This window comes from Hemicordylus capensis, chromosome 5 (genome assembly GCF_027244095.1).
Source record: "Hemicordylus capensis ecotype Gifberg chromosome 5, rHemCap1.1.pri, whole genome shotgun sequence".
In the NCBI taxonomy this organism is placed as follows: domain Eukaryota; kingdom Metazoa; phylum Chordata; class Lepidosauria; order Squamata; family Cordylidae; genus Hemicordylus; species Hemicordylus capensis.
In genome coordinates this window covers 22595656-22863497 of record NC_069661.1, presented here as the reverse complement: position 1 = coordinate 22863497, position 267842 = coordinate 22595656, and the positions used below count along the sequence as shown (strand labels likewise).

Below are 267842 nucleotides of genomic sequence, written 5' to 3'. Positions count from 1 at the left end.
GGTCCACACAGTCCTTTATTAATAGCAGTGTTGTAGCATAGTTCAGCCATCAGGAGCTGAGCAAGCAGTCAGTCAAGCCCAAGGCAAGACTGCTTTCTCAGTGCTCTCTGCTCTCTTTTATACATTAGACACTGATCCCTTTCAGCCTGTTCTCATAATCAACCCCTTAAAGGAACAGTAATTTAAAATCTCATCACCACATGGCGCTTCGGCTTGATCCCTGGAGGCTCCTCTTGTTACCTTTGTAGTGGTTTGTTCTGGTGCCTAATCATTCTAGACCGTCCTCCTTTGGAAACTATATAAATGGCAGTCAATTATGCTATATAAGTTGGTGCCAATGGAGGCTATATGCCTCGGTCCTGCTAATTTTAAGCCCATCTATATCCCATTAATCTCAATGAGATAGTAAGGATGGGTGTAACTCTTTCCAATTAAAATAGAAAGGACCCAAGAGTGCTTAATTTCGGCTGAATCATTTCTTTTTTTTCTTTCTAAAAGAAAGTGAAATCAACTCCCATCAGCCCTGGTCACAAAGGCCATTGTGGCTGGGGATGATGGGAGTTGTAGTCTAACAACATCTGGGGACCCACATTGGAGAAACCCTGGTTTTTACTGCATTTATTGCCAATTGTACACATTTGTTCCATCAGCACGAGGCCATTTTTTCCTTCTACTCTAAAAAAAAAAAAAAAAGCTTCAAAGTTCTGCTTGGAGATCATAGCGGTGACTTGGCCTCCAGCAGCCATGCTGTCGGAATGTGCTCAGACGGATGTCTTGTCAGGTCTTGCTTTATTGTTTGCCTTGCAGCAAAACAGGCTGTTCTGAGGGCAATGCAGCAGATAATTCTTAGTTTTTAAAAAAGCCTATTCTGCAACCTCTCCTTGGAAAAATAGCTTTTAAAAATTCTCTTTAAAACCATTCATTTCAGTTGCATTAAAATGTCACCATTGTATTTTGAAGAGATTGTATCTGCATACCTTATGGAAAGATTTACATTGTCTAGGTGCCCACAAACAGAACTAGGAGAAAACATTCAGCTGCTGAAGGAACCGAGTATGTGTTTAGTCTTGAGACAGGAAGATTTAGGGCACTATCAATCCCCATACTGGCCCACACGTGAAGGAATTGTCATAGGCTGCTTCTCCCTTTGTGTGTGCCAGGCCATTAAAGGAAGCACATCGATCTCCTTTCCCTGTTTATCTCCATCCATTCCTTTTTTGCACCTATGCAGGTGATCTGTACTCCTAGTGCTAGTCAGGTATGCTGTCCAGGGATGTGCACAGAACCGGCTCGGAAGCCCTTTATGGGCCTCCGGACCGGTTCGGCGGCAACAGGGGTCTAACTTTAAGAGTGGGGGAGGGTGCGCTTCCTCCCGCCGGCGTCCATTTCTGTAACAGCTGGTCGGGGCAGCAGTGTATCTCCCTGCCGTCCCGTTGGCCGGATATGGCCGGAAGTTCCAGACGTGCTGGCGTGTGCTGGCAACGCACGTGCACCCGGAACGGGGGCAGCAGTAAGGTATGCTGCTGCCCCGATTAGCTGTTACAGAAACGAATGCTGGCAGGGAGGGGGGAGCAGCGGGAGGGGTAAGTGTGCACACACCCCGCTCTTAAAGCGGCACCCCGCCACCTTCGAGCCTCCCCGGCACGGTTCCATGCATATCCCTAATGCTTTCCCCAAGGTAGGAAGGGGAAGGAACAGGGCCGAAGTGAGTTCTACGTTGATTCCTCCCCATGCCAGCAGCTGTACTTAAGTGAAGATGGATTGCATTCCAGAAAGGCAACCTTTAGACCTGTCTCTTTGACTGCTTGACATGTGCATAAGCAATTAAAGTAGTTTTTAAAACAAGCAAAACAGACCTGCTTCCTGATAACTTCATTTTAAAAACATCTTTAGCCTATTTTTAACTCAAATTGGGTCATCGAGACGGAAGTCCTTTCAGAAGGACTGGCTATTAAAACTTGAATCCTGAACATTTTTCGCATAAGGAACTGGTGTAGTGACATAGCGAACAGCCTGAACTGTGGATTGGGACTTTGTTGGTTCCGGTCTCACCTCTGCCACGACCTCCCAAGATGGTCTTAGGCCACTCCCTCTCAGCCTTGACCCCACCACCTGCAATATACAGATAGCAATACTTGCCTACAGGGTCGTCGTATGGATTAAAACCATATAATTAATGTGAAGTACTTTGAATACTCAAAAGTGCTATACAAATGCTAAATATCTGAAAGAAAGATCCACAAATCAGTGAGCAAATTTTCATATGTTGACCTCCTGACTAATGCTGCACATATGCAGTCAAAACAATCATAAGAAGCCACACATATGCAGTGGCTACATTCCTACTACAGCAGTGCAGGCATTTAAATGCCAGGAAGCATTTTTCCCTATTTCCCATTCCCCCAGAAGCACTTAGGACAGACAAGAGGAAGTACCTTTTCACACAGTACATAATTTATGGGATTCTCTGCCACAGGATGTGGTGATGGCCACTACCTTGGATGGCTTCAAAAGGGGCTTAGACAAATTCATGGAAGACAGGTCTATCTATGGCTACTAGTCTGGTGGCTATGGACCATCTTCAGCCTCAGAGGCAAGATGCCTCTGAATAGCAGTTTCAGGGGAGCCACAGAGAAGAGAGGGCATGTCTTCAGCTCTTGCCTGTGTTTAAAGTTGTGTGGTAAAGATGGAATTTGAAGAGATCCTTGAAACCATGGTATTTACTTTCAAGTGAATATGTTTAGGACTGGGGTGTTAGCTTTTTTTTTGTTTTTACTTCGTCCTGTTCTCTTGACTTTGTCAGTAGTTTAGGTTCAGAAATCCCAACAGGTTAAGCTTTTCCTGTTATGGGGGAAAGTGGTGTAGAAGGTTTCCCTAGATTAGCTTCTATGGGTCCGGTTGCTAGTATAGGTGCAGGGACAGGTTTTTTAAAAGTCAGTCTTCACTGTATATTAATTTTGTTTGCACGTCAGGCAGCAGGACAAACTTTCACATTGGTTGCTGAGAGCAATGGGAGCCCTTCACTTTCTACTGGAGTGGATGGGGAGAACTCCCATTGATTATAATGGGACTGGATTGAATCCAGTGGTTTTAAACTGCAGGGATTGGAGGCTACCTGTAACTTCCTGGCCTTAGTTCAAAGAATCCATGCTTAATGCTTAACAACACTAGTCACAATAAATGCAACTCCCACAGATTTCAACAGGATTTAATTAACCTTCTGCATTTGGGCTCCTAGCTAGAAGGACCAAAGCATGGAATCTCCTTCCTTTGAGATGTTTGAAATGAGACTCAACAAACAGCTGTCATGTAGACCAAATTATCTCCAGATTCTAGTTCTATGACTCCATGAAATTCCCAGGGGGCAGCAATAATATTTTAAGCACATGAGTAATAGATATGGACTTGGGCCTTATCTAAGTAGTATTGATCATACTGTATTTACCAGAATTCAAGAAACCATTTTCTCCAAGTTCTTTGATATTAGAAATAGGAGGGGCATCTTGAATTCAGAGTCCTGTTCCTTTTGGAACTGGTCTTTAATCTCTGTTTTTAAAGAGGTCATCTTAAATTCAGAGTCATCTTATATTAAGGTAAATATGATATATGCACTCTTTAACATTTGTCCATTCCTTAATAGCTGTATAATTTCCAATGACATGCAGTGAAAGATGGTTTTGAAAAGAAAATGAAAAAAAAAATAATTTTGAAAATATTGCCCCAGAGAATCTGGCTATGTAGTCTTATTTCTGCTTTTCACAAAATCCATCCTGCACTTTGCTCATCTTCTGCATAATTTCCATAGCATCTGTTACATGATGAAAAAGGCATAATTTGAATGGCTTCATTATGTATGGAGATAGGATTACGAGATAGGACCTGAATACAAGTAGATAAGATATTAGGCAAGTGGTGAGTCCAGTATTTTGCTATCTGGCTATAATATAGTAACTATTACATGATCTCTCCAATGTATGTATCCTCTACATTGTGCAAAATAGAACAATGTCCTCCAAGATATTTCCAATCAGTTGTTCTGAATATTTCTCTTCATAGTCAGGGAAGAAGCTCTTTCCAATTACTCTTCAGTACAGAATAGTGTAAGGGCTAGGACTAAACTGCAGATTTCCCCCCTGCCCTTGTCCCTGAGTTAAAACTTAAATGTATTTAGAGATTTAAATTCATTAAATCTTATAATTCTTATGCTTTTATTTCTCTCTCATGTTGCAGCTTTGACAAAAGTTTTTATTTTTATTTTTACCATAGCTAGCCCTAATTTAATTTGTAATTCTAAAAAATATTAGTGGAAGCAAAATCTGTTGGGCCAAAATTACTCCAAAATACCAAATTGGTTGGTTGTTCCTTTTGTGAATGTGACACCTTGATTGTAAAGAGCTGCATGTCTGGATGGCAACACCACAACAAAGTTGCTATAGCACTGATGTAATCTCATAATGTTTGAAATTGCACTTGTGCTGATCAAAATGGTGTCAGGGAGGCGAACATGTAAACGGGTTTATCAGACTGAAAAAACCAGAATGCATATCCCAGCAGTTGCATTGCCCTTTCCCTGTGTTTGCTGCACAGAGCGTTAAAAGAGCAGTAGTTATGATCTACCCTCTCCTAAACATTTATTTCTTGAAGAAGTATGTTCAGGAACACATTCATAAGGAGATATTGGGACTCTAAAACAGGGACATTGTTGAATAGATCCTGGACCCACAGCCCCACTGTTGATCATTAAACTCAATCATATCCCCCCAAGAATAATTGAGTGTGTGTTTTAAGTTTTCTAATATACAGCACCTATGAAGGTGGAAGCTGCAGAGAGATGGATGAGGCTATGAGCTCTCTCCCGTGCTCTGTGCAGGTGCCTCCACAGCTGCACTTGCTTTCTGGAAGAGGTCATGAAGCAAGGAGGTGGCTGATGAGATTCGGGGCTTTGAGCCATTGGGGGTGGGGTGCCCCATGGGCCATCCTGATGACTACCCTGCCCTGAAGCATTTATAGATATGTACAATACAGTAAAATACAGTGGTAGGCAATTTGCAGCCCGCATTATCAAGTCAGGCCTTTGAACTGTGGCCAGAAAGCTCACTTTTTATCTGCCCCCAAATGCATTTGTATGTCAAGCCCATTGGCTCCAGGCACTCTTTTCACTGCCAACTTCAGAAAGTTGAAGAGACTGGCAAAATATATGACTTGCACCAACTTTGTACTGTCCTGTAGTACAAGGTTCCCAACCCTTCACTTTCCAGGGTGAAGGAGGGGTCTGCAGACTCCACCAAATGTAAGCATACTGGCATCAACAAGTAAATTAAGAGCCCTGACCATTGGAATAAACTCTTAATATGACATCTTGTTAGGATTTGATTCCACTTTTCTCTCCTACATTTCATCTGGCTTTTGATTTACTTCTAATCTTCCTGTTGATATTTGAACTGCCATGTTAGGAGATTTGTCCTTTAGATGCCTAATAGTGAAAGAGCTCTGTAATCTTTACTCCCTGTTATTGTCCAAAATGTGAACGTTATGTGGATTATTTGAATGGTAGTAAATGTTGATGATATTGTTGGGTAAGAGTTGTTGTTTGGCTTCTCTTACCACCGTTGTGTTGGCACTGAAGTTTGTTTCCCCTCTCGGTGTGTGCTGCCATGTTTTCGACTGTCTCATGTACAAATAACCTAAAGTTCCTTGATGTTTATTCTTGTGCCTTCAGCTTTATTGTTTTTCCACCCAAATTGTCCTCCACTGCTGTCACAGATTGTGAAGTGATGTCCACTAATGAATCTTCTGCTCTTCCACTCTTCTCATCATTATAACTCTTCTCATCTATAACTCTGAATCTTGAGTTACTCTGAAAGATTTTCTTGTGGGAATATAGTTAAAACCTGAGACTATGGATTGTTCAGAACGCCTCAGAAGAATAGAATAAAACAGCAAGGGAACACATTCATATTTCAGTTGACCTGAAACTCATATGAAAACTTTGGATATACCTTCTTTTGTTTCCTTATTTACAATTTATTGCTGGCCTTTCAATAATGGACGGACTAATTGTGGAGATGAACATGGACAAAAACAACGGAGCTTTCTCCTCCGTGAGGAAACTTTCAGATCTGTCTTAAAATTCTGCAGCTTCTTTCAGCTGTGGAATTCAACCCACCTCACATCACAGCTAACGCCTCTTAACAATAGTGTTTCCAATACATATATATATAGAGAGAGAGATATTTTTTAAAAACTGATAATTATTGAATAAGAGAAGGCTTCCAGGTAGTTGAGGGCACATGAGTGGAGAGAGCAGTTGATAGAATTCAGCTACGATACAATCCTTGTAAGAAACAAAAATTGGAACTCTATAGTGTATTGTCTATACAATACACTATAGTGATGTATAGTGGCCCTGTCCACCCCCAGCACAGTACTTCCAGTGACTGTTGCTGGTGTCTATCTGATGTTTCTTTTTAGAATGTGAGCCCTTTGGGGACAGGGATCCATCTTATTTGTTATTTCTCTGTGTAAACCGCCCTGAGCCGTTTTTGGAAGGGCAGTATAGAAATCGAATTAATAATAATAATAATACATGGGCACATGTGCTGGAATGCCAAGCAATACTGTGTCCTCTGCTTCCCCTCACCCCAAAAGTCCACAACACCAGCACACCCCATGTTTTAAAATATTGCCCTTTATTTTTTCAAAATGTTGCTCTCTTAGGGCAGAGTGTAAGCAGCTTTAACTGCCTGGGTATGATCACTGTCTTGGACAAAAGACCATTTTAGAGTGATCCAAAGCAGCCTACAAAAGGTACCTCAGTGCTATTGGCCAACGGACAGATTTTTCCAAAAACTAGCATTCCAGTATAAATCAAATAGCTATCCATATGCAATGATGAAATATCCCATGCTGTTGCCCTATTAAAAATATTCCATTAGATTTTACCTGCTTTGACAATAAGGTAATGAAAAATGCATGCTACCGGAAAAGGGAATTAAATTGGAAAGGAAGTGCAATTTTAATTTATTCAGAAGACTTTTTAAATCATGTTTATGATCAGTGTGTATACTGGACTAGGTTCGGGGAGGCCCAAGTTCAGTCGTGCAAGTCACTGGGTGACTCTGGGCCAGTCACTTCTCTCTCAGCCTAACCTATCTCCTAGGCTTGGTGTGAGGGCAAACGTGTCCATGTTTAGACCTCTCTGGACTCTGTGGAGGAAGAGTGGCATATAAATGTAATAAATAAACTTGTACGGCCTTGTTCAGAATGAGGTGTTCTGGAGGGGTTATTCGTATAATGAAGTGGGCTTGGCTGGGAAATAATAGCTAGTCCAGAGTCACCTGCCTCATGCCCAGGTGGGGATTTGAATTCGGGTCCTTCTGGTCCAAGTCTCTCTTTGTAACTATATACATAGAGTAGCAAATGATGGGGGAAACTTTACCCGCAAACCTGGAGAGCCACTGCCTATTGGAATAGACATAGGAAGCTGCCTTATACTGAATCAGACCATTGGTCCGTCTAGCTCAGTACTGTCTACACCAGTGGTTCCATACCAGGATTCCTCCTGATGTTGCTGAACTACAACTCCCAGCATCCCCAGCCTGGTTGGGAACCACTGGTCTACACTGGCCTAGAAGGGACCAGTGGTTTGTTTCATGATCGGCTGTGGCTGTCTGTTGAATGTACTTCCAGTGTCAAAACCAAGTTGCCGGCATTTATTTATTTATTTATTTATTATTTGGGGAGGGGGGGGACTTATCTAGGGAAAGATGAGTTTGTTACTAAGGTTGCCTCCATGGATTCAGTGATTATGTGGAAATGCACATCTGTACACACAGAACAACTGAACTTAAAATTGCCAAAATATTAGAATATGAGCATAATGCTCTTGCACAGGGACAAATAGCTGGAGAAAAAACCCGGAAACATACAGTGGTAGTGACCCTGTTGGAAGACCTAACAATGTTGCAAAGCATAGCTGGATCTATATTAGAACAGCAGGGAAGCATGATGGCAATAATATAAGCATATTATATATTTGTCTCCAAAGCAAAGTCTTAATGTTATGCTGAAGAATGAATGGCATGCACTCCCAATATTGTAATTGCGCAGGGACTTGACCTTAAATTCCTGACTGATGCAAAAGATCACTCTAAAATGGCCACAAGTTTGTCTACAGAAGATTGATAGGCTTCTAAAGCTGCCTTGCATTCTTCTATTCATTTTATAGGTTAAGGGAGGAAACTCCTGAATGTGGTGTACTGTACAAAACAGAGCTAGTTCTAGCCTTCTAGCCGTACCGTAGCTTTATTTTGGATATTACCTTTAGAAACTTGCATGTGAACAACCGTCCTATGATGATGATATACAGAAGTTACATTATCGATCGGGTCAAATCCCTTTAGGAAATTCCATGTTTTGCTGTTTTACATCTGATTTCCACTGTAATATAATATAATAAACTATCTTTATTAACACAGATTTTTTGTTTGTGGGCTTGTGAACAGAGAGGCACTCTTATCCCTGGACTTCCAGGCTGAAGTCCAGGGCCTCCACACCCCTTGGGGGCCCCCAAATCTTTTTTAGTCTGTCTGGGGTGGGGTGGTTGCATTGAAAATGTGTTAGAAATACTGGGGGGGGGGGTGCAGGGGCCTCCAAAAGCCTTTTAAGTCCAGGCTCCAAAATTACCTAGGTGCACCTCTGCTTGTGCGAGGGGACCTAGGTTTAAAAGAAGACACTGAAACATGCAAACAACATAAGAACAGCCCTGCGGAATCAGGCCCAAGGCATACCTAATCCAGCCTCCTGTTTCATACAGTGGCACACCAGATGCCTCTGAGAAGCCCACAGGCAAGAGGTGAGGGCATGTCCTTTCTCCCAATGCTCCCCTGCAACTAGTATTTAGAGGCATCTTATAGGCTGGAGGTGGCCTATAGCCACCAGATTATTAGCCTGTCCTCCATGAATCTGTCTAAGCCCCTTTTAAAGCCATCCGAGCTAGTGGCCATCACCAGATACCCATGGCAGAGGAGTCCATAGGATAATTATGCACTGTGTGAAAAGTACTTCCTTTTGGTCCTAAATTTCCTGGCTTTCAGTTTCATGGGAAGACCCCTGGTTCTACTGTTGTGAGGGATAAAAATTTCTCTCTGTCCACTCTCTCTACTCCATGCATAATTTTATACACCTCTCCCTGTAATCATCTCTTTTCAAAACTAAAAAGCCCCAGATGCTGTAGCCTTGCCTCATAAAGAAGGCGTTCCAGGCCTCTGATAATCTTGGTTGCCCTCTTCTGCAGCTTGTCCAGTTTTACAATGTCCTCCTTAAGATACGGTGACCAGAACTGGATGCAGTACTTCAAATGTGACCGCACCATAGGTTTGTATAAATACATTGTAATATTAGCATTTTTATTTTCAGTCCCCTTCCTAACGATCCCTAGCAGGGAACTTTCCTTTTTCACAGCTGCTGTACCGAGTCAACACTTTCATTGAGCTGTCTACGATGACCTCAAGTTCTCTCTCCTGGTCAGTCAGTGACAGCTCAGACCCCAGCAGGGTATATGTGATGGGGTATTTTTGCCCCAATATTCATCACTTTACACTTGCTTACATTGAACCTGTCACCAGAACTGCCCCAGATTGGCAGTTCTTCCTTGCTTGCTTATATTGAATCACGGGGCGTCTCCCAGCTGCCCCTGTGCGATGCCACCATGCACATGGCCTCTGCACATGCACAGTGGCCATGTGCATGCTAGCATCGTTGGGAGCAGCTGAGAGATGCCCCACCGGCATTCAATCATAGCTGGGGTGGAGTGCAGTGATTACGGATGTGGCAGTGAGCACAGGAGGAGCAGGTATGGACCTGTTCTCTGTTTTAAGGGGGCATCATTTCATACTGTGTGGGAGAAGGCAATGGTAAACCCCTCCTGTATTCTACCAAATATAACCCCAGGGCTCTGTGGTTGCCAGGAGTCGACATCAACTCAACAGCACACTTTACCTTTATAAGCCCTTGGTTTTAAAGTGATTGTGCTGCAATTCAGATGCTGAATTATGTTTTGAGACTGTCCCTTTCCACTTCCTTTTTGCCAGTCCCCTCATTTTTGAGAAGTTTCCTCTTCTGAAGTCCGACACATCTGTTGGACTTGGCAATGCTCCACTTGTATATAAGCGAAATTGGATCACACTATGGTCACTGATCCCCACTGGTTCTACAACTCTGACATCTCTCACCAGGTCCTGAGCACCATTCAGGATCAGGTTCTTCTCTCTGGTTGGTTCCACTACCAACTTTTCTAAGGCACAATCATTTCACATGTATAGAAATTTTGCCTCTCTGTCGATACCCACATGTGAATTTGCCCAGTCTACTTGAGGGTAATTGGAGTCATCCATTATTCCAGCTCTGTCTCTCTGACTCCTCTCTGATTTGCTTCCCCAACTCCAAGTCACTCTCAGCATTTTGATCTGGAGGGCGATAGCATGTCCATAGTAACACGTTTCCTTTCAGTCCTCGTACAGAAAAGAGTCCAATAGGTCAAGAAACAAAGGGTAAACTACATCAGAGAACTGGGGTCTGGTATTTGGGGGTGGTGTCCAGGCCTTAGACTCTGTGGAATAATGTCAGTAGAAGCTCCTCCCTCCAGGGAGGGAACTTGAAACCTCCTGCTCTTCCCAGAGCAGCTCCATCCCTGAGGGGAATATCTTACAGTGCTCACACATCAAGTCTCCCATTCATATGCAACCAGGGTGGACCCTGCTTAGCTAAGGGGACAAGTCATGCTTGCTACCACAAGACCAGCTCAGTATAAGCCCGGCATGTGCAGCCAGGTCTTTGCTAGTGGAAGCTGCTCTTAGAGTTGGCTCCCACAATCTCTCTTCCAACCTGCGTTCTACCCCAACCTTTCTTGCAGCTGTTGGCCCAAACCTTTGTCTTGCTCTCATTCCTCCTTCTCCTCCCTGGTTTCTCTCTCCTGCCTCTCCCAACCTTGCGCTCTGTCTCTAACCCTGGCCTCCAACTTGGTTTAGTTGCCTAGCACCACAGCCACCTCACCCTGCTTAGCCTGGGCATGGGCAGCAAGATAGCAGCCTCACCAAGCCTTTCTGCACGCTTCTCACACTTGCAGAACTCTACAGTTCCCCCAAAGGAGCTCCAGTGTGGATGTGCCCTAGAAGAAGGCTGCTGTTCCGGCCTGTGCCAGATCCCAACAGCCTTTTGCTGGTGCCACTGACTCTCTTCCCTTTCCACTTTTGATAACTGCCAGCCTTGTTTTATTAATGAACTCGTGTGGATTCTGCTCTGCAGAGCTTGGTTCCCTCTTGGAGCATGCCCAGATGACGATTTTACTTTGATGAATCACAGAAGGGTGGCCGTGTGTTCACACATCATCCGGCTTTGAGCCGAAGTCCCTGTGAGCCATCGGGCAACACTCCATGCACGATTTCGGTTTTTCATTGTTCATTGGAGCTTAGCCTAATTTATGTCCAGGGTAAAAAAAAAAATCCACTTTTTGCTTTGTTTTTGTAAGGCAAATTTGAAAAATCCCTAACTCGCAGTACTTCACCCCTCTTAATCCCACAGTAAAGCCTGCTGGCTGGGAAAGCTACTGGTACCATTGTCTTGCATGACTTTGCAGGGACCCAAGGTGCCTGGGAGTTATTTTAACAAAGGCCACGGGCAGGGGCGGAGCCACCATTGGGCAAATGGGTTCAAAGAACCCAGGACTCGCCAAATCAGGGGCCACGCTTCATGCCCCCGACACACCCCCTGCATCTGATGTCAGATGCAGGGGTGCTGGTTTAGCTCCCGAGCAGGTGGTGTGCAGCCCCCATTTGGGAGTTAAATGGCCGCTGCGTTCACGGTGTGGCCAGGAGCAGCTCTTCTCTGCATGGCTAGCCCCCTCATTTGACATCAGATGTGGGGGGTGGGCTGAGTGGGGCTGCCGCCGCGGCCACACACAGGCCGCTGGTGGTCAAGCTCTGTGCCTGGCCACGGGCTCTTTCTGAACTTTACAGCCACCTGCAGTGGTGACAACGGCCTCCTGTTTTCAGCCACAAAACACTTTCCAAATTCCTCCTCTGCTTTAGCTAGAACCTTGATCTGCATGCAACCTAGGGAAAATGAAAGGGTGATGCTCAGAAGCAGAGCAGCTGCTTTCATGCAGAATATCTCCAGGTGCATCTCCAGTTCAAGGATCAAGTGAAAGATCCTTCCCTGAATCCCTAGAGAGCCACTGCAGGTCCGAGTAGACAATACTGGGCAAGATGGATCAATAATCTGACTCAGTCTAATACAGCTTCATGTGATTTTTCCTGCAAGGTGTCTGGACATTGCAGTTTTTACTTCTAAAAATATCACTAAAGCCTCTCGAGGCCACTTACACTGGAATAAAATAATACATTAAAATAATCAGATTGATAAACTGAACAAAATGCAACATGGACTGCAAAACAAGACAAGGAAGAGCCATACAGAGCCAAGAAATTTTTATATATATACACACACACATTCTCTCTCTCCCCTCCCCCCTCCAGCCAAACCATTCTATAAAATGAACAGCATAAAACAGGGGTTCTCAAATTGGGGCTCTCAAACAATTCAAGAGAGAGCTATAAAGAGGGCAGGGGCCTTACAAGGTGTGGATAGAGTCAAGGACAATGGGACGCAGATGGAGACAGAAGCCAAGAACAACCAAGTAGGTATGTGCTCAAAGCGTTTCGGCACCTCTATTCCGAGGCACTGAAATGCTTCGAATTGCCCTCGCCAAATCGTTTTGGCAGGGGTGAGCTGGTCATTTTAACGGTAAGGTGCCTGGTCTTACCTGCCCCTCCGTTACTCCGCCACCACCCACCAACCAAACCCCCACTACCCCAGAGTGGTGCTGTTTGTATTAAGTAGCCAGGCTGTCTGTTTGAAAAAGCCACATGGATCCAGCTACATCACTTCCCTTTTCCCAGCAGCCTTTGGGCAGTGTCTGGAAGGAACTGGCACCTGAGCATGTGTGGAAGCCATCCTGAGCAGTCTGCAACCCCATGCAGACCACTCAAGATGGCGTCCACACATGCTCATGCCATTTCCTTCCAGACAAAAGCCTGCTTAAACAGCGCCACGCTGGGGCAGCAGGGGGAAGAGGAGGAGCAATGGAGGGGCAGGTAAGACCTGCCTTACTCCAGTTAAAGTGGCCACTCTCTGCCCCCCCCCCGCCCATGTGCACATATACATTTATGCCAACAACACTTTGTGCACATCCCTACAAGCAAGTTCGTCCTCACTTTAAAAGGTCAATGAGCATTTGCGGGCTTCCCAAGTGCAACTGGTTGTCTGCTGCATGAGGCAGGACGCTACACTGGATGGGCCTTGGCCTGATCCAGCTGGACTTGTTCTTATTGTTTTATGTTCATTGTGAAGCCATTGGGTCATATCCTAAAGCTCCCTTCCTCTCAAAGATGAAACTTCCTCTACAGGAAGAGGTCTTTCCTCCTGAAAAAGAAAATCTTAGGAATAAACATAAGAACAGCCCTGCTGGATCTGGCCCAAAGTCCAGCATCCTGTTTCACACAGTGGCCCACCAGATGCCGCTGGAAGCCTGCAGGCAGAAGCTGAGGGCATGCCTTGCTCCCTTGCAACTGGTACTCAGAGGCATCCTGCCTCTGAGGCTGGAGGTGGCCTATAGCCCTCAGACTAGTAGCAGTTGATGGACCTCTCTTCCATGAATTTAACCAAACCCCTCTTAAAGCCGCACAGGTGGTTTGTTGTCACCACGTCTTGTGGCAGAGAATTCCAAGTTGATTATGCGTTGTGTGAAAAAGTACTTCCTTTTGTTGGTCCTAAATTTCTTGGCAATCAATTTCATGGGATGACTTTTGGTTCTACTGTCATGTGAGAGGCAGAAACATTTCTTTCTATCCACTTTCTCCACACCATACATGATTTTGTAGACCTCTATCATGGCTCCCAGCTGTAGTCTTTTTTCTGAATTAAAAAGCCCCAGGTGTTGTAGCCTTGCTTCATAAGAAAGGTGCTCTAGGCCCCTGATCATCTTGGTTGCCCTCTTCTGCACCTTTTCCAGTTCTACCATGTCCTTTTTTAGATGTGGTGACCAGAATTGTACGCAGTACTCCAAGTATGGTTGCACCATAGTTTTATATAAAGGCATTATAATATTAGCAGTTTTATTTTCTTCAGTCCCCTTCCTAATGATCTCTAGCATGGAATTGGCCTCTTTCACAGCTGCCGCACATTGAGTAGACACTTTCAACGAGCTGCCCACCACGGCCCCTAGATCCCTCTCTTGGTCAGTCACCGACAGCTCAGATCCCATCAGCGTATATGTGCAGTTGGGGTTTTTCATCCGAATGTGCATCACTTTACGCTCGCCAACACTGAACCGCATTTGCCAGTTTGTTGCTCACTCACCCAGTTTGAAAACCCAGTTAGTATGGAGACTAGGGAATGCACACTGACTACAGCACAGAGTGTTACCACTGTAAATACCTTTGCTTTTTTATTTTAAAAAGTGTGTGTGTGTGTGTGTAGGCCTGGAAGCAGCCCAGCCACCTTGCCCCCCCCCCGCAATGAATCACATTTGGTGAATTTCATTTAATTTCTGCCTTTGTTGGTTCTGCCTACAGTAGAACATACATTTATCCAAGGGGGTGGGGGACTCCAGACACCAACATTAAAAGGAGATAATGCATTGACTTGAAGGTGATAATGCATTGACTTGATGATGCATTTACATTCGGAGGATGACTCTGAATTTTAACACAGCTAGGATTGCCTCATTCTGGCTTTCCAAATCCAGGTACCTAATTTACATATTATGTAAATTGGCTGGAAAATAATTTTTGAGCAGAATAGTGACTGCACGTTCTGCTCCATAACGCCGCTTCTACAAGAGCTAGTGCTTAGCTTTAAAAAAAGAAAGAAAGCTAAAATCCAGATGAATCTGAGTGAGATGCTTAAAGTTCAGGTTAAACTTGGAATTTGGGGGAGCATGGCACCTCTGAAAACAACTTAAAATATACAGGTTACAAACAGGTTATACCTGTACTTAAGAAGAGGACTCTGAAGTTAAGATTACCCCATGATTTCTGACATCAAAGAACTTGAGGGGAAAGCTAGTCTTGGATTTAGGTAAATAGGGAACAGCAGCTTGGCTATCTGCCGGCAGCAAGCATGTCCTTTCGCTCCACTCCCATTGTCACGTGGCAGAGGAGAGGCTGCCGGATCCTAAGCACCATAGACCACTAGCCCAATGCACTCCAGCTGTGCGTGAAGAGTGCTTTGTGCCATGTCCTGTAATAATGTTTCTCTTTACGGTCTTCTAGGAATGGATGAGCCAGATGGGGAGACACTTGCCAAAGAGCCCTCAGAGGTCAAGCTGCTTTTCACCATGAATTATAGCATCTCTGCCGGCTCCAGCACTTCTAGGCTAGGCTAGCTTCTACTGCAGACAATCCTCTCATGCAAGGCACTTAAAGCTTGAGTCATTTTTAACACCCCCTTGCTGGAGTCTCTAGATTAGGTCAAAATAGGAGGTCTGTGGTTTATGCCAAGAAAAGAGAAGGAGGAACATTTATTTTTATCTAAAGACAGACGCTACATCTCATCCTGCCTCTGAGCACAGGTACAGGTCAGGCTCTTTTCAGCTGCGGTCCCTCGACATAGGAAACATAGGAAACTGCCATATACTGAGTCAGACCATATACTGAGTCTATCTAGCTCAGTATTGTCTTTGCAGACTGGCAGCGGCTTCTCCAAGATTGCAGGCAGGAATCTCTCTCAGCCCTATCTTGGAGAAGCCAGGGAGGGAACTTGAAATCTTCTGCTCTTCCCAGAGCGGCTTCATCCCCTGAGGGGAATATCTTACAGTGCTCACACACAGGGGCGTAGCTATAATTGAACGAAAGGGTTCTAAGAACACGGGCCCCCAGCTCCTGAGGGCCCTCCAGGTCCATCCCTCCGTATTTTCTTCATTGTCTCCCTCATTCTGGGGGGCCGCCCGAGAGAGGGATGAACACGGGGCCCCCTCTCCCCTAGCTACACCCCTGCTCACACATCAAGTCTCCCATTCATATGCAACCAGGGCAGACCCTGCTTAGCTATGGGGACAAGTCATGCTTGCCAACACAAGACCAGCTATCCTCTCCTCTCGACGTTAGAACACTCACCCTGCCATGTCTCTCCCTCAGCATCTTTGGGAAACAGATAAAGACTTAAGAGTGAAAGGTAGTGAAGAAATTGACCTATCAAATGCTACATAGGAAATCTGTTCCTTAATTTATTGCAGCATCCTCCATTTTTGTGGTCTCTTTTTTAGCCTTGGCATGATAATGAATCTTCAGTGATATCCCCTTAGTTTTCTTCCATATGGGGTTCCAACTTACTGACCACAAAACCTAGCCAAGGCTGTTGAATCTCCTCTAAAAATGTAACTATATCCTAGTAGCGTGACTCATTTTATTGCTTTATGAGCTGTGAATCAATCAAAAGGCCAAATCTGAGGTTTAAAATGTAATTGTAAACATGTTTTTTTAAAAAATCAATCCAACCAGGGCCTCTTACCCAGCTGGGGCAAGGGATTCCTAATCCTACAGAATTTAAAGAAATACCTGTGAGAATAAGATGTCAAGGAAGGATATTTCTGGCCCGAGCATTTGGACCACAGGGAATGTTCCTACAGTCTTGAGAGCTATTTAAGTGGAGCTTTTTGGGGGGTTGGTATGAAGTTTTTAAACATTTTCATCATCACTCAAATCAGTAAAATATCCACATGGTGGTCAGGACCCGACAATACCTGTATCCTGCTAATATCTCCCCTAAAGATGAACAGGAGCAGGAGAGGAGCCCTGAGGAATCAATACCTCCTGAGGGATGGCCAGATTTTGCCTCGATAACACCCCACCCACTGAGCTGAATTAGGGACATCTAACACTCCCCATCTGGACTTCACCGAGTTCTAGATTCTTCCATTTCCCTGGGATTCTGGGAACAGTGTGATGAGTGGCCAGGAGCATTCCCAGACTGGGCTTTTAGCTCACTTCTTTACTAGAATGGAGGGTGTGCATTCACATATCGGCCAGATTTACCCTGAAGTCTGTGCGACATATCTGAGGGGACTCCATGCACGATTCGGATTTCCCCCTGCATATTGGAGTCTAACTTGGTTTATATCTGGGGTAAGAAAAAAAATCCACTTTTTGCATCAGAGTATCCAATATGCCCTGAACTTGCCACAAAGCCTCGCAATAAACCCACAGTGAAGCCTGCTGTCTGGGAAAGCTCAAGTCAGAAACCCAGAACCAGCAACAAGGTACCTGTTTGACTGTCCCAGGTCTCCATTCCTGCAGTCCTACATGGGAGGAAGGGGCAAATATAAGTACTTGCTCTGGCAGAACAGCCAGCTATGACAAAAACCCTCCCGCCTCTCTGTCTGCCATCTACTGGTGCAATGGCTCTGTGTATGGATGGCTCCTCCCAGACCAAAGCCACTCTGGTCTCATGCAGCACTGATGCCTTTTCAGGGGCCAGGGGAATGGATGATGGTCAAGTTCACTTGTTATTCAGTGAAGACGAGGGAGGGAGGGAGGGAGAGAAACGCTCCCTGTGTGTTATTGTTATGGCTGGCATTTGTTTCTCAGGATAACCACAATAAATAAATACATCAAAATGGCCTGCATGTTCTTTGGACTGATCTGACCTACATCCTGCTTTTCAGCTGAAAGGATGACATTCCTGGCCTTTACCCGTGGGAGCTGCTGAGACATCAAAAACACAAACAAGCCCACGGACTGCTTAGTCTCAATAAGGAAAGGGCGTCTCCTCCAGTTCTATGGAAGCAAGTAAGGATTCCAAAATGGTGACTTGGGGAAAGCCCTGTTTGTATAGAAGTGTCAAGGCTCTTGGCCTTTGCAGGGCCTTGGCAAGGCCCCAGCTGGGTGCTGCTGATATACAGACTAGGGCCAGTACAGGAGGCGATGCCACCTCTGCATGTGCAGTTAGGGAGATGGTCAGACTGAGAGTGCGTTTGTCGTCATGGGGCAGCATGGGATCTGCCGATGTGCTCTCAGGGCATCCCTTTATTGTGTGTGTGTGTGGGGGGGAGAGACTGTTCATCTGAATCGCCCCTTTCCATGCTCTCTGAATACCTGCCCTCCACTGGGCTCTCCAGCAACAACACTGGGATCGAGGGCACCCCCAAACTGTGCACCTGCTCCTTCCGTGGGAATGCAGCTCTGTCCCAAAGGGGCTGAACACTACTTCACCCAGATCAGTTCTCCTATTGGCCACCAGCAGTTTGTCAGGACTGAGTTTCTAAAGAGGAAAGGATTAAGTCTGAACTTGTCCACTTGCAGCCCCATCGCCCCCTCCAAACACAGATTCAGGACATCCAGCAACTCCCTGGGATCAGATGACACAGTGAGGCAGAGCAGAGTGTTATCTGTGCATTGGTGACACTGCAGCCCAAATCTCCAGATGCTCCCTCCATCCCAGCTGTTTAATACCAACGTTAAATAGCAGGCTGTGTTTCCTGTAACATAGGGGCTCCCAACCAATGTTCCCTCTAACAAGGATGCAGTGGCATTTGCTTGGGGATTATGGGAGTTGTAGTCAACAACATCTGGGAATCCCTGTTAGAAGGAACACTGTTCCCAACCCATGGTACTCCAGATGTTGCTGAACAACTCCTCCCATCATCCCCAGCTACAATTTATTGTGTCCGGGAAGGATGGGAGTTGTAGTTCAGCAACATCTGGAGTACCACAGTTTGGGAAACCCTGCTGTAACAGATATTCCCAGATGATGTTGGATACAACTCCCACTATCCCAGCCAAAAGTCATTGCAACTGGGGATTATGGGAGTTTTAGTCAACAACATCTGGGAATACCTGTTTCAGGGAACACTGTCGGTGGGGACAGAATCCTGTAGGAGAAGAATTACAGGGGAGTAACAGCAGGAGGGAGGGCATGCCCTCAACTCCTGCCTGTGGCTTCCAGCGGCATCTGGTGGCCCACTGTGTGAAACAGGATGCTGGACTAGATGGGCTTTGGGCCTGATCCAGCAGGGCTGTTCTTATGTTCTTAAGAATGACAGTTCAACTCCCATTAGCAGAGCAGAGCCAGTTTGGGGAGAATTCAGCCAAGCAAGAGCTCTGGAGACTGTTCTTTAAATCTGAAGAACAACAAGGATTTATTTAGAAGTTACAAAAGGAAAGGAAAGCTGAGCTTAAGGCTGAAAGGGGAGAGAGACTAAACAAACAGCCATCTCTAGAGAGACAAAAATGGGGACTAACATTGGAAAAACAAAGAGGGGAGGAGTCCAGCACTTTTATCCATGACCCTAACCGCCAACCGCCCCAGTGGTCACTATGAGACATTGCAGCTGAGAGCTGATGCTGCCAGGGTCCTAGCTCCAACAAATCCAACCCTATGAGACCCCAATGGTCAAAGGGCGGTAGTCCTCTAGAGTAGATCTTGACCATTTTTCTTTGGAGTTGGGAGCTAGACAATGGACACCTGACAAAATTACTGGACACAGTGATGGACATTGTGGAAGAGGAGGGTAGATGGGCTTCTCTTTATCTCCCTTGCAAGTAACATACTTAGAACAGAAACAGGGCTGCCTGGGACAATATTTTTTTTTTAATGACTCTCAGAATATCCCAGCCCAGGCCATGGTTACATTTTTAGGCATCCTGGCTCCCTGGCACCTGAGGTTTGTCAAGCCCTGCCCAAGAGATAACTTCGGGACCCTCCCCTCTAGATAGAACCAGCAAATCTCGGAGCAAATACACATCAGATGGGTAGGACCCATATTTACTTAAGTGCAGAGAAAAAGCCACTGCAAACCTTTTGTGAAGACATTAATAGCCAAAACCTGCTCATGGTTGGTTCAAAATCTGGGCATGATAGGTGAGATCTGGAAGTCACAACAACATCCCTCCTTTCAAAATTGTTTTGTTTCGGAGTGGGGAAGAAGGAAAAAAATCACTCCCCATTTGGTACAGCTTGCACAATGAATAGCGTCAGGGTCTTTTTGAGAAGAGGGGGAATAGCTTCGCGCTCCACACATGAAAGGGTCCCCATCCAAAGTATGGTTCAGTATTTGAAATATTTGGATTGATCCTTTTCATTCAAGGCAGTAAAACTGATCAGTTAAAATATAACCCCAGGTTCAAGAGTTATTTCAGTATTTGGGATTCATAGGAACATAGGAAGCTGCCTTATACCAGGTAAGATCACTGGTCCATCTAGCTCAGTATTGTCTTCACAGACTGGCAGCGGCTACTCCAAGGTTGCAGGCAGGAATCTCTCGCAGCCCTATCTGGGAGATGCCAGGGAGGGAACTTGTAACTTTCTGCATGCAAGCATGCAGATGCTCTTCCCAAAGTGACCCCACCCCCATGGGGAATATTTTACAGTACTTGCATGTAATCTCCCATTCAAATGCAAACCAGGGTGGACCCTGCTTAGCAAAGGGGGCAATTCATGCTTGCTGACACAAGACCAGCTTTCTCTTACTTTGACAGAGGATGGCTGACATACTGTGCAACAATACACACGTGGTGGAACATAAGGTTTGTGGTATTTGGCAAGTGCAAAATTTGCACAAATTGAATTGTGCAACAGGGTAGACATTATATATGATGACCACGGTGTCACATAACGCTATATGTGCAATTTTTGCACTTGTGCAACAATGCTCTTGCACAACTGCACAAATGTTATGTTTCACTGCATGCATAACATTGCACAGAATGTCATCCCGAGAAAAGTGGGGCAAGAGAGCTCAAATGGACATTCGGCCCCCAGGCTTCTCAGAGTCTTAAAACAGCCCCAATTTGTATATTTAAGAAAGGTTTTGGATTAAGTAGCATGCTGGAGATGAATGAGAAAGAGACAAACGATCAGGAAGGGAAATTGATTATTCCCAGTTTGACTTTGCTTATAAAAGCAGAAGCCGGGTTGCGTCAATGCATACTTCACTTTGAAAGAGTGTTTTCATTTCATTAGATGTTCGTCTCCCTGCCCCCGCCCTTGCTATTTTTTTTTTTTTTTGCACATTTCATCTAAGTAGCTTTATACTTAGACCTGCCCTGCTAATTGTGTTCCTTCCTGAGGCACTTGGGAGTGTGGCCTCACCATTGCTGAAGACTCCTGAGACATCTCACCTTACTGAATTTAATGAACTACTCAAATGCACAAAGCAGGAAGGGCTGTAATAAGCTCTGCTAGGAATCCGAAAGCACTCTCAGCAGCACCTCGAATCCGGCAAGAGCCCTTGGCTGAAAGCAGAACTGGAGGCTGGTTTGACTTTCTCAGCAGTTAGTAATAAACTCCAGTCCCTGTGAGATTTGAGAGAGAGAGAGAGGAGTGCATCTGAAGAAGCGGAATGCCTTCTGAAGCGTAAAAGCAACACTTTCTTCTGCATGTATAAAGTCCCCAAGAAATGCAGTAGAAAACGATAAACCCCAGTCTTAGTTTAAGAGTGTGGCAGAGGCCCCATTCATGCATGATGGAATATGTATGTACAGGTATCTGTTGGTTGTGCTGTCGAGTTGGTGCCAACTCCTGGCGACCACAGAGCCATGTGGTTTTCTTGGTAGAATACAGGAGGGGTTGATCATTGCCATCTCCCGTGCAGTATGAGATGATGCTTTTCAGCATCTTCCTATATCGCTGCTGCCTGATTTAGGAGTTTCCCATAGTCTGGAAAGCACACCAGCGGGGATTCGATCCAACAGCTTCCTGTTCTCTAGGCAGGTTGCTTCCCCGCTGTGCCATTAGGTGGCACAGATATCTGTACTGTACACATATGCATATTTTGTGGGTATGACTGTGCATGCACTCCATTTTAAAAGTGAACCTGGCCACAGGCGCCCTCAAAGGCAGAGTACAGATAGGAAATGTACTAATGTCCATGCTTGGAACGAAGGGGGCAAATAACTGCAAGTGTGTACAGATCCGTATGTGCATACAGTACATGGTACAAGATTGCATGTGCATTAAATGCAATATGCTAATAGGGCTTGGATGTAGAATAATACCACTCAAGTGGTCAAAATATTCTGCAATGCCCACATCATCAGCCAGCATGGCATAGTGGTTGGATTGTTGGTCTAGGACCAGCGCGACCCAGGTTCAAATCCCTGCTCAGGACGTCCTGGGAGTGGCTTCCTTCTTCCCAGCTCTCTCTCTTTGAATCCCATGTAGCTAGTGGCTAGGGATAGGTCTTTCCTATCATCGTGTACTTAAATCAATCTCCATGCTTTTACAAGCGGAAAAGCATGAGACCCTGAGACTCTGTTAGCTTCTGCTGTTATGGGAGTGAGCTAGCTCCTGAAATACTCTGAGATACACACACACACACACACACACACACACACACACGTACATACAGGGGTGAAGAAATGTTGGCTCAGTTTATCAGCCAGGCAAAATATTTTACTTGTCAAGCTATGCTGCTACATTGCTCATCAGGACTTTTTTCACTTGCCAGGCATCACTTTTCACTTGTCACGGACTAGTAGACTATTTCTGCAGCCCTGTATGTGTGTGTGTGTGTGTATGCATGCTTGTTGACCAGAGCTAGACTTGCTTAGCTGCAGGTGGCTGTATCATGTGCCCTCAGACCATGCCCTAGAAACCAATATAGTTCTTGGATGGTTTTCTTGTGTGATTGTTTTTCCAAATAGAAAATGGCAGCCTAGGATTAGCTGAGCACCACAGTTTGGCCTCCATGTTTCCTTTTATAGTTCTGGATTCCAAGTTGCTGACAGCTGTATTAAAAATGACCTTTTATTTTCTAAGGAAGCTGATCACTAAGTCAGCTGGCAACTTCAAGGAGGATGAAAGTCCCCTGGAAACAGGGGCTGTGCAGAGGGACCATAAATAATGTCTGTGCTGTAGATGAGAAGTCAACATTCTTTCCGTTCAACAAGATCCCAAAATGTGAAGGGATGTTTGTGGTAGAACAACACCAGGCTTCCAATATTTACAGCAACTACCCAGCACAAAATGCAGATGCCCTTCGGAAGAAAACGGCACACAGTGTTGTCCTTTTATCAGGGATACTGTCATAACAGTGGGATCTTGGTGCACAAGGGTGCCTGCTACTAATACACACATTCCACAGCATCTGGAGAAATAATTTTTAGACTTCTGAGGTAAGGTTCCTGTTTATAATGCCTATCACAGTTTGAATTTGCAAAAGGCATTAGGATGGGTGCCTCTTATGCCCCCATGGCAGCCCTGTGAAGAAAAATCATGGGGTTTGGGGCTGTTGCTCAGTGGTAGAGCATTTGTGTTGCATGCAGAAGTTCCAGGTTCAGTCCCTGGCGGCATCTCCAGGTAAGGCTGGGAAAGACCCCCGTTTGAAACCTTGGAGAGCAACTGCCAGATAGAGCATGCAGTACTGAAATGCACCCATGGCCTGACTCAGTATAAGGGAGTTTCATGTGCATATCAGAAGTATCTATAGCTCAGTGGCAGAGCACTTGCTTTGCATGCCAAAGGTCCTAGGTTCAACCCCTGGCATTCTCAGGTAGGGCTGGGGGAAAGTCCCTGTCTGAAACCCAGGAGAGATGCTGCCAGTCCGTGTAGACAATATTGGGCTAGGTGGACCAAGAGCCAAGCTCAGTATACAGCAGACTCCTTTGTACAAGACTCATTGGTATTTATGGTGAGATAACAGTGACCTTTATTTATTGGTTTGCATTTTTATCCCAGTGTTCCTTCAAGGAGTGTAGAGTGGCATACATAGGGCCTAAGCATGCCGGGGAGAATCGTTATGCTTTATGGAGTTTATCAAGAGTCAGGGCAAAGCTAGTAGGGAGAGAGCACTCAGGATAGGTGCGGGGTGGGTGCAGAGAGGCAGGTTCAGGCAACTGAGATGCTGGCTGAAGTGACAGGCCAGATGCTATGTGGGGACATCTGAATACCCTTGGCTTAGTGGAGTGCTGCACAGAATGTGAGCCAATCGCCCTCTTCACATTATAAACTCACCTCACTATAGAGGAAGTCCCGCCCCTCCTGTGTCACCCACCTGCACGCCCCGCCACTCATGCTTACAGCCAGGCTCTTCTGAAGAGGGCAGAGCCCTACCCATGATTGTGGGACCTTCACTCTCACAGTCATTGGAACACCCATCGACATGGGTAGGGCTATGCCCTCAGGCTGTAAGCGTGAGAAGTGGGGTGTGCAGGTGAGTGACACAGCAGGGCTGCGACTTCCTCCCCCTTCGCCCAGCTGCACATGGCTATAGTGGGGTGAATTTATAACACCTGGAACATAGGAAGCTGCCATATACTGAGTCAGACCATTGGTCTATCTAGCTCAGTATTGTCTTCACAGACTGGCAGCAGCTTCTCCAAGGTTGCAGGCAGGAATCTCTCTCAGCCCTATCTTGGAGATGCTGCCAGGAAGGGAACATGAAACCTTCTGCTCTTCCCAGAGCGGCTCCATCCCCTGAGGGGAAGATCTTCCAGTGCTCACACTTCTCGTCTCCCATTCATATGCAACCAGGGCAGACCCTGCTTAGCTAAGGGGACAAGTCATGCTTGCTACCACAAGACCAGCTCTCCTCTAAGCCAGCTGAAGCTGCCTTTTGTCATTCTAGCTGTGTGCCCACAACCTTTCTGCTCCACAATGCCTCCCTGACATAGAATGGGGATGTACCACATCTGTCAGGGGCATTGGGTGGGGGCGGGGGAGGCGAGAACAACATTACTTCTACTTCTGCTGCTGCAGTGGCAGAAATACAAGCCCAGTGAGAGAAAGGGAAGGTCCCTCCCTGCTGAGGTAGGAGAATGCCCACAGGTAGCCCCCCCCCAGCCCCCCCCCCCAACCTGGTGCTCACCCTGCTCTTAAAAATGGCAAAGTGGGTGCCAGGCAGAGCTGACTTATGGGGCAGAATCTCCTGGGAGGTTCTCAGGTGCGAGCCCCATTGAAAAGAACGAGAGCTATATGCAAAAGAACAATGGTTCTGTCGCCCCGCTCCTGTCCATTTCAATGAGGCTTCTAACGTTCCATGGATTGTTGGGCATTAACTGAGTATGTGATGGATTTAGATTTTCTTCCTCGAGCACCAAAATGTCTTGGGCAATCCTGGACTGAACCTATTAATAACTTCAGGCACTGAGGTGGAGGTTTGAGGGAACTGTTCTCTGGAAGCACTTGGTGAGACTCCGGCATGAGAATAAACACTGCCATCTTGTGTTGAGAGGTGAGAGCTAGGTTTTTAAAATGTTGACTTAAATAGCTGTACAGCTGTACTCAGTACAGTTTAAAAACCTCTAATATATAACCTTTCTGTACCTTTTCAGTAGACATGCCTTTTCTCTCTTTAAGGCCATATTTCTACTGTGCAATCCCGTGTGCAAATCAATCTTGGAGATGGGGCTGAAGTTCAGTGGTAGAGCATCTGCATGAAACCATTCAGAAAACCTTGAGAAAGTTTCAGTCCCTGGCATCTCCAGGTAGGGCGAAGAAAAATGCCTGCCTGAAGCCCTGGAGAGCCTCTGCCAGTCAGAGTTGACAATGGGCCAATGGTCTGACACAGTAGGCAGCAGCCAGCGTGGTGTAGTGGCTAGAGTGCTGGACTAGGACCGGGGAGACCCGAGTTCAAATCCCCATTCAGCCATAAAACTAGCTGGGTGACTCTGGGCCAGTCACTTCACTCTCAGCCTAACCTACTTCACGGGGTTGTTGTGAGGAGAAACCTAAGTATGTAGTACAGCGCTCTGGGCTCCTTGGAGGTAGAGTAGGATATAAATGTAAAAAATAAATAATAATAAATAAAACAAAAATATCCGAGTTCTGTAAGAAGTATGCCTCCCTGTGTTCAATGGAGTTTACTCCAATTAAATCAATCTGATTGATTTATTATTTCTCTGTGTAAACCGCCCTGAGCCATTTTTGGAAGGGCAGTATAGAAATCAAATAAATAATAAATAAATAAAATAAATAAGTATGTGTGCACAGCATTACACACAATCCATCCTCTAGGTCCATTTAACTCAGCATTCAGCCACGAAATTTCTGCAGAGCCCACCAGTAGAGCATGGAATATAGGAAACTGCCTCATACTGACATAGGCGAAACTAGGGAGGGGGCAGCCAGGGCATGTGCCCTAGGCGCCCCTGTGGGGGGGCACCAGTGCCATGCTGCCCCCCACCCCCTCCTCAATTTGCAGATTTTATTTTTTAAAATTAACATTTTTAAAAAATCTGTAGCCCCTTCGGGGGGACTTCCTAAGGGCCGCAGGGAGTGGGGTCTGCAAAGGTTCCCCCTCCACCCACTGGCCTCTTAAATCACTGCCGCAGACCATCCGGGGTGATTTTCAGGCCTGTTTGGGCCTAAAAAGATCAGTGCGGTGGCCATTTTGGAGGTCACCGCACATGCTCAAAAGGCCTCTGCAAGGCCTGGCAAGGCATAGGACCTCGCAGGGAGCATTTGAGCATGTGTGGTGGTCATTTTGTTTTTTAAAAGGCTACTGAAAACAAAAATGGCCACTGCACATGCTCAAATGGCATCTGCAAGACCCAAGTCTAGATTTTTCCTTGATCTAGGGAGTCAGAAGAATGCAAAGTTGTTGGCAAGGGACCTGAGCATTTAAAAAACAGATATAAATGGCACAAAAGTAAGTGGAAAAACATCTCTTTAAAAGACAATGTTAGTTTAATATCTTGTAAGCTGGCAAAACTGAAGGGTAGTGGGGAGAGGCAAGGAATAAAATGGAAATATTCACTCGCATGCTGTTTCTCTATACAGAGCTCTATCTTTATCTGAATATTTATCAAGCAATCTGATTATAATGTTTGTGGGATTTCAAACTTGGAAAGTGCCTGCCTTTAACTTGTGTGGTGCTTAAAAAAAACAACACCTGGATATCACACTGTTTTGCTCTTCTGTGGCTAGCTGCAACTTCCACCTTCTTCCTGATCAGGCTGCTGGATCCAAGCCTATTGCAAGCTGCTGGATAATTTCAGATTGTTTCCTGGGACTTCCCATGCAACCATCTCCCTTTAAGGCAAAAGCTGTTTGGACAGGGAAAAAACCATCCCTGAATTTCTTGGAGGCAGCAACCTGTAGTGAGGTGTGCTGAGGTGGCAGAGCATTTGCTAAAGAGAGCTTTCACTGCTTAGCTCTACGGAGGCATGCCCAGCACATGGATGTGCTGCGTTTCCTTGGGAAGGCGACTGGCACGTATGTGCCACATGTGTGGTTGTGTGTGTGTGTATGCATGTGTGTGTTGCAAAAGTGTCTGGAGTTGTATTTTTGAGCTGATATTATGGTAAAGTTATCTGAAAGATGGGTGTCAGATGTTTGGACAGGAGGCGCAATTTCAGTGCTTGCCCTAGGTGCTATTTTCCCTAGATACGCCTCTGCATACTTAATCAGACCATTGGTCCATTTAGCTCAGTATTTGTTGGTGTTTGTAAATTATTTAGCAAAGCGCCAAAAGAAGCTACCCACTCCAGGTACAGAGTAGAGCGCTGAGTTTAGTAATTGCAGTTATCTAAAGAACACACATGGAGCTTCTTGTACAATCTAAACTAAATAGGTTTAGTGGTGAAGCACATTTGAGATAGGAAAGACCTAGTCCTATCTATAAGCTACATAATGATAGAGCTTATGTAGCTCTACATAAGCTACATAAGGTAGGGAGAGAAAGATGTTTCCATCTGCTCTCTAAGAGGAAAGGATGGAAGAGGACTGACTCTCTACAGGAAGTACCTGGGGAGTCAAAGCAGGGGTCACAGAGTAGAGGCAAGCAGGGACAGGTAAGGAGACCCTCACTAGCTACCTCTACCCCCAATGCCCCTAGTGGTCATTAGGATAGTTAGTGCAAAAGGTCATCAATGCACTGGAACTCCATCTCCAACTGTATTTTCTACACTGACTGGCAGAGCTCTCCAATATTTTAGTCAGGAGTCTTTAGGAACATAGGAAGCTGCCGTATACTGAGTCAGGCCATTGGTCCATCTAGCTCAGTATTGGCTTCACAGACTGGCAGCAGCTTCTCCAAGGTTGCAGGCAAGAATCTCTCTCAGCCCTATCTTGGAGATGCCAGGCAGGGAATCTGGAACCTAGATGCTCTTCCAAGAGTGGCCCCATCCCCTAAGGGGAATATCTTACAGTCTTCACACACATAGTCTCCCATTAAAATGCAAACCAGGTTGGATCCTGCTTAGCAAAGGGGCAATTTATGCTTGCTACCACAAGACCAGTTCTCCTCCCATACCCTCCCTTCCAAGCACTTCCTGGAGGGACTGAACCTGGAACCTTCTGCATGCAAAGCAGTAGTTCCACCACTGAGCTGTGGCCCCATCCCCCCGTAATTTCATGACCATTTCAGCTATTGTTATAGTCCAACATCTGGCTTAGCTTATGAATGGCAATCGCCAATACCCCAGTTGTGGAGATACGGGTTTAATCACCACTACTGTTATAGCTGATGAACTATAGATCTCTTTGTAGATCCTTTTTTCCTATGTATTTAAAACAATACAAGGATATTTTTTTAAAAAACTCTCTGGAAAATCTCCAGGCCTCCTAGATTCTGCTTGTGCTTGCATACTTATATGTAGACATTTGGTCCCAATTCTTCCCATAAGATGTACCTTTTGCCAATATTTAAAGGCAAAATGTCTCTAGACAGATTTTTCTGATTGGGTAGCAATGCTGAGAGTCATCAGCATTTATCTCTGCTCATAATATAGTTCCTCTTCAGTAGTTTAATAATAATGAGAGCAGGCTCAGCTGAGATGAATGGCTCCATCTGACTGTTCGTAAAGCTCATAATTATTCCCGCAGGGCTTTTGGCAAATCTGAACTGTCTCACAGGAAATTTGTTAAAACCTTTTATAGTCTCCGCTTCACCCTGTCACCATTTCTACACTGCTGCCAACCAAATGCCAGAAGCCCACACAGGTTCTCAGCCTGGATGACTGCACGAGTATCACTATGCCAATTAATTCTGAGTTGGTCCAAACATACAAAAACAAGACAGTCCAAGGAGGGCTGTACCACTTCTAGGTCTGGAAATTCGAAGAGTATTTTAGGGTCCTTCCCAAGGAAATTTTTTGAAGAATTTCCTTAGATGGTTTCTCTCCTTCAGAAAGCAGGTGAGTGTATTGTTTTGAGTATTCCTCCCACATTAAACAACACCCGAACCTTGCAGTACAGTGTGTGGAAAGCTGGAACACATCAGGGAAATGCTTTCCCCATGATTTGCTGGCTGTCCATGTATAGGAAATTCCCCCCCCCTCTGCATTTTTTACTTTTCACTCCCAACTTTCCTCCAGGACGTTGTCCAGATTACTCCCTGCCACCGGCTCGCTATGCGTCTGCTAAGTGCCCCTCCAAATTGCCCGTGTTTCGACATTGTGGTTGCTGCACTATCAGCAGGGTGTCATCCATATTTCAGATGCATTGTTTTGAACTTTATTGATGCGTTTCAACCCTATAATGTGGTAAATGTGTTGCAGGAAAGTAGCTGTATTTTTCCATTTCTAGGAAGCTTCTTCCATTGTGCATTGCAATGCAGTGTAGTGTGGACAGTGCAGTGGGGCGGGCGGGCAGGCAGGGATGGAAGGAAGGAGGGAGGGGAACAAGCTTGGGGCGGAGGGGAGCCTTGGAATGGGTTGTGTGTGTTCAGCCTCTGGAAAAAACTCCACCTCCTGCCTGCCTGACTCCCTTTTCCCCAATCCACACATTCAGAGAGGGGGCCAGAAAAGCAGCCTCTCTTCTTAGAGGTTCTTAGGTGGACTTGGCAGCAGGTGTGTGTGTGTGTGTGTACTTGGGCTTGTGGCAAAGAAGAACAAGATGGCGGGGGCATGCACATCCTCCAAAGGTAAGGTGAGCTCCTGGCAGGCTGCTCCCCACTCTCTCTCTCCCTCGCCGTTCAGTCCCGGCTTTTGCACGGTGCAGCAGCGGCATCGATTTGGGGAGGCCTCTCTCTTTCAAGGCTTTGCTTCTTCTTCTTCTTCTTCTTCTTCTTCTTCTTCTTCTTCTTCTTCTTCTTCCTTCACACATCTAACTGCTCTCTCCTTCTCCAGCAGCTCCAGCAACAACAGGGGTGGGGAAAACAGTTCAACTGCTTCTCTGGGTGACCTAGGCAACACCCACCCCACCCCGTCCCCTCCTGCCTTCTCCCAGGCATTGCCTGCTAGGCGACATTGTGATGGACCTGGAAGAAAGGCCAGACTCAGGCAGATCTAGCAGTAAATTACAGGGGGTGCAACGGAATCTCCCCCCCCCCATATTTAAAAACTGGGGGACTTGGATTTTCTCTCTCTTGCAGATGCACTAGGCCAGGGGTGTTAAACTCAAATCTGGTGATGGGCCAGATAATTGGATTCCAATGAACCTCTGGGGAGCCACATATAGTTTTGTGCCGCCTCCTGTCACCTCGCACCCACCTTGCACCACCTTCGGTCTCCCCTCCCCCCACTTTTCAGGCCCTTTTATTGGTTTTGTATGAAGCTTCAGCCACAACTGAATACTCTGCTCCGTCCCGCTGGCACCATGCAGAGGTGACTGTTCACATTATGCAACACTGTGCTTCACCCAGTGCAGAGCTCCTTTAAGGGAAACAGACAGAGGCACTCTTCCCCCTGGACTTCTGGGCCGAAGTCCAGGGCCTCCACACACCCCGGGGGGGGGGCTTTAATCTGTCCCAGGTGTGCACCGCTGACCCACACTGTGCCAGGTGGCCGAGTGTGACCTCTGCTTTAGAGATGGAGGGGGGAGTGGAGAAAGAAATATGCGGGATGGGAATACGTTAAGTTGCATGTTGAAATGTTTCTGCTAATGCATATTTGCATAAATACACCAGTTTTATATTTCTACATTCTTGTGAGTTCAGGTGCTGTTTGTGCCCTCAAGAACCCATGTGTTAAAAATTATGTGTGTGTCATAGTGTGTGTGTGTGTGTGTGTGTGTGTGTGTAGGGGGGGGCGATGCTTAATTTGCAGTGGTGGGGCTCCAAAGGCATTTAGGTCCAGGCTCCAAAATTACCTAGATGTGCCTCTGGAAACAGAGCCATCTTGGGCCCATGCATCACCTTGGAAGGTGTGCATGGAGTATTTTAAATGTAGCTGCCATGCCTTGGCCTAGCCTTTAGAACGTAGTGTGTGAGAGACTGGCAGTTGGAGTCGGTTGAGGGAGGAGAGAGGGGCAGAAAGCAAGGTGGGCTTTTGTTGTTGTTGCGTGGGAACCTGTTTACAGCCCTGGTGGCTGTCTGTGCCCCACTGAGCCTCTTAGAATCTGCTCCCAGCTGTGACCTTTTTTGTGGATTTTTAAATGTGCCCTCTTAAGATGATCAGCACCACAGAGAGGCATGGCCACCACAAACCCGCTGGAGAACCTCCAGGTAGAAGCCAGCGATTCTGTTTGCCTGGAGTGCCTTAAAGACCCATTGATCATTGACTTTCTGCCAGGTCTGCATCACCGGCTGGTGGGAGGAGCTGAACGGTGACTTCCTGGGCCCCATCTGCCACAAGACATTCCACCACGTGGAGGCTCAACTGGCAGCTGGGCAACATGGTAGAGATAGCCAAGCAGCTGCAGGTCTCCAACAAGTGCAAGGCGCCTTTTAACATGGTGAGACCCCTGCTAACTTGGCAAAGGGGCACCTTTTAATGTGGTGATTCTCTTTATTTAGCATGGGGCGAGTAACTGGCCCTCTCCACCCTCAGCACCGTACCTCCAATGACTGTTGCTGGTGTCTATCTTGTGTTTCTTTTTAGACTGTGAGCCCTTTGGGGACAGGGAGCCATCTTATTTATTTATTATTTTTCTGTGTAAACCGCCCTGAGCCATTTTTGGAAGGGTGGTAGAGAAATTAAATAAATAAGATGAAATAAAAAATAAGGTGCAGGACGAGAAGTGGCGTGAGAAGCTTAATGAGGGGCTCCGCCTGCAAGGAGGAGCAGGAGGCACTTTACCTGGTGTGCAAAATCTTTCACCAGCACCGCTCTCACACGGTCATGCTGATGTGTTCAGAAAACCAAAGAAACTCCATGTTTGCCCAGAATACCTCATTCTAACTTAAAGTAACCCCAGCCCAGCCCAGGGACATCATTGCCTCTCATGATCAACGTCATTATCTCTCTCCACTAAATTGTATCTATGAAACTTGGTTCTCACAAGGTTCTCACTGTTTTTCGCTGACAGTTAAGAAAACAGGATTTAACCAAATAAGGAGTAATCACCAGATGAACAATGAATCATTCGCATGCATACTAGATACTTAGACCACCATTTTATTGTCACATATACTGTGTCTAGGGTGTCAGCATCATTCAAATTGTTTGTATAAATGTAAGATGCACCTATAACCAAACTGTAATCGGTTGGAGAGCGTAAGCCCAGTGATTACCTATTGCTAAACCAGTGGCGTATCAGGGGGAAACGGCGCCCAGGGCAAGCTCTGGCCCTGAAATGGCGCCCCCCGCCCCCCCCCCTGGCCCCCACATACCTGTGCCGGCGGCGCCCCGGGTGCGGCGGCGATTCGGCGGTGGTGGGCGGCAGCGGGTCACTCACCGAGTGCGGCGGTGGCTGGTGGCTGGTGGCTGGCGGCGATGTAGCGGCCCGAGTGGTGGCGGATCGCCCGCCGAGGAGTGCAGGCAGAGCGACGCTGAGGCATGCCGTCTGGCCCGGCGTCGCTTCCTCGGCGTCACTCTGCCTGCACCCCTCAGCGGGCGATCTGCCGCCACTCGGGCCGCTACATCGCCGCCAGCCGCCGCCGCACTCGGCGGGCGCCCCGCCGCCACCCCCCGCCACTGCCGGATCGCTGCCGCATGCCTGCCGCCACACTCGGCGGGCGATCCGGGGGGGGCGCGGGGGGATGCCACTTTTTGGCGCCCCCCCACGTGACCCGCCGGGGTGGCGCCCAGGGCACGTGCCCTGCCTGCCCCCCCCATCGTTACGCCCCTGTGCTAAACTGCAGTAGCAATAAAAGCCTCTAAATGATTCCCACTGAGTCTGTTTGACTGACTAAGAGGCGGACCCAGGGACGAACCATGTTCACATCAATACCCCGGATGACATTCCCCTGCAGTAGAAGGGGAAATGGCAGATGTGCCTGGAACAAAAGCTGCAGGGCATGGCCCACCACAAATTCCAGGAAGAGAAAACACCTGGGGAGCTCAAGAGAAAGGTCAACATCAGCTGATCAGCAGCAGGTTTGAGGAGCTGCATCAGTTCCTGGAGGGCGCTTTCCAGATTAGACCCTGCAACGGGGTCATATTGTATATTGGAAGTGTGCTTCCACACTTCCTGTGTTGTGACACTGCAGTCCCTACGCAGACAGCAGGGTGCCATTCACATTTCCAATGCTTTGTTTCGAATTTAATCGCTGCGATATAGAGCTAGGACATCGTATATCCGGCATAAGAAAGTTGCTGTTTCTTCAGGTTGTTAGTTTCCGCGAGACTGCTCCCCCTGCTGTTTACCTTTTGAATGTGACTTGCCTGAACGGAGGCATTTTGCTGCTGTTGAGCAGCTAGCATGGAAAGTGCCCAGGAGGAACAATAAATGTTGTTGTGGCAGTTAGAGAATAAGGAGAATGAAGTACTCCTCGAGGAAGCTGGAGAATGTTTTTTCCTAGCTCAGTGGAGATCAGTCTCAACTCTTTGGCCTGCACCTCTTCACATCTTTCAAGCGTATTCTCCACATCCTTGAACATCTCTATGCCTGACTGCAGTTACTCCTACATTTCCGTGATGAGGCTCTTGAAGGAGACCCACTGCTCCAACAGCTCAATCACCTTATCCTTCCGCTCCTGCAGAATCTCTTTCTGCACAAAGTCATCAAGAGGCTGATGAAAGATTTGACCCTTGACCCCAAAACAGCCCACCCCAACTTAGTGCCCTCTGGGGATTGCAAGAATGTTGCATTTGTGGAGCAGCACCTACAAGAGCTGCCCAAGAGTCCGAGGCTTTTCACCGCCTATCCCTGCATCTTAGCAGCAAAAGGCTTCACCTTAGGCTGCCGCTACTGGGAGGTGGAAGTGGATGAAAAGACCCACTGGGTCCTGGGGGTCTGCAATGACTCAGTAAGCTGTAAAGTGGAGACAACCTCCTTTATTGACATGTATTGGCATGTATTCAATGGGGACAAGTACACAGCCACTATCACCCCGCTCAGCCCCATCAATGTCACCATCAAATCCAAGTGAGTGAACATCTTTCTGGACTATGAGGCTGGCAAGTTGTCCTTCTACAGTATCACAGACCGCTCCCATATCTACACTTTTACTGACACCTTCACTGAGAAGCTTTGGCCTTTCTTCTATCCAGGGATCCTTGCTGGGGGTAAGAATGCTTCCCCCCATCATCCTTCGACCTCCCACGGACCAGGAGTGACAATTGTGAACCACTGTCCGGACTCTCTGTCTCAGCTGGTGAAGAATTGCTCTTCTCTTCCACCTGGGTGTTGGTGCCCAGGAAACATGCCATGAATTCCGTTTTCAGGAGTGCCCCAAGGCTTGACCTGCCCTGCAGGAGGAAAGAGGCTGGATGGCACAAGCTGGCAGAAGTCAGGGAAGTCAATGAGGCGAGGAAATGGGAATCCCACGGACTCCCTAGTGAGAGAAATGAGATTGCTGAGGGGAATTATGTCTTCTGCTTGCCCTCTTTGCCAAAGCATGTGGGCCGTCTAAACCAGAGGGGTCTTGGTGCTGTCCAAATGGAGAGCGGGGATTGGTGCCCCATCCCCTGTCTTTTCCTGAGCCAGAGTGAGGCAGAAGCCCTCCTCGCGTGCGCCTTTCTGTCTTGCTTGTGAATCCAGGAGACACAGGAGAGCCCAACCCTGCCATCATCTCAGTCTACCAACTCCAGAGCTGCCACCATCCCTGCGGGTGCCACTGCTCCACCACTCTCACTGTCAGTGATGCCATCTTCTTCGCAGCCTTTCCAACCACCAGCGCCAACTCTGCCGCCACCCGCATCTCTGCTGGTGCTTCATACTGCCATCACCAGCACTGCAGCCTCCCCCAGTGGTCTGCAGTACCCATGCTGTGGTAAGCGCTTCCCCTCCACTGCAACACTGTCTAGCCAAGACTTGTAGTAGCTTCTTGAGCTTCAAACCAACTGTCTGCAGAAGGTCCCGGGTTCAATTCTTGGGGTCTTCAGTTAAAGGATTTCAGGAAGCAGGGCCAAGGAGGACTTCTCTTTGCCCGAGAGCCACTGCTAGTCAGGGCTAGATGGACCGTTGGCTAGTAAAAAGGAATGTTCACGAGTTTGAAAAGGAACTTACAGAACTGAACTCAGGCAGTTGTTGATGCACGGCTGACCCTGCCACTAACAGAGATCCGGTTGGCAGGGACTAGAAACAGGGCCTTTTCGGTTGTGGCCCCTCGGCTTTGGAACGCCCTCCCTGAACAGCTTTGCCATGCTCCCTCCCTCAATGTTTTTAAAAAACATCTTAGAACACACCTTTTAAAGGAGGCTTTTTAATGCTCCATTATTGGGTTGTGTTTTTTTTGTCATATCTGGTAGGTTCTTTAGCTTTTTATAATTTTCAGTTTTAATTTGGACCTAATAATGATAGTGGTTTTTAATCTGACAACTTTTTTGTTGTTTAATTGAGTTAATTTTATTGCTTTTATTGTATCATGTCTATCTTATTGTTGTGAGCTGCCCCGAGCAGTAGTGCACTGGAGGGGCGGGGTATAAATATTTTAAATAAATAATAAATTAATTAATAGCCCTAAAGAAAGGCACTTCTTATGGGGCTAATCCAGACAGCACTAAAGGGTAGGATTTAGAGAGGAACATAGGGAACTGCCTTATACTGAGTCAGGCTATTGGTCCATGTATTTCAGTATTGTCTACACAGACTGGCAGCAGCGTCTCCAAGGTTGCAGGCAGGAATCTCTCTCAGCCCTATCTTGGAGAAGCCAGGGAGGGAACTTGAAACCTTCTGCTCTTCCCAGAACGGCTCCATCCCCTGAGGGGAATATCTTGCAGTGCTCACACATCAAGTCTCCCATTTATATGCAACCAGGGTGGACCCTGCTTAGCTAAGGGGACAAGTCATGCTTGCTACCACAAGACCAGCTCTCCTCTCTGAGACCAGCTGTATGGGGGAATGTTTCTTGTATGGGGGAGCATTAAGGCATGTGAGCAGTGCCTACCTGCAACTTGAAGGGGTACAGGTTGCCTCCACTGAGATGTGAGAACTAGGCCTAAGGTCTTGACTGAAAGCCATGAGGCTCGAATTAGTTATTTCCTGGCTCTGAAGGGGACTTAGTCATTAGTAACCATTGGTGGGTTGAAGCCTACAGAGCCAACCCTGGGCTGCCACAAAGACTAATTCCTCTCCTCTTCTCTCTTTTGCAGGATCAAATTAAGAAGAACTTGGCAGCAGTAATGCCTTTCATCATTCATATTTTATATTATATTACTATGATTAATATTATTGTTATATTTACTGCATATTATGATTATATATTAAAGGAAGATGAAAGTCTGAGGCTATTTTTTTGAATAACAGTTCTTGTTGCAGTGTTTGTCTTAATGTTAAAAATATTGTCAATGTTTAAAATATTCTATTTAATTATTGTAGAGATAAGAGACTTTATAAATTGATGTTTATTTCTCTGTAAATCCAAAGACAGTGAGATGTATTCTCGTAAAGATATTTAAAGCCTAATATGCTTTATGTATGTTTCAGTAAAAGTCTTTTAAAAACAAAGCAAAATCTCCTATAGTATCTATCTCCTCTGAGATTTTATAGTATGTAAGTACAACCTTAAAAACAACAACAACAAAACCCCACCATTCTCCTGACACAATTTAACCAATCTAATTTTGAGTTGGGACGGGAGCTCGCTTTCTTCCATGCTAAAGTGATACATACACTGGTGGCTGCTGTTAAAAGATGCATAAGTGATTTCAAATCGGATTTCAACACATCATCTCTTGTATATCCAATCAGGAACACTCTAGCATCATATGTCAGATGATGCCCTGTCAGTATTTTCTTCTATAAAATTTCCTCTGTATGCAGTGTTGCATATGGCTGCTTTCACTTTGAGAGGGCTGGATTATTTGGGCAACTAATGAGAGGAGGAGGGCTTTTCTTCCTATATTCTCTTTTGATTGGCAAAACATAAAAAAAATAAAAATGCCAGATCTCTGAAAGAATAATGCTAAGGTACCTTCCTTCAGAAAAAGTTGCAACAGTTATACTGAGGAGCATTTTATAAGTAGTGCAAAGTGTGTGAGCAGGGCCGTTCCTAAGGGTGTGTGGGTGCGGTTGAGGCTTTGGGCAAATCAGAGTGTGCGGGACTTCCTTATCTAGCTTTTGCGGGTGATAAAAGTTTGCAAGAGCCCTTATGATGAATCAATATTGTATTATTTATTTATTTATTTGTGTTAATTATGCCAGCCTGTCTTAATGAGAAATCTTCATTTTTGAACTAAAGTAGTGGGGTGGCTAAATGTTAAGACTGGCTGGCATGGTCTCTTTTTTCTCTCCAATCCAATACCCCACACAACTGAGACCCCGTGTGGTGTAGTAGTTAGAGTGCTGGATGAGAACTGGTGAAGCGGGTACAAATCCTTCCCTACTCAACCATAAAGCTCACCAAGTGACCTTGGGCCCAAGGGCAGATCCGGCGCATAGGAGACAAGCGGCAGTGTGGGTGCAACCCACCAGCGGTGACCCCTAGGTGCCCTAACCACGCCCGCTGCATCTGCTGTCAGTCTCTCTGCCTTTCGAGGCAAGGAAAGGAGCTCTCAGCCAGGTTGGAAACCCAGCACTGGCTGAAGTGCCTTGCAAACAGGGCCGCGCAGCCCCAAATCCGCATATGGCCATGCCCCCTGCATCTGACAGCAAGTGCAGGGGGCGTGACTAGGTTGGATGAGGTGGCTCCACAGGGAATGGCAGCCAGGTTCTTTGGACCCGTCCACACAATGGTGGCTCCGCCCCTGGGTGGAGCTCATCATCATCAGTTTTATTACAGCCATTGGCCAGCAAAAATGGTAGTAACAAATATACACAATACGTCAATAAAACAATGCTAAAACACAATATGACAGATTACAATCAATAATAATAAATTATTTAAAAACAACAGACAGCTCTCGCAGTGGAGCTATAGTTGAGGACAGGGGCGTAACTATAATAGGGCAAGGGGAGTCAGTTGTCTGGGGCCCACTGCCTTCGGGGGCCCCCCAGAGGCAAGTCACATGACTGACTCCCCCAGCCGCGCACCTGCCCAGGCTTCCTTCAGTTGTATTCATCCTCCGAAATGGATGTGAGTGCTAAGACCTGGAGCTACCAGAACAGCATGTCTTTCTCTAGTACCATTAAATGACTAGCCTCATCCACAATTTACAAAACCTTAAAAAAAAAAAATTTAGGATGATGTTCTGTTGTGGTATATATATATATATATATATATATATATATATATATATATATACACACACACATGCATACATATACATATACATATACATATACATATACATACATACATACATACATATATATATATATATATATATATATATATATATTTCAGCCCGTTAAAATAACGAGCACTAGTTGCCTTCTCCGCCCTCCCCCGCCGCCTCCTCCTGCCCGGGCCTCCCGCCTCCTGCGGTGATTTGGGGGGGGGGCTCCGCGGTGGTTTTGGGTGGGGCGGGGCCTCCACAGTGGTTTTGGTTTGGGGGGGCCCTCCGTGGTGGTTTTGGATGGGGGGCCCTCCGCCTCCCCTGGTGGTTTTTTTTGGGGGCCTCCGCCGCCTCCGGCCTCCCCGTCTGGGCCGGGCCCTTCGCCTCCGGCCACCTCCGGCCTCCGCGTCTGGGTCAGGCCCTTCGTCACCGGCCTCCGCCAGCCTCCGCGGCCGGGCCAGGCCCTTCGCCTCCACTTCAGTTTGCGCCGCCGGCCTCCGCAGCCGGGTTGGGCCCTCCGTCTCCGCCCGGGCCCCCGCCTGTCAACTGTGGCCGGGCCGCCTTGGATGGCCAGCTCCGGCCCCTGCCGCCTCACGGCCTGGCACGCTGCCGCCTCGTGGCCATGGCCTGCCGGCTCTTTCGCTTAGCGGCCTGGCCCTCCGCCTCCTCTGGCCGAGGCCGCGGCTCCGCCGCCACCTCAGCTGTTCCGTGTCCTCACTCCTCGTCCGCGGCTCCGCCGCTGCCTCGTCCACGCCTCCTTGGCCGGCTTCCCCCACCACCCCTTTCCCCCCGCCCGGCTGCGGTGGCAGCCGCTTCTCCTCAGACGCCACTTCTCCTCCTCCCGGCCAACATGGCGGCCGGCGTCTGCATCCTTGTCTCTTTTGGCGTGTTCTGGGCACGCGCTCCGCGCATGCCCAGAACACCCATCAGAGACACAGACGCAGACACCTAGCATTTTATTATATAGGATATATATCTGGTTGTGAACCGCCTAGAGACGTAAGTTTTGGACGGTATAAAAAAACTGTTTAAATAAATAAATAAATAAATAAATAAGAGTGTGTGTGTGTGTGTGTGTGTGTGTGTGTAAATTTTACCAATCTTTTTGTTACCACTATTCAGCCTCATTTAAGATTTCTTTGTGGCATATATGTGTGTGTGTGTATACATTTATATTACTATGCTTTTCGTTACCACTATTCAGCTTCATTGAAGATTTCTTTACTTCATGAGCTGAGCTTCAGTGAGGAGGGGGGCATTTTAAAATCTTGTCTCTGGGCCCACTCCAACCTTACTACGCCCCTGGTTGAGCAGATGCGTTCAAAGGACAGGAGCCACTCACCGCCAGGAGCCGCCTCTGGGGCTCCCTCCCCACCATCCCCAGCCCTCCAGATTGCCTCTCTCCTGCCCTCGGCCCTCCAGTCCTTCCACCTGCTCACTTGCCATCTCCATGGTGGCTCCTAAACCTCCATGAGCCGCAGTGGGGGTTCCTAAGCTTTCCCTGGCCACTGGCCCTTTACAGACATCATGGCCCAGTGCCTGTGTCACCCTCCCATTACATTTTTATAGTGCGCAACAGCTGGGGGGAATTTAGGAGCCGCTGCTGCAGCTCCAGGAGCCACCACTACTACTATCACATTATTGGCTCCTAATGCTCCAGGGGCCACAAGCCTTTTCTAGTTGCTGATGCTATAAAAGCATCAGGGTCCTGGTGCGCCACACCTGGAAGTTTTTATCGTCATTGTGCATGGCCTGGAAAGCCTAAGAGCTGCCGCTACTGAGCTTTAGGAGCTGCTGTTGCTCTTGTGGCGGTTTAGGGAAAACAGTAAATGATCTGACCCAGAAGAATACAGTATAACTCTTGAAGATGCATCTGCGCTTGTTCTAGACTGGAGGAAAAGGTATTCTGGGATTTCCTCCTCCTCCCTGCTTTCTGCTGTGAACACTTCACGGAGGGGGAGGGCACATCTGCTTCAAGCCAGTGATTCTCAGGTGGGGAGCAAATAGTGCAGCTGCAGCACAGGAAGCAGTGATGGAGTCCAGGCATTCAGAAGCGCAGAAGGCACTTTCCATGACTGCTCCCAGGGCCATGCCCACCCCAACAGCCAGAGAGTACTTGTTGGGAATCCCTACTGCTATAGTTTCAGGGCCGGATTAAGCCAGTGAGGGGCCTGTAGCATATGTTATAAAGGGGCCCTAATTTTTTTTTAAAATGCACATAAATATTAAAACATAAATTATTTACTTGCATGGTAAAGTAATTCAATTTTTTTCATTTGCTATATTTTGGAGTATGGGAGACCAAGCCACAAACTCACACTTACTACAACAACAGTGAACATTTATATACTGTTTTTCAATCAAAATTCTCAAAGTGATTTTCAATCAAAATTCTCAAAGTGAAAAATAAAGAGTGGATAGATGCTTCTCTGTCTCCGAAGGGCTCACACTCTAAAAAGAAAAATGTGGTAGGCACCAGCAACAGCCACTGGACAGATGCTGTGCTGGGCCTTCTCTTAAAAGGCACATTTAGCAGAAAAGGGATATTTGATCTAATATGGACCAAATAAAACAGGTAAAGTTTTAACTTTAATTCCCAGTTGGAAGCCGGGCATGTGGGGCCCTCAAAAACGCGGGGCCCGTAGCAAATGCTACATTTGCTACTACATTAATCTGCCTCTGTTTAGTTTAGATGATCCAAGGGATGAATCCCTAGGGATGAATCCCCAGCAACGAAAATAAATTCTGGGGTTGAGTGCTCATTTGTACACCATGCAATTTTAACAGTAACGTCCAGACCACTCCTGTCCTATAATAACAAATGAACCCGGTCCAGACTGAGTTGCTTGTAGACTATATTCTTTGCCTGCTGCTAGAGCTTTGCTTGATCTGACCGATGGAGCATCCTTTCTTTTGATCGCACAAACACACATCCTAGCGTGGGTACTCCCCAGCTAGAACGTCGTCGTGTTGGCAGGCGATATGGAGGAGCACGCTGAGCCTCAAGGTGGCGCTGCTTGCTCTTAGGTCGCCAACTGAAAAGCTCCAGTTGCAGCTCTTCCGGACGGCTACAAGCTGTCCTAGACCGAATTGCGCGCTCTGGTGGACTCGTGCGCGCCTAACTTTGCATAGGATCGGGTTGCAGTAGAGACTCCACCCGCGTGGAGTATCCGCAAGGATGCCAATGGTTCGCGGATGGTGCAGCGCCTAAAGGAACGGTGAATTGCCAGGAAAAGAGTGTAGGATTTTTATTTTTTTTTTGAGCGGGGCGGAGTGGAGGCGGTATTGTTTTGGTTTTTGCAAGCAGGGCTGGGGAAGAAGAGCTGCTCCTCTTTTGTAGCCAACATGTTCCGCCAAAATCAGTTTCAGGAGCAGTGCTTTCTGGGCGGGGCGGGCGCAAAGGGGGAGACGGGCTGCTCTACTTAACCCCTGCTAACTTGGCAAAGAGACGCCTTTTAACGTGCTGAGTCTCTTTATTGAGCAGGGGGAGATTAACTGGCCTTCTTCACCCCCAGCACAGTCCCTCCAGTGACTGTTGCTGGTGTCTGTCTTACATTTCTTTCTAGATTGTGAGCCCTTCACGGCCAAGGATACATCTTATTTGTTTGTTATTTCTCTGTGTAAACCGCCCTGAGCCATTTTTGGAAGGGCGGTATAGAAATTGAAATAATAATAATAATAATAACAACCATAGGGGCTACAGAAATCACCACCAGCCAATTACAAAAAGCAGCTTTACTGGGAACAGCCTATATTCTGTGACTATATCTATAACAACAGCAACAACATTGATAATAAAATTCAGCCATCCCAGGTCCTTGGGAAGGACTCAATGTCTGGATAAAACAAACCAGTCATTAACACCTGTCTGACTGTGTAAACAAGAAATCATAATAATAATACTCTCATCGCTATCAGCAGTTTCTGCCCACAGTCTCACCGATGCACCACAGGTATTAGGCCAGGTGGGGAACAGCTAATTCCTCCCACTCAAGTTTGCCACAAGCCCCCCAACAACCTGGAAGAACTATCCTGTTTCATCCCAGATGCAGAGGAAGAGAGGAGATGGGCTGTAATTTCTCATTGGCCAGGCAAATGCGCATTGTATGTACTCAGTGGTGCTTTGGCAATCCCTTGGTTCGGAGGGTGATTCTGAGACTCATTCCTCTCTGGGTTCAAATGCACTCCCCGTCAAAACAAGAGCTGCTTCATCTCTGATTGCTTTTAAAAAGTCCCTTAAGGTACACCTGTTTCCCCAGGATTTTAATTAAAATTAATTTTAAACTGTTTAATTATTCTGTATTACAGGGCAGGTACAAAAAAGCCCCTTATTCCGCATGTCTTTGTGTGGTGAAAAAGCATTTGGGTCAATTACTCTTATTTTATTTTATTGTAAACTTTATAATGACTTCCGGGTTGCTCTTATTGATCCATATCTAAGAAATTGTTATGGCTGTTCAGATCAATCTTGTATTCGCTATTTACTTTCGGATCGAGACACTGAGGTTACATATAATGTGGCCAAATTTCTTTTGATTGCTAATAGGATTAGACAAGTGATGATATCTTCCATCTTCTATCTTCTATATACTTAATTCTCCAAGCATACCCATGGCTAATTCTGTGCATGGCAGCTCTTGCAAGAGTTTGCAAGCAGAAGCACCTGATTGGGCAGTGGGGATTCCATATGCAGTTAGGGAGAAGGAGCCTGTGAGAGCAGAAGCAACATGGTAATTGGGCAGTGGGGATTCCATATGCAGATAAGGAGGAGGAGCCTGTGATTATTAAGGACAGTTGGAACGCAACTGTTACTGGTCAGAAGATGTTCTTGATTGTAGAGGACAGGAATATAGATAGAGAGATAGATAGCAGGCTGGGGTCTGAAGAGAGGAGTCGTGAGGGAGGAAAGAGCCCCTTCAGGATAGTGATGTGCACGGTCCGAAGCAGTCCGGACCGGCACGGAAGGGGGGCCTTCCTTTTAGGGCGGGGAGGGCTTGCTTACCCCTCCCGCCTCTTTGCCCCCTCCAGCGCCCGTATTTAACAGAATAACGGGGCGCTGGAAGCCAACCGCCCCTGCCGCGAGCAGATTTTGCACAAAAGCTACCAATACCCCTGCTGCCGCTGCTGCCGCCGTCGCCCGCCACCCCTCCCTCCCTCCCTCCTTCCCAGCTGCCCGCCCGCCCGAGTCCTCACCCGATGTTTTCGTAAAAAACGAGAGGAGCTCCCGGACAGAGCTCCTCTCGCTAGCACGGCCTCCATCATACTAAAGCTTTGCGCGGCCGCTTGTTTGTCGTTGCAGGCGGCTGCCGGACAGCCACCGCTCCCCCCATTCCCACCTTCAGCCCCTGGTATTGGGGCCCACTGCGGGCTGCCCTTCCGCTGCCGGGCCGGCCCCGCAACCACCAACCGTCGCCGCGGCCGCCACCGCCATGGGCCCCACTCGCCGGTTCCCGCTTGTTCTCCTTCGTCACTGCCGCCTCTGCCCTCCCCGGTTCCCGCTTGTTCTCCTTCTCCCGGTGCCCATGACCGGTTTTGCGGCATGGCTGGTCCCGCCGCTGCCGCCTCTGCCCTCCCTGGTCCTCGGTTCTCCTCCTCCCGGTGCCCATGGCCGGTTTTGCGGCTGGGCTGGTCCTGCTGCTGCCGCATCTGCCCTCCCCAATCCTCGGTTCTCCTCCTCCCAGTCCTGATGTCCTTTTTAAAGGCAGGGCTCCTTCCACCACTGCCATCTCTTCCCTCCCGCTTCTCCTCCGTCTGGCCTGGAAACAACATGGCCACCGTGTCCCTGCGGCTGTATCTTTCTCGGACGTTCTGGGCATGCACTCCGCGCATGCCCAGAATGGCCGAGAAAGACACGGGCAGGGACACGGGCGCACACTCAACCTCTTTATTATAGAGGATAGCTGTTGGATACTGTGGTTATCCTCTGATGTTTTTCTTGATATATACCCCACCCAATCCCTTTTTTCCTGTTCAGTGACCAAATAAAGAATTATCTATCTATCTGTTTTAATTGTTTGTTTTTATTTTATATTGTAATTTATTTACAATAATAAATAAATTTTATATTGTAATTTATTGCATCTGGCGGGCCACTGTGTGAAACAGGATGCTGGACTAGATGGGCTTCTTGGGCCTGATCCAGCAGGGCTGTTCTTATCTTCTTATGTATATATCAGGTGGTATATAAATATTATTTATTATGATTATCTATTTATTTATTCAATTTCTATACCGCCCTTCCAAAAGGCTCAGGGCGGTTTACATAGAGAAACAATAAATAAATATGATGAATGAATGTGAGGAAAGAGGCTAGGGCCAGGAGAGACTGGTGTTGACAGTCAGAACCCTTCAACTTTAAAAATGCCCGGCACTAGATACCTTGCATATTTTGTATTCTTCCCTGATCAACACAGTATGTCAGAAGTAGTGTGCATGGAATCGGCGCCTACCAGTTCGAAGTGGTGGGAATCTCTTTAAGGACAGGGGAGGTGCTTTTACCCCTCCCACCACATTTCCCCCCCCCCCCGGCGCTGCCTTTTAAAATGGTCCGGTGGGACAGCAGCGTACTTCCTTGCCGCCCCAGTGCCGCCTTGGAGGTGCACACATGCAGCGGCAGCTTCTGGTCACTTCCAGTCCAAGGAGGCATCGGGGCGGCAAGGAAGTATGCTGCCGCCCCACTGGATCGTAATAAAAGGCAGTGCCTGCAGGGGAAATGTGGTGGGAGGGTTTCCCCCGCCCTGAAAGCGATCCCCCCCACCTTCGAACCAGTCAAACAGCCGGCCTTTCGAACCAGTTTGGAGGCCCATAAAGGGCCTCCGAACCGGTTCCATGCACATCCCTAGTCAGAAGTTCTCAAACTTGGGGTCCCTGGATATAGTTGGACTGGAGCTCCCATCATCCCCTTTGACAATTGTGCCTGGGGATGATGGGAGTTGTAATCCAACCATATCTGGGGGACTTAAGTTTGAGAAGCACTGCAGTAAGTAATAAGAGTTAGCACTTTCAGTACTGTAAGCAAAGGGCTGCACAATGTCCCTTAGACTAAGCCCTGGGCATTGCACAGACCAAATAGCCAGCCTTTTACTGCCCCTCTTCCCAGTGAAAGCCACCTAATGGCGTAGCAGGGAAATTACTTGATTAGCAAGACAGAGGTTGCCAGTCCAAAATCCCCGCTGGTATGTTTTCCAGACAATGGGAAACACCTATATCAGGCATCAGCGGTATAGCTGGGTAAAGGTACCCCAGTCACCACCTCCACCTGAGCATCCAAAAGCAAAGCTGGCTCCAGGAATACACCCAAGAAATTGCCATGTGGGCACACAGCCTGCCATTTTACACCTTGCAGCCTGCATACAGAAATACCAGTTTGTACAATCAGGGCCCCACAGAAGCCCATTAGCCTCTCTGAAACAGTAATTGCGTGGGGGCTGCAGATTGTCTGTCTAATCCACTAATGTACTTTCCCCAGAAGTTGCAGAGAGCTGTTGTCTTCTTAACCTTAATTTCCTTTTACTTAAATTAAACCAGACTCCATGATGTACACTTTGGTCTGCACAGCAGTTAACAAGTAGATAAACTTATCCATCAGCACTATAACTGTTACTAGTGTTGCCAGCTTTTAAAAAATGTCTGCTCTCATGCATTTAGCAGCAGCCTGTCAGGCAGAAATTTAACAGGTGAAGCTTTTCTCGCCTTTTGATAAAGGGGGAATCATTACCTCCTGCATGGAGGTGCTCTGGAATGTGCTTCCTAATGAAACCAGAGTTCGCCCTTTTCTGAATGTTTTTAAGAAGGACCTGAAAACACCTGTTTAGCCAGGCTTTTAGTGTGTAGTTTTAAAGCTTTGGGTTTTAAGAGTTTTTATTTTTAAAATGTTTTAATTGTGTTAATGTTTTAATGTTTTTTAGACTGTGACCTGCCCAGGGACATTTTTGAACGGGGCAGTATAAAAACGAAACAAACAAATACATACGTTTTTGTGAGTCAGGCTGGTCTTAGAAAGTCCCTGGGAAGTAAAGCTTTGGCTGGTGCTCCAGCGGTGTCCCTTGAAAAGGCAGAACTGGCCAGGGTTGCCCATGCTTTAGTTACATCACAGCTGGATTACTGTAATGTGCTCTATGAGGGGCTGCCCTTGAAGCCTATTTGGAAACTGAAGCTAGTGCAAAATGTGGCAGCTAGGGTTTTCCTGGGGCTGCCTGCTGGGACCATAGCCCACCCATTCTGAAAGAGCCTACATTGGCTGCCAATGTATTTCCGGGTGCAGTTCAAGGTGGTGGTTTTGACCGCTTTGGTCTGCACAGCAGTTTACGAGTAGATAAACTTATCCATCAGCACTATAACTGTTACTAGTTATAGTTACTAGTGTTGCCAGCTTTTTTAAAATGTCTGCCCCCCATGCACTGAAACCCTTAACAGTTTGCGCCAGGGATATTTGAGGAACTGCCTGCTCATAAAGGTTTCTGCTCACCTAACAAGATGGGGCTCTGCTTTATATGCAGACAGTGTGGGAAAATTGATTATTGTACACGTAGCACAGGCCCTTCTTGGTCCTTGCCCTCAAACTGGGTTACTCCGGGCAGTCACGTATCTCTGAGCCTAACCTACCTCACAGGGTTGTTATGAGGATAAACAGAACCATGTACACCGCTCTGGGTTCCTTGGAAGAGAGAGCAGGATAGGAATCTAAACATAAATTAAAAATAAAAATAAAATGCCCAGTAGGCATCCACTCCACAGTTTCCATCACAGCTTTTAGAAGGCAGGTTAAAATATGGCTTTTTACTCAGGCTTTTATATATGAGGGTGCTGTTCTCTTTTGTTGCTGCTGATTCTGTGTGCTGTATTATATTGTGTTTATGTTTTTCTAATTTTAAAAATAGATTAATACTGTTTTAAATAATCAGATTTAATGTTTATTGTTTTGTTTCATAGATTTGTTCTATTTTTAAATATGTCGTGAACCGTCGGGATTATTTGTAATGAAAGGTGGCATATAAATCAAACAAAAAACAAACAAACAAAATGTATTTTCAAAAGGCAAAAAATAGAGACAGCTACACAGAAATTTGGAACAGTTGGAGTGTGCGTGGTCTAAGAGTCTTGCATGCAGGCAGGCATTAGATCAGTCTAACGCTAGAATTTGAAAATGGGAAATCAGTTTCTGTTGACGCAAATCTATACATTGGGATCTTTGTTTTCCAAATTATCCCAGATCCTTGGGCAGAGGCATGTTGTGCAAGGTTGTGCTGCTGATGCATTCTGGAGACGGGAGAGAAGCTTGCTTGCCAGAAATCCCTGGAACTTCACAGAAAAAAGGTTGATGGCTTGAAGTCCTGGGTCACGTGACTCCGCCTGCCAGCCAATGCGAGACTCGCTGACTCAGATTGCAGTTTCAGGCTACTGATTTCAGGCATGTGTATCCACAGAAGCAAGAAGAACGCAAAACTTTCTGAGAAAAATACTGCAAAACTGCTGGGCGGCTTTTGACCTGAAAGCAAAAACAAAAGGCAAAATGCTCAAGTTTCCGTGGCTTGGAGGGTTGTGAGTCTCCTGTTGTAAAAAGCTTAATGCTTTCATCCGGTCTTCACCACTTCTTCCAGACACTTCTGAAAGAATGGGGGCAGGCGCATTAGCCATCTGTGTGAGTACAGCCTGTCGCTTGTATATGGCGATTCCTCTTAAGTGTGTGGGTGTGGAGATGGAGGGGAGGCTAGTCTGGTCTGAACGGTGTAAAACCAACCCGATGTGTGTGCATCCGGGAGATATTTTGAAAAAGGACTTTTTAAAAATTGTGGCGTGTTTTGCAGTGAAGGCAACTAGCCAATAAGTGTGGCTCTTAGCCAAGATTTTGTTTTTGCCTCCTGCAATGTATCGCTGCTAGAGTTGAGGTCCTCTGGGATAAAGAATGCCATGGAGGGTCTTTTATCACTCAGTCCGAAACTGGGGACCTCAAGCAGTTCATGATTAGAGCCTGAAAAAGATGTAACTTCCTTTGTTTGTTCAGACATGGATATTTCAAAACTTTTTTTTGGAAATTTTGATTTCGCAGTTTTTCACGAAATTGTATTTTGTTTCTGCACCTCTTCTGCTTGCTTGCTTATTTTGATTGTCCTTTTCCAAATCGGCTTCAGTAATATTTAGATATGACCAGGCGTTTGGCAATTTGTAGATTTGTACAGTGAGGAAGTTGCAGAAGTGTCGATGTGGTGTGTGCTAGGAAAAAGAAGTGCATAAGATAAGCCCAGTTTTCTTTCCAAAGCAGGACTTTTCCTTCTGCTTCTGTTGTTGTTGTTGTTGCACTTTGCTAGTTAAAATGTCTGTAAGTCTGTATGTAGCTGATCTCAACAGGGTTTACCTTAAGCAAGTATGTGCATGTTTGCCACCAATATGTGTATCTTTGAAGCTGTGCTTAAACAGTGCAGCCATTCATAGGGATCTCGAGGTGTGTGCGCCCAGGGTCTCTCTCTCTCTCTGTGTAGTGTGTGTGTATGTGTGAAAGGAGTCTTTGGCTTTTTTTGTAATTTTCAAAACCCGGCAAAATTTAACTTACTCTTAAAGACACTCTCAGAGCTGAGTTGAATCTGGTCTTTGTTTTTAAACTAACAACTTTCAAGGTGACTTTCTGAGAGAAAGATTGTATTTATCCGTTTGTCAAAACTGAGTGGATCCCCGCCTTCTGAAAGCATGTCCCTGAAATAAGAGGGAAGGCATTGGAATGAACGCCTTGTCCTTTCTCTCACCAACTGTTGCATCCTCCCTCCTGTTTCATTCCAATCAAAATGTCACTTTTAATTCTCAAAGTTGAGTTTGTATAGGAGTGGACATTCTGCCCTGTTTTCCTTGGTTCACTCACAGAATGTATAAGAACGGAAAACAGATGCTTCGGACCAGGTCTCTCCCCCCCGCCCCCCCCCATCTTCAGGATGGAAAAGTTTGCCTCAGCTGAGGAATACTATGAGTAACGTTTTATGTAATGACTTCTAGCAGACCTGGAGAGTTTGTCACCCACTAAGCAGCTGTGTGTGGTCCTGGCTATCAGGGGCATGATAAAGCTCCTATTTTTGCTGCTAAGAATATAAGAAGAATCCTGCTGGATTAGACCAAAAATCTGTCTGGTCCAGCATCCTATTTCCCACAGTGGCCAACCAGATGGGAAGCTCTTGAGCGGGTTAGGAAGGCAAAGAGCCTTCTCCCATAGTTGCTTCCCAGCAATTGATATTCAGAGGCACATACACTGACTGCGCCTGAACCTGAAGTTAGCATATAGTCAGGCATCTACATATCCACTTGACAGCTCAGTGCTCCCGGTCCTGATAATCAGGACATTCAGGCACCACAGAGATCTCTTCACCGGAGATCTCATTTCCATCACAATTTTTTAGAAGGTAAGAAACAGCAAGAATCTTTTTGGGGCTGTAGGAGAGGGCTCCTCTGTGTCTTACCATCTCCATATCCCAGTGCAAATGGCAGAAGTCCCTCTTCTCTCCTATACCTGTGGGCCAGAAAAGAATCTGAGCCGAGGGGAGAGAGAGGGATTGGTGGCAACCACAAATAATGGCTGGCTAGTGAGCCACCTAATGGTGCAGCGGGGGAATGACTTGACTAGGAAGTCAGAGGTTGCTGGTTCGAATCCCTGCTTGTATTTCCATCGTCTGGGAAACACCTATGTTGGGCAGCAGCAATACAGGAAGATGCTGAAAGGCATCATCTCATACCACGCGGGAGGAGGCAATGGTAAACCCCTCCTGTATTCTACCAAAGACAACCACAGGGCTCTGTGGTCACCAGGAGTTAACACCGACTCTACGGCATGCTTTACTTTTAGTGAACTAAATCTAAACTGTTGGATACGTGCATTTAGCTATCCGGACTAATAGCCCTTGATAAACTTGTTGGCCGTGAATTTATGTAATCCCCTTTTAAAGTCACTCAGGCTAATGGTCATCACCACATCTTATGGTAGTAGATTTCAAAGATTATGTGCCATTTGTTAACTTCTTTTTGTCTGCCCTGAATCTCCTATCAATCAGATTTACTGAGTGGTTTGCCTAAGACTGCAAAAACTAGAGAGGGGGTTTCAGGCAACTGGTAGGTCGCAAATATATAGCTGGTGGGCTGTATTTGTTCTGGTGGGTCACAGGTTGTATGCAGGCCTGGTTTAGAGTGTGTGAAACACTTGTGTGTTTGCCAGCTACAGACATAATGCTTCTGAGGACTTGACCATAGATAGGAGATGAGGAAAATGTAGGAAGCTCTCATGCTTGCTTCTGATTTCTCCCCTCCCTTTCTTCTTTGTCATCAGTCATGGTTGACTATGTCTACATCAGTCTTCATGCTAACCATGGCTAGGAGCAGTTGTGTACTGAAGGAGTGAGGTATAAATATTTTAAATAAATAAATAAAGCTGCATACCAGAATTTGTAACCATGGGTAGAACTGAGCTTCAAACTGTGGCTTGAGCTAACCATGGTTAGTGTCAACATTGTGGCACATGTAACACGAATCATTGTTTGAAAAGTAAAGCGAGGAGAATGTATATAGAAAAAGGAGATCGTGTGAGCCTATGACATGTTCCCATTGGGAACTTCCCAGTAGTTAGATCAGGACTGTTATCCTCAACTATCTGCACCAGACCATGCTCTCAATTATCTTTACAAAACTCTGTCAAGTAGGTTGACATTCATGTCCTTTATTTATAATTTAACTTTTAAAAAACTTCTGTGCCAAATATATGTTGATTTAGAAATGTTTGAAATCTTATGTAAATTTGTAAAAAACAAATCAACTGTTTGTATGTATGTGTGTATAGAATTTTTTTTAAAAAAAACTTCTGTGCCACCTTTCTGCAAATCACACTCAAAGTGGCCTATTTTACAACAAGCACTGTAAATGTACAATAGAAAAGTACAAGTTGTAGGCCTATGTTGGAGATGGGGACTGAAACCACATGGGTGGAAGTCCTAACATGTACTTGGTGCATTATGAGAGCAATTGTGGAGGCAGTGGTGACCACACTATGAATGTATATGGGTGCAAGTGTGTTTTCATGAAACTATTACAGACATAACCTCCAGTGTTTCAGAATGACTTGCTGTGTCATTTTAGGCTCCGGTTGCTATTGCCCCCATCTGTAAAATCAGGGCACTTATAAATCACTTTTCTTAAGTAGCAATGTGAGATGGAATGAAATAAAAATGGCAGAACACTAGCAATAACATTGTCAAATGGGTGAATAGCAGCATTAGGGTAAAACCACTTCCAAATCAACAGACAATTTGCTAGGCATAATATTTAGAGCCAATAATAGATCTATCCAAGCCAGTTTTAACATTAAAGGTAAAGTGTGCCGTCAAGTCGGTGTCGACTACTGGCGACCACAGAACTCTGTGGTTGTCTTTGGTAGAATACAGGAGGGGTTTACCATTACTATCTCCCTCAGAGTATGAGATGATGCCTTTCAGCATCTTTTCCTATATCGCTGCTGCCCAATATAAGTGTTTCCCATCGTGTGGGAAACATACTAGTGGGGATTCGAACCGGCAACCTCTGGCTTACTAGTCAAGTCATTTTCCTGCTGTGCCATTAGGTGGCTGTAGTTTTAACATTAGTGGTGGTTTACACTGATTGGTTAAGGTATTGGTGGATCTTGCAACTTGAGACTGGTTCACACATTGATGCTCATTGGGCTGTTACTTTCATGAGCCATTGCAGATCTAATACCACTGATAGAACTTTCATTTCCCATCGTGCAGACTTATTTTGGCAGAGTTCAGTTTTTACTTTCAGTTGTGAGGTATCAGATAATCTAAAGATTTACATGCCTGCATGAACTGCCTTTAATCTATGTATGCATAGAAATGTGCCATTTTGAAAGCAGCGGAGGAAGTTTTAGTTCTTTGTAAACACACACACTTTGGCTTTAATGTGAACTTTTAACTCAAACCTACAGAGGTGTGTGTATGTGTTTTAAAGGTTTACCTGTGGAGGGTGCTATTGGCTGGTGTTGTGATGTCATGAATCACCTTCTTCCCTCCCTCTCTCATTCCTGGAACCGTCTGCCATAATGTATAAACCAGCTGTCCCCTGAATAATCCAGGAAGTGCTTTTGTTTTGTAATTTACTTTTATAAATTCTGCTGTACTGCACTCAGGGCAGCTTACAAATGATTAAGAGAACCAGACAACTGACTCCTCTTTCGGCTAGACTGAAGTGTCTTCTTGTTCAATTTTCTTGTTTAAGGTGGAAAGCTAATATAGCTTTAATGTTTGTTCTGCTTTTCATTGATGTCCCAACAATGGTTCACAATGTTGACATTTATTAAAGAAATAAAGTATACAGTAATACAGACACATTTCATAACAATCCACTATAAGGTAATTTTAAAAATCCATATCAAGCATGCTATTAACCATACTAAAATATAACTACATAAAATTAAATATATACATACTTTCTGCTGTCTGCATAATTCAAGTTACTTTAATGCCACTGAGGTTATCTATCTGTCTGTCTATCTATCTATCTATCTATCTATCTATCTATCTATCTATCTTATATACTTTCTGCTGTCTACATATTACTATATTACTACTATATGACTCCTATATTACAGGAGTTACACGGTATTTAAGAGAGCATCTTCTTCTGCACGATCCCCATTGTCCACTGCGTTCGTCAGGGGAAGCCCATCTGTGGCAACCTTCAAGTCGTTTGGTGGCTACTGGGGGACGGGTCTTCTCAGTTGTCCCTCCAAGACTTTGGAATGTGCTTCCTGCTGACATAAGCCTTAAACTGCCTTGAGATTGTTTTTAATGAAAGGCGGTATATAAATTCAACAATAAATAAAATAAATAAAAATAAACAAGACTGTCTCCATCTCTAGATCTTTGAAGACCCATCTTTTTAACCAGGCCTTTTAGCTTTGTAATTTTAAATATTGTAAATTATTTCGCGTTTTAGGCAGCTTTTTGGAGTTTTAATTGATTTTAATGTTTTGTGCTTTTGTATTGTTTTATTATTGTGAACTGCCCTGAGACTTTGGTTTGGGGTGGTATAGAAATGTATTAAATACATACATACATACATAGTCCTGGTTACATAGTCCAGCAAATGTTGCTAGAGGCTGAGGTAAAATCATACCAGTCATTTCTGTTATGGTAAATACATATATGAAAAATCCAGTTTGTAGATTATCTTATCTGGGTATTGTTGTTCTGTAGTAGTGTCCAGCTGTATAACATCCATTTTTCATTACCATGTTAGGACTCTAAGCTTTGTTCAGGCTGCTAGGCTATTTACCTGTGTGTTTATGGGCTCTGTGGTCACCGGGAGTCAACACCGACTCGACGGCACCGACTCGATTACCTTTACGATGCCTCAGACGAGAACGGCTTCCGTTCATTGAGTATCTTTTAATTCTTCCCCACCTTCAGTCACTGTGGTGATGTAGTTTGGATGTTGCTCTGGCAACGCTCAGTTGCTTGGCTATGGATCTAAGTTCCTCCCCTCGACTTTCTTTTCCCTTCACGCTGTGTGCTTTTTGCCCAGATCTTTTCGGAGGCCTTACTCCGCTGAGATTTCGCTGTGAACGAAACACAAAGGAGTCGTCCGCTCCGCGAAACCCGCAGAGACGTTCTTTCTAGCTTATGTGTAACCTGTGTGTGTTGAACCATGCAGCCCCCTATAGTCACTATGACGGACTGTTCTCTCTTCCTTTGCTCTTTCAAGCAAAGTAAATCGGCAGTGAAGCTGAGAGAAGACATGAAGAGGATTGCAGCAGCCCCTCTGAGCAGACAGAAGGGGACGTCTTGTCGGAAGGTGTTTGGCGTGAGCCTCCAGGAACTCCAGCAGCAAGGGCTGAGCAAGAACGGAATCCCAGCTGTGGTGTGGGATGTTGTCACGTATTTGACCCAGTATGGTAAGCTGCTAGCGGAGCCTTTCTGGTTTTGTTTGTTTGCTTGCTTTAATTTTAAAATGTATCTAAAGCTGCACTCGGGAGCAGTCCTTCCATGAGGTGAGGTGGCTGCCTCAAGTGGCAGGTTATTGGGGCATCAGCAGGGTGGTGAGCAGTATTTCCTGCAACAGGGATTCCCAGATGTGGACTACAACTCCCAGCATCCCCAGCTGCAATGGCCTTTGGCCGGGGATTATGGGAGTTGTAGTCAACAACATCAGGGAATCCCTGTTACAGGAACACTGGTGGTAAGACTCCCTCCATCATTCTTCACTGCCTCAGATTTTTAAAAAGGAGGTGTGCAGGGAGGGGAGTCAGGATTTGGAACCCTGCCTTGGACACCCTGAGGTCTTCAGCCCTCGTGCCTGCATAGCAAACTTAAACTCGCTTTATGCCAATTTAACTATCATGGCTTCTCTTAGAGAATCCTGGGAACTGTAGTTTGTTGGGGGGGGGGGCCCTGAGGCTTCACTGCTACAAATCCTTGCAACTCCTCGCCCCTGCAAACCGTAGTTTCCTGGGGAAAGGGAACTACTGTTATATTACTTTAAGACTGCAGACCTGCATGTGCTTTCTTGGGAGTAAGCTTCATTGAACTTACTGAGACATACTTATTTATAAAGTCCCTAAAACTTTCTGGCCTGAGTCACGCAGAGGCCAATTGCGCAGGTGTAGCGGCCCACCAAATGGCCACTGTGCCATAGGGGGAAGGCCCGAACGGGCTAAAGAGCTGGCCGAATGGCCGGTGGCGGCATAAAGGGAGGCTGGTGGGGGGAGGGGGAACCTCTGCAGACCCCACCTCTGCCACTACCTCCAACAACTGCCCCGAAAGGGGTAAGTAAAAAAAAAATGTTCGCAACCCCCCCGGACTGGACCAGGGGCGGGGGTTGAGGGGATGCCGGACCGAACTGGTCCAGTTCGGGTCCGGTTCAAACTCGAACCAAACCGGACCAGCCTGTTCCATGCACATGCCTACATTAGACTGCATGTAGGAGGAACCATTTTTGAATGTTCTTCTGCATGAGAACTCTCGGCAGGTGGAAAACTAGCATAATCGAGGAGAAAGATGCTAGCCCAACTTTCTTCCTGCTGTACAACCTTTTGACTTACAGGAAGTCTTTCTTTGTTTTCTTATCATGGGGAAATAGTAAGTGTGATTCCCTCCAATTTCAATATGGTAGTGAGTCCTCAGCGCTCTACCGCCTCATGCTGCTGTATCTGTAGACCCGAACTGTGAGAAATTGAAAAGGTTTAAATTAAAATAGCAGCATTAAAAAGCCTTGGGAAATAATATACTACATGTATATCTTGCTCCTCCTCCAAGGAGCACAGAGAGATGTGCATGGTTATGTTTATCCTCACAACAACCCTGTGAGGTAGGTTAGACTGAGAGATAAGTTACTGGCCCAGAGTCGCCCACTAAGTTTCATGACTGAACTGGAATTGGGTCTCGCTGGTCCTAGTCCAGCACTCTACCCACTATACCACACAGAAGGAGCCTGACAGAGCTGCCTATAGTGCTATTGTGAATGTTCCAAAAATATGGTACCACCCCTGAAAAAGCTCTGTCTCCAGAACTTATAAAACGAATCCTTCTTTTGCAAAACTACCAGTTCATACAATCAGGAATACGGACTCCTGTTTAAATTATGCACCCTTGCTCTGTATTTTCTCCACCATATGCATATATGCCCTGGAATCTGTTTGAAAAGTTAATTTCTTTGGAAGTGGTATGTAATCTGTACAGTACATACATCATGCTCAATTTCGGATATAAAACAACCTTTTCCCCCTGCAATGTGCCCTGTTGTCCAGTAGATGTCAGAACAGCTTTTCTGTCCTGATGGTTTGATGACCTTTCCAGATGGTCTATAATTAGCATTTGTACAGTGCAGGCATGCACAAATTTGGCCCTCCAGCTTTTGGGGGGGCTGCAGTTCCTATCATCCTCGGTCACAGTGGGCCGATGGGAGTCCAGCATTTGCAGAGGGGCCAAAGTAGTGCAGCCTTATTATGGAACCTTAGTGTGGAATTGCTCACCGAGAGCTCATGTAGCAATCTGGCTAAGAGGATGAACTGTGTGATCCAGAAGGTTGCTGTATAAAACTCACCTCTGCATGAAGTCACTCATAGCCATAGGCAAGCCCTTCTCTCTCAGCCTCACCCGTATCTGCAATATGGGGATAATAAGTAAGTACCTGCAACAAAATGTTGCACTATATCCCTGATGTGCATATGTTACTTGAGGCTGTGCCTGAGCATAGTGAACGTTTTAGGCAACTTTCGCTCTCAGAAGCAGAAGGTGGTGAAAGTCTTGAGGGAGTCTTCTTCAAACTGAAAAATTCCCCACCCTTTTTGTTTAAGCCCGACTCCATTTACGAATACAACAAATATTTATATACCGCTTTTCAACAAAAGTTGCCAGAGCGGTTCACATAGGTATAAATAAATAAAATGGCCCCCTATCTCCAAAGGGCTCACAGTCCGCTCCTCGCTACTGAGTTCCATTAGCTCTGCCCACCTGTTTGTCTGTTAACTGCTATCTGAATCTGCAAGCATTCTGCTCCATTGAGTTACATTAAGTCAGATTAGGGAATTTTTGGGCTCCCTTAGTTATTTTTCTTCAGATTTTTGTGAAACCAATGTATCTGCAGGTTACCCCAGGTCTGCCGATACCTTCCTCTCATCCACAGGTGCTCCAGTTATTTATTTGTTTCTCAAATTTGTAGAGTGCCCCAAACTTCCATCTCAGGGCAGTTTAGAACAACATAAAACAAATTACAAATGAAAACCATTTAAAACCATAGTCAAGTTAAAAAGCTTGGGTGAAAAAAATTAGTCTTTAGGTACTTTAAAAAAGTTTTCAGAGATGGGGAGGCTCTTATTTCAACAAGGAGCACATTCCACAGTTTCGGAGCAGCGGCAAAAGGCCCATCCCTGCGTAGCCACCAAATGAACTGCGGACATCTGCAGATGAACCTCTGGATGATCTCAATGGGTGATGAAGCTCATGGCAGAAAAGATGTTCTCTTAAATACCCAGGGGCTAATCTGTTTAGGGTTTTATAGGTTATAACCAGCACCTTGTATTTTGCCCAGAAACGTATTGTTAGCCAGTATAGCTCTTATAGTATAGGAGTAATATGGTCTCTCTGAGATGACCCAGAGACCAACCTGGCTGCCGCATTCTGTACCAACTGCAGTTTCCGGACTATGTACAAAGGCAGCCCCGCATAGAGTGCATTGCAGTAATCAAGTCTGGAGGTTACCAGCATATGTACCACTGTTCTGAGTTCATTTATTTCAAGAAACGAATGCTGCTGGCTTATTAGCCAAAGCTGATAGAAAGCACCTCTGGCCTCTGCCTCAGCCTGGGACACCAAGGAAATGTTTGGATCTAGAAGCACTCCCAGAGCGTGTACTTGTTCCTTCTGGGGAAGTGTGACCCCCATCCAGAACTGGCAGATCAAAATAGTATCTTGAGTTCCGACCCCAACTACAAGTACACCCATCTTAGCTGGATTCAGTCTCAGTTTATTATCCCTCATCCAGCCCATTACTGCCTCCAGGCAGGCATTTAGGGAGGTTATGCCCTCTCCTGAAGAGGTTGACATGGAGAAATAGATTTGGGTATCATCAGTATACTGATAACAACCTGCACCAAATCTCCTGATGATCTCTCCCAGCAGTTTCAAGTAGGTGTTAAAGGGCATTGGAGACAGTATGGAGCCCTGGGGGACACCATACAAAAATTCAGATTATGAAGAGCAGTAGTCTCCAAGTGACACCATCTGGAATCTGCCTGAGAGGTAGGAGCAGAACCACCGCAAAGCAGTGCCTCATACCCCCACCCCCCTCAGATGCTCCAGAATTTTTTAGTCCTTTTTTTTTTAAGCTCAAGGAACCTAACCACCCAATCCCCATTGACTCCAGGAGGCTATTCCCACGAGCACTGGAAAGTGAGGGTAGGGGAGCTTAGCCCGCTTTCCAGTGCTCGTGGGAACCACCGGCCTCATGGGCGAGCCTGGTGCTCCCAAGGTGGCCAGCCCACCTAAACTACCCTCCCCCAAATGAGGTTAACGGAGTGAGTGAGTGCTCATTTCTTTGTTTGTGTGTTGCCACGGTGCGCAGCGACACATGAGTAGACTCCTGGGCTCGGGGGTCTCTCCAGGATGTCCCGCATGCTTGCGTGGGGCATCCTGGGACTTCCGGGGGCCACGTGGCCCCCGATCCCCGCAGCCCCTGCCGGCTCATGTGGTCATGTGGGTGGCTGATCTGGCTGCCCAGGGCTCCGCCGCTGATCGCTTCTTGGTGATTGAGGCCGCATTGAGGCGCTTCACAGCAATCGTGTGAAGCGCCTCAAGGTCTCATTATTCACCACTTTGTTATCCATGGAAATTGGCGGGAACACAAGCCCCACAAATAACGAGGGCCAAATGCGACTCCTTAATCACAGGAGATCCATACATCTTTCTTAGCTCCCCAAACAGCCATGCCTCTTGGAGACATTCCGCAGCAAACTATTGTTCTTGGAAAAGAGTAATTTAGACTACTGTCTGGAACATGGTTGTATGAGTGGCAGCCATCTACCTAGTATAACAGGGGTCCCCAAGCTGTGGTACTCCAGGTGTTGTTGAACTGCAATTCCCACCATCCCCAGCTACAACCTATTATGGCTGGGGATGATGGGGATTGTAGTTCAGCAACATCTGGAATGCCGCAGGTTGGGAACCCCTGTATTATAACATCTAGTTCTAACCTTCAAAAAATTTCCAAGTTGCTGTGTGAAGTTATGCTTTACTCCAGCATGTTCCAGTTTTGCAGTGGTTAACATATTGAGGAGTACGGTCTCATTGAATAGCCCAGGTCAATGGAAGCTGGGACGAGTATGTTGTTTGCTACATCGGTCGTCTAAATCTGCTTTTTGCTGATGTGCAGCAGTCATGACTAGGGGTGTGCAATTCGGGTTTTCGGGTGATTCGGCTCGGACCCGAGCCGAATCACCCCCGTTCTGTTTTGTGCCCGAATCTGGGTCACCCGAATCACACTTGATTTGGTTCGGATTCGGATTTAATCCGAATCTGAATCCGAATCGATTCGGGGGGGTAAAAAGGGGCCCAGGGGCAAAATTTTGGGGTGGGGTGGTAGTGCCCAATGGGTAGAGTCTACCACCCCAATTTCAGGGGGATTGGGCAAAGTCCTGATTTTTTGTGAATTTTTAAAGTTTTAGTGACTTTGGGGCAGTTCGGGGGCATAGCATGGGATTTGGGCAAAAAGAGTGGGGTGGGGTGGTAGTGCCTAATGGGTGCAGGCTACCACCCCAATTTCAGGGGGATTGGGCAAAGGGCTGATTTTTGGTAAATTTCTGAAATTTTCATGTCTTTGGGGCAGATTGGGGCATATTGGGGCAGAAAGTGGGGCCTGGGGCAGAATAGTGGGGTGGGGTGGTAGTGCCTAATGGGTGCAGGCTACCACCCCAATTTCAGGGGGTTTGGACAAAGGGGTGATTTTTTGAGAATTTTTGAAGTTTGGGTGTCTTTGGGGCAGATTGGGGGCAGAAAGTGGATCTGCCCCAAAGGAGTGGGGTGGGCTGGTAGATAGTGCCTAATGGCTGGAGGCTACCACCCATCCCCAATTTAAGAGTGATTGGGCAGAGGGGGGAATTTTGGTGAATTCTGAGGTGTGAATTCTCATTCTATCATAGCAAATGAGATTTTTTTCAATTAAACAACTCTCATGACCCCACTTTCACTTTTTCACACTTTCCTTTACTATGAATAATATGAGGAAGTAATTTAGCACACTTCACCTTATGAAGACAAACCTCATAAAAATAAATTCACCAAAATTCACCCCCTGCCCAATCACTCTTAAATTGGGGATGGGTGGTAGCCTCCACCCATTAGACACTATCTAGCAGCCCACCCCACTCCTTTGGGGCAGATCCACTTTCTGCCCCCAATCTGCCCCAAAGACACCCAAATTTCAAAAATTCTCAAAAAATCAGCCCTCTGCCCAATCCCCCTGAAATTGGTGTGGTAGCCTCCACCCATTAGGCACTACCACTCCACCCCACTCTTTTGGGGCAGATCCACTTTCTGCCCCCAAACTGCCCCAAAGTCACCAAAACTTCAAAAATTCTCAAAAAATCACCCCTTTGTCCAAACCCCCTGAAATTGGGGTGGTAGCCTGCACCCATTAGGCACTACCACCCCACCCCACTATTCTGCCCCAGGCCCCACTTTCTGCCCCAATATGCCCCAATCTGCCCCAAAGACATGAAAATTTCAGAAATTTACCAAAAATCAGCCCTTTGCCCAATCCCCCTGAAATTGGGGTGGTAGCCTGCACCCATTAGGCACTACCACCCCACCCCACTCCTTTTGCCCAAATCCCATGCTATGCCCCCAAACTGCCCCAAAGTCACTAAAACTTTAAAAATTCACCAAAAATCAACCATGAACCGAATCACCCGAATTTTTTGTGCCCGAAATTCAGGTGATTCGGCTCGTGCCCGAAAAAAATTCGGGGGACATCAGGGGTGATTTGGTTCGGCCCCGAATCACCCGAAATTGTTCGTTTCGGGCACAGATCGTTCTGTGCCCGAAATTTTTTGCACATCCCTAGTCATGACCACCTGCAACAACACATTGGCAAAAATAATCACATCCGTGAAATTTTCTAATGCACAGTCACCATTCATCTAGATGCTGCCCAGTGAATTTTTACTAGAGAGCAGTGGGAGTGCTAGTTTATTTTCTCTTTCCTAATATACAATTACAGGGCTGAACCAGGAAGGTCTTTTCAGGGTGAATGGCAATTTGAAAACAGTGGAACACCTACGAGTGAAATATGAGAGTGGAGAGGACGTGGAGCTGGCTGCAGAGGGCGACGTGAGCTCAGCTGCCAGTCTACTGAAGCTATTCCTGCGGGAGCTGCCTGATGGAGTGGTCACATCTGCAGTGCATCCCAAATTCATCCAGCTTCATCAAGGTGACTCTCTTTTATCCATTGCACACCCTGCACACAGTTCCTTGCCTGGCCCACTAGATTTATAGCCTCATATATGCCTCACGGGGTACAGACATTTTGTTCTTATTGGCTGACAGCCTGACTCAATTACTCAGTGGAGGTCCTTTAGAAATTAAGAGTAACTCCTGAATAGTACTGTTAAGTATCTTAGTCTGGATGTCAGCTTCTGAGGCGGTTCTCACGATGGGGGGAAACCGGGCTAAAGAAGCCCAGCCTGGTTTTTCCCCATTGTGAGAACCAGCCGGTGAGCCCGGTGGTTCTCTGGCGGCTAGCCCTCCAAAGTAGCCCTCCCTTAGCCCAGGTTAGCGGAGTGAGCACTTTGCTAACCCGGGTTTTCTGATCGTGTGCCGCCATGGTACAGCTCCGCGCCATGGCAACGCACAAGGAAACCCCTGACCGGGAGAATGCAAGCAGCCTCCCGGGCTTGGGGGTCTCTCAAGGATGCCCCACTCGCTCGCTTGCACGGGGCATCCTGGAACTTCTGGGGCCGCACGGCCCCCGATCCCCGCAGCCCCCGCCAGCTCCGTGATGGAGCCGGCAGTCGTGTGGGCGGCCGATCCAGCTGCCCAGGGTTGCCTTTTGATCATCTGCGGGGAGAGTGGGCTAAGCCCGCTCTCCCCACAAACCCCCTTACAGCTCTTCACACTGATCGTGTGAAGAGCCTCACTGTCATTTTCATTGTCTCTGAAAGGAAAGTTGCAATTACAGTCTGGAAAGCCTTAAGCTGAGACGTTCCCGTTCTGTGCCCCAAGGTATCCATTTTCTCCGTTACAGAAAAACAAATTCTTGCCTCCAAAATAATGTGTGTGAGTCAACATAATAGATGGAAGTTTATTTTACTGGAAGGGCTGCTTTGCTTCCTTGATCAGCTGCTGCTTTTTGGTGGGAGCTGTATGCAGTGCTCAGTCTGAAGTGGCACAGCCCTAACACAGGCTTACCACCTTAGAGAGCAGTAAGCCATTGTGTTAGGGCAAAACATGCCTCTCAGTGTAATTCCAGTCTCTCTCTCTGTTGTATCCCAGAGCTGCCCAGTTTCCTATTGGTTAAAGGACGAACAAATTAAATTCCTGTGTTTTTCGCTTGTGACATGCAAACGATCATTTGCAGTGCAAGTGACAACAGCCACTGGCTCTTGCCATTCAGCTGAGCATTGCATAAAAAGACGCCTGCTAGTCTGCTATTTTTGGCCACTGAGTGGCAGGGTTCCTTTTCAGCACTCCTCGTCCCTTGCTCTCGAACTTGTGTTTTGATAAGATCAAGGTTAACTGTGAGGAAGAAGAAGAAGAAGAATCTCCTTGTTTATGGCCATAAAGGCCCCAGATACTTATCGCTCGGCAAAGCACACTCAGCTCAGTTTTGTGTTGGGAATAACATTCAGCAGAGCAGTAATAACAATCCAGGGACACAAGTTCCTGTTCTGTTTACAGATAAAACAAACGGTGCTTTAGGAAGTGGGTTAGAGGGCCTGACTGTGCCTCCTTCGTCACAGAGTTGGGTATTTTTTTGTAGATATTGGAGCAGCTTTGGACAATGGAAGACTCTGTGCAGGTCCTGTTGGCATATGGCTTGTCATAACATCAGAAAAGGAAGCTGCATAGAGAGGATGTGCAAGCTGATTCTCCACTCAACTCCCGTCTTTCTTCTCTAACAAATAAGCTTCCATGTGTTTCTGAGGGAATCTCCCATTCAGGCACTCAACTGATCCAGACCTCCTTAACTTCAGCAAGATTACTGCTCCATACCCTGGAATCACAGAATCTATCTATAGCTTTTAAAGCTGCCATTAACTTAACTATTGGAGACTGCTATTGGGCACCTCCAGACAACAAGAATGTGCAGGATATTTAAAGCTTTCATGCAAGTTACAAGCGCAGTCTTATTCCCCATGCACATACTGCTGCAGACTTCCTCACTACCTCCTATACAACCTTACCCTCTGTACACATGCCGAGCAAGGACCTTGTGTCATTTTCACAGCGCCACCTGCTGGCCAGCTCTTGTATTTCAAGAAAAACCCACCCTTTTCCCAGCTGGGAAAAAGTGGTAATGGAAAAGGTGGTTTCTCAAGATGCAATTCCACCTGCTGACCAGCTCCTGCAAAGTCATGCAAGGTCCCTCCTCAACCTTTGTACAGATGTTAAAATTGGGCTAGGAAGTAGTAGGGGTGTGCACGGAACCGCCAAACTGCAGTCCGGCACTGGCGTGGGGGGTTGCTTTAAGAGCGGGGGAGGGTTTACTTACCCCTCCCGCTGCTTTCCTGCTCTGGCGCCCATAATTTTAGTAGTAATTGGGGCGGCAGGATACCTCCCTGCTGCCCCTTCCCCGCTTTCGCTATGAAAAGCTCCCCCGGCGGTCCCTCTTAATCATGGCCTCAGTTCCAAAAACCAACAAAATAGAACCAGAGTCCTATTCCATTATTCCTAGCTGGAGTATTCCGGCGACTGGCCTGCTTTGAATACTCTGATTGTTTCAAAGTAGACTTTTTCAAAGTAACTCTTAAATGAGTTAAGGGAGTGAGTGCTCCCTTAACCTTCTTTTTGCAATTGGGTGTCAGCTGCAGCTGCTTGCAGCTGTGGCCGGCACACTTGTGCTTGCACAGTGCATTATCGGAGCTCTGGGGGGCAAGTCAACAAGCAGGGGCTTGTCCCAGCTCAGTCGCCTGTGGGGAGGGTGAGTCAAACCCGCTCTCCCCACAGACCTCCACGGTGCTCTTCTCATGATTGTGAGAAGAACTCTATTATTGCCACCTGGAAATGCCCACAGTCTCTTTTTCTCTTTTCCACTTCACCCCCGTTTCCTTTACATTTGGTCAATTTGATCAGGCTGTGAGACTATCCCCAAATACACTGCTGTCTAGAAAAAACAAGTGCATTTGCAGCATAACCCTTTTCTTCTCTTGCTCTTCTGTTAATTGATAATTTGCAAATCCTCTTTAAATGAAGCTTTTCAAGTACACGTGGCAAGCCCAGCAAATACTTAGCACGTGCCTGACCATTCATTGTCGAACAGCAATTCAACAAAGTTGTTGACTGAAGGACCTTGCAATGAAACTGACTCTTTTATTGTTCACATATGGATCTCCAAGGAGCTTGGGATGGCATACATGAGGTTTGCAGATTCTTTTATGCAGGCACCCATCCTGTGATAGAGGTTGTGGTTGTTGTTGTTGTTGTTGTTGTTGTTGTTATTATTATTATTTACATTTTATATCCCGCTCTTCCTCCAAGGAGCCCAGAGAGGTGTACTACATACTTAGGTTTCTTGTCACAACAACCCTGTGAAGTAGGTTAGGCTGAGAGAGAAGTGACTGGCCCAGAGTCACCCAGCAAGTGTCATGGCTGAATGGGGATTTGAACTCAGGTCTCCCCGGTCCTAGTATAGCACTCTAACTACTGCACCACGCTGATTAGACTGAAAGATAATGAACCTTTTCTCACGACCAGTGAGAAGGACTCCGGGGCAGTCTGCTGGAAGAGCGGGTTACACTTCCCCTTCCTGCAGACGATCATCCTTGCTTCCCTGGGCAGGCTGATTGCCCACTCAGACAACTAGCAGCTCCGAGGGTCGGGGTGCCGGTATACACTGCCACGTGTTGCCCTGCCCCCCCACCGGAAGCTCCGATACGGGAATCCCCCCTCCCATCCCCAAGTGTGCCAGCTGTGGCTTCCAGCAGCCGCGGCTGATACACTAGCGAAAAAATGAGGTCAAGGGAGCGCTTGCTCCCCTAACCTCGTTTTAAGGGGTGGCTAAATAGGCGGGTTTGGTGCTGTGCAGCCGCCGTGATCGGCCCGATCCTGGTGGTTCATATGTGCGTGCAAAACCAGGCTGTGTTTCCTTAGCCCGGTTTTGCACACACGTATGAATAGCCTCAGTGGCTCAGTTCAGATCTGCACCTCTCTTCATAGAAGATTTCTTGGTTTGATGTACCACAATTTGCCACAATGTCCAAACAAGGAAACTGGTTTGAGCCCTGCATAGAAACCAGGATCAAACCGTGATTTGTAATCCTAGTTTGTAACCAGCCCTCAAACCACAGTTTCAGGGTTCAGATGTCACAGCAAACTGTGGCTTAACAAACCAGGAAGTCTTAGAGACGGGTCCCATGATCAAGGAGACCTGCCTTTGGAGGGTTAGTGGAGAGAGCAGGCTTAGCCTGCTCTCCCTGCACACGAGTAGGCAGTCTGCTCCGGGCGGCTGAAGCGGCCACCCACACAACTGCTGGCTCCGTTACAGAGCCGGCGGTGGCTGGGAGGATCGGGGGCCGCGTGGCCACCGGAAACTCCGGCATGCCCTGCGCGAGTGTACAGGGCATACTGGAGAGACACCCCAAGCCGAGAGGCTGCTTTTCAGCCTGCTGGTCAGGGGTCTACTCGTGAGTTGCCATGGCGCGGAGCCGCGTCACAGCAACTCACAATCATAGAGCCTGGGTTAGCGGAGCATTTGCTCTGCTAACCTGGGCTTAGGGGAGGGGTAGTTTAGCGGGTTAACTGCTTGGAGGCCACCGGGCTCGCCTGTGAGTCCGGTGGTTCTCACGGTCAGGTGAAATCAGGCTAGGCTCCCCTAGCCCAATTTCCCCTGATCATCTGAATAGCCTCTTATAGTAAGCAAGTGCATGAGCAGAAGAGGAAATGGGAGGAGGGAGCATGCAGGTACTTGGTGCATTCCTGATCCAACAAACCATGATTTACTGAACCAGAAATGTGATGTCTGAACTGGGCAGTGAATGGGTTGCAATATCGATATTTTGGACCTCTCATAAAACAAATTCATCACACCGAAAAGAATCATATTGCCATTTCCACATCTTGAAATATCCTTAAATGGAAATTGGTTCCTAACCCTAAAACTAGAAAATGCTAAGAAGGGAGTGTTTGGTCTGGACCTGGTTCAGGCATCGCAAGCCAAATCCTCCAAGCCACACTTTGGAGGCTTTCAGTCATGCCATGGAGTTGCACATTGCCTCTTACATGTGGGTTTCCTCCTTCGCTATCTTGTATGCAGTGACATCTGCATCTGTGAAAATGGGTTAGTGCCCTGGCCTCCAGACCAGGAGCCGGGTCTCACAATCGGTTAGAGCAGGGGGAGCGGGCTAAGACCGCTCTCCCTGCTCACGAGCAGGGGGGGAGCCCTGCTCGTGAGTGAGCCAATCCGTGAGCGAGCCAATTTGGCCGCCCACACGATTGCCGGCTCCGTGATGGAGCCGGCAGGGGCTGGGGGGAGCGGGGGCCGATTGGCCCCCGGAAGGTCCAGCATGCCCTGCGCAAGCACACAGGGCATACTGGGGAGACCTTCGGAGCCGGGAGGTGGCTTTTCACCTCCCCTCTGGGGGTCTCCTCATGAGTAACTGTGGCGTGAAGTCGCGCCGCGGCTACTCACAGTGATCAAAAACAGGTTTGCAGAGCACTCGCTCCGCACACCTGGTTTAAGAGCGGGGGTACTTAGGCGGGTTACCCACCTAGGAACCACCAGGCTCGCAGCTGAGCCTGGTGGTTCACACAATGGGGCAAAATCGGGCTAGCCTCTGCTAGCCCGATTTTGCCCCATCGTGTGAATAGGCTCCGGGTTTGCAACCTTCAAAGCAGCTGTGCACCAGGGAGGCACGGTACTAACCAAAGGCAAATGTTGCAGCAAATTATGGTTAGATAAAACCAGGATGGGGTGTAGGGAAACTGTGTGCAAGAGGGGAAGGTGTATGCAAGCAGGTAGCATGTTCCTGAGCCTCCATGAATGAGAGGGTTGAGTTTGTGGCCTGAGAACCTGGGAATAGTTTTGGGTGGCTTTGTTATATTTCTTGTATTGTTCAGAACCTTACTGGATAATACATTTAAAGAGAGGAGGAAGTCAGAGCTGTTCAGTTGAACTCTTCTGGGACCAACAGACTAAAGATTTTGTCTATGGAATATTTAGATCCCACAGAAGATTAGCATCTTGCTGTTTTTTTCCAAGGGATGAAAAGGACCTTTGTTAAAGTGGAAAAGTACTAAATGAGCTCAAGTGTCAGCAGGAGACTGTAAGAGTCAGCCCTCCATGGCACTTCCTAATCAGGTGGATAGCCAGAAAACATGCTTCCCTTATGGACTGGATTAGGTCTTACTGTTTATAATGGAGCTTTTGTGGTGACATGTCATGCTGGTCACTGGCGGGTCACCGGAGAGGTGGCATAGCAAAGTGGCTACGACTGTGACCTCTAAATTCCCCAGTGGAAATTTCAGCTGAGCTGTATGCTCTTTATGCATCCGTGGGCAAGCCACACAAGCCCTAAGAACATAACATGTTCAAAGCATATATGATGTGTGTGCACATATAGTTCTGAACACAGATTAAACAGTTATTCAGACATTGCACTGGGTCAAATGAGATGCCACCTGCAACACGTGATCAGGATGGAGTCGTGCTGAGAGTGTGCCCATCCTGATGTCACTGTAGGACATCTTGAAGCACTGCCAGGGTGTCCCTGAATTGCATGAGGGGGTGTTCATCTGAATTGCCCCCCTGGTTTTGGAGTGCATGTAGAGATGCGATTCAGAACACCCGCCTTGCACAATTGAAGAATTTCCTGACAGTGCGTCAGGACATCTTCCTGTGATGTCAAGGTAGGCGCGCTCTCATCACGACCCCATCCTGATCGTGTGTTGCGGCTAACGTCTCATCCCAATCAGCCCATTCTGTTCAGCACGGTACAATAGGGCACTTTTTATCTGTACCCTGCATTTGAGGGGGCCTGTACTGAAGTTCACTTAAAATGAACACAGGAATGGTAATTCACACAACACACACACATGTATACAGACACCTGTATGCACGTTCAGCTTCAGCATAATGTCTGAATATGGCTCAGGTTTGCCAAATTTATCTGATTATTCATCTGTTCTGGAAGCATGAAACTAACGAGTCTGGTGTTTGTAGGTGAAAATCTATCAGTGCTTCTGTTCTTGACAGCTTCCTAAGTGAAGGGTTTTTAAAAAAATAAATATTTTATTTATTTATATACCACCCTTCGTCCTAAGACTCCAGGCAGTTAACAATAAGGTAAAAACAATTAAATTCCAATACAAACTTAACAAACTCAGTTACACATTTAAAGAAAGAAGGGGCTTTCTTCATATGGGTTTTTGTACCACGTTGCTGCCTCTCACCCAAGGCCCCTGCCTCCAGGCCTGCTGTGTGGTGACTCCTCGTCCTCTGTCATCCAGTTGTTCGGGCAGCAGGACGAAAGCACTTTTCTGAGGCAGGTTTTGGTTGGCTGAATCAATAGGTGGCCCATAAGCCATATATCCTCTTCCAGGAGCAGGTAGGTCAACCTGTTACAAATTAGGGCTGAGTTTTATTTTTGGCTCATGGGTATTTTTCTGCTCTCCAGTTCAGACACTAACTTTTTAAAAGTAGTTTAGTAATTGGTCCAGACAAATTGGACTGTTTTTGAATCGGTTTAGATGCATGTCATGCAGAATATCAGATTCTTTTGAATACTATGATGATGATTTAACTTGAGAAAATTATTGGTTTTTAAACGGTTTTTGAATTACTTTAAATATTTTTATAGACAAAATACATACAACAGGATAAACATACAGGAAAATAAATCATTAATACAAATGGAAGCTGAATGCCTGACATTGAACCACTTATTTTGAACGAATTACTACTTTTAGTGTTTAAGGGTTTGATTCAGTTCAAGACAACAAAAAGGTTTAAGGTTCCGGATCAGTTCTGGTTTAGTGAAACTTCTCTGCATCAGTTTTTGGACTTGGGCTCAGATTTGGTTTGACTCCTTGTCAGGAGACTTTGCTTTAAGTGTAGACCGGAACATCACTATTTTGCATAATGCTAAACAGTTACTTGTACGCTTTCTCCTTCCCTTGTGTGCTACAGTCAGAAGCTTCTGAACATGTTTCTAAAGTTTCTCCTGAAACCAGGCTTGTGAACCAGAATTAAGCCATAGTTTGCAATCCTGGTTTCAGGACAAGATCTGCATAATCCATAGTTTACCAGGTTTGGACACATCAGCAAACCATGGTTTGTCTCTTAGAAACTTCTAATCATTGCATGTGAGGGGAAGAGTCATTGCACAAATTCAAGACTTGACTGTTTGTGGATGTAACCGTGGGTTGGCATTTTAGCTGAGAGTGGGAGTGGATGTACCCGCCTATATTTGGGTGAATACAGATGGCCATTGGTCCATTTAGTATGGTGTGCGTATGGAACTACTTGATAAGCTGGTATTATCTTGTCAGAGAGTGAAGAGTATTTCTTCACATAACAGGTGCAGTTATGTGGTCAGCGGCCATTTGTACCTATCCATAAAAAGGCCTGTTCTATTACTTTTGGGTTGGGCATCGGAGTTCTCCTGTTATTTTAAAAGAGAAGACATGGTATTTATGCAACAGCTGTTCAGTTCATTGAGTTAAATGGGATGTGTAATCGCTGTAGCCATAAGATTCCAGCCGTAACCTCATAACGTAATGTCCTATCCTGTCATTTGAGAAGCACTTGTAGTATGCAGGACTAGACCTGTTTCGAAATGGCTCATGCTTGGCTACCCACGGCTGTCTCAGATTCTCCAGCTAACTGGGTTTGGGCTTCTTTAATGGACATCAGTGTTTGGGGCTTCAATCAAGGACATTCTGATCTAAGATCACAAGGCTTTACTGGCAGAAGTAAGGAGGACAAGCCATTTGTAACAGTTGTGTGCTCAAGCTAAGATCATATAGAGGGTCAGTGTCAGACTCTACCAAAAGCTAATCTCCCTCTAAATCTTAAATTTAGGACAGTTAGGGATGTTGCAGTTCAGTCATGTTGCCTTCATGAGATACAGCAACAGACGATTGATAGGATTGCTCAGCCTCAAGTATATTTTATTTTATTTTATTTTATTTTATTTTATTTAAATTATATGTCACTCTTCGGTTACCAAGCTGTCAGGGTGACACACACAATCACAAACACAGATGAGAAATATAAATAACAATTTAAAATAATACAGCATAAAACAAAAATACAGTCGAAAGAATTTTTTTAAAAATCACCCAGTTTAAATACTAATTGGCTTCTAACTGTCAAGATGAACAGTACTGTGAAGGGGTTGGTTCCAAGCAATTCTGCTTTAAGAGGGTCACATGGGGGATTAGCCCTCAGTAGTCCTTAATGTCCTGGGGATTATGACTGACGGAGGAAGGATGCACTGTTGCAATAAGAAAGCAGTCTAACAGTACTCCCCAACTGGCTGCACAGTTGCAATGGGGAAGCGGCATTTTTGATGCCTTCCCTTTCCCCTTGGAGAAGCCGCTGCCAGTCTGTGAAGACAATACTGAGCTAGATTGACCAATGGCCTGACTCAGTATGTGGCAGCTTCCTATGTTCCTAGTAAGCTCCCTGTGCTGTCTGAAAATATGTCCCTGAGAGCTGCCCTCAAAGACATAATTTTGGGTGGCACAGAGAACTTCCTGGGGAAGGGGAGGGTGCCATATTCCACTTCCCCGCTCTATTGGTACAGCTAGTTGGGGTGTTGTGTTAGGCTGTGCTTCCCTGCTCTTTATGTCAGCCTTTAACTGGTGTTGCATAGATCTTACTTTTGGAGTAAGTGCAGATGACCAGTTTTGTTTTGTTTTTTAAAAAATTGTTTTTATTTTATTATTTATTTATTGTTAAATTTTTATACCATCTGTCATTAAAATAATCTCAAGGCAGTTTACAAAATATGTAAAACAATATAAAAGCATGAAAATTGCACAATAAGAATTAAAATGGAATATAAAAACAAATCTAATTAAAAAAATTTTTTTAAAACACGTGCAATATAATTATAAGATACACAGCAGCAGCAAACAAAACATTCATTTAAAAGTCTGGGCAAAATGCCAAGATTTAACTTGCTTTCTAAAAACTGTGATGGAGACTGGGGAGCGGACGCCCATTGGAAGAGCATTCCAAAGTCTGGGGGCAATGACTGAGAAGGCCCTGTCCCATGTGCATTCTATACGAGCCTCCCCCATTGTTGGCACATGGAGCAGCCCCTAGTGATGTGCATGGACCGGTCCAGAGGCCATTCTACAGGCCTCCGGACCGGTCCGATCATGGGGCAGTTCACAGTTCGAGCGCCGGGGTGGGGGTTCCTTTAAGGGCGGGGGAGGGTGTGCTTACCCCTCCTGCTGCTTTTCCCCCGCCGGCGTGCATTTTTTAATAAGCATTTGGGGCAGCAGGATACTTCCCTGCCGCCCCTTCCTCCTCTCGGCAGCAAAAGGCTTCAGAAAGCCTTTTGCGCATGCACATGTCACGTCTACCGGACTCTACCCGGAGTCTACCCGGGTCTACCGGAGACGTGGCATCCATGTGCAAAAGGCTTTCTGAAGCCTTTTGCTGCCGAGAGGAGGAAGGGGTGGCATGGAGGTATCTTGCCGCCCCAAATGCTTACAAAAACATGCGCACTGGTGGGGGGAAAGCGGCGGGAGGGTTAAGTACACCCTCCCTCCACCCTTTAAGGAACCCCCACCCCAGTGGCGGACCGCAGCTCCGCGGTTCCGTGCACATCCCTAGCAGCGCCCCCGCCCCCGATGACCTCGTCAAGCGGGCAGAAACCCTTGGAAGCAGGTGGTTTCACCACTGTGGGTTCCTAGAATGACCCACAATAGCAAAGCTGTCAAGTTGTACAATTGCCTGACGGTGTAACATAGCATATACTGTCCTTTGATCACCCCGCTTTCTCGATGCACCAGTTTGATCTTTGGGCCTAATGCTGCTGCACTTCTGCTGTTTTGTTTGTGATATCTAGCCCAGAGGATACATAGACCTATTTATCGTCTTCTCTTTCCCCCCTTCTCTACAGACATCCGGACATATGGCCCTAATGCTAATGCTCTGAGAGATCTCCTGAGACAGCTGCCTGAGCTCCACTACTGCCTGCTGAAATACCTCTGCCGGTTCCTGAGGAGAGTTGCTGAGCATCATTCTGAGAACAGGATGACTATTTCCAACCTTGCAACAGTTTTTGGACCAAATTGCTTTCAGTAAGTTCCTCACTTGAGAGAAGCTCCCAGTCTGGAGTAGAAATTAAATCAGAATGCAGAGTTAGGTGCTGTCTGAACTATCTGGTGTACTGATTTTCTAGAACAAATTGTGTGGATACAGAAGCCTCACTTGCACATTATTCAAAAGGACGGTGTCCTCGAGGATACTGTCCCAAGCGGGAACAGAAATTCCACTCCACCGCCGCGTCTGTCACCCCCCCACCCCCTTGTCTGTCTCTCACTTGCCTGAGTCTCTTGCTTCCATTTCTAAATTTCTTTCCATACAAAGCAATTTCTTGGAAGCAACGTGTGTGGGATGATATCCATGTTCTAAATGTGATGTCTCATACAAACTTGCAAGTCATCATTAGATGGTTGATCACGCTAGGTCAGGTGATGAATATGTTTGCGTGAGTCAGCTTCTGAGTCCTCTAATAGAGCTGTAAATTTACCAGTTATGGATTAGGGAATACAACTTCTGAACTGTGCAAACTGAGGGATTATGTGGCCATACATAAGAAAACAGCCAGGAAAATAGACAACTTGCTTCCTTGAGAAGGAATAGACAACTTGCTTAGGGTACTTCCCCCCACTAATGACTTTGCCAGTACTAATTGGGATTTTAAGCTCCTAATTTTGTTGTATGTCAACTGGATACTCTGTTTAGCAGTTCAGTAGGTCTGGCAATTGGTATGTTAAGCCTAGCTTTTCATAGAGGAGAGCTGGTCTTGTGGTAGCAAGCATGACTTGTTCCCTTAGATAAGCAAGGTCCACTCTGGTTATATATGAATGGAAGACTAGAAGTGTGAGCACAGCAAGATATTCCCCTCAGGGGATGGAGCTGCTCTGGGAAGAGCAGAAGGTTTCAAGTTCCCTTCCTGGCATCTCCAAGATAGGGCTGAGAGAGATCACTGCCTGCAAGCTTGGAGGAGCTGCTGCCAGTCTGGGTAGACAATACAGAGCTAGATGGACCAATGGTCTGACTCAATATATGGCAGCTTCCTATGTTCTCTTCATTTTATTATTGCAGTTGCTAGAGGATGCTTTGAATATGCTTCATGGCCTTTGCCCTTGGAGTCCAAACCTTTTAAATCCAGCTTATCAGTAATCTTGGAAGAGGGATCCTCTTACTGTAACTGGACAAGTGGCAAGCATTCTTCTTGTCTCTTTTTCTGTGGGAGGGGCGGGCCCATAGCTCTGTGAGAGAGCACATGCATTGGATCTTGAAGGCCTCAAGTTCAACTGCCACTCTTTCCAGTTAAAATTATTTTAAGAGTACCAGGGCCATGAGAGACGCTCTGTCTGAGACCCTGAAGAGCCACCGTCTATCAGAATACACAGCACCAGGCCAGGTGGACCAAATGTCTGATTCCATATAAGAGGTGGTTCAAGTGATATGTGTGCTGGCATGTTGTACTTACAGTAGTATTTAATCTGCATGTTGAGGGGCAATTCAGACAAATCGCCCCCCTGTGTGATTAGGCAGCTGGATGGCATAGTGTAGGAGCGGGGAGAGAGACTTGTACAGACATTCCTTCCCCGCAGGACCCGAATTCAACAGCATATGTATTGTCCAAACTGGCCCCAGGTTTATCACTTATATCTAGCAGATCTGTTTACTTCTTAAAGAAGGCAAGAACAGTCAAGGGCAAGCATCTCATGTAACCCTCATTTAAATGTTGCTGTTTTCAGTCTGTCTCAGTGTGCTCTGTTTTGATATCTGGTTTTAATTTTGTTGTTGTCATTATCCTGGTTTCGTCTTTATTCCTTTGTTTTACTGCCTTGAATGCTCCTACGTAGCTCCCTTAAATACTCCTGCAGAAAGGCAGGGTAGAAACCAGCCAATCAGTAATAGTTTTCTTTTCATTTTATACCTTGGTATTATCCAGTGCAATTGTGTGGTAAAGATTCAGGGCAGATAGGGGGAAAGTCCTCTGCACAATGCCCAATTAAGTTGAGGGGTTTGCTACTGCAAGATGTGGTGATGGTTACTAGCTTAGGGGACTTTAAAAAGAGATTAGACTGGGTTTTTCAAATTTGGGTTCCCAGCTGTTGTTGGACTACACCTCCCATCATCCTCAGCTACAATAGCCATAGACCATTGTGTCTGGGTATGATGGGAAGTGTAGCCCAAAGATCTTGGAGAACCCAAATTTGAGAACCCCTGGGTTAGATAAATTCATTGAAGAGAGGTCTATCACTGGTGATTCTTCTTCTTCTTCTTCTTCTTCTTCTTCTTCTTCTTCTTCTTCTTCTTCTTCTTCTTCTTCTTCTTCTTCTTCTTCTTCTTCTTCTTCTTCTTCTTTCTTGTTTACACAGTCAGACAGGTGTTATTGACTGGTTTGCTTTATCCAGACATCGAGTCCTTCCCAAGGACCTGGGATGCCAGAATTTTTATTGTCAGTTGTTATAGATATCGTCGCAGAATATAGGCTGTTCCCAGTAAAGCTGCTTTTTGTAATTGGCTGATGGTGATTTCTCTGGCCCCTATGGTGTTGAGGTGCTCTTCAAGGTCTTTTGGAACTGCACCCAGGGCGCCAATTACCACTGGGATTATTTGGGTCTTTTTCTGCCACAGCCTTTCAATTTCAATTTGTAGATCTTTGTATTTGGTGATTTTTTCTATTTCTTTTTCTTCTATTCTGCTATCCCCTGGTATTGCTATGTTGATTATTTTGACTTGTTTTTCTTTCTTCTCAACTACAGTTATATCTGGTGTATTGTGTGGCAGATGTTTGTCTGTTTGTAGTCGGAAGTCCAATAATATTTTTTACATCTTCATTTTCTACCACTTTTTCAATTTTATGGTCCCACCAGTGTTTGGCTACAGGTAGCTTGTATTTTTTGCAGATGTTCCAGTGTATCATCCCTGCTACCTTGTCATGCCTTTGTTTGTAGTCAGTCTGTGTGATCTTTTTACAACAGCTGATTAGATGGTCCACAGTTTCATCTGCTTCTTTACAAAGGCGGCACTTGCTGTTTGTGGTGGATTTTTCAACTTTTGCTCTTATTGCATTTGTTCTTAGTGCCTGTTCTTGCGCAGCCAGTATTAAACCCTCTGTTTCTTTCTTCAAGTTGCCATTCTTAAACCATTGCCAGGTCTTGGTGATGTCTGATTTTCCACTTATATTGTGCAAATATTGACCATGCAGGGGCTTATTTTTCCATTTTTCTGCTCGGTTCTTGAATTGTTCTTTCTTGTAGGCCTGCTTTGTTTCATTGGTGTTGAATAGTTTCGCGTTCTTGACAATTTGAAGTGCATCTTCTTCACTGTCCTTGATATATTCTTCAGGGCCTCTTTTCTCCTCCTCTACTGTTTGATGGACTTGCAGCATTCCTCTTCCACCTGAGCTGCGAGGGAGGTATAGCCTATCGACATCACTGCGGGGGTGCAGAGCATGATTGATGGTCATGATTTTTCTGGTCTTATGATCCAGCGTCTCTAGCTCTGCCTGGGTCCAGTCTATTATTCCTGCAGTGTATCTGATAACAGGTATAGCCCAGGTGTTTATGGCTTGTATGGTGTTCCCGCCATTGTGTTTGGACTTGAGGATTTTTCTAACTCTCCTGATGTATTCACTTCCAATTTTTCTTTTAACTTCAGTGTGTGCGATGTTATCAACCTGGAGAATGCCCAAGTATTTGTAATGTTCTTTCTCTTCCAGGTTCTTGATGTTGCTTCCATTGGGCAGTTCTATTCTTTCTGTTTTTGTTATTTTTCCTCTGTTCATTATTAATGCAGCACACTTGTCTAGTCCAAACTCCATTGCTATATCGCTACTGAATAGACGGACAGTGTTTAGCAGTGATTCGATTTCTGACTGGGACTTTCCATACAACTTCAGATCGTCCATGTACAGCAGATGGTTGATTTTACTGGATGTTTTAGATGTTTGGTATCCGAGGCCTGTTTTGTTTAGTATTTGTGAAAGTGGGGTCATGGCGATTACAAACAACAGAGGGGATAGTGAGTCCCCTTGGAAAATGCCTCTTCTAATGCTAACCTGTCCAAGTGTCTTGCCATTGATTGTTAACTGTGTACTCCACATGCTCATTGCTTTTTTTAATAAATATCTGAATGTTTTGGCTGACACCAGTTGTTTCTAAACATTTTAGTATCCATGTGTGAGGCAATGAATCGAAGGCTTTCTTGTAGTCAATCCATGCAACACTTAGATTGGTTTTTCTTCTCTTGCAATTTTCTAAAATCATTTTGTCAATCAGCAGCTTGTCTTTTGTGCCTCTGGTGTTTGGGCAATTTCCTTTCTGTTCAACTGGAAGCTGTTTGTTAGTTAATAAGTGTTGCATCACTCCATCTGCTATTATTCTAGTTAATAATTTGAACATGGTTGGCAGGCAGGTGATTGGTCTATAATTACTTGGAACTTCACCTTTTGCTGGGTCTTTCATTATTTATTTATTATTATTATTATTATTATTATTATTATTATTATTATTATTACTACATTTCTATCCCGCTCTTCCTCCAAGGAGCCCAGAGCGCTGTACTATATACTTGAGTTTCTCTTTACAACAACCCTATGAAGTGGGTTAGGCTGAGAGAGAAGTGATTGGCCCAGAGCCACCCAGCTAGTATCATGGCTGAATGGGGATTTGAACTCATGTCTCCCTGGTCCTAGTCCAGCACTCTAACCACTACACCATGCTGGCTCTCTTAGCCATGGTGCCTTTGTAGATATCCTCTGTGATCAGAGGCATTATTCCACTGAATACCAGCTGCTGGGGAGAGGACTGTTGACCTCAGGTCCTGCTTGTGCACTTCCCAGCAGCATTTAGTTGGCTACTGTAGGAAACAGAACAGTGCCCTTGATCAACCTTTTCTCTGATCCAGCAGGGCTGCTGTTATATGCTTCCTGATTTAGATTAATCATGCTGGGTGAACTCAAATGCACAAGGAAATATTGCACCAGAAAATCAACAAACATGCTGTGATAAGAGCACTGCGTATGCTAACATGGTTTGGGCAGAGTACTAGTTTAGGTGTGTGTTATTATGGACTAATAAACTATGACATGTATATATTGGTTTGTATGTTAAAGCTGCAACCCTACTAGGATAGATGTCATGCATTTCTATGGCCTTTTGAGCTAGTTGTGTGTTTATTATGGGAAGGAATGCTGGGCTTGTGTAGCTAGCAAGAATTGCCCCCTTTGCTAAACAGGGTCTGCCTTGGTTTGCATTTGCATTTGGATGGGTGACTACATGTGACTGCTGTAAGATATTCCCCTTAGGGGATGGGGCCATAAGCTTAATGGTAGAGCATCTGCTTTGCATACAGAAAGTCCCAGGTTACTTCCTGGCATCTTCAGGTAGGGCTAGGAGATCCTGATATGGACAGTTTTCAAGATTACAGGAGTAATATTAGTGGAGTGCAAGTGTCATAAAAATAACAAGATACTACAGTATTCGATCAGTCCTCCTTCCTGACTTCTCCCTCTGTCACCAGATCCCTTGCCTTTTTCTTTTCTTTTTCTTTTCGCAAAACTAGAAGGAACTTAGTTTCAGGTTGGCACTGGTTGTGTAGGATGAGGAATGTCTTTCTTTTGAGGACATTTTGCTGCTGATTTTGGTACACTCGTTCATGCCTTTCCCCCAGTCTTTTGTGACTTGTTTGTTTACGGCCCTACAACATCTGGAAAGCGCTGACCAGTGGGCAGCAATAAAAGCAGACTTTATTTGTGCAATATGTAAATTGGGTTGTTGACTGTCTTATATTTCAATATTTCTTGACAAGCACTATGCATTTCTAACATGAAGCAAAGGGGGAAATTGACAGAGCAATATCTGAGGCAACGAAGGCATGCATTCAATGTGGTGTTGTAGGAAGCTAGCCGGGAGCAAGGAGACAGAGAAAGGAGCTCCTAGTCAGTGATTCAATGAACCACTGACTGGGGAAACCCAGCAATGGTGCTGAATGGCCCCATCCCCACACTGACCATGCCCCCTGAGTCCAGTGTGGATGCAGAGGGCATGGTCACTAGGGATCCTTCCCAGGCATATTTTAACGTGTACCCCTTAGGGGGAACACTGACTGGCGGTTGAGGGATGCTCGTCCTCCTTTTGCTCCATTGTCTCCATGGTCCTGATTCAAAGGCTAAGAAAAATATGTGCAGGTGGATTTGGTGTTTGACACATCTGATCATCCAAGTAGAAAATCCATAGCAGTGGTAGCGTGCGGGGTTTCCACGCATAAGGATCCCCATTTGAACTCAGCATCTGCAGTAAAAGAGGATGGCTGGGAAAGACTTGGAAATACTTGGTTCCCAGTCAAGATAGAAAGTACTAGATGGACCAATGGTCTGATTCAATACAAAGCAACTTAATATGTTTGTGTGTGCCTTCAGCTAGTTATATGGAAATGGAAAACTGTCGTGAATAGTTTGTAGCTCTGGTCTTGAGTTGAATCATCATCCTTTCCGGACTTGGAACTACCTTCAGCTCCAATTTACAAGAAGGGAATTGCTTTCATTTGTGTATTTATTAACCTCAAGTGTCCCCTTGTTTGTTTGTTTTCTCTCTCTCTCTCTCACGCTCTCTCGTGCTCTCTCTCTCTCCCTCCCCCCATCAGAGCTGCTCTACTTCGGCCGTCCTGCAGATGTTGGCCTACAACTCCCATAATCCCTGGAGATTGGCCACTGTGGCTAGGGATTATGGGAGTTGTAGTCCAAAGCCAGCTAGGAGGGGGGCTAAGTTGAGTAGGCCTGCTCTGCATTGCCTCACCAGTTATCTCCACCTAGAAAGGACCCTATGGTGAGGATGCGCAACTTGGGACCTCTAGCTATAGTTGGACTACAGCTCCTATCATCCCCAGCCAAAATGGCCAATAATCAGGGATGATGGGAATTGTAGCCCAACTACAGCTGGAGGGCCTAAGTTGTGCATCCTTGCCATCTGCTCTATAGATATGTACTGGTCTGGTTCCTTTCTACCTTGGTCTCATGTGCTTGCAGCTTCCAGAGGAAGAAATGCGGCAAAAACGGCGTATACCAGATATGTGGTGAGAAGAGGCCCTAATGCAGACAGCTGCCCAAACCCAGGGTAATAGGGCTTTTCCCTGGTAGTGAAAGGTGTTATGCCTCGCCCTTCTGACAACGTTGAAGAACTTTGTGGATAGGGGTGTGCACTGGTTCGGGCACTGGTTGGCAGCGGGGAGCGGGAGCATTAAGAAAGAGGAGAGCAGGTTCTTATTTACTCTCCGCCTCCACATGCAGCTTCCTGCTGGGATGGCACTCAGCCCAAGTACCCCCATTTAGCACCAGCATGCACATGGTGTTGCACATGTGCAGGTGCTATTTGCATGGTCAGCATGGTGTTACTGACCATACAAATGGTGCCCGAACGTGCACAGATGCCATGTGTGTGCTGGTGCCACACAGGCTGAGCACCGCCTCAGGAGGAAGCAGCATGGGGAGGCGGCGGCCAGGTGAGGACTCCTCTTTCTTAAAGCTCCTGCTCCCCCCTCCCAAACGGGGCTCCAACAGCGGTTCAGGCACACCCCTATTTGTGGATAGATTGTTTCATAGTTGCCAACAACAGAGATTTTGCAAGTTCCTGGGAAGCACAGAGGATTTAGTCATTCTTCAAAACAGGATATTGGAATATGAGTGCCGATGATCTGATCAGGCACAGCATCCTTACACTTCCTGAATTAGTCATCCTTCCACCTGCTTTTACTGCTCATCTCAAGGCAACTGTTGCCAGGAAAAGTGTGTATATGCACACGTACCTGTTTGTGTGGACTTTATCTCCTTTTATTCACTGCTTACACCTGCCAATCCCACTTTGTCCCAAGTCAAATTGCAAGAAAAGCAGACAGCAGATTGTGTCTTTGTTTGGATTACATAAGCACTTAATCTTTCATAATGACTTTAGTTACTCTGAAATCTCATTATCATTTTTAATATATTGTTTTGGAGAATGTTTAACTCTGCAATCCTGCCTCTCATATCCCCGTTCAGTGCCCAGTTTTGTTTCGACATCATCTTTCTATACCCGAGTCTTTAGAAGTGACTGACTGATGGGATATTGCCTAGAATAATAACATGACTGGGGTTGGGGGATACTGACGTCATAGGAGCAAGGGCCAGATTTGACTTCACTGCTTAAAATCAAATGCATGGATGACTGCTTGCTAAATAGATACTGGCTTGGTCCAGACTAATGCCCAATCATGATTTCCCAGCCATACATGCAAATTATGGTTTTTATAGCTTCCCTCTTCCCCTGGCTGTACTGAAATTCCCCAGATGTAATCTGAAACAGTGAGGCTATTCACACTAGTGAGCAAGACCGGGCTAAGGGAATCCAGTTTTGCTTGCTCGTGTGAAGCAGCGAGATCGGGTCCAATCCCGGAAGCGACACAGTGGCAAACCTGCCAAAGTAGCCACCTCGTTAAATGAGGTTAAGAGGGGGCGAGTGCTCCTTTAACCTCATTTAATTGATCATGTGTCTGCCGCGGCTGCTCGCAGCCATGGTGGGCACACTCGGGCGGGGGCGGGGGGACTCCCAAAAATGCGCCATACACTCGCTCAGGGCTCCGGGGGGCAGGCGGTGCTGCATGATGACGATTTCCTGACCCCCGGAGTGACTGAGTGAGGTGCGGGTGGCCCGCAGGAGAGCCGATCATCTGCGGGGAAGGGAAGGTAAACCCTCCTTCCCCACAGTTAGCCCCAAAGCTCTTCTCAGTGATCATGGGAAGAGCTTCAGTGAGCTGGGTCTCGCGATTAGTGAGACCCGGTTTGTGCTGCAGAGCGGGGAGAGCGAGCTAAGCCCGCTTTCCCCGCAGACAATCTGGGCAGGAGCCCTGGGCAGCCGGATCAGCCGCTCACATGATTGCCGGCTCTGTGATGGAGCCAGCAGGGGCTGTGGAGCTCGGGGGCCACGTGGCCCCCAGAAGCTCCAGTATGCCCTGCGTGAGCATGCAGGGCATACTGGGAGACCCCGGGAGGCGGCTTTTCGCCTCCCCTCCAGGGGTCTACTCGTGAGTAGCCATGGCACGGAGCCGCACTGTGGTTTGCAGAGTGCTCGCTCTGCAAACCCGGGCTTGGGGGAGGGCTACAAAAGCGGGCTAGCCGCTTGTAAGCCACCGAGCTCGCCTGCGAGCCTGATGGTTTACACGAGCAGTGAAAATCGGGCTAGGCTCTCCTAGCCCGATTTTCACTGCTCGTGAGAATAGCCCCATTGGCTTCTTAGAGTGAAGTAATGTCCCAAACCGTAGTTTGTTAATTTGGATGTAACTGCAAACCAAACTGTGGTTTGCAAGTCAGCTTCAAGTTAATTATTTTTTTTATAAACTGCCTAACACAGAAATCTCAAGGCGATGCACAACAAAATTATGGCTTCAGATCCTGGTTTGCTGGCCACTTGCAAACCGTAGTTTGCCCAATGATGTTTGTTCAGACATAATGTTGTGTACCTGTGTATGAGCCCCTGGTGGCGCAGTGGTAAAACTGCCGCCCTGTAACCAGAAGGTTACAAGTTCGATCCTTGTAAGGTCCTTGAGACTTGCTGGGTGACTCTGGGCCAGTCACTTCTCTCTCAGCCTCACCTACTTCACAGGGTTGTTGTGACAAGAAACCTAAGTATGTAGTACACCGCTCTGGGCTCCTTGGAGGAAGAGCAGGATATTAAATAGATAGATAGACAGACAGTACAAACAATGGGATAACTATTGCCCTTTAGTATTTCACAGTTTCTTTTCACATAAATGTTTCTTGCAATATTGTAGCTATATATGGCAGTGACCTTTACTGTGCTTTTAGCTCTAAAGTGTTGTTTAAGTGGTCCAAACTATGGCCATTGTGGTTGGAGATGATAGGGGTTGTAGTCCCAACAACTTCTGGGGACACAAATTTGAGAACCTCTGGACTACAGAAATCGCTCTAAAATTAAAAGATGCACTCTATTAAAACCAGATTGCTTCTGTAAACCTTGTGGATTTTTTGGGCAAAGCTCGATAGTTGTGGACCTATTCGGTGACTACCCAAGAGGTCTTAATTTGGGGCTATGAATTACGAGCCTGTCCAACATCTGAGATCATCATTGGAGGCTCTTCTCTGGAAAGCAACCAGAGGAGGGACTTTTCTTTGGTTGCACCCCAATTATTGACATCTCTCCAAGGGAGATAAGCCTGATGCCTTTGTTGATACCTTTTATGTGTCAGTCAAAATCTGCCCTGTTCACTTGGGCTTTTGATTCATTGGTTCATCTTTAAACTCCTTATATAATTGCTCTCAACTGCTGCATATAGATTTTTAAAAAAACATATAATGATAGGAACATAGGAAGCTGCCATATACTGAGTCAGACTAGTGGTCTATCTAATTCAGTATTGTCTACACAGACTAGCAGCAGCTTCTCCAAGGCTGCAGGCAGGAATCTCTCTCAGCCCTATCTTGGAGAAGCCAATGAGGGAACTTGAAACTCTCTGCTTTTCCCAGAGCAGCTCCATCCCCTGGAGGGAATACCTTACAGTGCTCATATGTTGTTTCCCATTCAAATGCAACCAGGACAGACCCTGCTTAGCCAGGAGGACAAGTCATGCTTTCTACCACACGACCAGCTCTCCTCTCCATGATGCCCAGTGGTGATTATTTGATTAGTAAAGATGTGTTTTATGATGTTTTAATCATATGCTAACTACCTTGGATCCCAATAGTGGGAGAAAGAAGCCATATTATCGTAAAACATTAATTAAATATGAATTGGCTTAGTCTCATGATGCCTTTAAAGTGTCTTTAGATACGATATTCCTTGGTAGAGCTTGTGTCAGAGTATGGTCCATAGGCAGCCTTTCTTTCTCTCTCTCCATCCTGGGCCTCAGAGCTTGCCTGTGGGGAGTTTCCAACCACAGAATCCCTGTCCCTGTCTCCCTCATCAGGACTGCTCTCCCCACAGCCCAATAGACACCTCAGGCTCTTCATTCCCTATTGGCAGCATTAGCCCTCACCCAGTCTCTCCAAGGCCTCATTATCAGCCCCTGGCTGTTTAAATAGTCCTTGACAGGAAAGTTAATCTGGTTAGTGGGAGGAGAGCTGGTCTTGTGGTAGCAAGCATGGTCCCCTTTGCTAAGCAGAGTCCATTCTTTTTTGCATTTGAATGGGAGACATGTGTGAGCACTGTAAGATACTCCCCCCTCAGGGGACGCGCCGCTCTGGGAAGAGCACCTGCATGCTTGCATACAGAAGGTTCCAAGTTCCCTCCCTGGCATCTCCAAGATAGGAGGACCAAAAAAAAAATTGTTTTATTTTAGGACAACAATTTTTTTTTTACTTGAACCAATAAACGACCAAAGCATACAGTACGTTACCAAAGCACAATTATATATAAAGTGGTTGTTTGTACATGATATATACAAAGATTTACACAAAAGGATTTGGTAACCCACAGGGTTATAAAGTATATGCAGGCAGTACTGTAACTCAGGGATGGGGGATTACAAGGCACATCAGGTAATCGGTGTGGGGCGAGGGGTGTTTACGTCCAACGTCCATTTCCATAATTTGTCCCATTGCTGTTTAGAAGAGATACACTTGTCTTTTTGCACATAACCAAACAGACTTTTCCAGAAGAAATTTACTGTCTTATCCACGTGAACCTCTTGGTCGCGTCTTCCTTCCCTGTCCCTATGCAGGAGCATTGCATAAATGACACATAGGTTCACTGACCTGATTACAAGAAGGGGAACGTTCCAATTCCCTAGTGTGAGGGAATAGGGCTGAGAGAGGCTACTGCCTGCAACCTTGGAGAAGGCACTGACAGTCTGTGTGGAAAATAGAGAACTAGATGGACCAATGTTCTGACTCAGGAATATAGGAAGCTGCCTTATGCTATGAGCTCCCTCTCTCCCAAGATCCTGTACTCATTGTCTGCCTGCCTGTCCCATTGTCCCAAGAGGAACCACTCCTCCATGTTGGTTTGTGAACAGATACAGCAGTCCGACTGTGTCGGCATCAGCAGAGGATGCCGCAGCACCCAGGTACAGAGTCTTGCCCCGCCCAGTTGCCATCTCTTCCTGCTCCGGCCGCCGGCAAGCTGCTTTCCAGTGGCCTATTAAAAAACCAATGTAGACATTTGGACTGGACAAATGGCATCTGTTGCTTCCTGGGTGGGATGAGGAAAGACTTTCATCCTTGTGGGTTGTGTGTTGGAAGTAAAAATTTGGCCAAACTGGTGTCACTGCAACTGGATTTGATTCACCTGGAATAATAGCGCGTTACTTCCACATCGTCAGATTCCTCAAAGTTGTTGAATGAAATGCTAATTGGTTGCAATCAGATTGCATCAGACTGAATGATTCAGGGACTAGTAATACAATATAAATAGGCTATTCATATGCACGTGCAAAACCGGGCTAAGGGAGCTCAGCCCGATTTTGCACGCGCATGTCTACTGCCGGGATATGGCCGATCCCGGCAGCACCACAGCAGCAAACCTGCTTGTGAAGCCTCCTTTTAAAACGAAGTTAAGGGAGTGAGTGCTTCCTTAACCTCGTTTTTAAGATCATCTGTTAGCCGCGGCTGCAAGCAGCTATGGTTAGCAGACTTGGGGAGGGGAGGGGGGGTCCCTATAATGCACCACGCACTCGTGCAGTGCATTGTTGGTGCTCCAGACGGCGAGGTGACGGATCAAGGCACCCCGACCCTCGGAACTTCCAGCAGCAGCTGGGGCTTGTCTGGGCAGGAGATCCGCTCACCCAGGGAAGGTGGAATGATCGTCTGCGGGGAGGTAAGCTCTTTAGTGCTTCCTCCCTGCAAACCCTGTCGCCTTTTCTCACTGCTTGTGAGAAAGGGCTTGACATTTTTCAAATGTAGGTCTCTGGTTCAAACCAAGATCTCCTTTGTACTGCAGAGAAGGTGGCATTGATTGGATAGCTACAGAGGGGCCAATAAAAACTACTCTTTCAATTGCCCAATGTGCTTTTAGTGAGGATGAAGTGGGGGGGGGGGTTGCATAAAGGGACAGTGGAGGCAAGGGGCCAAGAGAGGGAAGAAGACGCAAAGGGCTGAAGGGCGGAGTTCTAGGGGATGCAGAAGCCAGATGAGCCCGAGGAAGGGAAGTTGGGTCTGAAGCCAGTCCACTTGCTCAACGACATCCCATCTTTATGGCCACATATCAATACCTACTTTTAGCATTTGGACATTTTGCTAGCAACGCGAATCTGGATGCGTATTCAGATAGAAGCCCTCTTCAGACTTCTTTTTTTTTTTTAAAGGACAGCTCACTTATGTACGCATCCGAAGTGTGTCCAGAAGTCACACTCTTGACACTGTACCTTTGATCCATCACTCACACATCCCCACCTTTGTGCTGCTCACAGTTAAAGTGTTCATCTGAAGTGTTGAAAGCTGTAAGTATGGTGGCGGGTGCTTCCATGGTCAAGAGGATGCCGTAACAGTGGACAGCACAGAGGAGAAGTGAATGAGAGGCCAGAGACTGGACTTCTGGACTTGCTCAGGAGTCAGGCTGCATTCACAGATAGTTGTCCTTTTAAAAAAAATGTCTGAAGAAGGCTCTGGACCGGGTCTCAGAATCAGTGAGACCCAGTTTCTTTTGAGTGTGTGGGGAGAGCGGGCTAAGCCCGCTCTCCCCACACACGAGTGGGAAGGGAGGATCGGCCGCCCACACGATTGCCAGCTCTGTGGCGGAGCCGGCGGGGGCTGGGGAGAGTGGGGGCGAATCGGCCCCCGCAAGCTCCAACATGCCTTGCACAAGTGTGCAGGGCATGCTGGCGAGACCCCCAGAGCTGAGAGGCGGCTTTTTGCTTCCCTCTGGGGGTCTCTTCATGAGTAGGTGTGGCGCAAAGCCTCACCGTGGCTACTCACGATCTACAAAACCAGGTTTGTGGAGCACTTGCTCCGCAAACCTGGTTTTAGGGCAGGGGTTCTTGAGCGGGTTACCCGCTCTAGAACCACCGGGCTCACAGCTGAGCCCAGTGGTTCTTACGACCTGCAAATATCGGGCTAGGCTCTCCTAGCCCAATTTTTGCAGATTGTGAGAATAGCCCCTCTATTTATTACCCATTTTGCACATGAGACGGTAACTCTCCGCTCACACTAGGGGTGTGCAGGAATCAGTTCGGCCGCAAACCAGGCCAATTCGATCATGAACTGGTTCGAGCCATTTTGGTGACCCAACCGGCCCAGCCAGTGGGTTCAACCAAAGTGGTTCAGCGACTCGTGGTTCATTCCAAATTTGGTTTGGATTCAAACTGCTGCAACATGAACACCCCTAACTGAGACCCACTCCCGTAACCTATGTTCCCCTAGTTTGAGCCCTCTCAGTCCATCTTTTTTGGGCACTCACTCACACAACCATCACTTCTGCATGATAAATTTTGGTTGCTTTACCTGCACACTTTGGAGGGGAAAAATATTCCCCCTCCTTTCCAATTCCATGATCACTCTGATTTTCTTAATATCCCCCTTTCCACTACTTGCTTAGCTTTTTAAGGGCAGGACTGCTGTAGATCGGTGCAAGGAAACTGCACCTGCCATAATTGTCATTACAGCAGCATGTGCAGGAGTCTGATAAATAACGAAGGAAGTATACTGTAAGCCCTGTTGCCAGAGTGTCGCATCCTCTGGCAGGTGAGGGAGGTGGTGCTGAGGGTGGGCAAGCCAGCAGGAAACAAGACAAACTTGCTTTGTATGCACGAGCAGCCGTTGGTGAACAACCCTGCCCAGAAAGCTCTTAGAGGAGTTGGGGGTATCACATGACCCACACTGGCCTATTTGTGTAAAGAGGCTTCCTTGGCTGGTATGGCTGGTCTTCCTGAAGTTCCATGGATAGACCTGGATGGTGGCACACAGAATGTATCTCTTCCTGACATCTCTTAGGTCCCCAGCTCGAAACCTGCTGTGGGCTTGAGTCCTGAACAGGGGTGATAAGTAGGACTTGAGGGGTCTTGTTGTTTGAATGTAAATGCCTTTTCACTCTTGTTTCTCTTTGCTCTTTTCCTACTAATTCCGTTCTGGTCAAATGCCAGTTCACCTCACCTCATCCTGAAATGGCCATTTCAGGATGTGAAATGGCATTTCCCCAGAATGCCATTCCTGCTCTTAAAGTTTAATGTTAGTTTGTTGTACTTCTAAAAATTTTATTTGAGGCAAGGCAGTTGGGCAGGAAGGTTGGAGGCATCAGGAGGGACCTTTTTGAAGTGGTGATTCTCTTTATTGAGCAGGAGGAGAGCGACTGACCCTATCCAGCCCCAGAACAGCACCCCCCCCCAGTGGCTGTTACTGGTATCTGTCTTATGTTTCTTTGTAGGCTGTGAGGTTCTTCTCACAATTATGGAGAAGCGCCTGGGTGGGGTTTGCGAGGAGGGCAGGCTAAGCCCACTCTCTTCGCAGATGAGCAGACAGTCTGCTCTGAGCAGCCGCAGCGGCCGCCCACACAACTGCCGGCTCCGTCATGGAGCCAGTCGGGGCTGGGGAGTTCGGGGGCCGCGTGGCTCCGGGAAGCTCCAGCATGCCCTGTGTGAGCACGCAGAGCATGCTGGAGTGACCCCTGAGCCGGGAGGCTGATTTTCAGCCTCCTGGTCGGGGGTCTCCTTGTCGGGGGTCTCTGCACCGCGGCAACTCACGATTGAAAAAACCAGGTTTAAGGGGAGGGGTACTTTAGCGGGCTAGCCGCATGTAAGCCACTGGGCTCGCCATTTGCATGAGCAGCAAAAACTGGGCTAGGCTCTCCTAGCCCAATTTTTGCTGCTCATGGGAATAGCCCCTGTGAGTCCATCTCTTTATTTTTATTTATCTATATAAACCACTTTGGGAACTTTCATTGAAAAGCAGTATATAAATATTGGTTGCTGCTGCCACATTAGTTCTGAATGGGAGCTGTTGAACCAGCAGAAGACTGGTGCCAGCAGAGGACTTATGTAGCTGGTGAGAGCCCCACCTCTTCCTGGATCCCTGTTCCAGAGGAGTAATCGGAACTGGCTTCCCCCTCCTCCCAAGTAGGCCCATCAGCCAGGTGAGGGCTCCACCTTTGGAGATGGAGGCCCACCCTCATGCAGCATTGCCTCTTCTCCCAGGGACTCCCGGCAAATGGGGGGTTAGAGGGAGAGGCAAGAACCCTGCCCTGCTGGGGGAGGGGGCACTGGGTCTGCAGGACTTTAGGCTCTGGCTGCTCCAGAACTAAGGGACCTGGGGGCTGGTTATCTAGTCAGGGTTCCAGGCTGGGATGGGCTCCTCTTCTGATGAAGAATCCTCCAGGTTGATGTCTGGGCAAATTCCAACTCTGATAGTCATGCTCCCAGCATGGGCGGCACCCCAAGGGAAGCAGCCCTGGGAGGAAGAAGAGGAATTGAATGCCTTATAAACCCTCTCCCCTCCTTTGCTGACGTCCCCAGGGGAGTTCCTTCACACTCACCTTTCCCTTCTTAGGAAATTATGTAGGGTTCTGTCTCTATTTCCAACGTGTTTACCCTGCCTTTTACACAGCACTCAAGGTGGCTTACAGCAGTGAAATCCAATAACACAGTAACAGTAAATTATACAACGAGCAATTACAGTCAAGTCTGAAAAGACTAAAAGTGGAGGAGCAGCAGCAGTCAGATCTCTATTAAAACCAAGATTCTGGGAAAGGCAGCTGAAATAAAACCATCCCCATTGTCCTGAAGTCAAGCTGTGATGGGAGCTAATTTGCCGTTTAAGAGACTCTTCCATATTTGGGGTGCCACAGCTGAAAATCTGGGTACCCACCAGCTGTACATCCAACAGTGTAGGAACTGAAGAAGCATCTCAGAAGAAGCATCTCAGAACCGACTTATATCAGCTTGTCGACTCTCAGGAGGAAAGAGGGGAACATAGGAAGCTGCGTTATACCAAGTCAGACCATAGGTCCATCAAGCTCAGTATTATCTACATCAGTGTTTCTCAAACTTTTTGGAGTCAAGGACCGCTAAATTCTTCGTGCAGAGTTTCAAGGACCGCTACATTCTTCATGCGCAGTTTCCCGGACCAGCAGTTAGTAAAGGGGTTTCAAGTCTATCTATCTATCTATCTATCTATCTCTCAGACTTCTATACTGCCCAAAACTTGCATCTCTGGGCAGTTTAGAATGAAAATAATATAAGCATTAAAATAATTAAATTTGGAATCTTTTGCAAACATGGAATATTAGGGATTCTTAACCTTGGGTCCCTCAGTTAAACTCCTATAACCCCCAACAACAATGGCATTTGGCCATTATGGCTGGGGATTATGGGAGTAGAAGTCCACCAACGTCTGGGTACCCAAGGTTGAGAACCCCTGAATCTAAAAGCCTGGGTGAACACATTTGTCTCCAGTATGTCTGGAGTGGAGGTGCTTGTGATTACTCAATGGAGAGGGGATGTTGGGCCATTAGAAAAATTCAAAAGCTACATGGGGCCAATGAAAACAACATACAAGCAAGCCCCACTGATGCAAGAGGGAAACAGCGTCCCCTCTCAAGGCGCCTCGACCACAACAGGCAGCTGGGTTTCAATCAACCAACCTTTGGCTGCAACCAATGAGCGTGCAAGAACCAGCAGCCCTTCAAGTGGCGCCCACTGCCATACTTTTTCCTCCATGCCCCTGCACCGCATACAGTTTGAAGCTGTAAAGATAGGGAATAAGATAGCTGTAGGAAGATCTCAGCAGCACGTGGAAGCAAGGCACAAGAAGGGTCCCATGCCTCCGTGATACTCTTCCTCTTCCGTGCCATGTGCAAAATTGAGGAAGTGAGTGCCTTGATTTCAGTTGAGGGGGGGTTGACTCCCAGTCAGGGACCGGCACTCAACCCTTCGGGGACCGGCAGCGGTCCAGGGACCGGTGGTTGAGAAACACTGATCTACATAGACCAGCAGCAACTTCTCCAAGGTTGCAGGCAGGAGTCTCTCTCAGCCCTATTTTGGAGATGCCAGGGAGGGAACTTGGAACCTTCTGCATGCAAGCAGGCAGATGCTCTTCCCAGAGCGGCCCCATCCCCGAGGGGAATATCTTACAGTGCTTACACATGTAGTCTCCCATTCAAATGCAAACCAGGGTGGACCTTGCATAGCAAAGGTGGCAATTCATGCTTGGTGCAGGGCCGAGCTTTCTGGCTGCACCCTGAATGTGGCTGCACCCCAATCAGCTTTCTGGCTGCACCCCGAATGTGTCTGATCAGCTCCATATCTGAACTCTTTGTATTCAGTGCAAGGTCAGACAGGGGAGGGCCTGCATGTGTGCACTTGTACACACATTGACACCTCCTTTCAGACTTTTGGCCAAACCTGTGAAGGTTGTGTGTGTGGGGGGGGGGCAGAGCAAGCAGGCACACAGTAATCTGGGCAATGCTGTACCCCTCTTTCATGCATTGTCTGTGCATAGGAGAAAAGTATGAGGAGAAAGGAGGGAAAGTATAAAGTATGAACAAGGCTATAGTTGTGAGTAATTCAGCACTAAGCCACCTAGTGGTGCAGCTGGGAAATGACTTGATTAGCAAGCCGGAAGTTGCCGGTTCGAATCCCCGCTAGTATGTTTCCCAGACTTTGGGAAACTCCTACATCGGGCAGCAGCGATATAGGAAGATGCTGAAAGGCATAGGGGCTATTCTTACGATCACAAAAATCGGGCTAGGAAAATCCTAGCCCGATTTTTGTGATCGTAACAACCACTGGGCTCGCAGCTGAGCCCAGTGGTTCTGGAGCAGCTAACCCGCTCCTGTAGCCTGCCCCTTAGCCCGGGTTTGCGGAGTGAGTGCTCCGCGGACCTGGGCTCTCTGCTCGTGAGTAGCCGCGGTGCAGCTCCGCGCAGCGGCTACTCGTGAGTAGACCCCCAGCCGGGAGGCTTAAAAGCAGCCTCCTGGCTCGGGGGTCTCCCCAGTATGCCCTGCGCGCTCGCTGGGGCTTCTGGGAGCTTCACTGGGGCTTCCGGGAGCCACGTGGCCCCCGCTCCCCCCACCCCCCGCTGGCTCCGTCTCGGAGCCGGCCATCGTGTGGGCGGCCTATCCAGCCGCCCAGGGCTCCCTTCCCACTCAGCACCCTAAACTGGGTCTCACTGATCGTGAGATCCGGTCCATAATCTTTTACTGTGTGGAGATAGCAATGGTCAACCCCTCCTGTATTCTACCAAAGACAACCACAGGGCTCTGTGGTCACCATGAGTCAACACCAACTTGACGGCACACCTTTACTTTCATTCAGCACTGGACTGAGAATAAGCTGACCAGGAAGCATAAATCAATAATGTTTCAAGCAGGTTGTAGTTGGAGGCTTTATTAGAGATGGTTTCTCTCCAACAGAACACAGTACTATTTGTATGCATTCTCTCTACTTCTTCAGTGCTTGAGCTTGCAAAATGATGTTGCCCAATCCTAAATCTTGCGTCTGTTGGAAAGCTTTCCATTGGCAAGGGAAGGCACCATTGTGTAAGAGTCTGCAGGAAGAGAAGAAGTGGGCCATCCAAAGGGTTAATAAAACAGAAGATGAGCAGTTGGAATGTGCTGGGTTTAAGTGCTCTTGTCAGAGCACTGGTGATAGTGGGGGAGGGATTTGTATAAAATGATGACAAATCGAAGTATTTGTGGCATCTAACAACATGCATTTTTGAAGTGGGACAGTGATGTGCCGGACTGTGTTGACACCATTTTCCATAAGAGGGCAGAAAAACTGCAAAATGTTACCTTGACAGCTACCTGGGGCACTCTGCTTTCATTGAAAAAAGAAAAATAAGCTTTCTAGCCCTTATGGTGGCAAAGGTGTGCTTGAAAATGTGGGGTAAGAGCCTAGTGAGATAAAGTGAGATAAAGGAGTTTTGACAACGATTTCTAGGGGTAAAAAGGTAGGGTTTTAGTGCCATCTCTAGCTCGTAGCCCTCCCCCCCACCAACTTGTGGAAACAGAATAAATTGTGCAAAATAAAAGAAGTCATTCAGGTTTGCATAATTTGTACAGGTTGCAGGAGTCTGCTTTTCTTGCCCCAGAATTAAGATTAGGGTGGTGTGGTTTGTTTATTATGAAAGCCCAGGTATTACACGTTTGCTTTGTTTATTTTGAACAGTAAGGATTGCAGACTTCTTCAGTGGCATGTATGGACTTGTGAAATCATTTTCCCACACTGCTTGTTCTCTCCACTGCTTGTTTTTGAGTTTCTGTGTTGTCCTGTGGGACTGCAATAAATGGACTTTTTACTCTGACCCATTCAGCCAATTCCTATATTTTTCTTTCTCCCATAAAGAGCTACTACTGCCAAACAATATAAAGCATGTGAATCCCTGAAGCTATTCTCATGATCAGTGGAAAGTGGGCTAAGTGTGCTTAGCCTGCTTCCCACCGATAGTGAGACTCACCGGGCTCGCAGCCGAGCCTGGTTCAGTCAAAGCGGGTCACCTGCTTAAGTAGCCCTCCCCTAAGCCCGGGTTAGCGGAGCAAGTGCTCCGCTAACCCGGGCTTACCGACCATGAGTTGCCACAGCGTGGCTTCGAGCTGCGGCAACTCACAAGTGCAGCCTCCCGGCTCAGGGGTCTCTCCAGCATGCCCTGCACACTTGCACAGGGCATGCTGGAGCTTCCAGGGGCCACGCAGCCCCTGATCCTCCTAGCCCCCGCCAGCTCCGTAACAGAGCTGGCAGTTGTGTGGGCGGCCGCTTCGGCTGCCCGGAGCAGACTGCTCGGTCGTCTGCAGGGAGAACAGGCTAACCCTCCCCAGGCGGCTCCCACTGATTGTGGGAACCGCCTCCCTGTTTTACCCCAATGAATGAAAATCATTGTGAGGAGGAAAGTGATAGAGGCGCTTCACATGACACGTGGATTGGCTGCCCACACGACTACCGGTTCTGTCACGGAGCTGGTGGGGGCTGCAGGGGTCGGGGGCCACCTAGCCCCCAGAAGTTCCAGGATGCTCCACGCAAATGCGTGGGGCATTCTGGAGAGACCCCCGAGGCCGGGAGGCTGGCTGCAGCCTCCCGACCAGGGGTCTACTCGTGTGTCACCAGACACCGCGGTGGCACACAAGCAAAAAAATAAGGTTAACGGAGCACTCGCTCTGCTAACCTCATTTAAGGGGAGGGGAAACTAGGCGGGCTAGCCATCTAGGAACCAGCTAGGTTAGGCTCCCTTAGCCTGCTTTCTACTGATCATGGGATTAGCTTTGTAGTCATGCATATTTGTTTAGGGGCTGATGACCCACCTCTGCACTGCTTCTCCCACTTGTCTGCTATGATGAAGCTCTGTGTGAATCAAGCATGTTTTACTATTTGAGTGCCCACCAGTGGCAGCTGCTTCTTGCCTCAAGGAAGGGCCAATTGCCTGCCTGGAATGAAGTCTGTTAAAGAAACCTGTTATGACCAGTGGTCCCTCTTATTTTTTTCATCTCTGTGTGGAATGAGTATTGTTCTGGGCTGCAGTACCAAGGCACTGCGTGCGCATATGCATCTAAAATTAACTGAGCAGACATCAGAAAACTTGTGAGCGTGCACACGCCTTAGAGGAAACAGTGGTTATGACCAAAGAAATAGTGGAGCTGGAGATTAAGTGGATTTGGGATGTGATTTCAGGCCAATTCTCTTTGCTCCCATTGAAAGTGATAAAGTGCATAGGGGGCTCACAACCTATTATTTTTTTTATTCATTTTTGCATTTATATCCTGCTCTTCCTCCAAAGAGTCCAGCCCAGTTACGTTTATCCTCACAACAACCTTGTGAGGTAGTTTAGGACAGTGTTTCTCAATGATTTTGGAGTCATGAACCGGTACATTTTTTGTGCAGTTTCCCAGACTAGCAGTTAGTAAAGGGGTCGCCCCCCTCACCGCCACCCCCTACCCCCAGTGATGTCATGTGCAAAGGGGGTGGAGCTCTCCCTCGGCAGAGCTCATTTCTAGTCAGGCAGCCCTCACTGCTGGATAATGTTTATTTCGCTTCCTCAAAATGAACATTATCCAGCAGCGAGGGCTGCCTGGAAATGAGCTTCAGAGAGCTCTCGGCACAGCCCCCGCTGGCCTGAAATTGGTTTTTTGAGGGGGTGATTTTTATTAGTGATGCTTTGCAGACCCAACGCCTCATGGACCGGCACTGGTCTGCAGACCAGTGGTTGAGAAACACTGGTTTAGGAGACTGGCCCACAGTCACCTAGTGAGTTTCAGGGCTGAATGGGGATTTGAACTCGGGTCTTTCTAGTCCTAGTCCAACACTCTAACCGCTACACCATGGTTTTTAGAAGAAATCTGAGTGGAAAGTTTAAACCAAACTGTTGGGCTGTGATCCAAAGAACTGTGGAACTATGTTCATGCAACCAAGAGGGCTTGGACATGTTTGCAAATGATTTTTGCAATGGAGGGAAGTTTCAAAAACCATTTTGCAAAGCGGGGTGGGGGTGGGGATCACACTGGGCTATAGTTTTATAGCTGTTGGTCAGGATCTGTAACTTGCTTAAACGAAACTCTCAGACAATAACTGGAACTTCCAAATGTGTAGATTGTGCACCTTGAGCTCATTCTCACAATCAGGGAGAAAGGGCTCCAGGCTGCCGGGGAGGAAACCTTCAAATGCTTACCTCCCCTGTAGACGATCCTTATCTTCTGGCTGGGCAAGCAGATCGCTCGCCCAGGTGTTTGCCAGCTGCTACTGGCAGCTGGAAGGCTTGCGGGCAGGAGACCCCCGGAACGCCCATAATGCATTGCCCATGGTGCATTATGGGAAGCCTCCCTATGCAGGCCAGGAGGCTACTTGTATATCGGTGCCACACGGCACTGAAACAAGATCAGTGTGTCATGATGTGTCATGCAGCACCGACACATGATCAGCACATGTTCTTGGCAGGGGTAAGAATGTGCTCATGCCCTTAACCCTGGCTAACAGCCAGGGCTCCCTACCGGATTTGCCACCGTGCTGCTGCCAGAAGCCACTCGGCTCCCGGCAGTTCGCACAAACAGGCAAAACTTGGCTGGGCTTCCTTAGCCCAGTTTTGTCTGCACGTGTGCATAGCTCCTGTGTGATGCAAATGCAAACATGTTTGTGCTAGTGTAACACTAGTCTGGTGCGCAAGCTCCAGAATTAGTGCAACTGGCTAGCGCAACAGCCTTGCACTAGTGCAGTGCCCTAGTGTTAGTTAGCCCTTCAGTAGGGTTTGGCTTAATGTCTGAAGTCTGCCCGAGGCAATACTTGATCTCTGGGATTCTACCAATGGGCAGTGTGGGAGCAGCATCCCTTCCTCCCCTGCTCCCTTCACTGCACGCACAACAAAGCAAGGGTTAAGTGTTCTTTCCAAGTCAGCCTTTTGTCCTTCCCTTTATTGTTCAGCCATCTTATTTGATACTGTTGAGGAAGCCACAGCAGAATAAATAAGACTCTGACAGATTCGTACTTGTGCAACAGACTGAATAAGAAAAGAACTGGCAATGATCTGAGCAAGGGAGGCTAGACCTTACCTCTCCATCCAGCCCTAAGAGGGATGCAAGGAGAGATGGGTTCATTTCTTGTCCTGCAGGGTGCTTTGGAGAAGTTGAGGAATTTCAGCTATGCATTACATAAGTTACATAGGAAGCTGCCTTATACCGAGTCAGACCTTTGGTGGATCTGGCTCAGTATTGTCCACACTGACTGGCAGCAGCTCTCCAAGGTTTCAGGGGGACATTTCCCAGCCCTACGGGAGATGCCAGGTGTTGAACCTGGAACCTTCTGCATGCAAATTAGATGCTCTTTCACTGAGCTGTGGTCCTTCCTCTAATAGCAGGCATCCACCACCGCCCCACTGCTGCCCGGCAAACTATTTCTGTCCTCCAAAGCTCTCTGCAAGTGAGAGAAGATCCTCTGGTAAGCAGAGAGTGCTTGTAAGAGAGGCGAGGATTTTTCTCACTTGTGCCGGATTTGTTTGAATAAGAAACTAACAGCAGGCAATTCAGCCAGCCAATCCAGGTTGCAGGGGAAAGGAGGGAGAAATCTCCTGGAATGCCTGGAGAACTACTGCACTTCAGAAAAGTGTCGGAGCTACGACTACCGTAGTAGCTACCTAGTGCACACCCCAAAAACCTTCCCTCTGCATACAGAGCCTCTCCCAAGCCTCCTGTGTTTGCACAGCAATTGGGGGAAGGTTAAAAAAAAGTCAGAAGATACTCCTGTTTGTTTTCTTATTGTCACACCGAAAGGATAAATGAGGGAAATCCTTGCCTCTTCTGGAAGTCCTCTGCCGGAGGAATGAGGTTGGAATTGGTCGCAAGGACAGAGAGAGGCTTGGCTCATAAGCTAAGCTGATATTTGTTTATCCCAACGCCCTTCCTTATATTCAACAAAAGTTTTCAGTAACCGTATGAATGGTGTTTGGCTGGTTAACATCATTGTCCTTGTGAGATTGGATCGTGCTGGCATTAAGAGGACAGGAAATAACTGGCTCCTGTGAGACGGCAAATCCCAATTTTAAATCACATTATTAATGGTAGTTTAGTTTTGAAGGCTTGGGGAGGTATAGTGCTGTTCTGGTGAGGCTTTGAGCCTCTTCTCATGATGCATGAGAAAGGCTCCAGAGCGGGCTGCGGGGAAGGCAGGTTACACCTATCTTCCCTGCAGACGATCCAGGCACCATTGCTGGGCGCGCTCTCCACACTCCCGGATTATTCTCAAATACGCCGAGGCAGTGGGGAGGGCTGGGGGCCGGGATGTGTTGCCCTGGCCCCTGGAAACACCATGATGCACCGTGCATGGTGCATTATGTGGACACCCTTCCTTGGGCTCCCCACGGTCTGGCAGCCATGGCTGCCAGATGATTTAAAAATCGAGGTTAAGGGAGCGCTCGCTCCTTTAACCTCATTTTCAAGGGTGGCTCTTTAGGCGGGGTTGCCGCCGGAAATGGCCTGATCCCGGGGGTTCATACACATGTGCAAAACCGGGCTGGGCTCCCATAGCCCAGTTTTGCACATGTGTGTGAATAGCCTCTTTATCTGGGCTATCCTGTTCCATTTACACATCATAGTTCTGGAAGAATGATGACTAAGTTAGAAAGGATTTAAACAGTTGAATCAAGCGATGGCCAAGGATCCAGAAGATGCATGTTGTGAGGAAAGGCTGAAGGAAATGGTGTTGCATGCTGAGTGTGAATCAGGAAGTTTCTGGTTCAATTTTTATGTCATGGATTGGTGTTATGCAAATCGGCCTGGAAGGATCCTTGGGCTCGCTCCGTCCCATGCATCCTTAGAATAACCTGAAAATTTTTTAAAAATTGACAGATTAATGGTTTTCTTTTGCATTTGCACCAGCAAGCTGTGGTTTGAGCTTACCTTACAAACCATGGTTTGATCTTGGTTTGTGGAGCAAGCATGAATCCAAATTTGTCAGCTCAGATGAAAAGGCAAACTATGGTTTCAATCAAATCAGGAAGAAAGGGGGAAATAGCAGTGAAGGACAGGAGGAGTCCACATGATCTTGAGGCTCATTCTTGGCCTGTTCTCATAATGCCAGATAGTGGTTTGGTGTTAAGTCTGAACAGTGATTTCAGGCAAATCACTGAAGCTCTTCACACAATCCATGTGAAGAGCTAGCAGACTATCTGTGGGGAAGAAGAGTCTTACTTACCTTCCCCGCAGACGATCAGAAATGGTTCCCTGGGCAGGCAGATCACCTGCCCAGATGAGCGGCAGCTCTCCTGTGGGCCGTCCGTGTCTCGTTCGGGGGTTCCGTGGGTTGGCCTCAGGGAAGCACTGCCATGCTGTGCCCTGCCCGCCCGCCCCCCCCCGCGAGCCCCAATAATGTACTGAGCAAGTGCGCAATGCATTCCTGGGAGCGCCCCCCCCAAGTGTGTCCGCTGCAGCTGCAAGCGGCCATGGCAGACACATGGCATGATCACATAGCCCAGTTTTGGGGCGCACTTGCCCCAAATCCTTGGCTAATCACTTGCGCCCAAATCCTGGCTTAAGTAGTGGGCTACTTTAGAGGGCTTGCCGCCAGCAGGAGCTGCCCAGCTCCCAGCGGTTCTCACGTGCAGCGAAAACTGGGCTGGGCTTCCCTTCGCTGTATTTCAGACTTTGTTACTTTCCAGCAGAGATTTGGGTTTTCCGGAAACTTTTGAAATGAGGAGTGAGAAAACATTCTAGAAATGGCAAATGAGAAAACATTTTGAAATGTTTTCTAATATGCATGATTTTTTTTCTCATAAAGTTTTATTATACAAGGTTCCCTGATGCCCTTAATAGATTGCGATCCAATTTCATATGTTGTTTGACCTATATATTTAGTTAGAACAACACCACCATCACATTGCACTCCTGTTTCCAAATCAATAAAACACATGTATTCTCTCTCACACACTTCCTAGGGATAGTTATCTGGAAAACATTAATTACAACTTTGAAATTCCTATGCTTGCCTAATATTGCATTAGTATCCATTCATTGTTACTGATGCAGTTTATGAAATAATACATATTAAGAATGAAAAAATTTCCATGGAAAAATAAGGTATGGGGAAACTTTCTAGGTTTTTTTGTTTTAGAAAGATTTTCTATGGAGAAAAAATCAAACCTCATATCTCCCCCACCCCGCACTATGCAAGATGGTGGTTTTTTCTGAATTTCTGAAATCTGGGAGTTCTTCACACAGCAGGCTTTACTGGGGGTTTCTGCAAGGCTTTACTGCAAACTCGAAGTTATTCGGGAAAAGGGATGCAAAAAAGGGCGGGTTTTTTTTACCCCGGATATAAATTGCGCTGCACTCTCTAATGCACAGTGAAAAACCTGAATTGTGTGTGGTGTTCCCTAATAGCACACAGGGACTTTGGGGGTAAATCTGCCTGATATGCAAACGCACACCCTCCATTCTGGTAGAGATGTGAGCTAAAGGGCTTTAAAACTCCCTGGTGCACTTTTCTCTGAACTAAAATTGGAGGTTCAATATTGTACCCAAAATCTTATACTTTATTATGTATTTCTAATATTTCTAGAACATCATTCAGCAGAAAACTGTTCAGTAAGTGGTTTACAGGTGATTAAAAACACAAATAAAAACACTTGTAAAATGGGAAACCAAAATAACTAATGAAAGCAAAAATATTACATAAATACAGGATGGATCTGCCCTAATCTCCAAATTAGGTGATCAAAATAAAAGGTGATCATTAGATTGAAGATGCTTCAGACATAGAATGTTCCATTATAAGGCAGGAAGTTGGATAGAAGTTGGCGTCCTTCTGTACATCTGCCCGTCTGGCATCTTCCTTATGAAGCAAGGCTACAGCATCTGGGGTTCTTTAGTTTAGAAATGATAGAGGTGTTTAAAATTATGCATGGAGTAGAGAGAGTGGACAGAGAGACATTTCTCTCTCACACACACAACACTAGAACCAGGGGTCATCCCATGAAACTGAAGGCTTGGAAAATTTAGGACCGACAAAAGGAAGTACTTTTTCACAAAGCATATAGTTAACTTTTGGAATTCTCTGCCCAAAGATGTGGTGACAGCCACCAGCCTGGATGGTTTTAAAAGGGGCTTAGACAAATTCATGGAGGACAAGGCTATCAATGGCTACCTGTCTGGTGTCTATGGGCCACCTCCAGCCTCAGAGGCACGATGCCTCTGAATACCAGTTGCAGGGGAGCAACAGCAAGAGACAGGGCATGCTCTTACCTCTTGCCTGTGGGCTTCTTGGAGGCATCTGTTGGGCCACTGTGTGAAAAAGGATGCTGGACTAGATAGGCCTCGGGCCTGATCCAGCTGGGCTGTTCTTATGTTCTTAGTCTATGGCTCACATAATGAGCAGTAAGCCGCCGATCTGAGCAACGCGACTCAATGTGCAGCAGCTATGAAAAATGCCAGTTCCATGCTAGGGATCATTAGGAAGGAAAATATATAAATCTATATATTTAATTCTCTAAGGCATACCCGTGGCTAATCCCATGCATGCCAGCTCTCTCGAGAGTTCATGAGCAGCTGCTAGATAGCCACGGACACGCCACCGCTGGCCACGGGCAGCGAGAGGAAGCGTTGCCTCCGGGTGATGAGGGAAAGCGTCTGCTGTCGGGCCGGCAGGTGGTGACGGTAAGTGTCTGCCAGGCCGGCTGACAGCAAGGGAAAGCACTGGCCAGGCCAGCGGATGGGGAGGGAAGGGAAAGCAGACTGAGAGGGGGAGAATGGACTGTGCCTAAGGGGGTGGAGGAGCATGTTCTGGGGCTGAAGGGTACAGATGCTCTGTGCCAGGTCAGCTAGTTGAAAATAAAACGGCTAATATATATAATGCCCTTATACAAAACTATGGTATGACCACACTTGGAGTACTGCGTACAATTCTGGTCACCACATCTTAAAAAGGACATTGCTGAACTGGAAAAGGTGCAGAAGAGGGCAACCAAGATGATCAGGGGCCTAGAGCACTTTTCTTATGAGGAAAGGCTACAACACCTGGCGCTTTTTAGTTTAGAAAAAAGACGACTGCGAGGAGACACGATAGAGGTCTATAAAATCATGCAGGGTGTGCAGAAGGTTGATAGAGCAAAATTCTTCTCACATAATACTAGAATCAGGGGTCATCCCATGAAATTGATGGCCGGGAAACTTAGGACCAACAAACGGAAGTACTTTTTCACACAACACATAGAGGCTCTTCTCACAATCGGTGAGAAGAGCCTCTGGGGGTTGCGAGGAGAGTGGGCTATGCCCACTCTCCTCACTGACGAGCAGACAGTCTGCTCTGGGCAGTCACACGACTGCCGGCTCCGTGATGGAGCTGGTGGGGGCTGGGAGGATCGGAGGCCACGCGGCCCCCGGAAGCTCCAGTATGCCCTGCGCGAGTGTGCAGGGCATACTGGAGAGACCCCCGAGCCTGGAGGCTGCTTTTAAGCCTCCTGGCTGGGTGTCTACTCGTGAGTAGCCATGGTGCGGAGTCGCACCGCAGCTACTCATGATTTTGAAAACTGGGTTTGTGGAGTGCTCTCTCCACAAACCCAGTTTAAGGGGATGGGTAGTTAGGCAGGTTAACAGCCTGGAAGCCACTGGGCTCACCTGTGAGCCCGGTGGCTCACACAGTCAGGCGAAATTGGACTAGGCTCTTCTAGCCCAATTTTGCCTGATTGTCAGAATTGCCTCACAATCAACTTGTGGAATCCTCTGCCACAAGATGTGGTGACAGCCAACAACCTGGATGGCTTTAAGAAGGGTTTGGATAACTCCGTGGAGGATAGGTCTATCCACAGCTACTAGTTGGAGGGCTAGAGGCCACTTCCAGCCTCAGAGTCACGATGCTTCTGAGTACCAGTTGTAGGGGAGTAACAGCAGGAGAGAGGGCATGCCCTCAATTCCTGCCTGTAGGCTTCCAGTGGTATCTGGTGGGCCACTGTGTGAAACAGGATGCTGGACTAGATGGGCCTTGGGCCCGATCCAGCAGGACACGTTCTAACGTACCCATGCTGCTTCTGAACTCCTTTAAACCCTACCAGTGCTGCTTGTGAAGGCAAGGGGGTGGTTTCTGTGGCTACTAAGGAGTGTGTGATCACAGTTCTGCTGCTACTGCCATTATTCCCAATGGGAGTAGCAGCAGATACGAGTACACTTAGATCAGCAGCTCAGTTCACAGTTTGTGAGCCTATGACTATTATATAGATGTGGAGCATATGGCCTGGTCTGACATTATTTTCTCCAACTGGTATGAGAAAAAGTGACTGACTTGTGCATGCTTGCTCTCCCCGTTAGAAAGCGTTAGAAAGTAAGTATATTTTGACTCTTGCAAAATATAATGTTCTGCTGTGTTTGGGTTCTCCTTGAACTTGCTGATTGTTGGATTGTGTATCCAGGTGTACATCTGTGGGGCTAGATCTTGAGTTTCTCCATGGGGAGTGTGGAGCAATGGAGCCTGAAACTCGTCTTTGCATACCAAGTTCAGGAAGTAATGTCAGACCATACCCCACTTCTGATCAGTGTTCCCTCTAACAGAGATTCCCAGATGTTCTTGACTGCAACTCCCAGAATCCCCAGTTGCAATGGCTTTTGCTTGGGGAATTCGGGGAGTTGTAGTCAACAACATCTGGGAATCCCTGTTAAAGGGAACACTGTTTGTGATATCCCCCTGGTAGTTTCCATCCCCTGATGACTCGAATGGCAAACAAATGGTTGTCTGAATACAAGTCAGTAAGTACCATACTTGTTTCTAATGCTTCCAACTGTTGCTTATTTTGCAGTGTATCTTCTGGATTTGATGGCATGAAGGAGCAGGAAATCTGTAACAAAATCATGGCACAGATGCTGGAAAACTATAGCACCTTGTTTGAATGGGAACATGCAAAGAAAGAGAATGAAAAGCACCCGTGTGAAGAATTAGCCAGAATTATATTGGTAAAAGTGAGTGCTTGTAAAATGGCTCTTTCTCCTTTTGAACATTTTTTGGTGAAGAGAGTTGTGAAATTGCAGACAGTATCAAAGTGGTACGTATAGGTAGCATAAGTGATATGTACAGGTAGCATAGTAATGGCATAGTAATGCAGTGGGGCAGATTTTGAATTCTGCTTCTTGCGACATGGGAGTGGGGAGACGCTTTTGTTTCAAAGGATGAACTTAGTGCTACTCTTTGAATGTTGGTGCATTTCCCCCATCTTTTTTTTGCTTTGTTATTTTGGGTCAAGCTACAAATTAAACACAGTTGCATATAACTTTCCTTCAACATGAGTGTGAGTGTGTGTGTGTAGTAAAACACAGCTGCAAGAGGCTGTAGTCAGGGAACAAAAGAAGATCATGTAGAGAGGAGGTGCTTAGCTCTTTACCTGCCAATCATTTTCCTCCTCAAATCCACTTCACCCTGCAGGGGTGAAATAAAGCAGGGGGAAATAAACTAGCCTCTGCATATTTTCCCCTGTGGGGAGAAAAACAGCTGGGGGTATAATTTTGAACAGGAAAATAGCCTGAGGGGAAAGGGTTAAGCATTCCTCCTTCCCTTTGCTAGTCCTCAACTCAAGGAGCTTTCCCAGATAGAAGGCTTTACCGTGGGTTTACTGTGAGACTTTACTGTGAGTTCAACATTTTTAAAAACAAACAAAAAACCAGATGCAGGATCCCTGTCCCCAAAGAGCTCACAATCCTGAAGCAGAGCAGTGATGGTAGTCATAACTTGAACTGTCCTCTTGCTTTCTGTCTGGGAATAAATGGAAGTTGCTACTTTTCCTTTTCCATTTTCCTATACTTTTGAGTTCAGACTCTTTACTGCCAGCTGTCATTACATCCTGGAACATAATGCCATAATTTGGCAAGCAAGCATCAGCCCTGTTATCTGGAAAAACCTGATACAAGAGGATTGTGGCTATTACAGCCTTGCTATCTCAGCACATGAACTGTGTTGATCTTGAATCTCCTGTGTGAACTTGCAAGACTCCTGAAGCCTTGGAGTTTGGGAAGGTTGAGATGTTTCAGTACTGTAAAAGTTTACATTTGGTTCTTTAATATTCTCTTAAGAACATCTGCATCACACAAATATAGAACTGGCAAGTAATTATACCCTCATTTCCCCATAAAATGCATATTTGGGGTTCATTCAGATAGGCCTTGCCCCCTAGCACTATAATTCTCCCCTCCCTCCCGAATCCAATTCTTCCATTGCTTTCTAGGGCTGGATTAACGATTATACTTATGTGTGTTCCAGCACAGGGCTGGAGACACCACATTATCAAAAATTAGATAAATTTAATTTATGAGGCGGAGCCACTATTGGGCAGATGGGCTCAAAGAACCTTGCTGCAAGCCTCGAAAGGGCTGCACGAGCCCTTCGAAATTAATTCCCAGCCAAGGTTGGCTGGCTGGGTACATTTATTTCCCTTTCTCTCCCTCGCTGGACCCAACCAGCAAACGCTGGCTGGGAATGCACTCCAGAGGGCTCGGGCGTGTCCTCCAGTGATGGGCCACGCCCACATACATGTGGGATCACGCATAAGGGGTGTCACTGGTGCGTGCGGTGCGCACATGGCGGGGCTGCCGGGGACAGGGCAGAACTTGGGCCTCCATTCCCTGCCTCCACCACAGGTGTAAATAAATATCCAGTAGTTTGGGGAGTGCTGGTTAGAGTACTTTTAACTTGTGCACCTTAAATTGCCATTCATCCTCTCTAGTAATAACTTATGTGAGTATCTCAGTTGTAAAATCTGGAGTAGAAAGCAGAATACAGGCATTTGTATGACAAGGGAGTATTCTGGCCAATGTAAGTTTGACATTCAAATTACAGTAATTGAGGAAAAAACAGCTTTAAGCCTCATGTGTGAAAATGCCCTCTTGAGATAGTGGATTCTGACAACCTCAGACTTCATCTTGAAGTATGTTAGAAACTTTCTTCTTCCATTCCCCCCCACCCCCTTGCCTTAGGGCGGGTTCACACAGCTCCAAACCTGAGGTTTGGTGGAGTGGCCAGAGCCCTGGAAACATGTGCACCCCCTACTTCTGGCCTTGAAAACGATATGCCAAATTTGGGCATGTTGTGCAAACCCACCAATCTCAATATATTCTGCCCTACATGTGATATGGAACGTAACATCTGTCCCTCACTTTGAATCTTAGTTATAGAAGTTGGGTTACGTACTGCAAGTAGGACAGAATCTGCCAACTTCGGGCATATGATATGTACTCACCAATCTCAGCATATTCTTTCTGAGATTGGAAATAGGGCACACACATGTACCCAGTCTCTGACCACTCCGCTGAACCTCAGATTTGGCACTACGCGTGAGCTTGAGTGTAGTGGTTTAATTCCCACCATTTGATGAAGATTATTTTGTTCCAGAGAGATTTTAGTTAAATAACTGCTTCTTTTCTAGAGTGTTTAAGATGTGGCTATTTTTAACGTTGCTAATATTTGTAAATTAATTGCTTTTAGCAATTGAATATAGCACATCCTTTATCAAGGGCTCTTACTAGTACTTGCACCAAATCTGGCTGAGGCTAAGAAAAGGCAGGAAGAAAGAAAGAGTTATTTTCTGACACCAAGTGCAATATTTGAATCCCAGATAGGGCTGTAACCTATCATCAGTGAATCAGTTAGATTACTCGATTTTTTCAAAAAGCAATCCTAATTTATCAGACAACACATTTCTTTGAAAAGTATTAATTATCTTCAGTATCAATATTTATGGAAACTACACGTGGCAGATCCTGTCTGAGAAACATTTTCCTCTTCCAAGATAGCCCTTAATGCAACACATAAAATGAACTATCTAAAAATTAATTCAAAACAGTTGAATAAAAACCTTTCTTCATTCAAAACAGTTATTTTAGTTACATGCACATTTATGCAGATGCAATAAATTCAGACAAATTTGATTAAGCAATTAATTTATGTAACTGGGTGACAGTCCCAATCCCAAGGTCTAAAGGCCAGGCTACAGATGTCAGGCCTCATAGTCATGAGATACAGGTATCATTCACATGGTAAGCCTTTGAACGGATACTCTGTCGTCTCTTTGGTCATCTGAATTACCCTTACTCTAGAGTGAATATCAGAAAAAATTGAAATATGAACCTTTGCTGTTTGTCAAAGGTGAGATAACTTCTGAGTCAAGGGTTAGGTGGGTGTACTCTCCCTAACCAAAGAAGTTCAGTCTCCTCATTGTGTGGTATACTCCTGCTGTTAGGCTCTTCCCATATGTAATGTCTTCTCTCTCAGACCAAACTTCATGCCACTGGGGTTAAAGTGGTAGACGTGAGTGGAATATTTGGAGCAGAACATTGAAGCCATCTTTTGAAATCTTGTTTATTTCCCTGATTTATGTTTCCTCTCTGCCAGAACATGTTCTTCTCACTTATTATTTTGAACTTGGTTGAGCAGATGGCTATGTTTTATAATGGAAGCTTTAAAAAAAAAAAGAGGACTTCAGACTGAATTTAATACATTCTTAAATGAGGAGGGAGGGGTGAGGATTAGAATCCCTTGTAGGTGAAAGTTTACAAGCTTCTAAGTCCTTTTACCTTTGGTACTCCTTTTAGCTGCCAAGGAGGGAGAGAGTTAGTCACTTTTAACGTACCTTCGTCAAGCTGGAGTCATCACTTTGAAATTTCTTTCTAATTATAATCACCTTGCAGCCTCAAATAATAATTATCTCATGTTAACAAATATGTAATGGGGTGTGTGTAGCGTGCACTGTCTGTCCTACTGTGGCTCAATGCATACATAGCACCAAATTGTGGTTTGAATTTACACTAGTCATAGAACTCAAGCTGTGGTCTGAGCTTCCAAATGTATAACCAGCACACCATGGTTTAGAGCTCTTCTTCCAAGTCCTCTGAGCACTCAGCTGCATAACTTCACTCCCATTTCCAGGGGACAGCATTCGGAAGCAAAGCAATGGCCTTCATTGTGGCTCATCGATTCAGACACTGTGAGCCGGGTCTCACAATTAGTGAGACCCGGTTTGGGAAGCTGAGCGGGGAGAGCGGGCTAAGCTCTCCCTGTATGCCCTGCGCGAGCACACAGGGCATATTGGAGAGACCCCCAGAGCTAGGAGGCGGCTTTTCGCCTCCCCTCCGGGGGTCTACTCATGAGTAGCCATGGCGCGGAGCTGCGCCACGGCTACTCACAATCAGAAAAATCTGATTTGCAGAGTGCTCGCTCAGCAAACCCAGTTTAAGGGGAAGGGTACTTAGGCAGGTTAACCGCCGGGAGGCAACCGGGCTCAGCTGCGAGCCCAGTGGCTCCCACGATCATCTGAAATCGGGCTAGGCTCCCCTAGCCCGATTTCGGATCCTAGCCCAATTACGGATGATCGTGGGAATAGCCTCTGCACCAAAGTGAAGTTAGCCCAAACCACAGCTTGCAAACCATTTCAAGCCATGGTTTCAGATTCTTGTTGGCTGGCTGGCCAGTTGCTAACTATTAGGGTTGTTTAGACGACTGTGTCCTACCCACCTTTGGGAGCTCTGTGCACTCCTGATTTTCAGTGTGAGTTTTAAAAGTGTGTGAATTAAAAGCTATGTTGGAGGAGGGGAAAGTGATTGTGTGGGAGGTGGGCACAGGCTTCAACGTCCTTTCCTCCCCTCCTACCTTGGTAATATTCTGGGGGGAAGTGCCGTGCCCACCTCCCATATTTTCACTTTCCCCTCCAAACTTGATTTTAACTCACAACCGAAAATCAGGAGTGTGCCTTGCTCAGAAAGTTTGTGTGAACAACCTTAAAGGGTCACACTTAACGTTTGTGTGAACAAGCCTATTGTTTGTCAGTTCAGACCTCAGTCTCAAACCATAGGAAATAATAGAACTGGCTGCCCTTGCCCCCACTCCCCCCGTAATAGCTGCATATTCAACAGTGGGGTAAAAGGGGTCCTATATGCATAGAGGTATACAAATACAACGAATATTTATATATTGCTTTTCAACAAAAGTTCCCAAAGTGGTTTACATAGATAGAAATAAATAAATAAAAATGGCTGCCTATCCCCAATGCTGGGAAAAGTTGAAGGAAAAAGAAGAAGAGGGCGACCTGCAGCAAGGTGGATGAACTCGATTACGACAGCAATGAATGCACCACTGAGAGACCTAAAAGGCCAAGTTGAAGACATAAGAACCGGCCTGCTGGATCAGGCCCAAGGCCCATCTAGTCCAGCATCCTGTTTCGCACAGTGGCCCACCAGATGCTGCTGGAAGCCACAGGCAGGAGTTGAGGGCATGCCCTCTTTCCTGCTGTTACTCCCCTGCAACTGGTACTCAGAGGCATCCTGCCTGTGAGGCTGGAGGTGGCCCTCTGACTAGCAGCCGTTGATAGACCTCTCCTCCATGAAGTTATCCAAAACCTTCTTAAAGCCATCCAGGTTGTTGGCTGTCACCACATCTTGTGGCAGAGAATTCCACAAGTTGGTTATGCATTGTGTGAAAAAGTACTTCCGTTTGTTGGTCCTAGATTTCCTGGCCATCAATTTCATGGGATGACCCCTGGTTCTAGTGTTATGTGAGATGGAGAAGAAATTCTCTCTGTCCACTTTCTCCACACCATGTATGGTTTTATAGACCTCTATCATGTCTCCCCGCGGTCGTCTTTTTTCTAAACTAAAAAGCTCCAGGTGTTGTAGCCTTGCCTCATAAGAAAGGTGCTCTAGGCCCCTGATCATCTTGGTTGCCCTCTTCTGCACCTTTTCAAGTTCTACAATATCCTTTTTTAGATGTGGTGACCAGAATTGTACGCAGTACTCCAGATGTGGCCACACCATAGTTTTGTATAAGGGCAGATCATCCTGGAGAGAATCTACCTATGTGGTCACTAAGAGTCGACACCGACTTGATGGCACTTAATCAATCAATCCCCAAAGGGCTCACAATCTAAAAAAGAAACATAAGGTAGACACCAGCAACAGCCACTGGAGGGATGCTGTGCTAGGGATGGATACAGTTGCTTTCCCCCTGCCAAATAAAAAGAATCACCACTTTTAAAAGGTGCCTCTTTGCTCTGTTATATACAGATGTGCATGCATCAGTACCCTTATATGCCACTTCTAAATGCAAGGCCAGAAGGGGGTCACAGCCAGTTGGTGTCAATGGTCCTGCTTCCCTGCTTCCTGGAGTGGAGAACTAGTCTTGTGGTTGCAAACATGACTTGTCCCTTTAGCTAAGCAGGGTCTTCCCTGGTTGCATATGAATGGGAGACTAGAAGTGTGAGCACTGTAAGATATTCCCCTCAGGGGATGGAGCCGCTCTAGGAAGAGCAGAAGGTTCCAAGTGCCCTCCCTGGCTTCTCCAAGGTAGGGCTAAGAGAGATTCCTGCCTGCAACCTTGGAGAAGCCGCTGCCAGTCTGTGAAGACAATACTGAGCTAGATGGACCAATGGTTTGACTCAGTATATGACAACTTCCTATGTTCCTATGTCCCCCCTTGTGCATTCATTGTAGGCAGAACAAATGTGTGACACCGCTTGCTGACGTCTCCGAAGCTGGAGTAGCTAGAAACAAGGCTTCAGTGCTGTGCATAATGAACCCCAGGACATGCTTCTTAGGGCCAAGGCACCTTTCTGAAGCTCAGCAGGATCTAGTCAGTGTCTGTGCCAGCCCAAGGAGAAGAGGAATATCTGGGCTTGAATCGGGGAAGGGGTGTGGCTGCAATGAAAATGCAGATGGCAGCTTGGCCCGCTGCCTCAGGTGTCAGTAGGTCAGTGGGAGAGTATGGGCTTAAGAGGCAGAAGGTCCCAGGTTCAGTCCCTGGTGTTTCCAAACAGGATTGGGAAAGACCCCAAGCCCAGGAGAGCTGCTCCATCAATGTAGACACCCCTGAGCTCGACACAGCAGTGATCTGCCCTAGTATAAGGCAGCTTTCTCTGCTCTTTTGCTGTGCCTCCATGGGTATCTGCACACACGTTTTTGTTAACTACGTTATAATATCTCATTGTAGGAGGCCAGTTGCATGCGGACCCTGCCAGTCCTGACCGGCATGGAAAGAGAATTGCCAAAGCCAAGTCCAAGAAACAAGGTACAGAAAGTGAGTCCTAAAGCTTGGTCCTAATCTTAGCCCTCATGCTTTCCGTTTATGGTTTCCGCTTGTCCCTGTCCAGCTCTTTGCATATTCCTCTACAGGTGTGTTGCCTTCTGTCAGGAGTTGGGGCTGGCCTTTGACTTAGGCTTACTCACAGGGGAAGAGGGGAGGGGCTGACTGGCAGAGATACTGGCAGGACTTTGAGCCTGGACTTGGAACTTCAGAGATGTCAGGCGAGGATTCAGCCTGTGAGCCACCCCCGAACTCCAGCCAAAAGAGCAGCAAGGATGGCTCCTCACAAGCAGTAGGCCCAAGTGGGTCATGTGGTGCTCTTGACCTCATGAAAGCTTCCAGGTCAAGCTTGTTGACTAGTCTTAGCAAGAAGGAGAATCCCTTTGTGTGTGTTCTTTAGAAGAGGCCACACTCACCTCTACCTTGCTTTGCCTCTGCCTTTCCTTTAGGAACATAGGAAGCCGCCATATTCTGAGTCAGACCATTGGTCTATCTAGCTCAGTATTGTCTTCACAGTCTGGCGCGGCTTGGGGGATTCCCCTGTCATACGGGTGCTCTAGGCACCCGTGTCACCTCAGCTCCGCGGAGCCCAAGGAGACACATGAGCCCGGCAGCCGAGTTAAAGGAGTTCTTTCTTCTTTAACCTCTGCTAAGGGCTCGGCTTAGGAGTGGAGTTAGGCTGGGAGGGCGCCCCACAATCCACGCGGATCCACACCTGGGCTAGGCTGCTCGTGAGAACGGCCTCAATAGGTTGTGGTTTTAACCCGAGGCTTTCCGGTTCAAACTCTTAGCCACTGCTCTAGCCCAGCTAAAGGCCAGTTTGGGCAATACTTCTCTGACCAGTCCAAGCAAGCACAATAAGGATGTGTGTGCCCCATGAGGGTACCAAGGCGCATTTCCCTCATCACATGGGAGTGTGATCCATCTGAACCTCTCCTCTCCATGAGCTATAAATACGACTAGCAAAAACAAAGTAGAGCAATTACGAAAAGTTGCCTTGGTGTGCTGGAAGCAGAGAAGAACAACATGTGCTCTCATCCTGCTCAGAGAAGTCTTGTTCAAACTGTGTCTCAGTGTGTGAAGAATTGAATGCGTGGAGACATAAACAATTTGACGTCGGGGGGAAATGAGGATGAGTTTGAGGCATCTCTGTAGGAATGTGAAGTAGTTGGGAGCAGTGTTTCCTCTGACAGGGATTCCCAGATGTTGTTGACTACAACTCCCATAATTCCCAGCAAAAGGCCACTGCAGCTGGGGATGCTGGGAGTTGTAGTGAACAACATCTGGGAATCCCTGTTAGAGGGAACAGTGGTCGGGAGCTGTGTAGGGATGGAAATAAGCAGGAGAGACAGGATATTTCTTAATGAAATGCAGACATGTCCACAATTTAGAAAGAAAGATAAAGAAGAAAATAATTATTTGATATTGTGGCTGGATATTGGGAAATGGCAGTGGGCATGGAGGAGAGTTGTTGTGAAATGTTTGTTTGAACAAGCATAAAGTGCAACTGGTAAAATTGGTAGAATCTGTTTTAAGAGGTAGGAACTCTCATCCTAGGAAACCTGAAAACAGAGTGGTGGTCCTGCCTTAATGCTGGGCTTTGTGTTGAGATGACAAGGGCCCCATGATATTTCCTGGTAGCAGATCCCATGAAGTTCACCAGTGTGCCTGATTGGAAACCAAAATAGAGGTGGTCATGTACAGCTGCAAAAATTGATGTTAACTCTGCATTGTGAAATACTAGACCATTACACGGATTATGCGATGGTTTTTGTTTGTTTCTTTTTTTCAAGTGCCCTGAGGTAATTTGAATTGTATGACTGGTATAAAATATGCAAGTTAAGCACTTTTGCAGAATTTATTATTATGCACATGTTCTGTTTTGCATAATTTGGGGGGGGGAGCAAGTAGCTCTTGTGGACACCCCAAAACACTGGAAATCTTACTTAGCTGCCCATCTGGCTTTTGACATTTCAGTAAGCATAGGCCACAAGTTTCCAAGCATACTTTGACATTCATAAGGTCCAGAAACCTGCTCTTTTAAAAATGAAGTGATGAAGCTGAAGTCTACAGGCAGCATCATGCGATTTGTGCCACACCCCCAGTCCTCACCATACCGTACTTCTGAAGGATTGAGGCTTACCCTAGTTCTCTCCTACCTCACCCCACCAGAGGAGGTATAGCAATAAAGGCATTCACAAAACTCTAATTTTCACTTAGGTAGTAAACTGTGAGGCGCTTCACACACAATTAGTGTGAGGTCTCGGGAGAGTTAGGGTGGGGAGAGCGTGCTTAGCCTTCTCTCCCCACACACGAGCAGAACACTCACCCTGGGCAGCCTGATCAGCTGTCCACACAACTATTGGCTCTATCACGGAGGCGGTAGGGGTGGTGGGGATCGAGGGCCACCCAGCTCCTGGAAGTTCCAGCATGCCCTGTGTGAGTGCGTGCGGCATGCTGGGGAGACCCCCGAGGCCGGGAGGCTTGATGGAGCCTCCCGGTTGGGGATCTCCTTGCAAGTCACCACGGCACAGAGACGTGCTGTGGCGTATCACGACCCCAAACCCCAGGTTAGCGGAGCGCTCGCTCCGCTAACCTGGGTTAAGGGGAGGGGTTTTATGGCAGGCTAGCTACCAGAGAACCACCGGGTTCGCCAGTGAGCCTGGTGTTTCTCACGATCGCGCAAAAGCGAACTGGGCTGCATTAGCCCTATTTCACATGGTCATGTGAATAGTTTCTGTTTCTGTACCACTTCAGCCTACACATGGGGGCTCACGTGGCTGAGTACTCCTCTATAAACAATTCCCTGCACATAGAAAATTGGTATGTCAAGTAATGGGGCAAGCTGGAGCTCTTCTCCTTGATATGCTTGTTTTTCTGTATGTAGGGAATTTTGCTTGTAGCATTCCAGGAAGGAGTCTATCCCAGACATAGAGGCTATTCTCACAACTGCAGGAAAGTGGGCTAAGGGAACCCAGCCTGCTTTCCCGCTTAAGTCCCCCCTTAAACAAACTTAACGGACACTCTGCTAACCCCGTTTGACTGATTGTGTGTCACCGTGCCGTGGTGACACACAAGTAGACCTCCGACTGGGCGGCTGCAAGCATTCTGGTGGTCTCCACGAGGGGGAACTAGGGGGGGCTACTTTGGCGGGCTTGCTGCCATGGAGCCACCGGGTTTGCCCTTGAGCGTCCAAAGCCAGGCTGAGCTCCCTTAGTCCGGTTTTGCATGCTCATGAGAATAGCCTCCTTGTCTACTATGGGGAAGCAACACACATCTTAAGCCTGTCTTCAAGTTATAAAACTGGTAATAACACTTGCCCAGTTCTCCTAGCCAATCTATACACAATGCTCAGTCCAGTGCAGGTTGGCCCTGAGAACTGGTCACTGGACTGAGCATCACGTGTTGTTTGGCCCTGAGAACTGAGCCAGAGTTATTACTCGGAGGCATGCTTAAGATGTGCATTAAGTTTTTCTTTGTGTGGAGTAACTGGCACAGCAGATGTGGGATTCGCTTGGGGCCAGAGTCATGACCTCCACCCGTTACAATCAGTTACTCTTCACCAGAACGTGGTCAGCCGGAACAGAGAAACTTATAAATGACCTAAATTCTCTAAGCCAGGAATTTCTGCAGCACTTCATAAACCCTCTAGGTTATGTTGGCTTGCTGGATGGGTCCGTTTCCTCACCCCCACCAAACCTGCCCCACGCCCACCACCAGTGTATTAAAATTAAGGCTGGGCCAAAAGTTCTTCAAAGACAATTTCTTGACATATTTCGGTCAGAGAGGGTGAAGGAGAGAAGTAAAATTAGCCTCCTATTTTCAAAGCGTCCATGACTTCCATTATTATTATTATTATTATTATTATTATTATTATTATTATTAATCCAATTTCTATACCGCCCTTCCAAAAATGGCTCAGGGCGGTTTACACAGAGAAATAATAAATAAATAAGATGGATCCCTGTCCCCAAAGGGCTCACAATCTAAAAAGAAACTCACCAGCAGACACCATTGTTGTCTGTTTTTGCTGTGATGGGTTCAGCACTCCTCCCAATGGCTGTTGGATGGTGGCTGCCATTTCCTCCACAGAATGCTCCCACAATGCTCCATGATGAGACAGCATTTCTAGGAGACACATTTTGGGAAGAAATGTTGACTGCTAGGAGGAGCACTGTGCTGTGGGTATTAAGTTTGCTCCCTCCACCAATGGCCAGAATTGTCCCCCTTTTATCACGTGTGAATGAGACAGCGAGGCTATTCTCACAGTCATGCAAAATTGGGCTAAGGGAGCCTAGCCCGATTTTTGTATGCGCACCGGGCTCGCAGCCAAGCCCAGTCTCACGAAAGTGGGTCACCTGCTTAAACAATCTTCCCCTAAGCCAGGTTAGCAGAGCGAGTGCTCCGCTAACCCGGGCTTTCCGATCGTGAGTTGCCGCGGCTCTGCACCGTGGCAACTCACAAGTAGACCCTGGACCAGGAGGCTTAAAAGCAGCCTCCCGGCTTGGGGGTCTCTCCAGCATGCCCTGCGTGCTTGCGCACAGCATGCTGGAGCTTCCGGGGGCCATGCGGCCCCCGATCCTCCCAGACCCCTCTGGCTCCGTAACGGAGCTAGCAGTTGTGTGGGTGGCCGGTTCGGCGGTCCAGAGCAGACTGCCTGCTCGTGTGTGGGGAGAGTGGGCTAAGCCTGCTCTCCCCGCTAACCCACTCCAGGCTCTTCTCACTGATGGTGAGAAAGAGCCTCTATGCTTCTTGAATCCACCGGCAAGCATTTTTACCTCTTTGAAAAGCTGCATAATGCATGCATCACTCCCCCGCCCCAGTTCAAGAATTATCCGAGATGCTAGCCTGAAGAGCTTCACGTTCTCTCAGAACTAGATCATGTTTTTCTTCATGCTTGAATTGAGGATTGCTTTACAGTAAATAGACAGACTGGGCACCTGTTTCTTAAAGAAGCAGACAAACAACAAAGCTTCCTCCGCAATGATCCCAGCTAAGTTGTTCTGTAAACATATCCTCGGCATATTTCAGCACGTATTTTCAGCTGTTTGGAGACCTGCCAAGGGGTTTTAGCCATTCCACTGTCACGTGGAGGATGGTTTGGAATTTTGGTGTTAATGTTGACCCTGGTACTTTATCAGCCCACCCAACCTTAATACTTACCGCAGGGGTTCTCCAACGTGGCCATTGCAGCAGGTGATGATGGGAGTTATAGTCCAGCTGTATCTTGGGACCTAAGTTTGCGAACCCCTGAAGTACAGAATTCGAGTAATCATTAGTTATATTTATACTTCTGTTGGTTCGGTTCCCAAGGGCATTAGATCCATAGACGCTTGGATGTATAAGGTCAGGTGTGCCAAAGTGGGGGAATGTGCTGCATATAGATCCTGTCTTCCCTGAACTCAGTTAACTTAGTATTAACTCAAGCTGGGCACTTACCATCCCAGACGGTTGGGAACATCTGCCTCTCATGTTTGTATTGTCGACTAAGGAGCAGATAGTGGGAAAGTGAGCCACCCTTAAAATATTGTTGGTGTGCCCTTTTCAAGCTCAGGATTGACAAGCTCAGCATGTGCTAGCAGCCTTGCCATGTTGACCCTTTGAGGCATCTGCTGCACTGTCTGAGTTGGCTTATGAGATCACTCAGCTTTCTGTGTGTGTGTGTGCCCGTGTGTGTGTCCATTCGTTTGTGTGTCCGTCTGTGTGTGCCTCCCTATCAACGTCACAACGCCTGGACCAATATGAACCAAATTGGGTATAGTTGTAGGGACACATAGAGACACCTCAGCAACATAGTTAGTGATGATGTCATCCACCCCAATCCAAGATGGCGGGTGTGTAAATGTTTGAGGTGCAAGTGGGCTAACTTGTGAACTGCTTAACCGATTTGAACCAAATTTGCTACAGCTGTAGGGACACATAACGATGCCCAAATGGCAAGCTGTGTGATGATGTCATCCACTCCAATTCAAGATGGCAGCGACATGAACATCTGAGGTGCAAACAGGCTCATTTGTGGACTGCCTAACCTATTTGAACAAAATTGTGTACAGCTGCAGTGAGTGACACATGGGGACACTTCAGCGGCATCGTTTGTGATGATATAATCCACTCCAATTCAAGCTGGCAGACGTGCAAACATTTGAGGCGCAAGTGGGCTAACTTGTGAACCGCCTTACCAACTTGAACCAAATTTGCTACAGCTGTAGGGGCACATAGGGAAACCTCAGTGCCGTAGTTTGTGATGATGTCAACCACCTCAATCCAAGATGGCGGACGCGTGAACATTTGAGGTGCAAGAGATCTAGCTTGTGGACCTCAATTTGAACCAAATTTAGTCCATTTGTAGAGACAGAGAAAGGAAAGTAGGCTGATTAGTTCTTATTAGAACAACTTGTATTTCATAATATCTGCTTTTCCTCATGAGTCACATGCCAGTTTAATTCTATGCCTTCTGTTGAAATCTATTTTCAAGAAACTGTTTTAGGAATTCTGGGAAGAGTGACAAGTCCCCTTTCGCCAATGAAGCCTTCCAGTAAGCTGGGATGACCAAGAGACTTAGTACTGAGTCACTCTCTCTCTGAATTGTCAGATATACAGTAGAAACAATCAGCTGGAGATTCCTTTTTTCTCCCTTGGTATGTGTAAACTCTGAAGCTCAAGTAACTTGCATTATGTAGAGCAGAAGGGTTGGATGAAGGGAGTTTTGTATAGAATTCCTTTTCTGTTTAATTCCATGGGCTGTGCCAAGGGATAGAGCTATTACCCTTGCTAACGGAGCAAAGAGACAGTTAAAGTGGTGATTCTCTTATATTTAGCAAGGGGAGAGCAACTGGTCCAATCTAACCCCAGCACAGCATCCCTCCAGTGGCTGTTGCTGGTGTCTACCTTATGTTTCTTTTTAGATTTTGAGCTCTTTGGGGACAGGGGACCATCTTATTTATGTATTATTTATTTTTCTATGTAAACTGCTTTGGGAACTTTGGTTGAAGAGCCGTATAGAAACATTCATCGTCTAGTAGTGGTATGTATCTGTTGTCCTTTATTGAAACTACACTAAAAAGGTTCATCTTCTAAGTACATTGTTAAAACACACATCCCATAACACTTAGATTTAAAATCTAAAATATACACTGAATGACCTATGGGCAGCATCCAGATTAAATTATCTAGAGACCCATTTCAAACTGGCTTTAGGGTGGACTATGTGGTTGAGCCAGCCTTGGTTGCTCTGTTAGGTGGCCTTTGCCAGGGAAATGACAGAGGGAGTGTGACTCTGCTGGCTCAGTTTGGATCTCTCAGTGGCTTTCAATGCCATCAACCATGGTATCCTTCTGGATCGCCAGAGGGATTTGAGGATAGGAGGCACTGGACCTGGTCTCACGATCAGTGAGACCCGGTTTGGGGCAGTGAGCGGGGAGAGCGGATTAAGCCCGCTCTCCCTGCTCACGAGCGGGCAGGGAGCCCTGGGCGGCCAGATCTGCCGCCCATACGATGGCCAGCTCCAAGACGGAGCCTGGGGGGAGTGGGGGCTGTGTAGCCCCCGCAAGCCCCAGTATGCCCTGCGCAAGCACGCAGGGCATACTGGGGAGACCCCCCGAGCCTGGAGGCAGCTTTTCGCCTCCCGGCCAGGGGTCTACTTGTGAGTAGGCGCGGTGCAAAGGCGCGCCGCAGCTACTCACGATCGTAAAAAGCAGGTTTGCTGGAGTGCTCGCTCTGCAAACCTGCTTTTTATCAGGGGTTCCAGAGCGCACCGGGCTCGGCTGCGAGCCCAGTGGTTCTGACAATCAGCAAAAATCGGGCTAGCAGAGGCTAGCCCAATTTTTGCTGATTGTCAGAATAGCCCCACTGTTTTACAATGGTTCCACTCCTATGTCTTGGGTAGATTGCAGATGGTGGCCCTTGGTAACAGTTGCTCTTCAAAACTGGAGCTGTTATATGGAGTCCCTCGGGGCTCCATTCTGTCACCAATGCTTTTTAACATCTACATGAAACCGCTGAGTGAGGTCATCGGGGGATTTGGTGCTGGGTATTGTCAATACGCTAATGACACCCTATTTGTCCATGTCATCAATATCAGGAAATGGCATTAGCCCCTTAAATGCCTGCCTACAGTCAGTAATGGGCTGGATGACAAACTGAAGCTGAATCCAAGGAAGACGGAGGTGCTCATTATTGGGAGTCGTAGTCTGCAAGATGGGTTAGAACCTCCCATTCTGGACAAGTTTGCACTCCTCCAGAAATAACAGGTTTGTAGTTTGAGAGTGCATTTGGGTCTGGGTCTCATCTTGGTGCCTCAGGTTGAGGCTGTGGCCAGGAGCAATTGTTACCAGCTGCGATTGATTCAACAACTGCATCCATTCCTTGAGAATAATGACCTGAAAACAGTGGATCACCAGCTGGTAGCCTCGAGTTTGGACTGCTGCAATGCATTCTACATAGGGCTGCCTTTGTACATAGTTTGGAAACTTCAGTTAGTCCAAAATACGGCAGCCAGACTGGTCTCTGGGGTGTCCTGGAGAGACCACATTATGCCTGTTCTTAAACAGTTGCACTGGCTGCTAATATGTTTCTGGGCAAAGTAAAAAGTGCTGGTTATTACCTTTAAAGCCCTGAATGGTTTAGGTCTGAACTACCTGAGAGAATACCTTTCTCTACAAGAACCTCACCGCTCATTGAGATCATCAGGAGGGGTCAATCTTCAGGTGCCACCGGTTCATCTGGTGGCGACCTAGGTTAGGGCCTTCTCTGTTGTTACCCCTAGGTTAGGTTGTGGAATGTGCTGCCGTGGATATAAGAGGATTATCTTTCCTGGAGGCCTTCAGAAGAGCCTTAAAGCCTCATCTTTTTAGCCTGGCTTGTAATGACATCTAGTTTTAATTTTAATGAGTTTTAATCAGCTTTAAATGTGTTTTTAATTTTAATTTTTTTAATTATGTGTTTATGATTTTAATGTAAACCACCCTGAGCCACTTTAGGAAGGGGGATATATAAGATGAATGAATGAGTCTATTCCTACGATCAGGTGAAATCGGGCTAGGGGAGCCTAGCCCAATTTCGCCTGACTGTGAGAACCCCCGGACTCACAGGCGAGCCCGGTGGCCTCCAGGTGGTTACCCCGCCAAACTACCCCTCCCCTTAAACCGGGTTTGTGGAGCGAGCGCTCCGCAAACCCAGTTTTTTTGCTCGTGAGTTGCCGCGGCACAGCTCCACACCATGGCTACTCATGAGAAGACCCGTGATCGGGAGGCTGAAAAGCAGCCTCCCGGCTCGGGGGTCCCTCCAGCATGCCCTGTGCACTCACGCAGGGCATGCTGGCGCTTCTGGAGGCCGCGCGGCCCCCAATCCCCCCAGCCCCCGCCAGCTCCGTAACGAAGCCAGCAGTCGTGTGGGTGCCCAGGGCTACCGCCCTGCTTATCCAGGCTAAGCCCGCTCTCTCCGCTAACCCCCTCATGGCTCTTCCCACTAATGGTGAGAAGAGCCTCAGTGAGTTAGTCATGACTGATTCCTCCTGGAATTAACTGAAAATCAGTAATGAATAGCTTGTCTAATTTATTTCAGTGCTGCTTCATCATGATTTATTCGTCTAGATGTTGTCCAGTATACCGGCAAGGAATCTGTGATACGTCCTAATCACATATTTCACTGGCTTCTTTAACACAGGAGCCCTGTTCAGACGTTATGTTTTATGGGCACACAGATCTTTGTGCATGTGTACAAGTGGCCCTCGTTATTTGCAGGGGTTCTGTTCTTGCCCATAGGTGTGAATATAGAAACCGTGAATAATGAAACCTTGAGTCAATGGGGATTGGGTCGGTTAGCTTCTCTGAGCTTAAAAACGGTTTTTAAAAAAGAAGCAAAAATGAATGTAATAAAGCATAGTACCTTGCTCTCTAGGCCTCCAGCTCTCTAGAAAGCCCGCACCCTGCTCCATCCACAAATTGTCCAAATTTTTGTGAATTTTTTTCAAGAATTCTTGGGGAAAGCTTTGAGGGGGGGGGCACAAAATGGCTTCATGCTGCAAAATGCTGGCAGGAAATGACATCAGAAGTCATTTCCAGCCACCCAGGAGCTTTGGATAGGCAGATTTTGCCTGTTTTTAAACCATGGATAAAGAAACTAGGTTCCTGTACTCCAGCCATGGATACGCGAAACTGTGGATGCTGGGATCACGAATAACGAGGGCCACCTGCACCTGTTTTTGTGTGCATGATTGAACATGCATTCAGTCTGCTTCAAAATAAACCTGCTACCACCCCTCAAATGTAGGTAGGAAGTGTTCTACTGTACATGCATTGAACATAATGTGTGAATAATGTATGTGTGTATACTGTACACAGATTGTATGTCCAATGAATATAATGTGTGAATACTGCTAGGGTAGGAGATGTATGGCAAAGTAGTTTGCAAGTTATTAAACACCATATTGTTTGATCGTTTCCCATTCTTATATCAGAACTTTCAGGAAATGCTGGTTGTCATGTAGTCCAGGGCTTGACAAATGCCAGGCGCCAGGAAGCCGTTGGCACCTAGAAATTTAACTGTGGCGCCTCAGCCAGGATATTCAGAGCTAGAGTTCTTTAATAAAACCTTTATTTTGTCCCCGGTATCCCTATTTTTGTTCTAAGTATGTCACTTGTAAAGGGAATAAAGAGAAGCCATTTATCCAGTGTCCATTATAACATCTGGAAATTTTTTCAAGTGTCCATTGTCTGGCTCCTACATTTTGGGGCTGGCTCCTAGATCCAAATAAAATCTGTCAAGACCTGATGGAGTCCCACTTTGTCTAATAATATCTGCACTAGAAGTGGTGTTTTTAAAAGGGGAGAGAAAGGTGATGCTGTCAACATTCTGGATATCCTTTTTACAGGTTTTCCTTCATATACTCTCTCTCTCTCTCTCTCTCTCTCTCTCTCTCTGTGTGTGTGTGTGTGTGTGTGTGTGTGTGTGTGTGTGAGTAAAAGGGAAATAAACGAGAACTGTATGCTACTGTAAGTCTATAATGAAGAGGAGAAATTATGGCATCCAGATAAGACCAGGAGCTTTCCCAGGCAGCAGGCTTTACTGTGGGTTTACTGAGAGGCTTTACTCGAAGTTGCCCCCAAAAACTGATGCAAAAAGTGGATTTTTTTTTTACCTTGGCTATAACTTGGGCTACACTCTAAAGTGCAATAAAAAACCTGAATTGTGTGTAAAGTGCTCCCCGATAGCTCGCAGGGACTTTGGGGTAAATGTGGCCGATATGTGAACACACACCCCCTCCATTCTGGAGGAGATATGAACTAAAAGCCGGGTGTGAAAAACTTCCAGGCTGTGCTTTTTCCAACTCCAGTTCTATTGAATCTCTGGCAGACTGGTATAATGTAGTTGTTCTTGGAGAAAAAGGGTAAAGCCAGGTTTTGATCCGTTTCAGTTTTTCGTTCAGCATGCTTGGTGCCAGCTTGAAGATTTTGGGGCCTCTTGGAAACAGAGTTGGGCATTTGATCAGTCAAAAAGATTCGACCTATTGACTGGTCAAATAATGGTTCTGTATTTCTAGTGTGTTAACCTGCCATAATTCATGGAACAGTTCTTCCTGGCTTTTATCCTAGGACACCAGGATGAACCTACAGTTACAGGTTTTTCTTTCAAGAGAGAAAGAAAGAAATAGAAATAAAGCCAAGTAACAGCAGCTATTTAAAGCAAAAACAAAGGGAAGCTGAAAAGCAGTTGTGCTCATTAGGCAGCAGACTAGTTCTTCAAGCATTATGGTTTCATAGAATATTTCTCCATGGTTGCAATAGGCAGTCAGTTGACTAGTGTGCCAACCCTGCCTGGATAGGGCTCTTCCAGCCACCCACCAACCCTGCAACCTGGAAGAGATGTGAGGGACGTGCAGACCAAGAATGATTTCACAGCAGTCTTGAGTTCCTTTGCTGCATTGTTCGGCATGAGGACAGTGGCCATATTCGGACTATGCACGCTTGCCTGTTTATGGAATTGGCACATGGTTGACCACGGAAGTGGTGTTTCCTGTGACTCTTTGTCAGCTGTGGCAAAAGCAGAGTGTCAACAGCAGTCTTAACAACTACCTATTCTTTTGTTTATATAAACAGTTATGCTGACTTCAAATCCTCTGTCAACGTTGATGTTTACCCTTTACTTTATGCAATCAGTAGAAAGCAATTATTGCTTTGACTGGGTCACACTGCAAGCAGGGAAGGAAGGCTGTCAGTGGTAGGAAAGGTTTTCTGTTGTTTCTGCCGTATAGCAGTTCTGTGTTCAGGGACAGAGAGATCGAATTTATGAGTCCCAGAGCAAATGGGAGTTGTCCTTTCCTCCAAATTTTGGAACTGGCGGGCATTGGCTGACATCTAGAGCAGCCTAATATGGGCACTATGGACATCCCCATGTGCTGTGCATGCTCTGAAGCATGGGTGGTCTTGTGCAAGAGCGAAAATAATTTTTTGAACTTGCCTATGCTCTGGAAGTGCTCTTTTGGACTGGAAATATACACTATCAGCAACCTGATTCTGGCCTTAAAGAGAAGTTCTGGAGCATGTGCAAGCTGGAAAGGGTTTTTGCAACATCCTGCCCTTTGCAGAGAGTGAGCAGCAGCACAGGGATATTTGGAGCGCCCGTATGAGGCTGCTCTGGGCCTCAGCCATTATTCTTGGCCATTGCTTTCTCTCGGCTCCTCTCTCCCATCCTCCTCAGTCCAATTCTCCTACCTGGCCATGGCACCTGGCATCTGTTTGAGGTGTTTGCTGGAACTTTCATTTCCTTTGTCCCTGGACCAAACTAGACGTGACAGGGCAGCCATGCATCTTAACACACACACTTCTTAGTCTGCTCAAAGCAGAGTGTAGGAGGAATGTAAATATTGACTGACATTCGACGCATTGGAACAATTCGGCAGGCTGCATTGAATCGATTTGTGCACATCCCTAGGGAAGAGTGGCCCAAGCAATGCTATGAATCTTCATTGTGAAGATTGCTCATCACATTTGTAGGAAAGAGCAAAGAAATGCTGAATTGCACTCATAAAACGAAATGCAAACATTGTGTGTTTGGTGGTGATGTAAGAAAACGTCAACTCGCCTATTGCAATTATATAATATCAAAAAAACTGTTTAAAAGATTGATGTGCAGTGTTTTCATGTGCTGTGTACACGGTGAAAAACCTGCCCTCTGTCACCTTTTAAAAAATGTTATAACCAGGAGCTGCAATGTTTAGTCTCTTTGCAGTGCAGTCTGGTGCATGTGATGGCAGAACTCAGTCCCACTGCGTTCAGTGGGGCTCACTTCCTAGTAAGAACATTTTTAGAATTGCAGTCTTAATTGGTTGAAATAATCAGTTAATGCTTTGATTGCTTAAAACCGCGTTCTTCGCTGGAAAAGGCCCGGAAACCAGTGGCAGCCCACGTAAACCCTAAGTGTGGTTCCCTGACTTATTATTTATTCGGCCCGTGTGAACAGGGCAGTCCCTAGCAGGTTGCGGGGCTGGGGGCAAAGCAGAATGTGCAGGGCCTCCTTAACATTCATTTGATTACAGAATCATACAGACTGATGACATATTGTGTAAATTGAGTGAGTGAGTGAGGCTATTCTCACAACCAGCAAAAATCGGGCTAGGAGAGCCTAGCCCAATTTTTGCTGGTTGTGTAAAACACCAGCCTCTCGCAGGCGAGACCAATGGTTTACAAGCGGGTAACCCACTTAATTGTCCCTGCCCTTAGCGAGCGCTCCGCTAACCCTGTCTTTGTGCTCGTGTGTTGCTGCGGCGCGGCTCCACACTGCGGCAACTCACAAGTAGACCCCTGACCGGGAGGCTAAAAAGCAGACATACATATATGTGTATATGTATACACACATACATGTTTGAGTGTGGATGAGACCCCCTCCAGTGCAGGGTACAGATAGAGGCTGTGCACATGAGCAGCCCTACCCAGGGTAGGGAAGCCCTACCTGGGTAGGGCTGCTCGTGTGCAGTGCCGGGATTGAGGCTGATCCTGGTGCTGCCTCTGCCGGTAGCCCGAGTTTTTTACCCAGGCTTTTACCTGGGTTAAAGGGCACAAGCATGCTCATTACCCCAGATCCGGGGCCATGTGTATGCTCAGGTTGCACGCAGCCCGAGCATACACAGAGTTGGGTGCCTAGAGCGCCTGACTGCAGGGGGAATCCCCCAATGCACCGCGCTTCTGATGTGGTGCATTGTGGGATTCCTGGAGGCCAGGAAAACAAGTCCAGGCCTCCAGAGATCCGCGCTGCACGGAGGAAATCATCACTCACCTGGAGGGACTGCCTTCCCCTCAACCCGCCCTCCCCTCCCAACCAATACTCAAGTGTATGGCCTTAATGTGTACTGCTGTACATGCATTGAACCTAATGCGTGAATAACTGTATGTCCACACAAATATTCATGTGCCCACACTTCATACGGATTGTATGTGTGTTGAGGATAATGTTGGAATAGTGCTATTGTGATATAAGGCCTTGTAGAGTGTTCCACAGAAGCTTTTGATAACAGATAAATCTGTTGGCCTTTAAGGTGCTCCAAGGCTTTAGTCTCTTTGCAGTGCAGTCTGGTGCATGTGATGGCAGAACTCAGTCCCACCGCGTTCAGTGGGGCTTACTCCCTAGTAAGTCTGTTTTTAGAATTGCAGTCTTAATTGGCTTATCAAAGTTGCTTATCAAAGTTGGAGGTTGGCAAAGTGCATATCTTGGTTAACGTGCTTTGTAGCCTAAACATAATAAAGCTGGGTATTTAATGACATTGTGGATGTTGCTAATGGAGATATTTTTATTACAGGCTGTAAAGCTTATATAATCATAACATGCCCCCGCGCACGCACACAGACCTCTCATTCTCAGCAGGTTGTCCAGCCTTAACATGCCGATTGTAGGGTCGGTGGGTTGGTTTGTGTCCCTGAAGATTGCCAGGTAGTGTTTTCAGATGTAAGACAAGCAATCTGTACAGGTTAAGCCAGGGGTTCTCAAATTTGGGTCCCCAGATGTTGGACTACAAGTCCCATCATCCTCAGCCACATAGGCTGTGGGGATGATGGGAGTTGTAGTCCAACAACATTCAAAGTGTAAACAGCCTGTGTGTGTGCGCACACACACACACCCCCCATGTATAGATGACTGGAAAGCTGCACAAAACCCAGCTCGTTTTCTGTTGAAATGGCAGCTTGAAGTCTACAGTCATACATGGTTTTCTCAAGTTTGCCAGAAAGGTTTCCTTCTATCAGTTCATGTCATTTGAGTTAAAGCCTGACGATTAGCAACTTTCCAAACAGAGGAAGCCAATATATAGTTCAAGCAGGATGAATATGATTTACTCTCACCTAGGCTCATCTAGTGCCATTTTTTAAAGTTCACCTAGTGCTGTTTTCGCATTGAGACCGAATGTCCAAATGGTGGTGCCCACCCCAGTAAAAGAGAGCTATTGTCATATAGTGGTTAGAGCAGCAGATGTGGACTGGGGAGGAATGGATTCAAATCTCACTCAGCCACAGGACCTCCTGGCCTAGCCTCTCTCTCAATTTAACCTATGTCACAGGGTACTGTGAGAATAAAATGGGGGAAGAACCTTGTTATACCAACTCGAGCTCATTGGAAGGATGGCCTGAGATGTGGAACTCCCTTCAACCCTTGGTTACAGATCTTGGGTTATTTGAAGCTATTAGGTTAGAATAAGCTGAGATTGGTGGGTTCGGACAACAGGACCAATCTCGGGTTATTTTAACCTAGATAAGAAATGCACTCGTGGAAGGGTGGAGCGTGCATTCCCAAAGGTCAAGGATGTCATACAGATGTTTTGCATGGCATCTGAACCAGTCCTAAGTCTTCTAACACTAGTCATAGGAGGAGTATTCTTAGAGAGGATGGAGGGTCCTGGGCCCTCCTCAATGACCCCAAAGTGGACTGCGCACAATCCTTTATCACTGTTAGCTCTAGGTTGGCAGTGGGGTGTGATTTTAGGGCTGCCAGATTATCCCAAGTCAGATAATTGGTCCATCTAGCTCAGTATTGTCTACACAAGCTGGCAGCGGCTTCTCCAAGTTTGCAGGCAGGAGTCTCTCTCAGCCCTGTCATGGAGGTGTCAGGGAGGGAACTTGGTATCTTCTGCATGTAAGCATGCAGGTGCTCTTCCCAGAGTGGCCCCATCCCTGAGGGGAATATCTTACAGTGCCTATGCATGTATTCTCCCATTCATATACAACCAGGGTGGACCCTGCTTAGCAAAGGGGACAAGTCATGCTTGCTACCACAAGACCCACTCTCCTCTGTGATTTTCATCACAGGACAGAGAATCAACAGCTAGCAGCCAGCCTCTTCCAAAGCCTCTTGGGAAAACCATGTGTTATCCAAGCAATGAAACACACATGGTACAGGCCGAGCAGGCTTCTTTAGGGAGGCTGTTCCATAATGTTGGTGCCATGACTGGAAAGGCCCTGCAGCTGCAACCAACCTGCCAGCAGCGGGGACAGAGAAGAGGACCTCTCATGCTGATTGGAGGGAATAGGGGGGTGGGGGGAGAAAGTGGTCCTGATGTTCCACCCTTTCCCAGTAGAGATCAAGGCACTGTACACAGCCCTTGCAGTGGCCTCCCATTCAAACACTGCCCAGGCCTGCTTAGCTTCATCATGCCCCTTCAGACCATATGCACAAAGACCTCTCGAAAGTCACTGCTTTCATACCACCTTCTTGGTGCTCCTGTTGAGATTTTCTTTGTATCTTTCATTTTGGTCGCTGTAAAAACTGGCCTTTGAACAGCGGGAAGTCCCTCTTGCTCTCCCAGGCGCGCCTTTTTCCACTTTATGTTGTAAAGTAAAACTAGCCTTGAAGCAACCAAGGCTCTCTGCCAAGTAACAACATCCTGACTAATCATTCCCTTTTTGGAAACCAGCAGGGGGTTGGGGTAGGCAGGGTGAGAACGCTGGATTTACAGGGATGGGTTGGGCTGCCGGTCTGGACTCTTATGTAACATCCAGAAAAAGTATTTGACTACCAAAGTCCTGAGCAAACCTGAATCACCATGATCAATAATGGAGGGCAAAAAAGAGAAATGGTGTCTGAATGTCTTTTAGAATAACTCTGGAGCAATACTATTCAGCAAGTTAGTCTGGATGTCAGCCACTGTCTGCAGTTATGTCACTGTTGGTGTCCATGGCAATTAATTTAATAGCATGCTGTCAAAATATGCAGCTTTCTTTTTTATTTCAGCTCCGCAGAAAAGAAAGCATTGATTTAACCTCTCTAATTCTTTCAGTCACAGGTTTTCTTTGCTTTTCCTCAAAACTCTCCTGGCTCAACATAGACTGCATTCATTCACTGAGGTTGTTCATAAAAATGCCCCAGTTGAAGAAAGATAGGTTTCGATTGTGTGTAGATATGCTGCACTTCTAACGTTCCCCCCTTCTGCTTATAAATTTGTTAGTTTTCATTGTTATAACAGTATTCATTCTGGCAAAGGGAGAGGGAGGGAAAGGAAAAAGAATGGAGGAAACAAGGAGGGGGTATAATAATCATTACCTGTAACATTTCCCCCCCTTAAATACACAAAAATAAATCCATATAGTTCTTCCAAATTTTGGCACAAATATCTTCTTCAACATACGGTAATATAGCAATAGCAATAGCAATAGAAGCTATGAAAGGGCTTTATAGCCGGAGCTCTCTAAGCAGTTTACAATGATATAGCATATTGCCCCCAACATTCTGGGTACCCATTTTACCGACCTCGGAAGGATGGAAGGCTGAGTCAACCTTGAGCCCCTGGTCAGGATCGAACTTGTAACCTTCTGGTTATAGGGCAGCAGTTTTACCACTGCGCCACCAGGGGCTCAGTTAATATGTTGTTAACTTAGATGTGGCCACGTTGGAAAGATCTTCTGCCCATTGATCAACTTAAAGGCTGTTTTTACGGGCAGCCTGGCCCACGCTAGGGAAGCCCAGCCTGGGTTAGACTGTGTGTGAGAACCATTGAGATCAGGCCCAATCCTGGTAGGGAAGCACTGCCTAGCTTGGCCTTTTAGTCTGGCCATTAGCCAAGGTTAAGGGAGCAAGTGCTTCCTTAACCCGGGTTTGATTCTCATGTGTGTGCTAGGCTGTTTCCAGCCCGGCTCCACACAGACACAGCAACTAGAGTGCACACCTCCTGGGGGAATCTCCCAATGCACTGTGCTTGGCGCACGGTGCATTGTGGGATTCCCGGAAGAATATTCCCGGCCTCCAGAACTCCACACTGCAGCACATAAGAACAGCCCTGCTGGATCAGGCCCAAGAAGGCCCATCTAGTCCAGGATCCTGTTTTACACAGTGGCCCACCAGATGCTGCTGGAAGCCTACAGGCAGGAGTTGAGGGCATGCCCTCTCTCCTGCTGTTACTCCCCTGTAACACGGATTGTCTGGGAGCACAGTCCAAGCTCCAAGAAACAACCAGTGCTCATGTGGGTGGGAAATGACTACTACCAGCCTTTCCCCACCACATCTGCCTGCCGCCCTACCCGCTTGATCATGTAAACGACCACTTAAGGTCAGATATGATCTTCCCAGTACTGTAAAATAACACATTTGGCAACCAGAACTGCATGGGATAACCACAGCCTGTGTTCTCCTGAGAGGCTCCAGATAGCCAAGAAGGGTGGCTGTGTCATTAAATTTTAGGTATACCTTCAGTGTTTAGCTTGTCCATGAAATCTTTATTCAGAAGCCCTAATTCCACGTCGCGTTGAACACTCATAAAGATCTGTATACAGGTAGAATTATTCACATGTTATGTTGAACACAGATACAACAGTACACTTCCTGTCTGCGTCTTGCACTTGCGAGGCCTGTACCCAGATTCACTGTTAAAATGCACACAGGTACAGCCATTCACACACAAACTGTCAAGCGTACAGACATCTGTACACTCATACAGCATGATGTCTGAATAGGACAAGAGTTCCCATTTTAAAAAGAATATAATAATTAGAAGCTATGAAAGGGCCTTGCTTGAAGGATCTGAAATCCATGCGTTGGAATCACAATCAAGTATCAAGCCCTCATTCTCTGAATTGCCTGTACTAGAATTCAAGACAAGACAGGGGTGTTGGATCGGCTAGTACAGGGGTTCCCAGTCTTGGGCCCCCAGATGCTGTGGGATTACAACTCCCATCATCCCCTGGTACAATGGCCTTTGGCTGTTGTGGCAGGGGCTGATGGGAGTTGTAGGCCAACAACATCTGAGTGCCCAAGGTTGGGAACGCTTGTATTAGCTAGATGAACAGCAGATGGGAAACAGTGGCTATAGTGCTGGGGGTCTCTTTTTCCTGCTTTCTAATTTCTGATCACATCAGGCTGAAGGGAAGCAGAAGTCAATGGTGTTTATGCGATCTCTCTGCAGCCCTTGAAAGACCTGGACATTTCTGCATGATTTATGGCACAGATGTAACAATGCCAACAATGTCAAGGAGGCACCCAGATTCTTTCATTGGTCTGTCATTCTGTGTTGTGGGTGTTAAGTCTAAGAATACCATAAATGGAGAGGGACAGGTTTCCTGGCAAGGCATTCTAACCCATTTGGTGTACATAAATGGACTTCAGTTGGGCAAACTTTAATTATGGCACAGCCATTACTTTTGTGAGCAAGTAAACTTCTTAATGACCCCCCCCCCATATTTATATCCCAAAGCATGCTGGAATGATGGCTATGACCACCACTTTGCCTCTTGTTGCAAAATTCCTGGATGATTTCCACAGTGGTTGGCCTCTACCTGATTGAGAAGCTGAAACCAAGATGCTAGTGTTGATATGTAAAGCTCAAAACACATTTTACAGACCACTTTCTCCTTTGTGTTCCATGATAATCTTGACAGTCAACCTATAACTTCCTTTATTGCTATTGTAGTCACCAGACAAGGCCACAAATCTCTATTCAATGATAATTATCTCCATGCATTCCAAAAAAACCGCGCTTAAGACCACTTAAATGATTTAGTGAATGCATTTTCTGTGATCTTTCAAATGCTTTCTCTAGAGAGAGGGGTGTGGGTGTGGTTTTTTTGCACTTATATATATATATGTGCGTGTGTGTGTTTGTGTGTGTGTGTACACACACACACACACATACAAACAAACACACAGTGAAGCTATTCACACACGTGTGTAAAACAGGGCTAAGGAAGCCCAGCCTGCTTTTGCATGCACATTTGTACCACCGGGATCACAGTAAACCCTCCTACAGAGCCATCCTCCAAAACGAGATTAGGAGAGCAAGCACACTCCTAACCTCGTTTTACTGATCTTCTGCCAGCTGTGGCTTCTTGCAGCCAGGGCTGGCCAACTGTGGGGTCCGGATTGGCTTACAGATCGTACATATGCACATGCCTCATTATTCATCGTGCTGCCATGGGCACTGACTAATAGTTGCCTGTTGCATGCAGCCACAGTGCACACTGTTCCAGGAACATAGGAAACTGTCATATTCAGAGTCAGACCCTTGGTCCACCAAGGTCAGTCTTGTCTACACCAGGGCTACACAACTGTGCCCCTCCAGCTGTTGTTGGACTACATCTCCCATCACCCCCAGCCACAGTGGGCAGGAGTGAGGGATGATGGGAGTTGTAGGCCAACATATGCAGGAGGGCCACATCTGTGCAGCCCTGGTCTACACAGAGTGGCAGTGACTCTCCCAGGTTTCAGGCAGGAATCTTTCCCAGCCCTACCTGGAGATGCCAGGGATTGAACCTGGGACCTTCTGCGTGCAAAGCAGATGCTCTATTCTGGTGGATACACCAGGAATAAAATGTTTTCTTTCCCTAGTGACAAAACCTTGCAGTGTTATTGCTATGGAAATACTGCCCCCACCCCCATCAGCAGTGGCTGGGGAAGGGGTGAGTGGGTGGAAGATTTTCAGTCCACTTCCAACAGAGGTGGTAGGGTGCCCTACAGCAGCTGAGTAACAATGGTACACAGGTTTCTCCTGCCATTAAACAGATATTTAGAACAGGGATGGCTCACTGGTAGCCTGCACAGCAACCTTTATCTGGGCCCCAGTGACTAAGAATTTTAATCAAAGCCTCTTTCTCTAGTTGCAAAAGGCCTCCAGGGGAGGTGGCCTTCAGGGATGGGGCTGTGGCTCAGCGGCAGAGTATCTGTTTTGCATGCAGAAGGTCTCAGGTTCACTCCCTGGCAGCATCTCCAGGTAGGGCTGGGAAAGACTCCTGCCTGAAACCTGGGGGAGTTACTGCCAATCAGTGTAGACAGTACTGAGCTAGGTGGGCCAATGGTCTGGCACGGCATACGGCAGCTTCCTCTGCCCCTGTTTTCCTGGTCGTTTCTTTGGCCAGCTGTTTGGGGAGCTCCTGCTGATCAGTCCAACCTTTGCGGCTTCTTTCCTCCCTCGTTTACAAGTTGGGAGAGAGAAGCCCTGTCCTTGCCTCCCACAGAAGGTACTGGGACTCATTTCTCTGCCTGGTCCTGGAAGCTTCTTGCTTCTTTCCTTTTGCTTGTTGTTCACCTTCAGCTTCCGGTTGGTCTCCTTCAGTGGAAGAAGTTGCGGGGATAGGGATCCGTAGCTAGGGGGTGGATTGCTTCATCAGTCGTTTTAAAAGGAGTAGTACAGAGGGGCTGTTCTCACGCACAGGCAAAACCGGGCTAGGGAAGCCCAGCCTGCTTTTGCCTGCGCGTGAGAACCCCTGGGAGCCTCATGGCTCCTGACGGTGGAGCGGCAGCAAACCCGCAAGAGAGCCCCGGCTGTTAGAGCAGGTTAAGGGCGCAAACGCGCCATTAGCCTGGGCTAACTGATCGTGCGACAGTGCCACACAGCTCCATGCGGCACGTAAACACCAGCAGCCTCCTGGCCGGCATCGGAAAACTCCCCATAATGCACCGCGCACTTGCAGCCTCCAAACCTCCCTGCTGCCGGCAGAAGCCGGCAATCGTCTGGGTGGGTGATTTGCCCAGCCAGCAACAGGGAGAGGACCGTCTATGGGGGAGGTAAGCCTTTTGAGGCTTCCTCCCCTCGCCCCTTCAAGCCCTTCTCAGGGATCGTGAGAAAGGGCTCATGTTTTAGCAAAGTCACACAGATTTTGATGTTGTCCTTGGTTTACTGTTTTAAGCGAAGAGCCCTTGCGAAAGCAAGTGAAATAGTGATAATTCCTAGAGGCCTCCCAGCAGCTGAAGCCGCTGGGTGTGATGAGTGCAAGCGCATACATCTTAGCTTTCCTTTTGCCCAAAATACCTCCTCAGAGGCCGGCTGATGGGTAAGAGGTCACTTAAGATGGGTTCAGGGATTCTCCTTTCTGCCAGAAATGGCCTGCAAATTCACAACTTACCTGGAGTGCTCCCCAATGCTTGGAAGCACTTCATAATTAGCATTGCATGGTAATCCTTTGTTCCTTTAAAAGCACTTCATAATTAAAAGCACATCCCCTGCTAACGGAGCAGAGGGGCACCTTTTTAAAGTGGTGGTTCTCTTTATTTAGCAGGGGGGAGAGCAACTGGCCCGATCCATCTCCAGCACAGTATCTTTTGCTGGTGTCTGTCTGATGTTTCTTTTTTAGATGTGAGCCCTTTGGGGACAGGGAGCCATTTTATTTATTTTTATTTCTCGATGTAAACCGCGTTGGGAAATGTCAGCTTGGGACAACTTAAAATGTCAGCACTATTAAGAAAATAATGGTGCTAAGAAAATAATAAGACAAGACTCTTAGCTCACTCTCAGCATTGTGATTAGTCTCTTTGTGTGCTCTGAGATTGCCATTCTGGTAGATCAGGAGCTGTAGTTGTATTTTTGTTGGAATGTCGTGTGTGTGTGTGTGTGTGTGTGAGAGAGAGAGAGAGAGAGAGAGAGAGAGAGAGAGAGAGAGAAGTTGGAAGCATTGATGGATGGAAATATGTGGATTGTTTTCTTTGGGTGGTTTGGGGGGGTGGCTTTGGAGGAACTTTTTCCCAAAGGGTCACTCAGGGAGGAGTTCAAACTGGGACAGCTGCTGCATCTTATATAAACTTTTGTAGCGGCAGAGGTAACCTGAGGAAGCTTTGCTGCAGCAAGAAGCAACAGCAGCCCTATGACTCTCTCACTTTGCTATCAGTTTCTGCCAAGGGAGTCACTAGGCACTGCTGGACATGTCAGTGGAGAAAGGGAGTGCTTTCCCAGTGAGGGCCAAACCATAGTTTAGGCTAAGTGCCTTGTTAAGAGTCTGGCAAAAAAAGTTGCCATGGGCCCCCAACTTGGATTGGGACTGCAGTGTGTGGGGAGGGCAGTTAACCCTTTTCCCCTGCCCCCTTTTCACTGGTGGGAATTGTCCCTAAGAGCTGTGGTTTGCCCCGGAAGGAACTGTTTAGCATAGGGCCAGCATTCAAAACAAGCCTGTGCCCAGGCTTGGTGGAACTAGGCATCAAAAGCTGGAGTTGAGAAGAGCTCCGTAACAGAGCTGTTGCCCAGCAAAGGACAGGCCCTTGGGGCTTATTGTGGAGCCCCACCTCTTCCTGGAGCGTCATCCGAAGCAAGGTCCTAGGCATTTTCTCCCTCCATGGGGGACTCTCATCAGGACTAGGGGTGCTGACTAGGACTTGCTCTTCCTCCTCCTCCTCTGAGAGGCCTCCTTGGATCTGAGCCCAGGTGGGTCCTGACACCCATACTCTAGCAGGGGGGCACCACTGAGAGCCCCTTGGCCCTGCTGCTGCTCACTGTTGCCAACTGCTTGCTCATCTGCCATCTCCCTGTGGCCCAGGGGGCAAGCAGTGGCAGTGAGGAAGAGGAACAGTTGCCACTACTTTCTTACCCACCGCATCTCTTCTTGGCAGTGGTGAAGAGGAGCAACAGCAGATGCAGCTGGTGGCAAGGGTGGTGAGGAACAGAAGCACATGAATGAGTTGCTAAAGAATACTTCCGGGATACTTGATCTTGTGGTTGCAAGTAGGAATGTCCCCTTTGCTAAGCAGGGTCAGCTCTTCGAATGGGAGACTACATGTCTGAGCAGTGTAAGATATTCCCCTCAGGGGAGGGGGCTGCTCTGGAAAGAGCATCTGCATGCTTGCATGCAGAAGATTCCAAGTTCCCTGCCTGGCAGCATCTCCAAGATAGGGCTGAGAGAGACTCCTAACTGCAATCGAGAGCCAGTGTGGTGTAGTGGTTAGCATGCTGGACTATGACCGGGGAGACCTGAGTTCAAATCCCCATCCAGCCGTGATACTTGCTGGGTGACTCTGGGCCAGTCACTTCTCTCTCAGCCTCACCTGCTTCACAGGGTTGTTGGGAGGAGAAACGTAACTATGTACACCGCTCTGGGCTCCTTGGAGGAAGAGCAGAATATAAATGTAAAAAATTAAATAAAAACCTTGGAGAAGCCGCTGCCAGTCTGTGTAAACAATACTGAGCTAGATGGACCAATGGTCTGACTCGGTATGAGGCAGCTTCCTATGTTCTTATGTAATACTACTTGGGAATCTCTGAGGAAGCTTTTGTATGGAGCTTTTGATAACCAAACTGTGCTTTCTGTCTGCATGGACACTGTGAGACCATTCCAGGCTGTGCATGGGTAATTCCATAGGCCATATGCAGGTAGAACTGGGAAGCACATTTTTTAAAATATTGGGGAGGGCCCATAACTTACTGATAGGGAAACTGGTTTGCATGCGCATGATGCAATCCATGATCCACAGATGCAATCCATGGCATCTCCAATTAAAGGCTCCTAGGTAGTGTGGCTGGAAAGGCCCTCTTGCCTCAGACCCTGAAAAACTGCTCTCGGTCAGAGTAGACCATGGAGGTCTGCCAGAACTCTAACTTGAACATAGCTGAGCATGTGGAACTGCCTTATCTTGCATCAGACCATTGCTCCATCAAATTCAGTACTTCATATGTTCAGCTATGCTCAAGTTAAGAGTTCTGGCAGACCTCCAGGCCAAGGAATTTAAAATATTAAATGTCTGCAAGCATCTTGCCTTCTCCTTCCCCAGTCATCTCTAGACTTCCATGCATTAGGTTGAAGAACAGATATTGCCTGCCTTTGGTCTGTTCCATTGGTACTATTCATGTGTCCAACAGTGAATGACACATTAATTGAACCAAGGTTTGGCACCAAGGTTTGAAGCAAATGTACCTTGAAGCCTGACCTCTGCAATGAACACATTTGTTGTAGCAGCTAGCTAGTAAAGAAAACCATATGACTTTTGCCTCATCCACCTTGGTATTCAGGTTGTCCTTCAATTTCAACATAAGATACCAATCATGCATATTTATCATTTGATGACATCTTTGTTTAAAAAATGGCTTCGTTGTGTGAGTCAGCTTGGTGAGCCACCAGTCCCCATGGCCTGCTGCTCTAAAGATATAACGCTGTTTGGCTTTTCAGTTTTTCCCCGGACAATACCTGCCTGTTTCCCGGCTGTCAACAAAGGGGACACTGTAGAACTTGTGTAGTGCACTGATTAAGAGGCTGAATTACAAATCAAGAAGGCTTCTGTCTGAATCTTACCTCTGTCATGAATTCCCTGAGTGACCTTGGAGAAGACACTTACTACCTCAGATACCTAATCTTAGTTTCAGCCCCCTCATCTACAAATAATACATGGATGATAATGTTGACTGATGAAAATAGTTTGACCCTAATAGTGGGAGCAAAGAAGAGTGAGTGTGTGAAAGATTTTGTTTCAGTTCTTGGGGTCCTTGAAGCAATGCGGCAAGTTTGGTGGGTTCATACATCCAACCAGTCTCAGCATATCCTAACCTAGAAAGGAAGTAGGTGTTGTGCGCGGGGATGGAAGGGGGAGCATGCACTGCTGAGACTGAGAGGTCCTGTGAGTCTCAGGTTCTGCATTAAGTGTGAACTCACCCTGTGTGAGAGCCTTGGAAGGGTGAAGCTATTGAAACACTATTGTGGTTCAAACCTCAATGTGAGGCCATGGTTAGGACAAGCCAACCAACTTCAAATCCTGGGTTCAGATTGTGGTTTGATTGTCCAACACAAACCACAGTTTGTTGAGTGGTGATGGTTCAAACGTAGAGATTATCCACAGTTAGATAAAGTAAACCATGGTTGCACACAATGAGGCTCTTCTCATGATCACTGAGAAGAGCCTCTAGGGTGTTTGCGGGGGGGAGCAGGCTTAGCCTGCTCTCCCTGCAGACGAGTAGCAGTCTGCTCTGGGCGGCCGCCCGCACAACTGCCAGCTCCATCACGGAGCCGGCCAGGGCTGGGGAGTTCAGGGGCCACATGGCCCTTAGAAGTTCCAGCATACCCTGCGCGAGCACGCAGGGCATGCTGGAGAGACCCCCGAGTTGGGAGGCTGCTTTTGAGCCTCTTGGCCAGGAGTCTACTCATGAGTAGCTGCGGCGCCGCACCACGGCAACTCACGAGCAAAGAAACCCAGGTTTGCGGAGCGCTCGCTCTCCGCTTAAGGGGAGGCTTACTTTGCCGGGTTAACTGCCTGGAGGCCACTGGGCTCACCTGCAAGCCTGGTGGTTTTCACGGTCAAGAGCAATCGGGCTAGGCTCCCTAGCCCTATTTCTCCTGATCGTGGGTAGCCTTAATGTCTTAACCCACCCAGGGTCTTGTTGCTGATACATGCTCAAGAATTGAGGGTAAAGTTCCACATTTTCTTCCCAACTTCCACTTCCTTTTGATCATTCAGGTGTTTGTGTTGTTGTCGTTGTTTTTAAATCAAGAGGTAAAGCTTTTCCAAATGTATATGGTTAATGTGAAATGTAAACAGTTAACCTGCTGTTTCTCTTCTTGATATCTGAACGAAATCACCTCTCTCTTGATTAGAGAGAGCCAGTGTGGTGTAGTGGTTAGGTTAGGATTGGAGCGACCCGAGTTCATAAGAACACAAGAACAGCCCTGCTGGATCAGGTCCAAGGCCCATCTAGTCCAGCATCCTGTTTCGCACAGTGGCCCACCAGATGCGGCTGGAAGCCACAGGCAGGAGTTGAGGGCGTGCCCTCTCTCCTGCCATTACTCCCCTGCAACTGGTTCTCAGAGCCATCCTGCCTTTTGAGACTGGAGGTGGCCCACAGCCCTCCGACTAGCAGCCATTGATGGACCTCTCCTCCATGAAGTTATCCAAACCCCTCTTAAAGCCATCCAGGTTGTTGGTTGTCACTACGTCCTGTGGCAGAGAGTTCCACAAGTGGATCACGCGTTGTGTGAAAAAGTACTTCTGTTTGTTGGTCCTAGACCTCCTGGCAATCAATTTCATGGAGTGACCCCTGGTTCTAGTGTTGTGTGAGAGGGAAAAGAATTTTTCTCTCTCCAAATTCTCCAAACCATGCATGATTTTATAGACCTCTATCAGGTATCCCCGCAGTCGTCTTTTTTCTAAGCTAAAAAGCCCCAGGTGTTGTAGTCTTGCCTCATAAGAAAGGTGCTCTAGGCCCCTGATCATCTTGGTTGCCCTCTTCTGTACCTTCTCTAGTTCAACAATGTCCTTTTTAAGATGTGACCAGAATTGTACGCAGTACTCCAAGTGTGGTCGCACCATAGTTTTGTATAAGGGCATTATAATATTAGCCGTTTTATTTCCAATCCCCTTTCTAATTATCCCTAGCATTGAATTTGCCTTTTTCACAGCTGCCACACTTTGCGTCGACACTTTCAACGAGCTGTCCACCACGACCCCAAGATCCCTCTCTTGGTCCGTCACCGACAGCTCGGATCCCATCAACATATACTTGAAGTTGGGGGGTTTCGTCCCAATGTGCATCACTTTACGCTTGCTAACATTGAACCGCATTTGCCATTTTGTCGCCCACTCCCCCAGTTTGGAGAGATCTTTTTGGAGCTGCTCATAATCCGTTTTGGATTTCACTACCCGGAAGAGTTTGGTATCATCTGTGAATTTGGCCACCTCGCTACTTACCCCTGCTTCTAGATCATTTATGAATAAATTAAAAAGAACCGGTCCCAGTACAGATCCCTGGGGGACCCCACTTCTCACTTCCCTCCATTGTGAAAACTCTCAATTTATACCTACCCTCTGTTTCCTGTCTTTCAACCAGTTAGCAATCCACACATGTACCTGTCCCCTTATCCCATGACTGCTAAGTTTCCTCAGGAGTCTTTGATGAGGAACTTTGTCGAAAGCTTTTTGGAAGTCCAGGTATACTATGTCAACTGGATCACCTTGATCCACACACTCGTTGACACCCTCAAAGAAGTCAAAAGGTTGGTGAGGCAAGATTTACCTTTGCGGAGGCCATGCTGGCTCACTCCCAGCAGGTCCTGTTCTTATAGGTACTTTACAATTTTATCCTTGAGGATGCTTTCCATCAATTTGCCTGGAATGGACATTAGGCTAACTGGCCTGTAATTTTCCGGATTGCCCCGGGTCCCTTTTTGAAAATCGGTGTTACATTTGCTACTCTCCAGCCCTCTGGTACAGAGCCCGATTTCAGGGATAAGTTGAAAATTTTAGCAAGGAGGTCGGCAATTTCACATTTGAATTCTTTGAGGACTCTTGGATGGATGCCATCCGGCCCTGGTGATTTGTTAGCTTTCAGTTTTTCAAGACAGTTTAGTACATCATCTCTTGTCACTACTATCTGACTCAACTCTCTAGCCTCCATCCCTAAAAAGCAAGGTTCAGGAACAGGTATATGCTCAGTATCCTCTGCCGTGAAGACAGATGCAAAGAACTCATTTAGCTTCTCTGCAACCTCCATATCCTCCTTAATAATCCCTTTCACTCCATCATTGTCTAATGGCCCAACCACCTCCCTGGCAGGTTTCCTGCTTCTGATGTACTTAAAGAAGTTTTTGTTATTCCCTTGATACTTTTGGCTAAATGTTCCTTAAACTCTCTTTTTGCCTCCCTTATTGTCACCTTGCACTTACTTTGCCAGAGTTTGTGTTCCTTTCTGTTCTCTTCATTTGGACAGGCCTTCCAATTTCGGAAGGAAGTCTTCTTCCCTTTTATGGCTTTCTTGACGGTACCCATTAGCCATGCTGGCATCCTCCTGGACTTAGTGGTATCTTTCCTTCCAAATCCGTGTTTGGCCATGAAACTCACTGGGTGACTCTGAGCCAGTCACTTATCTCTCAGTCTAACCTGCCTCACAGACTTGTTGTGTGAGAGTAAACAACCATATATGCGAGTACGCAGCTTGGGGGTATTACTGGACCCGGCTCTGCTTTTGGAAACTCAGGTGGAGGCGGTGGCCAGGGGTGCCTTTGCACGGCTTCAGCTAGTGCGTCAGCTGCGTCCCTTTCTCGAGAAGGCAGATCTGGCCATAGTTACCCATGCCTTAGTCACGTCACGGCTGGATTACTGTAACACACTCTATGTGGGGCTGCCCTTGAAGAATATCCGGAAACTACAACTAGTGCAAAATGCAGCAGCTAGGCTTTTATCTGGAGCTGCCCGCTGGGATCACATCACATCCATTTTGAAAGAGCTGCACTGGCTACCAGTTTGTTTCTGGGTCCAATTCAAGGTGCTGTTTTTGACCTTTAAAGCCCTTAACGGTTTGGGCCCGGGGTACCTGAGGGACCTCCTGCTCCCAAGGGTTGCTGCCCACTTGACGAGGTCATCTGAGGGGGCTCTGCTCCGGGTGCCGACAATGAGGGAGGCTTGGTTGTCATGCACGCAGGACAGGGCCTCCTCTGTTGCTGCCCCCAGACTCTGGAATGCTCTCCCAGTGGCAGTTCTCTCCTCAGTCTCCATCACAGCTTTTAGAAAGAGTGTAAAATCTTGGTTTTTTTTGCCTAGGCTTTTATTTTATTCTCTGCTGCTGCTCTTTGTACTCTGTATTGCTTTTATGCTTTTGTTTTAAATTTTTAATCAGATTTGTTTTATATTTTAATTGTGTCTTTTTTACAATCTTGTTTTTAAATTTTGCTGCAAAGCGCCTTGGGATTGTTTTAATGAAAGGCGGTCTATAAATCTAAATATATATCTATATCTATATCTATCTATCTATATACACACACACACACACACACACACACACACACACACACACACATATATATATACCACTCTGGGCTCCTCAACAGAAGAGTGGGATATAGATGTAGTAAGTAAGTAAACATATTACGGTAGCACATTAAATTTTGGGAATGAATTGCCTTGTCTTCAAGAACTTTTCTTTGAAGGTCACCAGCTCCTGCACCACGGCTTTTGCCACTTTTTTTTAACAAGAGAAAGTGCGTTCAGAGATTATATGGAATGCAGAATCCCTACTCAGCCAAACCACAACCTTCAGCGATATCCTTGTTGGTAGCTCTTTCACACTATTCTTGGTCAGAACATGGCAGATCACATTCCAGCTTGGCTTCTGCATATATGAACGGGGCATCCCTGACAGAACTGTCTGCTACAGAGACATAATCAATTGATAGCAATGGTTCCTGAATAGACTTTAGTCTCCTCTCTGGCTTTGAGCTCAAATCTTGAGGCTAGCCTTCCCAAGGGCACATGCTTGGGAACCATCTGATTAATCTAAGTTGGCTTTACCATTAACGAACAGGCGGTCTGAATGGTTTGCCGTCTGTCCAGCTTGCCACCTGGTCTGGAATGAGTGGGCCCATTTCCCTCATCACAAACAGTTGGAAAGCTGGATTCACCCAGAACACTGGTTTGGCCCAACAGGGTTTGATCCAGGTTGTCCGGTCCTAAGAACTGGGGAGGCTGGTTTTCAGGCTGGGGGCTGGGGGGAGTGGTGGAGACAGGGCATAGTAGAGCACTGATAGCACACCTGCTTTGCATGCAGAAGATCCCGAGGTCAACCCTTGGCATCTACAAGCAGAACTGTGAAAGACTCTTGAAACCCCAGAGAACTGCTGCTAGTCAGAGTAGACAGTGCTAAGCTAGATGGACCAGTGGTCTGACTCATTATAAGCAAATACACTACCATTGACCTATGCACCCTCTTCCCAATTTGCATATGCAAGGAGCCTCTGGACTGAGGCACATGCTATCAGCCAGGTTGCTCTTTTCTAGTTAGTTCTTTCCATGTCCTTAAACTAGAGGAGGGATGGGAATATTTCCTATATTTTCTTTTTCCATGGAAATTTTTCATTGAAATCTGGGCAAGCACTACTCGTGGGCAGCAGTGTGCGTTCCAGACTACCATTATGTTATCACTTGAGCTTGGGAAGGGACAATGTTTGCCTATCTCTCTTTCCCCCTGAAGCCCACTATACATCACCAAATGATGTCCCTTAGATTTGCATGACCCTCAGTTGGATGGGCAGTTATGGAATTCCCACTGCAGCACACGTGCAATACTAGTCCAGAATTTGGTCATTGTTTCACAAGATTCAGAAGTGATAATGAATGAATGCCAATGCAATTGTAGGCAAAGTTTGTCAATTTCAAAGTTGTAGCTAATGTTCTTCAAGTGATCCTCCCTAGGAAGTGTGTGACAGAGTACATATGTGTTCATGTTGATAACTTCCATATTAAGCAAAACTTTGTGAGAAAAAAATTAATGCAAATTTTATGCAAATGAGGAAAAGTTGGATGGGGGAATTTTCCAGAAAAAATTCCAATTGAAAAATTTCCAGAAAACCCACAATTCTATCTTAATCTGCATTAGAGTGTATATGAAAACATGAGGTACATATTATAATAAATAATAAGTATTATTCATAATGTCCTGTTCATTATTATATTACATTTCCTGTTGCAGAGGACACACACACACACACACACACACACACACACACATATACATATACATATACATATACATAAAAACCCACACACATTGTCTAAACATGCAAGTTAAGAAATGTCATTCACATAAATAAAATAGTTTTTAAAGCATTACCTGTTACAGTACCATAAATATAAATGAGTCACCGCAATTATTCGTCTTTTTAATGCCTCTACTAACATGATGTACTAGCACATAACTTTGTGCTCGTATTTCTTTAATAGTAGTCTAAGCTCCATGTAACATGTCAATTACATAAAATAAATAATAAATATTTAATAATAGTAATGTTATCATTATTATTGGCTACAAAAACTAAATAATAACTAAAACACACCTAGAAGACCTTCTCACAGGGCAAGATTGCCATGAGGTGATAATTTACTGGGCAGAAAAGTAACACACAAAGTCTTTGCACAGTCCACTGTGCTATTACAACCCATTAAAATGCCTACCTTAGCATAAATTAAATTCACTCTAATGTGCTACAAAAGTCTTGACTGATGCTCCTTGTCATGCTTTCATGCCTTCTAGCAGGAAGTAGGGTTTTTTGATCCTTTGGTAGGAAAATTTGCTGACTCATTCTTTGCTGTGAATTCACAGCACTGCTTTAGAAAAAATATTGTGCCTTCTGCAAATGAAGCTGGAAGGTTTCTCTACTCATTGTCCATTTCATCTTTTCTTTTTTACTTTTGCTTCCCTAGATTGCAAAGTCCAGGCAAGAAGGATCTACTCTGGGATGCTTCGTGATGCAGCCCAGGCTGTCAGATGGAATTCCCCGGGTTAGCATCCATTTAACAGACTGTCAGCGTTCAGAGGAGATGGATGTCGCTGATGAAATCTCCTTCGTCAGCAGTGCTGCATTCCTCGCCAGGTTAGTGTTCTTTCTTTATTTCCATCCCATGCAATGTATAGCTTGCCAATAACCGTTCGGAGGATTAATGCATTTGCAAGGCACACAAGCCACATTTGTAGCACTGCAGCAGTGCTGTGGGGATTTAAGTCTCTTGGAGCGGCCAGCCATGTCCGCATTAAATCAGACTGCTGTGTTTATCATTAGCATTCAAAAGGATGTTTTGCTTACATGTTCGCTTAGAACTCTGGAATGCTAACAGCAGCCAGTGGGAAATGTGCCCCAAGACATACGTGATTTAAGACTGTTGTCATAAAACTTAATGATCTCAGGAACTACTGAGCAGTCAGATGCACTCTGAAGCCATTTGTGTGACAAATTAGATTCTGTGTTTCTTGGGGAGATAAAAGGCAGTTGTTTCCATTTCTTCTGTTTTGGTAGGAAGCAAGGGGGGATTTAATTGATTCAGTTTCTTAAGACATGTTTCTGATGAAAGGAAAGAGGTTGGCATTTGCGTCCATCCTGGCTTATGAGAGTTCTTTTAAGGCTAGGTTGAAAATACTGCAATATCTGAACTGCCCGATCCTGATGGCCTGCTTAACCACAGTGGCACAAGCAGTGGTCTGTGTCTTGCAGCTGGAAGAGGCATCCTACACATGGAAAGTGGGGCAGAACCTTACAGCTCTGCCCTGATTGCGTTATAAAAGCTGTAATGTAGAAGTCAAGATATCTATCCAAAAGGGGGGTGGGATGCATGGATGAGGATGACAGGCAGCCAGCCAGGCAGACTAGAAGTGGACAAAGAAAAGTAATGAGCCAAATTGTCTGTGCCCAAGGCTAGCAAGGCAGCAACTCAGTAAAGGAGCTGTTGACCAGCAAAAGCTAATTCCAAATGGAGGGGTTATATAATTGCTAGGACAGCACCCTGCCTCTTCCTGGATCTCAGGCCAGTCTCAATCCAAAGCCAATACCTGAGCTGGCCTACCTTTTCCCCAAGTAGACCCAGTGGGAGGTCCCGAGCTGCCAGATGTACAATCTGCCTCCAGAGCTGGAGCTTAACCCTGGCACAATGTTTCCTCTGCTCGTGGGGTCCTGGAATGATGGAAGGGAGTCTAGGGGTAAGTTAGGAGCCCCATAAGGGGGGCTCCAGATCCTCAGGGCTCCTCCGAGGGGCTGATGGATAGAGAGGCAACAAGCTTTGTCTTCTCCAGGTCTGATGGATCTAGGGGGCTTTTGTCAAGTTCAGGGGGGCAGTTGGGATGGGCTCCTCCTTCTCCAACAGGATTTCTTCTAGGTTAGAGTCTGGGTGGGTCTTGTCAAAATTTGAAAATGCCCAGGCAATACTCTAGGAAGCATTTCTAGCTAGGCTGGTTCAGGCAGATTGAGTGAGCTATCTGGGGGCAAAGCCATGCTAGATGCAGAATAAGACAGAACTGTCCCTCCCCCCCCCCTTTTTTTTTTTTTTGCCTATCATTTTGTTGCCTTGGTGACTCATCACAAAGGGCATTGGTATGCAGACTGGAAGGCTTCTGGTTCAAGTCCTGACAGATCCTGATCTCAACAGGCTGTTTGCACACAGACCCAATCCAGCAATGACTTGAAATGCATGAAGACAATAATAAATAGGAACCAGGTTTCATGCTGGCCACTCAATCATTCATTCATTCATTCATTCATTAAGATTTTTATACTGCCCTTCCAAAAGACTCAGGGCGGTTTACATTAAAACACCATTAAAATCAATTAACAATTAAAACAAAAATTATAAACTGCATAAAATAATAATAATCAGAGTTGTTGCTGCTCCTCCTCCATCATAGATCTTGAAATAAATATGTGGTAAAGTTTCTACCCCCTCCTCAGAATGAGTAACCCTATGCAAAGAACTGAAAATTTCCAAGTGAAATTTAAAGTGCTAGTTATCACCTTTTAAAGCCCTGAACAGTTTAGGCCCAGGTTATCTGAGAGAATATCTTTCCCTGCAATATTCCAATCGCTCATTAAGATCATCAGGAGAGGTCCGTCTTCCAGTGCTACCAGTTGTTGTTGTTGTTGTTGAGAGGTCCATCTTCCTGTGCTAACAGTTCTTCTTCTTCTTCCTCCTCTTTTTCCTCTTCTTCCTCTTCCTCTTCATCACCATATTTCAACATCAGTTCTCAAAGCGGTTTACATAGAAAAAGTAAATAAAATAAGATGGTCCCCTGCCCCCAAAGGGCTAACAATCTAAAAAGAAATAGAAGGTAGACACCAGCAACAGCCGCTGGAGAGAAGCTGTCCTGGGGTTGGATAGGACCAGTCGCTCTCCCCCTGCTAAATATAAGAGAATCATCATGACTTTAACACATGCCTCTTTGCTCAATTAGCCAGTGGCAACCTGGGATTGGGCCTTCTCGGTTCTTGCCCCTGGGCTGTGGAATGCGCTCCCCGTGGGTATAAAAGGTTTAATGTCCTTGGCGGCTTTCAAGAGAGCCATAAAGACCCTTCTTTTCAGCCTGGCTTTTAATATTTAATTAGTTTTAAAAGGTTTTTAAAATAAGTTCCATGTTGATGTTTTAACTGCTTTTATTTTATTTCATATTCTATGTTACATTTTGATGGTTTGAATTTTGGATGTGAACCACCTTGAGCCCTTCTGGGATGGGTGGTATATAAATAAATAAATGAAATGAACTAAATAAAACAAAACACTGCAGGTTTATTTCCACGGTCAAGTGCCGCTGTTCCCAAAACGTTCTCCTTGACTTCTGCTGGATAAATGGCTGCAATCAGGGACCAGAAAGATGGCATGCTTGTGGCTTAAAGTGGCTGTCCCTGGCAGTACAGGCTGGATACCTGGAGTTGCATGGCTTCTATCCCTTTCCTTCTTCATTCTCTGTTGTGAGATTCCAGTATGGAGCACTGCAAAAGGCCAAGGATGTTGCTAGAGTTCAGCACCTTGAGCTGCAGAGTCCTAGTGGACAGCTCCCTGCTTTACTTGTAAATGCCTAGTTCAACACTTTCCTGCCTCCAGCTGAGGGTTAGTGTGTGTGTGTGTGTGTGTGTGTGTGCGTGCGCGCGTGCGCGTGTGTGCACGTGCACCCATGCGCATGCATGAATGTGCAACTCATGTTGAGCAAAGCCTTTGCTGAGGAAGGCAACATCTCACTCTTCCCCTAATACTGCCCTTAGCCACTTTTCTTCACCACTTTGCTCCCAATAGGCTTCTCCAATCTTCAGCTAACCCCCAGCTCTTCTACCATCATAGGTACATAGGAAGCTGCCTTATACCAAGTCAGATCATTGGTCCATCTGGCTCAGTATTGTATGTTCTGACTGGCAGCAGCTCTCCAAGATTTCAGACAGGAGTCTTTCCCCAGCTCTACCTGGAGACGCCAGGGATTGAACCTGAGACCTTCTGCATGCAAAGCAGATGCTCTACCACTGAACTATGACCCCATCCCCAACATCATCCCTGCTGTTTATGCCCTGCAGTGTCTGTCAATTGAAAGCACTTCAGCCTGGTAGTAGGGAAAGCAGAGGAGAAGCACAGTAGCTTGTGTGCAAGGGGAATCCAGGTGTCTTCTGTACTTTGCTCTTCCATGGCTATTCAAGGTAACCAAGATGTCACTAACAAACGTGTCCTTCAGCACCTAGAGAAAGTATTGGATGTTTCTAAGGGGTTGAACATGCTCAGATGTGAGCATATGAAGCTATCTGCCGTTGATCTGCTCACTTTTTCTTTTCTTTTTTTGGTGTCTTCTGGCATCATATTGAGGTTTGTTGGTATAACTAATCCTAAATGTGTTTGTTCTGTTCAGGCAAATCTTAAGGGCAAATTACATGTGATATTCACAGTGTTAGTGTGTTTTAGTCTACACACAGAAGGACTTATTTAAAGGACAAAAACAGTAGCACCCATGGGGAAGGAAAATGGGATGAAACTAAGGAAGGGGATTTAATCCTTTGGTCCAGCACCATTTTCCAGTAGCAGCCCTCCTGGGGCAACTTTGGGGAGGAATTGATTTGGGAAAATGGCACTGAGCAAGTGATTGTAGAAGCTGCACCTGTTGAATTTCTGCCTGGATGCATCCCTCCTCAGCTCAGTGTCTAGCTGTGAAAGACTAAGGCAAAGTGTGGCTTCATGGAGCTTCATTTGTTAAGCCAGTGTAATATACAAAGTTATACAAAGTCTTTACCACTTATTATGGCACAGAAGTTAAGACGGCATCTTAACTTGCAATTTCCATGTTTGTTAGAACACAAGTGAAAATGTAAAGCCATCTTAACTCTCATCTTAATCCAAAGGTTTTTTGGATGACTGAATACATACTTCATGCATCTGATAAAGTGGATCCTAATCCAGCTTATGCCACAATAAATCTGTGAGACTTGAAGGTGCCACAAAATTCTACGTAGCATTTCTATAGCATGTTTAGAGGGTTCAAAATGCTTCACATATGCTGTTTTAATAATCAACAGCCCTGTCAGGCAGTATTTTTCCCATTTTGCAGATGATAGGGTATGAGACTGGGAGAAAGTGGCTTGCTTAGGACCACCTAGTGAGTTTAGATCGGCCTTGTATTGAGATGCAGGAACTTTCCCACCTACATATGTTTGTCTTTGCCTGCTTCGGGGGCATTGGAGGGGGCGGTTTCATGAGACTGGCATGAGCCAGCCCCTGGGAACGTTATCAGCACTCAAGTCCTGCCGAAGCTGTGGCTATCGGCTGAGGCGCAGTGGAGACAGTGAGGGATATTACATCACCTCCTCCAAGGCTATTCACCCAGACTTACATACAGTAAGTTCCAAGCTGCTAGTGGTGACTGGACAAGTGGCTAGTAGTGAGACTGGCAGTAAACTAAAGCAGCCCAGCCACCTGATAAAACCTCTTTATTTGTCTGACAAAGTCCATGCAATCTTATGCCACGATATGTTGATTAGTCTTCAAAGTAGCACAAGAATATTTGCCCTTTATTTTTATTTATTATTTATTTTATTTTTACATTTATATCCCGCTCTTCTTCCAAGGAGCTCAGAGCGGTGTACTACATACTTGAGTTTCTCCTCACAACAACCCTGTGAAGTAGGTTAGGCTGAGAGAGAGGTGACTGGCCCAGAGTCACCCAGCTAGTATCATGGCTGAATGGGGATTTGAACTCGGGTCTCCCCAGTCCTAGTCCAGCACTCTAACCACTACACCACGCTGGCTCTATATGAACATGACTTAATATTTGTCCAGTGCTCCACTTGATTTTGTTCTTGACAGGAAATTCCAAAATGTTGTCCAAGATTAGAGCATAGGAAGCTGACTTATACTAATTCAGACCATCGATCGATCTTGCTCCAGATTGTCTACTATGACTAGGGATGCGCTTGAACTGGTTCGGTGCCTCCTTAGGGAACTGCCAAACCGGTTTGGGCACCGGCATTCAAACCGGTTCAGCTGGGTGGGGGTTGGTTCCTTTAAAAAGCAGGTAAGCGGGACCTTACCTGCTCCTCCGCCACTTTTCTGGGCACAGTGCTCATGTGTGTGCCGACGCTGTGTGTAGGGTGCTAGGAGCAGCGCTGCAGCCTCGTGCGGCCTTCTGAAAAGCAAATGCCACGCCCAGGAAAGCAGTAGGGTGGCGGAGGAGCAGCTAAGGTCCTGCTTACCTGCTTTTTAACAGAACCGGCCCCTGCTCCGCTCGCAGCTGCTCCAGCTGTTCATGCACATCCCTAACTCTGACTGGCAGCAGCTCTCCAGGATTTCAGACGGAGGCTTTCCCTAACTACCTGGAGATGGCAGGGACTGAACCTGGCTCCACCATTGAGCTAGAACCCCATCTCCAATATTCAAGAAATCTTTTACATTTTATTTTCCCCCTTACAGTCCTTTAGCCATACACATCATTTTTTTAAAGCTAGTAGTAGTAGTAGTAGTAGTAGTAGTAGTAGTAGTAGTAGTAAAAATAAGCCACCTAATGGCGCAGCGGGGAAATGCTTGACCAACAAGCAGAAGGTTGCTGGTTCGAATCCCCGCTGGTATTAAATCGGGCAGCAGCGATATAGGAAGATGCTGAAAGGCATCATCTCATACTGTGCAGGAGGAGGCAATGGTAAAGCCCTCCTGTATTCTACCAAAAGAAAACCACGGGGCTCTGTGGGCGACAGGAGTCAACACCGACTTGACAGTACACTTTACCTTTAGTAGTAGTAATACAGTGGTCCCTCTACTTATGAAATTAATCTGTTCCGAATACACATTTGTAAGTCGAAAAATTCGTAAGTCGAAAAGCGGTTTCCCATAGGAATGCATTGGGAACGGATTAATGCGTTCCGGAGCCTAGAAAAAAGACCCAGACCCCCAGTAAGGCTTGCAAACTGCACAGGAACATTTCTTTTCAAGAATAAACAGGCAGTAAACAGGCAGGCAAGTCAAGGAAACCGCATGTAAAATTTGTAAGTCGAGGAAACCCCATCTAAAAATTTGTAAGTCGAAAAAACCGCATCTAAAACTGGATCTAAAACTGCCGTTTGTAACTCGAAAAATACTTATGTCGAGTAGTTTGTAAGTCGAGGGACCACCGTATACTGCTTTTCAGCAACAAAGGTTTTCAAAGCAGTTTACATAGCAAAAGAAATTAGAAAGTGGTTCCTGTCCCAGAGGGGCTCCCATTCTGAAAGGAAACAAGGTAGACACCACCAGCAGCCACCGAGGGTGTGTGATGCTGGGGTGGAGTAGGGACAGTAGTTCTCCTGCTGCTGCAGGTAAGAGAGCCGCTATTTTCAAAAGGAGTTTCCTTTCCCAGTTAGCAGAGTTCTCACCCAAGCAGTCGTCTGGCATTTCTGCTATTGTTGCCATGTGTTTATTTTTCCAGTTTTGCACAATGCATAGTTTCACCACTATTAACTGGTGCATAACGAACTCTTTTGTCGGACGAGGACTCCGTGTCTGTAGATGCATGAATATCATTGCCCTGCTGTCTCCTCTGAGCTCTGGCTGGCAGAGTTCACCAGGGCTTCAGCTAGTAGGGCTGGAGAAAACAGTGGCCAGAGATCCTAGTTGGTTGGTTTGTTATGGGGAGATACCAGGGCTTGTATCTGAGGACCTTCTTTATGCAAGCCATGTGCTCAACCACTGAGCTGTGGTCCCTCCCCAAAGTAAATTGGTTTAATGTCCTTAAAATACAGACATTAGCCTCCAGCTCATAGTCTGTTTCTGGCCTGGCCCTCCAAACTGTTACCCACCCTGTGCAGAAATAGCAGTTCTGTTGGAACAAAAGTTCATTGGCACCAGTTGAGGAAAGTAAGCAGGGTTTTAATGTGTTTTCAGTGTATCCTGCCAGAGCTCATAAACTGCTGTTCATGAGTGCAGTACACACTCCTTTGGTATCTGCCAGGGCAAGTAACCCATGTCACCTTACGGGTATGCCTGAAAGTTTCCAAAGCGAAGCTCTGCTTGTGCCAGCACAGCACTTCACAGGCTGACTTGTATGGCTTTGTGTTCCAGTTAGGAAGAGTATATTAATCACATGTTCTTAGAGCAGCTTCATAAACAAGGTGAAACTCTGTGTGTTTTTGTGCGTCAGAGGCAGTATTGGAACACCCTTGCCCCATATTCACAAGTGCTGACTCCCACATAGAAGCACTGGGAAGAACTACACTTCCCAGCACTCAGTGCACACCTTCCAAGATGATGTTTGGGCTTGAGAATGCCCCATTTCCTTTAAAGAGCCTCCCCAGCATTGGAAGAAGTGCAGCCCTGTATGGTAGAAACTGTCACCCCCACATGGTGCCATGAGGGCTGTTCAGCATACAGGTGGACCTTGCTATACACGGATTCACGTAACTGTGGTTGGGTGATTGACATCTGTCCTCGGCATAAGCGAGAAAGACCTGACAAATAAAGGGTTAATTTTGCTTATCTGCGGTTTGAAGTTGGCTGGAAATGACCTCGGAGGTCATTTCTGGCCACCATTTTAAGAAAAGGAGGAACCCCCCTCCCCAATCAACAAGGTATGCCTGTATTTGGCTTTAGCCACAGTTTCTCCTAGGCTTAATAAACAATTGGTCAGGGAGCCACACTTAGGATTGATGGGGGCCTCCATTGTCTCCAGGACCTTTCAGTGAAGAACACTGATTTAAACACACCATCATGACTTGGGTGCATTGTTCTCCCATGTGCCCAGCCAGATTTGGTAGGCAGTTTCTAACAAGATTGACCTTTTCTTTGCTCACACAAAAATGTAATGGATTGTTAGAGGTGGTGGGGTGGGCGGATACCCTCAATGCTAAAGTAGGGGAATACCTTTATTAGGTGGTGCAAACTGAAGCTTTTCTTGCACCTAGCAGAGACTGTTATTCTAATAAGTCTTTGCAAAAGCTCCTGCACACCATCCCAAGACTGTTAACAAACTGTAGAGCTTGGGAATTTGTCATTATACCCAGCTTTTTGCACACACACACACACCCTTTACATCCTGCTTTGCCTAACATCCAGCTTGAAGAAGAGTTCTGGAAAACTTGAAACCTTGATCACTATTTTGTGATGTTTTAGTTTGGTCCAAATAAATGTATTATTTTGAGGTATAAATGACCTTATTTTGAATCTCTTGGCCATGTTATTAGACGGGGGAAATACTCCTTACTGCAGTTTCTCATGCAGGGAAAGATTAAAGGAAGAAAAAGTGTCAGAAGACAAAGAACATCCTGGCTGAAAAATTTGCCGGAATGGTTTGGATACATATCCTTATAACATTTTAGAGCAGCAGCATCCAAAGTCAGAGCAGCCTTAATGACAGCTAACCTCCGGTAGGAGATAGCACCAGAAGAAGAAGACCTTACTTCGGCTTTTATTATTTTTGTTGTTCATGGACTCAGTTTTGTGCCATGGAAAAAATCCTTGCTGGTAGGGGGAAGCCTTCAAATAAACACTCTTGTCTCAAGACTGCAACTATCCAAACATTGGCAGGGAAAAACTACATGTATAGCACAAGAGCCTTTGTTGCCTGGAAGAATGTATTTCTCAAAAACTTTGCTATGTAACATTGTTCACGGTGCCAACATCCCACGATGGAATAAAGGATGGGATTGATTGCATAGGAGGGTGGAGACAAAATGTACTTCTCAAAAATTAAGTGAGTCAGCTTGGAAAAACTTAACGCATGTGCCTGAAGAGAGATGGATACAAAGGGAGAGAACATATCTCAAACAATTTTGGGTCACAAGATGATTACTTATTAACTAGAAAGGGCAGCAGCTTCTCAAATGAGCTCGACAGACCTAAACATGAAAGTAGCTGACATCCATACTAATGTTAGGGTTGCGAGGTCCAGATGGTGAAAAAAGTCGATATCCATCACCAAAAAAGTGGAAACAGAGGATGCTTTTCACCAAAAAGTCTCCACTTTGCATAAACTTTGCATATGTTTCTTGGTATTATATGTGCATATTTTGATAAAAACGGGATAATTTGAGAATAAATTCAGCTCACCCCTGTGAAGCTGATGACCAGGTGAACTGTATGTCTGCTCAGTCTGCTGTCTAGGTGCTGAGTTCTCAAGGCCCCAGCTTCTTCACCGTAAATTCATCTCCTGGTTAGGTTTACCACACACACTTATCCCTTCTGGCTTCGATTTTGAATGTTTACTTTTATGAAGAAGAAATGTCTTGGAAATATAAGTTTTGGAGGGAAAACTCATATACTTTACAGAGTTTAATTCAGGACAAGTCTAAAGTGAAATCTTTTCAAATGTTGTTAAAACAGATGTCTCAACAGCCCCCATGGCTTCAATGTCTTCAGTTTAGTTTGATTGCGCAGAAAGAGCTACGAAGTCAAGGGGGGACACTTAGAAAATTAACTGATTTTGAGGACTTGATAAACCGAAATGTTGACCATAAGTTAGGTGCAATATATAAGCTTTTACTGAAATTAATTGAGATGGAAACTGAGCAGATTAAAGAATGTATGATAAAATGGATGCAGAACATTAATAGAGTGATAGTTGTTTCTGATTGGTAATATCAATGAAAGAAGAATATCAAATTTACTTTAAGTAATAATTTGAGGGGAAATTGGTATAAGATGTTTTTCAGGTGGTATACAACTCCATTGATTATTAACAAGATGAATAATCGTTTTTCGAAGGATTGTTGGAAATGTGACCAACAAGTGGGGACATGTTATCGTATGTGGTGGACTTGTAACAAAGCTCAATCATTCTGGAAGTTGATTCATTCTAAAATGGAGCAAATTTTGCAAATTAAATTTCCTTTTTTGCCTGAACTCTTTCTTTTAAACTTGTTGAAACCGTATATCCCTACTAGGCTTACTGAGTTATCTCTCTATATGGTTACTGCAGCTAGAATTATATATGTGACTAACTGGCATACTTCGATGATTCCATCTATAAGTGACTGGTTTTTAAAATAATGGGACTGTGCTTCCTTTTCTAACGTTACTGCTTATATGAACAGTGTTCTGATTGAATCATTTATGTCTGTTTGGGAGCCTTTTATAACTTTTAATGCTCAACAAGGCCAACATACGTTTTTGGGATTGGGGTTTGACGTTTAGACCGGTTTGTATAGTTATGGTAATTATGTTTGAATCATGATTAGATGTGGTGTGGGGTTGATTTATCCCTGTTGATCTCTGATTTACTTTTTCTGTCTTACTTGGTTTCAAGAGCTATAACTATGCTCTCTTTTTTAATCAATCAATAAAAATTGTTTAATAAAAAGAAAAGAAAAATGGTTTACCACACACGCAATCCTCCTCCCCCATGGGTCACCCAGCCTGCTCTCCCCAGCCAGGCCAGCAAGTTCACCTCTTGGCTCCAGGCAGGGCACCCAGCTAGCTGCCAAGCCAGCCTCTTTGCATGCTGACACAGTGGTGCATGCACGGTCTCCCACTCACTCACTGTTCTCTGTAACTACAAGCATTTATATGCAGCTTTTCAACAGAAGGTTTCACAGTGGTTTTCAAAGAAAAATAAATAATAAGATGCTCCCCTGTCCCCAAAAGGCTCACCATCTAAAAAGAAATGCAAGGTAACACCAGCATCAGCCACTGAAGGAATGCTGTGCTGGGGTTGGATAGGGCCAGTTGCTCTCCTCATGATAAATAGAAGAGGTTCACCGCTTTGAACGGTGCCTTTTTACTCAGTTAGCAGGGGTAGCTGCTAATTGAGTAAAAGTTAGCTAACTGAGTAAAGCTGGCTAAGTGCTAACTACTCACTGCCGCCGCTGCCACCACCACCACCACCACCACATGAAGCAAGCCAGCTACACCTGTCAGGCCCACCTTTCTGTGTTCCTGTATCATGTAGCTCTGCAAGCTGCCACTGAAGCAGAACCTCCCCTCTGGCTTCTCCATTGGATGGATGGACAGTAGGAAGGGGAAGGATACACAGGAAGAGGAGCTGCTCATGAGAACGAAGTGTTCTGAGCTAACAAAATGTTCCAGTTGCTCCACAGAACTTCAGACACCACAACACATGCCACCAAAAAAAAAAAAAAAAGGCATTTGGTTCCCAAAGTAGTCACATGTCCTCAATAAAAGTCCCTACTTGACAACCCTAGCTAATGTACTGAATGGTACTACACAGGGAGTACTCTAAAACAGTGTTTCTCAACCACCTGTCTGTGGACCGGTGCTGGTCTGTGAGGCATTGGGTACTGGTCCATGAGGCATCACTAATAAAAATCACACACACACCCCAAAAATAATAATTTTGGGCTGGTGGGGGCCACTGGGAGCTCTCCGGAGCTCATTTCCAGGAAGCCCTGGCTGTTGGATAACGCTCATTTCACTTCCTTGAAATGAACATTATCCAGCACAGAGGGCTGCCTGGGAAGGAGCTCCAGAGAACTGCCTGAAATTGTTTTTTGTGAGGTGCCTGGGGGTGGGGGTGAGGGGGGCAACCCCCTTACTAACTGCTGGTCCAGGAAACTGCACATGAATAATGTACCGGTCCATGACTCCCAAAACACTGAGAATCACTGCTCTAAAAGATTCAGGGAGTACTCTCAAAATCCTACTTTGTTACCTGAGGCCCTTTTTAACCAGAGACGGTCTTGGGGGGGGGATCGTATCAACTCCCGCTGCACCTCAGACTGGGGATACCACAAATACCATTAAAGTGCCAATACGAAGACATATTTTTGGTATGTAAACCACTTTGGGAACTTTGGTTGAAAAGCGGTATATAAACATCCGTCATATATTCTCCAAAAAATAGCAGCAAAATAAAAATATCAAAAATTAGACAGGAAGCAAACGAACTAATTGTTGGTGGCCTACAGAAACACCTGAGGAAAAACAACATGATAACTTGTCACCTAAATGAAAAGCCAAGTAAATTTCCTTGGAGAAGCCATTCCAGAGGCAGGGTGCTATAACTCAGAAGGCTTGTCTTCTGTCATCACCCACATCACCTCCAAAGATGCAGGTACTTGAAGCAAAACCTCCACTGATGATATCCATGGACATTCCGGTATGTGTCATAACCTTTGACACAACTCCTTAGTCGAGAAGTCCTCAAACCTGGGTCCCCAGATGTTGTTGGACTACAGCTCCCATCTTCCCCTGCCACAGTGGTTAAAGCCTTCCCTCCTGCCCTGCACAACCATACACATTGCTTTAGTTTGGAAGGTGGTTGCAGGAGAAGTGCTCGTGCTTCATTTGTCTGCATCTCAGCTAATGTTGCTATTATTATTATTGCTATTTATTATTTATTAATTTGATTTATATACTGCCCTTCCAAAAATGGCTCAGGGTGGTTTACATCAAAATAAAAACAAACAGTTAAAATCATTTAAAACCAACTTAAAAAATTTAAAACCATGAATCTATTAAAAGCCTGGGTGAACAAATGTGTCTTCAATGGCTTTTTAAAAGTTGCCAGAGATGGGGAGGCTCTTATTTCAACAGGGAACACATTCCAAAGTCCACGGGCAGCAACGGACAAGGCCCAATACCGTGTAGCCACCAGACGAATTGGCGGCAACCGCAGACGAACCTCTCCAGATGAGCTTAACGCGGTGGGGCTCATGGTGTAGAAGACGTTCTCTCAAATACCTAGGGCCTAAGCTGTTTTTGGTAGTTCATTATTTTTATTAAGGTAGATGTATGTATATCATCATGGTATTTTTATACCATGAATAATTGCAGAGGCAAAAGCACCTGCTAATATAAACTAAACCCCCAATGAGGTGGGAATCATTTCCAGTTGCTACTGCGTTCTAGCGATTTAGGCTAGTGGCAGACAGAGAGTAAGGGTGGGGTGGATCCTCTCATTCATCACGCAGCCCTCTCATGCTCCTTCATGGATCCTAAAATATTTCTGTGGGAGTCAAGTGGCTTCCAAGATGCACACATTCCTAACTCAGTCATTCTGACATCAAGCAGCTATAAGCTGTCCCCCCTGCCAGGTCTTTGCAAGCTCGAGCATTCCTCTAAACTGCTGTCTCAGATGTTCACTTGCAGTGCCTTTTATCTTCTTCAGCATGACCCCGTGATTCAGAAAAATCCTGCCTTGTAAAAAAAAAGATACACCATGATGGGTGGGGAAAATGTTGCGTGTGACGGAGAATGTCAGAAAGGTGTATTGAGGAGTGGAAAACTGGGGGTTTGCGAGTTAATTTTGGATTAGGGGAGCATGGTGGCAGGATATCTTCATGGATCAGAAAAGAGCATGCTGGAAGTTAGGCATTTCAGTCACATGTGGACTACTTGCTTTGGTTCTTTAATGCCTCTTTGAAGACTCCTTGTTCTATTGCTCTTTGCCTGCTGGAAATAATGTGCCATCATGTTGTTCTGTAAAGATGTTTCTTGCTGAGAAATGAGTGGTGTGGTTCTCTCATATTCAGTTCCCCTGACAGTCATGCCAAATCTCGCTGTCCTCTGTTGCTTGATTAGGCTCAATTATATTCTCAGAGCAGGAAGGAATGTTTGCCCTCCCATGTGGTCCTGACCCAATGGGTGGGTTCACACATGGCACAGAATGTACAACATAAGAACAGCCTTGCTGGATGAGGCCCAGGACCTATCTAGTCCAGCATCCTGTTTCTCACAGTGGCCCACCAGATGCCTCTGGGGAACCCACAGGCAAGAGGTATGCATATGCCCTTTCTCCTGCTATTGCTCCCCTGCAACTGGTGTTTAGAGGCATTTTGCCCCTGAGTCTGGAGGTGGCCTATAGACCTGTCCTCCGTGAATTTGTCCAAGCCCCTTTTAAAGCCATCCATCTGCTACATGGAGTTGTGACACAGGACAGCCAGGTGGCTTCAGGTATCATGGAGGGCTGTGGAAGGTTAGTTGGAGTGTGACCGGATGGTCAAGGCTTCTCCAAATCGTGTGATCTGCTCATGTGCCCTTTTAAATACAGGTCAGGAGAGCGGCCACTTGTGTGCATAGAAATGCTGTAGTGCTCTTGTTTACTCGACTTTTTTTGTTATTAATAGGGCCAGGCGCAGAGCATCTGCGCCTCCACCCCCGCAGCCAGGCCTGCTTTCCCCCCACCCCATGATTTCTGGCTGGTGGGCCGGCTGTAAAGCTGGCCTGCCCCCTCCTCCTGCCAATTCCTGGTGGCCAGGCTAGCCCGCCGCTGCCTGCATCCACCAGTCAGGCCAGCATCCCTATTTTCTCCCCGTCACAAATTGGGAGCTGCTCCCGAACTCTCGCGAGAGCTGCCACACATGAGATTAGCGTCGGGTACACCTAGGAGAAATAAATATATAGATTCATATAACACGTTTCAGTGAAAAAGTATGGACCCAGAACAAAATGTTGCAATAAGTCCCTAGTGTGAAAATAATGTGAATGTTGTGTTTATTCCGTGACTGTGTGTGCACATGCCTTGATTAGCATATTCAGTGTGCAACTTCTACCTCAGTAACTCAGGAGAGTTCACACGCACAGACTGTTGTCACGCACAGCCTAACCCAAGCTAGGGAAGCTCGGCTTTTTAGCCCAGCTTTGAGTCAGGGTTAAGGGTACCAGTGCGCCATTAAACCCAGCTCCCTGATTGTGTGTGAGCTTGGGCTGCTTCCAGCCTGGGCACACAGCTAGACAGGCCCCTAGAGTGCCTGTCTCCTGGGGGAATCCCCCAGTGCACTGCACTCGGCATGCAATGTGTTGTGGGATACTGGGAGAGTGGGATGTGTCATCCCAGCCTCCGCAACTGCACACTACACAGTGCAGTACTGCTCGTCCGGGAGGATGGCCCAAGCTCCCAGCAACGTGTGTGATCACTTGTGGGGAAGGTAAGATTTGTATAGCCTTCCCTGCGCCTGGTTGTGTGAATAGCCCCACACAGTTGTATGTGATTGGTAAAGGGGAGGGGGGGTTAAATGAGTTCAAATGGGTCAAGCCCCTTCCACCTCAGAAACACATATGGCTGGTGAGAAAATTAAAGAGTTTTAGACACCTTTTCCCCCTCAGCCGCAGAAGGAGTTGTGACCGTCTTGAGGGAGTATTCTTCAAGGTGAGAAATTCCCCGCTCTTTTTGTACAAGCCCCCCCCCCCGGTGGAGTTCCATTAGCTCCATCTACCTGGTTGTCTGTTAAGTGCCCTCTGAGTCCACAAACATTCTACTCCATTGAGTTACATTGGAGCAGTTGTGGGGGTTGCCCCCTTAGGTTTTTCCCCCTTCAGATTGCTGTGGAACCAACATATCTGTGGGTTACCCCAAGTCTGCCGCTACCTCCCTCTCATGCACAGGAGCTCCGGTTATGCAATCATACCGATAATTTCGAGCTCTTTCAGAAATATATATAAAATGGTTCCCTGTCTCCAAAGGGTTCACGGTCTACAAAGAAACATAGGAAGACATCAGCAACAGCCACTGGAAGGACACTCCGCTGGGGCTGGATAAGAACACTTGCTTTCCCCCTTAAATATGCGAAAGCCATAACTGCGAAAGTTATCTCTTAGCACAGTTATCAGGGAACTACGTCTCTGTGGTAGAAAACCAGTCGGGTCAGGCGGCACCCAATTTCCTTGCAAGTTGAGGAAATAATACTTGTAGCACATTTCAAGTTTTCAAAGCACTTCACACAGATTGAGGAGATCCTCACGATCCATCAAAAGCAAGCTAAGGGAACCTGGCCTGCTTTTGGAGGATCGTGTGTTGCCACGGGAGCTGTGCGGTTCCTGGCAACAAAGCCTCCTAATTCCTCCTCCCCTTAGACGAGGTTAGCGGAGCGAGCATTCCGCTAACTGCGTCTGTTTGATCATGTATTGGCACGGCTCTCTCCATGGAGACCCCCGCCGGGAGGCTGAAACAAGCCTCCCAGTCCTGGGAGTTTCTCCAGGATGCCTCGCGCCCTCGGGTGGGGCTTCCTGGAACTTCCAGGGGCCATGCAGCCCCCAATCCCCGCAGCCCCCGCCGGCTCCATGACGGAGCCTGCAGTTGTGTGGGCGGCCAATCCAGCTGCCCAGGGCTGCAGGAATGATTGATTGTCTGCGGAGAGAGCGGGCTAACCCCCATTCAGGCGAGTCTCACTGATTGTGAGACTCGCCTCATTATCTCAATAAACCTTACAAAGAGCCCTGTAAGGCAGGCTAGTATTGCTAAACTTATATTTCAAATGCAGGTTGGAGACTGAGGCACTAGCGACTTGCCTGTCACCACCCAGAAGGTTTGGTGACTGAGGTAAACGACAACAACAACAAATATTTATATACCGCTTTTCAACAAAAGTTTCTTAAGCGGTTTACATAGAGAAATAATAAATAAACAAGATGGATCCCTGTCCCCAAAGGGCTCAGGATCTTGGAAGAAACGTGATAGACACCAGCCACAGTCACTGGGGGTACTGTGCTGGGGGTGATAAATGATGAACCAGGAGCATCTTGGCTCAGCTTTCCTACCTATGATCCTACACATATATTAGAAAACAACCCGAAGTCCTACACATGACAATTCCAGAGGAAATATAACCTGAAACGGTTCTCAAATTGAACCGTTTGTGCTGTACCATCTTGACTGAGTGTCCCAGTGTGTCAGGATAGTTGCAAGTGAAGGGTCTAGGGAACTGTTCCATCTGCTGTTCCAAAGGCAGATTGAATGACATCGTTTTAATAACTTGATATGTTCTCGGAAAGCCCTTTGAGAAACTTGTTCCCAGTCCTCTGCCAAGGAAGTCAAGAAATCATATCCGTACCTCATCGTGCAAGGTAGTCGACTGATAGAGTGAACTTAAAGCTCTTGATGTTGGGTGTGGCATCTCACATAAAAGCCAAGTGTTTCTTTTTAAAGACCAGCCATGACTTCTCATCCGACGTCTCTGGGAGAGATGATATTTCTGGGTAGCCACTTCTAGGACAGCATATTTGAGTGGCTATTTATTGGCTGTGGCTATTTATTGGCTTTAGTAACTACAGCTACAGTTGTCTTTGCTGTCTTTGGTGCCCCTGTCTGAGGTAACTAAAGGCACAATTATGTAAGATGCAGCCTTTCATACAATTTTAACTATCTTGTCATAACACATCAGTGCTGAGAAGCAGACAGGCAGAGGAAGTATAGAAGATGACCAAAGAACATGAAGTCATATCTAATCAGCTTCTTTTAAGGTCTCCCAAGGCAAACTGCAAACAGGCTCCCAGTAGAAGGGGAAATTGCCAGTTACTTTTGCTATAAATTGATTGAAGCCACCATAGCTGCTCTCATACTTAGAGGTGCAGGAGAGCTGGTCTTGTGGTAGTAAGCATGGCTCATCCCCTTAGCTAAGCAGGGTCCACCCTGGTTGCATATGGATGGGAGACTAGAAGTGTGAGTACTAAAGTAAGATGTTCCCCTTGGGGCATGGAGCTGCTCTGGGAAGGTCATCTAGGTTCAAGGTTCCCTCCCTGGCTTCTCCAGGATAGGGCTGAGAGATCCTGCCTGCAACCTTGGAGAAGCCTCTGCCAGTCTGTGTAGACAATAGTGAGCTAGATAGACCAATATATGGCAGCTTCCTATGTTCACCTAGGTAATTTGAAGCCTGGACCTAAAGGTCTTTGGAGCCGCCTCCACCCACCGGCAAGTTAAGCATCATCCCTACACACACACCCCGTGACACAGGCAGTATTTTTAACACGTGGGTTCTTGAGGGCACAGACAGCAACTGAACACATAAGAATGTAAGAACATAAAAAGGTATATTTAGGCAAATAGGCATTAGCAGAAACATTTCAACACACAACGTAACATATTCCCATCCCACATATTTCTTTCCCCAATACCCCCCTCTGTTGCCCGGCACAGGTCACAGTCATACTCGGCCGCTTGGCACAGCGTGGGCTGGCGGCATAGCATAGCAACTACACCATCTGGGACAGACTAAAGAGGATTTGGGGGCCCCAGGGGCTGTGGAGGCCCTGGACTTCAGCCCAGAAGTCCAGGGGTAAGAGCACCTCTATTCATACTGAAGGCATGGAAGAGCTTCCTAAGTTTCTCTACAGGAAGCCCTCAAATTTACCACCACCAATTGGTCATAATTGGTTATTGAAAACTGTGTCTTAAGTCAAAATGGAGCCTACTTTTCCCTTAGGACACAATGTTATAAATGGGGATTTGGTTTCTGAACCAAGCTCAGATACCCTTTTGTCCCTTGCTGCTGTCAAAGCTTGTTGTGTGTTTGTCACAGATGAGCAGACATACAGCAGAGAAGTCGATGGTGGAGAATCAGAAGTTGCTCAGCCTGGCCACCCAGTCCCTTCCTGGTTCCTCCTCACTTTTCCATGGAAGAAAGGGAGGCAACTGGTGAGCTTGTCCTCATCTCCTCCTGCTCCTGGGTATTGGTTAGGCAAGGAAGGGAAAAGAGTGGGCAGAAAGCCGTGTGTGGGCTGGGAACAGGCTGGGCTGCCTCCCTTGTGCTGTCGCAACACAGTAGCTGGCCCTGGAGGAGGGACAATTCAAGCGGCAGCGTCTTGAACAAGCAGCTGCTGCCTCCTGCTCTAGCCCACACACTAGCAGCCATCTAGTGGAACCTCTTCTCTCATGGCCAGTGGTATAAAGTTGAAACAAGATGGGGATTTGCAAATGTCTTAAATGCTGTTTGTCTTAACTCCGAGCATCTTAGATTGAGGACTGCCTGTCATCTTAAGTAGTGTTCCATCGGAGCCTGTCTCTGCAGTCCATGCTTAGTGAAGATGCTTAAAAAGAATTTGATTAAGTCACGGGTTTCCAACCTTGGGCCCCCAGATTACATTGGACTCGAAGTCCCAGCATCCCCAGCAACAGCTAGGGGTGTGCATGACCAGTTCATGCAGAACCGGTTAGCCTTGAACCAGGGCCAGTTGGTAGGTTCGATTGTGGACTGAACTGGGGGCCATTTGGTTGTGACAGAACCAAACCAGGCCCAGTTCGAGCGAGCTAGTTCTGCACGAACAGGGGCAGCCAGGCAGCTTGGTAAAAGGAGAGGGGAGTGTGCTTGGGGCCTCCAGGAGGGTGAGCGGCCGCGTCGGCAGGGTAAGCTGCACTTTACATCTCTCGCCGCCCCTGCCCGGCTGCCCCTTACCTACAGAAGGGCCCCCCACCTGCCTGTACTTGTAAAGGGGAATCCTCACCAGATTCCCATTACAAGTATATCCCCTGAACCGGTTTGGCCCGGTTCGATGGCCTGGCCCAGACCCAGGCCAGGTCGGTTCAATTCGGATCTGGTTTGGATTCGAAACAAACTGGCCAAACCAATTCCGTGCACACCCCTAGCCACAATGGTCAAAAGGAGTTGTAGTCCAACATCACAGGACCCAAGGTAGGGAACACCTGGGTTAGGGCCTTGTGGCTTAGTTAAAGTGACTTTAATCTTCATTCTAGCTCCTACTCCATGGCACAGCGGGCAAATGCTTGGCTAACAAGCAGAAGGTTGCCAGTTCCTAACACCTATATCGGGTAGCAGTGATATAGGAAGATGCTGAAAGGCACCATCTCATACTGTGCAGGAGACGGCAATGGTAAACCCCTCCTGTATTCTACCAAAGACAACCACAGAGCTCTGTGGGTGCCAGGAGTCGAAATCGACTTGACGGCACACTTTACCTTTACCTTTAATCTTCATTCTACTTTCTCTGTTTTTTCTAACAACACATACTGACCTACTTCTCCAAGTGAATAATGATTGTCGTTGGGCAAGTAGATGGGGAAAACTGGGCAACATTCAGACTAGATCATCATGACTAAGCACACTGAAATGAGACAGTCACTTAAGACCCATCAATTTTAGTGGAACTTAGTCTTTGATTTCAGTGGTGCTTAGTCATGATGACTAACTTATTCTGGATGTAGCCCATTAGCAATAGCAATAGCACTTACATTTATATACCGCTCTATAGCCGGAAGCTCTCTAAGCGGTTTACAATGATTTAGCATATTGCCCCCAACATTCTGGGTACTCATTTTACCGACCTCGGAAGGATGGAAGGCTGAGTCAACCTTGAGCCCCTTGGTCAGGATCGAACTTGCAACCTTCTGGTTACAGGGCGGCAGTTTTACCACTGCACCACCAGGGGCTCATCTCCTCCCAGCTGCTGCTGCACTCTTTTCCTTGGTTCTCTGTTGCTTTGGCCTCTCCCAGCATAAAAGATGGACCAGGGAGAGTAAGACAAAGTCATGACAAATTGGAGTGGATTGTCTTGCATCAAGTTTTTAAAAACAAATCTTTGCAAGGTAGGTTTTACATGTACAAATTACACCAGTCTGAAATTTCACACAAGGCTACTCAAATGCTTTTGCAGCTTAATTTGCCTCCTAGCTATACCATATTTACCCGAATAGAAGATGACTCTGAGTTTAAGACAACCCCCTTTAAAATACAGGTTAAATACATACTATACTATATGTATGTGAAAGGAAGAGGGCTCTGAATTTAAGACAACCCTCTGTTTTCTAACATCAAAGAACATGGGGGGAAAACCTAGTCTTGGATTCAGGTAGATACAGTAACTGAATAAACTGTGTGATTTTGTTTGTTTGTTTGTTTGTCTGTTTATTAGAAACCTTTAATATACCGCCCACTCCAAAGACTTCGGACAGTGTACAAAAACATGTAAATAAAGCAACATTAAGGATTGCATTGTAAATTAAAAACTAAAGTAGGTAACAGAAAGCAAATAAAGTGAACTACAGGGCAAAAGCCTGGAGAAACTGAAAAGCCTTCAATAGAGATTTGAAGATCAGTAAGGATGGGGCTAAACGAATCTGAAGGGGAAGAGAGTTCCAAAGAAGTGGGGCAGCAACCGAAAAGGCCCTTTTGCAGGCCCTAGAACTCCGAACCACTTGAAAATCGCCCTGAGACCTTGGGTTAGGGCGGTATAAAAATGTGCTAAACAAACAAACAAATAAATAAAATCAGGGACCGACAAAAGGGCCATCTGAGATGATCTAACAGGATGGGATGTAACTAGACGGGAGAGGCGGTTCTGTAGGTAAGTAAGCGCCAAGCCCCGCACGGCTTTGAAGGTAAGAACCAGGACTTTAAATTGAATTTGGAAGCAAATGGGTAACCAGTGCAGCGACTGCAGGAGAGGTGTAACCCTGTCATATTTTCTGGCACCCATGAGTAGGTGAGCCGCTGCATTCTGGACCCATTGTAGCTTCCCGATTGTCTTCAGAGGTAACCCTAGATAAACCCTAGATTTTCATCAGTGAATTCTTTTACACTTCCCTATGCAGTTTCCTTTGACTGGCAGCAGCTCTTAAAAGCGTTCAAAATGGCTTTGCATGGCAAAGTAACTTTTTGCTAGCTGTTTTTCTTTTGATCGAATTCTTTTGATCGAATTCTGCCCTACCCCACACTTTCATTTGCAGATTGAAATCATAGTTTCCCCAAATTTGCATGGTAAGGCCCATATTTTATAGGCAGAAAGCGCATGTACAAATGTCTCAATTCTAAGCTGGTAATTATCATTTATAAAGCATCTAATGTTGGTTCCACTGTTGCTATGTTGTGCGGAGCACAAATGCTAGCTTAGATTTGTGAGTGTTGCTCTTTTTCCAGCTATGTACTGTAAAGTCAGACTTCTGCCTGTATCCTAACTAGGAGTTGCTAGTGTCTCATGTTTCTGGAGAAGAGAAACTGCTACATAATTTAGACAATGTTGGCAGCATACCTGGAAGGCAGTAACTTTGGACTTCTTAACCATGTAGCAAGTGAACAGAATTTAAATTTCCATCTGAAACGATTGGTGCTCTCTTTTCTTCATATATTTGTCCTCTTTCTATGCTGCAGGCCAGTAAAAGGAAGCACTGGGAAATGATTGCAAGGTTTTTGCAATTTAAGATCTGTTGATGCGATTATGCATAGGTGCTCTGGCCTTGCAGGGAATGAGCAAATTTAATTGCTTACTTACTTGACTGAAACTCGTGTGATTAATAAACTTAAGATTTTTTTAAATCAAGGTTGAATCAAGCCATACTAATAATGAATCCATCTGAGGATTCATAAACTAAAATGCTGAAGGATATTGCTTCAATTAAAGCACACATGTATTTCTTCAAAGCTGCTAAAATTTGCATTTCTGTTTGTTTTTTTAATTCAAGGTTTTGACTCTAGAAATTTGGGAAATGTAGGAAGTTTGCATAGGAGACTTTGCATTTGGGTAAACATGGAAAGGGCATTGAAAGAGAAGTGTTTTTAGGATTTCCAAGTTCTGCCTATGCACATTCAGACTTAAGGTGTAAAAAGAACATAAGAGGTATAAAAACCAGTTGACTTCACAGTAAGTTCGTGGCTTTTAATATCCTGTCTAGATCTGGTTGTTTTAACGGCAGATGGAAGAGTTAGGAACAGCCTGTTGGTGAAATTTCAGCATTTGTCTGTTTTTGATTAAATGGAAAATTCCATCTCTCTCTCTCTCTCTTCTTATGAATGGCTTGTTCTAGATATGCAGAGGCTTCTGCAGTAACAAAAAGTAAATGTTCGTGTCTTGTCTTAGAATATTGACACATAGAGCAGCTTCCCAGGAGAGAGAAAGGTTTGCCAGAAATTTGGCACTGCAGATATCTACATGCTCAGAAAGTATGCATTTCACTGACTACCAGTATTTAAAAAACAACAAATATGTATCCTTGAATTAATCCAAAATCCAAAGTAGGGATAGTACTAAAGGTAAAGTTGCGCTGTCGAGCTGGTGTCGACTCCTGGTGACCACAGACCCATATGGTTTTCTTTGGTAGAATACAGCAGGGGTATTCTGATGGCCATTGCTATCTCCCGCGCAGTATGAGATTATGCCTTTCAGCATCGTCCTGTATTGCTGCTGCCCAATATAGGTGTTTCCCATAGTCTGGGAAACATAGTCTGGGAAACATACCAGCAGGGATTCGAACCAGCAAACAAGTCCTAGGGGTAGCTAAAATATAACAAAACAGTGAGCCACGCTTTCAAATTCTCTGAAACTATCCATCAGACTGGATGTAAAATGATTGGGGAGAAATTTTTTTTTAAAAAAATGAACAGTTATGCAATTCCTCCAGTGCTAATTGGAACACAGGGGTTCCTTCCAAGGCTGAGAGGTAGTGAGAGTAATTGATAATATTAACTAGGCTGACCAAGTGGCATTTTTTAAAGACACATTTCCCTTTCTCTTCCATCTTGATTTGTTCTAACTGGATTTTATTTCAGGCAATAATTGCTGCAAGTAGATTTGCATCACTATTTCCACACAAGCATTTTTAGTGTGCCTTTTTAGCACTATCCAAAAAGCTTATAGCTTGTATTAAAAAAAGCCAAACGGTAGAACTAAAAGCAGTCCACATATTAGTAATTGGCTGACATACAGACTATTGCTGCACTAGTGCAAGGATAGGAACATAGGAAGCTGCCTTCTACCGAGTCAGACCATTGGTCCATCTAGCTTAGTATTGTCTACACAGACTGGCAGCGGCTTCTCCAAAGTGGCAGGCAGGAATCTCTCACACTCTCTCAGCCCTATCTTGGAGAAGCTAGGGAGGGAACTTGGAACCTTCTGCTCTTCCCAGAATGGCTCCATTCCTGAAGGGGAATATCTTACAGTGCAAACACTTCTAGTCTCTCTTTCATATGCAACCAGGGCAGACCCTGCTTAGCTTAAGGGGACAAGTCATGCTTGCTACCACAAGGCTAGCTCTCCTCTCTTCTTCCTCAGCTCATCCTCAGCCATGGGAAAGAAGGGCAGCACTCTTGGCTAACAGTCCTTACGCTATTGGCTAATTAATGACAACTTTAGTAAGTGTTTGTTGCAATATATTGGCTAAATAGTTGAGCTGGTAATGATGATACTTACTGGTGCTGCAGAAAGTCGGGATGTGCACGGATGTTTCAGTGGCCTCCTCCTCCCACCCGACTGCTTTTCCAGGCGCGGAGCTGCGCTGCTCAATTCTGCACACGGCCACAGTGCTGCACCCAACAGCCTGTGCGCAGTGGTCACGTGTGTGGTCAGCATGGTGTTGCTGATCGTGCATGCATGGTGGCCCTGTGCATCCCACTGCTGTGCGCAGGCTGCTGGGTGCAGCCTCATGGCCACGTGCTGACTTCTGAGCAGCTTTGTACCGCTCTGCACCCAGAAAAGCAGCAGGGGAATAGAGGAGCAGGTAAGGACCTGGTTTACTCATGCTTAAAGGTACCACTCCCTGCCCCGCATAAACAATTCGGCGGGCTACATTGAATCAATTTGTGCACATCCCTAGGGAAAAGTGGCCCAAGCAATGCTATGAATCTTCATTGTGAAGATCGCTCATCACATTTGTGGGAAAGAGCAAAGAAATGCTGAATTGCACTCATAAAATGAAATGCAAACATTGTGTGTTTGGTGGTGGTGTAAGTATACGTCAACTCCTATTGGCATTATATAAGCCTATCGCCATTATATAATATCAAAAAACTTGTTAAAAAGATTGATGTGCAGTGTTTTCATGTGCTGTGTGCACGGTGAAAAACCTGCCCTCTGTCACCTTTTAAAAAATGTTATAACCAGGAGCTGCAATGTTTAGTCTCTTTGCAGTGCAGTCTGGTGCATGTGATGGCAGAACTCAGTCCCACTGCATTCAGTGGGGCTTACTCCCTAGTAAGAACATTTTTAGAATTGCAGTCTTAATTGGTTGAAATAATCAGTTAGTGCTTTGATTGCTTAAAACCGTGTTCTTTGCTGAAAAAGTCCCGGAAACCAGTGGCAGCCCACGTAAACCCTAAGTGTGGTTCCCTGACTTATTATTTATTGGGCCTGTGTGAACAGGGCAGTCCCTAGCAGGTTGCGGGGCTGGGGGCAAAGCAGAATGTGCAGGGCCTCCTTAAAATTCATTTGATTACAGAATCATACTGACTGATGACATATTATGTCAATAGAGTGAGTGAGTGAGTCTGGACATGTTGAACAGCTTGGACATATAGTGCATTTGTAAAGGGGAAAGTTAAAAGCACAACACATGCCCCTTGCTTCACAGTTCTCACTCAGACTTTCTGGACTGCAAACCAACTTGAGCATAGTATATGTACTATATGGACCCTGCTTAGCTAAGGGGACAAGTCATGCTTGCTACCCCAAGACCAGCTCTCCTCTGTAAGAGAGACTTGTATTGGCCTGGTGCAACAGGATGGGCTTGTGCCTCCTACTGTAAAAGCTTCCTCCCTCCATATAAGTGGCAGGGAATGGTGCACAGCTATGTTGTTGCACAAGTGCAGTGCCTACAGAAATGGACCAGGAGTGCAAGAGACTGAGCAGCTTTGATCATCCACTCAGCAACATGGCCTTACATAAGAACATAGGAAGCTGCCTTCTACCAAGTCAGACCATTGGTCCATCTAGCTCAGTACTGTCTATCCTGACTGGCAGAAGCTTCTGCAAGGTTGCAGGCAGAAGTCTCTTTCAGCTCTGTCTTGGAGTTGCCGGGGAGAGAACTTGGAACCTTCTGCATGCAAGCATGCTGGTGTTCTTCCCAGAGCAGTCCCATCCCCTAAGAGGAATCTCTTAGGGTGCTCATATGTAGCCTCCCATTCAGATGCAAACCAGGGCAGACCCTGCTTAGCAAAGTGGACAATTCTTGCTTGCTACCACAAAACCAGCTCTCTCCACAAGCCCTTCTTGTGTGAGTGTATCTCTCTTCGTTGCACAAGCGTAGCATTAGTCTGGATGTCGGCCATTACACACAGTTGTACCGCTGTTTTCAAAACAGCCAGAAAAAAAACTCCTTTAATCAGTGTGATGATTTAAGCATGAGGGGAGTACAGACTGCAGAGTGAATGATGGTGATGTAGTGAACTCCCCCACCCACCCACCGCCCCCCAATCAAGACTGAATTCACAAAGCATTAAAATCCAAGACAAAACATCCTGTCTGAAAAGTGCCCTGAATGTTTCTCCATGCAAAACTAGATATCGGGGAGAAGGGGTTTTGTCACCTGTGTGAGTTCTCACCTGCAGTCTGAAGGGGTACAGCCCAGCCACAGCTTACCCCAGTGAGAACTGGTTTGGTGGGATGTTACTGGCTGAAAATCGTACTAGCTTGATGAAGGGGTTATAAACACTTGTGTATTGTGTCCAGACTCCCTCGTGCTATATCTAAAGAAGTCTGCAAGAATTTGGCTTGCACTCCACAAATTGAGCTCTCTCTTCCACCACTGCGCAGTTATCCAGGGAGTACAAAGTGGGACTGGTGAGGCCCGAAGCCTAAATGTATCAACACAGGCATCGTTACTAAGGGTTGCACTGCAGAGGAGAACTACAGTTCCCATAATGCCGCACAACCAACCAGTAAAGCACTACATATATGCATAAGTGTCCAGATTCCTTTTTCACATGTTGTACTGTATAGATGGGGGCAAGAACTTGTCAGGAGGCATCCAAACTGCGCAGCAGCAGTGGCTCCTCTGTGAGGCAAGCTGAGGAGATCATCCTCAGGGAGGATGGGGGAGCCTGGGATGGGGAGGCCCTGACACCCACACAGGTCCAGAAGCAGCAAGAGACTGGCGTAATCCTGCCCCCCACGCTAGCCCCACCCACTGCCTCCTAAGCCTGGGCGCCACTCTCTGCACATCGCCATGCGCCTGGTAGCAGGCAACAGAGGGCTCCTGCTGCTGCTGCTGCGACCACCTCTAGCTTACTGGTGAGGCAGCATGGACAATTTATGTATTGATTTAAAATATGTATACCCCGCTCCTCCAGGACACTACTGCTCGGAGCAGCTCACAGCGTTAATCAAATAGATACAATGTAAAATAAGACCAAACAAGTTAAGTTAAACAAGTTAAAAGACCAGGTTAAAACCACAATTAAAATTCAAATTAAAAAAAAAAATTCAAATTAAAAGTTATTAAAAAAACTAAAAACTGAGAACTATAAAAACTAAAGAACCTACCAGATATAAACAGCAGATGCAACATTTAAAAGTCTCTTTAAAAATATGTGTATTTAATTGTTGTGGAGTTTTTTTAAAAAAACCCTGAGGGAAGGAGCATGGCGAAGCTCTTTGGGGAGGGCATTCCAAAGCCAATGGGCCGCAACCAAGAAGGCCCCACCAGCCGGATCACTACCTCCTACCAACCAGATCTCTGTTAGTGGCAGGGCCATTAGCAGGGCCTGAGATGACGAGCGGAGGGCCCCTGGCAGGTTCATAGGGGCGAATGCGGTCTGGCAGGTACCCCGACCCCAATCCAGTCAGCTTCCTTCCAGGTGCACAGCAATGCTCTCTGCAAAGAGTGGCGCCTGAGTTTGGGAGGTAGGGATGGGATGGGGCTAGCATGGGATGGGGTTACCTCAGCTCCAGCTGGGGGCAAGGCCAGCATTGGGGGGAGGGGTGTCATTTTTGCCAGCCACAGATGCAAACAGATGTTGAGCCAGCATGGCTGCACAGCATCCAGCTGTCAAAGTCGGAAGAGAAACAGCCAGCTATTGAAGCTATTCCCATGATCCACAGAAATCGGGCTAAGGGAACCCAGCCCAGTTTCTGTGGATCATGAAAACTCACGAGCAAGCCCGGTGGTTCCATTGCAGCTAGCCCGCCTAATTCCCCCTTCCCTTAAGCCAGGTTAACAAAGTGAACGCTCCGTTAACCTGTGGTTTTTTTGGTCGTGAGACGCCATGGCACATCTATGCACTGCGGTGACTCATGAGGAGACCCCCGACCAGAAGGCTAACACAAGCCTCCCGGCCTCAGGGGTTCTCCCCAGGATGCCCCGTGCGCTCATGCGGGGCATCATGGGGCTTCCGGGGACAGGACAATCCCCGCCGCCCCTACTAGCTCCATGACGGAGCCAGTAGTCATGTGAGCAGCTGATCCTGCCTCCCAGGGATGGCTCCCTGCTCGTCTGCAGGGAGAGTGGGCTAGCCCACTCTCCCCACAGAGCCTGGTAAGGCTGGACTACACACCAATTGTGTGTAGAGCCTCATTGTTTAATAAAACACAAACAAAACACTAGCAACAGTCTGGCACTTCAGAAAAGAGCCATTTCTTTGATTTCACCACACTGTGTAATGTAATCAAAGTATTCTTGCTGTTTAATTTTGTTTTTAATATAGCGGTTGTATTTTTATTTTTGAGATTTTAGCTGATTGTTAGCCTTGGGGACTTTATAAGGCCTGCAAGGCAGGATATACACAACAAGACAAATAACGAAAAAGGAAGTAAATCTGCAGAGGGCTGCTTCTCAGCTAGTCTTCCAACAACAATAAGAAGCATTAAACAAACAGCTTTGCTGTGCACTAAAGGGGGGGCCGCGTCACAGTTTATCAGCTTCTTTTATGTACTTCTCCACACCCGTCTCTTCTTGAGGCCACAGTTGCATGACAGTTAATTGTTTATGTTTTCAATGGACATGTTTCCCTTCCCTGCTGGGTGAGCCCCGGAGGAGCAAATTTTAAGCTTCCGTGCCTAATGCTTTGCAGAGCTTTGGTGGGGTTGTTTGGTTATAAAAAGGAGCAGACTCTGCTCATGTTTAAGTCATAGGGGCTGTGTTTACACCAGTGCTCTAACACATAGCTTAAAAGTCACTGGCTATAGATTATCCCTAAACTAGTGCCTGGCTCTTCTCATATTCCCATCTGGCATGGTTCCCTTGCATTAAAACAGCAAGATGGTATCTTTCAGGGGAACAACGAGGAGCTGAAACATGATGCAGGCTTTCTAGCTTCACAGAACTCTCTGTTAGGCAATAGAATTATTCAGACACACACACAAAAAGAAGAATAAGCCCTCTTTTACATCCCTCTCAGTTTTAACATGGTCCGCCGGATGTCTAATTAGCACCCAATCCTGCATCTTGTCCACAAAAATACCATAGACCCTAATCTGGCCTGCATGTCTTGAATCCCAGAGAAAACAGCTTTCACAAAAAGTAGGGGAAAGTGATAAGTCCATGAACTGCTCAATTTCAGACTGCAGGTGGGAACTTCCTTCCTTCCTTCCTTCCTTCACCCTCAGGTCAGTTTACAATTAAGAAAAAAACCAATCACTATTAAAATCAAGTCCAAAACAATAATATTTGAGTGGTGGGGGTCACATAACTTCCATGATGGAATACTCTCCTAAAGACATTCCTGCACGCAACCAGCATGACAAGGGCTAGCTCCTTGACATGTCATTTGCTTTGTGCCTGGTATTTTGTTGTATGAAAGAACGTTCAACTGTGGGAGCTCTCATCTGCAATTTGAATGGGGTAGGGGCTGATTTTTTTAAGGGGAGAGCTACCCTGTCCAGAACAGTCTGTCCATCTGAATCTAGAGCGACTCTTCCTCTAACTCAGAGCTTTTAAAATGTGAAATCAGACAAAAAATGGTACAATTCCAGGGGGGAAATAACCAAAAGAATGCTTGGGCAGTTCAAAAATGCAGGTCATGCAAACATTGTATTAGTTAGCTGATGTAAAAAGTGACTAATAACAATGCGAATAGTACAGTCCAGGCGCCTCTAAAACCCCAGACCCTGATACTGGAAGCAAGTGAGTACCATTGGAGAATAAATTGTCGTCTGTTATGCTTAATAATGCTTATACACATTTATTTCCTACGTTTATGTATCTGTTGGTGTCCAGACCTTGTGAGATATCCTGGAGGAATGGGTCTCTGGACTTCAGAAGAGTTCTTTGCCAGTCACCAGAATACAATACACGTATTGTAGTGGTGCATGCAATGTGTATAAATTTCAATCACATACCACTGTACAGGTCCCAACTTTCCTTTTAAAAAGTTCTGTCCTGACCAACACCTCTGTATCATCTGGATTAGGTCTCAGCTTGTTAACCCACATCTAGTCCATCACTGAGCTCAGTCACCAGTGCATTTCATACAGCCATGAACTGGGTAGGAGGCAAGTCCTACACCAGTTTCATGAGCTGTATGTGCTGCTGTTTTGCAGTCATGTGTTAGGAGGCGTTGAGCTTCATCATCCGTCAAGCCGCAGCTGGGGCAGGCAAGCCTGTCCTTCCCAGATTCCGTCTCTAGCTTCTGAACGGGTTAGGCAGAAAAATTGTCCTACCCAACTGAGGCTTGACGGATGATGAAGTTCTCCGTCTCCGACCTTGTTTTTATCTCGTATACAATCACAAAACGGGAGTATGCACAGCTCCCAGAACTGGGTAGGGTTCATTTCCTACCCAGCTTATAGTAGTGAGATCTGCCCTACCGATTCAAGACCTCCACCAGATTCCCAGGATGAAACTGACAGTAAGTATTTGTATATAGTACGGTCCAACAGGTAATCCATGTGGTCAGCTCTGACACTGCCCATTAACAGTTTGGAGATGGATGGATTGTAGATTGCTTCCCTCCTTGCGAAGGGAAGCTATGGGAAGAGAGCTGGTTTTGTGATAGCAAGCATGCACTGTCTCCTTTGCTAAGCAGGATCTGCCATGGTTTGCATTTGAATGGGAGACTACAAGTGAGCACTGTAAGATCTTCCCCTTAGGGGATGGGGCTGCCCTGGGAAGAGCATCTGCATGCTTGCATGCAGAAGGTTTTAAGTTCCCTCCCTGGCATCTCCAAGATAGGGCTGAGAGGGATTCCTGCCTGCAACCTTGGAGAAGCCACTGCCAGTCTGTGTAAACAATACTGAGCTAGATGGACCAATGGTCTGACTCGGTATAATGCAGATTTCTATGTTCCTTTTCCACCAGTGGTTGAATGGTACTGTCAGAGGAGGATATTCTTATGTGGATCTCTGGACTGGGTTATTTTCTAGTCATAAATACATTTCTGCATAATATTACCAGCAAATCTATATCTAGGAAGTCTATCTGGATATGCCAGGCAAACTTAGGTGCTGCCAGGAATCTGGGGGAAAGGCAAACGAGAATACAACTATTGTGACTCATTGTGGGATTTGAGAAGGCATTTGTCCCAAACTAATCCTGAAACAAATTGCAGAGAGGGACGTCTATTCTGTATTTCATCAAAATGCATTCCCATGACTCATGTTTCTGGATTTGCCAGTAATATATACACATACATGCTATGTTAGTCCTGAATCTTACGTACGAGAAATATGCCAGAGCAGATTCAGAAGTGATGGAAAATCCAGGCCAGTGCATAGAAGAAAAGGGCTGGCCTGAAATATTTGGGTTACTTTACAGCAGATATTTCCAGAAAATTATAGTCTAGTGTCTTCGGCCAGAAGAGAAAAGGCATACATTGCAGTTGACGATCAACAGCTACTGAAATGGAGCAGAATTTTCTAGATTTGGCCAGCCACATCTAGATGTGTACAAGTTTCCAGATTGGTGCATTAACACTGTGCGTATTTGCACAGAAGTTTCTGAATTTAGCTAGTCACATTCAGATGGTGCATTAAGTGTGTGTGTGTGTGTGTTCGCGCGCGCGCGCACAAGCCAATGTCTGTGTGCGTCTGTGTGGGGTGAGGGGCAGCTTCAGCTATAATGGTGACTTGCTGGTTTACTTGAGCTGCCAGAGCCCCAGAATTATGTGGGCGCTCCCTACTTCTGGTGTTGGGAAGGACATGCCAAGATTTAGTGTGTTATCCAAGCTTGCCATTCTTGGCATATTCTACCCTACTTGCAGACAAGAATGCAACATCTGTTAATAGATGTACAATTATCTGTAACTGTAATCTGGAGGAGAGTTGGTCTTCTGGTAGTAAGCATGAATGGTCCCCTTTATTAAGTAGGATCAACCTTGGTTTGCATTTGGATGGGAGACTACATGTGAGCACTGTAAAATATTTCCCTTAGGGGATGGGGCTGTAGCTCAGTGGTTGAGTATCTGCTGGCATGCAGAAGGTCCCAGGTTCACTCCCTGGCATCTCCAGGTAGGACTGGGAGAGACTCCTGCCTGAAACCTTAGAGAACCGCTACCATTCAGTATAGACAATACTGAGCTAGATGGACCAACGGTCTGACTCATTATAAGGCAGCTTCCAGTTTTTATAAGTAAGAACTGGACAGATTTTGAGTTCAGGACCACAAGTAAGGTAGAATATGCTGAGATTGGTAGGTTTGGACAATACACCTAATCTTGGAATGTCCTTCCCAAGACTGGAAGTACGGCATGCACATGTTGCTGGGGCTCCACTAACCTGGGTCAACTGGTGCTCTGCCGTAATATCTAAAACTGCCCAGAGAAAGAGAGATGTGTTTTCTGAATGGTTCTTAATTAATTAATTATATCCTATTACTTTGTTGTTTTTCCTCCAGAGAACAGTCTTGATTTGTTTTCCCCCTACATGTGATTATAATTTTAGCAAGAAAGTTAAGAAAGAACCTGGCGTAAGACAACAGATCGTTCCAAAATATACAATAAAAGGTCATCCACACAGCACTATAACAGCACAGTAATGAAGATATAAACAAGGAAACTCTGAGTTTAATTCACCAACAGTCTGTTGACTGGTATTTGTTTTCATACAGAGGGAAAGGAAATGAGATATAATCAGCCTGATAACAGCAAATAAATAATAAACATTTGTCAGTGATCTGCCAACACAAAACAAATGCTGTTTGGATGGTGGCAACTGCTAGAGGGGTAGCCATGTTAGTCTGCTGCAGCTGGTGCATTTCATCATATGAATTTGCTCACTTGCATTAGTTGCAAACTAGAACCGCTGATTTGTACAAAAGTGGTCTTATGCCATATGCAGTCTGACTTTATACATCTCAATCCCACTGCGTCTAATGGGACTTGCTCCAAAGTAAATGCCTGGTTTTGCCTGTGTGTGTGAATAGCTTCATAGTATTATAGAAGCAATACAAGAACAATAAAGACCTTGACTGACATATTGACTTCCAAAGCAGGCACATTAGTAAGGTCTTCAGGGAAGCAGCAGGAGCCCTTGCACACTCGTGCTGTTGCTTGCACTGTTTTGCCCACACTCGGAAGTATCAGTGCTCTTGTGCAACAATGGAGAGGAGAGCTGGTCTTATGGTAGCAAGCATGACTTGTCCCCTTAGCTAAGCAGGGTCTGCCTTGGATGCTTATGAAAGGGAGACTAGAAGTGTAAGCATTGTAAGATATTCCCCTTAGGTGATGTGAAGACAATACTGAGCTAGATAGACCAGTGGTCTGACTCAGTGAGGTGGGTCTCATGATCAACGAGACCCGCCTCCATAGGGTTAGCAGGGAGAGTGGGCTTAGCCCGCTCTCCCTGCAGACGACTAGCCTGAATCGGCTGCCCACACGACTGCCAGCTCCGTTATGGAGCTGATGGGAGTTGGGGGGATCGGGGGCCGTGTGGTCCCTGGAAGCTCCAGCATGACCTGCACGAATGCGTAGGGCATGCTGGAGAGACCCCCAAGCTGGGAGGCTGCTTTTAAGCCTCGCTGTCGGGGGTCTACTCATGAGTTGCCGCAGCGCAGCAACACACTAGCGTAAGCCTGGGTTAGCGGAGCACTCGCTCTGCTAACCTGGGCTTAGGGGAGGGGTACTTAAGCGGGTGACCCACTTGAGAGCAACTGGGCTTGCCTGCAAGCCCGGTGATTCTCACAGTAGCCAGAAAGTGGGCTAGGCTCCCTTATCCTGCTTTTTGGCGATCGTGAGAATCGCGTCACTATGTGGCAGCTTCCTATGTTTCCGTGTTCCTAATGCAAGCGCAGGGGGCAGGGGAGTTGCACGAGGGCTTCTGCTGTGTCCCTATAGACCCCACTAACATGCATGCTTCATTAGGATGTCTAAGTTAAGGCAACATCACAATTTAAGACCTTAAAACATACCCCTGCTAACTGAGCAAAGAGGCACCTTTTACCATGGTGAGTCTCTTTATTTAGAAGGGGGAGAGTAACTGGCCCTATCCACCCCCAGCACAGTACTTCCAGTGACTGTTGCTGGTGTGTGTCTTATGTTTCTTTTTAGAATGTGAGCCCTTTGGGGACAGGGAGCCATCTTATTTGTTATTTCTCTTTGTAAACCGCCCTGAGCCATTTTTGGAAGGGCGGTATAGAAATCAAATTATTATTATTATTATTATTATTATATTGAGGCTATTCACACAATGGGGCAAAATCGGGCTAGTGGAGGCTAGCCCGATTTCGTCCCATCGTATGAACCACCGGGCTCGGCTGCGAGCCCTGTGGTTCCTAGGCAAGTAACCCGCCTAAGTACCCCTGACCTAAAACCAGGTTTGCGGAGTGAGCGCTCTGCAAACCTGGTTTTCAAGATCGTGAGTAGCTGCAGCTACTCACGAGGAGACCCCCAGAGGGGAGGCAAAAAGCCACCTCCCAGCTCCGGGGGTCTCACCAGCATGCCCTGTGCACTTGCGCAGGGCACGCTGGAGCTTCTGGGGGCCAATTGGCCCCCCAGCCCCCGCCGGCTCCGTCATGGAGCCGGCAATCATGTGGGCGGCTGATCCGGCTGCCCAGGGCTCCCGCCGGGATCATCTGCGAGGCGAGCGGGCTTAGCCCGCTCTCCCCGCAAAAGCGGGTCTCACTGATTGTGACACCCCCCTCATTATCCACTGTTTTGTGCATAATGCTACAAAATGTGTTTTAGGAATACAATATGCAGTACAATGCTATTATGTGTAACCACTGAATGCGATTGTCATTAAATTATAAGTATCACTTTTCATCTTTTTCGGAAGAATATGTCACTTTTAGGAAGAATATGTAACGTGTCCCTGCGGTCGGGCTCTGTACCAAACCTTTTTAGTTGAGTCAATGTGGATAAAAACCAGCAATCATCATTATATATTTAGGATGTTGTGATCATTGTGGCTTTGACCTGTCGGAGTGGGGTTGGCTATCCATATTTTGGCACAGCTGTTTTTATTTATTTGTTTTATTTTATTAATATGTGCACCGCCATCATCCTTGCCTTATTGTGGCAAGGATGATGGGGGGGGTGGTGTCCCTCAGAAAAGCCGTTGCCTCCACTGCCCCCAATTTCTGTTTTAGAAATCTCCGCGCCCCCCCCCCCCAATGTTTGTCCCTGATGCAGCTAGCTAGCTCCTGCGTCCTAGGAGCGCCTTCTGCTACTGTTTTCCTTCTTGTTTTGGCTTCACGCTTTGGGAACGGATTGTTGGCTGCCTTGGACTTCTTGGGAGGAGGGACCTCAATCCAAGCAGTCAGTCCTCGGAGTCCTTGTGGAAGAGGGGCCAGGCCAGGCCAGGCCAGGCTCTGCGTTGGAAGGAAGGTGGCGGGGTCTGCCCCTCTCTTCCCAGAGTGAGGGGCGACGTGCTGGAGGGACGTCTGTCGCGAGGCTGCCACAGCACGTGGGGCCTAATCAGCGCCTGTGGTGCGCGGCGAAGGCGCACGTAGGAGAAGGATCGCTTCCCCGGGAGGAACCGGCTGCGGCTTGGTTTTCCCAGCACGGCACGTCATCGGATTGAGGCGTGTGTGTTTCTGGGCGGCCGCATCTCCCTCGCCTTCCTTGCCATGCAAGCTGCTGGATCCCCCCCCCCCTCCCGGCTGCATGGAAGGCCGCCCTCTCCCCCGCCCCCGCCCCGCTTCCCATGACTTCGGGACCTGTTGTCATGCTGAGAGGTGCCTGCCACTCTGGCCCAGGCGCCGCTGCCGATTGGCCGCCCTGCCCTCTCGGTTGTCAGGCGGCGGGCGGAATTGTTGGGGGAAAGTTTCAAGTTACCCGGGATGGGGAGTCTCCTACAGCAGAGCAGCAGCAGCAGGAGGAGGAGGAGGTAAGCGAAGCAGCCTGAGCTGGTTGTCACTTGCTGCTATTTCTGATTGGCTGGATGCTTCAGCTGCTTCCTCGGGAACAAAAGGTCAAAGTGTACTGGAGGCTGGTCTGCCCAAAAAAACAAGGGGGGGAACCGCAGCCTTAAAGCGTCCCCTTTGCAGCCAGTAAACGATTGCAAGGGGTGTGAGAGATTGAGAGAGAGAGAGAGAGGCGCTGGCAGCTGAAAGCTGTCGGTGAAGTCTGATCGGGCAAGGAAAGCCCAGCCCCGTTGGCAGGCTTGCGGGGCTACAGCACTGCTCTCTGCAGGCAGGAGACTTTCAGATCCGTGCCGGGCTAGCCCAAGAAGACTTTTTCACAGCGGAGGAGAGAGGTCTCTTCTGGAAGAGCCAGATTCCAGGGCAGGGTGAACTGTCAGGCATGGCTTGCGAAATCATGCTTCTGCAAAGGTAAATGTCAGTTTGGGCTCATGTTTGGTTTTGATTAACCTTGTGGTGGTTTTATTTCACTCCCTTTTTAAAAGCTATGATCATATTCCGGGTTCTGAACAAGACTGGCATTGGGAGAAATTTAAACTGAGCTCTCTGCTCTTTTTGATGTCTTGTCTTTCTAACATGTTTTCTTCTGTTTTCCCTCACAGTTGAGGGATGTTGGGTATATTTGCAACAAGGGGAAATAATTGCATCACTGCATACTGTATTTTAATGCTCCAGAAAATAAGACCCATGGGGGAGGGGGGTGGAGGGAGGGAGGGAGGAAGAGAGCAAGTTGTGTGAGTTACATATATTTTGGTCATGTTATATTTTATTTTAAAATGCCATTTATGTTAAGATGTACTACATTCATTTATGTGTGTGAGTTAGCGTGTCCCCCCCCCCATTTAGATTCTCCAGTTGCTTTTAGTTAATTCAGTGTAGAATGTAGCTTTTCTTTTTCCTCCTGCATGTGGAACTGCTTAACATCAAAGAGCTGTAATAACAGCATGTCAGCATAAAGTCATCCTAGGTGGCTTCTTTCAGAATACATTCAGTCCATAGTGCAGTCCTAGGCATGTCTACTTGGAAGTAAGTCTCACTGTATTCAGTGGGACTTACTTCCTAGTAAATGTGTTCAGAACCACAACCATAGAAACACTTTGGAGCCAGGAAACCTTCTTTTGATGAGGAGGGGGGGCATGTTGTCTCCTCATAAAGAAGAATTTAACTGCAAGCATGATATCTTAGCATCCTTTTTTCCTTACTGAAGCTACAGTCTTAAACCACACATACTAATTAGTGTGTACTTAATGAGACTCGCTTTTGAGCCCTACTGGCATTCAATGAGACTAGTTTTGGGGTGAGCATGCAGAGGATTGCAGTGTAAGGTGCCCTAACATATTTGTCTTGTATTTCAAGACAAATATGTATTTCTTTTAAATTCACTAGGATTTATCTACCCAAATAGATATTTTGAAGTTCCATAAAGAGTATTCATTGCGGTATAACATTACAGTGTCCTATTGAAAGTGGAGCCAAAGTGCCCGGATGCTCTCTGAAATCTTACTCTGCAGATTTTTTGCAGTGACTCGTCTCTTTTCAAAGTTGCCTGGGAACAGTTGAAAAGTTGCCTTTGCCTTTTTAATTCTGGCCTTTCTCTTCTTTACCAGTGTCTGTGAGAGAGTGAGTAACAGAGGGAGTGTGGCTCTTTCACAATAGAGTATGGTGAACTATTTTGAAGCCGGACTTTAAAAAATGGGAATAGACAAGTGTGTTAGAGGGAAACGTATAAATAGCTTTTAACATGCTACAGTGATCAAAATAGTTTCCAAGGCCATGTTTGGCTTCCTAGGAAAGGTATTTGTGTCGTAATGTTATAACTATGGTGCCTACTGAGCTTAATATAGAAAATAAAACGGAGTACACTTTGAATATTAATATTGAGATCATTTTTTTGGCCTCGCAGAGATCTTGGTTTTGCTTAGAATTAAAAGCAATGGAAATTGCTGTCTTAACATCTTTTGTTAATGTTGTATAAACTGCAGAGTAATAGGCTAATTCAGTCCTTCTCAAGTAGAACGATCCAGTTTTGCTGTAGACTGCTCTCAAGAGAATTACATCTTCAATTCTTAGAACTGCTGCTTCAGTGTTTCATTGAACAGTTTTGGTTTGTGATAGAACAGCTTCCTCTCTTTAATATCTTGGGGACTCTGGGGAGTGCAGCTGCTGGCAGAACAAGCAGGCAGTTCATATGTCTTATTTGAGCACCTTCTTGACTAGAAATAGGTTACTAGGGAAAACAACATTCTTGTACTGAGCTATCTTGATTCTGCCCCGAGCCTGTTGTCAGTGAAATATGTAGCTTTCAGATGAGCTTGGAAATGGCATATGCTGAAGAAGGACCCTCGCTGCCTTTATTTTAAACAAATGCTTTTACAAAATCAATTTATTCTCTTCTTTTCATACAGCTGAGATTCCTAGTCTACAACTCATTTTCAAGAAGAGCTAGGCTTTGGTAGATAGCAGGGATCTTGAGAGGCACCTTTTAAAGTGGTGATTCTCTTATGTTTAGCAGGGAGGGAGCAACTGTCCCTTTCCAACCCCAACACTACATCTTTCCAGTGACTGTTGCTGGTGTCTACCATATATTTTCTTTCAGACTGTGAGCCCTTTGGGTACAGGGAACCATCGTTATTTATTATTTACTTATGTCTCTATGTAAACTGTTTTGAACACTTTTGTTGAAAAGTGGTATATACATATTAATTATCATTGTAGTAGTATACCTGTGCTAGACATTTGACTCATTTGGCTTAGGTCTTGTTCCTACAAATAGCAGCTGAGGGCATTCAACTGTGTTTGGACTATATCATTCTGGACCACAAGTAGAAACTCATATGTTTTCATATACAAAAACTTCCCTTATCTAGGAAAAAATCCAGATTTCTGCATAGGAAGGAGAATTCTGTCATGTGAGTCCATACCTGTAATCTGAAGTGGTACAGTCTGGACACAAATCTGTAATTTGTGAGGAATGGGCCTCAACTGTTAGACAAGGCAGAGACTGTTTCCAGGAAACAAATGACACTTCATTGGATGAAAACCTCTTATGCAGTGAAGTTTGCTCTCCCCTTTTTTCTTCCCCAGAAAATGGAAATCTTGTTCTTATCAGCCTTGACTAATCACACTATGAGGCTATTCACATGAGCGTGCAAAAAAGGGCTAGGGGAGGTTAAATGAGGTTAAGTGTGTGAACGCTCTCTTAACTTCATTTATTTTATCGTGTGTCAACAGCTGGCACATGGGGCGGGGTCCCAGTAATGCACTGCACACTTGTGTGGTGCATTATTGGGGGCCTGGGGAGGGCAGGGCGATGCACAGTGGTGGTGCATCCCAGCACCTCGACCCCAGGAACTGCTGTTCATCTGGCGGGTGATCCACCTGCCCAGGGACTTGAGGGAGATAGTCTGCGGAGAGAAGGTAGGTTAAACCTCCCTTCCCCGCGGATCACCCTGGAGCTCTTCTCACGGATCCCGGAGCTCATATTAGTCATGCACTCAGAAGCACATGCATGAGCCCATGCCAAATCCTGGGGGCTGTAAACACAAGCAGTGGCTTTTATGGTGCCAAACAGCTACCACAGCTACTCTTACCGCAAGAACCTTTTGTTGTTAAACAGTGAAGCCAAAGGTTAAGTAGTGTATCAGTACAAACCCAGTCAAGTACGTTTTTCTGTGTTGCCCTTGAACACTTGGGAGGTTGCAGCAGGTGTAAAATGGGTTGCCAGGATGGTTCAGGATTCACTTTGCACCCTGGGTCCACACAGGCTTTTATCTGCTTACCTTCCACAGCCAAGAAATAGCCCCTTCCCCACGATCCTTGCACCCTCGCATTTTGAAACAGTACATGCTGTGGTAGTAAGCATGACTTGTCCCCTTAGCTAAGCAGGATCCACCCTGGTTGCATATGAAAGGGAGACTAGAAGTGTGAGCACTGGAAGATATTCCCCTCAGAGGATGGAGCTGCTCTGGGAAGAGCATCAAGGTTCCAGGTTCCTTCCCTGGCATCTCCAAGATAGGGCTGAGAGATACTCCTGCCTGCAACCTTGGAGAAGCTGCTGCCAGTCTATGTAGACAATACTGAGCGAGATGGACCTATGGTCTGACTCAGTATATGGCAGCTGCCTATGTACTGCCTGTGTGCCAAGTCCATAGGCTATGCAAGAGGCATTTGTGTTGACTGTTCCAGGATTCTCTTGCCATTGAGACGTGCCAAAGCCCTAGTAGTCTTCCCCAAATGCTGTTATGATATTTGTTTTATGACTCGCCTTTAAGTATGTATTGGGGTAGAGCTTAGCACTCGCTCGCTCACTCGTTCTCCCTTTGATTCATTGAACACCTGTAGAGTTTTTATCTTAGTATTTTGTATGTGATCCAGACATGGATTACAAGTTGGCAAGGGAGAGGAAAATAAAACCAGACACAACAAAAGCAATGTGGTTGCAGCATGCATGTCTTATTTGTTTGTTATTTCTCTGTGTAAACCGCCCTGAGCCATTTTTGGAAGGGCGGTATAGAAATTGAATAAATAATAATATAGTAATATAATAATATAGAGATACAATGGCCCAGATAAAATGCAACACTAAACCATGGTTAACTGCACATTCCCCTCTCCTCTCTTGCAACCAAGAGGAGGAGAGTGGAAGCCTTTGCTCTCACTTTTAAACCGACCACAGCTTCCTGTTACATAAGAATTCTGGGAACTGTGGTTTGCTAACTGATTATAGTTAGAACAAGCCAGGATATCAAACCATGGTGTAATCTTGGTTTGTTATCCTGGCTTGTTTCAAGTTAGTTAGCAAACAGCAGTTCCCTGAGTTTGTATAAAACAAGGAACTGCAGTTTGCTCTTAAAGCAAAAGCATCAACTACCATGTGCAAGATAATAGGAGGGGAGGGGAGAGAAGTGAATGGCCATGCAGTTTCCTTAGGCTTGTTCAGGTGAAGCTAAACCATGGTTTGTATCTTAACCGGGCCATTGCATTGGAATACTGAGATGTTCTTCAAATGCTAAATTAGGACCCATGTGAGCCGCATTTCCATGGGTTCATCCCATGGTGATGCTGTAATGTGGCTCATAATCATATGGGCCAAGCAGGTCTTATGGATTTTTACCATCAAATCAGCATTGAGACTTTCTGATAAGATTGCTTGGAAAGTGGGTGCTGGTCTTGTGGGAAAGACCCACACAATCAGATTCATCCTATGTGACTGCATCACTGCAGCACCATGAGATATACTTCTGGGGGGGAAATGGCTTCCACAGCATTGCATGTAAAAATTGAAACTTCCTGTTCCACATGGTGTTGCTTGTAAGAATGGACAGTGGGGCTGTTTGTAATGGACAGTGCCACACTGGGGCAGCGGAGGAGCAGTGGAGGGGCAGGCCAGACCTGCCTCCCTCCATTTAAATCGCCCGCTCCCCCCTGCCAAAATGTTTTGACTGGGGGAACTCAAATTGTTTCAGCGCCTCGAATCAGAAACACCAAAATGCTTTATGCACATCCCTGCCTGGGCCACTGGGTTTGGGCAGGGCTCTACCCGCCCTCCGGCTGGCAAATGAAGCACTTGCCCCCTGCTCCGCCTCCATTCTGAGGAGACTGGGTTTGAATAAAGTGGCTTGACTGATGGAGAGTGGGATTCTGTGTGAGGCACAGGGAGCAGCATGGCAGAAGTCAAGAAGCGGAGCTAGGAACAGATGCCTACATAGATTGCATTAGCAACACATTGACCTTTTAGCATTTTAGCATACATCTCTGTCAACAGCATGGCTGTCTTTCTGTCTGTCGGACATTTAGTGTGCATTAACACATTTATTGTGACGTAAACTGTAGCCCACAAAGCCATATGCCAGAATAAATGTATTGGTCTTTAAACAGGGTGTGCATTTTTGCTCTCTCTTTTCCTGCAAAAGACTCACATAAGTACCTTTTTGGAGCTGATGTGCATTGTTAATCACCTGTTAAAACAAATTTTTAAAATGGGATTTTAAAGGGGCATGGATGTGTTTGTAAATGCAGTCCTTTAAACTTCTCCTTTATTTTGCATTGCAAACCTGTCCCAAAAATGGTCTGGGGCTAAAACTTCGGGTAGCCTCCAGAAATGTGCTTGTAAGTGATAAAGGACATGATACTAAACCTGCAAATGTGATTAAGCTCTGTGTACGTGACCAAGTAGCCTCTTTATGGCCACCTGCAAATAATTAAATGGGGAAGAGAAAGATAATCTAAAATGCTTCAAGCCCATTTGTGATAAGCAAATTGGTAACAGAGCTGGGTTCTGACCTGTGCACCCAAGCACTGAAGACATTAGTTGATATATAATCTCTCATTAGCTTTTTAATTGCCCTCTCTGCTTCAGGAATATAGTTTGTTTAGAGTGCAAAGGGAGTTGCTATTCTGGTGCCACCATAGAAACTTGTTTTCAACTTGGATCACGGACTGGCTGTTTGTGCACATACTTTCTAGACAAGGCCAATGAGAAAATAATACTGATATTTTGGACTTCACATTTCGTTGAGACTCCTCTCAACATACTTTAGAGTTGAGCAATAATAAAATTAAGCTAGATGAGACATTTGTAAAACAGACCACAGCTTTTATATGTGCAGATATTTATATGTGCTTTTATGTGTGCAGATAGACAGGCTAGATCAATAAATGCAAGCTAACTTATGAAATAACTTCTGAATGGTACCATAAACTTGACTACAGCCCCAAATTTATTTTTAACCTTTCCTTTCTCCAAGGAATGTAAAGTGTGCATATGGCATACCTTGAAAAATTTTCTTCGGATCTAGGATCGAGCCCCAACATTTAGGAGCCACATAACAGACATTTAACAAAATTATCAGACTTAGTGATGAACATTGTGGAAGGGGAGGGTAAATTGGCTTATTTATATCTCCTTTACAAGTAACACACTTAGGACAGGAACAGGACTGCCAGTGACAAATAAAGATTTGATTAATTAACTCTACCTCTGAATATCCTAGCCTAGGCATCACAGATAAATTTCTAGGTGCCATGGCTCCCTGGCACCTGGGATTTGTCAAGCCTTGGCATGTGGTTCTCCCCACCTTCTATTTTATTCACACAACATCCTTATGAGGTAGGTTAAGTGGGGGGACAGAGAGAGAGAGTAACTGGCCCAAGTTTTACCCAGCTATATGGCAAAGTCAGGATTGAACCTGCACCTCGCCAGTCTTCGTCTGACACTCAAACCCCTACACCAGGTGTTTCCAACCTTGGGTCCCCAGATTTTGTTGGACTACCACTCTCATCATTACCAACCAAAGGTCATTGCAGCTGGAGATTATGGGAGTTGTAGACTAACAACATTTGTGGACCCAAGTTTCCCAACCCCTGCTCTACGCCATGGCTGCATTTGCACGTAATGTGGAACCGGAGTTGCATGGGGCAGAGGTTTCCCTACTGTTACATCCGAATGTGTGCAACTCTAGTCCTGCTCCTCTAGCAACCCAAGGTTTTGCTCGGCAGACTCCAGTTTGAACTCTCGGTTTGTAGTGAGTTTCGCTGCTCCTAAACAGAATTCCGTTCTGCCTCTATTACATCCGAATGCAGCACTGGAGGCTGCATTCTGTTGGACTGGAGTTGAGGGAGGAAGCTCCTCCTTCTCTCCATGTGTGATTGACTTTGCAGGCTGTCCTTCAAGCAAGAAGGAAACCCATACAGCCAGTTCCCCCTCCTCTCTGCAGCCTCACTGACTGCAAAGAAATAACTCTCTGTTTCGTCTGAATGCGGACAGGAGAACAGGGTGGTTGGAGCAGAACCGCGGGTCCATTGGACCCACGGTTCTGCACTACGTGCGAATGCGGCCCATGTTGGCTTATTCTGCTAGTCTAAGTCACTATTTCACTTCATTGAAAACAATGGGAGTTCTTTTAAATTGATTTCAGTAGTCTATGTGCAAAGGCAAATTGAAGCCTTGGTTTCATCTGGCATTACTAGTCAATAGTCCTGAGAGACGCTTATTCATACAAGTGTGGTGCATCTTTATCTGAACAAATTGCATTGGGAAAGTCCTGAGACTGCAGTTCTTCTGCATATAATTTTAAAGGATTGTAAAGAGGAGAGTTTACTCAATGTTGCTAATTTTTGTTATATTTGTGGTATTCGGAATGAAGTTGTTAATTCTGAATGATTTTATTTTTGTAATTCTGGCCATTGGCTGTACTAATAAAGACAATAAAGACTGAAGTTGTTTAAATCCCATTGGAATCTGTAGGATATGAGTTGATTGTGTACAAGATTGCGGCACCAACCATTAATATAATCAGAAGAAATCTTTATAACTGAGAGGGTGGGCAAGGGTGGTGGTTTTTCTGGTTTTTTCCCATTGAGTAGAATTAAGAACAGCCCTGCTGGATCAGGCCCAAAGCCTATCTAGTCCAGCATCCTATTTTACACAGTGGTATCTAGATGCCTCTGGGATGCCCACAGGCAAGAGGTGAGGGCATGCTGCTGTTGCTTCCCTGCAACTGGTATTTAGAGGCATCTTGCCTCTCAGTCTGGAGGTGGCCTATAGCCACCAGCAAACTAGTAGCCATTGATAGACCTGTCCTCCAAGCCCCTATTAAAGCAACCCAAGCTAGTGGCCATCACCATCCCATGGCAGAGAATTCCACAGATTAATTATGCACTGTGTGAAAAATCATTGATCTAAGGCTGTTATGCAGGGCCATGTAAAGAATCCATATTACTAGGCATATGGGGTAGTTGAGTTTTGGATTGTCTGAAGAGCCCAGTTAAGGGTGGCAACGCTTTGTCCTGTTAGATGGCTTTAGTCATTTATCTTCTATCAGAGCTGGGATGGTGAGAATGAATTACCCTCTGTGCTAAGCAGAGTTTCCCTGGGTTTGCATTTGGATGGGTTACTACGTGTGAACACTGTCTGCTGTAAGATCACTGATATAGGGGATGTAGCTGTAGCTCAGGGGTCTAGCAGGTGCTTTGCATGCAGAAGGTCTTAGGTTCAATTCATAGTATATCTAGGGAGGGCGGGGGAAGACTCCTGCATAAAGCCTTGGAGAGCCACTGCCATTCAGTGCGTACAGTACTGTGCTAAATAGGCCAGTTTTGGTATAAGGTGGCTTATGCCCCTTTGTAAAAGCTCTACATACTTTTGGTGCTATGCTTAATGGATCCTTGAAAAGCACCAACTTCTCTAGTCATCTATGGTGAATAAAATCCTTTCCAGGTGACCAGGCAGGGATTTTTTTCTTTTTAATTCATAAGTGGAAGAGGTCTTGTTGGATGGTTTATTTGAAGCCTTAAGGTACTACAGATGTCTAAAGACAGGAGGGCAATTTTAAAAGGTCATGTAGGGCGGTAACTTCTTTGGGCATATCTGCATGCCGCCACCTTGTTGCCTAAAATGAATGCTGCAGCTGGACTTTTTGCCAGCCATCAATCACGAAAGCATGCATCTTGCATCTAGAATTGGAATATACCATCCATGAAGTGGAATGTTTAATTCCTTTTGTAGAGGAAGAAGAGAAATCTCTACTTTCCTACTGAAATATTGCAGCTTGACACTTAACCAAGTTTTCCAGAAACAGCCCTGCAGTGAATAGTTGTGGTTGCTTAGGAACCCGACACTTGTGCTCTTATTATTATGCAACTTAATTTGTGTTTGGTGTGTATTACATGCCACTGTCAAATCCAGAGGAAGGGCGCAGTTTTGGCTCGAATGCATTTGAGTCATTCGCTCCACCTCTTCTGAACCCATTTTCTGCCTTACCCATCCAGGGAGCCTTGCCAGACTGCAAACCATAAGCAGATGAGACTCTTCCAAGTCTTCTAGCCTACTCTCCTCTTCATTTTAATCTTTAAGAAATAAAGCAGCAGGAGCTGAATGGGCTCCTGTATCCATGTAAGCATGTTATTAAGAACCTAGTGTTATGATCAGAGGGGCAATTGCAGCTCTTAGCCAATGTGACATCTATCTGAAATCAGAATGCTTTACAAGATCTTCCACATGATAATGGAGATGGGTTCAACAGAGTGATGTGGTCAGTTATTGCATAACCGACTTTGATTTTATCGCATGGACATTTTGTGGCCCAGAACCAGCTAGTCTGGGTAGCCCAAGCCATGCCACATGAGTAATTGGGGCTAGGTAGAGTGTTACAATTCCATGTTCTGGGAATGGGACTCTCCAGTGAATTTGGAAGCTACTCTCTCCCCACCTGCTGAGTAAGAGACAGTTGCCCATAAGATACTGTTGAAAGAATCCAGGTCTTAAGGACAACTGTGATTGGACAGCAGTGTGTCCTACTTCCCTCCCAAGAAAAAAAAACCCTGGAAGGTTATGCTCTTTCTAATTTGGATCTTCATATTGAAATTTTAAAAATCAGTTTGCAAGCTTATTTTTTACCTTTGGATGTTATAAAATGAAATATTTAAGACAAACTGGAAGCAGGTATAAATGTAGTCCAACTGAATGGTGGAAACATGGCATTCTTTAGTGTGCAGTTTTCATGCCTACAAGTAGGTGGGATTATATTATATAGGTGGGATTATATTAGAGTTCTAAGTAAGGCTGGTCAGCAATTTGGTGGAACAGGCTGGTGAAATGAGTGAGGTCAGGAGCAAAGCCAGTCTGTTGGGGTTGTAGAATCCTAGGCTTCAACATTTTCCTGGAGGGAGTTAAGGAAAGGTGGATGTCTCTTAAACCCCACCCTATAAAATGACATGCCAGCAAGTTGTCACCTTCCCCATACTGTGTTTGCACCCAAGTTGACAATGGTGGAGGGACCGAGCCTGCATTCCTTAGCATAGCAGTTCCCAGCCTTGGATCCCCAGATGTTGTTGTACTACAACTCCCATCATCCCCAGCCACAATGACCGAAGGCCGTTGTGATTGGGGATGATGGGAATTGTAGTCCAACAACATCTGGGGACCCTGCCTTAGCAGACCAGTTGCTAACCCCTGTCATAGACTCATATTTTTGGGAAGCACTTTGTGGATCAAGTCATACTCCTTATTAGAAGCAGGAATCCTGCCTGATGTCAGATATAAGCGATAATTAGCAGAGGATTCAGTGTTCCCTCTAACAGGGATTCCCAGATGTTATTGACTACAACTCCCATAATCCCCATCCAAAGGCCATTGTTGCTGGGGATGCTGGGAATTGTAGTGAACAACATCTGGGAATCTATGTTAGAGGGAACAGTGAAAGGGTTATTTTTAATTGTATTATTATTATTATTATTATTATTATTTTATTTACATTTATATCCTGCTCTTCCTCCAAGGAGCTCAGAGCGGTGTACATGCTTATTTTTATCCTCACAACAACCCTGTGTGGTAGGATAGGCTGAGAGATACATGACTGGCCCAGAGTCACCCAGTGAGTTTCATGGTTGAATGGGGATTTGAACTCGGGTCTTCCCGGCCATAGTCCAGCACTCTAACCACTATGCTATGCTGGCTCCTGTTCTGTGCTCTCCTGTTCTGTGCTGGCTTCACCTCCAGCCAAAAGTTCAGTGGTTAAATCATCACTTTTTAGGTCAGCTAAACTCCTCTTGTCAGATGCCCTGAACTAATTTAGAATATGCACTCAGTCTTTCTGCACAAGCCAAGGGCGTTATTCTTTGTTTACTAAAACTGATTGGTTTGCCAAGCTGTACCTGAATGATAAGGAGAGAAAACTAGATCCAGCATTCCAAAGTTTGCAGCCAGGTTAAGCCAAAACTAACACGCTCTCTGTTTACCTGATAAGCCAGTGAAGCTAATTCTGCTGTTTTTCTGCAGCAAACGCAACCAAAAGGCTTGTGGTACCGTAAAAGCTGACACATGTATTGTGGCATAACCCACCGTCAGATGCATGTGTTACCCTTGGTTGACAGCTGTGTAAATCTCCTTGGTCCTTGCCTCACTCGTTCCACCAACCTGCCCATCAACCTTGCTATGGACCCAGAAATGTAGGTTTGAGCTCTCCATGCGGCAGCATGAGGTGGTAGAGTGGACTCGGCCACTTCAGCCTACAGGTGGGTAGTCACATTTCCTAATGCTCCCTTTGTGAAGAACTCCCTGCAAATAGAAAAGCAGCACAGCTGGCACAAGACAGGCATGCCGCCTTTCTTCTTGCTGTGCTATTTTTCTGTTTGCAGGGAGGTTTTTTATAGGCTTGTGCCCGAAACGTTTCAGAGGCCATTATAGAAGTCTCCGAAGCGTTTCAGCCACCGGGGCCGTTTTGGATTTTGGAGGCGGTGGGGGTGCTCCCTTAAGGGTGGGGGAGGGTGCATTTGCCCCCCCAGCCGCATTTGCATTTCCCTCGCCGGCGCTCCGTTGCTTCAAAGTCCCTCAGGGCAGCAACGTACCTCCCTGACACGCGTGCAGTCGTTGTGTGCATGCGCACCCGTCTGCCATGCATGCACACGCATGCAATGGGTGCACGCTTGCTCGGTACTTCTGGCCGAGGACAGCAATGGGGCGGCAGGGAAGTCTGCTGCCGCCCCGAAGGGCTTTGAAGCAATGGCACGCCAGCAGGGGAAATGTGGTGGGAGGGGTAAGTGCACCCTCCCCTGCCCTTAAGGGAGCACCCCCACCGCCTCCGGAACGTGGAGGAGCGGATCTGGGCACATCCTTAGTTTTTTATCTGAATAAATATCCAAAATTGGAGTTGTCCACCTGCAGTCTTGACATGGTGCAGTTCATTCTACCACTTTACTCCCACTTCCTAATTGCGGGAGGTGGCGGGGGTGGGGGAGTCCAACCCAGCCCCTCACAGCAATCCAAATACTAATAAATATATGTAGCATTGGATTTAAATCAGGGCTGCACAACTTCAGCCCTCCTGCAGGTGTCGGACTACAGCTCCCATCATCCCCAGCCACAGTGGCCAATCATCAGGAATTATAGGAGCTGTAGTCCGACACCTGCAGGAGGGCTGAAGTCCTACAGCCTTGATTTAAATACATGTAGTGCAATGCGTAAGAAACTGCCTTATACTGCCTCATATCATTGGGCCATCTAGCATTGACTGGCAGCAGCTCACCAAGGTTTCAGGCAGGGGTCTTTCCCTAGCCCTCCCTGGGGATGTCAGGAATTGAACTTGGGACTTTGCATGCAGAGCAGATTCTCTGCCACTGAGCTACAACCCCATTTGGTAGTCTGATTGGATGAACTACCCTCCACACACCTAGGAGAAGGGGAAAGGTGCACCCGATGCGGGACACACAGATGAACATCCTTAATTGTGCAATGGACCGGACCAACGCAGATGCTTTGTGCAAACTGACCCTTAAGTCTTTAAGACCCCACAAGACTCCTTGTTGGTTTGGGTACGACGGACTCACATAACTCTGGAAGCTGTCTTTCTGTGGGGCTGTTTTTAATCCGAGACTCCTGCAGAATGCCATAAAATGTTATCAATTGTTTTGATTGCTGAACTATTTTTAAGTACGCAAATATTTGATGAGAACGATATGGCCTGCAAAACAGAGCTTTCCTTTTAACATCTAACCAGCGAACAAATACGGAGCTCCAGTGACAAGGTGATTTGCAAACATTTCCCATGGTCAGGGCCGTGACCTCTTCTGCTCTCTGCGGGCCTTTGCAGACAGTCAGGACTGTTCATCTTTGAAGCATGGTCATTTGTAGCCATTCCAACGTGAGATGAGTACTTCTATGTAGTGGGTGGGGGGAGAGCATTGCTGGTTTTGCTGGTGTGCTGGAAAAGGTGCTGTGCTGTTCAATGAGAACCAGAAAAAAGCAAACTCTAAGAACTGTGGCAAGGGGCAGAGGCATTCGCTTAGGGCAAGGGTTGTCAAAACTTGGGTCCCCAGATGTTGTTGGATTACAACTCCTGCCATTCCCAGACATGATGGCCAAGGACTGGGGATGATGGGAGTTGTTGTTCAACTACATCTGGGGACCCAAGTTTGACAACCCCTGTCCGGGGGGCTGAAAGCCAATATAGATGTGATGTTTCTAGAAGTGCCAGAAAACTCCTTGACGCTGTTCTCACAAGCACCCAAGCCCAGGCTTAATCAACCAAGCCTGGGATTGGCTGCCCATGAGAACCGCTGGGATCCGCTCGGATCCCAACAGTACCTTGGCTCTAAACCCAGCATCAAAGTCCAGCTGTTAGCTGAGGTTAAGGGTTCCAGTGCACCCTTAACCCAGATCCCAGGATCATGTGTTAGCAGCTTGCAGCTCGCAGTGACACAGAGACAGGCGTCCATCCCCTGGGGGGATCCCCCAGTGCATTGTGGGATTCCTGGAGGCCTAGCCTCTGATCGATAGGAACATAGGAAGCTGCCATATATTGAGTCAGACCATAGGTCCATCTTGCTCAGTATTGTCTACACAGACTGGCAGCGGCTTCTCTGAGGTTGCAGGCAGGAATCTCTCTCAGCCCTATGTTGGAGATGCCAGATGCTCTTCCCAGAGCAGCTCCATCCCCTGAGGGGAATATCTTACAGCACTCACACTTCTAGTCTCCCTTTCATATACAACCAGGGTGGATCCTGCTTAGCTTAAGGGGACAAGTCATGGTTGCTACCACAAGACCAGCTTTCTTCCCAGCTGCTTCTGTGCTGCTTCACGATACTTGGAGCAGCAGAGATCGTGTGTGCACTCCACGCTTCCACTGAATTTTCAGATCTTTCTTAATTGGCCATTACAGTGCTTCCCAGAGGAGCCAGGAGAGGACGTAACTGAAGGAATTTTGTCACTGCCAGGACTGAGGATGCGTTCACATGAACGTGTGGTGTTAGGTCTTTTTATTTTTATTATATATTTTTATTTTTTATTTAGTTCCTTCTTATATAGAGTAGAAGGTAGACTCCAGAGTGTAGGGCAGATGCCATCCCTTTCTGAGGACGGCTCTGCTCGCTAGAAAAAGAGAGGCTTTATCTCTAGAAAGCAGAACAGAAGAGAATTCTGGGATATGGACCCATGATTACAGAGAAGGTCACCTCCAGAAAAATGTGGTGTAAGACTCCTAAGAGGTGCCCTTGGAAAGAGATGGAATGAGTCCAGATCTGATAAGACTCACATGAACAAACAGTACAGGAGTTAAGTAAATGGGCAGCTTTTGAAAAACACGTCCTTAGTCCTGCTCCACCTTCTTCCTCTGCCTGCCTGCTAACGAGCCATTTGCGTAGCAACCATCTTTATCAAGTGGCACATTTTGGTTCCTAATGGATGGAGACTGATGAGAAAACCATTTCATGACCAGCCGTCTTGCAGTGGAAGCTTCAGATTGGCAAGCTAGAGTTGTAAGGAGCTTTTACGCTCTTGTGAGGGGGGGATTTGCCCCCTGGTGGTGGAAAGCACCCTGTCCCACTGTGAGCAGGGCTGGCATTGCGGGGTCAGCATAGTTGGACAGGGTGCTGATCCCCGAGACCCATCAAGGCCCACCCAGGAAGAAGGGGGCCCATGGAGGCAATTTCTTGGAGGGCTCTCTGAAGCCATCTCTGACTCTGGGAATGGTGTCCAACACCCATTGTACTGTCAGTGCTCCTATCATCTGGTGGCATGCAGCATTGGCCCCCACACTGTTGAATACACTCCCCAAACTATGGGCACATTTGTGCTAGAGGGCATGTACTTTCCAGAGCTCGCTGATGCTATGGAAGTGCTGATTTGAAGCTTCCACCGCTCAGTGGCTGGCCATGAGGTAGTCTTCTTGCCAGCTCCAGAGCACTTCCAGAGTGCAGGCAAACTCCAGAAAGTACTTGCGCTCTGGTGCATAAGTATCCAAAGCTTCGGGGAGAGCACTGAACATCAAAGAGGTTAGCGCTGCGTTTAGGAGTGCCAGTGGCACAGCAATCTGGATGTCGGCCGGTGCCTCCAACTCTGATCCTGATGAATTAATTCATCCCTTCCTTTTGCTACTGGCTGGAAGAAGCAGGTTTACAGCAGGCAGGGATGGGAGCTGGACAAAGAACATAGCAGCACCCCTTGCACTTATGCTTCCGGGGCAGGTGAAATGATTAATACCCGATTGCAGCCATCACATGAAGAAATCTCCTTCTAGCACGATTGCTTTATTGTGTAGTAATACTTGTGGGTTTCCATGTGATAAAATTGCAGCTGTTCATGTGGTTGCTTGATCATGGGAAGCCATTATTGCTGATAGGCAATCCTGCTTTGTTCCTCTCGTGTTAAACTAATAAGAAAGACCTGTGATTAAGAGCTTCATGCAACCAACCAAGAGCTTCATGCAACCTACCCTGAAAGTTTCCAGGGTAGGCAGTGTGAGTTCTGTTCCTGTAAAATATCCAACACATCTTAACCTTAAAATCTGCATCGATAGCCAGCATGGGCAGAGTGCATCCGGATTGCCAGTTTGTGTCTCCGTTTTTGTAACCGAGGTTTTAATCTTTTTTAGCAGGCAATTATTCACTTCTGGAACCATAACAAACCCCTGAGTCCTGGCTTATGGTCTTGTCAGATCTGTTGTAGCATTGCTATAGAAATAGTCCCTGAAATATTGCAGAACTGCCATGGCTCTTGACCGTTTGCAGTTGATCTAGTTCTGTCTTGGTGGAGGCTGGCCAACGAGTTAGGATTTTGTATCCTTGAAGAGTGTGATTTAACACTCCACCCCGCTCCGGAAACCACTGCGGTTAAGAGTGCAGAAAAACATGGTTATCAGCACACCTCTTTTTCAGCCTCATTGTCTTTCAGTCTGATCTTGATGATGCAGTTTGAATTCGCTTACAGACAAAGAGTAGAAAGATCTGTGCTTGTGACAATTTTTTCTTATTTATTTTCAGCTCCCAAGAGGATGAAAGGCCTATGTCACCCTTCTATCTGAGGTATCTAGTTCTATTTGCTTATTGATTTATGCTCTTTTGGAACTCAGTTTGTACAGGTAGGTTCAGACGACATGAAGAACCATGGTTAGTTTTAACTAAGGCTTTTAAAACAAACCTGGATTTGGGTTACCAAATCTTGGTTTGTTTCAGCATTTTGTGGTTTGTTTGAGCCCGCCTCGTCTCCTTTCTCATCATGATCTAGGTTTGCCTTCCTCTATATCAGAACCCTGCAAGGATGGAGCTGCTGTAGCAAACCAAGATTAAATCATGATTACAGATTCAGGCATTGTGTGGGACCCTGGTTAGGGCAAACTAACCAACTTGAAACCTCGGGTTTAGATTGTGGTTTGACTGTCTGAAATAAACCATGTTTGGTGACTGGTGTAGGTTCATATAAACTAACCACAGTCAAAAGTAGCCATGGTTTCACTTGAGGTCTGAACCTGTCCTAATAAATCACTGCTGATTATGATGATGATCTTTATATATATTTCTCTTAGGCATGCCCATCGCTAATCCCATGTGTGGCAGCTCTCGCAAGAATTAGCAAGCAGCTGCCAGAGAGTGACGGGAACAGGTGGGAGGGAAGAAAATGGTGGCAGCAGCCAGCTGGTGGGGAAAGAAAATGGCAGCTGCCAGCCAGCCAGCGGGTGGGGGAAGAGGGTGTCCGAGAAGAAAATGGCGACAGCAGTGGGAGGGGGAAGTAGTGGCAGGTCAGTGGGTGGAGGAACGGTGGCGGAGGTTGGCTGGCAGATGGGGGAGGAGATGGCGGGCGGGGAGGAGAACGAACTGGGGTGGTGGAGGGAGAATGAAATGGGGCTGAAGCGGGGGAGAATGAAGATGGGGGGAGAGACAGGGAGAACTAGGGTCACAGATGCTCTGCACCAGGTCAGCTAATTATTAATTATTTCAATTACCACACACTCAGAAGTACATCCCACCAAATTCTGGGTGGGTTCACACATATGGTGTCACCTGAGGTTAGCCTGTGTGCCCCACTGCCCATCCCTATTGAGCCTATGTTTCCGTTCCAGTTTCCAGTATGCCAAGATTGGTTGTGTCATCCGAACCCACCAGTCTTGACATATCCTGCCCTACTCCTGCCAGGGAACCTGACATCTGTCACTTACTTCAAATCTCAGTCAGATTTGGCAGGCCAAGATCTGCCGATGCCAACATTCTTAGCAAGAATCCCAGGAATTGCTAAGCGGACCACCAAAAATTGACCAGTGGAAGACTGGCAGGCTGCTGGATCGGGCCCAAGGAGGCCCATCTAGTCCAGCATCCTGTTTCACACAGTGGCCCACCAGATGCTAATGGAAGCCTACAGCAGGAGTTGGGGGCATGCCCTCTCTCCTGCTGTTACTCCCCTGCAACTGGTACTCAGAGGCATCCTGCTTTGAGGCTGGAGGTGGCCCTCCGACTAGTAGCCGTTGATAGACCTCTCCTCCAAGAAGTTATCCAAGCCCCTCTTAAAGCCATCCAGGTTGTTGGCTGTCACCACATCTTGTGGCAGAGAATTCCAAAACCTGATTATGCGTTGTGTGAAAAAATACTTCTGTTTGTTGGTCCTAGATTTCCTGGCAATCAATTTCATGGGATGACCTCTGGTTCTAGTGTCATGGGAGAGGGAGAAGAATTTCTCTCTATCCACTTTCTCCACTCCATGCATGATTTTATAGACCTCTATCATGTCTCCCCGCAGTCGTCTTTTTTCTAAACTAAAAAGCCCCTGGTGTTATAACCTTGCCTCATCAGGAAGGTGCTCTAGGCCCCTGATCATCTTGGTTGCCCTCTTCTGCACTTTTCCCAGTTCTACAATGTCCTTTTTTAGATGAGTTTACCAAATGCACACACAAAATGCTGTTTTCCCCATAATAGATTGGTTTTGTAATGAGAGTCCTGTGCAAATGTATTTTGAAAATGGTACATATGAAGGAACAGGAACATAAGAAGCTGCTTTATACCAAGTCAGACCATTGGTCCATCTTGCTCAGTTTTGTCTACACTGACTGCCAGCCGCTCTCCAAGGTTCCAGTCAGGAAGAGTCTTTCCCAGCCCAACCTGGAGATGCCAGAATTTGAACCTGGGACCTACTGCACACAGAGCAAATTGTGACTGGGAGTTGTAATTCAGCAACATCTGGAGAGCCAAAGGTGGCCTACCCCTACTATAATAGATGGATACAGTAGTTTCATCTCAGGAATATCCTCGTGATGGAAAAACTGTGCTGTGTGAATAGTTCCTGGAAGCCAACTGGTAGTTCGCCCAATAAAGCGATGTCTAGTCATTAAGCCCAATGAGCAATCCGCTGCTGTGTGACACCATCCTCTGTTGCACAGGCTGCTTCTTTTGTTATTTCACTTAGCATCATAGTATCCCTCTGATTACATTTGGCAGCGTTCTAATGTTTTTCTGCTCTGTGTTGCACACCAGAGATGTGTGGCTTTGGGACTGTTTGCCAAGAGGAGTGGATTTTGGCAGGCTGTGTACTGGCTGGCGCTTCAGCACTTGAGAGTTCTTGTGGCAAGAGGCAGATGTTCTCACTGAAGTGACTTGTGCCATTTCTCTTCCCCGCCTTGCAGCGGAAATCAAAGGGCAAAGAGACCCAGCGAATCTGTGCCAAAGGCTCTTTTGTAGGGATCGTTCTTTTTTGAGTTGTTTTGTGGACTTTCTGCCAGTCAAGCTTGCCTTGATGTAGACTTATTTATGTGATATAACAACTGAACAATTAACGTAAACACATGGAGGATGTGGGCTGCAGCTTTTATACAGTACAGTGATTGAGAGCAGACAGTTATGTAACGCTTTGGGCGGTTGCAAACAAGAGCTGTCCAGATTCCAAAAAAACTGCACAACACTTGAGGCTTACCAGTTAGCAGGAACATTGTGTATATCTTTTTAAAAAAAAAAAAAATCAGTGCCGAAAATGTTGTAAAGATTTTGATAAGCACAGGAACGCATTTTCCTGTGTGTTCTTGTGATCTCCACCTCCATTTCAGCTAAAGGCGGTGATCCAAAGCATGCACTGCACTGGAATGGTTATATACCAGTGAGCGTCACTATTTTTCAAGAAGGAGGTCCTTTTGACAAAACACCTTCAGTGTGAGAGCCACTTCCCACTGTGCTGACCTCTGCATAGTACTGTGCTTTTCTCAGTGCTGTGAGGGCCTTTTACGTAAGATGGAGCCCCCTCTCAACAGCTCTAGAAGGAGAGCCCTGGGAAGGACTACACTTCCTAGCACTCTGTGCACACCTTCCCAAATAGTGCAAGAGTTCAAGAGGGCTGAGTTTCCCTTAAAGGAGCCCACCCCACCCCGGCGTTGGGCAAAATGCAGTCCTACATGGTAGAAATGGTCTTCTCCACATGTGAGAATAATCATCTCCGCGTGGCAACTGGGGGCTGTGCAGAATATTCAGCTTTGACCAAAGCTTCATACAGGCCCAATAAGCAATTAGGGAGCCTCCCTTAGGATTGATGGAGGCTGCCACTGGCACCCAGGCCTTACAATGAAGAACACTGCATTATGCAAACATATGTTAGAAGTGAACTTTAGTTGCCTGAAACTCTATTTCTTGGTGCATCCTCTCTCCTCCCCTATATTATCAAATATGCAGTCCAGTTCCATTCAGATCAATGGGAGGATTCAGTGTGATGTTGCTTGCACCATCAAACATGGGCCCACTATGTTTGCAATTATGATTTTTTGAGAATTTGAGAGGATTGGTGTCAGAGGGCTGGCCTAATATTTTGAACTTGTAATTTTAATTTTATTGAAAAGCGGTGTATCTCATCATTTTCTTCAGATCCAAGACAGTTTACATCAACAGTAAAATAACAAGAGGAGCATTTATGAAATGACAAAAAGATAGTATAAATAATAGGAATGCCAGACCAAGATAAAAATAACTGAGATTAAAACTATTCAAGGGCAGGAAGAGGTGCTAAAAAGCCTGCTGAAAAAGCTAGGATTTTACACCATTCTGAAATGTTAAAAGAGAGAGGGGCAACCTTATTTCCTGGTGCAGGGAAGTTCCACAGGTCAAGGACCATCATCGAGAAGTCTCTTTTTTTCATGGCTGCCAGATTTTCTCCCACAACACACTGAAATAAAAGGAGAATGTTATAGTTTAACTTTCTAGATATTTGTGCATGAAGAATGCTTTGTGCCTTTTCTTTCCCATGATAACCTGGGTATTTTTAGCACTGAATTTGTTAGATAAGCAAGGGCGTGCTTCAGAAAACCTGAAACAACAAATTATGAATGTCAACCAGATTAGATAACGTTGTTGCAGGTAATCCAAGGAGACCCTGGATAAGGATGTTTTGGCTACCTAGGTAAAAATGATCTGTTCAACAGGAAGAAAGTCATGTTCTCTGTTAGATTTTATAGATGTTTGGCATGGATAAGAGGAGACTGTTGTACTAAGGGTAATCCGACATCAGGGATGTCTGTATATGAGCCAGATAAATGGCTGAATTCATGTTATGCCATCCAATCTCAAAGCAGCTGGTCATCTAAAAGAATACGAATAGACACATGAGATGATTTATTTTTATTTTATTGCAGTGCCACATCCTGCCTTGAAATTGAAAATATCAGATATGTCTTCCTAAGGAGGCACCAGTCATGGAGAATGTCCCATCTCTTCACTAGCTATTGAATCCTTCAGATTATAAACAGTCCCATTTTCTAGACGCTGGCTGACACCCATTCTAACACTGCATGAGCACAACAAAGACACACAGACACGGAGGTTGTTCAGTTGAGAGGATGCTCAAAGATGTGCATTATCTTGCACTTTCAGTCCACTTGTACAACCAGGATAGCAGATAGCCTTACATAATTCCCAGCAACATATATGGGCTAAGGAAGAAGTTTCACAGCAAGAGATACACCACAAGTTGTGCAAGCGCACCTTTTTGCGCTGGTATAACTAGACAGGAACTCAAACTCCTGAGTTAGCATAACGAACTGTTTTTTGCACTACTGCAGTATTAGTCTGGGTGTTAGCTGCAGTTATTAGAATCAAACACTGATATTTTCCATGACTAGTATTTTACAAAATACGCTCTAGTCTAGGGTTAGGGTTAGTAAGTCCCCCTACTCACTAGATTTCCCCCCACTTTATCATTGTAATTGTTACACATTTGTGGTACTGTGCCCTCCTCCTTTTCTATCCCTGTTAGATGTGATAATCCAAAGATGTTCCATCGGTCATCTTAGTAATTTCACATCTACAGAAGGCATATAGGTGATGTTCTCTGCAGGTAACATTATGGAAAAATATTTATCTTAAGAGTCTGATAAGCTAACATTATATTAATTTTTATAGCCCACTTAAAGGAGAGTTCAAAACAATCCCATTGCCCTTGATTTTGTGGAGTTGTTGTTTAATGCGAAAGGGAGTAAGGTACTAGAAATGACTATGCATTTCCTACACTTTGCAGCTGCCTAGTCTTAGTGAAAACCTTTGTCCTCCCTAGAGTAAATTTCATCTCTTAACTGTAGGCGTCACTGTACACAGTCCTGAGATATTATTCAAGTAGAGGAAAGTGGGATGAATGTGCTAAAGTAAATAATTGCTTTTCACCAGTTGCATTAACTGGCCTGATAACAAATTCGTACCCTTACAAACGTGCTACATCAAAATAAGTTGACTTATTCGTGGCAGTGTGAAATGTTGACTTGGACTCATGGCACTGTGAAAATGTTTTAGGAAGTGCTAATCTAGAACAAATATGCTCCAGTTCATGGTGAAATGTCACATGTGAAGCAGCTTTGAGTTTCTTCTCAAGCTGATGGAAGTCTTGTGTTTTTGTTGATCTATTCCTTGTACATATATTTTGTTCTTCATTATGTCATCTCCAACCTGAGACAATTTGGATGGGCTGGAGACACACATCTGATAATTAATAAATAATTATAACTAGTGCCTTAAGTTGTTTTTGGGGTAAGAAACCCTAAAAAACCTTCATGGGCTGTACTAAAGGTATGAGAATATGTTTTGCACCCTTATTCAGCTTTGGACAAAAATGTGTTTGAGCAAACCTTTGGAAACAGAGAGAAATTCTTTGGGCGACATTCTGCACTGCAAACCACAAGCATTAGGGACCCACCAGGGATGCTGAGCATGTGAAAGCCCTGGGGGGTGTTGCAAAAGAAGGTATTTGCATGCAGTGACCGAAAACAGCAGGAACTTGTGTTGCGCAACTTCTGTTTCCAATGGAAGCAGCACTGCAGCTATGTCCAGGGGTTGTTTTAGGTCATTACGCAACTTTGCATCTCCACAACACTCCCGGGGCTGCCTTTCATGTGCACAGCAGCCCCTGTGGGTCCCTAATGCCAGTTTCCCACTGCATGGAATGTTGACCATTACTAGTTAGAAAATGAAAGCGGGGGGGCGGGGGGGAATTCAGCAAAGTACCAACAAGACGAGGCCACGTTTCAAGATGCTTATCAGTATTTGTGGATGTTTTATTGGAAGATCAAAGTGTTCAGCAAAGGAGGCCTCCTTCAGGGGCACCTATATATTACTTAAAAGATTCTTAATACTCAAAAAAGAGTTTAAAAAAATTACATCCAAGACCTCTTGTACGGTTTTTAAGGAAGTCCTTTTTGGCCCTGACGTGTTGGGCTTCTAATAAAACACCTAAAAATGCTTATAAGTATCTTGAGGCTTGGTCTTTTGTTATTGGCCATTATAAGTCAACATTTCTCTGTAGAATCTATATATTTAATTCTCCTGGGTGTGCCTTTGGAACATGCGTCCCGGCAGCCCAGCTGATTGGCTGGGCTGCGGGGGCGCCTGATTGGTCCTGGCGCACCCTGGAGAATTGCCTGGCTGGGTGGCTGCGGAGGCAAGGTGGCGGGCCAGGCCGCGCCGCAGGCCAGGCGGCGGCGGCACTCTCGGGCCCGGCTGCGCCGGCGGCGGCACTACTAGGGGCACAGATGCTTTGCGCCCGGTCAGCTAGTGTCCTTTAATTCCTCTGAGTTACTACTGTGTTTGCGCTTATTGAGGTGTTAGGTTTTTTGCAGCTTTTGTTTTACAGTGGTTTAATTATGAAACGTTTTGTTTCTACAAATGCTTTGTAAGCCACCTTGAATCTTCAGAACAAGGCAGAGTATAAATCTTGGAAAATCAAATCAGTGAATAAAAATAAATGGCCTTGAGCTTCAGTTCATCCACAGGCTCTTAGGATGCTCACCCTGACATTAGATGAAAGTGAGCAATTTCTCTGCTTTTCACTGCTTGCTGATTAATAGAAGTACTAACAATACTGGAAGAGATAGAGGAAACCTTTTTAAAAATGAAGTCGCTTAAACTAAAACAGCTGCCCTCGGCAGTAGCAGTGTATTGTTCAGTGAAAGCCTAGCATAGCTTTCGCTAGACCCTCCTGTAAGGTCACCATGTCATGTTGATTTACATACAAGCAGCCCAGCCAGATGGGCTAACTAATTCTCTTGCAGATAAGAGGATCAAGCCAAATGAAATGTTTTAAGCTCATAAGGACTGGTTTAATGAATACTGTCTTGTTGGGGTGAACTTCAGTAAATGTCACATGGCCACCTTATCTGCAAAGCTGAGTCAGCAGGGGAGTGGCAGTGGCGGCTGCGGATAGAAGACAGGACTCCTCAGGTCTGGGTCTAATCTAGCCGTACAGTTAAGAGAACTGGTCTGGAAGCACCATGCATAGTGGCTGCATCTCCTTGCTAGGGAAGCAACAGCAATGAGTTGAATTTGGGCCATGCTAGCACTTGTTGTGCTGGGGCTTGGGCTCAGTGTTCTGTCTAAGGCATGCACATGTTTTTTGATGTCCGCTCAATTAATTTTAGATTCCACTCAAGTTGAATCAGGAAAGTCCCATTCTGAATGCACATGCGTGCACACTGCCTTGATCCTGCCGCCCAGAACAAAACTTATTCCATACTATGAGAAGAATTCCCAGCATTGGGTCCCAGAATGTTATTGGAGTACATCTCCCATCAGTCTCCAGCCACAATGGCCTTGTCCACGTCTCCTCAACTTAGACTCCCCCCACCAGCTGTTTTTGGACTACAACTCCCATAATTCGCAGCCACAGTGGCCAGTAGCCAGGGATTATGGGAGTTGTAGGCCAACATCTGCAGGACGGCCAAAGTTGAGCAGCCCTGGCTGCTCAACATATTGCTTGTTGTAGTTGCACTACAACAATGCATACTGCTTGACCTTGTTGGGCTACAATACCCATCATCCCCAGCCACAGTAGTCTTTGGCCATTTTGGCTGGGGATTATTGGAGTTGGAGCCCAAGAACATCTGGGGACCCAAAGCTGGGAACCTCTGGCTTATGAGACGGCCAACCAATGAATGAAACCAAGGACGTCCTTGTAGTTCTTGATGGTGTTTTTTCTACACGACGTCACTTACGTATAAGAAAATATGTGCTTGTGTGCATGTACACCATTGCTGGTGATAAATGCACATATGTAGCTTCTGTCATATGTACTGCCACAAAACAAAATATGCAGGTAGGCTGTATTTGGTATTTGTCCTTTCTTGGGAATATAGGAACTGCCTTTCTGAATCAAACTGAGAGTCTATCTGGCTACTCAACGTCAGCCCTGCTGCAGATGTTTGCCTACAAACCGCCCAGAGCCTTTGGATAGGGTGCTTTATAAATTTAATAAATAAATAAATAAATAAATTTCCATAATCCCTAACTATTGACTACTGTGGCTGGGGATTATGGGAGTTGTAGTCCAAAAACAGCTGGAGGGCCAAAGTTGAGTAGCCCTGGTCTATCTTGTCCACCCTCCTCCGCTCACAGCAGCCAGCCAGGTGCCTCTTGGAAGTTCACAAATCAGGCATGGAAGTAACAACTCTGCCCTGTTTTCAGTCCATCAGGTATATGGGGTACACTGCTTCTGGACATGGACATTCTCACACCTGTTTTGATTAACAAAGCCAATTGATGCTTTACACAAGAGGTGCATTAATCACACTATAATGCTTGATGAACAAGCAGAAGGTTACTGGTTCAAATCCCCCGCTGGTACTATATCAGGCAGCAGCGATATAGGAAGATGCTGAAAGGCATAATCTCATACTGCACGGGAGGAGGCAATGCTAAATCCCTCCTGTATTCTACCAAAAAAACCACAGGGCTCTGTGGACGCCAGGAGTCGAAATCGACTTGACGGCACACTTTACCTTTAAAACTCTGGAAGGCATAAAGTGGTGGTATGTGTCTGTAAATATGTGGTGGGCATGCATTTCTACACCATTTCTCCTTTTGCATGTACAGATACTTCACGAGGTTCACAGGGAAATGTACTATCTATCTATCTATCTATCTATCTATCTATCTATCATATTTTTACACCGCCCAAAACTTACTTCTCTGGGCGGTTTACAACAAGATTAAAAGTAAAACATTAATTTAAAAAAAAATTTAAAAGCAAGAAATTTGAAACACAATTTAAAAATTTAAAACAATATTCTAAAAACATTAAAACAATCAAAACAATATCAGTTAAAAGTCTGGGTGAAGAAATGTGTTTTTAGAGACTTTTAAAAAGATGCCAGAGATAGGGAGGCTCTTATTTCACTAGGGAGCGCATTCCAAAGCCTCGGGGCAGCAACAGAGAAGGCCCATCCCTGAGTAGCCACCAGACGAGCTGGTGGCAAATGCAGACGGACCTCTTCTGATGATCTCAATGGGCGGTGGGGTTCATAACGAAGAAGACGTTCTCTTAAAAACCCAGGGACCAAGCTGTTTAGGGCTTTATAGGTTATGACCAACACCTTGTATTTTGCCCGGAAACATGTTGGCAGCCAGTGTAACTCCTTCAATACTGGAGTAATATGGTCTCTCCTGGATGACCCAGAGACCAGCCTGACTGCCGCATTCTGGACCAACTGTAGTTTCCAGACTACTTACAAGGGCAGCCCCACATAGAGCACATTGCAGTAATCCAGTCTGGAGGTTGCCAGTAGATGTACCACTGTTTTGAGGTCGTCTAACTCAAGAAACGGACACAGCTGTACTAGGAACATGCAGCACAATTTTACCTGTCGTGTAAAATGTATTTAGCTATATTAATTTAGTTGCATGTTCTCTTAAAAAGCCCATCCATTTCTTAGTGTGCTGATTTCATTGAAAGGTGCATTTTAAAACTAGGTGTAAAAACTGTGAAAGGGAGTAGAAATTTGTGCATCTGTGTTTTGTTATAACCTGCTTTATCCTATGGGCTTAGGGTGGGTCACAGCAAATTCACCAGAAATAGATAGGGGGAACTCTAAAGGGCTCCACTGGGGAGCAGAGGCAGCCCTTCTGTGAGGCGAGGTGAGGTGGTCACCTCAAGCAGCAGATTTTCGGGGTACCAGTGAGGTGGCAAGATGCTCACCCACCCCAGCTTTAAAAAATGGAAGTGGGGAGGGTATGCACTACAGGGGTAGCATTTGGCACCCCTTCTCAGGCACACAGTAGTCTCGGGCCACCACTAAGTGGGAGGGACCATAGCTCAGTGGTACAGTGCATGCTTTGCATGCAAAATGTCTCTGGCTCACTCCCTGGTATTTCCAATTAAAACATCAGTAACAGGCGAAGAGAAAGACCTCCAGCCAAGACCCTGGAAGGTGGCCTCCAGCCAGGATACACAGTACTGTACTGAGCAAGATGAATCCATGATCTGAATTGCTGTAAGGCCATTTCATACATTCACAATCCAAGGGCTGGCTCAGCCATGCATGTTCATCACTAGATTCATGAAATACCATTGGGTGACTTGCATGTATGAAGGGGCCATCGCAAATAAAGCCCTACAAAGCCATCACAACTCCTCAAATGTGTTGCTTTTCAAATGAGTCGCTTCACTCATTTATCTGATAGTTATCAGGGTGTACAGAAATTTGGCAATGTGATCTGTACATGCGAGCCAGCTCTAAGTATAGTGTCTAAGTGCATTATTTTTAGAAGGCAATTCCCTACTTTTTTAAAGGCTACTTTTTGCTTCTCATTTGCTCATCAGACCTTTTTGTTCATTCAGTGGATCATGCACCATTCAAAAGAAATACTGAGAATATGTTCACAGTTGACTTAAAGTGCTTTGACGCTCAGATCTAAATCTTAGCTTTTCTTTTTGTGCAGTGCTCATGTGTCCCAAGTCAACAACAACAGCATCCCAGCTACTGGAGAGTAAGTGACTATTTTATTTCTTTTTATTTCTTTGTTTTGTTTTTGTTTTTAAACTCAGTCTAATTTGTTCAACTTGTAGGGACAATAACCTTGATAAAAATCGCTAATGATTGACCCAGATCAGAGTAAGGCTGCAGCAATGTAGATAAATGATGGATTGCCTAGTCAGAAATGCCCAACCTTTGGTCCCCAGATGTTGTTAGACTACATTTCCCACCATCCCCATCCACAACAGCCTTTGGCCAACAACACTTGAAGACCCAAGTTTGAGAGCCCCTTGAAAGCTAAATGCCTTCTGGTTACCGAGATTCTTGCAAAGAATGGAGGACTGACTCTGGGTCTGATCCAAAAGGCATTTCTTCTGATCTATAGCAGCCAATGTAGACAATACACGCATTGCAATAGTGGCTTGTGGTTCGGGGGGGGGGGCGCTAGGGAGAACAGCTGATGGATGGAGCCACAGGTAGTAAGAGGTGGAGCCAATTGTGGGCAGCTGTGGAGGAGGAGCCAGGACTAGGTGGGCTGCCTTAGCAATAACTGGCAAAGTGTGGATTTGTATCTAACAAGTGGGATCAAAATACAAACACACACACACACACACATCCTAGTTGCTCATCAGCAGAGATACAGAGAAATATGAAAAACATCACTTGCTTTATAGTGCTTAACAGGACTACAATAGTGTATAGATTTGTATCTAACATGGCAGGATCAAAACACAAGCGCTCGCAAACAGAGAGAGAGCGTGTGCTATACAAGCCACTAGTAAAGCACAGACCAGCTACAAAAGGCTGCTTCTGTGGAGAGTGAATGCATTCTGAAGTCATAGGAACATAGGAAGCTGCCATATACTGAGTCAGACCATAGGTCCATCTCGCTCAGTATTGTCTACACAGACTGGCAGCAGCTTCTCCAAGGTTGCAGGCAGGAATCTCTCTCAGCCCTATCTTGGAGATGCCAGGGAAGGAACTTGGAGCCTAGATCCTCTTCCCAGAGCGGCTCCATCCCCTAAGGGGAATATCTTACTACGCTCACCCTTCTAGTCTCCCTTTCGTATGCAACCAGGGTGGATCCTGCTTAGCTTAAGGGGACAAGTCATGCTTGCTACCACAAGACCAGCTCTTTTCCAGGGCACCAAGTCATCAGGGCAGCTTTACCTGCCTGATTATTTCAACAATGAATACTACTAATAAACAACAACAAGAAGAAAGAACTCTGAGCCAGAGTGGTACAGTGGTTAGTATGCTAGACTAGGGAAATCCAAGTTCAAATTCTCATTCAGCCATGAAACTCACTGGGTGATTCTGGGACAGTCACTTATTTCTAAGCATAACCTTCATCATAGGGCTGTTGGGAGGAAAAATGTAACCATGTGTACCACTCTGGACTTCTTGGAGGAAGCACAGGCTATACATGTGAAAGCAAATAAATCTACATATGCCACAGGTCAAGCAGAGACCAGCTACAAAAGTGGAGAACAAATGCATTCTGAAGTCACAAGGGCGACTCTGCCAGCCTATTTAAAAAATGCATACATAAATGATAGAAAAATCGCAGGTTTTTCGATAATGCTTGCTGCAGCTTTGAACCATCTCCTGTAACTTAGAGGACACTATGGGAAGCAAAGATGCATGGGGACACCTTCTCCCCATTCCATGCCTGCTGAACAGCTGACTGCCATTCCCTGCTTGCATTGAGTGCACATCACTTAAGCCTGGGTGTCCATCCTAGCAAGCAACAGATTTTTTAATAGAGATCACTTCCATAATCCTTGCCCGGTGAAGCATAACCCCCAGTGGACATATTAATGTTACAGATACTGGCCACAATCCAGAGAAAAACCTGATTAGCTCTCTGCATAGCAAATGAATTTTTAAAATTATTTTCCTTCCAATTCCTTCTCTACACCACACGCACATGGAAAGTCACTTCTGCAATTGTTTGAAAAGCAGTTTGGACTCAGAATCAATGCATACACCATAAAATAACTTTCTGGCTTCTTATGCCAGTTTCTAATCTAATTAGTCCAGTCTCACAGTTCGCTGTTCTTTCCAATGTTTTATGGCATGTCATTTTGGGAATGAGCCATAATGCTTTGCGTGCAGATCAGATCAAAGAACAAGGAAGAGAAAGCAGAGGTTGCATGCCTCCCCTCCAAACAAACACAAAGTCCCTCTCTGTTTAGTTTATAGGGTGGGCCTAGGACCGCCCACTTTGCAAAAACAAAAGCGAGCATGCTTATTGGCTCCTGCCTTATTAATATTTTAAAATATCTGGGGCTTTGTAATTGTTCTTTGAGGTTGGTGCTACCGTCGCCCACCTCACAACTCTTAAAGCAGCTGCGGGCAAGAGCAGCAAAGGGAGGCAGTAGGGGCACAAAGTGGAGGCAGAGGCAACATGGCTGACTGAGAAATTTAAGGTGAGCGCTGCCCACTCTGCCCGTAGATAAGATCTGGCTCAACTCATTGCTTGATTTGGGTCTGGCATGTTGGTTTTCTTATCTGTAAATAGCAGCTTGCGGGGCAGGGGAGGGTGATCCAAGATTGGGAGCACAGCATGGGGGATGGCTTTGTGCCTGCCATGTTCATGATTCGTATCAAATGGCCCCTTGGCCACTTCCTACCCCTGAGAATATAGGAAACTGCCTTATACCGAGTCAGGCCATTGGTCCATCTAGCTCAGTATTGTCTACACTGCATAGCAATGGCTCTCCAAGGTTTCAGGCAGGAGTCTTTCCCAGCCCTATCTGGAGATGCTGCCAGGGAACAAACCTGGGACCTTCTGGATGTAAAGCGGATGCTCTACAGCTGAGCTATGACCCCATCCCCAAACTTTATTGGCACCAGTTGGAGCTTTCCTCCCAAGACAAATATCCATCCTGACTGGGACTGTGGAAAGAAGGAAACCTTAAGAACCCCACACTTTCCCCACACTGTGGTCCCAGTGCAGATTGGGAGCCCAGAACTGGATCAGAGTGCTTTATTTATTATAGTTATATCCTGCCTTTCCTCAAAGGAGTTCAGGGCAGCATCCATTGGTATCCCAAGATATCTGCTTTCCAGCCACTCACCACACCCAGACATGCTTAGTTCAAACAAAGGTGCTGCAAGTAGGGGTGGGCACAAAACCAGTTTGCCCAATTTGGTTCAAGTCCAAACTGGATTTGAACCACACCGGACATGTTTGCTTTTGCGCACCCTCAAACACCCCTGGGTTTGGTTTGAGTTCAAGCTGGTTCGGGGGTTAAAAATATATATTTTTAAACAAACTCACCACCTCTAGGGGTGCTGCCATGCAGGGAGTGTCTCCAGAGATTCTGCCTCCCCCGGTATCATAATGGCCCAGTTCGGATGGCTTTCGGCCCATTCCGGGCCTCTGTGTAGTTGCAGTGGCCATTTTGAAGTCCCGGTCACACAGGTGTCCATTGTGCAGCCTCCAAAATGGCTGCCACAACTACACAGAGGTCTGGAACGGGCCAAAAACCGCCCGAACCAGGCTGTTATGATACATGGGGAGGTTGGTGGGGAAGGGGAAACCTCTGGAGACACCCACCCTCCTTCCGAAGCAACACCTTCGGAGGCAGTGAGTTCATTTAAAAAATAATAACACAACCCCCGAATCGTCCAGGGGTGTTGTTAATAATAATAATAATTCGATTTCTATACCGCCCTTCCAAAAATGGCTCAGGGCGGTTTACAAAGAGAGATAACAAACAAATAAAATGGCTCCCTGTCCCCAAAGGGCTCACATTCTAAAAACTAAAAACAAGATAGACACCAGCAACAGTCACTGGAAGTACTGTGCTGGGGGTGGATAGGGCCAGTTACTCTCCCCCTGCTAAATAAAGAGAATCACCATGGTAAAAGGTGCCTCTTTGCCCAGTTAGCAGGGGCAAACTGCTTGTTTGGCTTGATATCAAGCCACATTGGGGCAGGTTCAGTTCGAGGCTGGCTCGACACCGAGCCCTCGAACCAGACCTGTTCAATGTCGAACTGGTTCGGATTCAAACCAGTTCGCACATCCCTAGCTGCAAGGTGCACCTTCAAACCTGTGAAGCAATGGCAGTATTTCGTTTTAAGTAACTTTCTGTTCATAGAGGTGTTTGTTGTTTGGCGCAAATGTGAGATCGACTGTTGTATGTATTTTATTTATCTATTTGGTTATTTATTTGCTTGACAGATACTTAGAAAAGACCATCCGGTCAGCTGTTGAGCAACATCTGTTTGACATTCATGGCTCCAGTGGTCAAAGTTCTGAAGACTCTGAATCTGGAACGTCGTCATCAACCTCCTCTAACATCTCTGCTCGGCAAAGGAGGCGGCATCACAAAGAACAAGATGAAGCCCGAAGGAACAGAGAGATGTACGTTGGTGACTTCTCTCTCTTCTCCCCCAACCCCACCACCCCGAAATCTGATTTAACAATTTCCAGATCATTTCTGTAGGAAAACATTCATTCTCCAGGGCAGCTAAGAATATTCAAGTCAATAAATCAGTCAGCCATTTTATTACAGTCAGTGACCAGAGCAAAAGTAGTTATAAACATATAATGGAAATACAATAAAACAACATGGGCTAAATATCTACAGTATCTATCCATTATTCAACTAGTAAAACCATCACCTAAAAAAAGTCTACTCCTATAAACAGTTAATCAAGAAAGAACAATATATCAGCAACCTGTTCAATGGTATTATTGACAAGCTATTGACAGAACCAGAGAATTAACACGTTAACATATTAATATGTTGATTGGTCAGTGCATCTCTTCCAAATTCTACAGGCAGCTACACAGAATCTAGCAAAGTTTAAGATAAATCTCAGGTTTTTTATCTGAAAGGAGGAGAACAAGAATATTCATGTGCTTCTGGGCAAATGTTTCACAATTTATTGCGGTGGGGGTGGGGGGATATTGATTGCCTTTCTGAGGCCAGGTTGCTATCTACAAATATTAGCAATACAAATAGTTACATCAGGAAGATAACAACATGCCAGCCGACATCCAGACTAATGAAGCGCTTGTGCAAATGTGTTGTGTGAGTACAAGGATGATGTGTGTGCTAGATAACTCTGCTGCGTCAGGAACTTGACACAGCCTTGTATAATGCTAGCACAACCACCCTCTGCCTGCGCAAGGATATACAACCTTTGATGTGCCTCCTGCTGGGAATCCTCTTCCTCCAAATGTTTACATTGTCCTTTAGGAAGATAGGGAATCCCCCTGCCCTTTAGAAGAATAGGTCAGGGGGATTCCCAATCCCAGAAATGTCTCAGATGGTGTTTCTTGTGTTACTAGCCATGCAGTGAGGTATCTCAGGTAAGTAGGTCAGAGGTGGGCTAGTGTATGTGTGTGGCAGCATGCAGCATTGCAGATGAGAAGTTTTTTGTCTCTCTTGTGCAACCTTCCCATTGAATTGCAAACCTGTCTTTTCTGTGTCTCTATTGCTTTTTCTCAAGTCCTGCCTTTTGCCCCGGGAACCCCACATAACCAATGGACTGTAAGCCCACCAGAAGCCATTGTTGAGTGGCATCTGCAAATTGGCCCATTTATAGCATGGCTATAAATCCATTGTGGTGAGCGGTAAAAAGCCAGGATTTTTGAGAAGCTTATTCTTCAGCTTTATGATCTCTTCCAAGTTTGAGCACAGATCGAGTATGCAACCTGTAAAATGGGACCACAGCAGTAGTGGCCAGTGTGGGCCCCACTGGGCAGGAGCGAGAGGCACCTTTTAAGCATAAATTAGTAGGTGATTACCTCTACTCCCCAAGTGGCACCCCGCCAAGTGGCGTCCACACTGGCCACTACTGGATCACAGCAAGGCATTAGAAAGGCTGCTGGAATTTGTATGCATGGAATCTTGCTTTGGAGGATTTTTCATTTCCTTATAATAGAGCTGTATTTTTCAACATTTCAGTCCTCATTCTTTTGGTAGTAGTTATGCCTTAAATTTGAGGGAGCACAGAGAAAAAAGGAATTCTGATAATGAAGTAGACATTATAAATATTTTATTTTTCCAAAAAAAATTAAATTATGATTATTATTGACTAACATCCAGGCTGTTTTACTCATAGATGCTGTTCTCACGATCCGCTGAAACCAGGCTAAGGGAGCCCAGCCCGGTTTCGGCGGGTCGTGTACTGCAGCAGAAGCCGTACGGCTCTCAGCAGCAAGCCACCTTACATGCCACCCCTCCAAAAGGAGTTTAGCAGAGCACACACTCCACTAAACCCGTTTTCCAGATTATGTGTCGGCACAGCTCCCTGCTGTGGCAACTCACAAGCAGTCCCCCGACTGGGAAGCTACAACAAGCCTCCCAGCGTTGGGGGGGCTCCCCAGAATGCTCCATGCGCTTGTGTGGGGCATGCTGAGGCTTCCGGGGCCAGGAAGCCCCCGATGCCTGCCACCCCACCGGCTCCGTGACAGAGCTGGTAATTGTAACCAGTCTGGACGCCCAGGGCAAGCTCCCTGCTCATCTGCGGGGAGAGCAGGTCAAGCCCATTCTCCCTGCTCATGTGCAGAGCCTTGTAGTATTACTCGGGAGCTACTTTTAAAGGACTGTTTAATTTCAGTGGGACTACTCAGGTGTAACTCAGCCTGGATATCAGACAATATTTATATCTCACTTTTCAACCAAAAGTTCACAAAGCAATTTACATATCAAAAGGAATGAGAAAACGGTTCCCCTTTCGGAAGGGGCTCATAATCTAAGAAACACCAGCAATAGCCACTGAAGAGATGCTATGTTGAATTGAATAGGGAAAGTTTATTTTTTACATTTTATATCCCGCTCTTCCTCCAAGGAGCCCAGAATGGTGTACTACATACTTACATTTCTCTTCACCACAACCCTGTGAAGTAGGTTAGGCTTCCCAGAGTTGCTTTCCCACTCCCCGCTCCACCCGTGCTAAATATATGAGAGCCACCACTGTAACTTTAACAGGTGCTTTATTACCCAGTTAGCAAGGGACTGAAACGTCATGATCATTCTAACCCCATGAGCATATATATGGAGAGTTTGCAGAAACAGCTGCTGGCGTGCCTCTGTTCCAGTTTTGCTTTCCAATATGGTGCAGACTAATACGCTTTTAATTGCAAATATGCCCAAAACTCTTTGTCCCATGAAGTAAGTCACAGATGTAACCTAAGCATTGACCCGCAGTTTACTAGCCTTGTTGGGTGGTGTTTTGTGTCATTCCTTAAGCAATTAATAACTAAGAGGATTTGTGGCTAAGATTTTAATTAATATTGTAGTTGAATTGGACCCATGTCTGTATGGCATTTGATTACATAATAGATTATATTTTCAGGAAATAATCCATACAAATTAGAAACAAGTCTGTGAGGGAAATTCCAATAAAGCAAATCCTTTATTTCTGCTGTGTGGGGAACAAGAAAATTAATACAAATCTGGCTATTGAGAATACACTTGTTTGAAGAGAAACTAATGCATATTTTTCAATTGGAGTTCTTCTAAATATTCAGGTTTCTTTTTCCATCCCAATCCAGGTGATCTGTTCCTAAATATTAGACCCTTAAAGGGGTTGATATTTCAAGATGCATTGTGTTTTTTGTAACTGAATTAATTTCTGTTGCTAATTTTATGACAAACTTGTATGCCCATTTAATTTTTTGCATGACTTACTTCCAGAAAAAGTCAACTTTTTCCTGAGGGGTTTGCCATTTGGCTTTACACTACCCTAGAAGTAAATACCCTTGAAATTGCCCACTAAATCCAACTGCTGGTAACAGAATCAGGCATGTTAGCACTTTTTCAGTGACAGTAGCCATAAGCAAATGTTCATTGATATTGTACATACTCACTGGCACGAAAACATTTCCTTAGAAACAAGGCCATATTTTTACACAACCATTAAATATTATAGGTAGCAAATGAAATGTGTAAAATACATAAGTAACGGAATCAGAATTTTTGGGCATTGTTTCTGATTCTGTCACTGATGTACTTTGCACATTTCAGACATGATCTATAATATTTAAGGGTTTTGTAAAAATAATGTTCTTCTGCCAGTGGATATATATAGTATTAACTTGAAAATTTGCTTACATGTCTGATTCCATTACTCTTGGAATTGCCCTAGTACAGCAATGGAACATGGCAAAGCATGTAAAAAGCCCCAGTTTCCCCCCAACTGCACTAGAAAAACTCCTTGGTTGGCCTTCATGAAGTCCCTAAAATAATCTGTAATGATGCAACTTCTTTCTACATAGGGAGGGCATCAATAAAGAGAATATTCCTTCTGGCTTCAGCAGCATTGAAGAGTGTATGCTGACCGCTCAAGAATCTGAAAAATTGCAGGAGAACAGCTCTGAGTATATTGGAGAAAGAAGTAAGCCAAAGCGGCAGAAATCCAGCACCAAACTTTCGGAGCTGAATGACAACCAGGACAGCCCTCTGGTAAGCAAATTGGTGGATGTCACTTCTAGAGGCATTCTGCTGAGACTCAAGGGGAGGTGTGCTGTGCTGCTCACTGCCTTGTCTGCTTGCTGTATGCCCAGCCGAGCTGCTCATGGTAAACATCTTGTCTTTGGTTGTGGCAAATGACACAAAGACATCACCACTAGGCCTCCTCCTCACTGTGGCCTTAGTGCAGGGGTAGACAACCGTTGGCACTCCAGCTGTGGTTGAATTGCAACTCCCATCACCTCCAGCCACAGTGTATTGATTATGGGGGATGATGGGCATTGTTGGCCAGCAACCGCTGGAGTGCCAAAGGTTGCCCACCCCTACCTTAGCAAACCCATAAGAGCAGCCACACAACTTGCCTGTGGCAAGTAGCCACTGCCTCTTGGTGGGCAACGAGAGCCGTTGGAGCACTGCTCTGGTGGGATAGTCAGCTGCCTGCCCATTTGCCCATTGTTCCATCCTAAGATGGAACAATGGACAGTACTTAGCTACGTGGACCAATGGTCTGAGTCAGTATAAAAGGCTATTCACACCTGCGTGCAAAACTGGGCTAAGGCAGCCCAGACTGGTTTTGCACGCGTGTGTGAACCGCCAGGATCGAGCCGATTCCGGCATCACCACGGCGGCAAACTCGCCTAACTAGCCACCTTATAAAACGAGGTTAAGGGAGCAAGCACTCCCTTCACCCCATTTTTTAATTGCGGCTGCCAGACTGTGGAGAGCCTGGGTAGGGGAGGGAGGAATCCCCATGATGCACCATGCACTCACGCAGTGCATCATGGTATTTCCGGAGGCCAGCACGACACAGTGGCCTTCTCCACTGCCTGGGTGCGTGGGGAATCGTCTGGGCGTGAGGGGAGCGCACCCAGCACAGGAGGAGCAGTCGTCTGCGGGGAAGGTAAGTCTAGCCCGCTTTCCCCGCAGCCTGCTCTGGAGCCCTTCTCACTGCTCATGGGAAGAGGCTCTATGGCAGCTTCCTATGGGGCTGTGGTGCAAAGACCGAGAAAGGGAAAGCAGGCTTCTGGGGAGAATTCAGTAGTAGCATAATCTCTGGGGACCCTTTTAGGAGTGGCCTAAGAAAGGCATGGAATGAACTACTGGTTCTCAGTCGATTCCAAATCCAGGTTAAGCTCTCCCCAGCTTGTCACGTCTTCACCACAGCTTGCTAGAAATCCCTCTTTGGCCTTCACAGCAGCAGGTGGCTGCCCATAGCAACAAGGTGTGAACCTTGCCGACACCTCGCCAGTGCGTCCTCCTGCAGACAGGGACATCAACTATAGGAACAGACATTTGCATCTGTAGGTCAATAGGCTGACCGGCAATGCAGCACAGTCCGCAAAGTCTCACAGAATTATGAATTATGAATGCTTGGATTATTAATCTAGCGCAGTTTGGGCATTAGCAAAGCAAAGTTAATGGCAAAGTTCCCATCACTTACGTGGTTAGATTTGTACAGGTTGTCCCACAATGGCACTCTTTAGATCTTGAAGCCTTTCTTAATTCTTAGCATGAGATATACATATATTCAGATTGTGTCTCTCTCATGCCTTGGAAAGAAGAGGCTTTGGGCTAATGAGCAAAAGGCAGCAAGCAGTGATCAAATTATGGCGGAAAGGTCAGGGGGTCCTTCATGCCATCCACAAGTCCCCTGCCCGATTCGCCTTTCCCCACTTTTAACCAAATCATACCCCCATAGATTTCTAAAATCTCCTGTAATTCTGAATATTGGCCAAGAGCATATGTTGTTATAGGGTTGCCACACAGGACCCTGAGAGGCCTTGCAGCTCGTGAACACGTCAGATGTGGCTCTTGGGCAGTTCAAAGGAGAGGCTCAGGCTCTTGCCAGATGGGACTATAGTTCAGTGGTAGAGTTATCTGCTTGACACACAGAAAGTCCCAGGTTCAAGCCTTGGCATCTCCAGGAAAGGCTGGGAAAGACTCCTGCCTGAAACTGGTTCTCCAAGAGGGTAAGGAAGAAGGTATTGTGGTGAGACCTGTGGTGAAGAGGCTGCTGGGAAGGGAGCAGTACCAATTAGGGTTGTGACTCTATGCTAGAGATATATATCTATATATAATTCTCTTAGACGTACCCGTTGCTAATCCCATGTGTGGCAGCTCTCACAAGCGTTCATGAGTGAGCTGCTGGGAGGGGGAGAAGAAAGCAGTGGCGACGGGGAAGATAAGGCCAATGAGTGGGGAGAGAAATTGGTGACGGGAACGGGGGAGAGAAGGCGGCAGCCAGCCAGAGAGAAAAAAAACATTGAAAGAGGGAAAGTGGGGGGAGGGTTGAGAACAAGGGGCCGAGGATGAGGGAGAACTAGAAGTGCAGATGCTCTGCAACCGGGACAGCTAGTTTAACTTAATTTTTGCTTTCCCACTAACTCTCACCTCACAGATCTCTGTCTATGAAAGAACCTGCTCCCAGACATGCGTTGTGGAATGCCACCTTCACCCCAAATCCCTATCCTTCTCTCTGTGCTACAATCATTATTCTGTGATAGATAAATGCAGATTATGTGCTTGTGGCTTCAGGTACCAGTTTTTTAAAAAAACATGATAGTCTTAATATAAAAACCATGATAGTCTTAATATTCCATGTTTTGCAGACCATGGAAAGTTTCGCTTCCTTGAGACCTGTGGACAGAACAGGACCTGATGACATGGAAGTGTTTCCTGAGAACAGGTGACTTGCTTGGAAATCATTCTGGCCCTTGCTTTCAGTGTTACTGAAGAATATGCTCACACTTTTGAAATTAGATTGCCGACTTCAAGCCCTCTTTATTAGCATTAGGCTTTCTGGCTCTCGATAGCCTTTGCCTGCATATGTTCAATCCTGACCAGGGGCTCAAGGTTGACTCAGCCTTCCATCCTTCCGAGGTCAGTAAAATGAGTACCCAGAATGTTGGGGGCAATATGCTAAATCATTGTAAACCGCTTAGAGAGCTCCGGCTATAGAGCGGTATATAAATGTAAGTGCTATTGCTGCTATTGCTATATGTTCCACTTGAGAGCCTTGTTCTTGAGCTCTTCAGGATGCCTCTCCCCCGCCAAGCAAGCAGCCGCGGCTGACACACGATCAAACTAACGAGGTTAATGGAGCACTTGCTCCGTTAACCTGGTTTAGGAGGAGGGGTATCTAACCTCATTTAGGGGGAGGGCCCGGTGGTTCTCATGATGGAGGGAAGCCGGGCTGCGCTCCCTTCGCCCGGTTTCCCTCCATTGTGAGAATAGCCTCAGCATGTCGGCCATTGCTTTCAGTCATTTCTTTTCAAAAATGTAGCTCTAACAATAGCTGCCATTGCATAATGCTTCTGAGTATGTTGCTTCCTTCCATTGTGGCATTTGATCTGAACTGTTTCTTCTCCTTTGCAGCAAAGACAATGAAAATGACGGTGATTTGTTAAGGCACTCTCAGGTTCGTTTCTTTTTATTATTATTAGTTCAGTCCTTGGCCAAAAAAACAGAAACAGAACAATATGAAGCAGACGTTTCATATCATTAAAAGATTGTATTATTCTGTTTTTGAGACTTCCTCCCTAGAGACTTTTCTGTGGCACCAACTTTATTCTCTTTTAGACACCAAAGTAAAACAATTTTATTCTTTGGAACATTTGATAGAGGACATGTTTCTACTGCTTTATTTTAAAAGGTTCTTGTAAGATTTCAAACTAGTGCTTTGATTTTGTTGTTGCTGCTGCTGCTTATATGGATTTGTTTTGTGATGAGCCACCTTGAAGATTTTTAGTGGAAAGTGGGGATAGAACTGAATAAAATGAATAAAAATAAAGAAGGAGCCTGTGATCGTGACTGGAAATGAATCCTTGAGAACCAGTGTGGTTTAGTATGGCTTGATGGTTGCACTGGGACCTGGGTTCAGACCTGTCAAGGCCTTGTAGGGTCAGTCCTATAAGCAGGCAATTAGAAGGGCCAGAGGAAAGTACATAATCTGGGTCAGGCCAAAATCAAGACTCAGAGCAGTGAACCCTTGTTCACCAAAGGAGCCACAGGCAGGTCAGTAGTCAGATCAGGTTCCAAAAGACGGCAGCTGAGGGGGAGGGAAAGGAGGCAAGATGCAGACATCTATGTGGTTATTCTTAGTTACTCAGAGTAGTGGAGTTGTCTGCCTGTGGAGTAGTGGTTATATAAGGCCAGCCAGGCCCCTGTTGGCTCCCCAGATCACCTGATTCGGCTGGGCTGATGAGCTGCAGTACTCGTCTTGGCCATTGTCTTGGTGGTGGTGCCAATCCAGTGACTCGGGGCCCTGCTGCAAAAGTTCCTGGACTCAGCCCCTTGACTCCTTACATGATTTTTGGTGGCATTTTGGAAAAGTCACAGCCAGTGTGGTGCAGAGAATAGTGTGTACGATTTGGAGCAGGGAGATCGGGGTTCACTTCCCCTTTCAGGCATGAAACTCACAGGGGTCTTGGCCCCAGGTCATAGTCTCTGAGCCTTACCACACGGCTGTTGAGAAGATGACTCTGAGTTCTCTGAATGAAGATCAGGATGGATAAATAACAAAATCATTAGATTCTAAAAAATCAGCTGGCTATCTGTGAGATGAGAATAATAGTAGCTTATCTCACAGGATTGTTGTGAAGCTCCATGAAACAAGGAAATTTAAAAGCTGTAGTCGTAAAGCACACTGGAAAGTAACACTTGAAAAGGCACACCTGAAGGTGCTACTTAAATCTGTGGAACTGACTTCCAAGTAAATGTGTTTGTAACTGGGATGCTATGGAAATGATTATTAATAAATAGCAATAGTGCAGAAGGAAGCCTCTTGAGATGAGATAAGTGGTTGCTTCTCTGAATACAGGTGATCTAAAGGTAACTTAAAGATCAGCTTCAAGCTCTTCCATCCTTGCTTGCCAAGAATAATAAGATCATTATGGTATTGAATGGGACTTGAGAGTGGGAATGGAGCATATCTTAAGCAAAGGGCCAGCTTCTGACTTTTTTTGAAGCAGTAATGCACCAGGGAAATGATGCAGTGTCGTGAAGTTGCTTTCTGCCCTGGTGCATTCCAGAGCAGTAGAGCAGTGGGAAAGGCTTTTTTTTTAAAATGGGTAGGGATGTGCATGAAATGTGATTCGGAATTTGAATCGCATCACATCCCTTTAAAATGGGGATTCCACATCCCCTGTAACATGAAGGAGAGCAGGATCATACCTGCTCCTCTGGCACTCACCGCCATTTCCTTAAACGCGGCACTCCGCAAGTATCAATGTGCACTGGCTGCGCTCTCCCCCAGCTGCCCCTGGAATCCCCCCATTTTAAAGGGATGTGGCGCAATTTGGATTCCAAATCGAGTTTCGTGCACATCCCTAGAAATGGGACCGCTGTGGCTGCCCAAAGGCAGCTGCTTTCTTCGCAGAAGCCGACTCTTCAGAAGCCCCACAACACCTCCCATTCTGATACCTCAAGCTGATAACTATTATCGACTGAATGTGATCTTGACCACCCTCTGCATCATTAGTACAAAGTGATCATGGCTGGGATAAAGGGTCAGTAATTTGGCCCATGCACAGCCCTAGTTTGCATCCTAGCTTGTTGCTGAGTTTCATAACGAATGTAATCAGAAGGGCCATGTGATTCATTAGCTCATTGTGACATGAGAGTAATTTGTGTTCCTGGTTTTGATTTTATGAAATCTCTGTTCTTTTTCTATATGTTTCCCTTAATCTTGGTGGATGCCCCCACTTCCCTTAATGTTTTCTTCGGCGAATTGAAAATTTGTTCCTTTACTTTGGGGTTTAGGGATTAAAAGAGGCCAACCTTACATTTAGAACGAGAACTCTTTGTTCCTTGTCAGTTCTGTTTTCCTTCCTCTTTTTTTTTTTAATTGGTTCTTTCTTATGGTCTTTGCCATATTGTTCCTTAGAAAGCAAAGGGACTCTGGTGCCTTTGTATAAACAGAGGTGGTGCTACTTGAGGATTTTTTCCTTTTTCATGTAGAATTCTGCATCTCCACAGAAGAAACTCACAATCTCATAGTGTAGAGAGAAAAATAAGCAGGGCTGGGTGTATTTGATGCCTATTCTGTGCCAGCACAACTCGAATTCTATGGCCTGTATAAATTATGAGAATGTGCATGGATTATCTTTCCATCATTTATTCTGTAAATATTTGCATAATCTATTCTGCTTCCGCAGTCCCTGGGAAGGGACAAAATCCTACAGAGTGCTGAGCTCTGTCTTCTGACTACTGGGAAATCATTTCCAGAGACTCCTCTGTGATTTCAGACAGATAAACAGAACAGCTGCTAGGGCTGGTTCCCATTGCATTTCAGTAAAAACTTTATCAAGGTACTGTTTAACCCCTTTATAAACCAGTGCAGGGAAACTGCAGTAATTTGCCAGAGGTCACTGCAGTTTTCTTGAGATGGTTTATGAATGTGTTACATATTCCCTTGATAAAGATGTTTATGTGTGGAGAGCATCAGTCCTCACAGCTGTTCCCTTTATGTCTTTGTGGCAAGTTTATAGCTGTTTTTGATCTTTTCCCATTTTCCTTCTGTGATTTCACCAGCTATTGCTCATGTGCTTTCAAATGGATGTTAGTGACCCTAAGAACTAGAAACATAGCTTTAAAAAAAAGATGGTTAAATTCTCAAGAAGCTGAATTTATTCTGTGGCTTGCTGTGTGTCCACAGAATTGTGGCTTTCTTGAAGCCTGGAAATAAATGGAACCAGCTAGTGCTGTTGAATCCAGTTTAGGCTTTGATCAGGCCCATAACCAGCCTAAAGGTTTAGGAGTGGGGGTGGGGAGCAAAAAAGTGGGGGTGGAGAGCAGGTTTTACCACCTTAGTTGTTCTTCATTACATTACAACATAGCAATTTAAAATTTATTATTTTGTAAAAAAAACTGGGGGGGGGGGATTTGGGCCTGCTTTAGTGGCCACATTTGTAGTACTGTGTACAGTTCTGGTCATCATACCTCAGAAAGGACATTATAGAAAGTGCAGAAGAGGGCAACCAAGATGAATTCATGGAGGACAAATCTATCAATGGCTATTAGTAGGGATGTGCACAAAATCGACTAGATTGGTTCGCATCTGAACCGGGACTGGACCAGGCCAGTTTGGTTTTGCACCCCCTCGAACCCCCCGCACACCAATTCGGTTACGGGCCTCACCCCCGTGGTGGCAGCCATTTTTGGAGGCCATCACTCATGCCCAATGGGCCTCTGCATGGCCTGGGTCCCAGCCGAAGACCACCCAAACCAGACAATTTGCCACATAATGGAGGCCAGTGGGGGGAGGGGGAGCTTCCGGAGACAACCCCACCCCACGGCCTTGGAGAAGCCCCCCCCCCCGAGGGGGTGAGTAATAAATTAAAATAAATTTTAAAAAATGGGGGGTCGGTCCAATAACAAACTGAACTGGGGGATGGGGTTGGTTCAATAGTCTGAAGGCTATAGGCACCTCCAGTTTCAGAGGCAAGATGCCTCTAAATGCCAGTTGCAGGGGAGTAACAGCAAGAGACAGGGCATGCCCTCAGCTCTTGCCTGTGGGCTTCCCAGAGGCATCTGGTGGGCCACTGTGTGAAACAGGATGCTGGACTAGATGGGCCTTGGGCCTACTCCAACAGGGTTGTTCTTATGTAGCCCCTCCCTCATCCCGGCTATGGCTTTGGCTTTGATCATGCCCACATGTTGCCAGGGACTGTCTGTACTTCTCCATGTTGTGCAATTACAGAAATAAGAGTATGAGGGGAAAATTGGTAACTGATTACTTGAGATTCCACCCTCCACTCCCGTGATGAGGTCTCCAACACAGAGCACCATTGGGGAGGGGTCATGCCATTGTCTCAGCCCAATATACCTCACACAAATGCTAAGAATAAAATGCAGGGTGGGGAAATAAACTTGCATAGTACCCTGAACTTCTTGGAGGAAGTGTGGGATAAACATTCATTAAATTTAGCCTATTCTTTCCTGCTTTGTGCTGAAAAAGGTGGTCAACATTCTCAAACGCTTAGATGCTCACTGATTTCAAGGACTGGACATGCCACCTCAAAGCAGACTTTTTTTTAAAGAATGGGACATCAAACTATGGTTTTAAAAATGGGCTTAGAATGATTTAAAACGCAGTAGATATTTTCACCACAGGAAAAGGAATAGAATTTACCGAAATCGCATTATCCGGGTATTACAGGGTCAAGAGAATGTTACATTCTTTTGGGTTAGTTTTACATTCCTCGACTCTTCTAAGCTGTTGCTTGGGGAGCTTAGGAACATACCTTTTATAACAAACAACTATATTCAGAACTCACAAATAAGAATGGGTTTCTGACCTTCTCTCTGTCTGTCCTGCCTTCAAATAAGGATGGAGGCATCAGACAGCCAGAGCTTGCAATTGTCCATACTTAGGGCAGGTACAGATGTAATGTAGAACCACAGTTAAATGTCAGCACTACGTGTTATCTTTCAGCTTCAGGAGTGTGCACTCCCTCCACCCTCATCCACACACAAGTTGGAAGAATTCTGCTTCCGAATAAGTTTAGGCACAACCCTAGATCAGCCTTGACATTTGTTCTAACCTTCTTTGCTTGAACTAAATCAAGATGTGAAACCCATTTCAAACCTTGGGTTCACATCTTGGTTTATTTCTTCGGGGTGTACTGTTTCTTTTTATCTTAATTTCCTCTTGGCAGATCAGAATGATTTTAGATCTTATAATGTGGCCAAGTTCTGCCTTATAGCTAGCAAAATTCATTTAGAGTTTAATAAGAACTAAACATTTTAGCGCCTGTATGTATGTTGCGTCCACTTTTCAGATATCTGTTGCCATATGTAGTATAGAATACAATATGGTATGAGATTTAACACCGTTCTATATTAGGCACATAATTTTGCTGTCTTGCCACCTTTATACTCAGTATCATTCTGATACCAGTGTTGATGAATTTTTACATATAGTTTTATGTTCATAGTCTTAACTTTTAGTTTCTTCTACTCACTAGCTTCTTCTACTCCAGGGTTGGGAGAGACTACTACCTGAAACCTTGAAGAGTCACTGCCAGTCAGTGTAGACAATACTGAGCTAGATGGACCAGTGGTCTGACTCGGTAGAAGACAGCTTCCTATGTTCAGTAGGGATTTGCTAACCCCTGCTAACTTGGCAAAGAGGCACCTTTTAACGTGGTGATTCTCTTTATTTAGCAGGGAGGGAGTAACTGGCCCTACACTCCCAGCACAGTACCTCCTGTGACTGTTGCTGGTGTTTATCTTATGCTTCTTTTAGATTGTGAGCCCTTTGGGGACAGGCATCCATCTTATTTATTTATTATTTCTCTGTGTAAACCGCCCTGAGCCATTTTTTGAAAGGCGGTATAGAAATCGAATAAATAATAATAATATTATAATATATTTGTTTTAGGTAATTTTATAGATAGCCCCTATTACCTTGTAGGAGTAGATTGTCTTAACTGTTCTTTTGTTTACTTTGTTGTTATGCTGGTCAAAGACCAAAATAGAGACTTGAGACTTGGTTTTATTTCAGATAAGTAGAGGAGGAGAGGAGCAGGGAAGGGAAGAGATTGTTCTTCCTTCCCTTTGCCGCCCTCTTCTGCACTTGCCTTCCTTAGTGGACCTACAAGATTTATTTGTTTGTTTGTTTGTTTGTTTGTTTGTTTGTTTGTTTAGCATATTTTTATACCAAAATGCAAGTTCTCTAGGCAGTATACAAGATGGAACTAATGGACAGGACAACCCTGCAGCCAGTGGTGGAGAGTTTACTCCCTTGGAAGTGAAGACATTTAATATTCAACAAGTGCTAATACTGTTCTTGAGGACCTTGGTCAATTGCCACTAACCTCAGCCCCCAACGAGCACACAAGGCTGGCTGTGCCCTTCCCACCCTGTTCTTCTCTTCTTCCTCCCTAGTTAGCACATGCATGCTCTCCTAAGTACCTGAGAGAGCCCAGCCAAGTGACAGCCCAAGACCCAATAATGAGAGAGGGGAGGAAGCAGAAGAGGAATTGAGGAAATAGCATCAGGTCCTGTAGACAGTCTGCAGTGCTCTGGGTCATAGTCTCCTTTGCTCATAGCCTCCTTTGCTTCCTCGCCTTTCTCATTATCAACTTAGTGGCAAAGGAGGAGGCGGCAGGAGGAGAAGAGGAGCTGCTTTTTGCTGACTCCCACCACTCAGCAAAGAGCTACTCAAAAGGCAGGGAAGGGGGAGACAAGTGAGGTGCCGGGCGCATCTTGCCACCCTGCTGGTGCTCCAGTAATTTGACACTTGAGGTGAGCACCTTGTCTCATGGAAAGCCCATGCCTTAAGAACATAAGAACAGCCCTGCTGGATCAGGCCCAAGGCCCATCTAGTCCAGCATCCTGTTCCGCACAGTGGCCCACCAGATGCTGCTGGAAGCCACAGGCAGGAGTTGAGGGTATGACCTCTCTCCTGCTGTTACTCCCCTGAAACTGGTTACTCCCTTGGGGCAGTCTAGAGCTAATATGAATGCATTAGCTGTGAGCTGTTTTGGCGGGGGTGTAGAGTTGTAGTCCTCTCCCCCTGTTTTCAGGCAAGACTAGGGCATCCTTACTATTACCAGAGACTCCTTGCTTTTCTGGCAGCCCATTCAGAAAGAGCTATCCTCATCAGGGTTCCCTCGTCTAAGGTGTGCCCATGTGTGTGCATGCTCACAAGTTTTTTGATGTCCGCTCCGTAAATTTTAGATCCCGCTCAGGTTGAATCAGGAAGGCCCCACTCTGAATGCATGTGTGCACACAGTGCCTTGATATTGCCGCCCAGAACGAAACTCATTCCGCACACAGATGAAAAATATTAGAGAGAACACTGATCTCCATGTAGGGAAGGGCCATGCTACAAGTCTTATTTTGAGAGTGCTTGAATGTAAGTTGCCTCTGGCAACCAGAAGCAAAAATAGAACTGCGCTTGTGAAAACATCCAGTGTATGTCTTAGAATCTTATTGCACATGAACGGTGTCTCCCTTGGGTCTGAGCCCCCATTATTCTTCAGGAGGCCTTATGGATTATTCATTGCATCAAGAGCTGCATGAATGAGCAAGTAGCCCGCGGAGTGTAACTAACCGTTATGGAGAACGCAGAGAGCGCCCCTTTTATTCCAGACTGTGAACTCCGCTAAGCAGCTTCAGAGGCAAAACAGGGCAAGTGCTTCCAAGGTTGCAGAAATATTCCGACCCGTTGTGTGTGCTTCACACCTGCTGTGAACGAATAGATTGGAATTCGAAGGCTGTTGCAGAAGTACACTTAATTCTGCAATATTATAAATAAGTCCAGTGGCAGATTGTACTTGTTGACAGTATGCCTTATGAATCTCCTGTTTACTTCTTGTGACTGAAGAAAATGTTCTGGATGTACGATCTCAGTCATCGTACCCCAGTTACTACTGTAAAATCTTTTTAAAAAACCTAACCTTTTATTTCGTTGCTAATGGTCTTTCAAAGTAATCTTAAATTACAGTGATGTGACAACACAAGTGCAGATTAGAGACTGGTACAGCTTGTCTTACGGGAAAAGGGGATAAGGCTGTTCATTTCTACCTTGAGACAAATCCTGTTACTAAAGTGTTACTATAGTCTTCAAGTTCTCCATTGGAAAATACAAGAATCCCAACTTTCGTAGATTTCAAAGACATTTCTAGAATATTTTTGCATTTCACTGGTATGGTTTGAAGAAATTTGCATTGTTTTTCTTGCTTTTTTTAAATGGTTATGAACGTTAACTGAGAAGAAAAGGAAGTAGAGTTGTGCAATTGATTGGGGTCAGAGCGGTTCAAAGACAAGGGCTTTCGACAGCAAAGATCAGGAGCAAAATATTCCCTTCACCCTGCCTCCACATTGAGACTTTCCCTCTGTACTAGCCACATGCCTCCTGTCATTAAAGGTGGAGTTTGTATACTTAAAGAACTCCTGGAGGAATAGATGATGAAGCACGCTGCAAGATACTTAGCACTAGCCCTGCTCATATTACCTGAAGCGAAAACAAGGTTTCCCCCCAGTTCTTTCCTATTAAATATAGGGAAAGCCCTTTTATCAAGCCCTTTCCCCCGCCCCTTTTGGGTAAATACAGGTATAACCAGTATTTAACCTCTGTCTTTTAAGGCATCATCTTAAATTCAGAGTCACCTTCTGTTAGGGTAAATATGATATGTCCTGTTCAACACTTGTACAAAGAGTGCACCAGATGTGTACATAGATACAGTATTTCACACATTATGTTGAACGCAGGTACAGCAGTTTACTTCCTATCTGTACCATGCATTTGAGGGGCCTCTATCCAGGCTTGCTTTCTAAATGAACGCTGGTACAGTCATTCACACATGTACAGATGTCTGTACACAGGTACAACATAATGTCTATGGCTAAGCGGGCTGGACCATCCGGGCATCAAGACTAGGGATGTGCCGGAACGCGATACAGCTGTCCAAATTGCCGGCACCTCCCTTTAAATTTGAGGGCTTACACAGCATGCCCAGAGGCCATGTGCATGCCAGTGCCATGCAGGGGCAGCTGAGAGATGTCCCGCCAGTGCGGGGGCATAGCTGGGAGGAGCGCCAGGATGGCGGCAAGCAGAGGAGGAGCAGGTACAGACCACTCTCCTCCACTTTAAAGGGGCTGTGTAAGCCCTCGAATGTAAAGGGAGGTGCCGGCAACTCAGACAGCCGAATCGAGTTTAGCTACAACTCCCACTGCCCTCAGCCACAATATAGCTGAGGATGATGGGAGTTTGGCTCAACAACGGTGGGAGAGCCTCAGATTGGCCAGTCTTGCACTAGAACCTCAATGGAATGTTGGGAGCGAGTTTTCATATCAATGGTTCAATGTTCTTTGCTTTGGTGAATGCAAACAATAAAATCCTCAATTGTTGTGTGTGTGTGTGTGTTTTAAGGCAAGGTGCAAAGGCTAGTCACATGTTGCACTGTACACACATACAGGTGTTCGTGCATACGTACACGTTTTCCTGTGAATAACTGAACATGCATTCATTTTAAAAGTCAGCATGGGGACTGGGTTCCTCGAAAATGCTGAGTGCAGGTCACACGTGTTGCTGTGCATGCGTTGAATGTAATTGTTAGTAACTGAATGCATGTATGTCTCAACAGTCTGGGCGTTTCAGAAAAGACATTGGTGGCCTGTCCCTTTCACTGCTGTGCTAGTTTTCTTACAGGGAGTGGGTTTTTTGTTTCCCAAAGAGGGAGCATTCAAAAGTTTGATTCCCCACCTGTAATCTGAAGTGGTACAGTCTGTCCTTCCACCTTTAATCTTTTGCATATGAAGACCTAAACTTTAAAAAGGGCTGAAAATGTTTTCGGTGGGGATGGGGAACCACAAGAAGTAATGCAGTCTATCTTGTCTAGGGTGTGTGTTTCTAATTAGTTTTACTTCTGAATCTTTATAAATGAATGAAAGATGATGGTGTGAGGCCTCTCTGACTTGGCTGCCTTGCAAAATATGATTAGGACAGCAAACCCATATGGAGTATAAGGAGCGATTGAATGGCGTGTTGATTTTGACACTTCATTGATGTCACTTTGAAAATGGGAATGAATTCAACCAAGAAAATATGCCTGTTTTGAACACCAAGTTCTCTCTCTTCTTGGAGCTGGTTTGGCAGAAGCATGCAGTATCAAGTATATTATTATTCTAGTTCTGGAGCTTCTGTGGTCTGATTGTTTACCTTCTGTATGTCATTTTCCTGCTAGGCAGAGTCTTCTGGCAATCAACTTAACATGTGTTGTTTTATAGTGGTCCCAGATTTCATACTTAGGGCTTGTGGGAAGTATTTTTGGGCATGCTGATTAGTAATTGGAAGCTAATTATTTCTCATAATTAAAATTCTGTGCATTTTAACTCAGACTCTAGAGGATGATTGCACTATATACCCAGCATAATTTTCCATTTGTCAGTGCTGGTGCATTTGCCTGATGTAGCATTTTCCTTTTAGAAAACAGTAGTAAAAAATGGGATGCAGTCATTCACAAATGGGAATGTTCCCATTGATTTCTCTAGGAGTCATTGTACCTCTTAAGGTGCAGCCTTGTGCGTACTTACTTGGAATCGAATCAGTGGGTTTCACTTCTGAGTAAATACATCTAGGATCAGGATCAGGATGCAAGATTGTGATCTTCAGCACATGTACTTGGATGTGGGTTCCACTGAAATAAGTGAGACTTGCTTCCCAGCCAAAATGCTTAAAATCAGTGGCCAGCATAATGCGCAACACAATGTCAGCATTACTGATTGGCTGGTGCTGCTTTGCACATAAAAGTCAGTCCCAGCAGTGTTGAGCAAGAATGCAGTTGCACAGTTACTTAAAAACAAAACAAAAACCAGTGTGTGTGCCCTTGTGGAAGGGATTCCAAGAAGTTGCGCAATTGTGCTCTTGCGCAAGATGGCCAAGGCTAATGTTTGCAGGTGAAGCAGTGCCAGCCAATTGGTAATGCCAGCATTCCATTGTACATCATGTCAACCAGTACTGAGCACCACTTTGAGTACACTTGAAATACTTTAAGCATGTGGATTGTTGCTTCCTGTGTAACAAATTGGGAAGAAAATAACTCAAGCAGGGGACTATGGTTATGCCATCTGTGAATTTTGGTTGGGTCCCACCCACCCCCAGCAGCAAATTTTATTAAGATACAAAAGGAGATTACAAAATAGATGCATACAAAAAAAAAAGTACACCAACTCTTAATAGTTGCAATACATAACATTTTTTTAAATGTATCACCTTCAAGATTGCACATGTGCGACAGCCCAGTTGGAATCATTTATTCCAAAAAGAGGTTACTGGGGTGAATTTCTTGGTCATTCTATATAAGTGTAGCTCAGTGGTACAGAAGGTCCCAGTTTCAGTCCCTGGCATCTCCAGGAAAGGCTGGGAGAGACACCTGCCTGAAACCTTGGAGAGCCTCTGTCAGTCAGTGTAGACCAGGGATTCTCAACGTTGGGTCCTCAGATGTTATTGGACTTCAACTCCCATAATCCCCAACTAAAGGCCACTGGGGCTGGGGATTATGGGAACTGAAGTCCAATAACATCTGGGGACCTACATGTTGAGAAACCCTGGTGTAGACAATACCGAGCTAGATGGACCAATGGTCTGACTCAGTGTAAGGCAGCTTCTTGTATAAGAAACTATTCATTTTCACGAACAAGCATGTTTTGACCATGGAGAGGGACCATAGCTTAGTGGTAGTTCATGCAGAAGGTTCTATGTCAGATAGTAGGACTGAAAAATACCTCTACCTGAGACTCTGGAGAGCCATTGTCAGAATAAGCAATACTACGTGGATGGACCAGTGGTTGTACACCATGAGGCAGCATCATGTTCAACTAGCCGTGCTCCTACTGAGGATGATATAGCATTTCCATTTGGGGCAATAAAGCAGCATAGTGTAACATTGTTTTATTAAAAAAAGGTTTTTCTAGAAGAAGCTCTGTTTGGGGCATCTTACCCATTAGGCTAAAATTAATCTAAACAGATAAGTGTTGGTAATGTAACTGCCCTTTGGAGGGAATGTGCTGAAGTTAAGCTAAATTGAACAAAAGTCAATCTGTAATTTTTTAAAAAAGGTGGTATTGAAAATACACTAATTGAGACAAGAGGTACCTGATAACATAATGGTTGTCTTGTGTTTAGCAGGGGGAGTGCAACTGTTCCTATTCAATCCAGCATGGTGCTTGTGCTAGGCTCTCCCTTGCAATTCGTTTTAGATTGTGAGTCCCTTTGGGAGAGGTAACCACCTTCTTGTTTCTTTTACTAGGTGATTCCCCCCCCCATCCCATGATGAATTCATGGAGGATAGAGCTATCAATGGGTACTAGTCTTGATAGCTGTGTATTTCCCTCCAGAGCAGAGGGGGCATGCTCCTGAACACCAGGTGCTAAGGAATGCCAATGGGACGAGTGATTGCCCGATTCCCCCTCCCGCTCACAGGCTTCCCTGAGCCCCCTGGTTGGCCCTTGTGTGCAGAGGTGCTCTTACCCCTGGACTTCAGGGCCAAAGTCCAGGGTGCCCACAGCCCCTGGGGGCCCCCAAATCCTCTTTAGTCTCATCCAGGTGTGTGGTCACCCAGCCGAGCATGATGATGATTAATTTGCAGGGGAAGGGGGTCCTCCAAAGGCCTTTAGGTTCCAGGCTCCAGAATTACCTAGGTGCACCTCTGCTTGTGTGAAGCAGGATCCTGGACTAGATGGCCCTTTGGCCTGATCCAACAGGGCGTTTCTTATGTTCTTAAGCCACTCTGAGAATGTTGTTGTTGAAAAGTGGTGTACAGACATATTTCCCCTTTGCAATGATAAGTATCTATTTGCAAGCAGAATCCCATTTTTCTAAATATCCAAGTTTTCTCCCCTTTAGCTTTTGATGGCTGTTAAGAATTAAAAGCAGGCCATTCAGATCTGTCAGCCTGTCTTTTCTCTCCCAGCAGTATTTTCCACCCTTCCATAATGGCACAGAGGGAGGAATGAGGATCTCTCTCCACTGCACTCCCTTCTCCCTAGCTTAGATATGAAGACTTTATCTTTTTCATTTATAGAACCGAAGCATCATAGGTACTTTGATCGCCTCTCTGGACTCTGATTCATGTTATAGTGAGAGGGAGAGCACCCAGTCATAAGCTCAGAAGACAAAGCCAGATAGGTTAAGCGTACAAAACAAATAGCAGCACTCCAAAGCAATGAATTCTGTGTACACAGATGTGCAGCACATTTCGGCTCTCTTGTGGGAGAGCAGTGGAGCAGCAAAGAGAAGCTGTTTTCTTCTCCAGTATAAATTATAGATCACCTACTTGGCAGCTCCATGCTTAGGCAGGGGGGAGGAAGGGGGCAGGGCGAAATGGAAAGCCTTCCCGTCTTCTGGCTTCTTTCCCAGGGTCCGCACAGCTTCCAGTTGTGAAATGCCAAAACCCTACTCCGGTGTGGGTTTGCGCAACCCAGGCCTGTAATATCCCAGAGCTCCTCCATAAATAGTCCTGCTCTCCCCCACGCCCAGCTAGAAAACAACCACAGGAAGCCAGGGGACGTGCAGCCAGTCCAGCTTATCTGGCACTAATTGATCTAAGCTAGCAAGGCTTGCTGAAGAGCTGCCGTGTTACCGTTCCTTGCTTGCGCTCCTGAGAGGGGAGGACGGCAGTGGCAGTGTCTGCTTTCAAGAGGCACTCGGCAGCTATACCAGCCTTAGCGACAGTGACATCCTTCGGGTTTTTTGGCTGGTGTGTCTCAAAAAGTCGCACACATTTTAAGGGAAGGCGCATCCCTCGTTCTGTTTCCCCGCCGTGTCGTTCCTTTCAGTAACCGGAGGCAGGGTGGTCTGCTTGCAGTTTTGCAGAGAAGCAACCGCAGAACTGTTCACCACAGACGTTCTAGCAGGAGAAAGTGTGTTTCTGTTTTTGAGGAAAGGATTTTTTTCTACAAGTGAGAGCAACCAATTGGGAGTAACTGAGCCAGGCGCTTGCTTACAAAGCTGGAAACCCCAGAGACTGTTGTTTTGTGTGTATCTCTAGAAAAGGAGGCGTGTGGTCACTGCAACTCTTTACAGCTCTGCTTGTGGAGGATTTTGTTGTGATTGTTAAACTCTGAAGGCTGCACATTTTTTGAGTGTCTGTTTCTCATCTGGGGGACTGTTGCAGAATTCAGGCATGAAGATCCAGGAGCATCCCAGCCTTCCGGAAGCCAAATTACAGAGAAACCAAGAGGCCGATGGCCAGGAAGAGACCTTCGTATCGGAAGTGCCTCGGCTGGACCTGACCACTTTGTGTAGTGACAACAGCTGGGAAGGTAGGGGCTGCTTGTTGGTATGTGCACTAGAACCCGAAGGACAGTGTGGGTGCACTTTTTGTGGGTGGTTGGGGTGGGGTGACTGATCTGCACCAGCAGAAAGTCTCTTTGAACGTGAAAATTTAAACTTTTACAGGGAAGGCGGTACTGGAACACTCGGTTCAGTATGATGGTTTGTGGCAAAAGAAAGCGAATGTTTTGTCTCATATTCATAATGTTGCTTGGTTGATCTCTGAGATTCTAAAATATTGGCACCCCTGTTTGTTGAATGGCCAGATCCCAGAACAGCAAACTACAGGGGCTTTCCCTCCATCTTTCCAAGCTGAGATGTAAATATCAGGGTTGAAGGCTGTTACATTTCCTATTTCTGTGGTCCCATAGGACTGACTGAAGTTCTGGGGTGGGGGTGGTGATATTGTCCTATAATTCTATTCATCCGAAGTGCTTTTTCTCTCATGATCTTACATTGATTGTTTTGCAAATTATCTCAATACTGTTTCTCAATTTTTGCATTAACCATTGTATATGTCCGGGCACAGATACATTCATGAATGTGTGTGTGTGTGCGCGCACACACACACACACACACACACACACACACACACACACACAAACACACACACACACACTGGCAAAGGGGAGGAGAAAAGAGAATCACTTTCACTTGTTTGTTTACATTCATGGAAATTGCGGTGTCAAGCAGCACGTTCTTATCGTTGCAACAACAACCAACAAAAGGAAGCTAGCATAATAGTCACCTTTCAGCAAAAGGGCCTTTCCCCCGCCATTCCCAGCAAGAAACAACTTGCTGTCTGAAACAGCAAGGAAACTTACGCCATGGTCCTGAAAAGCAAACATTTAGTCTCATCCTGGGAACGCACAGTTGGAGGTGTCCAGTATCTCTTAGGATTATGTTCTTTGAAAACTCTATTTCTTTGTGTGCTGACAAGGACAGTGTGTTTTGCAGTGTCCTCATATATTCAAAGAGGGGAGATGGGCTTTCTGTCTTGCCTCTACAATAGCGAGTTCTGTTGCATCTGTTTTTCTAAACTGAGGCCTTTCAAAGGAGATGTCCTATTACATATTCATGTTCAAATTTTTTTCAGCCAAGTCAGATACGGTAGCTAATGTTCAAACATGCAGCATCAGCAGCTGCAGGGGGTTCTTGATTGAAGATACCAGGTGACACTGTTTTCTTTTAGCCAGCTGATAATATGCTAGGTGGTGTCCCATTGCATCCTCATTAGAATGTAGCCTTTGTTTCATTACAGCTCCTTAATATTCTAATTAGCCATGCCACCAAAAGGGACCGTTTTGGTTTTCACTTTTCCAAAGGTGACCTGGAAGACAGCTGCTCCTGCTTATTCCCTGTGGATTCAGCTGTCAGTGCTTGAACCCATGTTTAAAATTATCTTGTCCCTTTTGAAGTTTTTATATGAAACCCTTACAGGATTGTAGTGTGAAGTGGGTGAAGGGAAGAGAGCTTGAAATCAAATGACTCCTACCTTACCTTACCGCCTAGAGACACTCATACCATTTGATGCAAGCTCCTCTTTATAGCAAGGAAAGTAACAAGTGTCTTTCCAGACCTTTTTCTTTGAAAACTGTCAGATACGATGGAGGTGGGAGATCATTGTATAAGAGGTGGAGGCTCCATTATATACGATGGAGGTGGGAGATCATTGTATAAGATGATGTCTATTCTAGTCCAAGATCATGTGGTAAATAAAGAGCAAAACGAGCATTTTGTCCCATATGGCCCTCTTCTTCACCTTGTCTCAGTCTGTAGCACAGACTCCGAGGGTATTCTCACGATCAGTGGAAAATGGGCTAAGGGAGCTAAGCCCGCTTTCCACGGACCGTGGGAACCACCGGGCTCTCAGGCGAGCCCAGTTTCCCCAAAGTGGGTAAACCGCTGAAATACCTCTCCCCTTAAACGGGGTTAGCGAAGCGAGCGCTCCGCTAACCCCAGTTTTTTTATCGTGTATTGCTGCAACACAGCTCCACGCCGTAGCAACACATGAGGAGAACCCCCGGCCGGTAGGCTGCAAGCAGCCTCCTGGGCTCGGGGGTCTTTCCAGCATGCCTCGCGCACTCGCACAGGTCATCCGGGAACTTCTGGGGGCCGCGTGGCCCCTGATCCCCGCAGCCCCCGCTGGCTCTGTGATGGAGCTGGCAGTCGTGTGGGCGGCCGATCCGGCTGCCCAGGGCTGCAGTAATGGTCATCTGTGGGGAGAGTCCGCTCTCCCCGCAAACCCACTTCCAGCGAGTCTCACTGATCGTGAGACTCACCTCTCCCTCTCCTTCCTGGAAGGTGGCTGGGGGAGGGGGTGCATGTGACTAGAATCAGTGTTGTGAATACTCTGTGCATCATCACTCCTCGCACACCACTTTTAACGATTCTTCTGAAGGTTTTCCATAGCATGGACAGGTCTTCTGAGCTGTAGCTGTCATTTTGTGATCACAGTTTGCAACTTGCCACAAGATCTTCCAACAGTGTGTTGAACCAGGGTGTGATGTGTGGCAATCTGTACATGAAGCATTAAAACAGGAGTGGTTCAGCACACTCATAATACCTTATAAGCATCAACCTGGGTTGACATCACCACTTGAAAAAAGTTAAGTATACCTACCATTAATCAATAGCCACTGGATTCCTGTTCTCTTAGGTGGTTTCCAAAGTGTTTCCATTAAAATATTTCCTTTTCATTTCTTCTTCTCACCCTTTTGTGGCACAAAAATAATTCCTAGGACCATTAGGAGTTTTATCATTATTTCATTCTACAAAACACTTTGTTGTTGTGTTGTTGTGCTTGGCTGGATATACTTCTGGGCTGAATGCAGCCCTGTGGTTGTGCCCGCACTATACTTAGGAAGTCCTTTAAGGTGTTGGGTTTTATCATTGAGGTGGGTTCCAAATATGACATTCCCCCCGATTTTTAAATGCATTTTCATTGGGAGAAAAGGACACAGTTCAACAATAAAGATGAAATGAGCATTTAAGCAGATCAATGCACAAAGAAGCTTACTGAAAAAGGTAAAACATGACTATAACAGCAGTCATCACTATATTCCAGTAATGTAGAGTCAAAGATAATTTTTTCTTGCATTACTCTGCCCTCCTATCTTTTATTATATTAAATGTTATATGTAGTAAACTAAGACTCAAAATAAGGAGTTCGACAGATCATAAGTCTCTAGAAAAGGAAAGGATGGGTACAGATTGAGGTCCCAAGAAGCAAGCTTGCAGTTCAAGAAAACTTTTCCAAAATGTTTTATTTGGTTAGCCTGTTTCTCAAATGCTTTGTTCCATATTCTCATGCTATGTTGCTTTTGCTTTTGTTACTTCTCTGGAATTTTTGCTGCTGAGTCCAGCAGTCAGGAAGTGCAGTATATTTCATTACGGGGAATTCCCAGATCCAGCTGAGATAAGTAATAGGTGGAAGGTGGAAGTGTTGAGTATCTTGAGGTAGAAGAGCACTCTGGGGAAATCAAAGTCCAGAGTAATAAGCAAGCAACATCCGTGCAGGAAATCCACTTGTTGGAATCTTTATTTAATACAGAGAAGGGAGGGGTTATTCTGCCTTGCTAGAAAGGTCATGATGTCTACATGTATTGGCCTTTTACTGGTGGAAGTTGGGGAGATTAGGCTTCAAACACAACAGTGAGCTGTAATATCGACTGCTGTTGCTTCCCACCACTTACATGAAGCACTGGGGCCATCATATATGGCTGTTCAAATCACCTTCCTTCCAGCACTGTTCGTATTCCTATTTTGTACCCATGCATCCCTTCTGCCCCTTGTAATAATGTTTTCCTTGACTACATGCACATCGGAAAGTAGGGAGCTGCCATATACCGAGTCAGACCATTAGTCCATCTAGCACAGTACTGTCTACATTGACTGGCAGCAGCTCTCCCAGGATTCAGGCAGGAGTCTTTCTCAGCCCGATTTGGAGATGCCAGGGATTGAACCTGGGGCCTTCTGCATGCAAGCAGAATGCTCTGAACCACGGCCCCATCCCCTAAGGGGAATCTCTTCTAGCATACAGTGCTCACATGTCACTCATCCAAGTGCAAGCCTAGGCAAACCCTGCTTAGCAAAGTGGACAAGTCATGCTTGCTGCCGTAACACTGACTCTCCATTGCAGACCCCATGTTCATATTCCCACTCACGTCTTCCTCCTAGTTGCCCCCTCGTCCCCTTCAACTTACTAGCATCCTGTCCCCTCTTCTTTTTCTCATGGTACCTTTCCCCATCTACCCTTAGGCCCAAGAGCTACAAACTCTGTTGCTCTTAAGTTCCCCACTTCTTCACTTTTTATTGCTAGGTGCACCACAGTTCACTTCACAATGGGTCCCTTGACCCCATACTTTTAAATTGGATTTTTAAAACTGATTTTTAAAAGTTTTATAATTTTGTACTTTGTTTTTATCTTGTGTGTGGTGACTTCATGTGGGGTTGTTTTTTTTTTAACTCATGGCTAACAAAGTTGGATGATGATGATGATGATGACCCATTGCCCACCATTTCTCTTGGAACTCCTCTTGTGCACCAGGACCTCATTGAAAACATCAGTCCTCTTGACCTTGCTGCCTGAAACAAACTGCTTTATTATGGCACAAGCATGTTTAGACAGTATCCTTCTTTACCAGCTGTATCTAGTGTTGCTGAAGACATTTGTTGAGTGCTTTTACAAAAGCACAGATAAATTAAAAAAAATTCCCTTCTGTGTAGAAATCAAGTAAACTTATCAGAACTTGCCTCAATAATTCCTAGTAGTCACCCTTTGGCCAGCATCGTTTCTCCGCCCACTGCCCACCCCTGGCCACAGCTTCTTGGTGCCATATACACACAAACACACACAGCTTCAACTCTCTCCTCCCCCCTTGGATTAGTCACATCAGGGGCAGCCCTTTGATGAGGAGAGGTGAGGCAGTCACTTCAGGTGGTTGGTTACTGAGACACTAGCAGGGTGGCAAGATACCCCCTCGCTGCTGCCCTTGGAGCAACTCTTCGGAACCAACCTAACCCTTGCAAACTTCTCTCCAGGAGCACGAGGAGAGAAGACGAGGCTGCTGGCGACCTGCCCTCTTCCCCTCCTCTCGTGCCACATTCAAACTTTCAGGGGTCAATTTTGAAAGGGGGGCTAGTCCCCACCCAGGTTGTGGGGCAAGGCAGCATTTGGTGCCTTGCCCCACAAGGGTCGGGACAGTACATAGCCGATCACACTTGTCTGCATGCTGAAGTTCCTGAGGGCACTTTAAACAAAGAAGCCAGCATTTTCACAATGTGTGCCAAAAAAACCCAACCCAACAATAATAAAAGGTCTAACCAAAGAGGCATTTTTGACACTGCTGGAAATGTTTGCGACAGCTAGTATTTCAGCTAGGTGCTAGACAAGCAATTTTCCTATCCTCTTGTGCCTTTAGTCCTCTCTGTTTGCTGTATCAGTATGTATTACTTCAGTGGCTTGTAATGCCTTCCTCACTGGCATCATTTGGCACTTCTGGAGTATTTTATTGAGAGTCAGCACTATAATATGCACCTACGCAATTGCGGCAAGCATGGAGAACAGATGGCTTGAACCTGTGAAGAACTCCAGCCTAACTTTCTGAACAATCAGTTTTTGCACCTATGAAGTGCGAAACCTCCCTGTCATTCTTCCCCAGTTGCTTCCCCCCCCCCCACTTTCTTTTTTTAAATAAATGCAGTCCAGGTGATGAAATAGATGTATAACTGCAGGAAACACATGGTTAAATTTCAGTGAAACCAATTCTGTGGTTGAATCTTTGCTTCACCCTATCCTGGCATATTCATAAGAGCAAGCGACTAAACACAGAAGAATGGCAGACCAAAGATCCATCTAATCTAGAACTTGGGTTGGCCATTTTTTGACAGCATAGAAGTAGCCGTTAGACCCCTAAAGGACGGGGCCATAAGCTTAGTGGTAGAGCTTCTGCTTTGCGTAGACAGGGTCCCAGGTTCAATCGGGCTGGGAGGGACTCCTCCTTGAAACCTTGGAGAGGGGCTGGCAGTCAGTGTGGACGATACCAAGCTAGATGGATCAATGGTCTGACTCGTCGTATGGCAGGTTCTAAAACCCTAAACTGCTGCCTGTAGCCACATCTTGTGTAGGAAGTTCCACTAAGTCCTCTACTCCTGTAGAATTTTTTTCAAAATGTTTAAACCAGACTCGGTTCCTCTCTAGTCCTTTGCTACATGACATCTAATCTGCCCTAGTCCTTTGCCACATGACACTCCTATTTTCTCCCCTGCAACCACATACCCCACTAATTTTTCTCATGGTTTCTCCCTCCTCCTCCCCTCTCCCTTGGCATGTGCAGAGAGAGGATCAGAAATCTGTAGGATCTTGGAGACTGGAAGGTTCTTTTCTTGAGGAGTGCAGCTGTGTGTGGCTGGGAAGAAGAATTTGCAGGTGGAATGAGAGGGAGGAGTAGAGGACAACTATTATGGGATTTTTCTCATATGGCACACTGTAAAGCAACTGCACGGGTTTACTAGTTCCCCAATTTAGTAACCGTTTCATTTGGAGCTATAGTGAATGCCAAAATATTTCACAATGTTATGGGCAGTGAGAGTTTTAGGCCTGATGCATACATCCATCAGAATCTAGCTTTTCTGAGATCATATGATTTGAGACTCCATGGTGAAAGTATGCATGCTTGAAGGCTCCTCCTTTGGAAAAACAATTTCTCCCTGCACCAGGAAGGAGGCTTGGCTGAGTCCTTCTCCCTAACATGCTAGCTTTTTGCATGCAGAGTGTCCTACCTGTGAAGTAGCATTGAACCAGGAAACTGCCCCTCTGCAGCTTGGAGCGATTTAGACTAGGAAAAGCTTTATGGCATGATTCTTCTGAATGTCTAAAGCTGGGGTTTGTGGCGACAATATTTCAGGGGAGAGTTGATAAGGAATTATTGTGTATGACTTTGCTAATCAAAACAAAGAGCTTCCAGTATCTAAAGATCTGGTGACCAACTGCTGCAAGTTCAGACTTAAGCACTTGAGAAGCAGGAACAGCATTATTTGTAAAGCTCCTGTAAGACCTTTGCCGCAATTCCGCTTCCCCCCAAAGTTCTACCTTGTGTTGGGGGCAGGAGGCAGTTTGACTCCAGAATTTCTTTTTACACTTACAAGTTCAAAGCCACACTTTTTTAAACCATCTAATCCTGGGGAGCTAAGTAGGAGCATGCAAACCAGCTTAGTAAACTATCCAAATGCAACCTATTTAAGCATCCTCGTGGTATCTGGTGGGAATGGTCACAAGACCAGATGGTTGGTTGCTTTCATTGTGTTCCAATACGCTGCTCACCGTTTGATTTCCCAGTCCGGGTTGCTACCCCAAGCATGTTGTACTCTTGAAGTTAGCTCATTAAGCCAGTCAACAGAGGAAAGAGATCTGCGTCACAATCTGTAGTGTTAGTCTGAGACGGGAACTTCTAGTGTCCTGTTATATGACAATGGCATTGGTTAAATTGGTTAAGCTTATTATTTGCAGAACTTGAAGAAGGCATGAGAGAGAGGTGTGATGTTAGGGATAAACCCCTGCTGTGTGTTCATTTCAAAGCAATGGAAACTTGGTTTTAAATGCATGAGTCGCATAGGGTTTGATGATGTCACAATGGAAAGGTTGAAAGCTTATGCAGAGCATTCTGGGAAGGGAAGAATGGTCCCTCGGCAGGTGGAAGGGCTCCATCTTTGGAAGAACAGGAGGTGCCATATCAGGCCTGAACTTCATGGTCATCCAAAGAAGTTAGGGGGCTCTTGCTCTAATACTGTAGCCTCCCAACAGTTGTTTTACAGATCTGCCATCTATTGAGTATCTCAGTAGTCTCAAACATGGCTTTCAGGGTTTCTTCAGGGTCCTAGACAGACTTCTTTCTCAGCCCAGACACCTGACGTTACTCAACTGAAATTTCCATAGATCCAGCCTGCAGTTATCTGCATGCGTAACACTGGTGCCACCATTGAACCACAGCTTGTGTTCTTGTCTTCGAAAACAAATGATGGAATGTTAGTTTATTTTAAAACTGGATACGCGACAACAGTCCTAAGTGCCTTTATTCATTGTCCATTGTCCTCCAAGTAACTGCTTCTCCTAGCTTTATAGTAGTACAACAAACCTGAGAATAGATGCTGCTTTGCATTGCACTGTGAAGTAAATGGTTGATGGCTCTGACCTCTTACAGACTCGCAAAGGGGCCAGCGCTCAAATATATTGGATAAGGGGATTTTTTAAACCTAATCTTATTGCTGTAATATTCCGTAGTAAGTATAGAAAGTATCTTCTTAAATATTGTTTATTTTAAAATAGAAAGTGAGTCAGGAGAATAGGCAGGTGTTAAGGTAGTTGAGACTTTTGGAAAGGGGGTTAGAAGAAGCTTAGATTGGAGTGGATTTGACAGTGGGTGGGTTGAGACATAACGGAGAACAGGCAGCTTAGAAAAACCGCCAGTTCCTGGAGCAGACATGCAAGTCTGACTTCTGGTGTGCCGTCCAAACCCACCAATTTCAGCATCCTGTGTTCTGCTCTGCTTGCAGTCCGGAAGCTGATATCTGTAAACAAGATATGACAGCCGTCCTGACACTGGAAGTCAGCTTTGCATGTGCGCTCCAGGAATCAGCGGTTCAGCCGAGCTGCTTTTTCTCTGTGGTTTTTGAACACACCCAGTGCCATGGACAGTCTTAGCCCCCATACCTTACTGTAGCTAAACCTAAGCATGTATAACTGACTGAAATAAGAACATATTCTTAGAAGTAATAGCATACTTTTTCACATAATGCATAATTAGCCTATGGAATTCTCTGCCACAAGATGTGGTAACAGCCACCAACCTGGATGGTTTTAAGAAGGGCTTAGATAAATTCATGGAGGACAGGTCTAGCAGTGATTACTAGTCTGTGGACTATAGGCCACTGCCAGCCTCAGAGGCAAGATGCCTCTGAATACCAGTTACAGGGGAGTGGCAGTGGGAGAGAACCTGTGGGCCTCCCAGAGGCATCTGGTGGGCCACTGTGTGAAACAGGATGCTAGACTAGATAGGCCTTGGGCCTGATCCCGCAGGGCTGTTCTTACCTCTGTACCCCTTTCTTTGATTTCCCCTACCCTTCCTTTGATTGTGACAATATCCAAACTGTAAGCTCCTGGAAGCAGAGACCTGCCCTCTGATTTCTTGTAATAAATCAGTCATTTATATAGCACCCTGTATAAAGATGGTGCTATATAAATAAGTGTGGTGAGGGTAGACCAAAGTGTACTCTCTCGGGTGGGGAGGCTGTTCTCCTAAGTGACAGTATTAAAGTAAAATGTGCCATCAAGTCGATTTTGACTCCTGGCGCCCACAGTGCCCTCTGGTTTTCTTTTGGTAGAATACAGGAGGGGTTTACCATTGCCTTCTCCCGCGCAGTATGAGATGATGCCTTTCAGCATCTTCCTATATCACTGCTGCCCAATATAGTACCAGTGGGGATTCGAACCGGCAACCTTCTGCTTGTTAGTCAAGCATTTCTCCACTGCACCACTTAAGGTGAGAAGTGACAGCATTACTGATGACATTCTCTGCCTAACAGTAGGTTCTGTTATAGGGCCAGTATTTCGGCACTATGGAAATGGTGCATTTTGGAGATGAAGCAAATGGTGGGCAGCCTGTGGGGAAAGGGAAATGTCCCACCATGTTGCTGCTTGTTCTCCGCACCCACACATTCATTCATTCGGTGCGGCTAATCCTTTGGATTGCTGGCAGTGGCTTCACATTTAGAATCATGAGCAAAGGCTCCTTCCGGTCATTAGCCCCAGATCGATATAAACCTAGGCACTTCCAAGTCTATTTATTTATTTTATTGTACTTCGAATGTATTTATCTTTGTATGCATAAAACCTTGCCTCTGATGTGGGTTGTCACATTAGATAGTCAAGGATCACCTGCACATAGACATGCACTCGTCAGTAGGCCTGTGCTTCATCACAGCTGGAACTGGATAAGTTGTACCATCTCCTTGGTATTGGGAGCAGGCAACTGCTCCCAGTGCAGCCACCCCCGTGCACGACGACAGGGTTCCAGGGGCAGGGGGCTCCTTTACAGGAAGCTGAGCCCTGTACTGCCCCAGTGATAGCTGGGACGGCAAGAGGAATGCACAGGGAATACTGGGAGGAGTCGTCCTTTCAAGCATTTCCCCCATGGTAGCACCTCCTCCTGGTACCAAAGGGATGGTGCACCTTTTTTTGAGTTGTTCACACCAAAGCACATGCCTAAGGGTCAGCTTTCAGGCATGTACTGTAGCTTGCCAAACACACAGCTACCTGTGTGTCAAAGAAGCTGGTATGATACTTTGTGAGGTGGTCGTCCCTTTCCTTTCCTTTTAACGCTTCTTTTTGAAAAGCTAGGATAACCCAGGAGCCAGACATTTTGATCTAGGACTTTATGAAACTGTCCAAGATGCTACCAGATTAGAGCTTAAAATGAGAGACTGTTGCCTTCATGGTTCCCTCCCTTTTGGTTTGCAGAGCCTGCCCCTGCCTTCTCCTCCTGGCAGCGAGATGGTTTAGATTCTGATGAAGCCCACCTCTCCCCTCAGGCCGGCCGCCTGATTCGCCAGCTTTTGGATGAGGACAGTGACCCGATGCTGTCGCCTCGTTTCTATGCCTACGGGCAAAGTCAGCAGTACCTGGATGATACAGAAGTGCCTCCTTCCCCACCCAACTCACATTCGTTCATGAGGTAGGTCAGTGGTAGCTCCAAGGGGGATCGTGATTATTGCTGTGAGTCGCCCCAAGCAGCATTTTGCTGGAGGGGCAGCATATAAATTTTGTATATGGTCAAAACAGTTCTACAGCCTGTCACATCATCTCTTAATAACAACAATAATATTTATATAAACTTTATTTGTTAGCCGCCCCATAACAAATTGTCCTCTGGGTGGCTTACAACATGACTTTAAAACATGAGATAAAAACACACATTAAATCATAACAGACCCCAAAAAGGGAGAGAAAGAAAATATAATACAGAAACAGTTTAGAAAACTTTTTTTAAAAAAAAAATCAGCTATATTAAAAAAATATGTTACAAATTTAAAAGGCCTGTATGAACAAAAAGGTCTTTGCCTGGCATCTAAAAGAACAAAGTGATGAAGCCAGGCAAACCTTACTGGGGAGGCTAATTCATAAACGGGGTGCAACCACCAAAAAGGCCCTCTCCCTAGTAGCCACCTACCTCACCTCATTTGGCAGGGGCACCTGGAGAAGTGCCTCCAAAGAAGATCTTAAGGACCAGGTTGGGACATATGAGGCAAGGCGTTCTCTAAGGTAACCTGGTGCTAAGTCATTTAGGTTAATACCAGCACTTTGCAAACAAACCCTTCTTATGCAAACTGTTTTTTGTTCAGGTGCCATTTGCTTTTAATTCAGGATCTGCAAACCCCGTTTCTTGTTAGTCTGTGTATACCAAATTCATCAACTGTGCCGTCCCTCTCCTTATAGGCGAAGAAGTTCGTCTTTGGGGTCTTACGAAGATGACCGGGAAGATCTCACCCCAGCACAGCTGACCCGCAGGATTCAAGGACTAAAGAAAAAGATTAGGAGGTTTGAAGACAAATTTGAAGAGGAGAGGAAGTACAGGGTAAGCTGTTGGCAGGCTTTGTTCATCGATCAGGAGAGGTTGTCCATTCTTTCCCTGTTGCCAGAACGAGAACTGTTGCAAGGCTGGACACCCTTGGGGATTGTCTAACTCAGTGGCAAATTTGTGCAGTTGCTAGCACAGCAGAGGAAATGACAGGTTACCCTTTAGGACTCTCCTTTCTTAGGCCGTTCCTGCTTTCTTGGATGTAAATCTTCTTGAACTCAATGGGACTACCTTCTGAGTGTGAAAAACTGCATAGCTGCTGATCCTTTTGCACTGATTTTGTAACACTTCTAAATCAATCTAAAAGGACTAATTTTGTGCTCAACGGGGAAGCAGGGTTTAGATTGCATATTTATGCTCAGGTATTTGTTTTCCTCATTTGCTCAATGGGGGAAGAGCTCAATGGAAGAGCATCTGCTTGGCATGTAGGTTCAGTCCCCAGCATCTCCAGGTAAGGATGAAAAAAAATCCTGCCTGGAACCCCAGCGAGCCACTGCCAGTCAGAGCAGGCAATGCTGAACTAGATGGACCAAGGGTCTGATTCAGTAGGCAGCTTCCTATGTTCCTGAAAGACTGTCTGGCATAGCATCCCGTTTCCCACAGTAGCCAACCATATGCCTCTGGGAAGCCAACAAGCAGAGCATGAAGGCAACAGCCCCCTCCAATTGTTTCTCCCCAGCAACTAGTATTCAAAGGTACACAGCCTATGAGCATGGAAGATCCACGTATCTTTGATCATGCTAGACCCGCCCTTCCTCAATCTGGCTAATCTCTGCCGTTTTCCAAGCCACCTAAGCTAGTGGATACCACCACATCCCATGGCAGCAAATCCCATAAACTAATGATGTGTTATATGAAGAAGTATTAACACCAACGCAAGGAGAAAGGGCAGACAAATGTCCATTGCTTTCCTACATTTCTATTACCTCGTGCAAAGGAGAACCTCATGTAAAGGCAAGGTGTGTGAGTTGGCCCGTATGCAAGCTTCCCCCTGTGCACAAGATGCCGGAAGGAGGATGCAGATGTCCCTGGAGCAGTCTCGACCCTCTTCCCCATCACATGCAAAACAAAGATTCTTAGAGGTCGGGTGTTCTCTGGCAGTTATCCAACGTGAAGTGGAGTGAATGAACTTCATGAATGCAGCCCTTGGTTTCGATTTGTGCTTCTTCCAGTCACAAAAAAATGTTGCCATCTATTTATGTTCTTTCCCCTGCTCCTCTTACAGCCCTCACACAGTGACAAGGCTGCCAACCTAGAAGTGCTGAAGTGGACCAATGACCTTGCCAAGTTTCGGAAGCAGCTGAAAGGTAGGAGGCCATCCTAGAAAGAGTTCTCCCACAGACTTGGGGCCTGCCAAACTTGTGACTCGATAGTCTTCCTTTGGTGCATATTTCTGAACCTTGGTCCCCTTGCCCCCACTCCAGAGTCCAAACTGAAGTTGTCAGAGGAGGACCTGGCTCCTGTGATGCGTCAGCGTAGCAACACGCTCCCTAAGAGCTTTGGCTCTCAACTGGAGAAGGAGGAAGAGAAGAAACCAGACCTGTGCGATAAAGCAGCAAAGCCCGCCGTGGAGGCCACCTTGGGATCCGTCCAGAAGAAGCTGCAGGAGAAAAGGACAGAGGCAAACCGACCTGAAGACATTAAGGTACAGCTGAAAGGATGGATGGATTTTTAGTCCCCAAGAAGAATAATGGTAGCATCCAGACTAGTTGGTCATAACCGAGCACAATTGAAATCTATGAGATTAGTTAGTCATGACTGACTTGGGTTCCCATGCATTTAAGTGGGATTTTATCATGACTAACTTATGGCGCAGCAGGGAAGTAACTTGCCTAGGGAGCAAGAGGTTGCTGGTTCAAATCCCCGCTGGTATGTTTCCCAGACTATGGGAAACACCTATATCGAGCAGCAGCGATATAGGAAGGTGCTGAAAGGCATCATTTCATACTGCGCAGGAGATGGCAATGGAAAACCCCTCCTGTATTCTACCAAAGACAACCACAGGGCTCTGTGGGCGCCAGGAGTCAACACCGACTTGTCGGCACAAGTTTACCTTTAACTTAGTCTGAGAGCTAATGATAAATCGGGGAGGCAACCCTTGGCACTCCAGCTGTTGTTGAACTACAACTCCCATCATCCCCAGCCACCATTGATTGGTTAAGTCATTGGTTTAAGTCAGGTTTCCTATTTTGTAATCATGCATTTTTTTAAAAAAAGTGCATGCCTGTTGGGTGATGCGACAGTGGAAACAATTGTGTGGTTTTATATATAAAGCAGGGCTTCTCAGCCTTGGGCCCCCAAATATTGTTGGACTACAACTCCCATCATTGTAGCTGAGGATGATGGGAGTTGTAGGCCAACAACATCTGGGGGCGCACGGTTAAGAAACTCTTGATATAAAGTGTTTTACTGCCTAGGAGCATATCTGGGTAACATTGCAGCCCACATGCCTTTTGTACTTAAGAATTAAATCTGCTTATAGATAAGAGAGGTAGTTATGAACTTAGTGGATTTCTGTCAACTCCATACACATGCAAGATCTGTACACTGAGCAAGATTGCTCAGTTGAAGAATAAGGCTGCAATCCTGCGCACGTTTAAATAAGAGTAAGCCCCATTTAAATCAGTGGCACTTGCTTTTGAGTAAATGTAATAGGATTGGACTGTAAAGCTGTAATGCATACATACATAGACGTCATACTTATGAGAAGGTAATTTCCATAGAACTCAGTGGGACAATTCTGAGTAGAAGGGCTTTTAATTGAACTTTAAGTACCCAGAATCTTCGGAATCAATGGCTGATAGTTACTCAGCAGAACCATGCTTCTGCATGAGGTGGACACTACATTTCCACGCTGTGTGGTTGGTAAATAGTCATAAATTGAGAACTGCGGTATTGAAGAGGTTGATAAGGAAGTACAAGGTCACTCAGGAATATGGATAATGCACACATAATATCTTTTCTATATTCATAATAGACCAAGTTCTTATTTTCCCAATATCTCTACAAACATTTTGGGGTGTAAATCGTTCCCCAAGAATACTGCAGACGTGCTGTATCATTCTGGTTTGGGGGTAACAAGTATCCCAAGTTATTCATATACTTTAAAAACCTGGGGGTTACATTAAGCATGACACCAGCTGCAAACTAGTCAACATCTTATTTACTATTCAACTTTTTATGGGAAGGAGTAAAATAACAAAGAAGGCACTGGAGTACATATCACCTGGACATTAGAAAACATTGAAAAGATACTGTCAGCCTATCTGATCCAAGTATCTCTGGACATAGAGTGATTACATTATTACAGCAGCATTTGGGGGGGCTTTTTGACCCCTTGGCACAAAAAGTGCATAGTGCTTTCAGTTCCTATGCCATGCACTGAGAGTTGTTCACACCCTAATATTAGTATAAACTATAATTGTAAACAGTATTACAAGGGGGTTCTGGATTAAACACCACAGAACACTTAACCTCATTGAGGTGAAGTCTGACCTGGAACATGGAGTTGCAAAACACGAAAAACAAAGTTTTATTTGGGCGGGGGAGGAATGGGGTGACATTAGTAGGAATAGCAGCAGAACCAGTTATGCGACAAGTGACCCCTCTCCTGCCCTTCCTTGCTTGATTTTTACAGGATATGACTAGAGATCAGATAGCAGCAGAAAAGGTGGCACTTCAAAAAGCCCTCTTGTATTACGAGAGTATCCATGGTAGACCAGTAAGTATCACAATGTTCCTATCAAATGCTCTTGAAACTGGCTCATCACCCAGCCAATGGGGAAATTCCTGTAACTTTTCTTAGGAAGGTCCTCAAACCTCCTTTCAGAACAGAGTTTCTGGCTTCCTATGACGGGTCTTATGTTCCTGGCCTTGAATTGCATTCCATACTGGTTTGCCTCAAGTTCCTGGCCTCCTCCTATTTGCCTGTTTTTCAGTATTCATCAGAATCAGGCAGTAGATTAAAATTGGCATCCTTGAGTAGAAGGCGTTTAGTGGTTGTAAGTTATGCAGCCGCATTGTGTGCTCAGCAGCAAAGCCTGCTTCTCATGACCCCTCTATTTCCTCTAGTGTTGGATCCTTACAAAATCCTACAGACAATTTGGAACGCAAGGGAAATGGTTGGAAGAGAGCAATATTATTGGTTATTTTCCCCATTCATTCTTCTGGTGATGTTTTGTTCTCCCCTCTCTCATTTCTATTATGCCTGAAATATGTGCTATTCAGGTCATTGTTTAAACATTTTAGTTTCCCCCTTTTCCTCCCCTAGAAATACTTTTTCATAGCTCTGCCTAAAGACATGATTGTTACTGTCAGTACTTCCATTATGGATTTCAAGGAATGTTACAGTCTCAGCAAGAACAAAACCATTTCAGACAAGTAAATTATCTTGTCTGCCTCCTTTCAGAAGATGGGCACTACTCTAGGGATGTGCACGAAACAGGTTTTATGTTCTGTTTCGAGCTCGAAACAAAACGCAGACAGCCGAAACATTTCGTCAAAACAGTGGTCGAACCAGTTGTTTCGATGGAACAAACCTCAAAACGTTTCAAATGTTTCAGCCATAGGGAACAATGGGGAAACTCGAAACACCCCATTGTTCCCCATCGGTAGCTCCACGGGACACCGAAGTGGACGCCAAAGACCTTACTTCCTTTTCCAACCTGGTTTTGGTGGTCAAGATGAAACCAAACTTAGAATGGCAGAACTGGATTGTTATTATTATTATTATTTTACACAGTCAGACAGGTGTTATTGACTGGTTTGTTTTATCCAGACATCGAGTCCTTCCCAAGGACCTGGGATGCCAGAATTTTATTGTCAATGGTTATAGATATTGTCGCAGAATATAGGCTTTCCCAGTAAAGCTGCTTTTTGTAATTAGCTGATGGGGATTTCTGTGGCCCCTATGGTGTTGAGGTGCTCTTCAAGGTCTTTTGGGACTGCACCCAGGGCGCCAATTACCACTGGGATTATTTTGGTCTTTTTCTGCCACAGCCTTTCAATTTCAATTTGTAGATCTTTGTATTTGGTGATTTTTTCTATTTCTTTTTCTTCTATTCTGCTATCCCCTGGTATTGCTATGTTGATTATTTTGACTTGTTTTTCTTTCTTCTCGACTACAGTTATATCTGGTGTATTGTGTGGCAGATGCAGGGGCGTATCTAGGGTAGGGCAGGCAGGGCACGTGCCCCGGGCGCCACTTGAATGGGGGCGTCATTTTTTAAAATTAAAAAAATTTAAAAATAGCCACTGAAATGCCATGCCAGGCCTCATAGAGGCCATTTGAGCATGCACGGTGGCCATTTTGTTTTCAGCGGCCATTTTAAAAAAATGTATTTTTAAAAATGGCCACCGCACATGCTCAAATTGTCCCTGCAAGGCCCTAGAAGTCAGCGAGGGGAGGGGGAACCTTTGCAGACCCCCCACAGCCTTTAGGAAGTGCCCTGAAGGGGCTACAGGTAATTTTTTTTAAAAAAATAATATAATATAAGTCACTGTACACATATTCAGACTGGCACTATGTATAGGTGAATACTGAGCTGAAGCTTATGATCTAGAATTGTATTCATTTGCTCTTACTTTGCTTCTTGTGATAAGTGAGTTAAATGTGATGTCTTACTAAGATGACTATTAATGGTGAGTTTGTCTTTGAATCAGTGTGAAATCCTTAGTATTAAGGCCCACTGGGAGTTTCTTGCTCTCCTTTTCTCATTTTAACTGTCTTTCTGAAATACTAGAATATATTCCAAGCAGTGACACAGTTTACTCTGCATATCCTGTAATTATTTTCAGAGTATCTGGGAAAAGTCAAATTCTCCATTTTTTTAAAAAAAACGTATGTAATAGTGATGCTACAATGCATAGTAGAGAATTAGACAGGCACTTCTGTTTAGTTTTCCAAGTACACGTCTACATAGTATTTGGGTATTTCATGAGCCCCAGCATACTGAAATTTGTAGTTTTCCATCATTTTTTGGTCTGGCTACATCCACTGCTAAAAAGTTTTTTAAATATTAAAAGATTAACAAGCTTGACTTGTATTTTTCAGCTGATATTATGGTAAAGTTATCTGAAAGATGGGTGTCAGATGTTTGGACAGGGGGCGCAATTTCAGTGCTTGCCCTAGGCACTATTTTCCCTAGATACGCCTCTGGGCAGATGTTTGTCTGTTTGTAGTCGGAAGTCCCATAATATTTTTACATCTTCATTTTCTACCACTTTTTCAATTTGCTACAGCGTCCCCAACTGATGGCTGCCCTTCAGTTTGAAAATCTCTAGTGAAGGAGAGCCCGCTACTACACAGAAAAGACTGTTCCACTGTATTCTACCTGTGTTTTGGAGCTGTGTGAGCTCTCAGTTTTTGGTTGTGTGGAAGCAAGGAAGGAGGAAAACCTGGGTAGAAGCAATTGGGAGCTCACACAGCACCCAAACCTGGGTAGAACACAACTTTTGACTATGTCAATTACCTCTGTATGTTGTTCATATGCAAGTTTCCTGCCTTTTCTTGATCTTGGTTGGAATCTGCTACACAGGCTTCTTAACCTTGGGCGCCCAGATGTTGTTGGCCTACAACTCCCATCATCCTCAGCCACAAAGTCCATGTCTGGGGATGATGGGAGTTGTAGTCCAACAACATCTGGGGGACCAAGGTTATGAAACCCTGTGCTACAGCATTCTTAACAGATGGTTGTCTGGCAAGAGGATCTGTAGAGGACAGTGAAGTTGTTGAAGGTAGAGAGAGCGATTGCTGCTCATAAAATCCCTTGCCACTCACATGCAGCCAACACGTTCTTTCCTTCATCAGGTAACAAAACATGAACGCCAGATGATGAAGCCCCTGTATGACCGTTACCGCTTGGTCAAGCAGATCCTCTCAAGGGCCAACAGCATCCCCATTATCGTGAGTATGAACCTGTTCTGGGTGTTCAGTTTGGGTGGGTTTGTTCACGTTGCTGGCAGAGTGAGCAGGAGAATCCCATCTTTGTGCACTATAGCAGCCATGTTGGTTCAGCTGTGACTCAGTTTCCCCTGTACACCAGCTGGTCAAAGTTATGTTCACCATCTCAGACCAAAGGGATAGGAAGTGTGAAGAAGAGATAGTCTCTTGGTGTCATAGGGGACTTCCACATGGGGTTTCTCCAGCTCCCATTTTGGCCACACTAGGTCTGGGAGAAGTTCTCCAAAGGTCGGGTACAATGTGGCACTGGAGAATCTCATACTAAAATTGCACTTCGATTCACAACAAGGACATTGTCACTCCTGCTGGCCCTTTGCTATGGCTTTCATCCAACATGCTAAGAAAATGTGGAGCTGGAAGCCATGCTGGCTCATCTCAGGGTGCATACAGCACATGGGCACCAGATGTGCTGAACATCTCCAATCCCTTCCAAAAAATACCTCTCCATAAAGTCTATGGAATTTATTGTCTGGAAGGGGTCAGACGATGCAGATTACCCTGTTCTGTCCCTGCACTTGCTATCAGTGACACTCTAGGCCAAGAGTTTCGGCTGCTTACGATGGAGTCTGTGCCAGGAACATAAGTGTGTCTTGGCTCCCATAGCTTTGAGGACTGCACTAGAGCCAGCAATCCCTGGTCATGCCAAGCCGTTCACCTTTGAGTCTCCCTTTAGCTGAAGGGAAGGGACAGACAGATGAGCATCTTGTTTCTGACCCTTGGAGAACATATGGCAAACAGAATGTCTTCTTCAAACACAGCCATGCTAGCAGAGAGAGGATGAACGGCCATTTGAGCAGAATCTAAGAGATCCCGCCCTCACCAACTCTTAATGCATTTCTGCAGACCCTCACAAAGCCCATCTGCTAGGGCTCTTCACAATGGCTGATATCTGGACCAACGATTCCCTGGTACAGTGAATGCACAGCATGCGTGATGAGGGAGGGGTGAGTTTCGTTGATCTCTCTTTGAAGCCCACTGCGCCTCCCTACAACACGTTCCTGAGGGTCATGCAGCCCTGATGCATTCACTGCACCAGCACTTTGTTCTTCTGGATGTTAGTCAATTGTAACGCAGAATGTAGGATGCAGACTGACTTACAGGCTGAAATTCCACATTTTAAAAAATGTGATCAGAAATTACCAGTTAGGGGAGCTGGGCACATTCAGGGTTTATTTTGGTTTCAGAGGCTGACAAGATGCACAGTTCTAACATCGCCATTAGAATTTGGGGCACTGCTGCTGCAGATCCAGAAGCAGGGAGGGGTGCCCCACTGGAGAACCGGCAGTCGCACTACCAGCATTACTGCAGTGTTTCTCATCTGCAACCATGCAAATACATGCGATAGCACTGGTAGTGCTCTTGCTGATTCTCTACAGCAGCGCCACTGCTTCCAGTTTTGCTGCTGCAGCTTCATGCGTTCTAGCAAAGATGTGAGATCTGCGCATCAGAATTTGCAGCCATTTTTAATGAAAAAAGAGAGCACCAAACTGCATTTTGGATTATGGCTGTTCTTGAGCACTCTGTAGTTCATTCATTCCAGTGCTGCTTCCTAGGCCTTGACCGTTGTATCCCAGCCACTGTAAATGTGTGGTGTATTTTCAGCCCATTCCTCCCCGCTCCTCTCCATGAATAAGAGTTTATTTTTACTCCTTTGCTGCTACCTCACCATGCTTGTGTCTTGGCAGCTATGTCTGTTCTTTTAAAAAGGATTGTGGGGGGGGGGCTCTGTTCAGATGAATGGATGGGATGGGGCCTGGTTACTCAGGGTTCTTGCACATTCCCTGGCAAGCTCATCTTTCTTCCTTGCCTAGAACATGATCCCTCCAGAGGCTTCCTTGATCTGAGTTCCATTGAAATGAAAGGGTGCTACACAAATGGACACCTTGTTCCCATTCATTTCAGTGGGGATGTAAGCAAAACACATTTCTGGGTGGATTGTTTCCAGCAATCGTCCCACCACCCCCAGCCCATCCTGCAAACGAACAGATATTTCCAAGTGATAGGCTTTCTTTGTTTTTCAAAGATATATCCTACCTGATACAAGTATGTCCAGGGTGGCCAACAGTTAACACATCCCAGTTTACTACTATTAGGAACATAGGAAGCTGTCTTATACTGGGTAAGACCCTTGGTCCATCCAACTCAGAGCTGTCTACACTGACTGGCAGTGGCTCTCCAAGGTGTCAGGCAGGAATGTTCCCCAGCCCTACCTGGAGATGCTGCCAGAGATTGAACCTGGGGCCTTCTTCATTCAAAGCAGATGCTCTTCCACTGAGCAATGGCCTCATCCCTAAGGAGACACTCTTACAGCACTCACATATTGTCACCTCATCCAAATGCAAACCAAGATGGACTGTCCTTAGCAAAGGAGACAATTCATGCTTGAATTCATGCTAGCCACAAGGCTAGCTCCCTTCCTCCCAACAACTGCTGTTGCTGGCTGACATCCAGACTAACGAAGCACTTGCACGACAAAGTTGCACACCCATAAAAAAAATTGTGTGGCTGTGCAAAATCTGGAAATTGCCCTATTGTGCAAATGTTCCCTGAGATCTTGATGATGATGACTATGTCATCTATGTACATCTTGCTTTACTGGGAATGAGAAGAAAAGTCCCTGCCCCAAGGGGCCTACAATCTAGAAGCAAGTGCAAGCAGTAGCATCTTGAAGCAGATAAAACAACCCAAGATACCTCAGCAACACAAGATACTTTTGCAGATATTGCAAAGTATCTGCAGTAAAAACTGTACCATCAGCAGTTAAACCGCCTGGGAAATTAAAAGAGATCATTGCCTGGAGCAGAAAAGACAGAAGGGTAAGCTGCCGGGTGAGCCGCTTGTGGGAGAGTGTTGCGGAGACAGTGCCACAAGTAAAAATGCCCTCACCAAGCACCACTCTTCAGTTGGCAGGGGCATCTGGAAGAGGCCCTCTAAAGATGACATCAGTGTACGGGCAGATTAATATAGGAGTAGATTATCTATCAGATACCCTTCTCCTGACATGTGTCCCAGTCCTTAGTTATCCACATCTCAGCTGCATCCTTGTGGTCCAAAATCCGCATGTAGTTTTATTGAAACCCAGACTTGAGTGAGGAAGTGCCTACTCACCGGAGAACTCCACTTGCAGCTTCTGTGTGCAAAGCAGAATCTCTGGATTGAGGCTCGTGTGCTTTGGCCATAGGAGTAACATGGAGAAATCAGAGTGGGAGAAGCCACTGATAAACCATTGTTCCCCCTTGAAGACCTTTTATTTTTTCTTTTATTTTTTTATTTTTAAATGATGGCAATGCGGCTTTTTGTTTTAAATGCACACTTGGGTAGAACTTGATTTTTGATTTGGAAATGAGTGATGAAGAGATTTGAGAGGAGAGGGTGGAGAAAAGGGGCCATAATGTAACCTGCTTGTTAACGCCTGTCACAGGGTTCCCCCTCCAGCAAGCGGAGAAGCCCTTTGCTGCAACCAATTATCGAGGGCGAAACTGCTTCCTTCGTCAAGGAGATCAAGGTGAAGAAACTCCTGCTGCGAACTAATCTGCTCAGTCTGCCTCACTTCCCCCTCTCCCACAATGAAAGTGATTGGCTTGTGTTCTTAATTGCTGATTCTTTTGCAACGTTTCCAGGAAACAAAATGATTAGCTGCTTGAGCTTGGCTCTTTGTCCATATTCTGCCTGTCTGTTGCCACTGTGTCTGTCTCTACACTTTCTTGGTTATTTTTGGTTTTGTTTTCTTTCTGTCTCTCACACATACACCTTTTGATTTGCAAAATGCACTGTCTTAGTTGCACCTTATTGTCGCCTCCTTTCTAAGATACCCTTTTTGTGTGTGGTTATTATAATTCCTGCCTGTCTCTGTGCACTGGGTCAGATCTACACCTGCCATACAATGAGGCACTAGAGTGCTTAAGTGGACTGGACTGTACCATTTCCAACAGGGGAAGTGCAAGATCTCATTTTTGAAGGCTTCCCACATGTAAAAAAAAAAGCCTCCCTGCAAGTAAAAATAACTCCTTTCTGCTTTGGTTTTCTAACTGCAGAAAGCTTTTTATGGAGCAGATCATTTAAAACCGCAATTTGATGTCTGAAGTGGAACCGTTCATTCCGTCTCCGTTTCCACCTTGTTCTACAGCATGCATGGAAATGGTTTTGGTTGGACCTTTGCAAGCTCATATTCATACCACCCTTCATTCTTCCAGGAATGGTATCTCCCCGTGTGGTCCCATCTTTGTTATGCTCAGTACTAGTTTTATCCCTTGAGGAATCCCTCTTTAGAAGCCAAGGAGCAATTCATTGCCTTCTTTTTCTTTGGCAACATTTCTCACCCTGTGGCATGGTGTGATTTTATTTTTGCAGGGTGGGAAATCAATGTTCCCAGATTCATTTCTGGGGAGAATGCATGTTCCCATCTGCCAAATGAGAGTGATAATAACAAACTGTCTTATAGCATTGCTGGGAGGATTACTGAGTGAAGTGTTTTAAATGATGCTGTCTGTGTGCAATGCTGATCCATTGTAGTGGGGAATGGCAATATCTTCCAGATGTATGACTGTTCCACACCACAGTATGTGGCTGGCAACTTAAAATATGTATGCCTGAATTAGAAGCCGCTTGATTGGGTCACATCAGTTTTAGAAAGCTGCCATAAACTGAGTCCTCCCACGGCTCCATTGAGCTCAGAATGTTTGACACTGATTGGCAGCATCTTCTCCAAGGTTTCAGGCAGGAGTCTTTCCTAGCCCTACCTGGAGATGCTGCCAGGGATAGAACCTGGGGCCTTCTGCATGCAAAGCAGATAGTGAGGCCATTCACACAATCAAAAACGGTGTGCTACCTGGATATGGGTGCTGTGTGTGCTCCCAATTTTGCGTTGTGTGGAAGCAAGGTAAGAGGACAAACTGGGTAGAGGTGATTGTGTGGAAGCAAGGAAGGAGGAAAACCTGGGTAGCTTTTCCTCCTACCTTGCTTCCACACAATCACCCCTACCCAGGTTGTCCTCTCACCTTGCTTCCACACAACCGAAAATTAGGAGCACACACAGCTCCCAAACCCAGGTAGAACACAGTTTTTGATTGTGTGAATGGCCTCACTCTGTCACTGAGCTATGGCTATAGTCCTGCGTCAGGCTGGCCTGGGACGGCGGCAGGTCTGCAGAGCCTTGCTTCTCTGCCACACCGAGGCTCTTCACCGTTGGAGCCACATCTGCAGAGTGCTGTGAAATGGCAACAATATCATAATTTTGCGGATACTGTATTGGCACAAATCCTTAAGGCTTAGGGGGCTTAAGGAGTCCTGTTGGTTCATTTGGGAACCCAGCCGAGGCATCCGTCCCCATTGCTTCTTGAAGGACTATCAGCTCCTCATCTTTCAGTTCTCAGAAATGAATTCTTTGAAGATTAAATGTGGCTGTGGATGTTAGTGCCAGGTTCTAAGGGCCCAGAAACGACAGTGTATGGTGCTGTCTTAATCTGGTTACGGTTCTGTTTGCCTGCAAGGTACTAGTTGGCAGAAGTCCCTTGCATGAGAATAAAGCCTTGGCGGCATTTGCTGTGGGAGCGCAGCAGTTAGAAGAGAAGCAGAGCTCCCCCACCAGCCTCAGAATCAGCTCACAGCGGTCGCCTCCGTCGGCTTCATTTGTTCACAGTCAGGCAAAGTGAAGCCATAACTGTCTGAAGTCATACATGGGAAGTTCTGCTTCGACTCCCCCCCCCCCCCCCGCATGGGTTAAGCTCTTTGCAGGGGAGATCAAGCATGTGGTGGCCTCATACCAGCACGATGACAGGAGTGCATTCCGATTAGAGGGCAGCTCTTCCTCTGCCCGCGCAATGGCTCTTAGGCCTTTCCCCTTTCTCCAGCTTCCCTTGCTGTCTAGGCTATGCATGGGGGACTTGCGGAAGGCCACACTCAAGGGGCAGGGCTCGAAGCAACCTTGTGAGTTGTGCTAGCCCAGAGGTCCCCAACCCTGGTTCCCTGGATGCTGTTGGACAACAGCTCCCATCTTTCCCTTATTCCCATGGCAGCTGTCATCCATCAGTGTCTGGAAACCCGAGGCTGAGAGCCCATGGGCAAGAAGCACCTCTGTGGACTGCAGATTGAAGCTGAGCTGTACATTGCCCGGCCCTCTTCCAAAACACTGCCATGCGGGGACACTAGGAGATATTGAACTTGCATGCTTTTTTTTAAGGCTATATATTTTTACTACTGTTATTCTATGATAACAGTAGCATGACTTGTGCCTTGTGTCTCGTAGCTTTGGAAGGGCTTCTGGTTATATCAGGAATACTCTAAAACAAGAAACCAAGATTAACATGTTTTTATTTCCTTCCCCCCACTCCCCCCCCCCAGTGATCTTGCTGCACTGTATCTCATTAACCAAGAATAATTTGCAGAGACTGTTCTTTATTCACCAGGAGCTGTGCTTTCATTGCTGCAGCTTTGGTAATCTTGTTATGTGAGGTGCATTAAAGTGCCTTCCATAGGGTGGCTGTTAACACATGCCCACCAGTCTTAAGTGCCTCACAAGTATTTGTGTGCACCAGCTTGTCCCATAGTTCAGTCTGTATTTTTCCCCAAGGTCACAGGGAGTAACTGAAAGCAGCCTTTATGTGACAGCCATATTCTGTGGGCTGGTGTTAAACTGAAAGCACTTGATCTGTCTGCCTCTTTTTCTGCTTTGGGAGGTAAAGCATGCATTTGACAGAAAAATTTCTGTGTTGCCTTTTCAGGGCATCATGTTAATCAGTCGTGTCAAAATATCTCCACAGGAGGAAGAGGAAGGTTCTGAGGAAGATAACAACGTGAAACCAGATTTCACAGTCACCATAAAATCAGACTGCAACATGAGAAGTTTCTTGGAGCAGTTGGAAGATGACATGGATGGCTTTGTTTCTCCAATGGATGACAGGATTCCTTCAAGAAGCAGCCAAGACATGGGGTTATCCAACCTTCACGCCGCCTCTATGTAAGTCATATTTCTAGAACTCGGTGTGTTTTGCGTTAAATTTCACTTTAGCTAAAATTAAGTAGGGGAATGATATATATTATTATGATATAGTTGTGTGTGAAATGCTCACAACAAGAACCTAACTATGATCCATTTTTCTCAGCATCTCTCACATGAGGGTATCACTTAAGCTGGTGGTTGTTTGAATTTTTGTAATTGTTGCTTTTCATTTTAATTTTTTATGTCAAATTCTGTAGGCCAGAACTTGTAGAGCAGCTTCAAGAAGTCAGAGAAGAGAAAAAGAGGATCAGGAAAAAACTCAGAGATTTTGAGGATAATTTTTTCCAACAAAATGGAAGGTAACTTTCCTCCTTATTCACTTTTACCTTACCGAGTCTTTGTTTACTTTGTGCTCAAGCCATGGCTTAGTGTTACAAGAATGAATCTCAAGATGACATGCACCTCTCTCCCCTCTCATGTGAAAAAAGATGCTTTCGCTTTAGAACAAACCACAGTTCTGTGGTTACATGCAACCTCCGAGAACTGATGGTTTGTTTTAACAGTAATTAGTTAACAAATCTGAACAAGAAGTTTTATTTTAGTTTAACAAACTGCAGTTAGAGTACACCTCAATTTGGCAAGTTCATACATAAACCAGAACTTCAGTGAAAGCAGTAGTTTTAAATCTCTTCCTCACGCATGCAGGAGAGAAGGAGAGGAGGAAGCATGCAAAACTATGGCTGTGAGAAGCTCAGTTTCATAGCACTAAACCATGATTTAACATTGCATCTGAGCCAGGCCGCTGTATTTGTCCTCCTTTATATCCCTTTACAAGTGTCCTGCTTACAAAATATTGTACTTCCCATGTAGTATTAGCATTTTAAGAAATGAATGTTTCTTCATCTTTGACAATACAAGACCATCTACATCCTTATAACATGGGCCTTTATAGTCTTCAAGCATAGCTGCAAGCCTCAATTTTGCCAAACATATGTTGGGGGATCTAAACAGACACACATGGACCAATTCAGAAGTTGCTTTGTCCCTTGTATTCAGGCTGCTTCCTGACTTGGGCTGGAAACTTCCAGGCAACTGGGCATTAGGGAAAACTAAGTAATGGGAAATTCAGTGCCACACTGATCAAAAGCACATCTGAAGATGTGTGCTAATGTAATGTGGAAAGTGTAGTATATGGGTTTTCTTTCCGAGAGAAAGCTTTTTAGTTGCAGAATGGTTTCCAAAGCCACATTGGAATTTCTCAGCCACTTTGGAAAACAAATGGATATTGCCATTCTCATGTTACATACACTAAGCCCTGGATGTGATTCACTAGAGTGCATGGTGAGGTCTTGAAACTTCCTTCTTTAAATGGCAGCCCAGGTTCTTTGTTCTGTGAGGAACATCGACAGTGCACTGAAGGGTATGATATCTTGTCTACCTCTTTAGTACACCTTTATTTTTATCCTCTGTCAGGAAAACAAATTGCCATCTTTGCTAATAGGCTAGAGACAGGTAGATGTCCAAAAGCTTTGTGCCCCTCAATAGGAGGAGAACGATGTTGTAAAAGTTGCTCACATCACTTCTGGGTTTGTTTGTTTTTTCAGAAACGTCCAGAAAGAAGACCGTACTCCTATGGCTGAAGAATATAATGAATACAAGCAGGTTAAGGCCAAGCTGAGGCTACTGGAAGTCCTCATCAGCAAAAGAGATATTAGTTCCAAGATCATGTAATGAGGGCACCCTTGATCTTGCCACTTGAGTTAAGAAGTTGACCAAGATGAAGGATTGCTTGAAGAACTCAGCAAGAGCCTCATCCTAAGGGGCTTTTCAGCAGCTCTCCCAAGACTGTGGCTAGCAGGAGGTGAGGAAGGATGGGGGCATGATCCTGCATCTTTCTTTAGACTTGTGGACTGTTCTGTCTCCAAACTGGCCATCTAAGCCAGCATCAAGGGAGAGGATGATATACTAAGACTCGAAAAGGGTCCTTTGCTTTGCACAGCCCGTGACTTCTGAAATGGTTAGACTAACAAGAGTCTGATGTATACCTTCTTCTCTGGTGTGTCGACACAAGAGAGTTCTGAGTTGTCACAGATCGCCAAACAATTGTCTGTGATTGTCAGACCAATAAAGCGCTCAGGTCTGTTCTGACAGGGAGGGACTTGCTATTCTGAGATGATTCTGTGGTCTGAAAAATAAGAGAGAAAGAAATCCTTGTTCTCATTTTTGACTGCAGCTTCAGTAAGTTGGTATGCAGCCTTTTCTGTTTGCTTCAATTAAATGTTGAATTCTCACTCAGTGGGAAGCACGATCTGCTGCCTTAGCCTTTGCTATGGCTTTTTTTTTTTTAGAGCTATATCTTGGTTTTTGGTTTTTTGTAAGTCATTTCACAACTGCCTCTTCTTTTGAACACATATGGAAAGAGAAGCTGAGAAAATGGACCTTGGAGATTTAGTTATTGGGTGTCCTCAAAGCTGGGAGAGATCTTGATAACGGGGGACATTCTGATTGGATGAGACCTGTTCCGGGGAGAGGACACCATTTGAAAACCCCTGTTCTTGTCCACTCTGAATGTCCCCTGCTATCAATGTCTCTCCTAATCAATATTTGCCCAACTTGAGGACACCCAGTATAACTATCTAAATCAGAGCCCTCCAAAGTACAGGGTGGGAGGGTAGGGGCCTGTAATTCCTCAGAAACACTATTGGAGGAAACCTCTTATCAGGGGAATTCACAATGAGAAGATCAGTAATGGTGAAAGTTTCCCTGTCCTCCATTATCACTTTCCCCCTGCAGTTTTGGTGTGTGTCTCAGTTCATGTGCAGTCTCAGTTCATGTCAAGCAGTGGTGAGATCCGCCATGCTAGTCCCTTGGAGCACTTTCCAGAATCTTCTGCAACTTGCAACAGTTCATGGCAGGTGTACAGGCCCTGTAGCAGACCAGTCCATATGCAAAGAGTTCCCCATAGACAGACAGTTGGGCAACCAGTGGGCAGTGTTCAATGTAAATGGAACATAAATCAGATTGTGCTGCATCCTAATAACATTAGTTGCTCTTTGAAATGCGACGGATCTACCAGATCCAGTGATGAAGCCGCACCATTTTAACGTTTAGCCACAACTGTTGACGTGGCAATCTCTGTTGCTGTACTTTTGAATAGCTTATGTAAAATTGTAGGTACAATGATGCACTTTAGAGAGAGACTTTATATTTTTTAAAAAAATTAAAACTAATTAAGAACATAACCAAAATTATACTTTTAAAAACGAAAAAAAAATTGTCTACCTGATTTTTTTGTTCCACTGTTCTCTTAGGAAGGAAAAATACATCTGCCACAGAGCTTTAAGTTTTGTGTTAAGAAGCAAGCAGCTAATAGGAAAGTCTGTCATAATAATCAGAAACCTTAGAGCTGGTGTTGGAAAGAAGCTTTAAATGTGTGTTTGATATGATGAATAATGTCTGCTCAAAGTTTATGGAGCTGCCTTTGCTACCTGTGCAAATCTATTGCATTAAAAACTCGATATGGAAGTACTGGTAATGCCTCTCCAAACTGAATCTCAGTTGCTAAAGCTTTTATGATCAAGTGATGCAAAAAAAAAATAAAAAAATACCGAGGGGAAAAAAGGCCTGATTCCAAAGAACCATAGCTGACAGCCAGACTAAATTACCCCCCAAGTAGTCCTACTGAAATAAGGTAATCCTTTAGAGTGACTTTAAAGTAAATGTCAGACTCCCAGGGGACAAGGTGGGCTCCTAGCCGTTCTTGAACTCCAGAATGACTAGAGCACCCCAAAAAAGGTCAGCCCCGGGAACGGCCAGAGGAGGAGGTTAGTTTGTCACCCGAGTCCTCCTCCTGGCTTGCTGCATTCAGCCAGTTCCCTCTCCTGGAGAACTCCCAGCTCCCATACTCAGAAGCAGCCCCTCCTCCTCCTCAGCTGCCTTGTCTTTAAATGCCCCAGTGCAGAGCGGACAGGGCTTCAAGCCTACATCCAGCCCCGCCCCCTTCCTGACCTGGCTTCCCGTTTCCTGCCGCACTCAACCTAGCTGTCTTCCTGGAGCTGTTTCCTGCAGCGCTCCCTGCCTTGCCCACCCCACTGGGATACGACCAGCCTGGGCCTTTCTCATCCCTACTGCCCCTCAAAGGGAACGAAAGCCCCGCAGGAAGGATGCCATGCCCTTCTCTAGACTCCACAGGGCCACCCAAGCAACCAGATAACATGGCATCCCAACAGTAACTTCAAAGTAGTTATTTAGAGTAACTCCTTTAGAGTAGTTCCTGAGTTGTACAGCTGAGTGACTTACTCTGGATGTCAGCCCATGAAACCAGTTCTGTGAGCTCAAAGGATGTTAGCCTCCTTTTTCCTGAGCCCTTTCTACCACATGGCAATCTGCTTTTGAAACTGAGTGGAGTTTCAAAAGCAGTGTGTGATACAGCTTTTGTGGGGGTCAGAACCTCCAGAAATACAGCCAAAACCATTGTTCTTGGCCAGATAAAGCCATTTTTATTAAAGTAGTTCTTTGGATCTTGGTCCAATTTTTTTAACATGGCTTTTCTTACGAAAATAACTGCTTGCAGAATTTTAAATTTTCATGTTAAGTAGAGATGATGTAGGTATATCTACTTCAAAGTCTGGATTAAGGTCTTCATGTGAAAAATGTCTGCAAGGTTGATGTGTGTGTGTGTGTGTGTGTGTGTGTGTGTGTGTGTGTGTCTTAATTCCCCACCTGAGTGCATGTTTATATATATTTCAAAATGTGCATATAAATAAATGAGGTTGACACTTATTTTAAAGCAAAATGATAATGAGAAACAAATGAACCACTTATACAAATGATTCCTAGAATTACAAATAAGGACAAACTTGCAATTTGTTCACAGGGTTTGCTCGAGTGAACCATCAAATCATTAATTTTTACATTAAAATAAATGTGGAGCAATTAACACATCATCTCCTCTTAATCATTTTTGTTAGGCTTCCAGGTTTAATTTGTATATAAGTGTATGTGCAGATGATAAAAGCCTGAGTTGCTTTTTAATATATCAAAACTGAAGCACTCCTGGGCTCAAGCTGCGAAATGTGTGGGCTACCAGCATCGTTGCCAGCTTCCTTATGGGATGAATTGCACAAATGGTGATTGGGTACCAAAACAGAAGCCAGCTTATTATCTAAGGGACATATTGTGATGGCAGTTAATTGTTGCGGGGTGGGGTGGAGGGAGATCTAATTGCAGGTTCCTTAAGCTCACACAGTCTCATCCTCAATCTTCTTACTGTTGGGAGAAAATAACGATCAATTGGGAAATGTCATGCTTATTTGGGAAGGTGATCTTTCATCTAGATGCTGGAAGATTAAACCTTTTAAAAGAGAGTTTATGTTCTGAGAGTCTCAGGGGAGATCCAGCCCTTAAATAACCATGCAGTATAGAGCTTGGGGCTCACCTCTCCTGTGGCAAGAGAAGCAAGTAGGAGGGGGTATGGCCATCTCCTTGGGGACAGTCATAATGTGCCCATTGAGCCTGTGCTAAGATAGTAAAGTCCTGCCGGAAGTCAGATAACTTTCTATGCAGCTTGAATAACACTTTTGTTTCTGCAAACGCTCCCAGTGCAGCAGTGTGTGGATTTTGAAACTTTGAGCATGCCGAGTTGCCTTTTTCTCTTGCGTTCCACAGTGCTGGAATTACTGATAAATGGAAAGAGCCTGTGTTTGTAGCTGCAGTGGTGGGAGGTGACGGGTCTGCATTCCGGGATGGCTCAAATATGTTGGTAGCAAGTGATAGGGGGGAGATTGCCATGGTTTTGATTTCTGCATAAAAATTAATTTAAGGTGTCCAAGTAGCTACTTCCTTTGTTGCCACTTAATTGTCTCTGTAGTCAGCAGCCTTTAGAGCTGGCAGGCAGACAGGTGCTCCCGTCCTCCACACGCATCATATCTCCCTGCATTCTTCCAGTGGTGTGAGCTTTCAAATAAGCAGTTTCCCACATGTAGGAGGCGAGAGCCTCCCCAAACTACAAGTTCCAGAATTCTCCGGGGCAGCTGAAATTGGTATAAAACTTATGCCGTTTTTAAGCGTAGTGCTGCCCTTTTTCTCCATTCTCATGAATAGTGCACACTGTCCATTCTTAGAGTTATGGCATATCTCCCCCTTCCACTTACTATTTAATTCTGTGAAAACAATTCCACCATGTCTTCATAGTGAAGTTTCTATGGAACCAAGGCCATGCCCCTCAGAATTCTGCATTTTTTGTTTGTTTCCATTACTCTACTAATGAAGACATAGACCGGGATACTCTAGCATTTAACGCCATCCATATTTTATAATGATGAGTGTCTGTGCTTTGGACAATTCTTCCTCAAGTAGCCTTGCTGTTGTAAGTACTCTGAAATATCTTGGGTTTTCTGATGGCAAAAAAACACTCCTGGGAGATTTGTAAAACATCCTTAGATCTCCATAGAAGGAGTCTGTCTATCCAAACTTATTTCCAGTGGCCCACGAGATGTCAAATTGTATTCCATTTCTGTAACAGCTCTGTAGGTTTGCTGGGGAAGCAAAGCATGCTTGAAAGCATATGTTCAAAGTGATCTCTGTGCCTGTTTGATCTTCTCTAAGGACATCTGCATGCATCGACAATCCATCTCTATTTTGTATGTCTGTATATAGTGAGGAGTCTATAATTATATGATGTCAAACACAACTGGGGAAAATTCTACTCATAATCACCATTGAACTGGAAGGATAGTAGTATCCTGGTCATTTTCAGTGGGTCATATACAAGAGAAGTTCCCCATAGATTTTAACTTTTTGTGTTGATGTATATACAGCTTGGTTACCATTGGAAAGCTGAAGCCAATAACCACCACTCATACCAATGACTATACAATTCCTTTGTCAGACTTCTTTACTCTACTTGCGAACAAATACACGATCTTTTATTATTGACGATCTGTTTCATGCACCAGTTAAAATCTTATGGGCTCGGTTCTATGTTTACATCACTTAATGTTGGCAAAATTCATTTGAAGCATTGCGTCGTTTAAAACATGTAAACTGATTTGACAGATGTGTTGTGTACATTTTCGTACATGATCGTATTTTGTATAAAACAAAGAAAATAAAACCTATTTTTGACTGCAAGAGTCTCCATCAATCATTGATAGCAAGACAACAGTGATGTCGGTATTTCTCTAAGATCCAATAGTTTCTGATGACTCTGATCCCATTAGTCAATGACTCAGCCCCATTTAAACCAAATGGAACTTAAGCTAGGAACAAGTCACTACCAACATTAGCTACATCAGAGCCAATGGGATGGTGGAATTCAATAATAAATTGTGCTATTGATATAAAGAGTACAGCGTAATTCTTAAACACAGTTAAGATAGCTCTAGATCAGAATATAATTATTTTTTTCCTGAGTTTGAACATGATGGGCCACAACATAAAAATTGCCTTACTCACAAGAGTGTCCACATAGTACAACATTGGTTTTCCAAAAATGGGGGAAATCTGGGAAGCTGCCTTACACTGAGTCAGACCATTGGTCCATCTAGCTCAGCACTGTCTACTCTGATTGGCAGCAGTTCATTCAGGTTTCAGGCAGGAGATCTGTACCTGTGAACACTGTACATTCATTGTATGAGTGATGAGCATAATGTCTGAATAGGGCTAGGGAGATGAGGTGTATATACATCAGATGACTGTTCTATTTAAAGACTTCCAGCAAAAGAGAGCTCACGCCAATGGGGGTGTATACTGAACCAGTTTGGCACATTTGGTTTGACTCAACCGAAACGGGCTGGGTAAGTTCGGATCCAGTTCTATGTTTGGGCAAACCGGGTCCAGTCTGACCACCGAATTGGGCCGAACCAGTTTGAGGGAAATAAACTTGTAAAGGGGAATCCAGCGAGGATTTACAAGTAAAGGGGAATACCCAAGGCAGCCATGGTAAGAGGGGAACTGGCGACGCGCTACCACTTGCCCTCCTGGCACGGCAAGTGTGCACCACCCCTTCTTTACTGAGCCACTGCTGAGCCAGCAGCTCAGTAAAAGATGGAGAAGCATGCTTGCTACTTTTGTTGATTGCTGTGCCAAGACGGAGAGCGGTAGTGAGCAACTTTCCCCCCCTCTTGCCGCCGCCTTGGGAATGCCCCTTACCATCCCGAACCAGTTTGCCAAACAAGTTCACCCCCAGTTCAGTCCACAATCAAACCTTCAAGCCGTTTCCAGTTTGTGGATTACCAATTCAGAATTAACTATCTGTGTACGCCACTACTACAGGGTAATTTGTTCCGTTGTCAAACTGCTCTTGTTCAGAGGTTTCTCCTAATAGTCAAACAAAACCTGTAACTTAAGCCCATTAGAGCTCATCTTGCCCTCTGGGGCAGCAGAACAAAGCTCTGATCTCCTTACAGAGGCAGAAATTCCAGAGGTTAAGCTTCTTCTGGCACAGGAAAAGCTTTGGCTTTGCCAGCAGGAGCATGACTACAGTAATTCAAGGGCTGGAACCTTCTCTGTGCTAGAATAAGCTTAACCTCTGGAATTTCTGCCTCTCTTGTTGCCGTTGAAGGTGCAGAAGTCCTGCTAGAAAGAAAAGGATGGCATGATTCATTGTGGATGGATGCTGATGGGCTTTGCCCTTCCCGAGTTAAGTATCTAAAGCTTGAGAGTCCAATTTAAGGCATTAACTCAGTGGTTCAGTTTGACAAGTTCTCACAAATCTGCCTTCTGAGCTGCAGCTTGGGACACAGGGGCTAACATACTGTGTAGGATTATGCATGCCTTGTAACAGAACATGCACACAGTTCTGCAAGAGCAGTCTTGTGCACAATGCAAAAATTGCACACAGTTGTACAGTAGACGGCCACTATTGTCAATCACCACCACTTTTGTCAACAACCGCATTCGCACAATTCTTGCATTGTGCATAAGAGTGTGCTTGCACAATTGTGCACACATCGCATTACAAAGCACACTGAACACTGCACAATATGTCAGCCAGTCACTGCTCACAGATGTCAGATCTCAACAACTTTGCTTCATTCCATCTTCAGTGCTCAACTACAATACCACAACAAACACCAGCAATGCTTTCTAGAGTAAAAAAACCCACTACTGGATTTTTGTACTCTAGAAAACCAAAACGGGAAGGATTATTAGAAGGAACAGGAGAGAAACAGCTTTGAGGAGATTATTTTGTGCTTCCCAGCATCAGAGTGGAAGGGAAGACAGAGTTCAGCCCACACTGGAGTTTGGCTTAATTATGCCGGCAAAGTGCATGTAACTCTAGGATTAGCCATACTAACCCCGACTTTGGAAAGGGGCCAGAAGCCATGTGATAAGTAACTTTCTGCCAAGATGGATATTTGCCTATTCCAGAAATGTTCCCAAACTGTTGCAGAAGCACAAGGGCTTTCCCAAAAACAAGCAAGACAAGGGCTTGGGATCTTCTCAACCACCCGCCTTGTGCCTCCCCACCCTCAGTCCTGGTGTGGTTTCTGTAGTGAATGGTTTGGATACCATTTAATAGGTATGTGGATGATTCACCTGTGGTACTGCCCCCTTCTCCATCTTCCCCTCACACTGGTAAATAAGCCAGAATAATTTATTTATGTATTTGTTCGATTTATATACCGCCCTTCCAAAATGGCTCAAGGCAATTTACAACAAGATAAAAACAATTAAAACAAGTAACAGTTAAAATCAGAACTATAAAAACAAAATAAAACCAATTAAACAATTCAACAGCTAAAAAGCCCTGGAGATCCTGTGCAACCATTTAAAACAATTTTAAAACAATTTTTCAGTCATTTAAAACCCTAAAAAGCCAGGCCAAACAGATAGGTCTTAAGGGCTCT

At 45.9% G+C, this 267842-nt stretch overlaps 1 protein-coding gene and 1 pseudogene across 11 annotated transcripts; both read left to right on the top strand.

Annotated features, from left to right (window-relative positions):
• Positions 1-33452: 33452 nt before the first annotated feature.
• On the top strand, positions 33453-36696 carry LOC128327642 (E3 ubiquitin-protein ligase TRIM39-like; annotated as a pseudogene).
• Positions 36697-41566: 4870 nt separating this feature from the next.
• FAM13A (family with sequence similarity 13 member A) lies at positions 41567-265122 on the top strand. 11 transcript variants are annotated; one of them, XM_053256680.1, is made up of 24 exons: positions 41567-41632; positions 54141-54330; positions 61149-61358; positions 72220-72400; positions 102514-102673; positions 109677-109763; positions 142110-142279; positions 195034-195075; positions 206209-206256; positions 210436-210618; positions 214486-214672; positions 217288-217364; positions 218054-218096; positions 232303-232450; positions 242977-243190; positions 243952-244090; positions 245319-245400; positions 245518-245738; positions 247731-247814; positions 250902-250997; positions 254476-254559; positions 257813-258009; positions 258249-258350; positions 259596-265122. In XM_053256680.1, the coding sequence occupies exons 2-24, from the start codon at positions 54174-54176 to the stop codon at positions 259720-259722; spliced, it is 3039 nt and encodes a 1012-aa protein (XP_053112655.1). In that variant the 5' UTR covers positions 41567-41632; positions 54141-54173; the 3' UTR covers positions 259723-265122. The 11 variants fall into 11 exon arrangements, with proteins under 11 accessions (XP_053112655.1, XP_053112656.1, XP_053112653.1 ...); XM_053256681.1 differs by having other exon boundaries at positions 41614-41653; XM_053256678.1 differs by lacking the exon at positions 41567-41632 and adding an exon at positions 47797-48054.
• The last annotated feature ends 2720 nt before the right edge of the window (positions 265123-267842 follow it).

Bases quoted from the DNA above. Each gene is read 5' to 3' on its own strand.
- FAM13A (XM_053256674.1), top strand. From the start codon at position 54,084: ATGCAGCCCCCTATAGTCACTATGACGGACTGTTCTCTCTTCCTTTGC. The intron at 217,365-218,053 runs GTGACTTGCTTG...TCTCCTTTGCAG, and splicing joins GAAGTGTTTCCTGAGAACAG to CAAAGACAATGAAAATGACG. The intron at 245,739-247,730 runs GTACAGCTGAAA...TGATTTTTACAG, and splicing joins ACCGACCTGAAGACATTAAG to GATATGACTAGAGATCAGAT.